The following is a 237983-nucleotide window of genomic DNA, read 5'->3' as shown; positions in this document are numbered from 1 at the left end:
CTCTGTTCTTCCCATCTGCTCATTTACTGCGTGAATGAACACGGGTTTTAATTTTCACTGTCGATAATCTTACATCTGCCAGGTCTGTTATTACTCTGTACCTCCTTTCGGTGCAGCTGAGAGACGATCAGATCATCTCTTGTGGGTTATTAAGGTGAAGGACTGCTCTTGAGTCATGCTTCAGCAAAAAGTAGACAGTTTCATCGCAGTGTTGCAGCTTTTCATTGGTCTGTTATTGCTCAGGTCTGAGGCGAAGGTGCATTGAAGGTAAATGCATACAGTTTACCAACTGAGAATTTCAGGTCGAGAAACTATGCTGTTGTGAAGGTAGTTTTGTGTGTAAACTCTACGCATTCAAATATAAAATGTTGGTGTTTGTGAGCAAATCCCCATGAGACCCCAATCATAGAGATGATTGCTGAAATAAGAAAGCTGCGAGAGCTTCATAACAGCCTCATCCAGTGGTTCCTTTTGGTCATATAGACACAAGCAATATTTGCTGCACTTATATGGCTATTTTTATGGACTGTCCTATTTTTTCCTTACCTTTCCATATTTTCAATGAAAAACAGCTACTGTCTGATATGGGAACACCACAACCCAACAACACAAATTTAAAGTGGTGATGTGGAGATGATGTGGAGCCTCATTGGGGTTAACTATATTGCTGACCTTTGAGTGAACCCTGGTTTGTTGATGTTCCCCATATTGCCTCGCTTCCTCAAGGGCAGAATCTCTAAGCAGCTTTTCCTCCACTTCAAAGGGAGCGAATGTAGGCCTGCTTTGCATAATCAGGTGGAGAACCACTTTTTGCCAGAGAGGCAAGAATTAATTTGTGGCACCACCAGATGTAATCATTAAAACCTTAGTCATTGACAATAAAGGGAGAAGAGGAGGGAAAATTAGAGAAGGAATTGTAGAACAGTAAATGGGGTTAGAAAGTAATTTGGAGCACAGGATGATGCTGAATGCCAGAGGAAAGCATAGCAAAGCAAAATAATCTGAGCTCAGCTAGGAGTTTTTTTTTTCCCATTCTGGTTAACATTCTCTGTTAAGACGTGCTGGCATGAGGTTAATCCTTACTCTGCTACTTATCATTTTACTTTGTGTATTTCATCATCATGGTTATGTACAAAGTTGCAGAAACATTTAGAAAAGGATCAGAATGATAAGGAACTACATGCCAGCATAACTGAGACTGAAAGGCACTTAGTTGTCCTTTTATAGGTTTCAACATGACACCCACAGGCTGTGAAGACAATTTTGTTTTTAGCAGGGAGCTGTTTGTTAGAGAGCAACACCTGAAATGCAGTTCTGTACAAGCAGATGGAAAAATCTGAAGGTAACCGGGGCAATTCATCTTTTGCTTTAACGTTTTGCTTTTATCGTAAATTAAAATATAAGCATACACTCATCGGGCAGTTTATTATATGAACCTTGATAGTACTGTGTTGGACCCTTTTGCCTCCAGAACTGCAATCCGCACGCATGTTGATGCAAAGTGTCTTGCACAGGGGCACATTGACACGTGCAAGCTGGAATCAAACCCACAACTTTTGGATTGTAAGATGACTACTCTTCCCACTGTGCCTTAGTCTCCCCATGATAGCGGTTCATGCAGATTTGTCGGCTCCACATCCATAATGCAAATTTACCATTCTAGCACATCCCAAAAGTGCCCTATTGGATTGAGCTCTAGAACTATGGCTTTGAACTTCAGCAACTTGTCTTCACTAAATCAAGCTGCTTAAATGCACCGAGTTGCTGCCATGTGTGTCTGACTGGCTGTTCTGGTAAAAAAACAAAAACAAAAAAACAACAACAATTGAACAAATGTACCTAATAAAAGTGGCCACTGAGTGTGCGCCTATTATATGATCAGTTCTCATTCGATATTTGCGCAGCAACAATACCATACGATGTACATGATGTTTGTAAGAATTTTTAAGGTGAAGCTTTTGACATTGGATGGGATGGACAGCTAACAGGTGAGTTTATAGATTTAGTGTCTTTTGGGGTATCCATCGCTCATTTCAAAAGTTATAATTTGTCAATATTCCATCATGGAAAAGGAGTGCACAACTGCCGCTCTTGATTGATTGTTGTCTTGAAGGAAAAAATAAGAACGAACCCATGCTGAGGCCAGTCAGATGGTGTTTTTTTTTAATCTGCAAGCAAAAACCTACAAATAGACAAATAAATTCCTAAATAATTGGTCCTAAATACTAATACTAGTTTAAGAACCAGTGAAAGAATCCCAAGACATGGATGCATAATTCCTAAAATATTACAAATCCAACAAAAGAAAGGGCAATCTAAAGGTACTGCACACGTGATGACATTTAAAAGAGAAAACATCAAGTCATTATGTGACAGTGCTTATGTGTAATTCACACAATCCACATTGATCAGAACCAGTGTTAGGATTTATCGTCAAAGACTCAGTGGAAGAGGGGCAAATTTTATTTCTTGTGTTTTATGGCCTGGAAATGAAGCACATCAGATCCCATCAACGTCACATCTGACAGACAACACCTGAGGAAAGTTAATGGGACACACTAGAAAGGGTAGATGAGACACTTTCAAGAATAAAGAAAGAAACAGAAATTTCTGTTTGTGGCCTAAGTGTGACCTATTTTTAGCCATCTTATGTAAAAAGAGGAGGAGAGAACAACACAAAAAACTAAGTAAATCCACATGCACCACATTGTGTCATTGAAAGCATCACTGAGTCTAAATTGCCTTGAAGAAATTTATTGGCTGACAAAGTCATGTTATATGAATCAAGTTTCACATCAATTAAGCCACGCCTCTTTCATTCAACAAACTGCTGGTTCATAGCTTTCTTTGCTACTTAGCTTTTTTCTGCAAATGAGACTGAAAAATCCAGGATGTTTTCAGGACAGTTTTAGCGAAGGGAAACGTGGAAAGTGTGCAAGTGAAAAGTAAGTCTGTGGAGTTAAATGTAAATATGAAGCTCCAATTCTGTCATTCCTTTGCTGTTCCAGACTACTCTTGATTGGAGAATTGATTGATTCAAGATCTTCTCTGCAGAACCAACATATAGCTATAGCAGCAGGCTTGATCGTGTTGCCTGTGCAATTAAGTATTCCATCTCATATGGTGCCTTTTAAGTTTTGAATGATATTGTTGTTTGCTTCATTAGGATTGTCTTTTGGCTGTGTAACTCAGGCTCTTTGCAGTGGAAAAAACCCACAGGCCTAGCAGAGACCAAGGGGTACTTTGTTTTTAAGTGTTTTGCCAGTTTTATAGGATTTATACTTTCGTGTCCAGCTCCTAAAACTTTGTTTACGGCGACATATTAAAATCGATACTGAATAAACTGATCTTGGTACCTCAAAGGGACGCTGCTGCTATCTGTTCTACTGCTCCCTTGGTTTCCTCAGGCATCAGAGGGTGACGGTCTTTCTGGCGGTGAGGTTTCCTCGCTGTCTTCAGATGGGCTCTCACCTTGGGTGTATGGTTTGCTTTTATTTGATATTAACCAATGTTTCATGTTAAAAAAAATAGTGCTGACCTATAGCCTAGGACACCTATTAGAATTTAAGTCTACAAAATAGAGAGAAATATTAGCCTGTGTACATAGGTGCTACATTTTCTGTAGCGCTGTAGACTGAGGCAAATTATTCTTTCATTATTCTGACATAACCACATCTGGGGATGTCATGGGAAAAAAGGAGGTTGATGATTTTGTTTTTTTGTGTAAGATTTTATTTAAACACATTATTAATTTCTTTAACATCAATTATGGCTCTAAAATGATACTTTAACAATTTTTTTAAATAATATTTGATTTCTGGAAATAATCTCTCAAATCCAAACCGCACATCAAACCACACATCCCATTTGGGGGCCCCAATTCTGGCTTTGGGAAAAACTTGTAGAAGAAATGGAGGTAGTGGAATTTTCTGTTTATACTTTTGGTATTTCATCGAACTTTGCTCACAATTTCAATTCCAGGGAGTAAAGAAGAACAAAAATAAATGACACATCAAGTCTGATTGCAGTGTGGCCCCTGGTAAACTGTAGCAACAGAGATGTTTTTCTCTCTTCCAAACACTTCTGCGAGCCTCAGCAGCTGCCAGGAAGGAGACATCCATAACAGCGGCACAACAAGACAAAGCACAGGCTTAACAGAGTGAAGACAGGACAGTTTACCTTGGCCCAGACATTCATTCATCCTTTGAAGAAAAGACAGAATTGATCTGGAGATATAAAACTAAAGCCCTGGACATAACTGCAGCAAAATTTGATTTAAAGGAAAACGACCAAGTCTTCTCAGCCTTAAGTATTGACCTGTCTCTTTTAAATTAAAGGCAAAAAGGAAAAGGACGTCAGTATAAGGTGGTCTGAATTTGTGACATTTAAATATGAGATTTTATACTGCTGACTGCATAATCTTTAGCTAGCTTAACAGTGGGTTAAACATTTTTGCTTAGCTGCAGATAAACGTATGAAGAAAACAGAAGCATGTTTTATACTTGTATGAAAAACAAAAGAAAAAGAAAACTGAATCAAAACCAGTTCCAAATAATTTATCAAGTATTTTCACATTTCTCAATGACGAATGATATTTTTTTGGAAAATCCAACTAACTTAATCCAATTCAATAAATTGATCTAGAGTAGTAGCCAGAAACAATTCATGTAATGGTTTTGGATTATTTGGGTGTATGTGTTCACCAGATGTTTAAGTATATAGTATAGAAAGACTTAAGCTTTGACTTCCTGACTGCTGTCTTGAGATGTTGCTTTAAGTACAAATTGGTCTTGCAAATTGACAATGACCCCAAGCATAGCTACAAATCAGTAAGTGGAGTGATGGCACCAAAGACAGTTTTGGAGTGGTCTCACACGCTAGCCTTTCGAGAATAAAAGCATACAATTTCCTGATTGTTTGGAGTTGATTGTTTTATCTGTTGTTGGTATAGAATAAATATTCTATGCTCAGGAACAAACATGGTTATGGGTCACTCTTTGAAAACACTTGTTGTATTTAGCTAAGTTTAATGAACAGATGTCCCCTAGTTTGCTCTGAGTAAAAGTGATGTTGTTTTTGTTTTTTTTTCTATGAAATTAAAATGAAAGCAAAAAGCTTAATAAAAACGAATATATTTTGCTTTATAAGTGACATTTTCCATTTTAAGAAGATAATTTTTTCAGTGAAACTCTTGCCCTAAAATGTTGTTAAAATATGCGTTTTCATCAGCTGCCTGAGCCAGCGGGCCAAATTCGTACCTTCCATGAACTGTCACAAAAAAACATTCCAACAAATGGCCCTTGGGCTGCACTTTGAACACACCTGCTCTAGATCCTCTCTCGCATTATTCTGGGATTTATTAAATAGAAATATTTTTGGTAATCTTAACTGACCTATAACAGAAAAAGTTTAGTTTGATTTAACAGCAGACAGAGAGAAAAACATTATCAACATTATCTATTTTTATCTAGTGCATGCAAGTATCTGGTTCTAAAAAATAGGTTTAGAAGCCTTCTCAAAATGTAATCCTGCATGTATCAAAAACCAAGAGACTCAAAGCAGACTTACCACAAAACATTAACTCATTTTTTTACTTCTGCAGTTTTTTATGTCAAATTATAGGTTTGTTCAAAAAAGGGAACTGCTTATGTGAAGTTATTGTTTCTTCCTGTGGACTCTGTCAAAATAATGTGAGATCTTTCCATGTAATCCATGCAACATATAGCAAACTGCTCACAGTTAACTCCATTTAGTATTCTTATATCCCTAAGTGTAATCCATGCAATGATTATTAAAACACACAGTTGGAGCAGTGAAGAGTGAAACAAGCATGAACTCATATTCTGGAGCTGAGAGACTGGAGAGGCCTGTAATGAGCAATGTCACATGTTATCTGTCTTTTCTCTAGCAGAAATATAAACAAGAATATTCAATGAAATAATGTATGATGATTCTATGTTCTTTCACATGTATTAAATCAACAAGTTAAAAGATGTATGATGGAAATGCAGGAAAAGTATTAAAGTGTGACAGTTTTGCAACTGTGTTTTAAAGTAAATGTTGAAAGCTGAAGAATGAAATGTGTGAAACTGTGTAAAGGTTAGAACTGAGCAGATTAGGGAAGGAACTGTGGGATGTTTGGGACCTTCCATAACTGAAAGGAGGATGACTACAGACCAGTATGGGTGTTTTGGGACTTTCCAGAAGTGAGAAGCAGAAACAAACAGTCACAAACCATGACGAATGTATTGAGCAATAACCAAGGAGCTGGGCTGAATAGCCTAATAAGGGCCTAACCCAGTGCAGGCTCCAGGCACTATAAAAACAAGGTTGAGAGAAGAAACGGGGTTGTTTTTTTCCTCGCAGAAGACCAGCGAACAAGATCGGAGAGACGCTACAGATGAATCAGAGGACCAGAGACACAGCCAGCTGTCGACTGCATTAAATAGAGGATCAACTCGTTTGCCTTTGAAGGACTGTGCCTCAAGATTTAAGAATCTGATTACGTCTATAACCTTTTTATCCAGACAACAGAAGTGAACTTGATCGGTGAACAGCTGATTGCTCTAAGTTTCAGGCTTCTGGAAGTCCTGAATCAATCTCATTTATGTCTCCGGGTTTCCTTCAACTGTTCAGCCTCTGGAAACTGCTGTCTTAGGAGACAAATAACAACAAAGATCCTGTTTAACCATCAAAGTCCGGAGCATCAGTACCTGCCACTTAAAGGAAGAAAACTGAACATTAAGTCGTATTCCCTTCAAGAAATCACTCGTTGTTACCAGAAGAATTCTTCTCCATTGGGTGCATGGATGAGTCTCCGTCTTCAAAGCCTCTTCAAACCCACTAGTTTCAGCTTCAGGGAAAAACAGGTTGAGTTGATTGATTCATTTTTATTGTTGAAATTATTTGTATTGCTGAATTTAAGCTGTTTCTGACCCCTGCAAAAGCGTTACTAATTAAAGAAAGCATATAAAATTCTAGTTAATTCGTGGACATTCAATTATTTGAGTCATTGTATGGTTGTTTTTTCATTGGTGGTAAAAAGTCTTGTTGTTTGGTCCTAAGATATTTTAGGAGGTTGTTAAAGATTGCCTTAGTCAAGCTTGTTAAAACAGCGTCCTTGGGGCTCGCGCTGAGCCACTAAAATTAACCTAGCCCATATACCAAGTGCCAGTTGTAAATTAGGGAATGAGCAGCCGTGAACAAAAGTGACTGGTTAAGGTGTGGATGACCGCAATAGGCTACTCGGTCACCCGGACCTCCAGTTGAAGAAGGGCGAGACTTTTGGATGAAGGCTGTCAGAGGCTAGGCAAGTCATTTCCCGACACCAGCTTAAACAGAACTTTCATTAAACCTTCTTAGTAAGATCTTTCAGGTTTAGGGAAGTCCGGACCCATTGAATGGAGAGCTGGATTGAGCAATCCCTTTAGAAATAGAGAAGTAGGAGGGGTTAGCTCATCGGACAACGAAAGGTGGCGCCCGAACAGGGACCCTAACAGAGAATAAAGGGCCCCAGAAGAAGGATGCTCAGCAGAAGGACGTCTCTGCCTGAGTACACCGGATCGACAGCCTGAAAGGGAGTAAGGTTGTCTGTGACTGATAGGGCCGTCAGTCACAACCCTCGCAGTAACTGCATAGCATGCGGGTGAGGATAGGGCTTTATTGAGGGTGGAAGGACCAAACCCGGACAGTAAAGCTAGTAGCCAAATAGTCTTAATCCCTACTCAAAGAATCCTCGAGAGGCTTTGGAGATGGACAACTCGGGACGACAAAGACATAGCGATGGACGAAGAGAGTGAACCACAGGAAGAGATGGTGCAGGGAGTTGAAGGACCACTCCCGTCATCAGAACAACCGACATCGACAAGGTTACTGTCGGTTACTGTTACGGATATTCAACATGGGATCCGTCAATAAAGGAGATGTTCATCAGTTTCAACGACGAACGATCGAAAGAAACACTAGGAAGTGAGTTAACAGATCACCTGAAGAAAGATGACGTGTATTATTGTTCAAAGATAAAACATGGATATAGACTTGTTGTGGTGCCCAGCCCCAAGGCCGTCCAGAAGAAGGAAGAAATTGTTCGGTGGTTGCGGTGGTGGACAGGGTTCATGGAACTATGGGGACTTGGAAAACTGACCTCACTGTATAGCCCATCCGAAAAATATGACTCGATAGTAAAGATGGTTTCCAGTGAGTCTGGACTGAACGGGTACATCATACGACCCAGCACCAGAGCAGCTGCAAGGTTCAAAGAATATGACAAAGAGATCAGAAGGATGAACAAGTTCAAAGAGCAGCTCAGAGCCATCCAGGATGACAACAAAGAGAGTGTGCTCGAGGAGTGCAGTGACTTTGTGCAGAAAGGGTACTTCACGAACCCCGACCCCAGCGACCCAGTAAGCTTGACAGAACATGAAGCGGGAATCAGAAAAAAGAACCCGTACGTGAAGCAACTCAGAGCAATCCCAGACAGCGACAAAGTGAGTTTACTGGAGGAGAATAGTGAGGCCGGTGGATCAGATCAAAGAGAAGACCACGGAGCTCACTCAGAGATACCAACTATTGAAATAACCGAAGAAACAGAGAGTGAAGAAGAAGGCAACGAGTCAGAACAAGAGCAGGATCAAAGAAATGCTGATCCTAGCCAAGAAACAACTACTACCCCATTCATCACAAAGACGAAAGATAAGTTGCTTCAACAGATTGCTCTGGCCAAACAAGAACTGCAAGAGACTGCCAGGCAGAGAGCCCACTTATCAGCCGTCTTTGAGCACCATAAGGAGAGCCTCCAACGTATGGCCAACACCTCAAGATACAGGGAGCACGACCCTGCACCAAGTACAGTAAGAGACCTTACCTTCCAGTATAAACAAGTAAGTAAAGAAAACAGTGCTAGTAACCAACCCAAAATGACAAACATTTTGAAGGAAAAGAACCAAGAAAGGTTAGTCAGAAGTCAGATGGAGTCATGATGAGGAGAGCACTAGACCCGATGCCATCAGATGCAAGATGAATCTCCCTGCAAAATGGGACCCGGCTATACCAAGTTATCGGGGACCCCTGGGGCATGGAGGGAGACGGACTGTTAGTTTTCACAAATGATAACTTCAAGATCCATTATACCAAATTCAGGAAAAAGTTAAGAGCCGAGGCAAGGGAAGATTACAAACAAGAAGTTCGAGAGCTGAGGAGAAAAGTGAGCCAGAATAAAGCAACCAAAGTGCATCTAACTAGTGGAGCCGACCTTGCTTATTGTGCTGTAATCCACTCTCCTATTGCTGTCTACAAGAAAGATGAAGACTTGAAAGAGTACAGAGAAAAAATGTGGGTAGCCCTGAAAGAAGGGCTGAATGCTGCCATCAACCACGGCCTCAGAAGGGTGACAATATGCCTAGATGGACTGAGATCGCACAACCTGCCCTGGGAGTCGGCCGAAAAGGTAGCCGTTGCAACAGCACACCATGTAGTCAAGAATCTGCTGACAGGTGTCTCACTAAATGAAATAGTCATCGTCACACCTCTTAGCCAGCATGAGAGTCGGAGGAAGAGAGAGCTGGCGTTAGTAGAAAGGATGGAGGAGAAGAAGCCGAAACATCCTCCTGAATTAGAGATGACAAGAATCAAACAAGGGAGTGAAATCAAACCACACCCTGATGAAAAACGTTACCTGTTCAAGAGTGAGACCAACCAAGAATCCCGCCTGGAGAAAAGACCAAAACTAGCAAAGAGGGACACAGCCGCCCCTTCAACCTCCGTGCGGGCTGTGGAACGTAGCCTAGCCAGTTGTAGTCTGGAAGATCTAGAGGAAGCAGAGCCGGTTCCAACAAAAGGTTTAAAAGCAAAGAAGAAGATAAGACAAAGCCCAGCCAAAGAGGAGTTTCTGAGTCCAATTAGAATGGAGCCCTTAAACCCAGAAAGAGAAGACAGTGAAGTCAGTGGCTCGGAAGAAGAAGAACCGTCGGAACAGGAGACCTCGGGGGCAGAGAGTGATGACAGTGAAAGCCTACTTTCAATCCCAGTGCAGCCGGTGACCCCTCACAAGCCACTCAAAGTAGGACAGAGAAAAGGGGAGAAGAAAGCAGTGGAAGTGTTTGACATCTACCGGGTCTCAGAAAAAATGGCCAGAGACCTGACATGGGGGCCGGTTCAAGCGAATGATGGCCGTCGAGCGTACATACCAGAAGCTGGACAGAAAGACTATCACATCCCGGCTGTGTGGGCTGACCGGATGGAAGACAAAGTCGAACTCAGGGTAAAGGCAACAGTTGGAGAATGGGCCAACATCCCAATGATGCCATCCTACCACACCCTAGCAACTTATCAGCCCCTAACTAGCAAGTTCAGGTTTGCCTATGTTGGAGTTGTGCATGATGTGATGTTAAGAAGACTAAAGAAAGCCACATACAAGTATGCACAAGAGATTGAACGACAGGTTGATGAACTGTCCGCCAAGGAAGAAGAGGAAGAACCGCCACTACCATCAGCACCACGCTCTGCAAACCGAGCCAGCCTAATCAATTCCCAAGGCGCATTGAAGACGCTAAGAGTCAAGAAATATAAATCCTGCATTGACTTAGCAAATTGATTTTTCTCCTTCAGACTCGCAAAGCAATCACAAGGCAAGACGGCATTTACACACAAAGGCAAATGTTACGTGTGGCAAAGGTTACCACAAGGGTACAAGAACTCCCCTAATGTGTTCCAATCGGCTGTGATGAAGGCTTTGGGTGACTTAGGAGCAACCGTGTACATAGAGGATGTATTCATCGCAGACGACACCGAAAAGGAACACCTAGAGAGACTGCAAACAGTGGTAGAGAGAATTACAGCAGCAGGTTTGAAGCTGAATCTCAAGAAATGCCAGTTTGGACAGTTTCAGGTGAACTACCTAGGGTTCCAAGTGACAACGGATTTGGGACTCTCAGAAGGATATAGAGAAAAGTTGGCACAAATCAAGCCACCTGAATCTGAAAATGATCTACAAAAGATTTTGGGACTCTGCAATTATGTAAGAGATCATGTTCCTAATTATCAAAGATATGCTAAGCCACTATATGCCTGCCTAAAGAAGCGAGAAGGAGAAGAAAAAATGACAAAGAAAAACTGTACATGGACTGCATCAAACAAGAACGACCTGGAGAAGCTCAAAAGAGCGATTCAAGAACCCATAAGGTTGGAACCGAGGAGCTTGACTGAAAAGTTGGTGGCCGAGATCAGCTGTGAAGACGAGGACTCCATGCTGAAAGTAAGCAATGAGAATGGGGGGTTAGTAACGTTGTGGAGTTACATTCTGTCATCTGTAGAGAAGAAATTCCCCCAAGAAGAAAAAGAGTTAGCAGTGCTTGATTGATACTGGAGTACCTTAAAAGGCCTAGCACAAGGACAGCAGATTAAAGTCAACACACAAAGCCAAGTCCACAAGTATCTCCGGAAAGGGACGGTGGAAAGCACAAAAGCAACAAATACCAGGTGGGGAAGATGGGAAGACATCCTGCTAGACCCAGACCTTGAGATAGGCCCAGCACAACCAGCAACAAGAAAACACCTTTAAAGCGGTCTGTGTCAGAAAGGCTGCCAGAATGGTCCTATACACTGATGGGTCGAAGAAAGGCCTGGATCAGATGGCCTACTGGGGGTTTATTCTCAAGCAGCACGGTCAAGAGAGGTGCCGCCAGAAAGGTAAAACTCCCGGTAGTGCACAGACGGGGAAAGTAACAGCAGTGCTGGAAGGAATGTTAGAGTTGATAAAGAGAAGAATCAAGACAGCAAAGATAATCACAGACAGCCACTACTGTGCACAAGCCTTGAATGAAGACTTGTCCATTTGGGAAGAGAATGGATTTGAAAGCGCCAAAGGAAAGTTAGTGGCCCATCACGACCTGTAGAAAAAGATCGCCGAGTTGAGAATGAGCCTGGAACTGGAAGTAGAACACCAGAAGGCTCATGCCCGGGAAGGGGCTCACTGGCGTGGAAACGATGAGGTGGATCGCTATGTTCAACAAAGAAAAGTTGTCTTTGTCGGGATCGAGAAGTGGGACAGAACGCCACAAGGACGGGCGGTCCCTGAAGAATACATGGATGAGTTAGTACGGAGCGTGCATGAGGCCTTAGGACATGCAGGCATGCTGCCTACCCATAAATAATTGGAAGAGCAGGACCTCTGGATCCCTATGAAACACATCAGCCGCATCCTACGGGACTGTGAAGTATGTGGTCAATACAACGCAGGACGCCGTGGACAGTGGCTGGAAGGTCTGTATATGGTGTGGTTGCCATTCGAAGAACCACTTCAGGGCTTTGGGCAGGAAGAGCCTTGAAGAAATTGGAACTTGCTAAAAAAGGATTCCTGTCAACAGAAGATGAAATGCTGTGGTGGCATGAGGTCAAGAACTGCTGCGCAATCTGCTCGGGCCCGAGTCAGCTTGCGGTTCGCTGGGAAGGACCGGGGTGAGAGAAACCACTACATCATCACACAGGTGGCGATGAGTTAGACAACCTGCCATACAAGCCCGTCAAGGTAACGGACATCTTCATTTGCGGGGGGTGCCGAGTCACCACTCTCCCCAGAGTGGTTTTTGTGACCCAGTGGGATCTGTATGAAGAAGAATCAAAAGACTGTACCTGCACGTGGGACGGTTATTTTCTAAAGTATTGTAATTCCTGTGGAGCCCAAACCAGATCAGGAAGGTTGATGCAGGTGGAAGGGTGGCAAGTGAAGCGGTTTTATGACCCACTCAGATCCTTCAAACCACATCCTGTTGAAGGAAGGCCTGCACCGTATCGCCAAGCCACCCAGGAACAAGACAGTGTGGTAGGAATGGCTCAACCATAGGGGACCAACAGATCTACTGACAGCATCAATCAGGGAGTCCTGGCCGTATGATCCAACCTCAGGCCAGGTCAGCAGCCCACCTTTAACCACCACCCAATATGCCCTGGTGTTCCGAGTATATAGAGACCAGGGTCCAGAAGGTGTCGGAACTGCATTGGAACAACCTCCTAACAATGAACAACAACAGACACATCCAAGTGGATGGTTTGGACCCTGGGAATTGACAACTTGGGGACAGTTAATATTAGAAGTTGTTGCAAACCCAGACCTCCCCTTGGAAGACTTGCCTGGGGTGCTCGATGTACAGGACTCTACTACTACACAACCAGTCTAGATGCATGGGGCAGTCAAGGAGCCAGGCCTAAACAGAAGGTGGGAGAATTCCTAGTAACATCTGAAAACTGGCATCGCGATAGGGTGCTACAGATCCCAGGTACGGTGGCACATTGGATAAACACGCCCACTGAGCCTAGCTCCACCCAGAGGGTACAACTGGCGGTACAAATGGTTTTAGTCCCATTTCGAGGGGTATACTCCGTAGGAGTAACAATAACCGTCATCCCGGAACATCAAGCAGAAGATTTTGGAAAAGTCGAAGCAGCAGCAGCATACAGGAATAAACGCTCACATTCCTGGCCTTGGCACTTATTGCCACAGAGGTGGAAATGAATGAGGAAAGACCGGACCGACAAGGAAAAGGGACAAAAGTTGTCAAGCATCAAAAGAAAAGAAAAACACAAAAAGAAGAATGCCATTCCCCATCGAGTTCCTATAAAGATAACCGAGTTAAAATTGGGCCCAGCACCTGGAATGGCCTGATGCATGGGATCCCCTACTTAAGTTGTCCTCAGGATTAGTTCTATTAGACACTCCGAGAGCGGATTTTGCCCCTTTCTATCCAAACTCAGAAAGTTATTTTGTCTCTAATATAGAGTATCGTAGAACAATGGATCTTTCGGAATTGAGGAGCCCTGCAGCACTGTATTGATACCAAGCTCAAACATCTGCCCAGCTGTTTTTGGAACATATTCACTCGATGCCGCACTCAGAATTATCTGCCCTTAGCCCGTCTTTACACTCATCGAGTCTACCTCTCCTTCATAACCTCCTGGTCGAAAACCATTTGGACTGAACATGAAGAATGGCTGAATACAACGTTTCCCTGGGTTTGGAAGGCTTATGGTGTTCCTCACTTCAAAGGAGACTTCCCAGAGGGTGAGAGCCGGACGCATGACGGTTTGAAAGGGCCTTATTATGCAGATATGTACGTCCAAAAACTACCTAAACCAGATGAACTATTAAATGTAACGGCAGGAGATTTTCATAAAATTGACCAGTGTGTGGCACCACAAGTTTTTGAAAGTCTTAACAACTCTGTGTGGTCAAGCAATGGAGCTTCCCCTCGATGTGACCTGTGGCAAGCTGACATTTCAGTCATGTCAACGTGGCGATATGATTGCTCCATCCTAACTACAATCAAAACAGCAAAGATGCTCCTGCAGGCCTGGGCCGAAGGACGTAGTAGAGATTTGTCCCGAACCTGTTGGGGACTGCAGGAATCTGAAGTTAAAGAATGGGTTCTTCCCTGCTTGTCTCAGAGTGATAACTACTGGGTGCAATACCAATATTTAGCAACAATTTACTCCAAAGAACGAGACATTTGGCCTCAACCCTTCTATTGGCTGGAAAGATTTGTTCACCCAAGACCCTGGCGTATGGAGTGTAACACTGCCCAGACTCAGTGCACCATAGGCCTGGCTCGCAGGCCTTGCCAAGAGCTTACAGGATGGACTGAATTATGCCAATCCCATTATGATAATGAGTACAACACCTATGCACATGAAGTGGTGTGGAAGAAAATTGGAGGAGTGTGGAGAAGATCTCTCGGCGGAGGCTCGACCTTTCTGGAGGGGGGGCATCGTCCAAGCTTCTGCTGGCAACAACTTAATGCTCACCCTCTACCGATGATCCACATGGCCCTGTCTTTCAGTGTTTAACCCTTTCTCTCTCCTAGACATGGTGATTGACTGAGCTTTTACTGTGACTAACTCTATGTGCTCTCTTTCAGACTCTAACCTTGAAAACTAGCTCAGAGTTTATCTGTTCTTTCTTTTTAGATGAAACGACTAATGGAGCTACATCCATTAACATTTACTTTTCCTTCCCATAGAAAGTACTCCTGGATCAGTGCTTCTGTGTTTTTTTTGTGTCTCTGCTCTGTTCTCTAAAACCCCTAGGTGGTCCCAGATGGCCGCTCACACTGAGCCTGGTTCTGCTGGAGGTTTCTTCCTGTTAAAAGGAGTTTTTCCTCTCCACTGTTGCTACACGCATGCTCAGTATGAGGGATTGCTGCAAAGTCAACGCCAGTGACTGTCCACTGTCTCTACATGCTCATCCGGGAGGAGTGAATGCTGCAAGTCACTGACTGGATGCAATCTGCTGGGTTTCCTTAGATAGAAAAACGTTTTATCCAATTTGAATAAATAACTGAATCTGACTGCACTGTTCAGTGGTTAGGATTAATTGGAATGTATGTACCTGACTTTTGTGAAGTGCCTTGAGACAACATGTGTTGTGAATTGGCGCTATATAAATAAACTGAATTGAATTAAGTCCAAGAGGAAGTATCTGGTCATTCATTGTGTGAGCATCAGTTATAAACGATTCAGGTAGAAGCCAAGTTGCGTTAAAAACAGCGTTAATATGGTGACGGTGCATTGCTGGTGGTGGCAGCAATACTAGGACAGCAGCCATTGATCTGCACTACTTTCCTGAAGTTAAGAGGATCAGAGCTGCCTGGATTAGAGCTGGAAAACTGAAAAAGAACAGATGGACTGGTCCCACCAAGCCAAGCCAGTTGTGATTGGAGGAGTTTTCAACAAACTGCTTCAAACAAGAAACCTCTGAATTAACAAGAGAAACTACATCAGAGGTCAGGATATCTGACAGAATAAGTAGAATGTTCTAGTCTATAGCCACGCTGTTCAGAGCATCTAATGGGAAAAGATCGCCAAAGAAAAGGTTGTTGTTGTTGATAAACGGATCAAGGCTCAGCAGGTAAAACACTTCTTTGTTGCAAAAGTACATTCAGATATCGGCAGTTTTTGTTAATAATTAAAAATCCGAAATTATTATTTTTATTGTTGATAATAATAATCCGAAATTATTGCTATTAAAATAAATATTATTAAGCAAAGACTGTAGTCATAAAAAATATTACACTCTAAGATTCAAAAAAATTTGCAACTGAATAAGATCATTTAAAAATGGAGTTTAGACGAAAATTCAGAATGAAACACTCACCTTCACCGCCTCCACCTTCCAATGACTCTTCTGTGGGTCTCGAATCAGCATCCTGTCTGCCTGATTCTCCATCCAATCACCTTCCGACGCCTTGCTTTTAAAGGACCTTCAGCGGTGTTCATCCTCGCTTGTCAGCTGGGCTCATCCCTCCTCCACCCCACTATCTTCCTTCCCATCTCCTTCCAGCTTCCTCGCTCCCTGGCCGCCAATCCACCACCAGTGTCGGATAGAGGGGAAGACATCTTTAAATCTAAGCCTTACTAAAGTTCATATTAACTCATGTCATTCTCAGCATTCATGTCTTCCTCCCAGGTCAGAGCGTCAAAGAAATAACCATGTAATTTCACATTATTAAAACCTTTCTAATTGCCATCCCTTTTCTTTGTGAGTCTTTTCAGATTGAAATATGTACAAACTGCGCTCCGTATATGTGTGCAAAAATAACTATTTCCAAGAATATGAAAAGTTGTGCAAATATTAGCAGGGATGTAAGCAACCTATTGAGTTTGTTGGGAGCAGAGTTGGTTCTAGAGTCTTATAGCTGCTGGGAGCTTTGACTTCTCAGGTTTTCTACTAAAGCTAATTCTGTCATATCTCAATTTGGTGGTGGAACAGAGGTGCAGGACGTACAGAGACAGCTGGTGAGATGATCACTCTTTTAATGAAGGTGAGCCACCTACAAGTGGCGGTGCAGGCTTACAGGATATCCAGGTAACAAAGTTAATGAAAAAAGTCCTTGTTTCTGGATTGCAGAACAAACTTCGATGAAGCTAAACAAACAGACTAAATAAGACTAACGACACCGCATGGAACAAAGAACAAAGACAAACTTAAATACAGACGAAAGTGGACATGAAACAATAGGGCAGGTAATCCGGGAAAACAGACACGTGTGGATCAGGCGTGCAGGGAGACAGAGGGGCAGGTGAACCTTATTAGGGAGGGACGAGAACATGAGGAGCCAGACAAGACAAACTGTAAACAAACCCAAGGAAACCAAAACACAAATCTGAGAATAAAACTAATAGAACAGAACCTAGAATAACTAACAAATAAGGTACCAGAAACAAGGACTGAAAAAATAAGTCACACTAGTAACAGAAAACACCTGACAAAACGTAAAGCAATACCAAACCAAAAACACACACTGTGACAAATTCTTCCTCAGAGCTGGTCCTGTGTCCACAATTATACAACCAAAACACTGATATGTCCTGGTCTAACAGGTTTTCGATTGGAAATTATGCATAATAAAGAAAGTGCTCCAATGACAGGTAATTTATATAATGGGTGAGCATTATGATAATGAATATATTCATCCTTTACGTACAGACTGTTTATTATGTCCCTCTTCTTGGACTTCTGCCATTCTGTATCACTGCAATAATGTGATCTCAGAAATTTTCTCTGTACTTTTCATATTTGGTACCACAGCCACAGTCCAGGTGATATTCCCAAATCATGCCATGAAGGCATCTGTTCACTCTTGTTTGACCCCAGTATGAATCCTTGTGATACATACACCCAGGAATAAAGTTCAGTAAAGTTATCCCAAAGCTAAGGTGCTTCATCTTAATTTTACCTCAACTCTGTTCATCTTTCCCTCTTCAAACCTTGCTGAAGGAATAGCATTAATAAAACATCCCTCACCTTCAGGACAAAACAGGGGAATAGAAGTCAGTGAGTAGAATAATAAAGGTGCTCATTAAAACTGAAAGATTTCATACCAATATTTTGTTTCAGTCTTGAAAACATTAGTAGCAGATCTTAATTGAAATACGACAATGTTTATGGCTTCTCACAGTGAATACTCACAGATTGATTTGAGGTATAATGAAGCCCTTCTGAAGCTTACCCTTACAAAGCTCACACTGAATATTTGACAGCCTATTCACATTTTTACGTCAGCACTAAGCACTTGCAGATAGTACATTTATTATTTATATTCTTTGTGTATGTATGTGTGCAGCTATGAAGCATTGCAGTATGCCATCTCTTGCGCTGCTATTTTTCTCACACGTTCTGTTTTCATAAAAGTTGGGCAGTCTGCCTTTGCAATCTGGTGATGACAAAATTACCCAGTTCATCACAGGCTCATCTAATTTTATTACAACGAAGTTTTTCGCAATGTTCATCTCCAAAAAATAAGTTTGAGGGGGAATTTTATCAGCTTCTAATAGTTTTCTTGCCAGACTAAACTGTATTTTACTGCTGCCAGAAGCCATTTCTTTTTGCGGCTCTGACATCCGTGTTTTCTGATATTGTTCCAGTTTTCTAACACTTTCTTATTTTAGGGGCTTTTTATCAAATCACTAGAAACTCAATAGACATATTACATAATTTTTTAGACTAGAATAACTTAATGGTGGCAACAGGCTAGACAGTGAAGAACCAATTGCAAAATGTTTGCCCAGGGGTCCATTAATGTTTTAATAAAGCCACTTTAAAGACATAAAACTCAAATCTTAAGGATTCATCCTGTGGGAAAATTTAAGGATAATCTCTCCGCTAGAAGCAGTGGAGAAGTCTCTATACATTCCAGTGGGAAGTAATTTTTTATATATAGCACCTTTGTGAAAGAAAATAAAAAAATAAAATAATTAACAAGTAGAAATATCAAAAGTTACAGCCACGATGGCACAATTAAACAATGACATTTCCAATCGAACGTTAGTCTGACAGAAAAGGTCTGTATTCTTTATTTTTATACAAACAGTGATGTGAAAAAAAAAGTTTTTTTTCAGATTTCATGTGTTTTTCTTTTTTAATGATGATTTTACTTTTTAAGGTAAAAAGCTATTCAAACTAACCTGGCCCTGTGTGAAAAAGTAATTGCCCCCTAAACCTATTAACTGGCTGTGCCACCCTTCATGGTAACAACTGTCATCAAGCATTTGTAACTGGGACTGAGTCATTTATATCTCTGTGAGCTAAGTCCAGACTTTGACTAGGCCTCTCCAAACCTTCCCTTTGCTTTTTAAGCCATTCAGAGGTGGACTTGCCTCAGTGGCTTGGATGATTGTCCTGCTACGTAACCCAAGGGTGCTTAGGCTAAAGGACACAAACTAATGGCTAGAGATTCTCCTTTGGGATTTTCTGGTATAAGGAGCAAAATTCATGGTTCCAACAACTATTTCAGTTTTTTCAATTAAATTCAGTTTTATTTATATAGCGCCAATTCACAACACATGTTGTCTCAAGGCACTTCACAACAGTCAGGTACATACATTCCAATTAATCCTAACTATTGAACAGTGCAGTCAGAGTTAGTTATTTATTCATATTGGATAAAATGTTTTTCTGTCTAAGGAAACCCAGCAGATTGCATCCAGTCAGTGACTTGCAGCATTCACTCCTCCTGGATGAGCATGTAGAGACATTGGACAGTCACTGGCGTTGACTTTGCAGCAATCCCTCATACTGAGCATGCGTGTAGCGACAGTGGAGAGGAAAAACTCCCTTTTAACAGGAAGAAACCTCCAGCAGAACCAGCCTCAGTGTGAGTGGCCATCTGGGACCACCTAGGGGTTTTAGAGAACAGAGTAGAGACACAAAAAGAACACAGAAGCACTGATCCAGGAGTACTTTCTATGGGAAGGAAAAGTAAATGTTAATGGATGTAGCTCCATTAGTCATTTCACCTAGAAAGAAAGAACAGATAAACTCTGAGCTAGTTTTCAAGGTTATAGTCTGAAAAAGAGCACATATAATTAGTTACAGTAAAAGCTCAGTCAATCGCCATGTCTAGGAGAGAGAAAGGGTTAAACACTAAAAGACAGGGCTATGTGGATCATCGGTAGAGGGTGAGCAATAAGTTGTTGCCCGCAGAAGCTCGGACAATTCCCTTCTCCAGCAAGTTGTTCAGGCCTTGAAGCAGGAGGGAAGTCCAGGAACAACACACAACCCACTTTATGTTGGATTATTGGTGTGATGGTCTTTTCTGAAATGCTGTTAGTCGGTCAACAGAATAAGGGGAACTCTCCCCCTGATGCCATTTTTGCCCAGTCTTTTTCTTATTGTTGATTCATAAACACTAACTCCAACTGAGACACTTGATGCCTCGAGTGCTTTAGATGTTCTTCTGAGTTCTTTTGTGACCTTTCTGATCAGTCACTCATGTGCTTTTGGAGTAAGTTTGGTAGTTCAGTTTCTCTTCTGCTTTTGCTTTTCTTTAAAGGCCATCATATTTTGCTTTTTGAGGTATATTGGCCTACTTCACCTTGTCAGACAGGGTCTGTTTAGGTGATTACTTAAACCTACAAGTCTAGCAGTAATCAGACCTGGATGTGGCTAGTACAAGTGAACTCAGCTTTCCAAAGAAATTGGTTAATTAGAGGTAATTTATGATTAATCATTCTTGGCCTGGTTGCTCTAGATGGGTTCTTTCCGTAGTAAACAAAATCATCAATTGAAAACAGCTTTTTGTATTTCTGTCAGTTATCTTTATTTTTTTATGACGATCTGAAACATTTAATTGTAACAAAAAAAAAAAACAAACAGAAGAAATCTATAAGGGGAACTATTTTTTCACCACACTGTATGCAACACAATGAGAAAACAAGGGGGGTTTGTTGAGCTGTAAACCCCACAGTGAACCTGCCAACAAACCAACACTGATATTCATATAATCATACCATTAGTCTCTATTGGACAGTGTCATTTCTTCTTGAAGAAAACATTTTTACTGAAGACTTTTGACCAATTAACTTTCAATCATACTGATCTGGCAACTTAAATGTCTGCAGAAGGTGACGCAGAGGCCAATGCAGCACATAAACAATAAGGCAGATGGCAGAGAGGAAATTACTCCTACTTATTTATGTTGATTTTTTTTACCTGCCTCCCTGTCCCCTCTGCACTGTCAGAACTTGCTATTCTCTAAGTCTCCTTGTCACCAGATGACTTTTTCCCTCTCCTTTTCTCTGCGTCTGAGTAGCTGGCTGTTCCCCTACCACCTCTCCCCAGCCCCACCACCACCTCTCCCCATCTCAGAGTCAGGCTTTGATCTTGCCAGACTCAGCACACAGGTAGACAGTGATGCTGTATGGCTTTTCTCTGCCTATTAATGTCTTAACTCTTACTTTTCCTTTTGCTGGGACTCTACTGAGACATCATTTCCCCACACCATACTGTGTAATGACAGGCCTGGAAACTCTTAATCACACCATACTGTGTGTGTATGTGTGTGTGTGTGTGGGGGGGGGGGGGGGGGGGGGGGGTATTAAGGAAATTGAAGACTGTTATAACATCTAGTAGGGTGTTCTAGAATGACATCTGAGTTCTCTTTAGAAGCATACTTAGAAAACACGTGACAGCTGATGTGGATTTATTTACAAAGCCAAATCCTGCTCCAGCTTCTTGAGGTGTTGTGGCTTGGACTGATGTTTGCAAGTTGGTGACGAATCCATTTTAAGCTTGTCTTTGCCATTGGTCCTACCTTTTTTTCATTGAAAGATGTTATTGTCTGCTCTCTCTCTCCGTGAGGCAACGGGAGGCGACGAGGCCGAGCTCTAGCAGATTTTCGTCTCTTTTTGCAAATGCAATACTGTGATCCAGTGATATGAGCATGGAGCAACCAGATTTTTAAGAAGTAGGTGAATAATGAGTCACAGCTGGTCCAGCCTTGCACACCAGGCGCTGCCAATATAATAAGGCACACTGTGGTCAGACAGCAGACAAAGAGACAGCAACCAGCACATTGACAAAGTAATTCAGGCAAATATACATCATTCTGGGTGCCAAGATTGCTTTCAGATTGTCACACAAACAGAAAAAAAGATGTTTAAAAGTTTGATATTCACAGGGACAGCTACTTATTGTGGCAGGAAAACACCCATTCACACCTAAGGCCAATTTAGAGAGACCAATTAACCTAACAGTCATGTTTTGGAACTGTGGGAGTAAGCTGGAGTACCCGGTGAGAACCTACACATACAGGTCCTTCTCAAAATATTAGCATATTGTGATAAAGTTCATTATTTTCCATAATGTCATGATGAAAATCTAACATTCATGTATTTTAGATTCATTGCACACTAACTGAAATATTTCAGGTCTTTCATTGTCTTAATATGGATGATTTTGGCATACAGCTCATGAAAACCCCAAATTCCTATCTCACAAAATTAGCATATTTCATCCGACCAATAAAAGAAAAGTGTTTTTAATACAAAAAATGTCAACCTTCAAATAATCATGTACAGTTATGCACTCAATACTTGGTCGGGAATAAATTTGTAGAAATGACTGCTTCAATGCGGCGTGGCATGGAGGCAATCAGCCTGTGGCACTGCTGAGGTCTTATGGAGGCCCAGGATGCTTCGATAGCGGCCTTTAGCTCATCCAGAGTGTTGGGTCTTGAGTCTCTCAACGTTCTCTTCACAATATCCCACAGATTCTCTATGGGGTTCAGGTCAGGAGAGTTGGCAGGCCAATTGAGCACAGTGATACCATGGTGAGTAAACCATTTACCAGTGGTTTTGGCACTGTGAGCAGGTGCCAGGTCGTGCTGAAAAATGAAATCTTCATCTCCATAAAGCTTTTCAGCAGATGGAAGCATGAAGTGCTCCAAAATCTCCTGATAGCTAGCTGCATTGACCCTGCCCTTGATAAAACACAGTGGACCAACACCAGCAGCTGACACGGCACCCCAGACCATCACTGACTGTGGGTACTTGACACTGGACTTCTGGCATTTTGGCATTTCCTTCTCCCCAGTCTTCCTCCAGACTCTGGCACCTTGATTTCCGAATGACATGCAGAATTTGCTTTCATCCGAAAAAAGTACTTTGGACCACTGAGCAACAGTCCAGTGCTGCTTCTCTGTAGCCCAGGTCTGGGGAATGCGGCACCTGTAGCCCATTTCCTGCACACGCCTGTGCACAGTGGCTCTGGATGTTTCTACTCCAGACTCAGTCCACTGCTTCCGCCGGTCCCCCAAGGTCTGGAATCGGCCCTTCTCCACAATCTTCCTCAAGGTCCGGTCACCTCTTCTCGTTGTGCAGCGTTTTCTGCCACACTTTTTCCTTCCCACAGACTTCCCACTGAGGTGCCTTGATACAGCACTCTGGGAACAGCTTATTCGTTCAGAAATTTCTTTCTGTGTCTTACCCTCTTGCTTGAGGGTGTCAATAGTGGCCTTCTGGACAGCAGTCAGGTCGGCAGTCTTACCCATGATTGGGGTTTTGTATGATGAACCAGGCTGGGAGTTTTAAAGGCCTCAGGAATCTTTTGCAGGTGTTTAGAGTTAACTCGTTGATTCAGATGATTAGGTTCATAGCTCGTTTAGAGACCCTTTTAATGATATGCTAATTTTGTGAGATAGGAATTTTGGGTTTTCATTAGCTGTATGCCAAAATCATCCGTATTAAGACAATAAAAGACCTGAAATATTTCAGTTAGTGTGCAATGAATCTAAAATATATGAATGTTAAATTTTCATCATTACATTATGGAAAATAATGAACTTTATCACAATATGCTAATATTTTGAGAAGGACCTGTACACGGGGAGAACATGCAAACTCCTTGCAGACCCCCAGCCAGGAGTTGAACCCAAAACCTTCCTGCTGCAAGGACACAGTGATAACGTGCCACCGTGCAGCCCTGAAAACGAGCCAATGTATAGAATATATAAAAATCAGTATATTATTTCTTGCAACACTGACAATTCATTAGCTCCACTTGTTTGTAACTCAAAAGAGGGACTCATTAGTGCTTTTGCACCATCCGAAACATCAACATCCTTTTACAATTTTATATATCATCACTGTCAGATAAAAGGCTTGTTTCCCAAAAAGCTGAACTTTTTAGAAAGTAAAAAAAGTGACAGAAGGACATTTCCTTGCTTCTAAATGTTAACTTACACCATTTGGTCAAAGTCACATGCTCTTTTCAAAGGATTGTTACTAGTGAATCTACAGCCCAATGTAAAGGGTGATCCATACTTGTGTTGATTCTCACAAGTATGGATCACAACAACAATAGACTGAAAAGGGAAATAAAAGGTTTCTCCTTCACGTTGCCAAAACTTATGTTATTACCATGCACATAGAAGATGAAAATTTTGTGTATTATACAACAATTTACAGAAATATAAGTCGGTGCTCTAACCAAAACGTTCCACCTTGGAGAAAATGTTGACTGATGGTCAGACAAGTCATGTCTTTAGTTTTTGTTCAAAAACAGCTAATTTTAAGAAGCTAAGAAGAGAAACTGGGGATTCAAACTGGTGATTTCACCATACTTTATCCTAATACACATGAACTATTCAAACCAGTAATACATCAAAAGTGACACACATACTACAAAGACGTGACAGGATTTGATGTTCATCAAAATCCACTTTGTTTCCTTATGTTTAGAGCTGCGTAACATACATTTTTCAATATGCCAACATACATCACAAGACAGGAAACTGTTACATAATAACACAGTACAAACGAAATCAGCTGATCATATAAGGCCAATTGGTAAAACGTTATCTATCTTAGGAAGTAAGCTGGTTGCTTTAGGCCATCATTACGACCCGTCATTATGAGGAAGCAGGCTGAGGCATTTACACGTTTGTTTTCTGAGGCAACAAAAGGAAATAAAAATCAAACATTTAAAATATTGTAAAATATAATTTTCTTGAATTAGCTGTGAAGCTTTCACACTGAATGTTTCAGAAGCTGGAAATAATTTGCATCTCTGCCAAAGTAATGACTAAAATCATTGATCATCAGTGGAGCTCCTGGTTAAGCAGCTGTTTCATCCCTACATCAAAATTCAAATGACATCATTTGCTATAGGGCTTTAATCAAATTTTCCCATATTGAGTTTATTCTGTATTCGGCCATATACAGACAGTAGTCCATATAACTCATACCACAAAATAGATCAATTTCATCCTACAAACAATTTAACCATCACAAGAAGTTCCTTTACTCTTGAGTTCTTTAATGATCAGCCTAATCGCATTGACTGAGTGATCATTATTAAGAAACAAAAGAAATTTTAAAAAGGAATTATGAGCTGGCTTTGAAGAGTTTGCATTTAAAAAAAAAAACAGATCTAAATGAACAAAATTCAAAGTAGACTTCCAGGCTTTCATCTGACTGCACTGTGAGCCAGTCTTACACCACTTTCACTCTTCTCTACACTTCTCTCTCTTTTTCTTCTCGCAGTCTATTCATCTTTCTGTCTCTCTTTCCTGGAGTGATGGCTCAATTACCATCCCTCACACTCAGGCTTCAAAAGGGAACAAAATGCAGCAGGGTTCTATGAAAAAAAGACAGAAAAAAGAAGAGACTTTTAATTTTTTACTCCCATTCTCTTACTCAGAGTTCACTTAGCTCCATACTGAATTACACCAGTAATTTTAAAAGATTTCAGGGCAGAAGCTGAGCTATGGATCAATTCAGTGAGATCAGTGCTCAATCAGAAGGGGACTAAAGCGCGTGGAAATATGAGGAAATAAATAAGCTCCGACCTTTCCATTTAAAATAAAAGTCCAAAAATGTTTTTATTCTTACTGTATGTTTTAACATGTATGGCCAAAACATCATCTGATTCCCGTTAAATGAAGTGGTATAAAATCATTTACACAAATTTATTTTTGGACTGCTCATCCTTCTGCTTTGCCTCATACCTCTCTGCGTTTCAGATGCTTCCCTTCCTTCCCTCCTCCTAATCCTCTCTTTCCCTAAGTGCTGCAGCCTGGTGCCTCGGGGATCCACAGGACTTGATTGTGTTTTGATGTTCTTGTGAAACCTACAAGTGCACTCAGCACTCAAGACCTATAACATACACTTTCAAGACTGTTCACCCAAAGGAAAAAGGGGATGCAGGGAAAGGGTGAGAGAGCGTTTAACATTGCCTTTGTAAACATATAGTGTAAACGTTAGCAGCCGGGTAAATAGACATAAATGCACATAAATACGTAGGATGTTGAAAAAAATACATTCCTAGATTAACAATGACTTTTTTGTAAATACATAAACTGTTTGTCTCTTGCATTTTCTAATTGTCAAGGTAATCAACTGAAAAAATGTGAACTAAACTAGTCTGCTCATCCACATCATAAACAATTTTAAGGCTGTCTCTTGTAATAGAGTACATTGACATTGAAGAGGCCTAACTTAGAAGCCTAACTTACCAGGGTATTCATGGTACAAGTGTGCCAATTTTTCTGACAGCTATTAAATATGGGTACAGAAAAAAAGCAAATACAAACAACCATTTTGAAATCAGATGATTGTCATGATCCTGAGGTGTCTGTTTATTTTTTTTATTTTCTTTTGTGTGTGTATTTTGATCATTTCTTTGCTGTTTTATTATGTTCTTCCTTGTTAGTTAGGCTGCACGGTGGCACAGTTGGTAGCACTGTTGCCTTGCAGCAAGAAGGTCCTGGGTTTGATTCCTGGCCGGGGGTCTTTCTGCATGGAGATTGCATGTTCTCCCCCATGCATGCGTGGGTTCTCACTGGGTACTCCGGCTTCCACCCACAGTCCAAAGACATGCCTGTTAGGTTAATTGGTCAATCTAAATTGCCCTTAGGTGTATGAATGAGTGTGTGCATGGTTGTTTGTGTGTTGCCCTGCGACGGAGTGGCGACCTGTCCAGGGTGTACCCTGCCTCTCGCCCATAAATTGCTGGAGATAGGCACCAGCTTCCCCGTGGCCCACTATGGAATAAGCGGTAGAAAATGACTGACTGACTGACTCCTTGTTAGTTAATTCTTTTGTCTTTTCTTGGTATTATGTTCTGTTCTTTGAAGATTTAGTATTATTTCTGTTACATCTCTTTATCTTTTCCCCATGACTGTTATTTCCTTGGATTCCAGCTCAGCCCAATCTGTGTTAATTAGTGTCTCTTGCTCAGCTCTCTCTCTGCCACAGCTGCTCCACACCTCTTCTGATTGGTTCTCTGGTTGCTTGTCATTTCTTCATTGTCTGCCTCTGTATTTAAACTCACTGGTTCTCATTGTTCACCGCTGGACTCTTCTGTTTGTCTGTCTGTTACTCTGTCTGTTCCATGCCTATTTCTTTACCTGAGCTCCATGACCTGATTGTTGCTGTGCAAGGCCTACTTGTAAGTTTTTCTACTGTATTAGTAAATAACTCAAAAGTCTTGCCAGTTCACTCTCTGCATTTGGGTTCTTTCATGGACCAAACACGAGAATGATCTAGTATGCATAGAAGTCCTAAAAAACAATCAATAAATCAGGAGTCTCACTTTTACACTATATTGCAATTTTCTATTTTTCATTTATTCCTTCTTTTCTTTGGTTTTACTCCTTGGTTAAAGTTAAGCACCACAGGTCTTTGTGCAGAAATTAAAACCTCCTGGTTATTAACTTATTTCTGCTAGTCCACCCTTAATGTACCCACACACTAGATGGCCTAAATAAACTGAAATCAAACTGCAATTTTAAAAACAAAGACATTCAGCAGTTTTTAGCCTACATTTTATTTCACTAGTTAATATGAGAATCAGATTTACATTTTCAAACATTTTCTTTATTTTCATTCTCTTTATCTTTTTATAACCTGGAGGAAGACATATACTTTTTTTCTCAAACTCAATAGTCTATATATTTATCAGACCAGCATGTTCATAGCTTCAAATATTTCTTTACTAGAAGAGGAACAAATCAATGTGACACGTAGCTGATGGCCTAATATTAATGTCTAAATCAATGAAGTCATTTTATCTCCCTAAAATCAATCTGTACTACATCTAGGGAATACGACTCTGTAAATTAAGTTACTAAAGTCATATCTAATAGATAGCCACTATAATAAAATAAGTTCATACTTTTTTTTTAGTAGCAAATTCAGTAAAAACATTACCACTGGAATACTTTCTGTGTAAATGAAACCATATATTACAGGGGACCACAACGTTGAAATGACTTATTAATGTTTTGCATGCATGCAGATTGTTGCTTTGCTAACAAGCACCATGAGACTCTCACTTGTTAGGAAAAGAGGCAGAAAATAAATCAGAAATATGTAGATAATTTTATCATGCATACTTGTGTGGTTGTGTCTCTGTGTTATCCTGGTACGCTCCAACTTCAGGTAGATATGAAAAAAGGAGAATGATATCTGATCTAAAGCAAAACATTTAAGAATTACAGCACAGAGCAGCAGATTCTGCTGAGTGACAATGGCTTTCCAATGGAGTTCTTGTGGCCATACTAAGAATTTATACTGTAGTGTTGATGTCTTGAAACTTTTCTTTAGAACTCCTGGATTTGTTTAACACCAAATATACAGTAAATAATTTTGTCTGTTGGTTTAAATGCAGTAAACTACGTAGATTTTAAAATAAAGTTCTAGTTCTAGTTCTAGACCCTGAGGTATAGAGAAGAAACACTGAGGAGGGGAAAAGAGAAGTAGAAACAAATTTCATGATCAGCTTTAAGTTCATTGTCGACCAACTGTGTAACTCAAGCTTTCACAAGGATAGCTTCATTTATCAGAGTACAAAAAAATAGCAGCCTGAAGCCAAGTTTAAAAATCTCCCCTGGAGGAGAGATACAAGGCTTTTAACATGTCATATTCAAACTGAGCCTAATCCTAATCCTCATCTGGACTGTCAAATTGAAGTGAGAAGGAGAGAAAAAACTGTTGTGAGAACTTATTTGTGTCTTTTTGTTATTACAACTATTTGGGATTTTATGAACTTCTATGTATTTTCACCCCTAAACACATTACATTCTGCAGTATTCATTCATCCAGAGATTTAAACACAGGATCTTTTTTTATTTATTTCTGGTTTAGATAGTGTCTGCAGGCCTTTCTAGGATTAGTGTGAGGAGAGCTGTAGCTATCAAATACTTTTGAAGGGCACGAATCCTTTCACATCCCTTAATCACTGTGAGGATCCTGCATCCCACTGGGCCTCTTAGGCACAGCTTCAATCCAATTCCTCAACCGCAAATCTGGGCTTCCCCTCCTGCCACTAAGATCGATCTTGGAACAACAGGTGCTCAGGTGTTCAAATGTGTCCATGCATCGGCAGAAAGCTTTTCTTAGCTTTAGAGCAAAGGAAATCGGCTCAGTAGGCAGCTGGAGAGGAAGAGTCACAGTTTATGTAATGTCCTTTCTAAATGTTTGATGTGTCACCTTCTCTTTGACCCTGAGATGCTGGATTGAATCTCTAACACATCCTCTGATGTGACTGTTACACACAGTTTAAGCCTTATTGAGTCAAACTCAATGTTTTCACTTATTAGGTTGTTTCTGTCAGTGCTCAACCATCCAAATACACATTTTCACATTTTTAATGATTAAAAGAAATCAAAAATGCATGTGCAGTTTCAACAAAGAAAACCCAACAAAGGCTAAAGTTTCAGCTCTACTTATTAATATGGTCACAGTTTTATTTTAAATCTTACAAGGTCACCCTCATTGCATGAAAAAAGTTTGAATGCAATGCGTTTTGATGGTTTGATGATGGTGTATGATGCATTCACAAAGCATGTCCTGTTTTGCATATCCTTCAGAAGGTTGAAATGTATGTTATCTGTATTGTTTAGTGTGTATCTATTTATTTCCACGGTTATAACTATTCTTCCAGGGATTACAAAAACATTAGCAAAATGTTAATTGTGACCTTTCTCAAACTTCCCCCTGAAGGGAAAAAAGATTTATCAATCAAGCACTACAAGCTTGCAAAAGGGCAGAACAAGACTAGAATGGGCATTATGGTTAACATATATGCATTCATATGGCAAATAGTATATTTTCTTTCTTTTTAAGTTTAATCATGTTTACTTTGCCATTTAAGTGAAAAAGTGGTTTGCTTAAATGGCATCTGTGCTTTAAGTTGTGTTTAGCTGAAACAGTAAAGAAGGATTAGTTTGCTCATATAATCTTTGGTGTCCGCACAGTAGCTTTTTTGTTTGGGCATTTTTTACAAGCAAGAACATCAAGTTTAACTAAAATCCAAATTCCCAATGCATTGTAAATTCTGATCTTTTAAGATTCAGTTTCAATTCTGTTTATTTGTATAGCGCCAATTCACAACATATGTTGTCTCAAGGCACTTCACAAAAGTCAGGTACATACATTCCAATTAATCCTAACCATTGAACAGTGCAGTCAGATTCAGTTATTCATTGAAATTGGTTAAAAAGTTTTTCTATCCAAGGATCAGAGACTCAATGCAATCTGATTTAACTTTTAAGATTGGTAAATTAAGATTGAACTTTTTATAGAAATCAGAGGGATTGGAACACTCCAATCCAGTAATATAAAACATTTTCCACACCTATGGACATTTGTAAACATATGGACTGAAGTTTGTTAAATGCTCTTTTGAATTTAACTGGAGTTAACTGGAACTATGTGTTTTGGTCAGATTAGTGTCATCGTTTTATTAACAAATTTGACCCACATGCAGAGAACATTCAGGAGACAGAGGAAAAGATAATTAATTTATTTACAGAAGGTGAATGTGGACTGGGAACTGGAACTGGATACACCTACTGTATGGAGAGAAGGTTGGGTGAGTTGATGGAGAACAAAAACAGACTTTATTAAGAAGGTATCTTCAGGCATACTGAGTGATGTTGATGATCTTGCATGGAGGGGGTCGGAGCTGGGACAGAAGATGACCACAGAGTTGCCTGAATTGATTTTCCTCTTGATCCTTCACTCAGTGTGCAGCAGTGAGGTTTCTCTGAAGGCAGCTCACTTACTGAGGTGGTGAGCTCCAGATGCCGGGCTTGGAGGTGAGTAAACGTCAGAGGGTGGACAGGGTTTGCTTGAGCTTGAAGCCAGGAGGTAGGAGAGCTAGTAGCAGCCAGCTGGAATGGAATCCAAAACTTTCCTTGAAATCTTGAAGCTTGGGAAGCAGTTCAAACAAGGAGTCAGTTGAACCAGAACAGATCTGCAGCAGAGCCTAGAGAGGAACACAGAAACGACGAGGGTTACTATAGTTTTCTGAAGCATTGAAAAACCTATAACTGGATGGCCCGTATTTGTTACCACAATAGGCAAACACTCAGGCATAGAAGTGCTGGCTGTCTGCTCTCTTATACTTCTCCAGTTTAATGAAGATTGCGAACACCTGTCTCCCTCTCACCTCCGGAGCTCAGGCGGCATCTAGTGGTAAGGTAGTGTAAATAGCAGGCAAAAACAAACAGAAAATCCCAGACCCCGACATCATCCCCCCCTCAACGGCCGCCGCTTGGTGGCTAGGAAGAAGAAGAAGACGAAAGAGAAGAATGATAATCTGTGATCAAAGATGGATCGCAGATAAAAGAGCGGGTAACCCAAGAACAGTCTTCCGGACCATAGCCCTCTCAGTTGACGAGGTACTGCTAGCCTCTACCCTGCCGATGGGAGTCCACGATCTGCCAAACCGTATAAACCGGGTGCCCCTGGAAGTCCTGGCCAGGTGGAGGAGGTTTAGCCAGAGGGCAAAGCGAGCTGGAAAGCACTGGTTTTAACTGAGAGACATGGAAAGTGGGATGTATGCGAAAAGTGTGAGGAAGACTGCGTCTGACTGTGATGGGACTGATCACAGATTCGATTTCATAAGGTCCAATGAATTTAGTTTTCCAATCATTGACTTAAAGGGTATGTCGCGAGAAGACAACCAGACCTTTTGACCTGGTTGACACTTGGGAGCCGGTGTGCGTCTTCTCTCAGCGAACCGGTTGTTTTGACTGGCAGTTCTCTGTAAGGCTCTGATTGTGGCATTCCAAACCTGTTTAACACGACGAATGTGGTGGCTCACAGAAGTAACAGCTATATATTTTTTTGTCAGCAGGGAATAATGGAGGCTGGTAGCCCAGAGAGATTTCAAAGGGGGAGAAACCAGTTGCAGTGGAGACATGAGAATTATGAAAATACTCCACCCATGGTAGATAAAACACTCCAATCAAAGGGATTGGATGATGTCAAACATCTGAGAGTGGCTTCTAGTTCCTGGTTCATTCTTTCAGTCTGTCCATTAGTTTGTGGATGGTAACCCGAGGTAAGAGATACTTTGGCTTCAAGAGCTGTACAAAACTGTTTCCATACCTTGGAAATTAACTGGGGACCACGGTCAGAGAGGATGTCCTGGGGAATTCCATGTAGTCGGAAGACGTATTTAATGAGTAGTTGAGCCGTTTGGAAAGCAGACGGGAGTTTTCTGAGGGGAATTAGATGGCATGCTTTTGAAAAATGGTCAACAATAGTTAGGATGGAGGTCATACCTTTAGATTCAGGACGGCCGGTGACGAAGTCGAGAGCGATGTGGGACCAGCGGCATCCTGGAACATTAAGAGGGTGGAGCAGACCTGCTGGTGGTTGATTAGTTGATTTATTTCTGGCACAAACAGAACATGCTTTCATGTATTCTCTGACGTCCCTATGCATGGTGGGCCACCAAAACTGCCTTGATATGAGGGCTACAGTTCGACTGGTACCTGGGTGGGCGGAAAACTTGGCGGAATGAAACCAGTGGATTAGACGTGCTCGGATGGTGGATGGAACAAAGGTCTGGTTGGGTGGTCCAGTTTTGGGATCAGGTTCTTTTAATTGAGCTTGATTCACAATACTCTCTATTTCCCAAGTAAGGGCTCCTACTGTGCAGCTGGGAGGCAGTATGGATCCTGGCAGATTGAATGTATGACAAGTTTTTGTGATCTGTCCATACCAATACAGGATGCTCGGTTCCCTCCAGCCAATGTCGCCACTCCTCCAAGGCCATTTCTGTGGCAGCAGTTCTCTGTCTCCCACATCGTAGTTTCGCTCAGCACTGGACAATCTGCGGGGAAAAAATTACAAGGATGAATCTTGTCATCTTTGTTGGATCTCTGTGACAATACTGCCCCAACTCCAGTATCAGAAGCATCCACCTCAAGGATGAATTGTTTGGTTGGATTAGGATGAATCAAAATGGGTGCTTGAGAGAACTTCTCCTTTAAGGAGGAGAAAGCTTACTTGGCTTCAGGAGTCCACCAGAACTGAACCTTTGTTGAAGTTAATGCATTTAAGGGCGCTGCTGTTTGACTGTAACTTCTGATAAACCGCCTGTAAAAGTTAGCAAAACCCAAAAAACATTGTAGCTGCTTACGGGAGTCGGGAACTGGTCAATCCAAAACTGCCTTGACTTTATCCGGGTCTGAGCGAACCTGTCCACCCTCGAGGATAAATCCTAGAAATGTGACAGTGTTGGTGAAACTCACATTTCTCTGCTTTTACAAATAGTTGATTCTCCAGGAGACGCTGAAGAACCAAACGGACATGATGACGGTGTTCTGTGAGGTTCTTGGAATAGATGAGAATGTCATCAAGGTATACAAACACAAATATGTTAAAAAGAAATCACGCAGAATGTCACTGACTAATGCTTGAAACACCGCTGGGGCATTGCTGAGGCCGAAAGGCATTACCAAATATTCAAAATGGCCCAGGGGCGTCTTGAGGCGGTCTTCCATTCGTCCCCTTGATGGATTCGGACACGATGGTAAGCGTTGCGTAGATCCAATTTTGTGAAGATGGTCCTGGACAGGTTCAAAAGCAGATGATAACAGAGGAAGAAGATATTTATTTTTGATTGTAATTTGATTCAAACCTCTGTAATCGATACAGGGACGTAATGTTCCATCTTTTTTCCCCACAAAGAAAAAACCAGCACCTAAAGGGGATGAGGACAGGCGGATGATTCCAGCTACCAAGGATTCAGAAATATTTTTCTCCATAGTCTGTCGTTCTGATTGGGAAATGTTATACAGTCTGCTTGGGGGCAACGGACCTCCAGGAAGAAGATCAATTGCGCAGTCATACAGATGATGAGGTGGAAGAGACAGAGCTAGGGATTTGCTAAACACACTTTTTAGATCATGGTATTCTTCTGGAATCCGAGTTAGATCAGGGGGTTCAGCTTCTTCTGAATCCTCAGGAGGCGGCTTAGGAGAGACTGCAGACTATAAACATGAAGAGAGGCATTTAGTGGACCAGGAATTAATGCATAATTCAGACCAGTTGAGATGTGGATTGTGAATTTGGAGCCAGGGAAACCTAAAACTAAAGGATTGTTGCGGACAGGAAAAACAAAAAACAAAATGTGTTCTCTGTAGTTACCTGAGAGTACTAGCTCCAAATTCTTGGTACGATAGGTTATGCAGTGAAGCGTCCTTCCATCCAGAACCTGGACTTGAAGTGGGGTTTGAAGAATTTTCACCTCAATCTGTGCTTGCTCAACCAGGGACTGATCAATTACATTTTGTTCACACCCCGAGTCAATTAGAGCAGACAATTTCATAGTCTTTTGGTTCCAGAACAGGGTAGCAGGTAATGTGAATCTAGGGGCAAAAACTTTAGGTGATTGGTCAACCAGCTTCCCCTCTACAGCCGACGGATGCTATCCTTTGGCCGAAGGGGACAGAGAGTGATGAAATGATTAGATGAACAACAGTAAATACACAGATTGGACTCTCTGTGTCACTGTTGCTCTTTGGGGGTGAGTCTGGTGTGTCCCAGTTGCATGGGTTCTGATTCAGAACGACTAGTAGGTAGTGATTGGGAGTGATGAGGTGGAGGCTCAGAACCTACTTGTGGTTTCACGACTACTCTCTCTGATCGGGTCCTCCTTCTATCCCTCATCCGGTTGTCTATTCGGGTTGCCAATGTAATAAATTCATTCAGTTCCTTGGGTTCATCTAATGAAGCTAATTCATCCTTTAAAGCTTCATCTAGAGACTGGAAAAATGTTGCTTTAAGAGCGTTGGAATCCCAGCCAGAAGCTGCCATGGTTCGAAACTCAATGGAGAATTCAGTTAAAGGTTTATTTTGCCGTTTCAGCGCCCACATGCGGCGAGAAATATTGGTCGGGTCAGAGTCGGTTGCAAAAGTAAACTCCTGGATAAATTTCTCAAAAGAGCAGCTGAACTGATTGCAATCTGGAAACCTGGCCTCTGCCCAGCAGAGTACTTTTCCTGTTAACAACCCTAAAATGTATGATCATCGTCATGAGGAAATGACTGTGGTGACCGGTTGAAAACTAGGGAACAGTGAAGCAAAAAGACAACTATCCACCACTCCAGAAAATTTCTCGGGGTTAGGGGGAGTTATGTCTCGTCCCAGAGGAAGTTGCTGAGACACAGGAGATCCTACAGCGCCCTCTGGGGTGGTGGAGGCCTTGGGAAGTAGAGTGTGCTGTAACAGAGACGTCACCTGATCAAGCTGTTGGTTTGTTTGTCTTTGCTGCTCGAACAATGCCCGGAGAGTGGAATCATGGGACTGGATCTGGATGCTGCGTTCAGAAAGTGTCCTCCTGAGAGTCTCTGCTGGGTCAGTTTGGCCTGAGTGTTCTGTCATCGTTTTATTAACAAATTTGACCCACATGCAGAGAACATTCAGGAGACAGAGGAAAAGTTAATGAATTTATTTACAGAAGGTGAATGTGGACTGGGGACTGGAACTGGATACACCTACTGTATGGAGAGAAGGTTGGGTGAGTTGATGGAGAACAAAAACAGACTTTCTTAAGAAGGCATCTTCAGGCATACTGAGTGATGTTGATGATCTTGTAAGGAGGGGGTCGGAGCTGGGACAGAAGATGACCACAGAGTTGCCTGAATTGATTTTCCTCTTGATCCTTCACTCAGTGTGCAGCAGTGAGGTTTCTCTGAAGGCAGCTCACTTACTGAGGTGGTGAGCTCCAGATGCCGGGCTTGGAGGTGAGCAAACGTTGGAGGGTCGACAGGGTTCGCTTGAGCTTGAAGCCAGGAGGTAGGAGAGCTAGTAGCAGCCAGCTGGAATGGAATCCAAAACTTTCCTTGAAATCTTGAAGCTTGGGAAGCAGTTCAAACGAGGACTCAGTTGAACCAGAACAGATCTGCAGCGGAGCCTAGAGAGGAACACAGAAACGACGAGGGTTACTATAGTTTTCTGAATCACTGAAAAACCTATAGCTGGATGGCCAGTATTTGTTACCACATTAGGCAAACACTCATGCGTAGAAGTGCTGGCTGTCTGCTGTCATATACTTCTCCAATTTGATGAAGATTGCGAACACCTGTCTCCCTCTCACCTCTGGAGCTCAGGCGGCATCTAGTGGTAAGGTAGTGTAAATAGCAGGCAAAAACAAACAGAAAATCCCAGACCCCGACATCTAGACTTAAACAGAACAATGGATAAAAAAGGGAAAAGGTGCAAGATACCTACTGTTAAGTATGGTGGAGGATCTGTTATGCTGTGGGCCTGATTATTTTTAGAAGGCACTAAAAACCTTAACAGAGGGCCTTTGATCATGAACTCTTTGAAATACTAGGGGAATTTAAATAAAAATCTGGTGCCATCTAGCACCAAAATGAAAATGCGTTGTCATTGGGTCATTCGGTTGGATCTAAAATATCACATCAAATGGCTCAGCCTCTTTCTATTATCATAATAACCCCACAGCTAAAAACTACAGAAAACCTGGGGGTTGACCTGGAGACAAGAGAAAATAAGAGAGAACCAAGGAGTCCCTCTGTCTGTATGCTCCAACCTTTTGAAACTTTGTATTAGAAGTGCTTTCATATTGGCAAAAGGGAGTTGTACAAATATTTACAGGAGATATTACCAATAGGTATGACACCAATCATTATTTTGAAAATAAATGCATGTACTCCTGCCCACTTCTATACTTTCCATTAAATACATGTAATCAGATTAAAAATGAACTATAAAATCTTATTGAGGGTTGCTCATTGCACACAAACACGTATTTCTGAAAAAATGGCAACGTTGCACTAACATTGAGATGTTTTACTAAAGATACGCAGAAACTTCTAAGACTATATTTAAGACCAAATATCTTTCTTGCTCTTAGATAATATCAGTGCCTGAGCCTATCCCAAAGGTCCAACCCCCAAAACACAGAATATCTTTACATGAAAATGAAATCAAAGAAATCTGGGGTATGAGGTGAAAAAAATATGGATCTCAAACTGGAATAAATAATTTCTAATTAAATTTCAGTTTTGCAGTTCAGCTGGAACCCTACATACGACTTGTTCTGTGGAGTGGCAGAAAACAAAGAAACCTGCCGGAAACAATTTTTTGACGTTAAGTTTTGTGAAGTGGTTTCTTACTGGGACTCAGCTATGTATCTCTGAATGAGGCATCGACAGACAACAGCACAGACTCGAGATTTGAGCAACACAGTTGTGAGACATTGAGGTAAGACTTTTCATTGAAATTTTTTTTTTAACCTTATATAGCAATAATAATCCTTCCAGTGTTTGTAACTTAATTGTAATTTGAATAGTTGTTCTCATAATTAAATGCTGAGAGAAGGCAATAATCTATTTTTTCTGAATGTGTGGGTTTGAAATTACAGAAGACCCTGTGAATTACACCTCCAAGATGAGCACTTCACAAGTTTCATGTTATTTTTCTGTTCTGAAACCCACTCTTCCTCAAAAGAAAATGTATTTACTTACTGTTATTACACTGGACTTAATTATAAAGAAATTTGGTGAAAAATTCTAACTTTGTACTGATTCAGTGAACTCTTTTTCAAGTACCTAAATTGTTTAAAATATTTATGATTATTATCCTATTATGTCATATAGACTGAGTGTCTTCAATAAACAGCCATTTTAGATCGAGGCACTCCAATCTAAGTGCTTTCAACACCACTTGCACTTTTGTGTCAGTAAAGTAAAAGGGATTTACTAATCAAGGCCAATCAGTAAAAAAAAACATTTCTTATAAATGATGACAGATGAGGATACAAACATCTCCTTCCCTATCTGTTTTGAAATATCTTGCTGTCTGTCCTCCACTAAGCACTCCTCCTCCTTCCAGCTCCACTTCTTCCCGTGTCCTCACTCTTCTGCATGACCAGTTCCATGTCAGCCCTTAATTGTGTTTTGATGTTCTTCCAGACCTGCAATTGAGCTCCATTCTTGGCAGCCAAAACAGAGCCGACATTTGTTAATGTAAAGAGACCGTGAGAAGATTCCTAATCTATCTATCTATCTATCTATCTATCTATCTATCTATCTATCTATCTATCTATCTATCTATCTATCTATCTATCTATCTATCTATCTATCTATCTATCTATCTATCTATCTATCTATCTATCTATCTATCTATCTATCTATCTATCTATCTATCTATCTATCTATCTATCTATCTATCTATCTATCTATCTATCTATCTATCTATCTATCCTATCTATCTATCTATCTATCTATCTATCTATCATCTATCTATCTATCTATCTATCTATCTATCTATCTATCTATCTATCTATCTATCTATCTATCTATCTATCTATCTATCTATCTATCTATCTATCTATCTATCTATCTATCTATCTATCTATCTATCTATCTATCTATCTATCTATCTATCTATCTATCTATCTATCTATCTATCTATCTATCTATCTATCTATCTATCTATCTATCTATCTATCTATCTATCTATCTATCTATCTATCTATCTATCTATCTATCTATCTATCTATCTATCTATCTATCTATCTATCTATCTATCTATCTATCTATCTATCTATCTATCTATCTATCTATCTATCTATCTATCTATCTATCTATCTATCTATCTATCTATCTATCTATCATCTATCTATCTATCTATCTATCTATCTATCTATCTATCTATCTATCTATCTATCTATCTATCTATCTATCTATCTATCTATCTATCTATCTATCTATCTATCTATCTATCTATCTATCTATCATCTATCTATCTATCTATCTATCTATCTATCTATCTATCTATCTATCTATCTATCTATCTATCTATCTATCTATCTATCTATCTATCTATCTATCTATCTATCTATCTATCTATCTATCTATCTATCTATCTATCTATCTATCTATCTATCTATCTATCTATCTATCTATCTATCTATCTATCTATCTATCTATCTATCTATCATCTATCTATCTATCTATCTATCTATCTATCTATCTATCTATCTATCTATCTATCTATCTATCTATCTATCTATCTATCTATCTATCTATCTGAGGAGACTCTTTAGATATGTGCAATCAGGCAGTAACATCAATGTAGGCTACAATGAAAGACCTCCCTCACCCTTTGGCGCCCGTGTCACATGTAATCACTGTGACTTATAAGACAAACACACACACACACACACACACACACACACACACACACACTGTTAGACTTTTGTAACGCTCAACTAAGCTCAGCTCAGGGAGTAAATATTTGTGCAGTGCAAGCTCTAGACGTTGGAAGGTTCCTCACCTCAGCAGTGTGCCACCATGTCATGAAATATTCAGAGAGGAGAGAGGGAAAGGGAAGAGAGGAGAAGAGAAGAGAATGAGAGGAGGAGGAGAGAGGTCACACATAACAGGACAAGACGGATGCTGTGGATAAGTTAGTGACTGGGTGGCTCTGTTAAAACAACAGAAGATGTAATGGGAAGGACTGGGCTGTTTGTGTTGAGAAGGGGAAGAAAAACAGAGATGCTGTTGAGGAAGTTAGAAGGATGCACCGCAGGGCTGGCAGCTAATGAGATACAGGAAGGAAAGATGCTATAGAGTGTGACAGGATGAATAAATGATTAAAAAAGAAGATAAGGCAAATGTGGATGGCAAACAAAGATTTGGACTGACAAGGCAAACTACAGTAGAAACAATTAGGCGTATTTGTCTGACAAATACTGTGTTCTCCCACAGCAATTTGAGTAAATTGACTGCAGGAAGTGATGCTCCAAAGCTCTTAATAGTCCCAGTCAGTCTGCAAGTGGAGAGTGATAATCCTTGTCCATGGCTTAATGATGGTTTATTCTTTCACAGGTTATACAGTCCTGTGATAAAGAAAGATCACACAAAGCTAAAGCTGATATATTATGTGTCCGCTGCAGCTACTTTCTGATACCTGCAACTGCAAACAAGCCAAGTAAATTTCACAGTATTCTGCCTCATCATGTCATGTTTTAATTTCTGTGAAATGGTCATGTTTTAACTAAGGATTCACAGCTATAAACAGCAAAGGCAACTAGTTGCTATTTAGGTCCAGATTTAAAATATTTTGGAAACGTTTTGATTTTTGAATAACTGATTGATTGATTAATTTTTCATAATTTGGAGACAAGTTTAGAAATTTGTGGATCATTTTGATATCATTACATGATCATCTGACACACACACACAAGTACTTTTTGAAGTGATTGGCTTGGATTGAAGAGAAGATGTTGGCAGGAGTTACAAAACCATTATTAGTAGGATTAACATCCTTCAAAGCTCTAGCTAACTTTCCCTCATAAGATTCCCTATGCAGTAATCAATAGCTTTGACATTACTTAATCATGTCCTTTCCAGGATGATTTACACCTAAAGCTACACATTATTCAATTCAGTCTCTATTACATTTTAAAAACACCTGCAGTGCAGCCAATAGCAAGATGTTAATCATTTACATTTAATTTTACCTTTAATCTTTCTGCGAGCACTTTTGTCAAATGTGACATATTGTAAGAAAATGGTTTCTGTTGAGCCTTTGCTTTATGATAAACGATTATGTGCTATTTTTAAAAGAAGAAAAAAGTTAACAAAAAACTTAAGAGTGTTACTAACACAGAAAGAAGAGTCAAATATAATAAAAGAACAAAGTCTACAGCCACGGTGAAAAGTACATCTTCTCTCAATTTTAGGATTTCATCATGTAAGTTATGTGATCTTTACCATGTGCTAAAACAAACCTTACTTCAAGTGAATAAAACCACACACCAATAATTATAAATATTTATTTAACAAAAATCACTGATTAAGTTTAAGAAAACATATTTGCACAAAATGGATGCTTCTTTTAACCATCACTTCAGTTCTCTATTTGTTCCCACAAAATGCAGATGAAGGTGTTGCTTGTATAAAGACAGTAAACAGGGAAAATCCACTTTTGTAAGTATCATCTCAAATGTTCCATAGCTCTATTTCTCTGCTACAGTTTGCAAGCGAAGATCTGGGTGGACTTTGTTGCTGGAGCAAACATTCCTTGGGTGCATGAAGAAGAGGGCATGCAGCCAACACTCAACATAAGCTTTCAGTTTGGATGTTTACGGCATGGCTTCTGTTTTTATACCTAAGTTTAAGGTAAAAGGTTAAGTAAGGGTATGTTTAGAGTAGAAGCAACCATTTATTAATAATGAGTCCCCCCAAAGATCGGAGTTTGTGTAATGGTGTGACTGAACAGAGTGGCCTGAAGATTGAATTCTGTCTAAAAAGGAAAACAGTTCTAGTCTTTTCTAAAAAAAATGTATTTCTCTGAGTTTTGAAGAAACAATTCATTTCCTTAGACAATAAAAAAGCCTGGTTAGGTTTAAAGTTTAAAGAAAAATAATAACATTCTCTCTAACATCCATGTGTGGATGTAACTGTGCATAACAACTGCAGGGAACATGAGAGAAACCTAGAACCAGTTATACTGTTTATACATGTTCTGTCTGTATGATAATGTGACATAGAAATGCAAGTTGCAACCAATTACATGTTCCGAATTCAGTGTTCTCTCTCCACTGTAGGCTATCCAAGAATCAAGTAAAAACTTAAGGTAAAGCCAGCTTTTGGTCAGTTACGTCTAAGATTAAACAGTATAATTCCGTTTCACAGACTGAGCATTGGGGTTTATTATATTTGCATCGAGTGAAAGTTTTATTTGAAGAAAAGGTTGGATGTAGATATGGGACGTTTAAAAATATCCCCGAAAACCTAAAGCAGGAATCTTTAATTTAGTAAACTGACTCAAATATTTGCAAGTGGAGCACTTCCAGTTGCAATCATGAACCACTACTGTGATAGTATTCATCTATTACATACTCATGCTTCTAGAAACATTTATGAATCTTGTGTAAATAAAGATTTTCTTTCTATTCCAGTGAGGATAAAATGAAACTTACAGAGGCAAAATATTTTGAAGGTCAGTGTAACTGTCCTTGGTGCTGAACATATTCTGCTACCACTGAGTCACACTGAGAGAAGAGATGGGTTTATTTTATCTGAAAAACTTCAGTAACCTGTGTACAGAACGGTACAAAATAGGGTTGCATATTAGGAAAGCATCTAATTGTGCTTATAATTTCAGTCTTGAGATTATTGGCCATCCTTGGGCTGCTGCCCTCCTACATCTGTGATTTAATTACACAGAGAAGTGTTGATTCTTACTCTTTGTGTTCAAATTAGTTGTTGCTCTCTGTTCCATATCCCCGCACAGAACTGGAAAAAAGGGCTTTTGTTTACTTGGCTCCATCTACATGGAACATGTCGCAAAAAGGCTGGAAATTAACTGAACTTATTTCATTGAGCACTTTCAAGTTCAGACTGAAAGCAAAGAGGTGACCTCTTTGAATTGTGACTGGTTTTCTTCATGTGTATGGTATTTTAATTGTGTAATGTTTTTGGAATAGCTGTGTAACCTTTGCTGCCTCTTGCCCATGACTCCCTTGAAAAAAGAGGTTCTTAATTCCAATGGAACATTCCTGGTAAAATAAATAAAATAAAAGTGTTAAGCAACAGGCATTCAAAAGTTTGGATGGGAATCATGTTTGTGCCCTAACAGCCACACGCCACAAAGATGCCTCCAGGAAATGAACTACAACTCATGTTCTGGAACAACACATCCCTTGTCCCTCCTAAAACACTCCTAAAAAATGTCTTATCTGAGATGAGGAAAAATGATTGAACTGTTGTTCAGTGGTCCACTGTCATCGTTTCAAATGAAAGTAGGCTTTTCATTTTTTTTTTTTTTTTTTTTAAATCCAGGTCCCGGAGTCTTGAGGAATTGGAGTGGAGAGGCAGAAAGTTGTTGCTTGAGATCCAGTGTGACGTTTTTACCATAACTGATTTGGGAAGCCATGCTGAATTTAGTCCACTGTGTTTTCTGAAGCCCAGAGTCAGGGAAAATATATTATTCTATTTCTAATGAGTCTATACTATATATGTACCTCTTTAACTGAAATACTGAAATAAAATTACTGAATAATATTCTATTTTTTAGATGAACTTATAGATGGCAGCGAAAATCTGTCCATGTGGCCAAATATGTTATTGGAAAACAGAGTTTAAATAAAATATTTTGGCCTAATAAATATTCCATCCAAGGAGTATTTTGCCATTGTAATATTGGTCACACTGCAATTGTGACAATGACTGTAATTCAATATATTGTACAGTTGGATTGAAAGAGTTTTATCTACAATCAACAGACTGCAGCTAAAAGCTACAATCTTATAAAACACAAAATGGTGACAACTATTTTTGAGTTTTATATTGTCACTTTTTAAATAAAGTCTAGGGTCAAGTTCAAACAGAGACATTATCTCTACAGTTTGTTAAGAGTTTATTTTGATAATAATTAGTATTGGTTTGTGGTAAAATGAATTCATCTAAAAATGGCCAAACTGTCAACAACCAAAGTTAAAGGTCAATGCAAAGCCTGATACAAACCAAGAAATCAATTTAATTTCTCTTCTTATGTCTTTGACCTTTATTTAACCAGGAATCCAGCTGAGATTCAACATTTCTTTCTCTTTTCAAATAAACCTCTTGCCAAGATTGCTATCTTAGCAGCTTGACTTCAACAATAACACGTTTCCCTTAGTTCCGGACAGAATAGAAAACCTTGCCAAGTGTGTGTTACGTTTATTTTCTCTGTTGGATTCTTTCTGGTTGAGCTTTTCCCAACTTCAGGACAAACAGCAATTTCACCCTCGCTCAGCCAAACAGACAGAGTGACTAATGTGAACCTCCAGTCCAGGAAGCACCTTATCAGCTGAGCTCTTACTTTGGAGTCCAAAGGTCACTATATCTCCTCCCTGACTGGGGATCTCAGATGACTTTTATAAAGAGTCACCTCCGCTATTGTGAAGCTTACAGGTAATCAGTAAAGAGTGGTTGAAGTGAAGATAAAAGGAAATAGCCCTTGTTTCGAATAATCCTTAAACAAACACACATAAAAAACATTGACTTTGTTTTCCCAATGTTCTGTGTGCACCCTGAACCCACCATTGAATTAGTGACAAACCATCTGCCTTGTCTGCCTCCCTTCCTCCATACCACCACAAATAGAAAGTGCCCCAGACACATTACCATCCCTACAACATAATTCAATGCAGGTAAAACCTAGAGCACAGGCTTGAAGTGGCAGTGTAATAACGGCTTCATGTTTCCCCCCTCATCTCTGCAGCCCCTGTACCCTGCTGGAATCAATAACCCAGCAGACTTTCCGTCTGATGGAAACAACGCGTTTTCAAAGACGAATAAGTGAGAAATGATTCGAAATATCGCTAAGGACTTGACTTGGCTCCAGAATCCCTGGTTGTGGAATGGAGAAAAAAACCAGTTGTTAGCCTGCGCAAGAGCATTTCACCCATCCTGAGAAGAGAGAGAGGGAGATGCAAACGTTGATACAGAGGCATAGCAAGGGATGCACTGGCCGAAAGTGAGGCGTAAAGTCCGGATTTTTTCCTCCATGTCTTCCACTTTATAACATATTTCGAAAACAAAAAAAACAAAAAAATTACTAAAGTGACTTTTTTATTGCCTTAGTTGACATCAACCCGTGCGTGTTTTAAGGCTTAAACGACTCTCTATTGTTAACTTAATGCAACTCAAGTCATCACTTTTTGCGCTTAATTTATTTTCTCTTCGGGTCGTTTAAGTCATCTGTCTGCCTGCATCCTGTCAGGGGAATCCGGGATGCACGACTGAAGAAGACATCTCCGGTGGATTCAGCAGTGACTTACCGACCCTGGATATTGGAAAGATATTTTCACCCTCTTTTATGAAACCCCGTCAACTTTGCATTCCGTGGATCTATTCGGGAGGCTGTTGAAAGCGCGCTTGTATCTGACTCAACGATGTGCTCCGCTGGGAAATACTGCGTGTTTCTGCTCTTGCTTAAAAGTGTCCTGTCGGACTCGGGAACCTCTAACCAAGGTGAGTGCTACCGTGCAACCACTACGCACTGAGAACAAGGCTCCGAGAGCCAGATCTGACCATTTAAAGTAGTTAAAGACGTCTGAACTATGCAAAAACATGTCAGATGAGAAGTAGACTACAGTTTGTTGATCAAGCTGTTCACGCATAGGGAATTTGACTTGTGTCAACATATTTGGACCATGGTGAAAGATGTGAGTCTTGTTCTTAATAAATACATCGTTTGTCAGTTTTTTTTACACAAATCGTAAGCTTCCTCAGTCAATTAAAATTCTTTTTAACAATTGCTGCCTTTAAAGAGAGTAGAATACACAAATTTGATCATTAATGTAAAATTACTAATAGATTATTAGACGAATTATGGAAGCAAATCAGATGTTGTCCTTCACCTCCACAGTCTGAGAGCTGTAAACATCACCACAGCAATAGGGACCACCCTCTGTCATGCTCTTGTCAGATGGTGCTAAGGAGCATCCGTCTTCCTTCTGAAGAGTTCATATGGTGTACAAAAATCTCACAGGTTTCTCCCAGTCTGACGAGGATTGCTCATGCATAGACAAACCATGTGCCTTTTTTTTAATTATGTTTGCCTACTTTTGACAAAATTCACTAAAGCAATCTCAAACTCTCCATACCTCCCCTGCTGTCACATGGATATAGTTTGTGCAGATGCATATTCATGAGAAAGACATAATAATGTTATCTTTCCTCAGCTGCACTGTGTCACACGGGCAAAAAGTTCCCGTAATGTAATCTGTTCTCGACATCTTCCACTTTGCAGATTTGCAAGGGTGGGTTTAACATTCCTCCTCTGAATGTTTAATGTTTAGGACACACATTTTCAAAGACGACAGGATCCTCCTCACTACAGCCAAATGTCAAAGTCTCCTTTTCTTCGTTTTTTGGTGTGTGTGTATGAGTCTGTGTGTGTGTGTGTATGTGCTTTCCCTCCAGGACGCCTGTCTGCCTGTGATGGTGACAGGTTGGAAGAAGAGCGGGTACACTCAGGGGAAACCTGAGGAAAAAAATGACAACGTGAGATGTTTAAAACAAAGTGAGAAAGGGCCAATACGTGGCACTTTTTTGTAATGAATGTTACTTCTTTCTCATGCTTCGAGGAATTGAGGGGAGGGGATATTTTGTCTTTATATAACAGGTTATTTATGGATAGTTTAGATTTTTGAGGTCAAAACAATTTTTTTGCCTATATAAATAAATACTGAAACTGAAACTGTCTTTGTAACAGTAGTATAGTTCAAGGTCAAGATGGGCTATTTGGAAATACACTCATTCCTGGAGCTTTTATTATTATGTAAAAACAGTATAATTAGGTCACACATCCCTTCGCTTCTGCATGTTCGAAATGTTAAGGTTTAAAAATGTGCTCTAAAGCGGGATATTCTATTCTGAGATTTTACTAAATAAGTGGCTGTAACGGTATAGCACAGAAAAGCAGTTTTATAGTTATGTAACAAATCCATTAAGCATTTATGTACTGGTCTGCACAAGTCACCTACCTGTTCTAAGGGCTTATCACCATGTTTTTACATCATTCTGCAAATGGACTCCTAAAACGCATTTTTTCAGAGGCAATGGTTTTGAGTGTCTTTGTGTTTAAATGATGTTGTCCAAAAGCCTAAGGTACTGGCTTTAAATATTGGTAGACCTCTTGTTACTCATAAATATTGACCTGTTGTTCATTTTCTCTCTACAGCACTGCACACATTTCTGTTATGGAAGTGGTGTGCATTCAACAAGATGTGTGAAATTTAAATTAAAGGCTTTATAGTCAGAATACTGTGTTTTGTATTTGTAAATCACTTACAGCATGTTCCAGTTAAGATGCTCATCCTTTCATGTGGTAAGCTATTTGATTTAAAGTGTTTAGTTTGATCCTGCCATCCCCTTTTAAAACAATGTTGCAGTTAACTTTAATTTACTTTTATAAATTTGCATCTTATATTTTTGAAAGGTTAGCATTTTAATAATGCATTTCCACTATTTCTGATTGATTGGTTTTATAGAGCAGAAAACAGGCATCTGTTCTGACTCTAAAATGCTCCTGGGGGGCCCAGGTTTAGTGTCTTTAAAGAGTACTCACACCCTTTAAACTTTAAACACACCCCGAGTTATTACTTTGTCAAGCAACCTTTAGATGCTGTTTTAGCTGCAATTATTTCAGGGTTTATCTCAATCAGATTTGCATGACAACTTTTTGCCCATTATTCGTTGCAAAATAGCTAAATTTCAGTCAGATTGGATGAAGAGTTGAATTTGGGTCTAGACTTCAACCTGTTTTAACATGTGATTATAGTGTGATCTGAAGCATTTGAAAGTTGTTTTGGTTTTATGTTAAGGGTTCTGGTCTTTTAAACCGTGTGACATATTATCTTCCAAGATTGATCCATTCATTGTTTCATCAACTCTGACCAGCTTCACTGTCTCTGATGCAAATGACAACACAATGCTACCATTACCATGTTTTACTCAATGGGTGGTGTGTTCAAGCTGACCCACAGTATAACTTTATTCTCATGGCATTTTGGAAGGAGGCCAAAATGGTAACATCTTACCAGAAAATCATCTTCCACATTTGGTCTGTTCCCCTACATGGCTTTCCTTTTAACAATAGCTTACTTTTTATTTATGGACAGCATTACTAATAGTTGTACTGTGTCTAGATCTGTCCAGCTCCTGCAGTTACTATGGGTGTCTTGGGGTGTCCTCTGATTAATACCCTCCTTGACAAAACGACAAAATTTGAAGTCGTTCAAGGGATGACTAGATATTTAAGCTCTGCAGATGCGCACTTCATAGCTTTTTTGGGAATTGTGTTTTCTTTTAATATGTGTTGTCTTAATCAGTCAGTAAATTAAACTATGATAAACCTCTTGTCATGAGAATAGTATAGTTTTCCCTTCATGCTCTCTTTTATTTATGTGTAACTCACAGAAAAACAACACCTTTCTGAAAACTGCTATTCCAAGTAAGATTTTTTTCTGAACTGAGAGGTTGTTTGAACAAAATCTGAATATTTTGGACAAAATGAAATTGCTGTGATTGCATTCACAAACTATTGAACAGTTGTGGTTTATAATTTATTCAACAAGCATTTAAGTCCACATTTTAATGTCATATACTGTAGCTGTATCTATATAAGTTACACTGCTCTGCTTAAGCAGGTTTAAGAGTTTTTTTTTTAAATGACCAGGTGAGAGTGATAAAACAGGAGATCATTCCGCACATAAGGAACATATTTTGGAAAAGCAGTTTTGCCCTGCTCTGTATGGGACCTAAGACCAGGTGTTATACACTCTAAAAAGAGACAAGTTCATCCAACTTAAATAAATTGCTTCATTTGGTAACAAGTAACTGAATTAAGTTTATCCAAGTTAATTGATTAAGTTTTTTATTTTTAGATATTTTTTCAGCACTAGTGGCCTTTATTTTTTATTTTTTGACAGTAGGCAGACAGGAAAGAGGGGTAGATAGAGGGGAAGACATTCAGCAAATGTCACGGGGTTCAGGACTCGAATCCGGGACCACCGCTTCGAGGACTGTAGCCTCCGTATATGGTCGCGCGCTTAACCCCTACAGCATCAGCGCCGCGCCCTTAATTGATTAAGTTTGTTTAACATAAAGATTTAAGTTAGATTTACTTAAATGATTTCATCGTTTCTTTCAGATAAATAAGTCACGCCCCTTTGACTTAATTTTATGGAAACTCAACTCAAAATATTAAGTTTTTCCAAAATAAAACACTTAATTATCCAAAAGTACAATATCACTCACGCTATCGCTCATGCTATATTAAAATACAGCTGGAATGTTAGCCATCTTAAATGTGTGTTTTAGCATGTTATTTGAGTTTTTTCTGATAGGCATAAAATACTTTCATGCTAATCAGAAAAAGAAATCTTCATTGCATAAAAGTAACATTTGAATCTTATTGTGGAAACATCACAAATTAATGAACAGTTTTGCATAAATGATTATGCATTGAGCATATTTGACATTTCTTTTGAAACTTCCTTCCATCCAACTTCTACACCTGCTACTTCCATACATGGTTGTGTGGGTGCTGCTGCCTATCTCCAGCAGACTACAGGCAAGAAACGGGTTACACCCTGGACAGGTCGCCAGTCCATCGCAGACCAACACAGACACACACAGAACAAATGACTATTCACAAACCCATTCATATCCGAGGGCAATTTAGAGAGACCAATTAACCTAACAGTCATGTTTTTGGACTGTGGGAGAAAGCTGGAGTACTGGGGGAGAACGTGCAAACTCCATGCAAAAAGACCCCAGGCCGGGAGTCAGGACCTTCTTGCTACAAGGCAATAGTGATACCTTGCCGCCCATCTTTTGAAACTTCACAAGGGATTTTGCTTTTCTCCTTAAGTGGAGTTGTGAGTATTTACAAATTCTTATTGTTTTTATCAGCATCATTCTAAGTAGTGGAAGAGTTTTTCATGCTTATGTCATCACATCAAACAGCTCAAACCTCATAATAAAACTTGATGTGGATGTTGAAATGATCTATTACCATGTGACATTTTCTTGTTGAAGCCCAGATTTGTATGCAAACTGGTTGTTATCAATGATGTTTTGCAAATATAAATTATAATTCAAAACTGCTGATCATTGAGGTCCAATTTGGTTTACATTATGAAAAACTGCCTTTTGTCATGGCTGCCTTCTGAGTAGTCAGTAGATTAGCTTGGATCCCTGTCAAAAATTCCTTACATTTATTTAAACAAAATGCCAACTTAGCGCTAACTGTTGGGATATTATGCCGTTTTTACGTCATATCATCTATAAGCAGCACCTGAGAGATGGCTTCACTGGCTGCAGCAGCAGCTCACAACAATAGGGGCAGTGAAGTTACATCAGATTAAATTAGCTTTGCACTACACACTATGAAGATCACCCAAGCATTACCTCCGCAATGTCCAGGAAAGCTGACCCTTAAAAAAGCAACGCCGGCCTCGGGCGAAGTTTACGTCATGACGTCACATGTAGGATACTAAAGCTGCAGTAGACTTAACTGGTTCACTTGGACTCAAAGTAAAAGGTTACCTTAGGATGAAAATGTTTGAATTTAAGTTAACTGAACCTATAAAAGTAAGTTGTCATCACTAAACCAAAATAATTAAGTGAGATTAATGTAAATAAGTCCCAAACATAAACAACAGCCCAACTACTCTTTTTTAAATGAACATACACTGGAATCATATAGGAGCAGACTGGAGATCTAATGGGGTGATGTGCCCATCAGTGCTTTAACAAGTAGAAAACAACATTTTTCTTCCGTTTTCAATGGTGAATCATAGTGAATCTTCACATGTCAAAGAAAAGTTAATATTTGAAAACTATACTTTTGGCTTACCATGTGGCTTTTTTAGGTTCGGTTCTCCTGTCTATTTTTGTTTTATTGCTCTTTCAGTTGCTGTTTAAAGTTTAGTGGTATAAATTATCTGCTTAAGCTTGGACAATAAAGATTACTTAGAAGAGGCAGCATAAGAAATCAGGAAACTGTCATGGTTTAAAAAATGCACTCAAAATGCATCAACATATCCTTTTTGATTGACTACCTGCAGTAGAGTTACATTGCTTCACAATAGAAAACTAAACATAAATCTATTTTTTGACATGCTTTATTTAAAAAAAAGAAGTTTTGTTGTTAAAAATCAAAATGCATGACATGTTTTGGGTGTCTGTTGCTTTTTTTCTCTTGTTTCATATAGTTTGTCTAAACATTTCTTAAATTCCTAGTGTTTTGTCTTAGCTCTTTAAACACCAACATTTGAATTGTAGCATACTAGAAAATCTGTTTTTACAAGAGCAAACCGAGAGGAATTTTGTCATGGATGATGTTGGAACTCTGTTTTCCCCACTGAAACTTGACATTCTCTGTTGCTCAGACAAGTCAGATCTTCTTTTAAATTTTCATGGTTGTTTTAAACTTAACCTAACCTGTTAGGTTAATTGGTCACTCTAAATTGCCCTTAAGTGTATGAATGAGTGTGTGCATGGTTGTTTGTGTGTTGCCCTGCGATGGACTGGCGACCTGTCCAGGATGTACCCCGCCTCTCGCCCATAGACTGCTGGAGATAGGCACCAGCTCCCCCGCGACCCACTATGGAATAAGCGGTAGAAAATGACTGACTGACTGACTGACTGTTTTAAGCTTTTAAATTGCCTGCTTTAATTAGAAAGCATTGACATGTTTGATAAATATCAACCTGTCTCCAACCTGCCTTTTTATGAAAAAGTTCCTTGAAAGTGTTAATTTTTACTCCAAAAACATATATATTATATATAAAACCAATTTTTTATGTTTTTGTTGTCAAGCACATTCTGAGTTAAGCAGATATTAATTATCATTAGCAAAAAAATATATACATTTGGGTAATTGGTATGTATATTAATTAAATTTGGCATCATTGGGCATAACTGTATGCCCTAGATGAAGGTAAAGTGCTTCCAAAACGAAAATTAGTACGTGTAGAATATACATCATTAGGCATTACTGGTATACAGCACACATGCCACCTTGGTAGTTTGAGGTAAAGTCAAGACAATAATCTTACAAGGGATTGAACCAGATTTCATAGTCTTGCTAACCTTTCTAGATCAGTTTTAGCTTTTTAAACCATACCTCACCTGCATTAGATTATTTGTGAGGTATGCTCATAAAAAGGGAAACATTTACTTTTGTGTTCCTCAAAGCTATCTTTTATGTCAAAATGTTTTTAATCCCTAAATGCTTGTACTGGAAAACAATAAAAACAGTGTATCATGGTTGTGTTATTTTTTCTACAAGCTTTAAAAATCTGAGGTAAAAAACTGCAAACCATGGCAATAAAACAGAAGGAATGGACTTTGAGTGTCTTGCTTGAGATTTACAACAAACCTGTCACCAAAAGTTTATTGTATTGCCTAAAGACATTTCCATAGTAAGACTGTTTCTACTTTTATCAAACACAGAGATGGACATATGTTTTATTAGACTGGATGATCAAAATGCTCTTCATTATGGTTTTCATGGGAAATAAATATCTAAATAACAGTTAAAGTTCATCAAGTTAATCTAAAACCAAGCTAATAGTTGGTTAATAATAATAACCAATTTTGTGTTTTTCTCTGACAATCATTTAAAACGGCATTGGGCAGTGATATTTTGGCATAATGTGATCAAAATCCCCTAGTATTGTTAGGGTTAGGGTTATTTTGCAACTAAGCAACTAAACAATGGTTTTGATCATGTCCTAAATAATAGTGCATCAGTCCCTTTTACTGCATATGTAATAAAAGTAGATTCAAGGAAGGTTGTGATTTTTTAATCCTTAACAATTTTGTATTTTCCGTTTTCAGCACTAAATTTATTGTTACTCATAGCAATCAAGATTTAATAACATCAACAGATAGTAATAGAAGGACTATCTCACACTGAACATCCTAATTTTTGTTTATGCACATTGAGGAGTTAAATATTATGTGAGCATATCTTAGTTTCCAGAAAATCTCTGAAGAGATTAATGTTAAACTAATTTGATTTGGCCTTTTGAAAACTGGAGCTGCTGCATTTCTGTGTCTGTGGGCACTTGAGAAAATCTGTGCATTATATTCACCACTTGAGTCTTGGTTCATTGTTTTTTGGCTCCATGGATATTTTCTGTCTTAAATCATTTTCTGACTGTATTGCTGTGTAAGTGTATTGTTATGTGTTTGCGTAGGAAAAGGTTGTATGAAAGGAATAAGTGAAAAAATCTGCTGCTGTCAAACACGCAATGGGACATTGCTTCTTATTATGAAAGATTGTGCTAATTTGGTAGAAAAATCAATATCATTGTGTCTCGTGGTCTGTCTCTCCCTCCCCTATCTCTCTCTTTGTACTCCTTTAAACCATAAGGAAGTAAGCCTTATTATAATTCACTTCTTAATTGCCAGCAAGGAATTGAGGCTAAGTGAAGTCTGTTTATCTTCTGTGGCTATCTAGGCAGTTCTTAAAACAGCCTGGCCCCCCATAAAGTATCTAGGTTTGACGAAGTCTACGGTGCACCGGAGCGACAGATCATCAGAAGATGTGACTCTTTGGTCTATAATGTCGACCACTGAAGTGGGACATACTTTATTGATAGATATTGTAATTAACTTGCTGTGTGGAGACAAAGGAAATTGCACATTCATCACATCAAATTGGCTCAGGGGGCTTATAGCAAATGCCTGATAATGCCTCTCCTCATGCCTGAGCCGTGACCAGAGTGCAGACAGCTACAGGCTTTATGTTTGTATGTACGCAATGCTATTTTGGATTCAGGCGAACAAACACTTGTTGGGACGCTCATGCAAAAATACCTGCAGGCATTAATATTGAGATCAGACTCGGCTTTGTTTGTGCCTTTTTGAAATGATGTTTGTGTCAAATTAGCTTTAAGAGGTGTGAATTATTGGCATGACTGTACGGTGGTTAATGATGCCACCCAAGAGCACCAACTGATGTTTGCGTTTATGATCACAGCGTCAAGAATAAAAGCAAGTTACAAGGTAAGCCTGTAGATGTGGGGCTTTAACATGCACTCACAGCAGGTAAAGGCGCACCCACAGGTGTGATTTAATGGATTAATTTTCCCAACTGGCGGGTAATGCTGTTACACAAATTTGTTGGATGCTAAACAAAGCCAGCTCCCCTTTTTTTAATTATCACAGCACACAACACCTAACTGTCCTGATATAGGCTATCAATGAAATCAATGTAAAATGTCAGATATCATTGATAAGCTTTTGTATTGCCACAAATTACTTTCTGTCATTTTTTCTCTTGTACTCTTATCAAAGTAACTAGTATAATTGATTTATTTTGCAGGTTTTAGTTTGACCAATTTTTTCTACCTCTTTTATCTCACAAAACAATCTCCAATCTAATTTTTATATGATGAATTAATTTATTTCAAAAGTTCTCCAATATAATGTGCTTAATAATTTTTGCTTAGATTATTCATTGTGGCATTGAACTGATCTGTTTATTGATAGTGTCCATGATCCACTGAAGAACAATATACAAGCAATGGTGGTATGGCACCGCGGCCAAGCTCTGTTTCTTCTGCCCCGCCAACCTATTACAATACAAGAAATTATCTGAGGTTCTGGGGTGGGATAAAATGCAGTGCCTTGCTGCACAATTCACAAAAGCTAGTCTCTCTATTCTCAGTAGCAAGAAGGGGGTGTCTACTCAACACAAGCAAGTGTAAACTTCCCATTGACTGTAATAGATAAATAGAAAAAGAGTAAAATAAAATCAATAGAAAACTTCTTCAGGGGACAACAGACACATAAGTACTTTTTTTTTTCATTTGGTGCACCCATTTCTGATACAGTCCTGGGCAACTGCCCCTATGGCCAATATTAAAAACTGCCAATAAAAATATATAAATAAAGTATTTTAATAACAAATTATATTATCACTTGCATACTGAAAAAATATTAAAAATAAGTTATATTTAGAATAACAAATAATTTTAAATATCTGAATACAAACAAACAACCAATAATAAAAAAAAAACTGTAAAATACAAAAACGTTAAGTATATATTTTTTCCTAACCGATTAATTAAAGAAGTTTACTACCTGGGCTAGGTCTAAAGGAAATAGTTTATCTTAAAAAAAACAAAAAGTAAAAATTTGGTTTAGTTTTTTGTTTTGAGCTAGCCATTGGCTGCTGATTTGCAGAAAATAATTATGTACACCTTCAGCATATTTCTGTATGTGACTTTCGTTCAGCACTTTTGTCTTGCCATCATAATTTGAAAAGATCAAAGCTGTCGGGCTTCTAAACCTCATCCCTTCCATTTATAAGCTGACTTGATGTACGTGGATTATTTAGGATCTTCTATCCATCAGCAATGTTCACGCAATGTTTCACAGTGTTCAGATAAATTAAAAATGCATATATCATGTTTTTAGGAATCATTTTTAGTATAGATTTACTCTTAGGGAATTTGAAGCCTTTTTATATTCAGTCTTATCTTTCACTTCAAATTGCCTTTAAGCCATTTTAGAGATTTAATATTAATGTGGTAAATGTATTTAATTAGTCTGATATGAATTACATCAACAAGCAGTAGGTCACATATTAAAAAGGGTGACTGAATGATGAAAGAAATAGTGAACAATCTCTCCCCTTGTGTATTCTAAATGTTTGATTTGATGCTTATTTAATGAACTTTGGGATAATAAAGACACTGTTTAAAGTGAAAATCAAACTAGTTTGGTGTTTACATTGTAGTTGGAAAGGGGTTTTGCCTGTGTTTTAAAAACCCACTTAAAAGTAAGTATAGATATGTAAAAGATTTGTATGATTCGACAATAATCACTATTGGTTAAAACTGTGACTATATTGTAAAAAGTTCATAGCTTTAAAGCATGCATTTTACTGTGGAGTTAACATTTTTTATTTAAAGGTACTTTGATTCTGTAAAAGGAGACGTTTGGTTGAATAACTTGGGATTATAAATTGGTTTTATGTGCAAACATGCATCCTTGTCTTTTTCCCTGTCTCTCCCTTTCTGCACTTTAGATAACAAATAATATGTTTAGGAAAGACATTATCTTCTGTATGGGTACTATGTTTTTTTTATTTACACAATTTACACAAATCAGGCCACTACTGCCAAAGTGTGAGTTTGGCACATGCAACAGCATTTTTTGCTGATTTTTAGTGTTTCATGTAGTAGAGGGCAATATTTTTTTCTGTCTTTTGCCACCTTGTGGAAAAATATAGTTGTCCTAGAGGTACGTTTCTTAGTGCAAATGCTATTTGTTAAATGTTGCTCTGTGACCGAACAAAATTTCTGTTTACTGTGTGAAACTCATCAACATGCTCCAGCTCTCTTGCAATGTTTTAAACACATAGTTCTTCCTACTGTATTCAAGACTAGTTTTTTTTTTTTTTACGTCGTGCATAATCTGATAAACCCAGGCTGAGGAGATAATAAAAATTTTATATATTCTGTTTGTTTTTTCAATTATTTTTTTTATTATTTGCTATAAATTCCATTTTTAAAATCCGTGTATTTTCTTAATTTGACTGTTTATTGCCTCTCTAGTTCTTCTGTCTTTCCCCATTGTTTCTCTATTTTTCGTTTGTGATGTCATGTTGCAGAAAATTCATGACTTCGGAAAAGCAAAGTACAGATTTCTAAACTTCATCCAGAAAGAGGGAGTATCTGGGCTAGAGTTGTCCCAGACTTCTCTGAGAGCTGTTATTTCATAGGTGGTTGAATCTGATAAGAGCTTTGCAGCTTATGTAAGCTCCTCATTGACAGCTTAATAACTACTGTGTGCTCTCTGTCTCTCTTGTCACCTCCATCTCTCCTCTTTCTGAAATTCACTGTACAACCTCTCCTGCACTTATTCCCTTACTTTGTCCACTGTCATTTTTTTGATCTTCTGCTCTACCAACACATATTTTACATTTTTTATAAATTTTTCCCAACACCTCTTTTCTATCTGCAGTGGTTCTTTTGGACACAACAACAGTTCTGGGAGAACTGGATTGGAAAACCTTTCCTATCAATGGGGTGAGTGAAATTACTACCTAGTTTTACTGTAAAGTTTTTCTCACTGAAATACTTAAATTGTTCAAAAATGTGAAATAAATATACTGAGGAAAAGAAGTATGGCAACATTTTTCGAATCATATTTCTAATGGAACTACTGATAAAAAAAGCAAAACAAATCCACAGTAAAGTGAAATGACACTGAACGCGCTTATTCAAATGTAATTAATTCTTAGTACAAAAGCCATGTTTTGTAATGACAGCTTCATGACATTTCCTATATTAGGAATCTAGTCTCATGCATTACTGAAGTGTAACCTCAACCCATTCTTCAACAAAAACTATCTTCAGATCTTGATGGTTCTTGGGTCTTCTTCTAAGGACTCTGATCTTCTGTTTTCCACAGATTTTCAAAAGGATTATTGTCTTGGCTAAAAGATTACCCTCAATTTATCATCAGATTCCAATAAAGAATAAGCTTTTCTGTATTTAAGTTTGTCTTTCCCATATGCTCAAAGGACATTACAACACCATCATGTTCTCATCTTCAAACTTAACTGTTGGTATATAGTGTTTGTGGTGATATGCAGTGCTGTTCCATCTCCAAACATGGTCTGCGAAATGAGATCCAAAGAGATTAATTCTGGTCTCATCTGACCTAGACTATATTCTCCCAGTATTTAATAGGCTTATCCAAATGTAGCAGGCTTTTATTGAGCTTAACATACCTTTTTCTTCAGCAGTGGAGTCTTGTGCAGTGAGTGGGCAATGAGACCTCACTGAGTGCATTACTTTGTGTGAAAACAACTGTAGCTTCTACTTTCCCTGGTCATAGCAGTGCTTACTGAAAAATCCAATTTAGAAATACATATATAATAATCCACATGCTTTGCAACAATAGGTTTGTAAAGATCTTGAGAGGGCTCTTTACCTTTAGCTATCAAATGGTGCTTCTTGTGGATTGTGTGTCTGTCGATATTGTCAGTCGAGGATGTCGAAGATGTGTACACAATTGGATGTTTGATAACAGGATTTCTGCTTTCTGGAGTCGGCGGTTACCTGGCATATAGAGAAATTCGGAAAACGTCAGCAGGTGTTCTGGCCATTGTAAGGCAGCCTGGCATGTATGAATGGATCTGCAGAGTGATCAACACTCAGACTGAGATGTTATGTGAGCTGAATCACAGACTGGATGTGATCCTTAGGATCGCAGGCAGGTTGCGGTTCCTGGACTCAGGGGTGAAATGGGATAAATCTTGGAGAAAGTTGTTCACTCGGATCGGGCAGAGAGGACCTGGAATTTGGCTGTTTGGATTTGCCATTGAGAAGCACCAGTGAGACTCTCAAAGCTGACGGAAAACTAAGAGTTGGCCTGACCGAAAACAATAATTGTTATCTGAATCTGGCTCCCCTGCACGGCCTGGGATGGCCGGCTATCTTCAACCTCTCCTGGGTGTTATGTAAACAAGATGCTCTTCTTACCTAATGTGGTCTCTTTTTCAATCTATCAAGGGCAGCGCCTATGAGTGGGCAGCAAAGCCTCGGTGACCCGTCATATCCATGTCTTCTGTCATGTTGTCTGTCTGGATGGGTTGTACTGGAATTCTAATATCCCCTCGGGGATCAATAAAGTATTTTTGAATTGAATTGAATTCTTGTGTGATACCTTGATACAGAGAACCCTTTTTGATACCATCAATTCTAAATGTTGTTTTCTAAATGCTTTGAATTTTTAGCGTTTTTCTTGCTTTTTATGCCTTTTGCAACTTTGTTTCTTTAATTGTTCATTTTATTATTCACAATTTACAGGCTTAATTGTTTTAATTTCCTTTCGTATTTCTCCTGACATGTTGCACAATTTATATGAATAACCCTGTGAGAAATATATTGTATTTACTGAGAAAAACTTTGATGTCTTCAAAACTTATTTTTTAATTGTTCTAGAAGAAAACACAAATTTATAAGATGTTCTGACTTCCAGCCATTTCATTAGTAACACACAGTCTTTGAACTGTAGCTGGTAAGACTTTCTTCTTTACCTTAGTTTGAGGCAGACAGAAGTCCTTTTGGGTCATAAAAAAATAAAGGAAACATGCCAGTGGCGACATATGTTACTGTCATACCAACCTTTTGATAGTAGTTAGACCAACGTGTCAGCCTAGTGGCTTTCTAGTTAACAAAAAACAATCTATGTCCCAGCTAAAACTGGACCTAATGGGTATCTTTGAGGCTGTTTATTTAAATAAGTAACATAGCTCATCATTTGAAAGTAGACTATACTCTATTCTGGTGTATGGTATCTGGGCTCTGACCTTTTCAGCATAAGGGAGTAACAAGAACAAGAAAGCAGGGAGTGAGGAGTAACAGCACTAATTTCCCCCGAGGGAAAGGCAGACTCAGAATCTGGGATGGATATGGTGCTTTTGAATTTCAGTGTGAACCGTGGGCAGGTAAAGCAGCAGTTGCACAGTAGCTTTTAGTTGAGGTGTGTTGCAGACTCTGTGTTATAAATGGGGTGGTGTTGTATTATTTCTTGGCTGACTTGAAGAAGTCCCATGTGGGGCGTCCACAGATATTAAGTGCTTTATTAAAATCTGTGTGCTCCTTTTCTTATTCCTGTGCCTTAGTTGGGACATTCTCTGCCTTGGGCTTTGGGGTTTTCATACTTCCCTACCAGCCTTTCATATATTTAAGGGAGAGTGGGAGTATAAGTGTAGGTGATGGCTTGTGTGTGTATTCCTATAAACTTCAGTGTTTACCTGAATGTCCGCAATGTGCTGAGCACAGCACAAAAAGGCAGCCTGTTCCCCTGACATCCTCCCTTTTGAAGTTGATGCTACTGTTCACAGAGTTGATGTGCTTTGTGAAGTTTTCTTGGGTTTTGATTTTGACCCAGCTGTCATCTTGTATCTGCACCAGCGAGTAGGTGTGGTTTCCTTCACAAACTGTACTTTGCTTTCAACTTCCCCTAAAGTAGAGGTTGGTGGCATGAGAATTGTTGGTTAAAGCACATTATGTGTTTGTGTGAACAGCATGTGTTTCCAAATATATTAGGCCGAGAAACCCAAGTAATGTTTTATAATTAGAAATCTTAATCACAGCCAGGTGATTGGTGTTGAGCATGCTAATTCTTCAGGTGAAAGCAGTTATATTTAAAACTAATTTAAATAAAGCATGATCCACTAAAAGGAATGCTAGCACAGGTGTTTTGCTCCATGATCTAAATTGTTACAGTAGTAGTTAGGGGTGTAACAATACATGCATTCATACTGAAAATTTCCAGTGCAACCCTGCCAGTTCAGGATGGACATGGACCAGACAAATAGAGTGTTGCTTTATACCTGAACAAATGCAGAATGTTTATGTGGACAACGTGCGCAATGCAGTGTTCTGTAGAGAAACTTTAAGAGCAAAACAAAACAGAGAGGACTCGCAGCTATCTAAACTCTGCTATTTGGAACATTAAGGTTTCTCTTTCAGCTACAGTGGAGGAAGAAAGGTGGACCAAACAAAAACTTTATATCAGCACATGCATTTTTCAAGTAAGTACTGTAGCTCGCTATGCACTTAACTGAATTACTCATCTGAAACAATGTCAAGCTGAATGTAAACATCGCTGTCAAGCTGAATGTAAACATCGCTGGTACTGGAGAAAAATCAGCTAAAGTCCTTATCCAGATGCCATTTAACTAGTACAAGTATATCTAGTACACTGAATTGTCTTAATGTCAAAACAACTCTAAAGTGTCTTCACAGTTTCATAAAAATTGTAAACCATAAAACTAACAATTTTTAGGTGGTTTAATTTCCTTCCATTCAGTGGCTTTAAAATAATTTGGACTAAATCTTTAGTCAGTTCTATAGCAACCATTTTTCATTTGTTCCTCTTAATTGAAGTGATTCAAACACATACCGAACAGTGGCTTTGATCCCAGAGTACGTACCGAACTGTGATTTTGTGTGCTATTACACTCCTATTAGTAGTAGTAGTAGTATGTGGGCTTCTACATTTATATAGTCAATTTAAAAGAAATATATGTATTATTTTAATCGTTGAAAAAAGATTGGTTCCACTTCTTTTAGACTTAGGTGGCTGAAAACAAACCAATTTTAATGTGTTATGTGGTAATTTTTGTATTACTACTACAGGTAAATGTTGTTAAGAAAATAACCCAAGTTTTCCATTCTAAACACACTCAAACAGAGAAACACTAACCATGTGCAGTAATAAAAATAGCATTCATGAGACATTATTGGTCTAAATCATTGTTGTTGTTGTTCTCATTAGTTATTAACATATGAGGCAGTATAAACCACCCATTCATTTTCAATGCTGACCTATTCCCAGTGATTGTCCAACGGGGTGGTGCTTCTCTCAAGTGATCAAAAGGGGAAGATATGGGGTAGACACTGGGGAGACCACCAGTATATTACAGGCCAACACAATGACAAACAAGAACCAAGTGTCTGGGGTGCAGCCAGCTGCCAAGCACAGCCAACCTTTCCAGAGTGAGCCATTTTGAAGGGAAAATGTAACTTTTTAGGATAGCATATTTGCCAACATAAATTCAGTGATGAAAATTAAATCCAGCTTAAATCTTTACATCTTAAATTTCTCTGTAGGAACTCTGCTTTCCAACAAGCCTAAGCACATCTTTCTAGGATCAAGCCTCTGTCATGCCCATCCAGTGTCTGAGCCTGTGTTTGTGTTTTGCTCTGTCTCCCTGCAGTCTGGGTCACACCTGTTCCTTGTTCTCCCTGATTGCCTGGTCTCGTCGTTTCATTGGTTCTCCCTGCTGTTCTGTCTGTATATAAGTTCCTTAGTTGCTTTTGTTCCCTGTTGGTTCCTTGATGTGTCTTCCATGTCTTGCTGTTGTGTCTGGTCTGATGTTCTGGTCAAATAACACTGCTGTCTGGACTCTATAAGGGCAAGAATTAAAACTCGCTTACCTTCACTCTCCGCATTTCCTGGTATACTTTTCTGCATTTTGATCCTACTACAACTCTCATTATGACAGAAGGAACCAGCACTATAGACCAAGCAAGTAGGTTACAGAAGGAGTTCAAAAAAGGTGCAATAATTGCAAAACCTCCAGACTTCTCCCAGCTCTTCATGGCGGAGATTAGAGGCAGCTAATCTCCTGAAGGACTGGTTGGAGGAATGGGCCAGCTTTTTCCCCCAGGATCCCTTGACTCACTTCACCACCGAAACAGAGCATCAGAAAGCTCTGGAGGAGATTGCCTCATCCATGTGGCAGCTTCCTGCTCCCTCCTCCACTCCCCTCTCCACTGAGGGTCGGCACGACACTTCGGCTCCTGGCTACACCCCTGATCAGCCATTGTCACTTCGGCCTATTCCTGGTCCTGATCCTGGTCCTGTTTCAAAGGAGTCCGTTGACAAGCCTCCTTCACATCCTGTTCCTGCCTGTGAGTGATTCGGGGACGGACTGTCTCCACTTCCAGTTCCTGTCCCGGAGGAGCTTGTAGCCGAGCCGCCTCCACTTCTTGTTCCTGTCCCGGGGGAGCTCGAGGACAAGCTTCCTCCACTTCCCATTCCTGTCTGTGAGGAGTGCGAGGACGCACTGCCTCCATCTGCTGAGCCTCAGTGGCTCCACCGCAGATTTCTGTGGCTTTGCTGCAGATCTCCAGGGCTCTGCCACGGATCTCCGAGGCCTCGCCGACGGTCCCAGCAGTTTCTGCACCGCTCTCCAGGGGTCAGGCGGTTTCTGCACCGCTCTCCAGGGTCCCAACGGTTCCTGTCCTGCTCTCTCCTGAGCTCCACCATGGTTTCAAGTCTGCTAAGTTCTAGGTCTCATGGGCTCCACCACCGGCTTCATCGTGGCCGACATCGTAATCGGCTGCTCCGAGGGTCCTCTACACATCTGGGCCAGCCTCCTGGCAAGTTTCTTCGTGGAGCTGCTGGCCTCCAGACAGCCTGTGCCTTTGTTGCGGACCTCCTAGACTTTGTCTCGGCCTTTGCCTGAACTCTGTGTCTACATGGGACAACCTTGGGGCCGTCCGCCTGAACTCTGTGTCTGCACTGGAGGTCCTTCTGGTCGTCCTCCTGAACTTTGTTTTGGTTTTGTTTCTGGCCCTGTTCCGGGTACTTTTTTGTTTCTTTTTTGTTTCCTGCGGGTTCCATGTTTTGCTGTTGTGTCTGGTCTGATGTTCTGGTCAAATAATCCTGCTGTCTGTACTCTGTATGGGTAAGAATTAAAACTTGTTTACCTTCACTCTCCTCGTTTCCTGGAGTACTTCTCTGCATTTTGGTCCTACCACAACCCGCAGTATGACAGCCTCGGGTTGTAGTGCCCCAAGGTCAATTTCAGCTGGATGCCAGCCTCCTGGTCACACCAGCCTACAATTAAAAATGTTTCCAGCTGCAGTTCTTCCTTAGGTTTCAGCCGACCTAGCCAACATTTCTACCATCTCTGCCAACTATAAAAATTTAATCTATATAATGTGAATAAAAAATGATAACTTAAAAAGCATAGTAAAACTATGCTGGAAATGTCAAAAAATCCAGACTTTGAACTGGACAGTTCTCACTTTTTTGTGTGTTTTTGTAGAAGCAATGACAATGTTCATGTTGTAAATGCAAAACTGGGAGCTAGTGAAATATCCAGAGATTAAACTAATTTGATTGTATCATATATCTGTGAAGTTCATTCTTACAAACATTTCATTGGAGACTGAGAAACCGTAGCAACAGCAATGATTTTTTATGTAAATATAAACAATATATATATTATGACACGAGGTAGTGTTTGTGTGTGTGTTGGGGGAAATGTTGGTGTTTTCATTCTTTTATTACAAGTGGAATTAATCAATTAGGCACGACCAATACATACAGAGGTTTTGTAGATCTTTTAAAAGCAAAACACCTCTTTGGAAAAAGCTACTCTGCCCTTGTGTCTTCATAAACAGACTTCATTGAGATGGGAACCAACAATAGCATTAACTGATTGAAGAAAAGCACAGTATGATGCCACCCAGATTCATATCAAATCAATAATTCATCAAAACTACAGATTTAATGATATTTCCATAACAACTACTCTCTTTCTTCCCTTTTGTATGACAAAGACAGATTGCTTCATTTTAATCAAAATCTCAAACCTCTCCATGGGGATGAGTGCCCCCACCCTTGTTCCTGAAACAACGCAGCACGTCTGCATTATTAGTTCATTGGTGTGTGTGTGTCTCTGGTTTCTCAACATCCAAACATCTTAATATACAATATTTAAATTCTTACAAGATTGTCTCCAGAAAAGTTACATCCTTCCTGTCATGTCTGTTTCCTTCCTATTATTGACAAAGATCTGAGTTAATTGTGATTTGTTCATGTAGATGCATCAATGCAAATATTTTAAAAGTATAGTTTATGGTAAAGTGCTAAGATAGTTTAATGAAAGCACCAAAACGTCAAATTAAATGCATTCAATTTAGTTTTTTGTTTTTTTACCACTTCTCCGTTTTGATTACTTTAAATTGTTTAGCCATGTCTTCTTTGTAGAAATCAAAGCTGCTGCACAAAGAAAAGGAGGCACTTCATCCACTGAGTAACCAAATGCTACAATTTGTCAGGAAGGAACTCAAATGAAAATGGCTCAAAGATCTCTACAACTCTATGGATTTAGAGTCTACAAGATCAACCCAAGGAATGTTCATGAAACCTGGTCAGAGTTTTCCATTTCTGTAGAGCTCCTTCTACCCTGACACCAGAGCTTACCCCTCCAACTTAACACCTAACCCATAGTCACAGCCAGTGTGCCTGCAAGATTTTATCAGAGGGTACGCACAAAACCATCACTGCACCTGACCTACACAACCACAACCTCGATGCACATCATGCGCATGGTGCATAAAAACAAACATTACACCTGCCACACACAAATACAGGCCACCTGCGTGTGATGTGCGTGGCACGCAAAAACAGCAACATTGCATCACACACCTGAAGGTCAGGTCCTGACCCACACAAACATGCCACAGCAGCGCACTCTCCTCCTGTCTGTCGCATCAAACCTTATCACCTCCACACTGCCGATGTTCATTTTGGAGATAATGTTCATCAGGACCAGAGCAGTGAGCCTGGTGTCCGACCACGTGTTGCGTATATACAGCTGCAGGCGCCACTGGTCACAGCGAGTAGCTGCTAAATTATCCACTGCAAAATTCATTGGGCTTATATAGTATCAGCAGTTGCTGACTCCTCCCAGAAAAACAATGCAATGTAAAGTTGCCTGTTTATGTCATGTAAATGGTTATTGAGCCTGTAATAGACATTACCATGTTATGTTATTTGCTAGTCAGGGAAGATGAAAATAAAACCGAATATCTCAGAATAAACTTTATAAGGGTGTTAGCAGCACATACTCCAACACTGTCATTTAAAGAACTGAGTGGATTCTTCATAATTTCAACTTGCACATTTTGCAATAAAACGGAAATCACTATTTTCTCAGAAATTGACGTTTTTTCTTCATTTTCTCCGTTTGTGCTCTGCCAAATTGTTTCTGGTTTTCCCGTGGCGCGTCACATATATCTGTACTGAAACAGTACACAGTATAGAGGTCACCTACATATGCATATAGTCTAACAACATTCCTCTCATCCAGGAGAGGATGTACTTACTATGCTTTTTTGTCATAATGTGGGGTTTGAGGTAGGACCAAAGTGCAGAGAAGGTTCCCAGAGCCAGCAGAATGAAGGTGTCAAGTTTTAATTACCCTTACTCACAAGACTCGACAGGAAAACAGTAGTATGACGTGCTCCAACCAGACCAGAATACATAATACCAGGCATCAGGGTAGGATGCAGATCACTGAACCAGACATGACTGAACGACATGGAAGACAACACACAAGGAACCAGTGGGGAACAAAGGCAACAAAGGAACTTATATAGAGGCAGAACAGCAGGGGCAACCAATGAACGGAAGGACAGAATAATCATGGGGAACAAGGAACAGATGTGGATGAGACTGCAGAGAGTGAAATCAATTAACAAGACAGAAACACAGAACTAAGGGTAAACTAAGGACCAGACCAGGAGAAATAAATAAAAACACAAACTCAAAACACAGACAGTGGCTAGATACGACATTTTTATAATGTTGTGTTAGAAGCAATAACTATAAAAAAAAAAAAACAGTGGATCAAGATATTCCAGAAGCATGCATACACCAATTTCAATAATGTGGCACCAGTAAAACTTGATTATATGGTCAACATTAATGGCATCAAACTATGCATCAAAAATAATGTATAAATGTTCTCCTTAAAACCAATCAACAACAAGCACTATAAAAAGAGGAAGGCTGCACAGGGAAAGGGGTGAATAAGACATAGCCTATAGAATGATTATCTGCAGATCCCCATATAGATATGCAGTGACTCTGTCATTACTGATGCCATCTGTATGCTTATCCTATGACGATGTTATAATGACCAGGTAATTCAAATCACTACCCGAAGCAACCTACAGCCAATGCAGAAATTTCAACATAGCCATCGGGTAAATATTTTTAAACAATATATATCAAACTTGGCCGATTGTGAAGAAAAATATGATTTAAAAAGAGCTGGCCTTTGTTTAAAAATAAAGTTCATATATGTCGGTCCCTCTGCTTTTCTGCAAATTAAAGTGGAGAAAATACATTTAGCTGCGCTAATGCTGTGCACATCGTTTATTAACTGAACTTTGATGTTAGCATGCAACTAAGGAGTTTGAGACAACATAAAAGGCTTTCTTCGTACATTTTGAATTGTATTTCAACAGTTTCTGCATCCTCAAACAAATCCTTGGGATATAGCAAACTGGAAAGGCAAAACAGAGCTGGGCCTACCAAAGCTGAGACATTAGCAAAAAATACTGAGCTGATGAAGCAGCCAGATTAGTTTTTCGAAAATTGATTCAGTTCTGTGTGATCTTATATTTTGTTTGACTTTAAGGCCAAATTAATTGAAACAAACACTCGTGTTGTTAGCATAAACAGTCTTTTATGTTTACTATGCTTCTATTTTCTGCTTGTTTATGCTTAATAAGAAAAGTTGACAATGGTACCAATTACAACACATGGTATAATAACTTACCTCTTACCTGGACATTAAATGTTTTTGTGCTCACAGATAACTTACTATCTCATTCTATTGCAACCCCAATCATACCCTGTAGTTTCATATGTTTCTCTGAAAAAAATGTGCATTCCTCCTGCTCAAAAAACGCTATGCACCAGCATGAATTTGCAAAACATAGAGGGAAGGCTGCTGACTAGAGGAGAGCGCTGAAATGGGATTCAGCATTACAAACGTAAGAAAAAAATCCCAGCCTGATTCCTCAAAGAGATTTCCTAAAAGATGCATCTATGTTAAGCTTAGTCATTCAAATTACAAAAATTTTAAAATTGTAAAATTTGTACAAATGTTTTTTTATTGTATTCTGGTTTCTGTGATTCACCAGGAACAAAAAAAAAAAAAAAAAACAGCTATTCATCTGTGACTACTAACACAACTTAACCAACAACCTATACTTAAATTCTGACAGTGAACCCAGATTCATTTATTGTATGACATCACTGTAAAGGACATGGTTGTTGAAATGGTTCTTCTGCATATCTGATATGGTCATCATTCTTATCAATCTATGAGGCAATCTTGCATCTGAACTTTAATATTAACTTTTGACAGAGTAAATTCAATGGAATTTCAAAGAGTACCATCAGCAGCTGAGTACCTTATACTGCTGGGAAACATGATAAAAATATATATAAACATATATATACAGTGCAGACCAAACGTTTGGACTCACCTTCTCATTCAAAAAGTTGTCTTTATTTTCATGACTATGAATATTGTAGCTTCACACTGAAGGCATCAAAACTATGAATTGACACATGTGGAATTATATACTGAACAAAAAAGTGTGAAACATCTGAAAATATGTCTTATATTCTAGGTTCTTCAAAGTAGCCACCTTTTGCTTTGATTACTGCTCCGCACACTCTTGGCATTCTGTTGATGAGCTTCAAGAGGTAGTCACCTGAAATGGTTTTCAAACAGTCTTGAAGGAGTTCCCAGAAATGCTTAGCACTTGTTGGCCCTTTTGCCTTCACTCTGCGGTCCAGCTCACCCCAAACCATCTTGATTGGGTTCAGGTCCGGTGACTGTGGAGGCCAGGTCATCTGGCACAGCACCCCATCACTCTCCTTCTTGGTCAAATAGCCCTTACACAGCCTGGAGGTGCGTTTGGGGTCATTGTCCTGTTGAAAAATAAATGATGGTCCAACTAAACGCAAACCGGATGGAATAGCATGCCGCTGCAAGATGCTGTGGTAGCCATGCTGGTTCAGTATGCCTTCAATTTTGAATAAATCCCCAACAGTGTCACCACCAAAGCACCCTCACACCATCACACCTCCTCCTCCATGCTTCACGGTGGGAACCAGGCATGTAGAGTCCATCCGTTCACCTCTTCTGCACCACACAAAGACATGGTGGTTGGAACCAAAGATCTCAAACTTGGACTCATCAGACCAAAACACAGATTTCCACTGGTCTAATGTCCATTCCTTGTGTTCTTTAGCCCAAACAAGTCTCTTCTGCTTGTTGCCTGTCCTCAGCAGTGGTTTCCTAGCAGCTATTTTACCATGAAGGCCTGATTCACACAGTCTCCTCTTAACAGTTGTTCTAGAGATGTGTCTGCTGCAAGAACTCTGTGTGGCATTGACCTGTTCTCTAATCTGAGCTGCTGTTAACCTGCGATTTCTGAGGCTGGTGACTCGGATGAACTTATCATCCGCAGCAGAGGTGACTCTTGGTCTTCCTTTCCTAGGGTGGTCCTCATGTGAGCCAGTTTCTTTGTAGGGCTTGATGGTTTTTGCGACTGCACTTGGGGACACTTTCAAAGTTTTCCCAATTGTTCGCACTGACTGACCTTCATTTCTTAAAGTAATGATGGCCACTTGTTTTTCTTAACTTACCTGCTTTTTTCTTGCCATAATACAAATTCTAACAGTCTATTCGGTAGGACTATCAGCTGTGTACTGTATCCACCTCCTGCACAACACAACTGATGGTCCCAACCCCATTTATAAGGCTTGAAATCCCACTTATTAAACCTGACAGGGCACACCAGTGAAGTGAAAACCATTTCAGGTGACTACCTCTTGAAGCTCATCAACAGAATGCCAAGAGTGTGTGGAGCAGTAATCAAAGCAAAACGTGGCAACTTTCAAGAACCTAGAATATAAGACATATTTTCAGTTGTTTCACACTTTTTTGTCCAGTATATAATTCCACATGTGTTAATTCATAGTTTTGATGCCTTCAGTGTGAAGCTACAATATTCATAGTCATGAAAATAAAGAAAACTCTTTGAATGAGAAGGTGTGTCCAAACGTTTGGTCTGTACTATATAAATATATGCACTTGGCATGGTCAAGACATAAAGCAATCTATAATTCTTTATATAGGTAGGACAGAGTCCCCCATTAGCAAATAATAAAGTGTTTGAAGAAAGTCAGATAAGCTGCATTCTCAGGGATGTTTGTCTTAAGGTTGTACACCAGACACAGAAACTAAAAAACTAGAAAAACCCAGAACAATACATAATTGATTTCATAAAATAATGATGGAAATTGAGCTTTCATGACAAAATAGCTTTTCATATTTCCAACTTTTTAAACCTTTTTAAAGTGTTTTCAAGGACTGGCACCTATATGCTTTGACTAACTGTTGTATTATTTTCCACCCTTCTTTGAAGAACAAATGCACACAATGAAGACAATAATTGTTGGGCTGCAAACAAATAAGTCTCATGTGATTTTGAAGACATTTCTCCTGAGCAACCACAACTCCTTATAAGGTTACAGAACGTGTCTTTCCGATGGTAAAAATGTCTCATTTTATGTTTGTGATTGTTTTTGTGAAATCAAAATCAAGTGGAATAATAAATTAAGTTACAGTATTTCATCACATCACTAATGCAAAGTCAGCTGTAGGAATCTTTATCAGTAAGTCCCAAAACCCTGTTCTAAACTCTCCTATTCCTGGATTATTATGGGCTTCTGAACATTAATTAGTTCTCCACCATGTACTTGAAATTTGTTTTACTGTCTGAGCTTCTTACTAATAGTCAAAGCGATTAGAAGATGCATATCTGATTGCTTCTTAGAGTGTGAGCTGCAGCTCATGTTTCATACTCAACACATTTGTTTTATCTGCTCTGAACCATGTTACATCCCAGGGGTACATTTTCAAAGGCTGACGCAAATGCAGTGACAAATCACTATTTTGGCTTATTTGTATGCATCATGGGATACTAATTACTTAATGCCTTTTGTATGCAAACCAGTTCTTTTTAGATCTTCAATTTTCTTTTCAAGCCCTCCTAAGGAGGGCACTGAAATGAGAGAATAGACTCCTCATACATAAAACTTGGTAGTGTTGCTTTAAGTTATAGTTTAGATTCATTATGTTTATATTAAATCTACTTTTATTTGTTAAAATATGTCCTGGTATGGTATAAATGTATTTTAATATGTTTAAAAATACCCAGAAAGAAGTAGAGACCCTGTAGTGACTCAGCTGTCATGAAACTGGTAGCATAGAAAACAGCACATATTGATGCAAAAGGGAGAACAATTGACTTTACATGTATTAGTTAAAACAAAACTGTTCATTGTAAGTTTTAATTATTTTTCTACACCTTAACAATTTGTTGTATCTAAAGTGCTAATGTAAACATAACAGTAATAGACAATGTAGGTTTATTTGAATTTCTGAAACACAACTGGTACTGTGGTGTTTCCCCACCTCCTCCCAATTCCCAGTACAGGCTTTGTGGGTCAATATAGCTCTCAAGTTGCAATTGAAAATGCACATGATTAATAATGTAACCTGGGGTCATGGAGTTTTTTGACATAGTACCTTATATTGATCAGTCAGTATTTGACATTTGAAGAATGTGTTGCTCATACAGTAACAATGAAGTCCAGTCCAGTTTCACTGAAACTCATGATGGCTCTGGGATTGTGAGTTTGTCACATTAAAGAGGGATTTGCTCCACTGTTAAAAAAACATAATTAAATCTCTCAAAAAATAATTTAAAGAAATTACCTACTAATTAAAAGAAACATTTTTGTTGGCATTCCACAACTAAACCCTCCTACAATGGCTGATTAGCTTGCATGTTTTCTCTGGTATTTTGACATTTTTTCTTTGGTGAGGAGCTCTTTGAGTTCGGAAAGGCCTCCTTGCCATTACCCTAATCTTTAACTCCCTCCGCAGATTCTCTATCTGATTAAAGTTGGTGCTCTGACTAGGGCCAAAATGTTAATATTACTTCAATCATAAGAAACATGTCAGTCAAATGAAAAGAAAAATTTTAACCTTAATCTGCTACGTGTATGAATAATTTAGAGCTTAACTATTTAAAATTTTGAAAACTGCAAAAGTACAAAATAACGAATGGGTGAAAAGACCAGTACACAATCAGATCCCCACAACCTTCAACAACTGCTCACATCATTGTTAGCTTCAGACTGTTTAGGAGGTAAAAATAGCTGAATTAAGCACATTTTAGAGTTTTAAATGGTTTGAATTCAGGAATAGAATAGAATAGAATAGAATAGAATAGAATAGAATAGAATAGAATAGAATAGAATAGAATAGAATAGAATAGAATAGAATATTGTCCCTCAGTAGACAATAAAGGACATTCAGATGTACTAGCACCTAAGAAAGGGTATACTGATACATAACATCTTTTGGAGCTTACACACTCATATGAATTTACAAAGCACAAAAATTTACTCGTACGTTTAAATTAACACCATAAAGAACTGTGCCTGATTACAGTCTACCAAGTTTACTGATCATTATTAAGGAACAGGTATGTCATTGTAAGATGACCAGAGTACCAAATGAAAGAGAAAATGATTATGATTGATTAATATTTTGGCCTGGGGGTGTCACATAAAGATAATTTACATAGCTTAATTAATATAAGATTAATTGCTTTTGGCCCACTCCAGTCAAGGTTAAAGTGTTATTCAATAATTCATAATTGAGAACACTCTACCTTACTTGTTTAATTACTTTTTGATTCCTAGAGTCTCTTTCCTGAGCTTTAAATAATTATTTTCTAATATATTTTGGAGGTATAACAAACTGATATCAGTCAGTCACATGGGAGAGAGTGAAATCGGTAACCCTTCACACAGTGTTTTCTCTGTAGCTGCTTATTCTATATTTTAACACTATATTTTAATCTGTGATACAGTAAGATGAGATAAAGCTTGCAAAGGAAAATGTACAGAATATTCAACTCCCTCTACAATGGAAATCTGCTCCTTATTAATCTGGGGGAATGTGCTGTGAAGATGACATTTTAGACCAAAGACATTTTAATAGGCTGTCATGACCTAACCCATTTACCGTGGGCCCTTATGTTTGCCTGAGACAATCTAAATGTATCTTTTATGGAGTGCTGTATTTTATGATTTGCACACATCTGAGAAGTATGTATCTATCATTTATCAAATACCTGATCACTGAAAATTTACAGGGAAATAATACTTTAATGATGTGATGATATCTACAATTTATTTTAGTAAGTTGCTTTTTTCTTTAAGGAAACATTGCTGCATATTCATAAAAATGGGCATAAATTATGATATTTTTGGTTGTAGCTTAAATATATTGTAATTATGTAATGGGATTTTGACGAAAATTAAATCCAGAAGACTCACCTCCACCATTGACTCCGTGCTTTGACTCCATCATGGGTCTCCTATCCAACCAATCAGCGTCAAGTCTGCATTCCTCCTCAGCCAATCACCCTTCAAGGCTTTGCTTTTAAGGACCTCCAACCATGGATCTCCCTGCTCTCCTGCCGAGCTTCGACCCTCCTCCACCCTATTGCCACCATCTGGCTTCCTAGCTCCTTCCAACTCCCTTATTATCGGGCCTCCATCACCAGTATTGGATCCCAGGGGGGAAGACATCTCTAATCCTAATCCTAAATCATTCATTCAAGCTCATGTCATTCATAGCATTCATGTCTTCCACCGGGGTCCGAGCGCCAAAGAAATAAACATCTGCTATTTAACTTCTCTAATTGGCATCTTTGTGTTTTTATTGTGAGTCTTTACAGGATGGAATTGCATCACATTAAGAAATTTGATTATTGTTTCATTTTGATGTAATTTGGTTTGGTCTCTAAGAGGCAACACTAATTTATATCTTGTTGAGGACAGCTTTTGAATGTGAAATAAAAAAACAATTCTACCACATTTTGAAAGTTCATGATGCAACTTTCCAGGTCTTGTTTAATATTACTTAAACTGTAATTGTGAAATTGTAATTTTAAATACTTTATGTATCTGTAAAGTTATCATTGTTTTTCCTTTTTATATGGAGAATATTCTTTAACATTTTTATAAAGGAAATAGACAATTTTCGGATTCTTTTATGTTTTAATGAGAGCAAAGTCACTGAATATAATACAATTGAGGTGGATATGTAAAGGATTCCAAAAATGTTTCTCAAACCTGAGTGCATATTTTCCTAACTGATTGTGCAGACACAGCAAAAATGTCAAAACATTTATATAAGGTGGGTGTCTCTAGTCAAGACTGTTGAAGCAGAGTCTATCACATTGTTTCCTGAAAAAACATTGTTATGTGGCTCTAAGTATATGGAAATTAAACTGATTTTGTGGAACATCAAGTGCTGTCACATCTTTAAAGTATGTATGTTGCTTTTCATATATTCCCCTAGTTGAATAGTGTGTGTATTGGGATAGAAAGTGTGGAATGCACTTTGTCAGGAGGTGGCTACTTTTCCCATGTCAGCACTGATTCTTGTTGCTTATGCTTAAAGGTATGATAAACAAAGCGTTTAACAGCTTCACTCTTTTTATATATCAGTTTAATTGTTTTCTGGGTCAAGCAGGGTTGGGTGAGATACCTCAGACAGGTCATAAGTTTATAACATGTCCAACACAGAAACCCCCACTACCTCCAGAGACCTAATTATAGTTACTAATAAACCTAATTCACCATGCATGTTGATCTGTGAAAGGACAATGGAGTATTGGAGAACATGCCAACTGCATACGGACAGAAAATGCTACAGTGAATAAAAAAAAACAAAGCTGTCTGTAACTTCAAGCCTTTTCTCTGTAGGCCGTGAAGGTTTTATAATACTAATAATTATATCAAAATAAATTGAAGTGACTTAAAGTGACATAAAATCTTTTATTGTAATGTACAATGCTGTCTCTCTCTTCAGCGTACAGTGAAGGACAGAAACAGACAAGAATACCCAATGTATACCCAATGTTTCTGAGCTATAATGTTCAGCTGTGCAAGTGGCACAATTTCAGCTGTTGGTGTACCACCACAGGATAAGCCATGCCAATATAGGCTTCTTAAGCTACAATACAATGTTCCAGTGATCTCTAAGACTATTTTTGTGGATGCTCAACACCAAATTTTAAATGACTCAAATGTACAACCCATATTTGTTTCTTTGGGACTTTTGTTTCAGTTCCTCTTCATATCTCTTCATAAAGTCTGTGAATTATCATGTTCCTGAAGTGTAACCAGGAGATGAAAACCCAAAGCAATTTATGACCAGAAATTCTGTTTGTCCTTACCAATAAAAATGCTAGCATAATTGATTGGAGGTTTAAATGAATAATTTACCTCAAACAAAACTATTTAATCATTTTTTGCAAGGGCTGTAATAATGTGTAGAAATGAAAACGGACATGGCATTAGTTACTTAGACATGTATCTGGTTTGTCTGATGCTTTTCTGCAGTGGGATGCCATCACAGAGATGGATGAACAGAACAGACCTATTCACACCTTCCAGGTTTGCCATGTGATGGAGCCAAACCAGAACAACTGGCTGCAGTCTGGATGGATCCAGCGACAAGCTGCCCAGCGGGTCTGGACCGCAACACTACATTAGAGATTTTGTTATGAGATTTTGTTATGGATTAAGGACATGACTTAATCCCTGGAAGGAATTAAGGTTTTGACATAATATGAGGAAAATGATGGGAAGATACATTTTATAGTATAAGAGAAACTTTACTTCTTGAAAGTGTGTTACATTAAATTAAGTAGGAGCAAGAATATTATTTTAGTCTTTGGAATCTTATTTTATAAAATGCTGAAAATAATGAAAATACATGTGGGTTTGCAAAAATTCACATGTAATCAAACTGATTTTCATTTTTTATCCTTTTTTAATATGTTTTTTGGCATTTTCTTTGTAAGAAATGTCTCCTATGATGTTTGTACACAGTTATAAGATTGTTACACAAATTATTCCACCTTTACAAATTGTGCCAATTAAATTAATATAATAAGAGAAGCAAAGTCTGTTCTTGAACCACACAAGACATGTTTATCCAAAATAAATAAAATGATTAAAGAGTACCTTTCAAAAATTTGCTTTCTGTTTCTTCTGCATTTTGACTCAGGTATATGTAGAGCTACGTTTCACGCTGAGAGACTGTAACTCCATTCCATGGGTCTCTGGCACCTGTAAGGAAACCTTCAACCTCTTTTATCTGCAGACAGATGAACCACTTCCTAGGGGAACGCGGTTTCGCCCCATTGACTACGCCAAGGTTAGTTACTCGACAAAGTTATATTTCCAAGGCACACTGCTGTTGTATCCAAAAAATTAAGTACAAAGCTGTTGTTGGTTTTAAGGTGGACACTATTGCAGCAGATGAAAGTTTCACACAAACAGATCTTGGAGATCGTGTCCTTCGTCTCAATACAGAAGTCAGGGAAGTGGGACCCGTGACAAAGAAGGGCTTCTACTTAGCATTTCAAGACGTTGGAGCTTGTATTGCCCTTGTGTCTGTCAAGGTCTGTGACCCAAGTCATGTGACACTGTTTGCAATGACTGTCATAAAGTTTTCAAAACTCCGACAAAACTTCAGTTCTTCTGTTTTGCTTAAGGTGTTCTACAAACGTTGCCCATCAACTTTAAGGAACCTGGCAGCATTCCCTGACACAGTGCCACACACGGACTCATCTTCTCTGGTGGAAGTGAAGGGGGCATGTGTGGAGAACGCAGAGGAAAGGGACACACCCAAACTTTACTGTGGTGCTGATGGAGACTGGCTTGTTCCTTTGGGCCGCTGCATCTGTAGCATTGGCCATGAAGAGATGGATGATCACTGCCGAGGTGAAGCGTTACATTTTGCGTCTTGTGGACTTGCAAGTGTGTGTGTGTGTGTGTGTGTGTGTGTGTGTGTGTGTGTGTGTGTGTGTGTGTGTGTGTGTGTGTGTGTGTGTGTGTGTGTGTGTGTGTGTGTGTGTGTGTGTGTGTGTGTGTTTGTGCTAATTTTAGGGCGGTTCACAAAACTGCAAATACAGAGAGGGAAACTAATGGGAAGAGAAAAAAGAGCATTGAATAACACTATCAGATCTTCAGAGTCCTTTCTGAAGTTTGTAGAGGTTTGAGTTTATGGAATTTGTAGCCCACCTCTCATTAAAATGAGATTCTGCATCCTTGTCTGTACCTTTCTATCAACATTTCTCTTCATCATCTTCTGTCTTTTCTTGTCCAGTTTGTTTACTCTTCACTTGCTCCCCTTTTATAATTGTCCTTCAGTTACTCCTTCATAAGTCCCTGCTAAAGTCAAACTCTCACACTCTATTCCTTTTCTTCACAAATACACATATATGTTTATATATCGCATTTATCATTAGTTTAGCAGGCATAACTTAGAATTTACCATATACACAGACATTCACATAAAAGCAGTGATGAATACTATGGTGCTTCAGCAAATGGGTGCTTGTTCTCTAATGAGTCCTCTCAGCATTACCTAAGAGTAGCACATTGTGAACCGAACACATTTATGATATGAAAAGTTAAAGAAACCATTGGCTTGTTCCAGATAGTATTTTGGCCCGGTTTCCCATTTCAACTGTGCAGACAGACTGGGAGCTAGCTGGCTAATTGCCTTCATTTGTTAGTTTCCCAGATAAATTAGCTTGCACCTAGTCTTTTCTAAAACTCCCCCAACTCCCTCTTTCATCCCTGCCTGACTATTGTAATTAAGGCAGTAGCTAAATTGAGCCACACTGTGTGATTACAATTATAGTGCCCTCCCTTTTTCTTACCACATTTCTGCAGACTTACAGCAGTCTCATCTGGCTGGGGTGAAATTTATGTAGTACCCCTGTGGAGATGTAGTTGCTTAGGGTCTTGCAGCTCAAACACTCATTAGTAGCTAATATAGGACATTCTGTAATATCTTCTTTATTTGCTCCTCGGGTATAATTTTTCTTCTTATATTCATCTCTTTTATCTACTTTTTATTTATCTTTTCGCTCGCTTTAACACTCAATCATGCCAAGTTAAACAACGCTGAAGTCTGTCAGGAGAGATTACCAATGAGCTTAGGAGCAGCCGTCTCATGATGTCTCCTGTATACGTCCCAAATCCATGCTCTCCCTGTTGGCACTCTTCTGCTGACAGTGGTGACTTCTCTTGATAGTTCAGTAGTTGCAACACCCAAGGCTATCTTGGCAGCTACTATATGCCAGTAAATTGTGCAGTTGAGACTCACTTAGCATTGTGAAAACAATGTGACAGATACCTCAGGCAATTGCTAAATTGTTGCCAGTGTAGACTGCAAAGTTGATTTATGTTTATTGTGATAAACTGTATTTTCCAAAAATCATTCAATTCAATGCCACATATGGATGATAAAGCAAAGCAAATGGTCTATTTTCATTAAAACCATAAAATATATAGCTTATTGATTTAAGGTTTAATACTGCTGCTAAATTCCCAATGTCATTTAGACTTAATACCTTTTCCAAAAGACAGACATTAGATATGGGCATCTCTGACATATATCTCACTGTCAACAAGCCCCAATCATCGTGGACAGATAGTTGGAAAAACTTTACATAACACAGTACAGTAAAAATCAGTTCAGTGATTTTAGGATAAACAAAGGCCTTGAATTGAATTAGAAGTTGAATTGCAACACACTGTCATGTACTGTGTGGTTGAAGCAGGGCCAAAATGCAGACATGAATTTGGAAAGATCACGGTGGAAGTTTAATTAAGAAAAAAGAAAACTAACAGAAAATACACAAGGAGAACAAAACACTGAGCAGGAGGAACCAGTAATGTCAAGGGACACCCAGAGAGCATGCATACAGAGAAAAGGGTGGGTCATGATATTGGATGCAGGAGAGCTTATCAAGGGATTTGGAACAGCTGTAGAGGACTGCAAAATAGGGAGACTGAGGAAAGGTGAATAACTAACACATAGGAAACTAAATTAGACACAGGCAACCACAATCCAAAGGGGAAATATACAGATAATAACACTGATCTAGAGGATGAACTAAACTATGCAGAGAACAGAACACAAGAAATAGATAAGAAACTAAACCTAAAGAAAATAACTCTATGGCAACACCTTTCTAACAATAAAGAACACAGATAAATGAACCAAGACCTTTTGAACAAAAAAAAAAACAACAAGGAAATAATCAGTGCGATTGGATGTGATGAGAAAAAAGCAAAGGTATACTGAGCAACTGGGCACACCTTCATAAATAGTTCTCATAGACAAAGCACATCAGGGGCACGGCGTCATGGTGTCACGACTCGTCTTTTAACATAGGTCAAATAACGCCTTTAACACACATTGGAATCATCAGTACAGATTTGTGGATTATCGCCAAATACAGTTTATGACAGCAGGTGGCGTATCCTACCATAAGAAACAAATGGATTAATTACCACACCAAAATGAATTTATTAAATCATAAATATATCACTTGGCGATTTTTCTTACAATGACGGCATTTTGGGGTTTTGTATTGCTGCTAAATTTCCAGTATACTTCATACTCAAAACTCAATTTTCCTCATCCATTTTAAAATGATTTTCCCACCACAAACAATAAAACAACAGAAAAAGAGCTAACAAAGTGACGATGAAGAAGAGCAGGGATGTAGCAACATTTGTGTTTTTGTTCAATGAAATAGCATTGACGCTCAAGAATAGTAAAAGAAATTGATTGCTCTGTATTTTTTAACATGCATCCGATGCCCCAGGTGTGTTTTGCCCGTCATTTAACAATTTTGTTTTTTCGGCTCTAAAATATTAAATTTGCTCAAACAATCTGTTTAGATGATAAAACAATGTGAAAGGGGTATAAAAAAATAAACCGAATTTTTTATTTTTTTATATTTGTTATTATTAACATTTAAATTAAAATGGCATGTCCAAAATTATTTATACCCTTCACAGTAATTAATAGAACAATGTTTAATCTATTTTATTGTTGACCAACTTTCATGTTTCCATTAGTGCTTTGATAATTTTTCTTTGATGGTAAGCTCCAATTCTCTGAGGTGGAAAGGTCTCCCTGCCTTCACCGTAATGTCTAGCTCCCTCCACAGAGAGAGGGCAGGACTCAAAAATTTTAATGTTACTTCCAGTCAGAAGAAACATTTCAGTCAAATTAAAATATTACTTTAAACCTAAAGCTGCCAGGGGTATGAATAATTTTGGGTTTTACTGTACAAAATAATTTTCAACCTCTGAGTAAATGGTTATTGTTAAGTCGGGTTAATTTTTCCAAACAGGCTAAAAAATAAGTCAGAATACTGTAAGTGCTCAGAGAATAGCACATGTTTTCCTTAAGAATCTCACCATTTCATCTGCCGTAGCTTTAGGGTCAGCATCAGAGTTTGCTTTACTGCCTGCTTGATTGTTTGTCTGAGCAATATTCATTAATACATTCAATAACCAATGTGAAAATAAATCTGCTGTGGAATTTGCAAACAGCATCCTCCAACTCATTATAGTCAGTTAAAAGGATCGGTGTACAGTAACAACACAGCACCTGATAATCAATTATTTACCGCTGTAACGGTTTATGTCCAATCTTTTTTTTTGATGAATAATTTCCATATTCCTGTCAGGGCTTATGCCGTTATAAAGATATGCACTTCAACAGTAGTTGCAGGAAGTTTAAGCGTGAACTTTCGGTGACTTCTTGTTTCTCCTCGTTTTCATTTTGGAACACTGCTTCAAAGGGTGCTGTGATCAAAGCTGTCTGAGAGGCAGCATGGGGAAAAAAGCAAAAGAGGGAGAGAGGGAGCGAGAGGATGAGAGAGCCAGAGAAAGAATTGGGAAAACCCCAACGCTCCCAAATATAAGCAGAGCTCGGCACTAACACGTCCATCTTTCCCTCCCAGCTGCCTAAACAAAGGCATTGGGGCTTATCAAACCCGGCTTTCCACCCCAACAGCATTCTACCAGACTGTTCTGACATCTCAATCATGCACTTTATTATTCTATTGCTTTTCTTCAGTGTCAGTCACAAGAGGATTACTCAGAGATAGGCTGGTTATATCATGACCCAGATAAGGCAACATCATAGAGCTGATTCTATTTGTTCCACATCCTTTCGTCACGGCAACACATTCAAAGCGATGCAGTGAAATGCGGGGGGAAGCTAATAGAGATGTCTTCTCAAATTCTATTTGAATCAATGCAGATACTCTGTGAAAATCAAACACCCACCAGTCGCAGATCAGATCAGACTAAGCAGAGAAATTCTGATATCTTGGTATAACAATTAAATGGATTTAGCAGTTCTGAGTTTCTGTACCTTGATGGTACTCTGTACCTGTGCATGATGTTTGTTCTATTAGTGTTCATTCAATGGTGTCGAAGCATTAAGTTTTTAGGTGACAATATATTGGGTGCCAAAAATCAAAAGCATACGTTGCTTCCTGCTCAACTACAAATGCCTGACCTTAAATTTAAGGTAAAATGGAATAGGAAATGAGGAAACCAATAATGTCTTGGTTGTGTTTGAGCTACTGTTTCCCTCTTAGATCCATTAGGAACGATGTTTACTCGAGACTCTAACTCAGCACAGCCAGACTAGAACATATCTCATTCTCTGTGAACTTCCTATCTGCATATCAAAGCTGAGAGACCAGGCAGGGTAAACATACTCTCTGACACCATCTGTTTCTGACAACATAAAGCCAAGAGAAAGCTTATAACCTTGGACAGTACACTCAAAATTACCTACGATGCATTCTTGATAAACACACAAGCGATGTTTTTGAAAGGACCACTTCTCTGCAGGATAACCTGCTGAGACTTAAATTTTTGTAGAAAAACCCAAGCTGAGGTCAAAAGATGAGTTACACAGTGTGGAACACCTCATGATGGTGGTTTAATCCTTCTTATTTTTATCTAGGTGGAATCTCCATCAGAAATTAAAACATTACCGGAATACAGTAATTTATTTTGTGGATGAGACCAAAGATTTATTGCCCCTGTGGTGAGTGTTACAATTAGGCACCAGAGGAAATCAGACCTCTGATGTGTTGTGTGTTGATTGCATCATCCACTGCAAACAGTGCCTGATACTTTATTTTCTTTAATAAACTGGAAGATACCAAAGCAGATCTGGAGCATGAGAGATTCCACTAGCTTCAGCATTAAATTAGAATAGAAATATCCTTTGTTGTCCCACAGTGGGGAAATTTAGGTGTACCAGCAGCAAACTGAAAGGCAAATGGAAGTATGCAGATACACACAAAGGTAAAGAAATCCAAAAAGAGAATATATGAAACCTAATTTATCACTATTATTGTTACAAGATGTCGTTGTACACCAGTGTTTTCAAAGCAAAGGCTTTTATTTGATCTAAATTTTGACTTAGTATTAAAATTACCTGACATGGATAAAAATGAATAAAACTATAGTCAAATTGAATTCCAACACTGTGAATGCAGTGTTACTGTGAAATGTTTCCCATGTCTCGTTAACATTTGTTGATGAAAACTGACTTCTGTTTATACACTTTTTTGGCAAGTGTTTCTGACAGTGTTTCAATCATCTTTGATCAGACACATAAGAAACATCTAAACAAAATACATCACTTTTAAAATCATGAGCGGAGTCAGAAAAATAATTCACTTTTTTTTCTAACCCATTTAATCAGCAGTGGATCATTTGATTTCTTTCATATATTAGTGTGGTCATGATGCATAATTAGACTTGAAGTGTAAAGAAGTTGAATAATACTATTGTATATTTCCCTTTAGCTGTACTAAAATATTCATCAGTATTTGTAATCATAGTTTGTGTTGTATAACTATTGCATCAAAGCTCAGTTAAAATGCTGATAGCTGATAGTTTCCCTATACTGTGAATATAGATATTCATTTCAAAATACATAAATTGTGAATACAGACATTTTGATAAATATGATGCAGTCTGTCAGTCAAAAAGGTCTTCTTTTTGCATAACGTTTGCATCCGTGCAGTCCACAAACTTCCACTCTTCAGCCAAAGACACCATAACATGTTCTTTGTGACATTAGAGATTGATTCTGTGGTCCACTTCTTCACTACCCCTTTTTCCCAGTTTGGAGAATAATTTACACAAAAGATGGCCAACAAAGCCCTGGCATCCATGTGAGATTGATTTCAACCCGGGTTTTCCAGCCCTGACTCTCGCTGTGCTCTACCTACTCCTGATACTGGTACCTTAGTCAGTAGACAATTCAGAAAACTCATTCAGCCTAAGTATGACTTATTTTGAATAAAATTAGCTTGTACTATTGTGCACTTTAATGCCATTTTGGGGAGGTGAAGTTTGTGATTTTACAATAGTTTGTTCAGACGTTATTTATTCTGGAAGTGAGTTTGTCTAGCTTTTAAAAGTAACTGACCCTTGAGGTTCATTAATATATCTGTGTTTCTTTGCAGTTTTTGCTTTACAATTTGGCACTTTCTCTGTAGAAAGGGGAGAAACATGTCTCTTTCTTTATATGTGGGTACTCAATGTACTTAGATGCAATAAACAAGCCACAAGTGGAGCCTTGGACTATGTGAACTGATTTCTCCTTATTTATTCTTAAGTCCTGATCTGATTCCAGACCCTTAGTTTATTTGTCTTTCTTATGTTATCAAGAGGTGGTGGTCATTCGTTTGCTATTGGTTGCACAGTTTTTTCACACAAAGTTGGTTAGTGCTTAGCTCAGCCGAAGTCACACTGTGTTGACTACCCCCCATGGGAGCAAGGATAAATTCCTGTTCTTGTGACCTCGTACATAGAGCAGGTGTAGAGAATAAATCAATGGATGTTTTTAAACCATAGATTTAATGTGTTAGATGAATATACATTTTAGGAATGTGTCCAAAAATATTAAATCTACAGTAATTCAAAGATTCAGTATTAATAACTTGGTATGGATTTTACCATAATCCCCATCATAAAAGCAACCTAATCTGTGAGGAAAAACTGTTTTAGCTAAATATATTTCAGTGATGTTTATTAACTTGTGAGACAAATAGCCATAAGATGAGGGAGTATAACTCAAAGCAGCACCAATAGCTCCCATATAAGGCCTGTTATATGTAACTTAGGTGTTTTGCTATTTTACACTGGTTTTACCAAATTGCACCTTATGATCTAAAGAAGACATTTTGGGTGATTTTTCCTCAAGTTGACCATTTTTTGAGGTACTAAGGAAATGATTATGCAAGTTTTTGTTAAAATGCAGCATGTTCAAGGTCCCACAGCTCCTCTCTCTACACTATTTATTAAAGCTCTTTCTTTGTTGTTTTTTCAGCCAGCATAAAAAAGAATTTGTATTGCTGTACTTATTGGACTTAACAGAATTCAGAAAGACAAGAAAGTTGTAGATTTACACAAATTAGGAAGGTCTTTTGGGGTCATTTCTAAACAGTTGCAGATTCCAATCAGATCATCAGTTCAACAGGCTCTGCATGACTGCAAGTTATTCAGATATGCTGCTACTTGGCCAAGGTCTGAGAGAAGAGCAAGCCTTCTCCCCTCTGATAAAAGGAAATTAATTAGGGTGTCCAGAAACCACCAAGTGTCAAGGCTGTCATGAACTGGAAGCTGCTGTAACACCAGTACCTCTGTTAATTGTGAAGCATGAAGTCTTAAGATGTTCGAGTTCATGCTGATTATATGCATGCTTCTGACCTGAACTGTAAATGTGTATTGTCATGTGTTTTGGCACTACACATTTAATGACTGTACTTAATACCTCAAAGATCATCCAAACTAACAGAAGTCTGATTAATTGGCTAAAAAGGTAATTTCATTGGTGTGTTTCATTTAACTTCAATTAAACATCTAAATTCAAATTAGCATAACATAAATAAAATCATTTTCTGACTGGATTAAGGGATATATGTGAGGCAGAGTTAGAGAAAACAATACATGTGACCCACACTGGTTTCCTTGGGTGTTAAATTGTTTTTACATTTCCTGTCCAGTAGCTGGCATGTTTATTTGCTAATTTTGTAATTATCATCCTTCCCACAAGCAAAACATTTTTTTATGCAAAGCTTCCTCCAATACAATTCCTAGAAATTAAATAACCACAGTTATTGCTTTACTATTCATAGCTGGGTAAAGTTAGGCAAGATAGGAGAAAATATGTAATGGATTTTTTCCATCTTCCAATAAGTGTTAAAGTAAAAAGCCAACACAGAGTAAAGCAGGAAGGCAAATGGGAGAGGAAATGTACTGAGAAGAAAGCTGAAAAAAACAAGACAAGGGAAAAATAGAGGAAGACCTAAACTGTACGAAATACTGAATGATTAGGGACATTTATGGAAAAATGGAAATAGGAAGGTAAAATTGTAATCAGGACGTTTAAAAGCAAAGCTATTTGAGGATGGAACATTGAGAATACCAACAGTATGAGGTTCAACTGTAATTGTTTGTATGCTTTATTTGTATGTTAATAATATTCATTTACCTAAAGTTCAAACTTCCTTTATGTTTTCAAGATATTCCCAGTGTGAAGCCTTGTAATCCAGTTAATGAAAGCAACAAGTTCCACACAGCCATTATTGTTGCTATTCAGACTTGGTCTGTGGCTTTTGATCTGTCATTTGTCATCATTGTCTTTCTTTTTTTCAAGCAGTTCAATGCTTATTTCTAGAGTTGGCTTCATAGACTATAATGAGTGCACCACTTCAGTTTGTCGTGGTAAAGAAAGGGCTAAGTCAAAAGACAAAGCTCTTGTTTCAAATTCACACCTATAGTACAATAGGAAGATATAAGATAAATGAAATCCACTTTGCTGCACAATCAAGCACAGTAGCACCATGGTTATTGAACCAGCTTTGGGCACATTTGGCAGTGTGGGTAGATGCCAAGTCCTGCTGGAAAATTAAATCAGCATCTCCATAAAGCTTGTCAGCAGACAGATGCATGAAGAACTCTAAATTTCCTGGTAGATGGCTGCATGGACTGTGGACATCATAAAACACAGTGGACTTTACTTTCATCTGAAAAGAGGACCACTGACCAACAGTCCTGTTCTTTTTCTCCATTGCCCAGTTAAGACACTTCTAAAGTTATCCCTGGTCCAGGAGGTCTTAGTGGAGCTTCCAAAGACCATCACCTCGGTCTTTTTCTCATTGAACTTTTAAAAGTTCACAGCCATCCGTGTTTTTTTTGTCGTCCAGACATGAAAAGAGAGGGCTCCGAGAGTTGGAGTCCTTTATCTTTATCAGGAGATATATATTGGTATCATTCTCGTTACGATGAATGAATATCCCATATTTTCTACAAATAGAGCCAAGAGGAAGCAGGTACAGCATGAAGAGAAGGGGGCCTAAACCTGTGTTCTGCTGGATCTCACATGAGAGAGGAGCAGAGGAAGACATGTGTTCACCAAGGCCAACACAGAAAGAACTTATGGCTAAGTAGGACCTAAAGCATTCTAGACCTGTACCACTGATGCAAACCCACCACCCCCCCCCCCCCCCCACCACCACCACCACCACCCCTTCCACCCCACACCCCCACCACCCCTTCCTGTCGCCTTTCCACTCCTCCACTGCTCCCAAACAGGATAGTAAAATCCCTTGGTCCTGTTTGTAAGAAGCAGCCGATAAATCTTAAAGCACAAGGACAATACAGTCACTAGTCAGTTGCTAAAAATATATCATTAAAACTTTTAAAAGACCTGATTCTGTACTGTGTAAAGATTTAAAACTAGACTGTAACATCTCTAAAATGTTCTTTTCTTTCAAGTATGCCCTTAATTGGTTGTAGACTACCTTCTCAAGACTTTTTCGGAAGAAATGGCAGTTTACAAATTGGCCTGTACAGAGGGTTCAAGAGTGGATTTCAGAGACTAGACAGCTGCAATTTTAAGACTACACCAGAGGACAGATGGTGTTCAAAAGAGGAAGGACCAAAGGCCCTAGAGAGAGAAAAACCTCTTTAAATATTTAAGAATAAATGGTATCATTTATTGAATCTGTTGGCTTTAAATGACTAAACACCTGCAGAGACAACAGAGTCACGTGTTCAAGCAATCAAACATAGCAGAGCAGGGCACAGAGACTGAGGAGAAGGTGAGTGTCATTATTTAACCTGTTCTCAGACTTGGTTCTGGGATGCCTGAATTTTAGAATCCAGAATCCAGAACTGTTTTGGAGGTGGAGTAAAAGCATGGACTAAGATCCTTTTGCAGCACAGTCTTTGAGAAGGCACAGTTCTGATTTGAAACAGATGAAAACTAACCAGCCGTGGAAGAGTTAAAAACACAACAGAGCTGAGCTGCAGCCAGCACAGGATTTAACTTTAGTGCTACAGGTATCTCAAATAAAACTTTGGGGATCCTATATGAGTTTCACTTTCTGATATGAGTAACAAAAACATTGAATATTCACATTTTTGGTGCTGTACTTGTATAGGTTTTTGCCCTAATCTTGGTGAGCCAATAAGCAGATGCTTGTCTATCTATAGTACTTAACTTCTGAAAGGAAGGTGGGCTGATAGAGAGGTAGTTATTTTAGGAACCCTACCTTTTCCTAACAGTCTTTTTTTTTTTTTTTTGCTCTCCAGCTTGTAAACCTGGATACTTCAAGGCTTTTGCTGGAAACACTAAATGCTCTAAATGCCCTCAGCACAGCTCCAGCCATGACCAGGCTGCCACAATCTGTCACTGCGATAAAGGCTTCTACAGAGGTATCAAAGACCCTTCCTCGATGGCCTGCACAAGTAAGTAGAACTTTAAGTAAAATCTAACAATAAAAGAAACATTTCAAGTTGCAGCCATCTGTTAGCTGGGAGACCTTTCATGCACTAGTAATGGGTGTATTGTTTTTTCAATGATTTTCTTTTTCTGTTATATATATGTCTTATAATGTGAAATGTTTGGCTTCATCTATTCCTGTTTTTGCAATACAAAACAATATGAGGCAGCAGTGAACCATAGGTACTTAAGGTCAAATGAAAAATCCGCTTTATATTTTTCCAAACTCTTATTTTTTCAGATCCAGGTTTTTCTGTCTTTTTTTTCTCTCAAATCCACATTTTACAAAGTGGCCTTAGTTTTTCAAATAAATCAGTTACCAGACCAATGACATTTTAAATATTAAATTTGAAATAAAAATGTGTATGATTAGAACTCACCAAATTTAATGAAAATTAATTAAAATAAAAAAGTAAATAGCTAAACCCAGCATCCAAAATGTCTTCCACATCATTACACCAACTCCAGCAACCTGATCTGTTGATACATAGCTGGATTGATTCAAGGTATTTTGAGAATAGTATACCACACACATTGGTTTTATTGAGTGGTTATTTGAGCTACTCTTGCCTTTTTATCATCTAAAAACAAACACTGCCCACTCTACTCTTACATAAACAGGGTGTTTTTGTACAGACAACACTGGATATTATGGGTTTAATGGGACACAAAAATCACGGTTCAGTACGTACTTCGGTTTTTAAAGTCAAGGTTTGTTACGTTTTCAGTTCAGTCAAGAGAAACACATAAAGGTTGTCACAATAGAACTGACTGGTGATTTGGATTGATTTTTGTTACATAAGAGAGGAGTGGGTATAGCTACTGGATGGATGGATGGATGGATGGATGGATGGATGGATGGATGGATGGAAAAAGTTTAAATCACTTTGGAGTTGTTTTGATATTTAGACAACCCAGTGTAAATGCAAAATAAAATGCAGCTCTTTGGAAATCCCCTCTGATCAGAGGGATCTTAATATTGTGTCTTTTTGGACCATTCTTTGTAAACCCCAGGAGATGGTTGTTCCTGGAAATCCCATCAGCAGTATTATAAATACTCAAATCAGCAGATCTGGCACCAACACATTTAAAGTCATTTTAAACCTTATTCCATCCCCAATTGTGATAATCTTTAAACAAGCTTTTTGACAAGGTTTAAACAATTGTTTTCATTACAGGTATTTTAGTTTTGACACCCATTTAGTTATGAGTGGTATCCCTTGGGTTTAAAAGATATTAAAAAAGTACTAATTAACAGGGGTGTAAATTTCAGACATTTGCATGTGAGAGATTAACAAGTTGCATGCTGGAACAAAACATTTCAAACTCAGTGAAAGCCAACTACCCACACAATTTCACACAGACATTTAAAGACACGCTCACAACACTTCACATTTCTTTGCCAAATGACATCATGAACACCTTTGAAAACTAAAATAAAGATGAGGATTGGCTGATTTTTATCCAGAAACAAAGTTGGATTGAAATACAGCGAGATATATTTAACCCATAACAACCTAAACACTTGTTTAATTAAGTAATTCATGAAGTGGCCCCTAACTCATCATATGAGGAGTGTGTTTAGGATAAGGTTTTTGTTTAGAAAGATGTGAACATTTTCTTATAAATTTCTATGTTTTATTGTTTGTTTTTTTCTTTAGGGCCCCCATCAGCTCCAAGAAATCTCATCTCACTAATCAACGACACTGCTCTCTTCTTGCAATGGATGCCTCCCATCAACACGGGAGGAAGAAGCGACATCACATATAATGTTCTGTGCCAACGATGTGATGAAGGTGATAGTAGTGTGACCCAGTGTGAGCCATGTGAACCAGATCTGCGATTTATCCCACGACCACTCGGTATAACTGGTACCTCTGTGGCGATACTGGATTATGCGATGCATGCCAATTATACCTTCCACGTGGAGGCTGTGAATGGTGTCTCTGGACTGGGTGTGGCTCCGCGATCACTGACAAATGTTACTGTCAATACACACCAAGCTGGTGAGTAACAGAGCTGTTGTTGTAATTCACTGATTCTGAGAGTAAGGCTCTCATCAAAGCCTTTTAAAGATTTTTTTGTTCTGAGAAGGACAGGGACTTACACGCATTAATTTCAATCAATTAATTACTAGAAAAATAAGGCAGGGATCTAGCATTGCCAGATCACTGTTAGAAAAGTGCAGGAAAGGATCGCAACATGGGGTCACTAAGTGTATAATTACCACAATGTATTTTGAGGCATTTGTATATATACACACATATATATATATATATATATATATATATATATATGTGTGTGTGTGTGTCTGTATTTGAACGATGCTGTTGCAGTTTGAACTTATACACTACTAAATTCGTTGCTTCCCAAGCACCCTGCTCCTTCTTGACCAACCTTGTAGTCCAGCTTAATGAGTCAATGTGTGAGAAACACTTGTGACCCTTGAAGAGCTGACAGAGCCTCTCTGAGCTGAACCTAGTTCTAATTAGCAGAACCCAGCTGACCTGAGGTTTGCTGCGCCACAAGTTCACAAGGGATCATTGTCTTCAGACCTAAATTTCATGGACAGAAATATTGAAGGAATAGCTGATTAAGAAGGTCAACATGAAGGTGGGATGAGGTGGGTTAATACATTATTCCAGTGTATTTGTCTATATTTTTCCTACCACCATGTCCAACAAGAGATCAACTCTAATCAGTTCTCCATTTTACTAAAAATTTATATAATTCATCTGTGATAAATCATTTTATTGTCAAGTAACAGGTCATTTAATTGCCTGGTATATTTTAATAAAACAGCTTACAAGCGATGCCAATTGTTTCCAGTGTTTAACCTGATCCATCGCTATTTATATTATACTAAATGTTAGACTGTGAGAATGTTGGTCCCTCTTTACAATAATAAGCAGTGGTTCTTCTTTCATAGCATGAATTTGAACATGCGCAAGATAAAGTTTTATTTTTATTCTTGTGTTAATAAGTGACAATTCATGTGATTGTCCTAACTTATTGAGTGTTAATAATGGCAGTGATTATTAGTTCCAGCCAACATTAGAAACCACCCATTGAATGTGTTATTGTCCAATGAGGAAAACTACAGTAAGCCTCTGGTGTGAACAAATACTTTTTCAAACTCACAAACTGTAATTTCTTCTCTCCTATGCTGTGAGAAGCTTGCTATAAATAATAAATGCTGTGAAACATCCATCTTTTTTACATTGATCCCATTTATCAGACTTTTATTATGCAGCTGCTTGTTTTCATATTTTCTTCGAGATCCTTCCAGGCCCTGCTTGATGGAGTCAATGCATTATCTTAATATTTTTTTCTGCTACATTTAAAGTTTTTATGCTTTAAACTAAATTTAGGTGTCCTTTGTTGTACATGCCAGCCAGGAAGTTTTCATCAATAAATATGTAGCTACCCTCTATTTTATTCCTACAAGAAGACAACTATTTCTTTCAACCATACTCACCAAAATAGCAACATCTGTTACGTTTTTATAATTTATTGAAATACATATCTACAGAAATCATTCAAGCATTTCAAAGCCAGGCTCCAGCTCAGTGGTGTTGCTTTGGATCCTGTAATTTGCTGGTAGTGTGTTTCATTTTCTTTTAGTTTTATTCACTATGCTAGCTTGAGTTAATTCCATACCCAACATACAATACGTACTACTCAGCCCTCACTGTGTATAGACACTCTCTGCTACCAGATGTCTGTGTGAGACTGTCTCTGGCCAAATTTTCACCTTTTCACATAAAATCTTCTTTTACAGAAAATGGTTCACATCTGGGGGAATAAAATCAAACATCACAATTTCCACTAGATAAAAATAATAAACACAATTTGTTTTCATGTTGTGAGAGTCTAACATAGTTTAGTTCAGTTTAATATTTAGTTTTCTGGTAGCTTTGATGAGTAATCCTTGAACAACTGACATCCCTTTTGTCCCTAAAGAGAGACATCTCCCATAATTCTGCAGGAACAGTCAGCTTGTTCAGAAAGTTAACCTACCAAATGCAAGTCTGACAGGGTTCAAAACAAAAAAAAAACAACAATTTATTAGTTTAACTGAATCCTGCTCAATCCAATCCATTCTAATACAATACTCCAGTCCAAAACAACCCACTTCAGTTCAGAACTGCCAGTTTTAATAAATCAGTAGTTATAAAACATCAGTTTGTGAAATAGTTGTGTAGCTAAAGAATGCAACAGACTACACTTTGACTTTACTTTGAGCTTTCTGTGTACAGGTCCTTCTCAAAATATTAGCATATTGTGATAAAGTTCAATATTTTCCATAATGTCATGATGAAAATTTAACATTCATATATTTTAGATTCATTGCACACTAACTGAAATATTTCAGGTCTTTTATTGTCTTAATACAGATGATTTTGGCATACAGCTCATGAAAACCCAAAATTCCTATCTCACAAAATTAGCATATTTCATCCGACCAATAAAAGAAAAGTGTTTTTAATACAAAAAACGTCAACCTTCAAATAATCATGTACAGTTATGCACTCAATATTTGGTCGGGAATCCTTTTGCAGAAATGACTGCTTCAATGCGGCGTGGCATGGAGGCAATCAGCCTGTGGCACTGCTGAGGTCTTATGGAGGCCCAGGATGCTTCGATAGCGGCCTTTAGCTAATCCAGAGTGTTGGGTCTTGAGTCTCTCAACGTTCTCTTCACAATATCCCACAGATTCTCTATGGGGTTCAGGTCAGGAGAGTTGGCAGGCCAATTGAGCACAGTGATACCATGGTCAGTAAACCATTTACCAGTGGTTTTGGCACTGTGAGCAGGTGCCAGGTCGTGCTGAAAAATGAAATGTTCATCTCCATAAAGCTTTTCAGCAGATGGAAGCATGAAGTGCTCCAAAATCTCCTGATAGCTAGCTGCATTCACCCTGCCCTTGATACAGTGGACCAACACCAGCAGCTGACACGGCACCCCAGACCATCACTGACTGTGGGTACTTGACACTGGACTTCTGGCATTTTGGCATTTCCTTCTCCCCAGTCTTCCTCCAGACTCTGGCACCTTGATTTCCAAATGACATGCAGAATTTGCTTTCATCCGAAAAAAGTACTTTGGACCACTGAGCAACAGTCCAGTGCTGCTTCTCTGTAGCCCAGGTCTGGGGAATGCGGCACCTGTAGCCCATTTCCTGCACACGCCTGTGCACGGTGGCTCTGGATGTTTCTACTCCAGACTCAGTCCACTGCTTCTGCAGGTCCCCCAAGGTCTGGAATCGGCCCTTCTCCACAATCTTCCTCAGGGTCCGGTCACCTCTTCTCATTGTGCAGCGTTTTCTGCCACACTTTTTCCTTCCCACAGACTTCCCACTGAGGTGCCTTGATACAGCACTCTGGGAACAGCCTATTATAGGTTCTATAATAGTTTGAAATAATACTTTGAAAATTGGGGTTGCACGGTGACGCAGTGGGTAGCACTGTTGCCATGCAGCAAGAAGGTCCTGGGTTTGATTCTCAGCCGGGGTCTTTCTGAGTAGAGTTTGCATGTTCTCCCCGTGGATGCGCTGGTTCTCTCCGTGTACTCCGGCTTCCTCCCACGGTCCAAATACATGCCTGTTGGGTTAACTGGTCTTTCTAAATTGCCCTTAGGTGTGTGTGCATGGTTGTTTGTGTGTTGCCCTGCGATGGACTGGCGACTTGTCCAGGGTGTACCCTGCCTTTCGCCCATAGACTGCTGGAGATAGGCACCAGCTCCCCCGCGACCCACTATGGATTAAGCGGTAGAAAATTACTGACGGACTGACTTTGAAAAAATTTGAAAAAAATCTAAGGGCACCATAAAAACTTTATTTAAGTGCCATTACATAAAACCCTATAATTTAAAGGAAGTTGCGGAAGAGTAGTATATTTTCCCCAGGAAACCTTAAAATTAACATCTGCATCAACATCTTCCTTCTTTAAAACGTCAGTGAATGTACTGTACTGCTTTGGCAGACAGATAAATCAAGTTTCAGTTGAAACAGTGTCAGATGAAGATCAAACATTTACACTGAAGGTTTATCATTACATGAGGACAGTGACATAAACACTGTGCAATGCGAACACACTCTTAACAAAGCAGGTTATTGCACAGTGAGAATAAATGATAAATCACTTGAGCTGCAGACCACCACCCTTCAGATGTTGGCTTGTTTCATCATGCATGGATGGTCAAAGTGCATGTGCAAGATACTGATCGAGGTGAGACCGTTTTTTGGCTTCCGTGATGAACTCAGTATTGCTGATGGCATCATCATGAGAGGAAACAGAGCTGTAATTCCCTCATGTTTACAGACTGAATATGTAAAAAGCCTTCACGCAGGACATCCAGATGTTGAGTCTATGAAAAGAAGCGCAAGGGAGAGTGAGGTTCTGGACATCCTTGAATGAGGATATTGAGACTGCTGATAAAACATGCAGTGTCTGCAACAGTTTGAATCCCCACCAACAGAAGGAGCCATTGAAACAACAAACTGTTCCAGATCCATCGTTGCTTCAGACATCTTTGAATGGAATAACCATCACTATCCCGTGCTTGTGGATTCATACTCTGGATGGTTTGAAATTGACCAACTCACCAACTTATCTTCATCCGGTGTGATTTAGAAGCTTAAACGACATTTCTCTATCCATGGCGTTTCACAGCGACTGTACTCAGACAATGGGACTAAATTTTCAAGTCAAGCTTCCATGATTTTTCCATGATAATTTTTGCTAAATTATGGGATATCCAACACACAACAAGCACCCCTGAGTGCCCACAGTCATATGGCCTGAGTGCTGTGAGAAGTGCAAACAATCTCTTGGAGACAACTAAGAGAGATGGATTAGATTTTTATCTGAACCTCCTTAACATCAGAAACATACCCTGTGACAGCATTCTGGGTTCCCCAGCACAAAGATTATTTTCCAGGTGAATGCAAACAACAATGCCTATCTACAAACAGATGCTAAAGCCTGTAGCTAAGTCAACAGCTATGACAAAAACAGGAAAACACTTTCCCCGCTGCAACCAAATCAAGTTGTACAACTCCAAATGAAAAAAGGACATGATAAAATAGGGGTGGTAAAGACGAGGTGTGGTGAATCAAGAACATATGTGGTTGGAAATGAAAGGAAAGAAGACGCATTCGATGCCACATTTAGTTTTTTAGATTTGTTTCCTGGTACATGGCAGCTTTTGATTATCAGTTTCTAATGTTAGGAAGTAATTGATGTTGTGTTTCTAACCAGTAACAGATTGGTTAATACTAAAGAAGGGGGATGTAGGAAATTGAGCTGTAATACTGTTTGTCCTATAGGTGTACCCGTACTTGTAATCTTGTGATATTTCCTTTAGCAATGTAACCTGTGGGTTGTAACTCGGAATGTAAATTCTCCAATGCTCCATCCACAAATTTTATAAACAGGTTGTTAAAGCTTTTCATGGACTTCCTATTGAGGACCTACATAAATACCATCACCAAAGGAATCCATATCAATATGCTCAAGAGGAGAAAAGGGGGGATTTATGGCCCTTTTCTACTAGTACTCGCTCAGTTCGACTTGGCTCTACTCGCTTTTTATGGTTTTTATTAGTAATGGTTACTTCAGCCCACTTTTTACTACCTACTTGGCTGGGGTTCCAAGAGAGCCAAAAGTGCTGAAAACCTGTAGTCACTCAAGCAACTTTGTTACAAAAATTAGACCCGCCATTTGTAAAACCCACATCAGCAACTGAGCATATTTCAAGATTTAAAGATAATGGAAACACTGAAATCAACACTGTGGTACAATGATGAGGTGCAGATATTTTTGTGCTTGGTGGATGAAGAGAAAATACAGGGGAAAGACTAGGCAGAGCAACCCGAAACAAGAAGGTTTTCTAAGAGGTGTCTGACCCGATGGCTGCTTACGGCTACCAGTGAACACCAAATCAATGCCAGGAGAAGCTTAAAAAGTTGGGAAGCCATTACCAGACAACAAGGACCACAACAGCTAAGTGTTTTTTTCAATATAAGGGACTTAAAAATGTATATATATTGCATTATTTGCTCTCCCTTGTAGGAGGGTGTCCCACTTTGCATTTTGCAAAGAGTTTGTGTTTTTTAGCTTTCATTAATAAAAGATTCTTGACTTATGTGCTAGCATCATGAATTTCTTTTTTATCTTAGCATACACTAGTGGGGGAATTCAATAGTACTATCTAAGCATTTGTCATTAAAATCTATGCCTGTGTCTATGTTTTTGCTGACTTCAAAAAGATGGCCAATAGTCCTGTTCTGTGAGCCGGTAGCTAGCTTCCACAATGCAACGGCCTCTCTCTCCCTTAAGGGCACACGTTCACTAAAAGTCAGATCTTGTCACTTCAGAGCTGGATGCAGTTTGTTGCACAGGGAAGCTAAACATTTGCTCAGTCATGTTGAAGCTTGTTTGCACGTTTGTAAAACCAGGAACAATAACATACCACCACTGAGAGGCTCGTTTAAACACCTAAACTGATGGTCTGCAACAATAAATTTGCAACAGGACAGCCATCTGAAACATACCCAGTATACATATTACTTATTAGAATAACTAGCTCTGGGCTTATTGTGTATACACTCAGCGAATGTGCTACAGCAGCAGAAGTCAGCTAAGAACAGGAAACTGAGGCTACAATTCGCACAGGCTCACCAAAGTTGGACAATAGAAGATTGGAAAAACGTTGCCTGGTCTGATGAGTCTCAATTTCTGCTGTGACATTTGGATGGTAGGGTCAGAATTTGGCGTCAACAACATGAAAGCATGGATCCATCCTGCCTTGTATCAAAGGTTCAGGCTGCTGGTGGTGGTGTAAGCGTGGGGGGGGATATTTTCTGGGCACACTTTGGGCCCCTTAGTACCAATTGAACATCGTGTCAACGCCACAGCCTACCTGAGTATAGTTGCTGACCATGTCCATCCCTTTCTGACCACAGTGTACCCATCTTCTGATGGTTACTTCCAGCAGGATAACGTGCCATGTCATAAAGCATGAATCCTCTCAGACTGGTTTCTTGAACATGACAAGGAGTTCACTGTACTCAAATGGCCTCCACAGTCACCAGATCTCAATCCAATAAAGCACCTTTGGGATGTGGTGGAACGGGAGATTCGCATCATGGATGTGGAGCCGACAAATCTGCAGCATCTGTGTGATGATATCATGTCAATATGTACCAAACTCTCTGAGGAATATTTCCAGTACCTTGTTGAATCTATGCCACGAAAGGATTAAGGCAGTTCTGAAGGCAAAAGGGGGTCCAAAGGTGTACCTAATAAAGTGGCTGGTGAGTGTATGACCACTAGAAAGTTAGCGTTAGGTACAATTAGCTTATCCTCACCTAGCTTTCATCCTTCAGCTTTCCACTCTATTGCTTCTCACACTCTTCTGTAGTTTTCCATTGGGTTTCATCTTGCCACCCTCATCTTCCTCTAGCGCTCTTGTTTTACTTTGAGTCTGACAAAAACCCATATACTGAGCAGTAGGTTTACCATTGCTTCCATGTCGTTAATTGTTGCGTTGTATTTGTGTTGCATACAAATCATGTCACTTTTCTGACTCTGTAGCTGCCTTGTTATGACAACCCTGCCCACACCGAGGTTGTACGCAATTGCAATGGAAAATGACCTAAGCCAGGTAGAGTCAAATAGAGCCGAATTGAGTCAAGACAAGTAGCTACTAATGAAAAAGGGCCATTAGTTGTTTTTTGACTCAAAGTATGTAAGATGTCCTCAGGATGATGTAATGTAAGTAATTAAGTCACTAAGTGTTTATAAAGAAATCAGACTGATTGGAACATATAGATGGTTTCACTGTGATGAATTCAGCCTCTTGAAATATGTGGGTTGTGTTTTCCAAATATTTTATCTTTTTCTAATAATTTATTGTCATGTTAGCCCAACAATTTTATTAAACTTTGAAGGTTTTATTTTAATTGCTTGACCTAAGGTTTTCAGGTGGTGTATCATGCATTGGTGCTAAGATAATACCAGATTGTGTGATTTATATCACAGCCCAATGTATCTTGAACTAATTGCTGTCTAATACACAGTGTCAACATTTTATAATGGTATTATTTTTAGAATTGATAGGTATGCTGAAAAACTGTCATCTTTCTGTAAAAGCTAGATGTTGGCTGTATGTGTGTCACTGCATTCCAGTCTCTGGCAAAAGCAGCTAGGCTGATGGGAGGATGTCAGAATGCAAAGTAATCTCCACAGAGGAGAAGCAGCCTGTGGGGATGTTCCTATTAGGATGTTTAGGCTGGATTAAGTTGTCAAACTGCTTTTTCCCAGTAGACATACTGTAAGCATGCACAACGAGGCATATGTGTACACAAACAGGCAAACAGATTAATAGAAAATGACATGTGCACACACTTACCACCTACAGAAATTTATATTGTTTACCGATCATTTTCTCAGTGCCATCCCTGGATTTCTAGCATTTTCTCCCACTCACTAAGGTACATATTTTTTCAAATGTTTCCTTTAAATTTAAAGGCCAACTGTAATCTATGCATGTTCACCAAAATTATTAGATATGTAGAGCTCAAAACCTGCATATGTTTTGTAGGTTTTATTTATAAACAAATGTCTATAATCCATCATACAAAAAATATCATTAAACATTTTGGATTTTGCAGCTTAATAAGACCAAAGTCATATCTGTTCAGCTATTAATTCCTAACAGAACTTAAAAGCTATTTGTGCATACTTGGCTGCAGAACTAATTTCATAGTGTGCCAAAATGCTTATTGGCTGATGATGGTCAGCTACCACCCTAACATCTCTCAAAGCAGCAACACAGAGCTGAGAGAGCTGGTTGATCTCTCTATTTATGAAGACTGAGCTGCGCTCTTCCCAGAACACGCTGTGGGCTAGTTGTTACTCAGCAGAGCATTTGTCACTGAAGATTCCTCCCACTTAGTTCACTGCAGCACTCTTTGAAGAAGCACAGTGAAGGGAGTGCAAATTGGTGCCAAGAGTTTGCTGCACAGATCAAAAATGTGCAGCACCAACTTAAATCCACCACTATAGACTTCCTTTATATAAAGCATATGTCAAAAAAACATATGATAAAGTATGTTGTGGATTTGTGTTCATCCCCCTTTATTCTCCACCTTTATAACTCACATAAGTAGTGAAGTTATTATGTGAAGGCCTCAGTGATTTATTAGAGAACATTGGTGAACAAACAGTATCATGAAGACCAAGGAACATACCAGACAAAACAGGGAACATTTTGAAAAGTTTAAAGCAGGCTTGAGTTAAAAGAAATAATATCCCAATATCCAACACCTCAAAAAGCACTATTCAGTCCACCCAGAACATTAATCAGTGAAGCAGCCAAGATGGCCAAAGTAACTGGAGGAGCTACAGAGATCCTCAGCTCAGGTGGGAAAATGTGTTGACAGGACAACTATTATCTTGTCTATCATTATGCCTTTAAGAAAGAGTGGCCTGTGGTTGTTAGACAGCAATCCTCAAAGTAAACATGTTAGAGGCTGCACAAGGCTTGAGAAAACAATAGTACAATGATGCCAAACATAGAGCCAGATATAAAATCAAATTGTTTAGATCAAAGCCTATTTATGTGTTAAGATGGCTCAGTTATAGTCCAGAGCTAAATAGGAGCAGTGGCAATACTTAAACATTGATGTTCGCAGACAGCATCCATTCATTGACTGAACTTCAGCTATTTTGCAAAGAAGAATGGATAAAAAATCGTCTGTCTAGATGTGTAAATCTGGTAAAAACATAACCCAAAAGACCTGCACCTCTAATTGCACCTGAATGGTGGCTCTACAAAGTATTGACCGGGGAAAATTAAATATCTCCAGCTGCCACACGTCTCAGGTTTTGATATGTAGAAACATGTGAAAACCACATTTTGTTTTTCCATATAATGCATTACAATGCAGTGGTCTATCACAAAAAAATCCAAATAAAATACATTGATATTGGGGTATGAAAAGGCAAGGTATTTGTTTATGATGTAGAATATAAAAAGTGTTGAATCTTACACTAAATGTACTTTTATGATGAGAGTTAGCAACAGTCTTTGGAGCAAATAGACAAGCAAACTTCCAAGCACTGTGTTACTTGAATGACTTATTAATATTTTAATACATTGTCATTAACTGGCTTTAAGCGATTTATTTGAAGCATCACTCCTTTGAAACAAAAACCTTTCTATATAACAGACAATGTTAATAGGAATCAAACTCCAAATTTAGTATGCTTGTTTCATTCTTTTGAACACACGTGCATTTTTGCATTAATTCAATGATATTACAACTTCAAACAGGTCTGTTAAGTTGTCAAAACTACCACTAATGATCATGAAAGACAGTATGGGATTTATTTCAGACAGTGGAACTGTTACATTGGCCAGATAAAATAATGAAAGGGGTGGATCACCTTATAAATGCCTACGGTCTCGCCAAGACTTTGACTAGACCAGGGGGCTCCTGAGCCGCATGTGGCTTTTTAGACCCTCCAGTGTGGCTTTTGATAACATTGGCCAAAAATGATAAAGAATTGAGTAATGTTTTAAAATGTAAAGGTGATTAAAAATGCCTTTTTCCTAGGGGTTTATATGCAATATAAGCCTTTCCAGAGTAACGCTAGTAGTGTAAGGAATATTATTTTTAGTAAGTAATTTTTTGGTCAGTAGGTTGCAAACTTAATGCTTTTTTGATATAATTTTCTTAAAAAATGTAAGAAAATGTACTAAGTCTAGAAACAACAATACATTTAGTGTATTCCTATAGTGTGTAATATAAAAAACTATTTTGCTTCGAAGAGTCATGTTGCTTTTGTGGCTCTAAACAAATATGATTTAGCTGGACCGAGGCAAAAGTGCCTCTTAGGGTTGTAAAGGTTGAAGATCCCTGGACTAGATACAAAACAGTCATTGTTCTTCCAAGCTTTTTGACCCACATGCAGAAACTCTCAGGAGACTAGGAAGGTTTAGGATGTTTAATACCAACTGAATTTATTCCCACTCCTCATTGCAGACTTGTTTTACTTCAGCCACATTGGGGGACTTCAAAGCATGATTATGGTGTTCTTTATCTGGATTTTTTTGTTAGGTCATTCAAGGCATGTTTATATAGCAGAATTCACACACAATGCAATTCAAAGTGCTTTACAGGACAAAGGAAACACCAAAGGTGAATAGCAAAACATAAATATAAAAGCACTGCATAAAGGAAACAGCTGTTTAAATGCAGATGCTTTGATCAAAAGGTGTTGTAAGCAAAATCTTTTCAGACCTGATTTACAGGGACCAACAGTTTCTACATATCCCAGGTTTTCAGGGAGGTTGTTCCAGAGCTGAGGGGCATATAAACTTAATGCTTTCTCACTGTATTTAGTTCTGAACCTGGGAACTCTGAGTAAGGTGGCCTATTAAGGCTCGAAAGTTTCATACTTGACAAGCAACTAGTTCAGCCCATTAACATTTAGTGCTTTATAGACCAATAGCAGAATTTTAAAGACTATTATTTGATAAACTAGAACGCAGTGCAGTGGTTTAGAAACCAGTGTGGTCTTTTTCCCTTGTGTTTTTTAGGACAGTGACAGCAGCATTTTGGATAACCTGCAGCTTCCTGAATTGATTTTCATAAAAACCAAAGGCACCATTATGTTGATCATCATATTGTTTTAGTAAATGTGACACATGAGTGTGCATTTTGAAGTGTTTTTGTGGGTTCTTTTCTGACCTCCTAAAGGAGTCATTGTTCACGTTTGAAGTTACTTTGGTGGGCTGGCCAGTCTTGGGAAGGTTCACCACCGTTCCATGTTTTCTAGATTTGTGAGAAATGACTATCATTGTAGTTCACTGGAGCCCCAAATCCATAGTAATGACTTTTAACCCATCCCTGACAAATGTCTGTGAATTTAGTTGCCATCTGCTGTTGCACTTCTTCTTCTTTTGAACAGGGCATTATATGCTAGTTTTTTAAACATTTTAACCTTCACGTTGTCAGAGAGGTTCTATTCAAGGGCTTGCTTGATTCCAAAGGTCTGGCAGATATTCAGGCCGTGGTCTGGTGAGCAAAACTGAGCTTAGCTTTCTATAATACGGGGTAAGGGGAGGCGTGTAGCTACATTTTCAAATGGTGCTAGATAGGTCCTCCTCTAAAAATTGTATTTGTAAAAAACTTTTTTTTTGCATCAATCCAGGTTATCTTTTTCTTATATTATTATACATTTGATTTTATGAAACATTTAAGTGTGACATAGCTGCAAAAACCGAAGAAAATCTCTGCGGGAGGCAAATACATTTTTAGTTTAACAATGCAATTACTTTTTCTTTGGTGTTTCTCTCAAATTCACGAAAACAGATTCTCTCTCCTAATTATTTGTTGCAGTTGGATGTTGTCTGGTATGCTAATTGTCGTTTTTTAATCACATATTGATCAGATTATAATCTTGTGTGGGCTGCAAACTTTCCACAAAAGCAGAACAGTTCACATATTCTGTAAGGTGTGTTTTTGCAATAATCTGCTTCCACAGCTCTGATTTATACCCCCTGCAGAAAATAATGAATTAAACATTAAGTGTGTAATTAATCTCTTTTTTATCTAGAAGATCTTACTAGATTCTAACTTTAAGTGTACAAAAGTACACAGTTAGTCCACCTGTTATAGTTTATTAAACTACAGCAAAATCAAAATGGAGATGGTTAGAAAAAAACAAGTACACCACTGCTGGTTCCATATGATTTAAAATGCTGAGTAGAAGCCAAGCTGTGCTAATTAAAACAATTCATTTCTCATTAGCAGCCTTAAATTCATGAACAAGTGTGTTAGCATAAAATGCTCAGGAAATGGCAAAACTCCGAAGAGCTTCATCTCAGACTCTACAGGCCCCGGTTAGTGCAAAAAGGTTAAAGTTTACAGCTGGGAATTTAGAAAAAGATTGAACAAGGTATTGGTTTGATTGGGACTGTTGCCATGAGAAAGATATGTCCCTCCAAAATAACATGGGAGTTTAACTTATGTTTTGAAAGTCATCTCTGAATGAAACTCAACACTTTTGGAACAATGTCCTGGCATGTAAAGAGACAGATGTGACACCAGCAAGATGTATATCTATAACGCACAGTGCCATGTTTGGTGAAAACCAAACAGCATATCAGATACGTCAAATTGTTAAGCATGGTGGTGGAGGGGTCATGATTTGGGCTTTTTTTGCAGCGACAGGATACAAAGTATTCTTGAGTCAAATTTTAGGACACTATACGAATTTCCAAAATTGCATCATGCAAACAGGTAAACATTGTTGTAAAGAAGAATGGTTATCCATGACAATGTGTGAAATTTATAATTTCATACAGAAAACAGACAGATTTTCCATGTTTTTTTTTATTTTTGTTTAATAAGCAATGGCAGCGTGGAATCGGTCTTCTGTTTTCACACACTTAAGTTTAGGTTTGCATAATTCCAGAGGCTGGTAAAAACCCGTTGAGTATTATTGTGTTTTAATACATTAAACTCTAGAAATGATAAAGTGTGACTGTAAATGCATTACAGAATTATGTTGACCTATAAACTTTACTGCTCTGCCGCCCTCATTAGTAGATCTTTTCTTCTGTTGAACAACTGGTCTTATGAACGTTTCTACTGTGTTGGAGTCCTGATTCAGTTGAGGATTCTCACTCTTTGCTCTTTCCCCCTTCTCTTCATTTGATTCTCCTCTGTTTTCATCCCCCTGCTCTGGGAAAAAAAGCTGTCTTCTATTTTTATGCTCAGATGCTGGGGAGATGCAACCTCATGGGATTTTTTGCAGCTCTCCCTGTTCACTCATTCGCTCTCTCCTCTTGGCTTTCTTTCCTTCCTTTTCTTCATGTTTTTGAGCATCTCCTAAGGGTTAACCCATTTTTACATGGTTTCATATTTTCTATTACATTGGGCCATGGGTGCTGTAAATAAATCATAGTTTTCCTAGAGTATCCCATCCATATGTGGAGGTATCTAGAAAGGTGATTGATTTGTGCCAAACTAAAATAGGTTTTGCATTGGAGTGCCAGGGGTTGTCTGAATGTTCTCATTTTTTTCAAATCTTGATGTACAAAAAAAGGATTTTTTTCTGTTAGTTTCAACCTAAAAAATATATGGTACAAAGAGCATGCTAGAAAGTCTTGTTTAGTAATGTGACTGAGGAAAACACTTAACCCTTATGTGGTTTATGCATATACGTATATGTGTCTTGTGCCTGTTACAACTACTAAAAAATATTTTCAAAGCTAATGCACAGTTTCTGAACACTATTAAAAGATCCCTTCAAATTTATTCCATGCAGAAGAATCCCTTAAATGCTTAGAGTCCAGCATAATGCCTCTCCATCACAAAGGCTGACAAACTGTCACGAAGTTAAAAAAAAATCTCTCTCATCTACATGTGGATGTTCTGCCTCTGTGGGTTAAAGTTAACCCTTTGCATGCTCTGCTAAGGTTTTGTGGATTTCCTATTCAACGCAGAAGTAAAAACACTCAGTTTATTATTTGCAAGAGTGTAAAAGGTGCAATTATAAAAAAAAATCTAAAGGACATGCAGTATATTTTTATATAGCTCAAAATGCCATGATGATCCAAGAAAGCATCTAGTGAGTGTACCGCTAGCTGTATTTGCTTTTCAGCCGCTTGTCATAAAACAAATGTGTTCAATTTATTTGTATTCTTTTTTGGATAATAGCTGCAAAATTCGTTAAAAGTGAGTGCTTTTACAGAAGCTGGTCACGCAGTCATTGATACACACTGATACAACATAGTTAGAAGTCTGACATTATATATAGTTTTTCTCAGTGTGGGACATTAAATCAGACTAAATCGTTCCTGTTTTACGTCTGTTGGGATTACCAAAACTGTTTATATTTAATGTAAATGAGACCGAATTTTTTTTTAAGATTAAAATTTTTTCTTCAGAAGTTTATGTAGAATTCCTTATTATCTGGTAGAATTGCATTATAAACTATATAACTTGGGTGAAACCCTTTGGGTTTCTTTCCACAACAGTTTGCATTGAATTTGGCCCACTCCTCCTGAGAGAACTGGTGTAACTGAGTTATGTTTGTAGATACCTTGGCTGCACACACCTTTTAGCTGTGGAAAACATTAAAACTAACTTGGCTTCACATTTAGGGTTGTTGTCTATTTGGAAGGCCAATATGTCCCCAAACTTTAACTTTCTGGTTGATGTCTTAAGATGTTGCTTCAGCATGTCTACCTCATGTTCTTTCATTGTCTTGTAACTGGTGGGTTGCCGGTTTGAGCCCCTGCTATGTCTGTCTCAGTCGTTGTGTCCTTGGGCAAGACACTTCACCTGCCTTGGCTTCTGCTGTTGGTTAGAGGGCTCGGTGGCGCCTGTGTATGGCAGCCTCACTTCTGTCAGTGTGCCCCAGGGCAGCTGTGGCTATAATGTACCTCACCACTGTCATTGTGTGAATGGGTGGATGACTGAATGTAGTGTGAAGCGCTTTGGGGTCTCTGGGGACTTGATAAAGCGTTATACAAGTACAAGCCATTTACATTTGTAAGCTTTATTCATTACACTTTTGGAGTAATTGTGGCATTTAGCAAATATAAATCATTTTGATAATACTACTTGACCTAAAATAAGAAATGTTCATTCTGTTTTAATGTCAGACAGTAAGCAAAAAACTTAGTGTGCTTTTTAGATTATATATACATATCTTGTTTCGACCAGACTAAAAAATAAAATTTTTATTTGCTTCTTAAAAATATATTTTTGCAAGCATTTAAGTCCTGCTTCCTGTGTGCTCCACTTCTCCTCTGCTACTTTTTTAATGCAAGTGTTTGAGCTGCTGAACTGTGAAGTGTTCTGTCTGAGCCGAGAAAATCTTGGCCTACAGACAAGATGAGAAAGTTGGATCTGCACACCAAGCACAGCTGAATGAATGTAGCGACACGTCACAGTCTTTAGGAGCTCTGTCCACTTGGCGGCCATCTGTATGGAGCAGGTTTTCTGCTCCTCTGAGCATGAGAACACTTTAGGAAACAAGTCTGGCTCTGAATTAGTATTCCGGTGATAATCTTTCAAACCGTAAGCTCAGCAAGAGAGATCTATTAGTTTGTTGAATCATATTGTGTTTAAACAGCAGCTTTAAGGTTAATTGATGGTAAATATTGGAATCTTTGATAGGCAATTTTATCATGTTTTGTAGTGTCTTTTTATCAACCATTTGCCCAAATTCAAATGGTGATGGCAACCATTCTAAACAGCTGCTGTAGGTATGGTAATATTGAAAAGTTAAATGTCTGCTTGGAATCTCTACATTATGCAAGAGTTGGATGGTATTCTTGGTATTTTTTATTTTTAGCTTATACAAAAATTTTGGCAAACTGCCCTGAAGTTATTACATCACTTTGAGAGAGATTCTGTTCTTTTGTGCAAGTTTTAAAGTGAAGATCTACAGGATGTGGCATCAGGCACATTCCAATACCACTATTTCAGCTGCTTGTTATGCTATTTTACCTCTTAGGTCTTAAAAGGTTTGGTTCAATGAGTGAAACAGCATTCTGAAGACCTTTTAGGTTGTTTGTTTTTACAGTCTGCTGTTCTTTTTGAGTGAGACTGTTTTTAAGTCGGCTCCAAGTGGAAGGTTTTTGCTTGTTAAGGCTAGGTACATTTCTTTATTTTTTTGTTTCTCATTTAATATTTCAGTTCTGAATTCCCTTCTTTCTTTGGTTTGACTTTAGGTCCTGTTTTCATGGGAATAGTGAGGAAAGACTGGGCTATCCACAACAGCATCGCCCTCTCCTGGTCAGAAGTAGAACAGCCACCTTCTGACATTGTGGACTATGAAGTCAAATACTATGAGAAGGTAAAATTCTAAAATAATACTTTAACCTCTTTGTTTTTAACCCATCTGCTTTAAAAGATGTTCGGATAGAAATGTTGTGTTTTGGTCTCTGAAAGCTGGCTAGAGCAGAACCCCATTTATCTGATTTGCAGTTATTCATTGTCTATTCATGCCTATTCAGGAGCAAGAGCAGCTGAGCTACTCATCCACACGGACCAAATCCACCAGTGTGGTAGTCACAGGCCTAAGACCCTCAACTGTTTATGTCTTTCATGTGCGGGCTCGCACCTCAGCCGGCTACACAGCTTACAGCCCCAACTTTGAGTTTGCAACTGCAGCTGAGGGTATGAGTGTGAATGTTGCAGTTTGTGTTCATAATGGGTCTGGAGTAGGAAGATAGCATATTTTAGTCACTATGTTTTCAAACAATCAATAAGATGATTAAATTATTGTCATCAGCTAAAACCCTAAGGAAAAGTGTAATCTTTTTTTGTTGCAGATCAATAACATTATTGATTATGCAGTTATGAACTATTTATATAAATTACATAAGCTCAGATCATCTGCAAATCTGCTTTTTTTGTTAGAATTATAATTTGCCTAAGCCTTCAGAAGCTTGAACAATACCCTCAAATATATGTTAAATATATTTTCAAATTTGTTTTCATGCTTAATTTTTCTTTATCCCAACTGTTTGTAAAACCCATTTGAAGCAGCCACATCTAAACTTTTTTCTTTATCTTAATTGCCAGATGACCCTTTGGGAAGTGTTACTTGTTGTTTCAGGCAGGTGATACAAACTATTATGGTTTACATACTCTACATGCTATCTATCATTTTCAGATCAGCCTAATTTGACAGTAGCTGCCTTGAGAGTTTGTCTCAAACAATTGCAGCTGAATTAACGATTAGCTAGGATTGGGTATGGACCAGTGTAGACAGTTTTAAAAGTAACAATAGCAGCTCTAATAAGGAGAAAGCAGCCTGGCTGTGTACAAGTAAAGCTCTAAAAATTAGAATATCCTAAAAAAGTTCAATATTTTTTGTCACTCATTTCAGAAAGTGACACTCATATATTATATAGATACATTACACACATAAAGAAATATTTCAAGTCTTTATTTCTTGTAATTTTGATGAGTATCAGTGTCTCAGAAAATTAGAATATTGTGAAAAAAGGTATACACTATTCATAGAAAGTCGAGTGGAAGGAAAAAGTGTGGCAGGAAAAGGTGGATCAGCAACAGGGATAACCTTGAGAGTCATTTAAGAATTCAGCTGAGCTTCAAAAGGAGTGGACACAGGCTGGAGTCAGCTTATTAAGAGTCAGTATGCACAGAAAAATCCTACACATGGGCTACAAACATTGCGTTCATCACGTCAAGCCACTATAAAAGCAACTTAGGCTTCCATTACACCTCAGCAGTACTATAGGCTGATCACCTTCATGCCACTCTGCATTGATGCAGTACTTTATGCAAAAGGAGGCCCAACCAAGTAATGAGTGCTTAGAAATCAACATCCTTTGCAGAAGCCTCACATTTCTGTTTAGATCTATTTTTCATTGGATCTTATGTAATTTGCAAGTTTGTAGCCCATGTGTAGGATTCATCTCTGTTTAGTGGCTCTTGATACACTGATTCCAGCTTTGTTTGTATAGTGTTTGATCATGTATCCATTCTCACCATAACTTTCCACTCACTTGCTGTAGATCCAGATATTGCTGATCAGGGACAGGTTCTGGTGGTTGTCACGGCATCTGTTGGCGGCTTCTCCCTTTTGGTCATCCTTACCCTCTTTCTCCTCATCACAGGACGGTGAGACCTCCTATTCCCTTCTGCACTGACTGCTCATACATATGCAGCTCTACACAAACACCTTTCATTTTCCAACTCTTCAAAGTAATGCTTCAGAAATCTGTTAATGGACTCTTTTTTTTGCCACGGAGCAGACACTCTTATTTTCCAAATGACTGAATCCATTTTCTGCCTAATTACCCAGCATGTAACCCACGTACGAGCAGTTTGCTCCATTCCATTAACCTCCACAGGTTTGCCCAGACGGTTGTCGTCAGTTCATCTCTCGTTAACAGGAATTTTCCTTTAGTGGCTCATGTTAGAAAACTATAAAAATGATCAAAACAAAATCACAGCAGTTAGTCTGATCATGATCTACTCAGTTTTCATCTGGGCAGTAAAAGATTATTATAACATCACATGAAACTATATGAACTCGGAAAAGGGATGGTTGTTCTTCACATATGATGTGGTTATTTTAATATTCTAACCTTCGTTTGTGGCTGTTGCCACTGAAAGCTCAATTCTTATTCCATCTAAAATTCACTGTACTTGCGTTATAAGACATCTATGGTGACATTTTTGTTTCAGCGCAGATCACCAACCAGATATGAAAACAAGCTGTTATGTTATACATTGCCCTCTGGAAGAGATCCAGTTTGTTAAGAGTAGCTGCCAGAAAATGTATAGCGTAAGAATGACCGTAACAATTCATTAAGCGTTGCTTGTTGAACTCCATCTAAACATTAAAGTCACTTAATAAAAGTAGACTAAAAATATTTAAATATATACTTGTAGTAATAACATTTGAAACTATGACGTTTTCAAAGAGCAAACTTCTACTTGTATCGCTTTTAATAGAAAAATAACTTCCTTTGCCACTTTCTTATGTTTTATTCCTTCTTTTGTACCAATTTATACGTAATAGAGAATGTGCCATGAGTACAGATTTTATTTAGAGCATGTTACTTACATTTTGGGTAATTTGGTTCTTCTGTGCAGGTGTCAGGGGTACATTAAAGCCAGAATGAAGTCAGAGGACAAGAGAACTCGCTTCCACAGTGGACATGGTACTTTTATAAAGTTGATTTTTTTCTCCAATGTAACATATGTACCAGCTCCCAGAACCTTAATTTATACGTAAATTCTACAAGATTATCTAGTTTGAAACAACAGCATTCTTATGGATGAGTATAACTTTCTTTTATCTAGAGCATGCTTTTTCAATTTAAGAGCAGGTGTTCTCATTTGCACTCTCATGTATTGTATCACCTTTCTCAAAAGTCTGTCCTCCCATTAAAAAAATGCTGCTTGCTTGCAAATATGCCTTGCTGTCTGTCAGAACTAGGTTTCTGCACTCACACTGAATTCTTTATGCACAAATATTCTCTCCTACTGCTTTCTTCCTCCTTTTCACTCTCATCCTGCTGCCCTGCTCAGGTTTAACCTGATACCAAAGAAAGCAAAATTCTGTTTTAACTATAAAATGTCTTTTAATTTCAAGACCACAGATTAATGACACCATGAGTTATGTTCATTTTACTATCCAGAAAAAAGAAAAAAAAAACTAAATACAAAAAAGAATCATTTTAGTGGATGGATTATTTTCCCCTCATACATTTTGTCAACATTTATAAAAAAGGCAGATATTCAGATAAAGCTGCTGATACTGTACAGATGCTTGAATTTTAAATACCTATTAACTGCTGTGAGGTACATCAGGTTAACAGTACTTCTGTCTTTTTTCAGCCTTCCAAACATCATAGTAAACTGCATGCTTTTCATTGGATTTTGACAGAACATGTGCTTCCCTTTGAGAATTACAGCACTGGCCATATTATAGGGATAAAATTACAGATGTGAGTTATTGATTTCCCTGAAGGAAAAACATATCCTTCTCATGGAACTAAATGATCCTCTGTGTTGTACTGCAACCATCTGGGCTGTGTATTTTCAGTATTTTCAATCTGATTCCATCAGGGGCCCAAGTCAGGCTCATGAGAAAGCTGTTCTATCATGTTTTGGCCTGATGTCAGAATTTGTGATTGATCTAAACTAAAAAAGGAGGACTGTGAAGTTAAATATTGCAAATCAGTGAATGTATTCAAAGACCTGCTGTGGTCAGTTTCTGTTTGTGCTTACTACCACTGTCTGTGTGCAGTTTTTCTTCTCTTATGTAATAAAAACATGAACAGGGGTTTTCCTTTTTTTCTTTCTGGGAGAAGATAATTATAAAAAGTCAAATATAAGATTCAAAATGAAATAATTTATGAAATTACAGCCACTTTTAGACAGAGTTCTCTACATCTATTTATTTGTGTGTCCATTGCATGGTGCTGAGGAAGTATATGCACTTAAATGCCTTTCAGCAAGCATTGCACATCTATGATTTTGCCTCTGAATGAGTATGTAGGCTGCTATAGGGTCAATTTGCTACATTTTCTTCAATTCTAGACAATATACATTGTTACATGCAAATGATTGATTTGCAGTTTGGTTAAGCTTTTTGCTGCATTTGAGAATGTAAATTTCTCAGAGAATAAATACAAATACAAATGACAAAGCATGACTTGTAATTCCCTCTTGAATTATAAGCATTTCATAACATTTTACGCAATAGCTCATAGTCATTAAATGTTTTTGCAACTAGATGGGTATTTAATTAGATAAAAACATAGTTAGCAAATCTATTAAAGGTTTTTTTAGATATGTTTGGATGATTTTGTATTTATGTCATGAAATAACAAAATTCATTCATAATGAAGCATCTTCACTTTATATAAATTCTTACAGTGAATTAATTTACAGATAATTTAGTTCAATGTTAAACAAAATTTTGTTTTGAAAATGGACTGATACTATATCCACTATTTTGCTGAAATCCCTCAATGGATTTAATGTTATTTTGATAACTGTGGTTCTTGCCCTCACTGGCCTTTTCTCACTTCTTCTTTGCTGTTGTGTATTGAAGAAGCTTCAGCCAGGCAGGTAGTGCCAGCAAGCTCAACAAACTAGTAAGAAAACAGCTTTTTCTTCTGCAGACACCCCAAAGACACAGGTCTAATTCAGATTCCAGACTTGGATCTGTCTTAAACAAAGCTTTCAACCCTCTTCAATGCGATCTGACAAAGCTATAAAGTACATTTAGTCCCAAGCTCTCCTGCTAGAGGTGGACCATGGGCTTCTTCTAGTTAGTGTTTGTGCCACTCATCCACCTAAGACTGCAGCAACATCCCAAGGCTTACCCAAAACAGAAGGTTACTGAATTCACACTGCCTGCAGTATTTGTAACTTTTGGGATTTTTCTCACTTTCATACTTCATATTTATTTCAGAGTTTCTTCCATCACTTGACAGAAATACAACAGAGTTACAAGATAATAGAAGCAAGTGCTCCACCACTTATAAACCTACAATTTACTTTAAGAAAGTTACAATATATTCTTAAATATGCTTTACAGCAGCTACATTTCTTGTGCTGTTATACAGTTTTTGAAAAATGTTGAAAAAAAAAAAAACTTCGCTCCTGCACAAAATCCGCCTACAGGAACATATACTGAAATGCCGTTATCAGGTGTTATGGGCCAAAGTTTGAGAAGTTTTCTGCAATGGATGTTGAAGGTTATTGGAACAAGATTCAAGATTTGATATATATGGTGCAGTGTGATTACAAGAAAACCTACGGCATTAACCCAGGGCACAAAACTGAGGAGTTAAATTTTAAACATAATTGAGGTGTACAAATCTGTCATAGGTATATACATTTTGATATGAAGACAGACCAATGCAAATGAAGAAAATGCACACAAGAGTAGCTTATGATGTAGGGATGGCAATAATAAAAGGCAAAATTACTGAAACAAAATCAGGAAAGTCACTGGTAAACTTGTCCCTTGAAAACTCAGATTTGCAGATTACCCAGAAGGATAAATGACCTTTATGTAAATGGATTTGCGGTATTATAGAATGTATCTACTTTGCATGTAGAATAAATACTTTTTCATATGCATTTCTTTATGATGTCATTACACAGTTTAAATATGTATTTTATCTTCTTTGGTTGTTAAACAAATAAATATATCATGTAGGTCTAATGTGGTAAAATGAGTTCAGAGACTTGGCAGCAATCATTATTAGGACAAACATCTAGAAAGACTAAATGTTAAAATCCATTTGCTTTGCATTCAAGCTGTTCTTCAATGTATATATATCTATCTATATATAGATAGATATATATACAACAAGTAGAAAGCTTTCTGTCTTAAAGCTTTCAACCCTCTTCAATGCAATCTGACAAAGCAGAAAGTATAATGCGAAAATTGTAATGTTCCTGTTTGTCTCTTATGCATCAGTTCCATTTTCTGGGATAAAGACCTACGTGGATCCAGACACATATGAAGACCCCACTCAGGCTGTGGAAGAATTTGCCAAAGAGATAGATCCCTCATACATATGCATTGATAGAGTGATTGGCGCTGGTAAGATTATTACAAATCCTTATCAGTGGATTGCTATAATTTACAAAATTCTGCATAGTGTCTTGAAGTTTGAGAGCATATTCAAATTGTGTTTCTATCTTAAATCAGGTGCTGTTTTCTAAAAATATTACACAAGTATCCCTTAGCTGTCTCAGTTATTACTGTACGGCACTCGAAGAAGAGACATGATCTCATTTTATGTCAAGGAAGACATTAAAAATTAATGCTTAATACTATAAACGTGTCATTGAAGGATTTTATTGCAGCTAATTGTAGCTGATTTTAAGGAAATTTATTGTTTTGTAGCTTAGAGATAAAAATGCTAAAGCTGCTGACTAACCAACACTATTCATTTGGATGAACAGATGGTCTCTGCTTTATGTGCCAAGGCTGTCCATTTGATGATTTCCTGTAACACAGTCTACATCTAGTGGAGATGAAGCGCAATTACGCATTTTCAGGATAATGGAGCAATGACAAGTGCTTCACAGTTTTACATGCAACATTTAATCCAACTTACAACATTAATGTTGTTTTAAAGGGTTTAAAGAGCTGTTTCTACTAACGTTCAAGGAAATTTGTTCACATTATATTAGCAGGAGGAAAATAACTGGAATACAGTCTTATAGTGTCTTCCCTAAAGATGTGTCTTTTTTTTATTTCAATTTGTCTTTACAGGTGAGTTTGGAGAGGTTTGTAGTGGGTGCCTGCATAAACCCGGAAGGAAGGACATTGCTGTGGCAATAAAGACTCTTAAAGGTGGCTATATGGAAGAGCAGAGACGTGAGTTTCTGCGCGAGGCCTCCATCATAGGACAATTCAACAACTCTAACATCATCAGGCTGGAGGGAGTTGTCACCAAGAGTGAGCTCTATATGCATCTTTCTGTATATTCACTTTCTAAAAGTCTTTGCCAATAGGAAGATATTAAGTTATCTGTCTTCTGCTGTTGCTTCTGGGCACAAAAACATTACTGCTCTGAAAAAAATGCACCAAAAAATCAAAACTAGAACACAGTTAAAATAATTCAGAAAGGAAACTTTGTTTTTCATATTATTGTATGTTTTTTGTGTGTAAAACCATAGTTTTTTTAATCCATTCTTCTTTTTATCCACAATGCTTTCTTCTGAAATTTGTTTTTTACAAGTATTTTGTTGCCATTATTATTTTAGTTTTGCTGCAGCTTTTCCTTGTATTTTGTGAAATTATGTCGTGTTGTGTTGTGTTTTAGGTTTTCTGTTTTTTTTTTTTGTTTTTTTTTTTCAAAAAGTGTCAATATCTTACCAGCAGAAGACAGCTGTTTTAACTTCTTCACTTAGAAGAAGCAGAGGACCCTTCCACAACATAGTTCCTCAATAAAAACACTAGTCAGAGCAAAGGACAAGTGTTTCCACCGTCTTGAAACAACGCTACTTAAAAAGCTGTCACCATGGCTTAATGCTGCTGTATAAACCACCATTATCTCCTTTTGCATTAGATGTTATTAACATTGAATTGGTTATTTATGACAAAGACTGTGGTAGGTGTGAAGGCTGTTCTGCCAGAGTTGCTATAAGTCAAAAGAGTAAGGAAGTGTTAAAATAATCAATATAATAGTGTTTACTTGAACTACTATAATTTCGTTGTTTTTCACAGCACACAACTTTTGTATCAGATAGTCACCAAGCCATATATGTGCAACATGTTCTGCTTTGCAGTGCATGTTTGACCTACCACAGTCTGCATAGTAAATAATAGTTACAGGATAAGTCAAAAAGCAGCTAGTGTGTGGATTGAAGTTTTGGAAATGGTTTGAATGATCCCCGATAAGTTTGAGATTGAAGTTGTTTTAACACAGACGATTGTTTTGTCTCGGCCCAGCTAAGAGTCGTCATTAGCAGGCAAACTAATCGCTATTTTTCTAAATTCAAGAGAAGCTCAGGTTAGATATTTACTGATAATAACATCTCAACAGGGACTCACTCTACAAAATCCAAACCATCCTTTTGTAGTTGTTGTTGTTGTCCATACAGTCTACTTTGTTTTGTGCATTATAGCCAGCATATATCTTTCATATTGTTAAACACAAGTACTTTTTTCCATTTTTTCAGGTAGACCAGTAATGATAGTAGTGGAGTACATGGAAAATGGAGCACTTGATTCTTTCCTGCGGGTAGTGAGAGTTTTTTATTATTTCGATTATTTCGATTTTATTTATACATCATCATACTTTTCCTTAAAAACACTTTCTTCTGTGCCTTGTTTTCCAAACTCCAGACCCGTGAGGGTCAGTTCACCGTGCTCCAGCTGGCTGGCATGCTGCGAGGCATCGCAGTCGGCATGACGTACCTTTCGGACATGGGCTATGTTCACAGAGACCTGGCTGCTCGCAACATCTTGGTGGATGACAACTTGGTGTGTAAGGTGTCGGACTTTGGCATGTCCAGAGTCCTTGAAGATGACTCTGAATCGGCTTACACAGCTACTGTGAGTGTGGATATGGGAGAATGGGAGAGAATTTTACAGTCAAACTAAGTGTGTGAGTGTCAAACCATCATTGTTTGTTACTTCTCTGCATCAGGGAGGAAAGATACCAATACGCTGGACAGCACCGGAGGCTATTGCTTATGGAAAGTTTTCTTCAGCTAGTGATGTATGGAGCTACGCCATTGTCATGTGGGAAGTGATGTCGTATGGCGAAAGGCCCTACTGGGAAATGTCCAATCAAGATGTAAGTTTCTAATTACATAGAAAAACATAAAGGTTGCAGGATTAACAAAATGATATAATTTTCTAATAAAAAAAATCTTACCCAGTAGCTGTTGTTTGCGGACATGTCTCTCAGGTTATTTTATCAATTGAAGAAGGCTACCGTCTACCAGCACCAATCGGCTGCCCAGTGACCCTACACCAGTTGATGCTGCACTGCTGGCAGAAGGAGTACAGCCAACGCCCAAGCTTTAACAATGTGCTTTCGTTTCTTGATAAACTCATAATTAACCCCAGTAGTATGATCACTCTGGTCAACGATGCTCTAAGGTAAATGTTAAGTCATTATAAGTGTCTATGACTCTGTTTAAACAACAAACAAAAAGGGCAAAAATTGTAGAAATATTGAAATGATTTACCAAAAATAACAAGTAGTTATTTTCAATCTTTGTTCTTTATCCACTCATCAGAGAATAATTATTGTAAGATTTGTGTAAAGGCAAGTACAGTGCCTTGCGAAAGTATTCGGCCCCCTTGAACATTTCAACCTTTTGCCACATTTCAGGCTTCAAACATAAAATTCTAATTTTTTAAGAAGAATCAACAACAAGTGGGACATAATCGTAAAGTGGAATGAAATGTATTGGATGTGTCAAACTTTTTTAACAAATAAAAAACTGAAAAGTGGGGCGTGCAATATTATTCGGCCCCTTTACTTTCAGTGCAGCAAATTCACTCCAGAAGTTCAGTGAGGATCTCTGAATGATCCAATGTTGTCCCAAATGACTGATGATGATAAATAGAATCCACCTGGTTGTAATCAAGTCTCTGTATAAATGCACCTGCTCTGTGATAGTCTCAGGGTTCTGTTCAAAGCACAAAGAGCATCATGAAGACCAAGGAACACACCAGGCAGGTCCGAGATACTGTTGTGGAGAAGTTTAAAGCCGGATTTGGATACAAAAAGATTTCCCAAGCTTTAAACATCCCAAGGAGCACTGTGCAAACAATCATATTGAAATGGAAGGAGTATCAGACCACTGCAAATCTACCAAGACCCAGCCGTCCCTCTAAACTTTGATCTCGAACAAGGAGAAGACTGATCAGAGATGCAGCCAAGAGGCCCATGATCACTCTGGATGAACTGCAGAGATCTACAGCTGAGGTGGGAGAGTCTGTCCATAGGACAATAATCAGTCGTACGCTGCACAAATCTAGCCTTTATGGAAGAGTGGAAGGAAGAAAGCCATTTCTCAAAGATATCCATAAAAAGTCTCGTTTAAAGTTTGCCACAAGCCACCTGGGAGACACACCAAACATGTGGAAGAAGGTGCTCTGGTCAGATGAAACCAAAATCGTACTGTTTGGCCACAATGCAAAACGATGTTTGGCGTAAAAGCAACACAGCTCATCACCCTGAACACACCATCTCCACTGTCAAACATGGTGGTGGCAGCATCATGGTTTGGGCCTGCTTTTCGTCAGCAGGGACAGGGAAGATGGTCAAAATTAATGGGAAGATGGATGGGGCCAAATACAGGACCATTCTGGAAGACAACCTGTTGGAGTCTGCAAGAGACCTGAGACTGGGACAGAGATTTATCTTCCAACAAGACAATGATCCAAAACATAAAGCCAAATCTACAATGGAATGGTTCACAAATAAACATATCCAGGGGTTGGAATGGCCAAGTCAAAGTCCAGACCTGAATCCAATCGAGAATCTGTGGAAAGAGCTGAAGACTGCTGTTCACGAACGCTCTCCATCCAACCTCACTGAGCTTGAGGTGTTTTGCAAGGAAGAATGGGCAAGAATTTCAGTCTCCTGATGTGCAAAACTGATAGAGACAAACCCCAACCAACTTGCAGCTGTAATTGCAGCAAAGGGTGGCGCTACAAAGTATTAACGCAAGGGGGCCGAATAATATTGCAGGCCACACTTTTCAGTTTTTTATTTGTTAAAAAAGTTTGACACATCCAATAAATTTCATTCCACTTCATGACTGTGTCCCACTTGTTGTTGATTCTTCACAAAAAATTAGAATTTTATATATTTATGTTTGAAGCCTGAAATGTGGCAAGAGGTTGAAAAGTTCAAGGGGGCCGAATACTTTCGCAAGGCTGTGTATATACATCCTCTCATATTTTAAGCACAGACAGGCTTTCCTAAAGTAGATTTTGGAAAATAAGTTGACTTTGCAATAATAACTAGTCAAATAGAATCAACCATGCAGTTTGGTGGCATGCAAACAGGACTTTCTGTATCAGTTAACATGCTGTTTGTCATCTCAGCTTTCCAGACTCCCCTGAGGAGATGCCAGACTACCCTCTTTTCATCTCTATCGGCGACTGGCTAGACTCTATCAAAATGAGCCAATATAAGAGCAACTTCCTTGCAGCAGGATACACTACACTGGATTCTATTGCAACCATGAGTATAGAGTGAGTGGAGCTAAATTATTTAGAGTGCTGCTACACACAAATAGAATAAAAATGGGCATTAAATAAAAAGAAAAATGGGAACATGATAAAACAAATTGCATTCAGCACTGTGTGGTTTATCCAGAGTTCTGAATATGTTGTGCTTTTTTTTTAATTACTTTTTTTTTTTTTTTCAAACCATGCTGTTTTAGCCATATTTGTTCAAATTACCTCACTATCATCATGAATTAGAGGAGGTGTTGCTTCAGGCAATTTTCCAACACACTGTTTTTCCAACACACTTCAAATAACCAAACTGTCAAAGGTCTTTATTTTTTTATTTTTTTTTAAAGGGGCCAATATTTAACATGATGACAGAAGTGTAAAATTAAAAAAGGTGCAAGAATTCACATTTTACACTGAATCCATAATCTGTCACTGGTCTAGTTATGTGAACCTCATTTACCAATCATCTCTCAATGTTTCCAATGAGATTTAGATCAAGGGAACATGACAAAACAAGGACATTATTCTCTTAGAAGAAATCCTTTGTTAGACAGGCGATTCAAATACAGTGTTGTCCTATTGAGAGACCCAGTCATCATTGCGTAGACAGGGCTTTCCAGTCAGGGATGCCTGCTTATACAGCTTCACATAATTATTCAAGGTTTGATGCCCCTGCACAAGCTGAAGCTCCATTGTTCTATTGAAGGAAATAGCTCCTGGATCATGACGGAGCCTCCACTGTGTTGTGTAAAAAACATCTCCAGTTGGTATTCAGTATAAGTGAATTTATTTAGCTTTATAGCTTGACTTTTTTGTCCAAATTACCTCAGGTTCTTTTGAAAAATTCAAAATATGTCCAACCTTGGCAGTGATGGAGTTTTGCAAGAGGCCTGGGTTGTGAAGCTCAACAATCCTGCCATGTTTAAAGACAGAAAACCTTTCTCCTGTTGCGGTTCATGAGAGTGTCAATGCCTGACAGAAAATGACACAAAAGCCATATTTATTAGCAGATTGTGTTTTTTTTAATCAAATGGTCTTAACCTTTGAACAGTTTTTGAGTTTAAATCTAGTTTTAAGTATCACTTACTTAATTTGTTTTGTCTTTTGTTTATTTATTTTAGATTTCATTTCTATACCCGCTTACTTTGTGTAGGGTCAAGGAGGGTCTGGTGCCTATCTCCAGCAGTCATTATTAACCCTGAACAGATTACCAGTCTATCACAGGGTAATGGACAGACACAAAGGAAAAATAATTTCATATAATATTTAATACATATAATAACTGAAAATCCAGTTAGAATCCACACATGCACAAGGAGACATGCGAACTCCATGAAGAAAGATACCTGACCAGGTTTTAAAACCCAGAGCCTTTTTGCTGCAATGCATCAGTGCTAGCAAAAAACACCAATATGCAGCTCAGCAAGAAAATGCAAGTATTTTTTATTTTTTCCCTTAAATCTTACGGGTTTGTTTTTTTTTTTTTAAGCGTTTGGAATAAAGAAACTCTCTTGCATCATCCCTTTAAAAATAAATGACTCACAAATTGCCATCATTTTTGTAGGTAAAAATAACAAAACATTTCAAGTGGTTGGGCGTCCAATCTTTCATTATGATTTGTTTTGTCAAAACATGATAGAGGTTTATTTTTACGGAAACATTTTTTCTTATGCAGCTGTCATCTTATATGTTAGCATAGCTAAAAACCTTTTTAATGTACATTTTAACATGAAGAAATGAACCGCATTTTGGGGAAGTTACTTTTTGCCATAGTGTCATTGCCTCATTTTGTTCTTTTTCCTTACTTAATGATTACCTGACCATCTTAGGCTAAATATGTTTAATGCACCATAAACAGCCTATGAATGCCTCCACATAGTCAAATAAAAATTAGCTGAATCAATCAGGAAAAGGTCCAACGTTCCTGTCATGTTAGCTATTCAAAGCATGTAGCACAAAGCACTAGATAATATTGGATCACTGCAAAGCATTTACATTAATTCTGTAACTATGGGCATATGTGTGGTATAAAAGGAATTTCTAAGGTATGATGCTCATAACTGCCCTAGTTTTCTTCAGCTTCATTTGATTTCAGCACTTAACGTGCATGTTTCTGTCCATGCATACGTTTTGTCCATTGTTGTTATTTAAAGCCGCATTTTTCTCCTTTTTCTCTCCAGGGACATCAAACGCATTGGAGTCTGTTTGATTGGCCACCAGAGGAGAATCATAAGCAGCATACAGTCTCTTCGACTGCAACTTCACCACATCCATCAGAGTGGATTTCAAGTTTGAGACTGTGTTTTTACGCACTCAGCTGCAGTTCATTGGCATCATCATCCAACTAATTGCACAAACACCAGACTGTTAGGTGTTGCCAGTACCAAATGTTGCTCATGAGGGAGGGGTCTTGGTACTAGACCAGTCAGTGGCTGCCCAGATAACATGCACTCATCATCCTAAGTATCATTGTTCGGACAGCTTCCACAACAGCCAACCTCTGTCAGCACTGGCCAAATGGGGTCCTTTAATTATCTCAGCAAGTACTAGCATTCACTTGAATTTAGGACTTCATGTCTCTGGTGTCTATTCAAGTGTTCACCAATACCTCTTATCTTTCCAAATGACAATCTAATGGTTCTATTGACTTTGAAAGGTGTCAAGTCAGTTACCTCATGACCAGGGAAGATGAGGAGAGGATATACCATCTGGTGAAGTATGAGAAACTATGTTGTTCTAAGATTTCCAACTGGTTTAAAATAGCAAAATACGATCATGATTTTCGAACTGAAGACCACTGAATGTCAAAAGATTTTTTATTTAGAAATGTATGTTCTCTACTCATGATAATGCAGTATGTCTTGTACAAAAAGTCTTGTGAAAGTTGTATGTTTTATTCTGTAAGGTTCTTCCTTAATAAACAACTATATTTTAATGCTGCTTTTTCTGAAACGTTGCAAAACATCTCTCTGTGGTTGGCTCTGTTTGTGGTTAATGCACAACAATAAACAAAAATTATCAAACGCATGCAAGAAGATCATCTTCCTAATCATGTAACAGTCTTCTAGGGATGAGGACTTTTCAGGTAAGTAAACAGGTAATTCAGGGAGGTTTTACAGTCAAGGTGAAAATAAGGCACACCTTTATATTCTTGCATTTGATGCAGTTTGAATATGTATCTAAGTTTTTTGGGTGTAAAAAGTTTTTTGTTTTTTTTTGACTTGTCCAGAGCTGAAGAACTGATGGCCCATAGGTTTCTTAGTTTTTTTGTTTTGTTTTGTTTTTAATGTTGTCTCAAAACGATAGCAGGACCATGGAAAACCTGGTTAGTTATGTTAGTTCAGCATTAATTTTAGTGTACAATTATACTTCTAGAGCTACAAGATTGTTGTTTAACAGTAAAAAATTTACATTTTAACATTAAACAACTTACCTTGTGGTGAAAGTTGTTTAGCCCCCCACGTGGCCCTAAAGTAGCCACCAGGTTTGCTTAACATTTCTATTTTGCTAGTGTTTCTTGTAATTTCACATTTGGAACTTCAGTACTACCCAGCTCTCAAATACACAGCAAACAGCAATATGGTGTGATATTTTTTAATATAAGTTTTAGATACGTGAATTGCCGGCTCTCTAAAAATGACGTAAGCAAAGGTACTATAAATAGTATTTGCTTCTATCACGTCTCTTCTCACTGTAAAAACCAATCAGAACAGAGCAGACCACTCGTTGCCTAACAACATAAAAGCCAATCAGGGTAGACTCTTCTCCGGCTGATCCAATATTGCGACATTCCTGGAGAACCCGTACGTTCCTTCCGTTGCCCCGGTGATCCAACCTGACTTTAGCCATATATGGCAGACTAGAGGCAGGACGGTGGTCTCCTAGCAACGCAGTGTAAATATCTTGTTATTTCTCTAGTCTGGGGAGCATGAAAGATAAATAGAGATATGAATGAAACATCGATTAATTAAATACCAAGGCACAAAATCGTAGCAACAGAGCACTGCCACAGTACAGGTAAATTACAGCTCTACTTAATCTGCGACAGGATAATACGCGCTAACGTTAGCGATATCATGGCTAGGCTAGCCAGTGTTGGTATTAACTACAACAGTTAACTACATTTGGGATGTGTCGTTTTTTAAGGATATTGTGTAAAAATGACAGAAGAACCACAGAAAACTCGGTCTGTTGTGGTCTTTTGCCTTGAAGCAAGCTGGAGTAGTAACTCTTTCATAGCTAAAGGTTAGCAGCGGCTTGCTAGCGACGGAAGTAACAGCAAGAGATTAAAAGGCTGCCAGCGTGTAATAAATACGTTTAAATCTGGTAAGAAGCCACAAACACCTACGCCTTTAGATAATGGACTTGTATTTTTATTATTTTTTATTCCTGATGCAATCACCATTTCGAGTCGTGTCGAATACGATTGTTGGCTAAATTTTAAAGTTGAACCTCAGTGAAAGAATGCTTTAAACTTTGTTGCTATCTAAGACAAATGATGAGTTCACTGTATAGGCATTATTAATTAAACTAGTATTTTGGTCTGCATAATAATTTTAGTAAAAGTGGGTTAGCACCATGAACATTTGCCTGAATGGGTCGCATTATATGGAGGACATGGGCACTACTAAGTATAACTTTATTACAGATTCCTCATTTTCATAGTATTAATTTATGTTTAATATGCAGCGGGTCAACAAGTGACCACAGTAAGCATTGGTTTATTAAAGAAGGCTATATTTTACCTAAAAAAAAAAAAAAGGAATTGTGATGTACGTTTAAGGACACTTAGAGTAGAGGCAAATGGCTATTTTTTTCTGAGAGTGGCTCTTGTGGTGTGGGCAGTTCTTTATAAAAGAATGTAGTATTTAGTAAGATGTTATATTCCAGCAGCCATGCATCTACTTTTTTCACGCTATTGAGATGTTTGGCCAATTGGAGTGACTTTACCTGCCTCCACCTCATTTCATTTTCAGTGTTTAAGACACTAAACTTCATGAGAGTGGAGGGCACATCATGCTGACTGAAAAGAAAGAGAAGAGTGAGACAAATGTGGGTTCATCAAACCTGTATCATCTTGCAACTGGGAGAGTGTGATCAACATGTGCTCATTTTAGATTTCTTTTCTGTACCTTATATCTTTGTATTTGTAGTTTAACTTTACTAACCTTTACATTTTTCTTGAAGATCAAACTGACAGCTGATGATTGCTGGCTAGCCAATGGGACTATTTGACAAGTTGGTCGGATGGCTGGGGTTAAAGAAGGAGGTAAATGTGTTGTGCCTGGGTCTGGACAACAGTGGCAAAACCACCATCATCAACAAACTCAAGCCATCCAATGTAGGTCTCCCTGTTAATAACTCAGTGATATTTATGCAGTATTTAATACAGCTCACAGTGACATATATGTTGTGCCTCTTCTTTTTGTGTTTTTGAATTTGCTGTCCTGGAATTATGTTGTCCTCTAATTGCTCTGCATCATTTCCAATGCATTTACCCCAGAACAAAAAATCATCTCTTGTGGGATATTAAAACTGGCATTGCTTATGGTTCCCTTTAAGCTCCTCCTGAAAATACAATCTGCTTTTTGTTTTAGGCCCAGGTACAAGACATTGTTCCAACAATTGGCTTCAGTATTGAGAAGTTCAAGACATCCAGGTAGATACTCAATGCAACATGGTACAAGTTCAAATGTACTGTGATGTAATGATAATGTATATAAGGTTTGCAACTTTAAGTAATAAAAAATGTGTCCTTATCTTCAGTCTTTCATTTACCGTCTTTGACATGTCCGGTCAAGGCAGATACAGAAATCTTTGGGAACATTACTACAAGTGAGTGCAGACATATAGGAACAAGTTTTTCCTTGCCCCCTTTTTGATGGTATCTATTTTAACCCCATTACTCTCTCCACAGGGAAGGACAGGCTATCATATTTGTCATCGACAGTGCAGACAAACTAAGAATGGTTGTGGCCAAAGAAGAATTGGACACATTATTAAATCATCCTGGTAAGCTCTGGTTTCTGACTTGTTGTGTCTCCTGAGTTTCTTATGCTGTTAAGTCTAGCCTGCACAAGCATGAACACAGATTTAGCTCTTTATTTTATAAATATACACAAACGCACATGACACTAAACACTTATTAGGTTGTTTTGTGTGTGTGTGTGTGTGTGTGTGTGTGTGTGTGTGTGTGTGTGTGTGTGTGTGTGTGTGTGTGTGTGTGTGTGTGTGTGTGTGTGGAGAAACAAAGTACTGCATGAGTATTTTTGAGTGAGAAACACATTGTAAACTACTTTGCAGAACCTAAATTAAGTATCATATTTGTGTGAGCAAGGTATCATTTAGTCTAGTGTCAAAATGTTATTATTCAGCATCACAACTGCAGTATGTTTACACTTTACTCACCATTTTGCTGCAGATATTAAACACAGGAGGATCCCCATCCTTTTCTTTGCTAACAAGATGGATGTCAGAGATGCTCTGTCTTCTGTCAAGGTCTCACAGCTGCTCTGTCTGGAGAACATCAAAGACAAACCCTGGCACATCTGGTATGAACATGTACTTGACTCATAAAGTGTACTCCGTTAATAATCTAACATAAGCATAAAACTGCAGGAATTGTACAAAGCCAGTAATAGATATTTGTCACCTTGTTTTTGATAGTTTAAATAAACTCTGTGTGGTTGGCTGCAGGTTGTTTTTTTTTTCAGAACAAATTTGTTGATGTTTTCCAGTGCCACTGATGCTATTAAAGGAGAAGGTTTACAAGAAGGAGTGGACTGGTTACAAGGTATGAGTCTTAATGTGCATAAATGAAGGTGAACAGACTGATTGTTTTTTCCCTCTAGATTGACATGAGGTTTACTTCACTTTAAGCCACCTTGTGGTCACATAATCACTTTTTAGGTCATTTTAGACCAGAGTAGCAATGACATTTTCACATTTAGACATGGGTCACATTTTCGTTAATATTGAAAGCTTAATTTATGAGTGAAAATGTTAAAGCAAGCTAAGGTGCAGACAATCTTTGATATTCTTGGGTAAAGTAAATGTGTTAGGGGTTAAATAACAGTTCACTCAGATACAGCAGATGCTTAAGTGCTTTAGATGATAGTTTACTCTTGTTCATTTAGCTGTGAAGCCGAGAAACTTCTCAGTCTCACAGCTGATTTTCATACATAACAACAGGGAATTAGAATAATTGTGAAGTGCTTTTATTTATTTGGTTATTTCATATCCCAGTCTGCCAACGTTACCGAAGCATCTGTTCTGATATCAAATTAACCCGCATCTGCTGTTCATGCCTGTTTTTTAATGTAACAGCAGCTGTTCAGATTACTGCCATGCCCACAGCAATACTTGGATTTGAATTTTTTTTCCATCCTAGTCAGATTTATGTCAGGAAATGTTTTAATTTGCAGGTTAAGTGGGTAGGGTTATGAGGAACAGGTATAACAATGAGACAGTATGTTTTAAACTCAATAATAGAGAGCATTGATGTTTGAATGGGCTTTAATGCATCATTTTTACCTCTCCCGAGTTATCAGTTTATTATTAGGTGATGTAGTGTCTTTATTTATGCGCTTTTCTACCTTCTTAATGCTATCCTGACCTATAGATATGTAAAGTTTCAAAATGTCTTTATTTTTTAACATACAAGGCAGAGGGATGTTTTTTTCTTCCTAAACATGTTCATATCAGATGTTTCATTGTCCAAGAATGTCAGTGTGTTTTTTTTCTGTTATGTTTTACGCCCTCATTCAAATCCTCCCATAGATCAAATTATACAGTGAGTACTAATTGTATTTTTTTTAAGTAGTATTACTTATTTTGTTGAATCATAGTTGTTTAAGACTTAGAACTTGTAGCCATACCGATGTTATTGTAGACTAAGTAGGTGAGTTTACATAAAGACACCGGTGCAGTGGATCTAAAATAGAACCCTATGATCTTAATCTTATGGGCTCTTGCTAATATGAACCCCATAAAGGGATACTGGCACCTGAAGAGCATAATTTCAAAATACAGAACATATAAAGCAACATACCTTAAACACATACATTTTGTTTTGTGTAGTTTCAGTAACAGTTTTCAGTTTTAAATGAAACCCACCATGTAAACACTTAGTCCTAATCCAGAATCCTCCAGTCTTCTTCTGGTAATCCTGAGAATTCAGAGAAACAGCTGTCCGTTATTATTATATGTGTTATATTTTGCTGAATAACTTTTTTTCTTCCCCTCTTTTCTAGATCAAATCAAAACAATGAAAACATAAGCACATGAGGAGTGACCACCAGAAGTACCAGCAGGACTCACAGATGTTTTGTGAAAGAATGTTTGTCTTCTTTTGAGGCACCAATAAAAATTGACGCTAATGACATATTGAACAGCCTTTGAAGTGTTTAATGCAAAGAAAGACAAACAAGCGAAAAGCAAACAGACCAGTGGTAAGAGAAATTCACAAAAAGTAGCAACTGTATTTGGCACATTCTTATTTGCTATGCAGTTTTCAGGATTTATTAAAATTTATTATTATTCCAGTTAATTTTTCTGTATTATAAGGACATTGGAATCATGCTCAAACTATAGCTATTTTAAAACCATTCTGTACAACAAGGTTGTATTGAGTCACATATTTGACTCTAGGCTTAACATCCATGCTTGTTTCAAGTCTCCATTCTCGAACTGTATATCAAAGACCAACTGCCAAATGTTCATTTGCTAGTTTTTTTGTATTTGGTCTCTCAGGTTTGTAAATGCATTGTTTGTTTGTTTTTGTTTTACTATAATAACATTTCTTTTAATTTGTACTTCAGACGAAAAGGCTAAATGTTTTTCATACAGCTGCCTTTTTCAAACTTGCATAGATGGCTACCTTATTGTCACATTAATAACAGTCATTTTGTCTTCACTGCAGCTAATTTAAAATGCATTTGTGCTCAATTCTAAGCAAGGTTTCTCTAGACATAGTTAACATGTTGATCTGTTTTAAAGAGAATAGACTTTGTTTGATATCATTACCTGTGTCTGCTTGATTTTAAATAAAGCAAACTTAGCTGTAATGTGGTAAAATGATCATATTCAGATATTAAGTTAGTGTATTAACAGATGTGAAGCTAGTAGGTTGAAATTTGCTGATAAAAGTCAGAATGTGTCTCTACAAAGCTGAATTCCAGCTAGTGTTCTTTTCAGCATTATTTCATTCCTAACGAACAAGATGTAATCAAGCGGTTTACTCTCAGTACTTCAATGAATCAAAGGCAGACCAGAAAGCATAAAATTACAGGCCGTACAAAGTCTTTGATCTTTTGATATAGTCTGTCTGACTTAGAGCTTGCTATAAAAGCAGCTTGTTTTGTCCATATTATGTTATGCTATGTAATTTCATTCTAAGCTTCATAAATGTACATATTTTTTTGTTTTTAAGTATTTTTTTGGCAGAATTAATTAATCAGTATAGTTAAAATGTCTTCATTTCAGCCCTGTATCCATACTCTGTAAAAGGTTTGTGAATTCTGGCTTAGTGTTTTTGTATTTGTTTCTTATTTAACAAAAATACTACAATATAAACAGAAACTAGACTTGGAAGTTAGAGTTGTCCTCCTGCAAAAACACATAACTATTCCTACTGAAAAGTTTCATTCAATGACCTAATCAGAAAACACTAAAAGTTGTGCTCTCTCTCTAAGACCTGCAAATAGGAATGGCATGCAGCTAAAAAATGTTTGTTTAATTAGCAATTATTTTAAACCAATCTTGAAACGCTACACACAACTTGAGATATTAGTAAAACAGAGTTTAAATCTTTAACATAACAGCTTTTGACATCAGTTTATCTTTTATCCATACCCTGTTCTAAACGTTTGAATATGCAACCTGCATTTACGGGTTTGAGAGAAAAGTCCTGTTGTGGTTTGACCAGAATGGTGTGTTCATGATTCCAAATCATTTACATAATCTGTGGAATTTATGCTACTTGTTGTGAATTTTAGTCTGAAACCTGCAAATAAATTAACAACATAATTTTCGATTATGTTTAGATAATTACAAATACAAATATATAGTCTTTGATAGTTGCCAGGCAAGAATAACAAATTACTTGTTAATCTATATCTGACAGTCAGACGCGGTTTTCGTTGTGAAGAGCTGTTGCATATGTTAGCTTCTTATCCCATTCATCAGCAGGCGATGTTTCTTTTTAATGCTTCCACTGTGAAACAACCAGATCTTACAAATTCAGATCCTCCTCACAGTAACAGTGAAGACCACCTGAACTTGGAATATTTCTGAGACTGTAAAATATTTTTATTTTCCGTAAGAACTTTAGTCAGTATCCTGTAGCCATATTAGTTCAAATCTGTAGGTTAACAGAGTCATTGTGTAATAATGTTTAAACTGATTTAAGCACAGGTTTATATATTGATTAAATGCTTGAACTGCATCTTTCAGAGGCTTGTATGTATTTTATTGTATTCTGTGTTTGCATTTTCAAACAATAAACTTTGTGTAAAACATATTGTTTCATGTTCATATTTCATGTTATCCCAAACCTTGCCTCTCTTTCAGTCTCTCTTTCTCTTATTCACTCTCTTTTTCAGACATCTTGTGAGATGCCAGCAACATCTGCTCATTAAACATCCAGCTGTTGGGCTCTGAACAGTTTATTTGATTGAATTTAATCATTCAGGTCACAGATGTCGAAATATTATATCATACTGCCAAACTATATATTTTCTTTTTAATGATTGTGTTCAGAAATGCTGTAGGCATTTATATCTAATGGGATTATTAATATGATCAAATCACTCGAATGCCAAAGTTAAGATTCAGTGCTTGATTTAAAAATGTCTCAAGGTTCGGCACCAACCATCTGTCCAACATGGAGTTAGCAGTCTTTTCAGCTGTCTGCCGGAAGTTTTATTTTTTTGGCATCAATATTTCACAGAATCATTTGTCAGATGTCAAATATAATTGCATTCCATTTCATTTTGATTCAATAACGAACTTAAAAACTGCTCTATGGAGTTCTAAGCATGGTGTTAGTAATAGATATAAATATTCTGCCGTAAAAAAGAATATAATGCCCACTGAAGAGTATATCAACACTGCACTTATTAACCGGTAATTATAAACATAAGTGAAAGCTTCACTTGGATGGTTTTGGAACTAGTGATATTGATAAGCGTAAAGCTCAATTTTGTTTTATTCTATTTATTTGTTTTTCTTACATGAGTATGTTTTATGTTATAATATATCCTGTATTATCACTTCAGTCACGAGTCCCTACCTTAACCTGTTGTATACATTGGGCTCTGTCCGTGGTGCTGAATCGCTCTGTATGCCGTACCAAAAGAGGGCGCTCCTCACATGCCACCATAAACCATGGTGAATAACAATGTTCTCCAGAACACAGGTTTCTTTCCCAGTCGGTGTGTCTGTGTGTAAGGATTTCTAAAAGTCAGATTGCATCATTAAACCTCACTGCATGCTCGGGACCCATCCTAATTGGATGCCTGCCAGTTCCGACAAGTCTTGTCCAGATAAACGGACTGCAGGCTGAAGTGGCCATTAAGTAGACGCAGGTCACAGATATATATCCTGAAGGGAAGAGGCATAGACACACTTAAGAGTAGTTTAATAGCTTAAATGTGGGGAGCGTTTCAGTCCACGAATTCGTTTGATCAAAGAAAAAAGAGGGAAACCTATTTCTCCATGAGATGGTGTATATAATTTCTGCCTATATGTTTTAATGTTATATTTATCCCTCCAGAGTTTCCTGATGATGGCATAGAGAGGTGTGCCCATCTTCCTTCATGTACAAAGGAAATTAAATAGTGGTACTGACTGGAAACAGAAGGCCACATGAACTGCAACGCATGCGGCTTTTATGCACTAAGTTTAAATAAGTAGTAGGCTATAGTCTCAAACAAAAAGAAGAAAAGAAAAATCACAAATTACTGATTATTCGAAGCGTAAAGTGACGCTTTTAACATACTTCATCTCAAGAACGATCCAGTGGTTTATAAGAAGCCCGTGTTCTTGGGTGAAGGAATCTCGGCCCTCTTCCAGTAACATCAGCCGGGACGTCGTGACGTGCTTTATGCCAGGTGCTCATTAAGAAGGACGGGTGGTTTCTCTGACGCGTGTCTCGGTCCTCTGACGGCATCTGCCCCCTTTATAAGCCTCAGTAAGTCACCCGAGAAACCCCCACCGTCGTTTCGCTCCGCAGTTCCTCACGGCGCAAAGAGAGACGCGGATTTCAATGAACCTGAAACTGTGATGCTCGGTTTCTTTGCTCAGGAGCCCTCACGCATGAGTCTGGAAATACTTTTGGTAAGTTCTGCAGTAATTTATGTTTCATTTTTTTGTTAAGAAAGAAAGAAAGAAAAACTAGGTTTTCTATCAAATTTTGTGCTTCTGTGGAAACAGTATTTCTGTTCTTAACATGGTTTTTACGCACACCTATCCTTCATAAAGAGCCAAATGAAATTAACAAAAAGAACATAAATTAACAAAAATACCAAAACCAACGATGTAAAACGTTAAATGAATTATTTATTAGATTTTGTTGAGGAGGAAAGGGGAAGGATTTATTGTACATTTCAATTGTTTTTTGTGGACATTTCTAACAAAAACGAAACACAATTCTTTAAGGTCTCTTTTCACAACATTTTTATCTTATTTTTAATGATAATGTGACCAAATTTTACTGTAATTAATTAATTTTTTGCAGTGATGCAAGTCATGCTAGAGATGTCACAGTTTTTAGGACAAGCATTCGCCTCAGGGCTTCATGTAATATCTTTAAATGCACGTAATTTACCAAAGAGATTGTTGCTGGGTTATTTTGAGATGTGCTTTTATTTATCAGCAAGTTAACGTGTTTGGTCCGTATTTCAAACGCCCCCAAGCCAGAAAAAACGAAGTTTCTTTTAATATTGTTTCCAGTCCAAACCATGTTTGCATATTTCACTTACCATCAAAAATTCATAATACGGCAAATACCAAGGCATAACTATTATGTTTTTTTAATAATAAAAGTTTTTACGTTTTCTCCTTCTTTTACTCTGTTTTAGATCTCCATGCCCTCCCGTTCCTAGCAGAAGACCACTGCGACAATGACCATCCATGTAGAGGGGCTTGTGGCTATAGCGGTCTTCTATCTGCTCATCCTGTTCGTGGGCATCTGGGCGGCATGGAAGAACAAGCACTCCGGAGAGGCGGAGGGCACCGACCGCAGCGAAACCATCATGGTCGGAGGGAGAGACATTGGACTGTTTGTCGGTGGATTCACAATGACAGGTGGAGTTTGTGTTAACATACTTGAACACTGTAAAATAAACATGTAAAATGTATTTGAATTATGAAGAAGATTTACTGATAGCTGGAAATGTTGCTTTACGTTTACGTTTGAGAGTTCCTTTTATCTGTGCAAATAAATTCAATTTCAGTTACATTCAATAACGGGTCGGTGTGATTTACAGCGACCTGGGTGGGTGGAGGCTACATCAATGGTACAGCTGAGTATGTGTATCTTCCGGACTATGGTTTGGCTTGGGCTCAAGCGCCATTTGGATATGCCCTCAGTCTGGTTGTTGGTAAGTGTTGGTCAACAGTATTTTGTACTTGACTTGCGAAATGTATTCTTTGGAGAAATCTGCACTAATTAAAGCTAATACAAACCAAGACACTAAACCTATTAGCTAAACAGCTAAAAGTTTGGATTGTGATCAGGCTGTCGCAAGTGGTCTTCCTTTATTGGGAGCATTTAAACTCTTATTGTAACCCTCTTATATTGTATTATACTGTCCATATTATGATTTTTTAAATTTTTTAAATTTTGTATTTGTTTTTGTCATAATTTCATTCAGATATTTTGGTTAGGAGGTTTGAGGACATGGGCTGTGAAAGGTGTTTGCATCAACTAACAGTCCTCCCTCCTTAACCCAGGTGGTCTTTTCTTTGCTAAGCCCATGCGCTCAAGGGGTTATGTCACCATGTTGGACCCTTTTCAGCAACTGTATGGGAAACGTATGGGTGGTCTTCTCTTCATACCCGCACTTATGGGTGAGATTTTTTGGTCTGCTGCCATCCTCTCTGCCCTCGGTGAGTCTATGTATCAGTATACAACAGAACAAAAATGTTCTAGGAAATACATTGAAATGTGCCCAAATTACTTATACTACAAGGGCTGTGATGTCCCTTAATCTGCTCATGACCTAGGTGCTACTCTGAGTGTCATTGTGGACATCAACATCAAGATGTCAGTGGTTATCTCTGCACTCATTGCGATATTCTACACCCTGGTTGGAGGACTGTACTCTGTGGCCTACACGGATGTGGTGCAGCTGTTTTGTATCTTTGTTGGCCTGGTAGGTTCATGTTAAGACTTTAATTTGTTTAATTTAATGTGGTGGTCAAACTCAGAATTATGGACAGAAATGGGAAGAAATGCTGTGATATTAAATACTTCAAAGGTTCCATACAGAAATATTCAAACAAATCTGTACTTTTTACCTTAAATGTTTTTGATGTTTGTGCAGATTTTAAGTCGTCCCTAATTTCCTTATAGTTTACTTACTAGAAAGATTTATCAGGTTCTGTGTCAGGTCTTTGCTTTATTGTTCATCTAAGAGTGTTCATCAGCTTAACATCTAACATGTTTTCTTCTGGCCTAGAACTTCTCCATTCTCTTCATTTTTAGCAAACACTGCACAAAAGGCTGTCAAAGGCACACAGACCAGGCAGAAAATGAGCAGTAAAGGAGCAAAAATCTGAAGGAAAACTTTTAAATACCTTTAAGTTAGAGAGATACTCATCAGGACCACACCAAAAGATTACAAGAAACATGCCTACCCCCAAAAATACTAAAGTTGTTTTAAATTTGTGCTTTTTCCTGCGTATTTACTGACTTCTGTTTGCAGTGGATCAGCGTCCCCTTTGCTTTGTCTAATGCTGCTGTGTCAGACATCACTGTGACTGCAGTGAAGACGGTCTATCAGTCACCCTGGAGAGGCAGCGTCAAGAAGGAAGACACCTGGATCTGGATCGACAACTTCTGTCTTCTGGTACTGTCTCCACACGTTTATCCATATCACACTATTCGATCTTAAAACTGTAGAATGAGGTACAAAGTGGATTTTATTACCACATTACTGAAGGTAATCTGCAAATTATTCATTAAAGCTATTTCTTTCTTGTGCAATATAATGTGCTGTATGATGATATTGTTAGACACATGACAAAGAAAAGATTTTATTAATTCCAACAAATCCGCTCCTTTATCAAATTACTTAATTGTCCATTTACAGTTTGGAAGTATGCTCTGTCCTCTATTCTTAATCTTGAACTTTATATACTTTCTCTATGCTTCTTATAAAGTTCATAGGATATGATAGATATGATAGATTTATGACTTTGATGCTTTCAGATTAAAACCAGTTTGACAATCCTGGACTTCAGTTTTAAGTATTTTTTTCCTGGTGATTAATATGCTGCAGATGCTGGGAGGAATACCTTGGCAAGTGTATTTCCAAAGGGTGTTATCTGCCTCCTCCGCCACCTATGCACAGGTTCTCTCTTTCCTGGCTGCTTTTGGATGCCTCGTCATGGCCGTGCCCTCTGTTCTCATCGGAGCCATTGGGGCCTCCACAGGTTAGAGACTTGCATGAGCATTCACATACCCACTCTGTGGTTGTGTTCACATGTGTGTTTGTTTTGTTGGGAATGGCTCTGGATGGGTTCTTGTTTCCCTTAGATCTAAGAAAGCCTGGTAAATAGCAGCTGGTTCACCTCATCCATAATGAAGCAGCAATCCATTTAATAACCGTGCTGGATTGTAAATATTGCATTAGAGAGAGGCAAGGGACCAAATTAGTGCTCTGATCTCCAGATTTTTAGGTGTCAGATTCTTCCAACAAGAAGTGATGACACAATGGTGCATAAGTGAATTTGCTCAAGATATGAAACTTAATAACTTAGCACTGTTTAACAAAGGATAAATAACCAAAACAAAGAAAGATAACCAAACAAATGTAATGTTCTGCTGCAACCATATTTTACCACACCACACTCCCTTTAAGCCAGACATTCATCTTTTCTTGTAGTAAGATTATCTTGCACAGAATGTTTTTTCTAATTTATGCAGTTATTACAAAATCAGCCGTCCAGATAAAGAAATTGATAAGTGGAAAAGCACTTATTTCCCACAGTTAAGTATGGCAGAGTATCTATGATGCTGTAGGCTTGTTTCCATTCTTAAGGTCCTGGGTCAATTGTAAAGTGAATTGAAATAACAGCAGAATGTTATCCCATGGACTCTACTAGATTTTACTGGAAAAATAAAAAATAAAATGTCTTTTGTTACCCCTCCTTGAACCGCCACCTTAACGTGGTGGAGGGGTTTGAGTGCTCGAATGATCCTAAGGGCTATGTTGTCTGGGACTTAAAGGGCCCTGGTAGGGTCTCCCATGGCAAACAGGCTCTGGGGGACGGATCAGACAAAGAGAGGTTCAAGACACCTTCATGAGGACCATACAATTGAGGCACGTGACGTCGCCTAGTACGGCAGAGCCGGAGTCCCATGCTGGAGCCATGCCTGGGGTCGAGACTCGCCAGAGAGCGCCTGGTGGCTGGGTTGCCAATCGCGGAACCTGGCTGGACCAAGCCGCAATGAGAGACTCAAGGCCATCCCCCCATGTCACCTCGCTGGGGGTGACGGAGCCTGAGCTTGTGTGGGATGTCGAGAGATTTCAACTAGAAATAGTCGGGCTCGTCTCCATGCACAGCGTGGGCTCTGGAACCCATCTCCGAGAGAGAGAGAGAGAGAGAGAGAGAGAGAGAGGCTGGACTCTCTTCTACTCTGGAGTGGCACGTGGGGAGAGGCGGCGGTCTGGGGTGGGTTTGCTTGTTGCCCCCTAGCACAGCTGTCTAATGTTGGGGTTTACCCCAGTGGATGAGAGGGTTGCATCCCTGTGCCTTCAGGTTGGAGACAGAGCTCTGACTGTCATTTTGGCCTATGGGCCGAGCGGTAGTGCGGAGTACCCGGCCTTCTTGGTGTCCTTGTTGGGGATGCTGCATAGTGCCTCTCCCAGGGACTCCATTTTCCCGCTGGGGGACTTCAATGCCCACGTGGGAAACAACAGTGACACCTGGAGAGACGTGATCGGGAGGAATGGCTTCCCCGATCTGAATCCGAGTGGTGTTTTGTTATTGGACTTCTGTGTTAGTCACTGATTGTCCATAATGAACACCATGTTCAAGCATAAGGGTGTTCATCAGTGCACTTTGCAACAGGACACCCAAGGTAGGTGGATCAATGATCCACTTTGTTGTCGTGTCGTCAGGTTTTGGACACTCGGGTGAAGAGAGGGGCTGAGCTGTCCACTAGTCCACTGATCACCACCTTGTGGTGAGTTGGATCTGCTAGAAGAGGAGAAAGCCGAACAGACTTGGCAGGCCCAAGCGCATAGTGAGGGTCTGCTGGGAAAGTCTGGCGGAGCCTTCGGCCAGGGATGTATTCAACTCCGACCTCAGAGAAAGTTTTGAGTTAGGAGACATAGAGTCCGAGTGGACCATGTTCTCCACATCTATTGTCGATGCTGCTGCCCGTAGCTGTGGCCGTAAGGTCTGCTGTGCCTGTCGCAGCGGCAATCCACCGGCACTAAGGGATGCTGTCAAGCTGAAGAAGGAGTCCTATTGGCTGAGGTTGGCTTGTGGGACTTCTGAGGTGGCTGACGAGTACCGTGATGCCAAGCGTGCCGTGGCCCGAGTTGTGGCAGAAGCAAAATGGAGAAGGACTACCGGTTGGCCTCGAAGCGATTCTGGCAAGCCGTCCGGCACCTCAGGAGTGGGAAGCAGTGCTTCGCCTACACTGTTTACAGTTGGGGTGGGGAGCTGCTGACCTCGACTGGGGACATTATCGGGCAGTGGAAGGAGTACTTCGAGGATCTCCTCAATCCTGCTGTCACGCATTCTCTGGTGGAAGCAGAGGCTGGGGACTCTGAGTTGGATGCTTTCATCACCCTGGCTAAAGTCACAGAGGAGGTAAAAATGCTCCACGGTGGCAGGGCTTTAGGGGTGGATGAGATCCGCCCTGAGTACCTTAAGTCTCTGGATGTTGTGGGGCTGTCATGGTTGACATGCCTCTTTAACATTGCGTGGCGGTCGGGGACAGTGCCTATGGACTGGCAGACTGGGCTGGTGGTCCCCCTTCATAACAAGCGTGACCGGAGGGTGTGTTCCAACTACAGGGGGATCACACTCCTCAGCCTCCCTGGTAAGGCCTACGCCAGGGTATTGGAAAGGAGAGTTTGGTCGATAGTCGAACCTCGGTTTCAGGAGGAGCAGTGTGGTTTTTGTCCCGGCTGTGGAACACTGGACCAGCTGTGCACCCTCTGTAGGGTACTCGAGGGTTCATGGGAGTTTGCCCAACCGGTCCACATGTGTTTTGTGGAACTGGAGAAGGCATTCCCTCATGGAGCCCTGTGGGGGATGCTCCAGGAGTACGGAGTCAGGTGCCCTTTATTAGGGACCATCTCTGTACAAGTGGAGCAGGAGTTTGGTCCGCATTGTCGGCACTTAGTCGGACCTGTTCACAGTACATGTTGGACTCCGGCAGGGCTGCACTTTGTCACGGGTCCTGTTCATAACTTTTATGGACTTCTTAAGGATCTTAAAGATTTCTAGGCACAGCCAAGGGCTGGAGGGGGTGTGGTTTGGGGACCAGTGGATTTCGTCTCTTCTGTTTGCAGATAACGTGGTCCTGCTGGCCCCCCCTAGCCAAGACCTACAGCATGCACTAGGGTGGTTTGCAGCCGAGTGTGAAGCGGCTGGGATGAAAATCAGCTCCTCCAAGTCCGAGGCCATGGTTCTCGATTGGAAAAGGGTGGCTTGTCCTCTTCAGGTTGGAGGGGAGTTCCTGCCTCAAGTGAAGGAGTTCAAGTATCTTGGGGTCTTGTTCATGAGTGAGGGAAGAATGGAGCGGGAGATCGACAAACGGATCAGTGTGGCTGCCACAGTAATGGGGACACTGTGCCGGTCTGTTGTGGTGAAGAGACAGCTGAGCCGAAAAGCGAACTCTCGATTTACTGGTCGGTCTACGTTCCTACCCTCACTTGTGGCCATGAACTTTTGGTAATGATCGAAAGAACGAGATCCCAGATACAACTAGCTGAAATTAGCTTCCTCCGTAGGTTGGCCGGACACTCCCTTAGAGATAGGGTGAGGAGCTTGGCCATCGGGGAGGAAGTGGAAGTAGAGCTGCTGCTGTAGCCACTGCTTTTGAGTTGAAGGAGCAGTGCCCCTCCACCTGGTCAGAACTGTGTGCCTCGCTAACAGAGCGCAAAACGACAGTGCCTGTCTTTTAGGGGCTGTTAAGGGCAATTCCTCACCACTGTAGCCTAACAGAGCTAAGAGAGGACTAGGTGTTATTGCCACTCTGAGGAACCTAGATAGGATATGAAAAACATCTGTCCAGAGCTGACCTAGACATATGGACCAATGTGGCTTCAGCAGTTTTGCATTTTTCACAGTGTGGGGTGATTTCTGGATAGATACGAGATAGTTTGCTTTTGGATAAGTGGGCTCTATGTACCACTTTAAACTGAATGAGACAGTGGCGCGCGCACACAGAGTTGATGTATTCACAAGTTTAAGTATGGAGGCCAATGTTTCATTCAGTATATTCATAATCAAGTCTTCCTCCCATAAAGTTTTAAGTTTAGGTGAGGAGGTCTCTGTCATATTCAACATTTTATTATAGAGCCACGAAACCAGGCCTTTATGGATGGAGTTTAATAATAGAATGGTTTCCAACTGTGTATGCTCTGACAGAGAAACTGAGCCTGAGAGATGGGATTGGATAAAGTTTCTGGCTTGCAAGTATTTAAAAAAGTGGGATTGTGGTAAACCGTACTTATTGTTAAGGTGTTCAAATGATGCCAGTTTCTTCCCTATGAAAATGTCCTGTGCCACTCTAGGAATACCCCATCCTGAACAGATGGTTTAAAGAAATAGTTGAGTGCAATAGGACTTCAGAAGGAAAAATCATGAAGTTTAAAGTATGTCCTAAACTGGCCCCATATTTTCAGCAAATGTTTCACTACAGGGTTTAGGATAGGATTAGACAAAAAGAGTGAAAGTGGGGAACAAAGCACGGCCGGAATGGACATATTATTGTCACTGTGTAACTCCATAGTCACCCAGTCAGAACAGTCACTTAAGTTATGGTAAAAATACCAAGCATCTAAGATTGGTAGCCCGACAATAAAATCAAAAGTTGGGTAGGGCAAACTCCCCCCTCCTCTTTAGGTTTTTGGAGCTGTAACTTGTTTAACTTTGGACATTTACCCTACCAGATGTACGATGAAAAAATTGAGTCCACCTCATTAAAACATTTCCTGGAAATAAAAATAGGTAATGCCTGAAAAAGGTATAGAAATTTGGGTAATATAGTCATTTTAATTGAGTTGATACGTCCCACAAGGGACATGGAGAGCGGCGTTCACTATGAGGCATCCCCGCACTTGGTTCAACAGTGAAATCAAATTCTCTTTGAACAGGTTTTTATGTTTTTGGTCACTGTGATACCCAGATATGTTCATTTTTGTCTCTCCATTCTGAACGGCAAATTAGTAAAATCTGACATATTTATTTCACTACCTAGAGGGAAGAGCTCACTTTTGGTAAGGCTCAGCTTATGCCCAGAGATCTGACCAAACTGACTAAACAGATTGAGAGGAAAAGGTAGTGAAGTTGATGGTTTGGAAATAAAAAGTAAGAGATCGTCTGCATAAAGTGCCACCTCGTGTTCTATATCATCCCTCCAAATGCAGGATATCTCTTTGTTGATATTGAGTGCAATGGCAAGGGGCTCTATGGCCAGGTCAAAAAGCAGGGTGCTGAGGGGACAGCCCTGGCTGGTACCTCTTTGTAATTTAAATGGTTTCGAGGTCTGAAGGTTGGTGCGAACTGTGGCGGATGGCTGATGTTACAATAATTTAATCCATGAGATGAATTTTCTCCCAAACCGAATCTACTAAGGATCGCAAAAAGATAGTCAAACTCAACCCGGTCAAAGGATTTTTCAGTGTCCAAAGAGACAACACACTCAACTAAGTCTGTGGGGCTGGAATAAACAATGTTAACCAGTCTTCTCTCATTAAAATATGAGTGCCGACCTTTAATGAAACCTGTTTGGTCTTTTGAAATAACTGATGTAGAACGGTTTCGAGGCTATGGGCAATAATTTTGGCTAACATTTTAAAATCTGTATTTAGGAGTGAAATAGGTCTGAATGAAAAACATTCCACTGGATCGTTCCTCCTTTTTTGCAAAAAGTGTGATACAGACTTCATGAAATGACTGGAGGAGGGATCCATGTTTAAAAAAAATCGGTAAGGGTGGAACTAAGCTGAACAGAGAGTAAGTTTGAGAATTGTTTGAAAATTCTGTGGGGAGACCATCTGGACCTGGGCATTTGCCAGATTGCATTGAAGCTATTGCTAAGGAAACTTCTGACTGGGATATTGGTTCGTCTAACCTGTTTTTAAATTCTGGTGGAATTATGGGAATGTGAAGTTTTGCCAGGAAATCACCAATCATGTTAACATTAGACATAGTTTGCCTTGCCCTAGAGCCCTTGAGCAGGATTGCTAATAGTTTATCGGGTTTGTCTTTATGCACATACAATTTGGATTTATCATTTAAAAGCAAACATTCAGCTGAGTGTGTTGTCAATAGGTCAAGCCTTATTTTAAGCTCAACTACTTTTGTAACCCGAGTTCTGGGCGCTGATTATGAGGATATTTTGCATCAATCTCTTTGAATTGTTTATGAGTCTTTTTTTTTAACCAGAACTTAACTGCTTCTACAAACATTTGTGAAAGAATTGGTCACTCTCAGAAGTGCAGTGAATTCCAGTAAGGTGCAGTGATTGCAACCTATGCAATATGTCCAGTCGTTGAAATTTCCTTGTTAATAAATATGCCATAGTAAACTGTCAGTGGTATTATAAAAAAGTGGAAGTGGTTAGAAATGACATCAACTCAACCATGAAGTGGTGGGTCTCCTAAAATCAGAGTGAGGTCAGTAAATGCTGAGGCACAGAATGTGCAGGGGTTGCCAAATCTCCACAGAGCCAATAGCTACAGACCTCCAAACTGCATGTGGCCTTCATATTAATTTGCATACACAGCTTCATGGTATGGGTTGCATTCAAGCTATGCTTCCCTAAGTCCACTGCAAAGCATTGAATCCATTGGAGTACAGTACCAACAGACTACAGCAGTGGAGATCTGTTCTCTGGCGAGAATTTAATGCTTCCAATTTTGTGGGAACAGCTGGTGATGGCCCCTTATTGTCCAAACATCATTGCGCATTAGTGCACAAAGCAAGATCCATAAAAACATGGCAGAGTGAGTTTGGTGTCGGTTGAACTTGACTGGCCTCCACAGATTCAAGACCATAACCTAATAAAACATGTTTAGGATGAATAAGTGCCCAGATTGTGAGCCGGGCCTTCTCGTCCAACATCACTGTCTGACCTTACAAATACTTTTGCAGAAGAAACATCAAACATTCTGCTTTTAAACCTTTTTTGTGGAAGCTGTTGTAATTGCAGAAAGTGTATCAACAACATATTGAAGCCTTTCTATAAATCATTGGATGTCATCAAAGTTAATGTGTGTGTAAGGCCTGTACCTTTGGCAATATAGTATATCAACACAGACATTTTTCATCAGGTACAAAATCATTATTCTTCCATGACTATCACAATCCCTGAACCTTAAATATTATTAAAAACCTTTTTTTTTGAGCTCAAGAGAAAAGAACATAAGAGAAGAACCAGGACTCTAGATGAACTGGGGATTGTGCAATGAGGAATGGTTAAATATCTCTTTCTCTATATGCTCAAACCATGTGAAATGTTATAGAAGTCTAAACCCTGTTTTGTGTAGATGTGGCACCTGTTATTTTGTTAAAAATACATATTGTAATGTGAAATCTTTCCCCCACTGAATTGATGCACTGAAATGAAATTCTGGAATTTAAAAAATTGTGTAATATGAGATTACACCACTGCAATAAATTATCTCTATCAATGACAAAGCATGCTTTGGGTTTTAATGAATGTACATATCTGGGTTTTAGATACAAAAGGCAATGGATGAAATTCTAATTTTAAATGAGGTCATTGCTGTTTTTATCTACAAAAAATTAAAACAGAGAATGTTTTTCACCATTAGTAATATTGGTTGATAATCTCTCTTGCTCAGACTGGAACCAGACAAGTTATGGTGGACTTTCTCCAAAAGACAAGGAGGAAGCAGACATGATTCTCCCCATTGTACTTCAGCACCTCTGTCCACCATTTGTTTCTTTCTTTGGTCTGGGGGCTGTGTCTGCCGCTGTCATGTCTTCTGCAGACTCCTCCATCCTGTCTGCGAGCTCCATGTTTGCAAGAAATGTCTACCATCTGGCCTTCAGACAGTCAGTAAGTTCATGTGTTCACCAACATAAACAAGGTTGTTGTTACTCTTTATATCTATTTTAAGTTGTATTTTCTCTTTCCAGGCATCTGACCGTGAAATTGTATGGGTTATGCGAATCACAATCTTTGTATTTGGCGGCCTTGCCACCCTGATGGCCCTGGTCACTGGCACGGTTTATGGCCTCTGGTACCTGAGCTCAGATCTGGTTTATGTCATCATCTTCCCACAGCTCCTCAGCGTGCTCTTCGTCAAAGGTACCAACACGTACGGCTCAGTAGCTGCGTACCTGTTTGGCCTTGTGCTGCGTATAGGTGGAGGTGAACCCTACCTGCAGCTGCCTCCTTTCATTTATTACCCAGGCTGGACGACTGAGCAGCGAAAGCACCACATTACAGGAGAGATGGAGGAAATCGTCATACAGAAGTTCCCCTTTAAGACTGTCTCCATGTTGGCCTCCTTTGTGGGTAATTTTGTTTTCTCGTACCTGGCGAAGTACTTGTTTGAGAGCGGAAAGATTTCACACAAATATGACTTTCTGGATGCCGTGGTGTCCAGTCGTAGTGGGGAAATAATGGATAAAACTACTCTTGTAACCCGAGGCAATAACATCGGGCTGTCGGAGTTGGCGCCTGTCAAACCGCGGCTGAGCGTGACGTTGGCAGCCGCCTTCACCCGCCGTGACACGCTGCCAGAGGAAACAGTTGAGGAAGAAGAGGAAGAGTCCAGCCCTGACTTCTCACACAATGAAAAATGACAAAACCAGGATTTAATGAAAATATGAATAAATACGTAAAGATGGAATACCTGATTCAACCGACATGGGGCCAAGAGACAAGAAGCAAACTGAACTTCAAAGTGCCAAGACATTGCACCTAATTGGATAAGAGCCACTTGTCAGGATATAAGATTTATTGTAGCAGCTTGCAGATTATCAAGATATGATGCCGTCTTTCATGACGTAAAGCAACACCCTCCAACATATTTAAATATATACACTGAAATCACTTATACATTGTCATCTTGCATACTCATACCTTTTTAACTGGGTTAGAGGTATATCTGTAGTCTAATTTATTTGACTATTCAGCACTGACGAAAAAGTCTACAAATCAAGTTCTAAAGGTTCTGTTTATTACATAAAAACATGTAAAGCAATTGGCAGGTACTTTATAAAAAATGACAGCACAACCACAGTTTGGAAGGGAACCAATCATATAAAAGCAATAAGAAATACAATTTCACACACATGCAGCAATTGTAATGTAGTCTGATAGTGACAGTAGCAGTAGAGTATATCAGCTTGAGGAAATAATGGAAAATTGAATAATTATGTATTGTGTCACATTTTTTTTATGCTTTTACTGACACTAGAAACTGTGATAAAAACAAAAAATGCTCTCAGTGAACCGAAAATATCTAAGCAGAAATTTGCTTCCAGTCTCATTATTGTTGGGGGTAGAAACTATTGTAGCCAGAAAAAAAAGAATGGGTTAGTGTTTTAAATGAACTTGTATTCAACTGCCTTAAAGATGCTCATAAAAAATATATTTTATTTTCAACGTTCTGACCAGACTTCTGTGAGACTGGAGTAAGAAAGACTTTACAATGAATGTAAAATCTACAGATGATCTAGATTAAATTAAATGGGGCACGTCTTGTTCTTCATGTTACAGAGCATTGTGTTTACAGGCTCTGACTTAGTTTCTGCCAGTTACTTGTTTTTGCAGCAGCAGTGAATAGATTATTTTCTTGTGACGTGTGTATTTGTATACATGCTGTATAAGGATAAAACATATATAAGGATAACAATATTGCTGGTTGGATTGTCCATATAAGATTTAAAAAAACATTCAGTATAAATGTTTATTTATTTTTGATGTCATAAAAACAATAAAGAGTGACAAGAGTGAAGACAACTATTAGATATTTCTAAACAAGTTAATCCTTTGTGGCTGTTTTGCTGGTTTATGATAAAAAACACAGGGAATACTGATCTAATTTGTCGGGCCATGTTTCTCAAACAATACAAGTACTTGGGTTGCCGTAGTAATTAGAAAGAGTAGTATAATTTTATCCTCAGTAACTGTGATGTAGTGCTAATAAGCAGAAACATCCAACAAGATGAATTTTCCAAGCACACTGATCTAGCTTCAAATGAAAAAAAAGTGGAATATCCTTATTGTAGTGCTCTATGAAAAGCTAACTGCTATTAGTGGTGAAAGCTAATAACAGTTTACTTCTTTGAGATTCATCATTCAAACACTAAAGGATCATGTGTGTATGTGTAACCATTTAATACTGCAGCTAACACTTAATATTAAACATGCTGCAGCCAAATTGGATTTTCAGATTGGGGTTGGTGGGAAGCCTCTGACTTTCCCACTTTTCACTTCCTAAATATTATGTCCAAACTGGAACTTGGGCAGTGCTTTTTTTTGCCTTCTTTCTGTCTTTTTAAAAAACCAAAACAAACTGGAAAAAGTGGAAAGTCTGCTAAAAGGTTTGAGAACCCCTCGGTTAGTGTATAAAATGTTAAACTCCCTCTTAAAAGTAACAGCAATCTGAAGAATTGGTAACAGGCTCCTAAAACATGCAGAGTTTGTGAAAAAAAAAAATCTCACAGGACAATTGATAACCTCTAAAACTTTTGTTTTTCAGTCTGTTAGCAAAAACTACAAACTCAAATTTTGTGAAAGCCTAAATTAAAGGCGTTGTTTTAAATTATTTGATTTTCCTGGATATTCATCAATATTTAGAAGAAAGTAAATACATTTCCATAAATGTTATTGTTTCTTGGAATCTAGAAAATCTTCAAGCCTGGGAGAAGACAAACCAACATAATGCATAAGTCTTAATGCCAGCAACTTCTTTTATTCTAAATTAAAGGTGTTAAACCAAGTCAGAGATGCAATTTTATGAAGTAGAATTTCTTCTCACATTTTATGATTATGTTTGAATCTATCTTTATCTAGCTTTTCCTAATGATTTGAACAGTTTTTGTGTTTTTTAGACTTGGTACATATAAGGCTTGATATCCAATAGCTTCAGCTGCCTTGGTCTTTAAAAATAGGTACCTTTATTCAAAAAAAGACAAATATATTGTTCCAAGCTGTTCTCAGTTGCGCCCATCAGTAAGCTGGATTGAAGACTGATAAAGACTAAATGTTGGAAGACGTGACTGAAATTACAATCGCTTGGCTTGCTTCTTTGTCCCCCCTCCTTGTCCACAATGAAAGACAGCATCTTAAAATAGCTCTCCTCCCTGCTTATTTACTTTAAGTGCTGTACTCTCTCTGGCCTGGGACTAGGGGAGGAGCCAGGGGAAAATGGGCGGGGTCACCGGTTGCTCAGAGGGTAAAATGAACAAAAGGGGGGGGGGCTAAAAGCCCACTAACATCCACTGCTGTAGAATTCGCCAACCTAGATCCACGGAAATGACGCAAGTGCTTGAAGTGTTCCCTGCGTCTCCTCCCTCCATTATCGTTGACCTTTTGGATGTCCTTGAGAACTTAGACCAATCCCATAAAAAGAAGAGAGGGTGCGGGTAGAAAAAGAGTCCTGCCTCCATTCACAGAAAGTGGCTCTCAGAGCACTCATGATAATTAACAATTATGAAACAAAACTGTCACTTGTCCAAAAGTCAATCCATTTATATTCAGCGCTGTACAGAAGGAGAGAGACTGGTGGGGGATGGTTTGTGTGGAACGTTTGGATACAAACCAAAACACATTCTGTTATAGCCACATATTATGTTTAGAAAATCCTTTGATTTTTTATTTATTTATTGCAGGCACAATAGTCTTTTTAATGTTTTTATTTCAAATTTTGGACTGAATAATGGGAAGAGAAAGGTTCTTGTCAGAAGCATCCAACATCTTCTTATCAATAAAGCTTAAAGATGGTCAGATAATTTAAAAACAAAAGAAGCTCAATGACTTAGGGGTCAAAATGAGTAGACTGTTTAGAGATGTGAAATAAAAGCAATTTCTTAACTGCACATGATCTGATTCTGTCTTTTCTAATTTGTTACAGTCTTTTTTCTTCCAGAAAAAAAGGGTATTCTGGGATTCAAGCTTTCACCTCCTTCCTCAATGTGGATGCAAGGAGAAGAGATTAGCGACAGTGGATGATACATTGGGGTAGACATCTGATATGCTGTAGTTGGAGATGGGTTTGGCGAGATGGCTAAAGGCAAACTGTATGTCCACGTATCAAAGCACTTGTTGAATATGATTATTGTGATGAGGATGCAGCACTAAGATAGTCAAATTTGTCTCACAACTTATACTTCATCTTACCACGTACTGAAAATCCATAGTAAATATGTTAAGGTTTAAAAATATACAGTATATCTGTACAGAATATATATGCACTGAGTGACAACACTTTAATGGCAATATTTTAACCTCTTGTGCATGCAAAACAAAAAACCTTCCTGCCAGCTTATAAGGACTATTTTACTGTTGTTGAGGTTAACACATAAATCTGAATATATTCATCACCTGTTTGGGTTTTTTCGTCTCTCAAAAATCAGCTGGCTTCACTAATTTGTACCTTAGACATACTTTATACTCCCGATCATTTCTTACTTATGTATGAAATATTAACACTAGCATTAACAAAAATAAAGTTGTGGTTATCTTAATTTCCCCAGTTCTGAACAGTGAGGGTCCAACATGTTAGTGTTTACAAAAATGTCTTTATTATAAAGAAATGGGATTGCATTCAAACCATTGGGTGTGGTCTCTTTATTTCTTTTCCAAAAAATGCATCATAAGACATTCCATATATCAAACTAGGATGAGGAACAATGATTATGATGGCAAGCTTCTTTTTATGTCCTTCATAAGTAATGTCCCCTATAATTGAATTGAAAGTCAGGTCACTGAAACATTGGGAAAGGGTGGGGGAGCAGAGAAGGTAAGTTTGAGAAGAACATAAAATCGTGTCAAAATTTTATATTGATGTAAATAAAACAAAAAAATTAAACTTAACTTTTTATTTAGTCTAATAAAACAAACATGCTGTTTTTAATCATAAAGACAGTGTTACACACATTCACATACAAACACATACATATACACTGCGATAATGTCATGCCTAATTGTTTCCCATATATCTCTCCATCTCCTCCATTAGTCCCTCCAAGGAGCTGAGGAGCATCTACAGCAAAAGGAACACAGCGACTGCTCAAATCAAATCAGCCAGGGGAACCTAATTATAGAGCTAGCCTTGTTCCACTCAGGCCGGCTGCAGGTGCACAGTCTGGAGCTCACCGGAGGAATGAGACAGGTTTCTAACAATCTGCAAGCACACTAATTCTTGATCACTCAGGATCACTGATACACACTTTTAAAAGCGGTGCAGATAGGTCAGATCCAGTGGGTGGTTAAAAAATGCATTATATTTATGTTTTTACAATCCTTGGGTGTTTGGATTTTGGTTTTTATTTTGTTTTTGCGTTTTTGTTATTTTCTTGTATTTTATCATGTTCTTTAGGTCTTGCCATATTCAGTTGTTATTTCCTTTGTCTTGAGTTTCTTAGTTTTTCTCTTATTTTCTGCCCTGTGTTTGTTCTAGTTTATTTCCCTTAGATCAGTGTTAGTCTTTACCTGTTGGTTTATAGTCTCTTATCCCCTGATTAACTCACATGTATTCAATATCATTCTTCACTCTTTCCTGCGTATATAAGCTCACTAGTTGTCATTGTTCATTGCTGGATTCTTGCACCGTTAAACTGCCCTGCGATTCCCTCATGCATGCTCTCATTGTTTTTCATCATTACAATACCCTGTCTTACCACAGACTGTCTCTGCACTTGGGTCATCTTTAACCTACAATCATATGGCATATGTATTACGGCTGGTATATTGGGTAAAGAGAAAAGGAAATAAGCCAAAAGAAAATGTTAATGTATGTCTTATGTCTGCATATGGTGCTTTGACCAAATCCAACCAAAGCACATGGTTGTAGTTTGTGATGGAATGATTTAAAAGCCTTTTTCCTGCCAAGCCTCCCTAATAAGTTGGCGTGTAAAGGTTATAATGGAGACTTGGTGACCCCAAAATACTACTCTTTGCTGGAGTTATCTAACAGTGAACTTTGGGTGGTTTTTATATCTACCTGTCCTGCTCACTGTGCATGGTGGCAAAATAAACAGTGGTCATTGGACAAGTAGGTTTTCTTGGAGCCATTCCCCTTGCTTAAATGCCAGGTTCGCTTGTATTTTCAATTTTAGAGAGTGTTTAGAAGAAACAGATCTCTGTGTCACATCATATTTATACCTCAGGGAAACAGAAAGTTAGAGGTTATAAATTAAAAAATCCTAGACACCTTCATCAACTTAAAAGGTAATGTATACATCTTAAAAATGTTTTAGTTCCATGCTTTTATAGGAATCACAGGAGATGAATAATTGTGGCACCAGTGATTTTAATTTTTTCTCGTACTCGTACTCGTCGTCTTCTGCTTATCCGGGACCAGGTCGCGGGGGCAGCAGACTCAGCAGAGATGCCCAGACGTCCCTCTCTCCAGACACCTCCTCCAGCTCCACCAGGGGGAGCCCAAGGCATTCCCAGGCCAGCCGAGAGACATAGTCCCTCCAGCGTGTCCTGGGCCGTCCCCTGGGCCTCCTCCCGGTGGGACGTGCCTGGAACACCTCCCGAGGAAGGCGTCCAGGAGGCATCCGGTATAGATGCCCGAGCCACCTCAACTGGCTCCTCTCGATGTGGAGGAGCAGCGGCTCTACTCCGAGCCCCTCAAAGTAAAGATGAAAATGATTAGTTTCTTTTTTTTTTTTATTGAGATCGTGCTGTTGAAAAAAGAAGAATGTATTTAAACGTTTTTTTTTCAGATTTTCATCTGGATTACCTAGAATTGTGGATTTTAGTTATTTACTGTGTAAAATAACCTTTATGTGAAGTAGTTTCTGTTTTTGCAATACAGCTTGACTGCAGCGTATCCTGTTTTGGAGAAAAGGAAATGACTGAAATATGCAATGTTTGATTGTCTTTGGGGCTACTTCGGGATCAAGTAGAGTTGCCCTGCTTTACATCATGTCTTCCCTGACCCATCTCTTTTATTAACACAGAAAAAAGAGCGCCTTGGATGGACTGTCATTTTTCTTATACCATTGAAAATCAGTGGAGAGAATAATCGAGTGGCCATATACACATTCCCTTACACACACTTAGAAAAGCACAAATTATCCCCAGAGGACTTGCTCACCCTTTGAATGAAGACACTAAGCTAAGCAGGGTGGATCGGCCACTGAGAAACAGTCACATACACACAGCTACTCTCAAGGTCCCTGATGAGGATGCTGATAGGGAGTGACAAAGGGAAGGAAGATAGACCATTTAAAACAATACACCTTATATTTCACGGTTGTCAACTGACAACGATAACCTTTAGAACATTTTTAACTTTAACTAAAGCTACAGTACCAGATTCAAAAACTATTTTTATTGTATTCATTGCTTTTCATTACCTTATGTGAAATTAAAGTGGTAGCAGGAGTTGAAAAACAGAAGAACAGAAATAGGGAAGTACAGAAAAAGAAAGAAAGGACAAAGACTGTAAAATGTTTAAAGGGTCATTTTACCTCTTAGCTCATCCCAAAGTACGTAAGCCTTGAGCCACGCCCAGTCTTACATTGCACAATGCGCATGTGCATATGCATTCATGTGTGTGTGTTTGAGTGTCTTTAGTATCACAATCAATGCTCTGGTTGGGTCTGAGCCAGAAGACCCATTAGAGCTGATTGAAAAGCACAGAGGTGCAGATGTTACCCTAAGAAGAGGTGACAAGAATGCTCCCTCTCTCCCTCCAACACACACACACACACACGCAAAGACACAAAGCAATGTCCACTCTCATAAAGCATGAGTACAAATAGGCCCACAAGCAGCTATGCTGTGTGAAAGACCAACTCGCAATTCAGGTAATGATTGTGAAGAAGATTAATGTCCCTGGTGATGCTTCTAGACATTTCCCAATCAAACCAGTTCAGAAACAGTTCCACAGTGGATGACACTTTAAAACCAACTTTGTCCAACAGGGGGAAACTTGGCAGTAGGTTGACATCTTTCCCTTCTGCAGAAATAAAATAGAACAACCACTGATGATAAATAGAAGGCCTCCAACAAAGAGTCACCAATCACTGATACTGAAGAACCTGTCTTTAGAACCCTCAGCTGTAAAATTAAATGCAACTGCTAGATTAGAATCAGAATCAGCTTTATTGCCAAGTTCGTACATACAAACAAGGAATTTGCCTCCGGTACACTTTGCTCTTTTGTTCTGTTTTTGCATTACAGAATATACAAATTTACAATTTACAATGTACAATATACACATATCTAATAAAAAAGGTGCATTTGCAACATCTGTATGCTGTTGTTCTGTACTGTATTGAATGTTCATCAGAGAAACAGCCTAGTGGAAGAAACTGTCTCTGTGGCGGCTGGTTTTAGTGAACAGTGCTCTGTAGTGGCGGCCTGAAGGTAAAACTCTAAACAGTTTATGTGCAGGGTGTGTGGGGTCTGCAGAGATTTTAGCAGCTCTTTTCCTGACCCTAGACCTGCATAAGTCCTGGATGGAGGGAAGGTCAGCTCTGATTATTCTCTCTGCATTCCTGATTATTCGTTGCAGTCTGGACCTGTCCTGTTTTGTGGATGAGCCAAACCACACTGAGATGGATGAAGACAAGACTGACTGAGTGATGGCAGTGTAGAAGATGACCAACAGCTCCTGTGGAAGGTTGAACTTCTTGAGTTCCTCAGGAAGTACAGTCTCTGCTGGGCCTTCTTTCGAACAGTGTCTATGTGTGAAGACCATCTCAGGTCCTCAGAGATGGTGGTTCCTAAGAACCTGAAGTGGTCCACGGCCGATACAGTGTTGTTGAGGATGGTGAGGGGGTGTATGGGGGTGGTGTTCTCCAAAAGTCCACCACCATTTCCACAGTCTTGAGTGGGTTCAGTTCAAGGTAGTTCTGACCGCACCAGTGTACCAGCCGATCCACCTGCTGTCTGTATGCAGACTCATCACCGTCGTGGATCAGTCCAATGACAGTGGTATCATCTGCAAACTTAAGGAGTTTCACGGACGAGTCCGATGAGGTGCAGTCATTTGTGTACAGAGAGAAGAGGAGTGGGGATAGGACACACCCCTGGGGGGCACCAGTACTTATTGATCTGGATCGGGAGAAGATGCTCCCCAGTCTCACCTGCTGCTGTCAGTCTGTCAGGAAGCTGTTGATCCACTGACAGGTGGAGGCTGGGACGTTGAGCTGGGTGAGCTTCTGGTGGATGATGTCTGGTATGATGGTGTTGAAGGCCGAGCTGAAGTCTACAAACAGGATCCTGACGTACGTCCCTGGATGGTCGAGGTGTTGCAGGATGAAGTGTAGAACTAAATTAACAGCATCATCTGCCGACCTGTTTGCTCGGTAAGCAAACTGCAGGGGGTCCAGCAGGTGGCCTGTGATGTCTTTCAGGTGCTTCAACACCAGCCGCTCAAAGGATTTCATGATCACAGACATCAGGGCTACAGGCCTGTAGTCATTTAATCCTACAATGGTGGGTTTCTTGGGAACCGGGATGATGGTGGATCGTTTGAGGCAGGAGGGGACCTCACATTTCTCCAGTGACTTGTTGAAGATCCTTGTGAAGATTGGAGCGAGTTGATTTGCGCAGGCTTTCAGGCATGATGGGGAGACGTTATCAGGTCCTCCAGCTTTCTTTGTTTTCATGCGCTGAAAGAGCCTGTTTACCTCTTCCTCGGAGATCTTTAGTGCAGGCAGTTGATCTGATGGTGGGGGGTTGGTTGCTTTATGGGAGGAATTTGTTCCCAAATGGGATGTAGAGGGGATGATTTGAGGTGTGAATGGCTTCTTGTCTGTCTGTAGTAGAAGCCATTCAGACGGTTGGCCAGGAGATGACTCTGTTCAGGATGGGTGGAGGGGCTCTTGTAGGCAGTCAGGTTTCTCAGACCAGTCCATACAGCTGAAGTGTCACCAGTAGAAAGGCTGTTCTTAAGCTTCTCACTGTAGCTTCTCTTGGCTGCTTTGACCTCTTTTGTTAGTTTGTTCCTGGCCTGCCTGTACCGCGCCCAATCTCCGCTGCTGTGAGCTTCTTCCTTGTCCTTGCGCAGATTCCTGAGGTGTGGAGTAAACCATGGCTTATTGTTTCCAAAGGTGCAGAAGGTCTTGGTCTGCACACACATGTCCTCACAGAAACTGATGTATGATGTCACCACATCAGTTAGTTGGTTTAAATCAGTGGCTGAGGTTTCAAAAACAGTCCAGTCTGTGCATTCAAAGCAGGCCTGTAGCATCTGGTTTGATTCCTCAGTCCACTTCTTAACAGTGTGAACCGCGGGTTTGGAAGCTCTTAGTCTCTGTCTGTAGGTTGGGATGAGGTGGATTAGATAATGATCCGAAAAACCCAGAGCAGCCCTGGTAACAGCATGATATGAGTCCTTTAAAGCTGTGTAACAATGGTCCAGTGTGTTTTTGTCTCTGGTGGGACACTTAATATGCTGTCTGTATTTGGGGAGTTCATTTGAGAGGTTTGCGCTGTTAAAATTTCCCAGTATTATGATGAAAGAGTCCGTGTATTTTTTCTCCACATCTGTAATCAGCTCAGCAAGAGGTTTTTCCACGGCAGAAGTGCAGCCATGCGGTGGAAAATATGAGCCGATTATTATAAACGAGGAAAACTCTCTCGGTGAATAAAACGGCTTACAGATTATGGAAAATGACTCCAGATCCGGACTACATGTTTTTCCCAGCACTTTTACGTCTCTGCACCATCCTTCATTTATATAAAAGCAGATTCCGCCTCCTTGCCTCTTCCCCGATAGCTCCGTGCTGCGATCCGCCAGTGCATCAGAGGGCAACACAGAGACAAGCAGGACAGACAGCCATACATGCACACACACATACCTAAGTGCAATTCAAAATATTCAATTGCACCGTATAATATTTACTTAAAGTGCACAGGCAATATCCCTGACAATTACATCCACGCACTATGGTTATGTACAGAGGTGCTCAGAGGTTCTGGTGCCGGATATGTGAAGACTTATCAAAGTGTCTAAGATGTAATATTTCACCTTCCCCATCAGCTTGCTTGTTGGGCAACTTAGATGATGTCACCATGGAGACAAATTCAGCTCACATGGTTTTCACTGTCTTATGTATTGCTAAGAAAACTATCCTCGTGAATTGGAAAAATAAAAATGTTCTTAGTATTACCCAGTATAGAGTCAACCTGGATGTCTAATGTCTTATGTGTTCTGGGAGTTGGTTGAATGTTGGGGTGGGTGTAGGTTTCCTTCTGGGTGTTGGCACCCACAGCCATGGATACAACATGAAAGATGCAGTAGAAACTTTTCTGGAACTTTCAAAATAAATTGCATTTTACCTACTTCCGGCACAGCCAAGGCGGGGTAACAGCAAACTTCCCATGATGCCACTGATCGTATAAAACCCCCACCTTTCAAATGGTTTGATCTCTTCCATCCGGACCCCGCTGCAGAGCTGGCAGGAGAGACAGCACGCTAATGTCTCTTTGCTGGCAAAAAGAAATAACTCTTCAACTGGATCCAAGGGTGTCATACGGTCATCGATCATATGCACTGAGTTAAGTACGAATGAATTAAGGTTGTATTCACACCAGGAAAGTCATTTGGTCGACTTGTTTTGTCTGGACCAAAAGCGAACTTTATTTTTTTCATTTGGTACGGTTTGTTTTCACATTGTACTTTTTGCAAGTGAACTATTACTTGTAAACAAAGCCACACGAGTGACGATCATTGTTCCCATTGGACAGAAATGACGGGGGCGGGACAGAGCACAGACCCGGAAATTGAGGAAAACAACTGTAGACGTGCTGCGTGCAGCACCTCTGTTCTGCAAAATTGTGCTGTTATTACAGCTGCAATATTATTGTGAGAGTCAAGAGCAGCTCATTCAACACAGACTTTGAGACGTTCCATTTATAATTTCGGAACCCCGTCGGAGAGTACGTGCTGAACGCCGACGTTCTCTACGTGCCTTGTCCCACAACAAGCCGGTAGCGTTGCTAAGCGACACACAGCTTATCAGGTATGATTACCTTACAACACACACCTTTGCTACCGGCTACGGTGGCTTTTTATGTCCAAAGAGACGTACGCTTTTTGTAGTTGGTTCGGATCAGGGCCGGTTTGTATTCAGACCATAAGCGAACCGCACCAGAGTCCGTTTGGAAGCGGACCGAGACCACATCAAGGGTTCACTTCAAGGGACCAGGGTTCACTTGATTGTATTCACACCTGCACAAAAGGTTCGGACCAAGGAGGGAAACTAACTCTGGTCCGTTAAAAGCAGACCAAAAGTGGCAAGTGTGAATACACCCTAAGGCACAAGCGTTGCTTGACTTTCTCTCTGAAATCTACAGAAAGCAAACTGTGTTCCAGAGAATTCCCTGCAGGGACCTTGTCTCTACGACGCCGAGTGGAGCAGTTTTCCGCATCAACGCGGTAACGTGCACTTTTGGCCGGCCGACAGAACACCTGCCACTTTCCGCAGCTAAGGAGGTTAGCTGTAGCTAACTGTTTGTTGACTGTGGACGTTTCTTCAAACTTCATCGTCGCCCGGACACTTCTCCTCAGCACGGTTTATGAGGTTAGGTTTGGGCAGAGAGATAGAAGTAATTTAGGATGAAATGATCTAAACGTTTTTCATTTTATGAAGTTTGGTTATGTTTATGAAACTCTGCTATCTTAGTGCTAGCAGGTTATTTGCAGCAAACGTGTTCAGTTTTGTGCTCTGTGTTTGTGTGTTTTGAAAGTTAAGAAAAACTTTATTTAACACAGAAGATTGTTCATAACACGCTGTCCATGCTTATGCATTTTAACCCTTTTATTAACGGTATTTTAAAGGTTTGTGTTTGATTCTGGTGCTAAGCTATAAGCTTCTTTTGTTAGCTTTAACTGCTAACAGCTAAGGACACATGCCTGCATACATAAGCCCATTTCTCCAGAAAGATTTGGTTCTGTTCCAAAATATTACCTTAAATATTTTACTATTTCCTTAATAATATTTCTTCAAATATTACTTTAATAAATAAAGGCAAGTAATGAGACACTGTTGAGAATTAGTCATCCAGAAGGTTGGTTTTATTCAGCAGATCATTCTTTAAAACATATTTTAATAAAATAATATTTTATCTGATCTTGCATTGTGAATGGTTGTCTGAACGTATCCTGATTATTGCCTAAGTTAGTTCCAATACTAACTTAACTTCTTTTCAAGATTCTTCAAGATAATCCTTGGTTCTGAAACATAAACATTGCATGGTAATGTTGCATCACTCTTTTGGTCATGATTTTCAATCATCCTTAATCAACTTGTTTATATTGTACATAGCCCATTAGTCTTCGTTATTCTTTAATTCTGCTTGGTAGTTTAGTTGGATTGTTTTAGCATAGTAAAGAGTTTGTTGATTGAAATATGTTTGACTTTGAGTTGACTTATTTTTGTTAATAAATTCTTGTATTTTAAGAAATTGTGTGAATTCATTCTATGTGTGTGCAGAGTTTTGCTGTTCAATAATGTCAGAGCTTGGCTCACCCTTTTCGATTGTGTCCTAATACTACCGCCTTATCGGGCTGGTTTTCACAGGATAACCCTTAATAGACCGAAATATTATTTGATAAAATATTATTATTATTATTATTATTATTAGTAGTAGTAGTATTAGTAGTAGTATTAATATTAAATATTAAAAAATATATTCAGATTCATAGTCACAACATGGGGTTGGGTGGGTGGTTGGCCTTGGGTGGGGAAAGGCATCATTTGGATCTGGGCTGTTCCGGTTCAAATTCTGGTTACTTGTCTTGGTCCCGGTTCCTGACGATTCTCGGTTCCGATTCTGTCTGGAGGATGGTCAGATGGTTGTGCATTTTTTGGGCGAGGGGGCTGGCCGGAGTTGTTTTAGGCGTGGAATGGCTTCTCAGTGGGCTTTGGTTTTGCCTTTGTGGGCTCTCTGCCTTTTGTGGACTTCAGTGTGAATTTTCTCTCAGGGCTACTTCTGGGAGGGTTGATGTTAGTTTTGGGAGAATGGTGGGGGCACATTTGTGCAGTGCGGGATTTGTGTAAAGCTTTTGCTTTGGGTGTTCTTTGCTGCATTCTGTAGGGATGTATGATTATTGATTATAAATATTTATCAAAATGTGATTAAAAATCATAATTCAAAGGAATACATTTTAACCAAAAATCGTTTCTTACAAATAGAGGCCAGAGATACACTCTGGTGGTGTGATTATTGGGCTCATGGCACTTAATAATTATAATTAGTTAATTATTATTTGGGGTCTCTCCACACCCCAGCTTGCTGTGTGGTGGCGGGCAGGATATGGCGGGGGTGCTCGGAGCGGTGCTGTGTGCGGAGCGGTGTAGATGTGTCTTCATCGGCTTTTCGGGGGTGGAGCTCATCTGTGGGGGTGTGCCCCTGTGGGGAGGGGATTCATGGCATTTGGGTTTGGGGGCATGTGTTCAATATCCGTGTCCTGGTTGGGAGTGGCCCTTTGGAGAACTTCATGCTCATTCGGGTTTTAGTCTGGGCTGGTGCCTGTCTCCACCCTGGAAGGAAGGTGACCACCTCCTGGGACTGATTGACCATCCGGGGTATCGGTACCAGGACCTGGTAGTATAGAGTATGTATGGTGAATGTGTTTGAATGTACAATGTCCATTGTTGTGTGTCTTTCCGATGGGTGTGCTTTTATGTGTAGGCATGAGGGTGGGAATGTTTAATTGTAACTGTGTGTGCCTGTTTTTGTGTCAGGTTGGATCTTGGGCTGCTCCCTCTCCTGGGTCAGCATACAGCCATTTTTTTTTATGCTTGGTGTGCTTCATCTCTGGTTACAAAGCAGATGTTTATGCACAGGAGAACCCCAAAGTTATTTGTAATTTAACATAACTCCTGGGTGATTTCTGTGTACATTAATTTGTCTACTTTAAATTTAGCGGAGTTTCAGAAAACCTCCAGGACGTATCAGTAATAATTTTGATAATGGAATGTAAATTCCCCATTACGAAGAAAGAAGAAGTAAATGGTACATGTTCAGCTAGTAAGGTGCTCTTTTTGCAAATGCTGGTGATAAATTCTCCTGTTATATTAATATTTTTATATTTTATCAAATAATATTTTGGTCTGTTAAGGGTTGTCCTGTGAATACCAGCCCAGTAAGGCGGTGGTATTAGGACAAAATAGAAAGGTGTGAGCCGAGCTCTGACATTATTGAACAGCATAAACTCTGCACATATATGGAATGAATTCACACGATGTCTTAAAATACAAAAATTTATTAACAATAATAAGTCAACTTAAAGTCAAACATATTTCAATCAACAAACTCTTTACTATGCAAAAACAATCTAACTAAACTACCAAGCAGAATTAAAGAATAACGAAGACTAATGGGCTACGTACAATATAAACAAGTTGATTAAAGTTGATTGAGAACCATGACCAAAAGAGTGATGCAACATTACCATGCAATGTTTATGTTTGAGAACCAAGAATTATCTTGAAGGATCTGGAAGTGAAGTTAAGTTAGTCTTGGAACCAACTTAGGCAATAATCAGGATACCTTTAGACAACCATTCACAATGCAAGATCAGATAAAATATTATTTTAATAAAATAATGTTTTAAAGAATGATCTGCTGAATAAAACCAATCATCTAGATGACTAATTCTCAACTGTGTTTAATTAGCTGCCTTTAGTTATTAAAATCATATTCAAAGAAATATTATTAAGGGGATGGTAAAATATTTAAGGAAGTATTTTGGAAAATAGCCAAATCTTTCTGGAGGAATGGGGCTTAATGGTGTTTACTTAGTTATCAGATTTAGTAAAATAATGTTTAGGGACTATTATTTACTAGCTTGAAAACTAACAACCTTTCTGTTAAATGTTCCCTAGCAGGCCAGCACGTGTTCTTAGCTTGTTAGCAGTGAAAGCTAACAAAGGAAGCTGATAGCTTTACATCAGAATCAAATACAAGGGTTAAAATGCATGAGCGTATGAACCTCGTATGAACGTGTTGAGGAGATGTCCGGGCGACGACGAAGTTTGAAGAAAGCTCTGTGAACAAAGGGTTAGCTTACAGATAACCTCCGGAGCAGTGGCTGGGTGGCCCGTTCTGTCCGCTGACCACACTGCACGTTAACTGCCGTAATGCGGTCTCCATTGTCCTTCCTTGGGAAACTGCTGCACTCAGCATCGTGCTGGGAACTCTCTGGAAACAGTTCGCTTTGCAGATCTCAGAGAGAACAGTCAAGCAATGCTTGTACCTTGATTACCCCGTTCATGAATTAATATACCGGATACACAGAGAGTAATTCCTTTGTACTTATCTTGTGCATATGATCGCATGATCTTATGACACCCTTGGATCCAGTTTGAAGAGTTTATGTCTTTTTGCCAGCAAAGAGACATCAGCGCCCAGCCTTTCCGGCCAGTCTCGCACAGAGTCCGGGTGGTAGAGACAGGATGTAGCAAGAGCGGTGCTTTTATTTGGACAGTGACGTCACAGGAAGTCCGCAGTTACCCCGTGCAGATACTAACTAAAGATGAAAGGTAAGTTTCTGGCGGAACTAAGGGACTGTTTGTGTTCATCCATCTGCAGAGACTAACCTCAATTAAAATTTTCTAATGAGGTGGTCCTCATTGGTAAATCATCAGTATTTCAAACTTCCTGGTGAATGAGTTGAAAATTATTTATTTGACTGTTTTGTGTCTTCCTAGAATAATTGGTTGTATTTAGTGCTTTAAATGTTTTTGGAAATAAGTTGTTTTACACTGGAAAACACTACAGTTCTTATATATGCATTGTAATCCTGTTAGTGCACAAAGCTTATTTATTTGTCAGAGATCTCACGTTCCCCATTCTCACTCAGGAAATGAAACGTCAAAACATCCTCTCTCACTCTATCTGTTATAGTCCTGTCTAATGAGCTGAAATAAACAACCTTTTCCACAATATTCTAATTTATTGAATGGAGCTGTATAACTTATAATTTATTATAATTTATGAGCTCTAGAATTGACTACTGTAATGCTCCTTATGTTGTTGTCAGTCAGTCACTACTCAGTCGTCTGCAACTAGTCCAAAATGCAGCTACTCCTTACGAGTAACACCAAACAAGAGCACATCATTTCTGTTTTATATTCTTTGCACTGGCTTCCTGTCCGTTTTAGAATAGAATTTAAACTTCTGTTTTTTTTAAGCTTTTAGTGGTTTGGCCCCATTTTATTTATCTTATTTGCTGTGTCTTTGTGGACGTAGTAGATTCCTGATGTCTTCATTCCAGTTTTTATTAAATGTACCAAGGACAAGTATGTGCATTGGGGTGACAGGGCGTTCTTAGTAGCGGCTTCTAGACTGGAACCAGCTCCCTCTGGACCTACGCTCTATCTCTGACCTAGGCCTTTGTAAATCGAAACTTAAAACTTTATTATTTATATAGGCCTTTAATGGTGGCACGTTATTCCAGCTCTTGTATTGTTTTAATGCTGTTTCTGTTGTTGGTTGTTTGCTATTTTAGCTTTAATGAAATGTTGTTTCCTTTTTAATTATTCTTTGTGAAGCACTTTGGTTGCCTAGTCGGCAGTTTTAAAAGGGCTATACAAGTAAATAAATAATAATAATAATATAATTATTTAGAGTCCTTTACATTTAAAATCAATTATTTATATGCACTTATTCTTAATACACAATCTCTTTTTATTACCGTCTGATATTAAATAAGACCAAAGCTTTTCTGTTTTTATTCAGTTAGGATTATTAAAATGATTTCTAAATGCAGAAAGATTCATTCATTCATCTTCTATACCACATATTCCATAGTGGGTCACTGGGAAGCTGGTGCCTATCTCCAGCAGTTTACGGCCGAGAGGTGGAGTACGCCCTGTACAGGTCGCCAATCCATCACAGAGACATGCAGGACAAACAACCATACACACACTCATTCACATCTAAGGGCAACTTAGAGAGACTAATTTACCTAACAGTCATGTTTTTGGACTGTGGGAGGAAGCCCGAGTACCTGGTGAGAACCCACACATGCACGGGGAGAACATGCAAACTCCATGCAGAAAGACCCACGGCCGGGAGTCAAACCCAGAATGTTTCTGGCTGCAAGGCAACAGTGCTACCAACAGTGCCACCCTATGATATATATTATTGAAGTTTTTTTCATACTTTTTTTTTATATAAAACATTACATACAGTACACTCTTTTTGTATTAGGTTAAAGTGTCTTTTAAACTGTATGAGTTGGGTCAAATGTTTTTACGTCCTTCCACAAGCTTCTCATTGTATTTGGTTGGATTTTGTCCCCTTTCTCCTGACGGAACTGAGACAGATTTGCAGGGTGTCTTTGTTACACACACCTTTTCAGCTCAGCTCAGCTTCAGTAAAACTGCCCCCATAACATGATGCTGCCAACCCCGTACTTCACAGTTGGGATGATGTTCTGAGACTCATTAGTTCTTCAAGGTCTCAGGTGTGAATGTGGAGCAGATGTGTTAAATTTGGTGTTATTGATCACACACAGGATGAACCAGCCTTTTGTTTGTCTACAACGTTGACTGTTTCTCGCAGTCAGTCAAGATTAGATACTGTTGACTCTTCCTAGATTTAAAGATTTCACAAATGCATCCTGATCAAGTTCCCTGTTTAGCACATAACTGCACTGCATTTAATTTTTAAAACATAACATTCAACTCCTTCCTGTTTTAATATATCAATACACATATAAACATGGGTCTGACTAGAAGTCACTTCAGAAGGCTGCTTTGTGTCACAAGCAAGTAGTTGCATGATGTTTCAAACTGTGAGGGACGTTCTTTTTTAAAGAACACTGCAACATATGCAACCACAACCATCTATGTCCTTAAAATACAAATATGCAGTACTCTGTGAGTTTCCAATAAGATATAAAAGTCTTATTCCAAAAATATACAAATGTACATTTGTTTTCTTGTGAGCAATAAGGACTTTGAAAAAATATGCCTTGTTCATATTAGTAAAGAACTTTTACAATACAAAAGCAGTGAATAAAAAGCTGATTTTTTATGTGTGTTGGTGTGTGTGTGTGTGTTCTTGTACTTGTTGCTGAGTGAGAACCATTTTTCGTATTTTTATCGCAAAGTGAGAACATTTTGACAAAGTGAGGACATTTTCCTGGTCCTCACTTTTTCAAATTCCGTTCTTGGGACAGGGGTTAGGTTTAGGACTAGGGTATGAATTGAGTTATTGTTAGGGTTAGGTATTAACTGGTTAGGGTTAGTGTTAGGGTTAGGGTTAGGGTTAGGCACTAAAAATCAAGGAAAATGAATGGAAGTCAATGGAAGTAACCGAAAAGTCCTCATAAAGATAGTAAAACACGGATGTGTGTGTGTGCGTGTGTGTGTGTTCCTGTCTTGGCATCACAGTGAGAACCATTTTCCCCATTTCACCATCAAATTGAGGACCGTTTGTACCAAAGTGAGGACATTTTGCTGGTCCTCACGACCTATTTTGCTAACGGTTAGGTTTAGGACTAAGGTGTGAATTGAGTTTAGGTTAAGGTTAGGGTTAGGTAAGCACTGGTAATAGTTAGGTTTAGGGTTATTGTCAGGGTTAGGGCATAGAAAGGGTTGAAAATGACTGAAAATCAATAGAAGTCAATGGGAGTCAACACATGGTCCTCACTACATATAGCAAAACAAGTGTGTGTGTGTGTGTGTGTGTGTGTGTAAACCAATCCTAAAACTCTAAAGCTCATTTGGCTGGTTACATGATCTGATGAATCTCAGAAGTGACAGCCATTAGAGATAAAGACACTGAAGTTTATAAACGAGTTGTCATACTTTTGATAGACTTCTTATTCTTCAGGCGGTAGCTGATGAGCTAAGCCTTACAACCTCTTTCATCCAATTATCTTGTTTCAGCTTGCAATAAAAAGGCCAAACCTTATCAAAAATGACACTTCCATGAGCTTTGGACAGAACAAAGGATAACACTTTGATTTTGGGGTGCAGATAGAGTGAGCCCAAGCTTTATTCTTTCTAATCAACGTGTACCTATTTTCAGACATTATTGCAATTAAGTTTTGTTTTATTTGTGCTTTTCTCTTTCTCACGGAATGCCCAGGTCTTCTGCATTTCTTTTGTCTCACGTCAACCCCAGCCAGTCAAGGTAGATGACTAGCCATCCTAACTCTGGTGCTGCTGGAGGTTTCTTTCTTTTAAAAGAGAGTTAGCCTCTCCAGTTTGACCCCAAGCTTGCTCACAATTTCTCAAAGTAAAACTTCAACCGAACCTGCTAGTTTCTTTTACAATGCTCATACCCCCTTGAACCTTTTTACATTTTGTCACGTTACAATCACCAATGTCAATAAGTTCAATTGAGATTTTATATCATGTACCAACAGAAAATAGTGCAAAACTGTGAAATGGAAAGAATACAATACAAGGTTTTAAATTTTTGTTTTTACAAATAAAAATCCAAAAGGTATGCTGTGTGTATATGCATTCAGCCTTCTGATACCTCTAAATAAAATCCAGGGAAACCAAATGCTTTTAGAAGTCACCTAATTTGTAAATGGAGTCTGCATGTGTGCAATTTAATCTTAGTATAACAGCCAGTTGAGCTATATTGCAAAACAGGGTTTGCAAAAGGGTCAGGGTCTAGATTTGTAAAGCTGGTAGAGACTGTACTAAAACATTTGCTGAAATTGTAGTAAAATTTGGTTTGTGTGAAATATTGAGTCAGAGAAGCTAATAAAAATACATGCAACTTTTAAAATTTTTATTTAATGTAAAATAGTAAACTATATATTGTTTAACTTCCACTTAATGATCCACTGCTTTGTGTTGGTCTATCAAATAATGGTTCAATAGAATACACTAAAGTGCTGTGTATGTAAAACAAATCTCTGGACAATCTGCAATTTCAAAGTTATATCCGGAACGTGTTTGTTTATAATGTCACTTGAAAGTAATCTTGACATCTGCCACCACAGCACCAGAAGGTATACAAGATGCTCCTTTGGGTACTGTCCACTAGATGTCAGTGTAATCCAGATAATAAAGAAACCAGGATCTCAACAAGAGAAGAAAAAACAAAAGTTTATCAAGAATTAAGAATGCAACAAGTTTATTGTCTGTTAGAGGCAAAAAGATGGACAAACTTTTCAAAGTTTTCCTTTTGTTAAAACCACATTTTCCTGCTCTTACCACCAGACGTCAACACTCTCAGACGTACCACATTAAAGCATCTGGAAGTGGGGAATGTATAGTTCCAAAATGCAAAACATCCATTGGACTATTGCGTTTCTCTTTTAAGGCACCCAAACTCTGGAACTCTCTCCCCACTGACCTAAGACAGGTGCTGAAAATTGGCATGTCTGCTATAACGTTAAAAAACAATGCATCTGGTTTACGCCAATGTGTTTGTATTGTCTATATTAAATAAATAAATAAAAATCAATGCAAAATGGGTTCAATCAAATATTTTTGGGACTTTTTCTGTCTAATATAAGTTTGAATCTTTGTTTTAGATTGAATTACAACTAATTTCCAATGTCTTATTTCTGTATTGCCTTAATTCAGCAATCTCTTATCCACTCTCATGCTCAAAACTTTACTGACTTTGTTCACATTCGAGTGAACAATGATTTATTAGTGCTGCTGTGTCTCATTTTCCTGTGCAAACTTATCACAAAGCTTGTTTTCTCTTGTCCCTCTAAAGAACATTTAAAAAATAATTTCAAATCCAACTTCTGATATATGGTCCAAACACATCTTTTGTTAAAATGTACTAGAGATGATGCCATTGGTTGTCTTTTACATTAAATTGTAAATATTTGGGAAATGAACATAGCTTTCTGCACTTCAACACTAGACCAAAGAGAGGTTTGTTCCTAAGCCGCAGAGCTGGCCCAAGGTTGTATGAGACCAAAAGCAGAATTAAGTTTTAATTTTATCTCAGGCTTTACTAAGCTGGAAAGTCAATGTTAAAACTTTGGTTCTGAGTACATTTTTTCGCCTTTTCAGGTATTTTGAAGACATGAAGCAATCCCATCATTTCAATGTCACTTTTAAAAATTGAGCATTTTGAAAAAAAAACACATTTTAAATTATTCTTAATTATTAGTACTAAAGATTGAGTAAATCTACAGTACACGTTTATTTTAAAAGCACTGCATTTTGGAGAATTTGGAAAGTAAACCTTAGTTTCACATGGTGCTGATTGACGTTGCTTACTTTAAAATCGTTTTTATTGCCCACAGCTATTTTATATTACGAAGTCAGGCATTACACAAGTAAAATCTGAAATACAATTGCTGCACAATAAAACAGAAACATTTATATTAAGATATGTTTCTTACTTTGAAACCAACATTTCTTTTTATTGTGCCTTTTAGTTCCTTTCTCTTTAAGCATTAACCTTTCGTCAAGCCTTTGAAGTTTTTTTGAAGTGGAACAACTCATGTTTGTTGGGCGAATGCTAGTGACTTGCAGCATTCTCAGAAAACCTCATAAAATCTAGAATTAATTAACTAATATCAATGCCTACATCATTGGTTTCTTTTTCAATTTTTGTAAGTAATAAAAAAATAATTCAAGTTAGCATTTATGATACACAGAAAGATGTGTGTATTTAGGCTTAGAAGGTTTATGGGAATAATATAAAGGCAATATTAGTATTAGTTATGCTTTAAAAGCCATTAGGTGGCACTGTCAATATATTTTCACACAACTTATGACAAACCCATAACTATTACAGTTTTTGGCCGCTGTTTTTCTTCATTTAATCTTTATATAATAAGGAAAACACAACAGGGTCAAACAACATTGTCCTGCATTTACCTACATCAATAATGGGCTGATCGTTTTAAACGGCTGAAATGGTAGGTGTTTTTATAGCTCCTGTTTGGATGAGGTTCTCAAAACTTTTAAAACTAAAATATGAACAAGCTCCCCTGATGAGTTTAGTGTAAGATGATCAAAAGGTTTCAGAACGTCTGCTGAGGGGATCAAAGTGTGCATCATTTTAACCTTTGCCACACTTCAGTGCAGAAATACAATGTTAGGGATTACAGCAGACATGATGCAATTTATGCCCTGCCATAAATATAGCAAAAGACAACAAAAATGTCTAGAAATCAGTTGCAGGTAGAGAATGATCCACGTTTCTAAATCTTCCTGTTGAGTAGACTGACTCATACCTCTGCTATCTTTGAAAAATATGTTTTCTTTCGACCTGATTGCTACTTCAGATTGCAATACAGAGAATCAATCTTCTTTGCTGCTGAGTATCACGCATGAAATATGAGATGATGTGAAAATTGTGAATATTGCAGGGGGACCCTGAATGCAACACGGTGTTTTCACTGAGCTTTCCTGTGAACAGTTAATGTCTCTGCTTGCCGTTTTTTTTTTTTCCTCCTTCTCCTCCCACACAGCTCAGCCACTATAAACATTACTGTACACCGAGGATCCTCCCCAAATACCCGTCCAGAGGTCTGCTGCAGGGACCCTGTCAGGAGAGGGAGGCAGACATGGCTCAAAGTTCAACTTTCCCTGAAGTAGTGGAGCTCAACATAGGCGGTCAGGTGTATGTGACCCGCTTTGAGACTCTCACCGCGGTGCCCAAATCGCTTCTGTGGGCGACGTTCACCCAAAACACTCCGGCGAACCTCCCTAAAGACAGTAAGGGCCGCTTCTTCTTTGACCGGGACGGCTTTTTGTTCCGCTACATTCTGGATTACTTACGGGACTCGGAGCTTTTCCTGCCGGAGTTTTTTAAAGAGAGAAAGAGGCTGCAGAGAGAGGCGGACTTCTTTCAGCTACCGGAGCTGTCGAGGCGGCTGGCGGCGGTCAGTAAAGACAGCTCCTCCGCGGAGGACAGCGGGGAGCCGGAGGAGGCTGAACTCACCAGCCCGGTCACCTCCTCCTCCTCATCTGAAAGACCTCTGCGCTCTCCGGGGGGGAACTCCGGCTATATCACCATCGGGTACAGGGGCACCTACACCATTGGCAGAGACATCCAGGCGGACGCCAAATTCCGCAGGGTTGCCAGGATAACCGTGTGCGGAAAGATCTCTTTGGCTAAGGAGGTTTTCGGGGAAACCTTGAATGAGAGCCGTGACCCGGACAGACCGCCGGACAAATACACCGCCAGGTATTACCTGAAGTATAACTTTCTGGAGCAGGCGTTTGACCGGCTGGCGGAGGCTGGCTTCCACATGGTGGCCTGCAGCTCCACTGGGACCTGCTCATACGGCAGCAATGACCCGTCGGAGGACAAACTGTGGACCAGCTACACGGAGTACGTCTTCTCCCGATGAGATGGTCGACCTTTAGACTACCAGCAGCATTGGGAGGACTAACCATTTGTTATAATTACAGAAAGCTAATTAACATTAATAACAGTTCCAGCTTTGCCTTTAGAGTCAGGTTCTAGTGATCTACAGAGTAGGGTGCAAGAAACTTCAAACGCCAACATCTCTGCACTAGAAGAAGGAAAGATATCCGTGACCTTTCAGATAATATCACAGAGTTATTTTTATGCTCTACTGGCCTCATGGCCTTTATGGCTTTTAGAGAGGGGGTTTTGTTCTTCTTCCCATGGTGGCAGAAATGTTAGGAGCAACCCTAGCCTTCTCATTCTTGATGTTCTGCTCTTGCATTGTAATGTCGCTGTGAAGATGCGTTTGGAGAACATACTAGGATGTACACTGTAAAAAGTCTGGGTTTTCACGCATAACTAACAAGTCATCGTGTTGTGTGTGGCCTTATTGACTTTTTCTATTGCTCGATGTTGCTTTTATGACACTTTGGCATGTTTTTTGTGCTTTGACCTACTGTAAAAGTTATTTTGTTCAAAACACAGAAAATAAACTGTGACATTTAACACTATCCACCATATTGTTGTTTTTTATTCCTCATTCCAAGCCTTTGTGTTTTTCCATGATTTAAAATACCTTCAATAAGCACGCTTACTTTTGGCAATTCAGTTCAAAAGTCAAACATATATTATTTAGACTCATTGCACAGAGAGGGATTTATTTAAAGCATTTGTTTATGTTAATTTTAATGTTTAGGGCTAACAGCTGATGAAAACACAATCCAGTTTCTTAGAATAAAAATATGTTGCAAAAGAATAAAACAATTTTAACACTGAAATGTCAGCCTAATAAAAAGTATGCCTGTACAATATATGAGCTCCCAACTTGGTCTGGGCTCCTTTTGCATGAAATACTGCATCAATGCAGTGGGCATAGGTTGGGTATAGGCTCAGGTATTAGGGATGCCCAGGTTGTTTTAAGAACAGCCTTCAGCTTGTCTGCATTGTTGGATCTGATGTCTCTTCCTCTTGACAGTACTCCATAGATCCTCACACCAGCCCAATTAATGGCATCCCAAATCAATACTGACCTTGGAAACGTCCCAAAGAACCTCAAGCAATGTGGATTATGTGCTTTTTTGCTCTTCCTCTAGACTCTGGGCCTTGATTTCCAAATAAAAAGCTCACTTGGTTTGGTAAGACACTTCTGATGTTTGTGGTTCAGGACTGGCTTAACACAAAAATGTGACAGTTATACCTAAAGTTTGGGAAATGTCTGTGTGTCTGACTCCAATGATAGTTCATGCCTTGTGAATCATTCCTAAATTTCTAAATGGATTTGCTTTTCAATGCTCCCATAACTATAGTCATCCCAGTTGCTTGGATGGCTTTTTCTACCAACTTTTTTTCCTTCCACCCAACTTTCCATTAAAATTAACTGAAATAATGACTTGGAACAATTGCATCACTCTGTGTAGTAAACAATTTGAGTTTCATTTTATGAATTTAATTACTGAAATCCATTAACTTTTAGTGCCATTCTTTTCTACTGAGATGCACCTATATTTTCAACTGCTCCTTTAAAAAAATCAGATCCTTTCTTTTACTCCGACACTGATCCAGTAAACCAAAAACAAAAGCTATTTCATGCTCAGAAGCAACTAATTAGTGACCACTTGGCTACAATGCCAGCTAAGCATTTGATGAAAAATTGACCTAATTAAAGCAAAAGTACAACAGTTTTGTAACAGTAAACGGTTGAAAGGTCACTTAAACAAGAAGACAGGAAGTTGATGATGAGTGAAAGTTTCAAATCTAGATATAAATAATCTGGAAAAGAATCATAAGTTTTAGTGTTTCTGGTGTCTCAATTACAGTTTGATCAGTTTATTAAACTCTGTTTGGCTGGCAGATGCAGTTTTCAAATGTCTTTTCTCCTGTAGGACCTCCTAGGATCAAGCCTGACACAAAAAGGCATGGTGTGTCATAGGGAACTTAAATACGAACGTGCAATAAAAATATATATATACAGCAAATGCTGCATAGTAAATCATTCACAAAGAAGCAGGCTGTTGTAGAATATGTTTTTTTGGAGACGGCTTACGTTTCCTAAATTTCTGATTGTAAATTTAACAACACAAAACCACACACAACACACACGGTTACTTCTCTAACATCCTTCATGCATATTTAAAGTACTGAGGAGCTTCAAAGAATAACATGCCTAAAGAAGTGACTTTCTATCTGCTGTCAGCTGATGCCATCTGGACAGGAAAAGGAAGGATGGACCGCAACTCTTCCCCTAATGTTAACTCAAGAAACAGGATATAGTACATGCTATTTTCAACTAGACAGAAACAAAATGACACTCAGCAAAACTGGTTTAACTTTGAATTTATTAAGAAAAATCAGATTTATCTTTATTGCTATAAGACTGTGCGATCCGCTTCATGTTTCAAATATAGAGATAAATCTTGGTTTAAAACATACTTAAAATGCTTAAATGCTCCTGCTTCCTGTGTTTGGAAAGTACTTAGACTTTCCAAACACATTTCCCTTACTGCATGCTATTTTTCCCTTTCGAAGAAAATTCTTATCACCAAATGCTATTATTGTTCTCACACCCATAGACATGCATGCACACTTCTGAGAACACAAAGTGCAGAAGGGAGATAGATGAAGGCAGCCAAATTAGCCAAATTACAGAGCTGCAGATAACGCCAGCCTGCTGGCCTTCTTTATATCAGCCTCCGTGTACTAAATCTTTCTCACTTTCCCTCTCGGTCACTATCTGGAACTCAATGTGACCTGCTTGTGTTTAACTCTGTTTGCCTTTTTTAATTCCAGCACCTTCAGCATACAGACTCAGCATGCTGTTCGCACAGAGTGGTGCACATGAATAAATAACTCAAGCTCTGTTTGTCTTTGTATAGATCAGGTGTGTGGGAGCAGAAAATACAATGGGATGGATGAATGATGAAAATATTATTTCATTTAATCTAAAAGGTCCTTTTTTTGGTCAATGTTAATTATTTGCTGCACTTGAATTTATAAAGGCAGATTTTCAAGTTTACTAAAACATACGCATACAATAAAACAACATACAGGTAGAGCTTTGCCCTTTTTTACTTTAAATGTTACAACCTAAATCCTTACAATAGCATCTAGACAGGTTAAATACTTGCATATGACATTTTCAGTTGGATGACAAAAGCGTATTTAATGTAACGAAAAGATGGATTCAGGAGAAACTATATGTAGAACTTTTTTCTTGCTTGTGAAGGTGGTTGTTCCATCGACAAATGACAATTTCTACACAAAACAGCAGTGGGAAAAGTATTCAGATGTTTAATGAGGGTCTGCAGTACTGTTACATCTTAAATAAAAGTGTTAAGTAAAACAAAATAAGCTTTAAAATAACATACGTTTAGTCCCACTGACATATAGTTAATGTATTGATAAGTTAATATAACTAAAGGATCAGTATGTCAGGATACACATCCAGCAGGATGTAAGGATTCAAGCTCCTAGGGCTGGAACTAGTTTCAATTTGGCTGAAATTGATCTAAAGCGATTACTGAATTAAACTGAAAACTTCTTATTTTACTGTGTAATTGTTTCCTTTTAAGCTGTTGTCACACTGTCTCTTATCTTGACACATGTTGCTCTACCTCAAAATACTTTTTATGTGGGTGAAACACAGACATGTTGAGAAACATCAAGCCCTGTCATGTTTATGAAGTATCTGTCTATATTTATGTTGCCTAGTTACACATGTTGCATGTGTATTGGGACGAAATATGGAAATATATTGAGTAAGAACTGGGTCAATTACTCTACATCTTTTCTTTCTCTTGCCTTTTTAAATTTTTCAAAGTTAAAGAGCATTTATGATCAGATCTTCTACTGTGTAGAATTTTGTGTAACAGTGTTAAAATATATTAAATGGACAACAATTATTAGTAAAGAGTTAACAATGGTAAGGTAAAACTGCCAGGTCTGCAGAGAGAATCATCAGGGCTGACCTTCCCTCCATCCAGGACTTGCAATGGCTTGTAAAAGTATTCATACCCCATGAACCTTTCCACATATTGTCACATTACAACCACAAACATAAATATATTTTATTGGAATTTGATTTTTTTTTTTTTTTACAAATAGAAAACTGAAAAGGGCATTGTGCAAAAGTATTCAGCCCCCCTGAGTTAATACTTGTGGAACCACCTTTTGCAGCAATTACAGCTGCAAATCTTTTAGGTTATGTCTCTACCAGCTTTGCAAATCTAGTGACTAAATATTTTGCCCATTCTTCTTTGGAAAACAGCTCAAGCTCAGTCAGATTAGATGGAGAGTATTTGTGAAGAGCAGTTTTTCGAATCTTGATTCTCAATGGGATTTAGGTCTGAACCTTGACTGGGCCATTCTAACACATTAATATGTTTTGTTTTAAACCATTCCATTGTAGCCCTGGCTTTATGTTTAGGGTCATTGTGCTGCTGGAAGTTGAACCTCCGCCCCAGTCTCAAGTCTTTACCAGACTCCAACAGGTTTTCTTGTAAGATTGCCCTGTGTTTGGCTCCATCGATCTTCCCCTCAACTCTGACCACCTTCCCTGTCCCTGTTGAAGAGAAGCACCCCCAGAGCATGATGCTGCCACCAGCATATTTGACAGTGGGGATGGTGTGTTCAGAGTGATGTGCATTTTGCATTTTGGCCAAAAAGTTCAATTTTGGTCTCGTCTGACCAAAACACCTTCTTCCACATTTGCTGTGTCCCCAACAAGGCTTCTGGCAAACTGAAAACAGAACTTCTAATGGTTTTCTTTTAACAATGGCTTTCTTCTTGCCACTCTGCCATTAAGACCACATTTGTGCAGTGCACTACTAATAGTTGTCCTGTGGACAGATTCCCCCACCTGAGCTGTGGATCTCTGCAGTTCATCCAGAGTCACCACGGGCCTCTTGGCATCTCTGATCAGTGCTCTCCTTGTTCGGCCTTGTCTTGGTAGTTTTACAGTTGTGCCATACTCTTTCCATTTCCGGATGATGGATTGAACAGTGCTCTGTGAGATGTTCAAAGCTTGGGAAATCTTTTTATAGCCTAAGCCTGGTTTAAATTTCTCCACAACTTTATCTTGCTTTACTTAAGACTTTTACCCTCAGGTCGGTGATACAGAGCACTGTCTGCTAAATCCTCCAGCCACAGAGACAGTCTCTTCCCCCAGGTTGTTTCACTGATGGACACGTGACAGTCAGAGTTCCAGAACAACACCATGCATACTTGGACTGATCTCACACTATATTGTAAAGTCAATTGTGTATATATATGTACATTTGAAAATATATTTTCTGAGAAATTTGTTTGTATGGGGTGTGCAAGTGATTATGCGGCATCTATTCTTGTGTATCTTTATGTTGAGTGTTTGTATGTGTACGCATGAGGGTGAGAAAGTTGGATCGTGACTTTTTTGACAGGTTGGGTCTTGGGGTGCACCCTCTCCTGGATCATCTTAGACTCCCCATCAAATGTGGGGCCTACAGGGGTTTGACAATGAAACTGAAACACCTGTCATTTTAGTGTGGGAGGTTTCATGGCTAAATTGGACCAGCCTGGTAGCCAGTCTTCATTGATTGCACATTGCACCAGTAAGAGTAGAGTGTGAAGGTTCAATTAGCAGGGTAAGAGCACAGTTTTGCTAAAAATACTGAAATGCACACAACATTATGGGTGAAATACCAGAGTTCAAAAGAGGACAAATTGTTGGTGCACGTCTTGCTGGCGCATCTGTGACCAAGACAGCAAGTGTTTGTGATGTATCAAGGGCCACGGTATCCAGGGTAATGTCAGCATACCACCAAGGACGAACCACATCCAACAGGATTAACTGTGGACGCAAGAGGAAGCTGTCTGAAAGGGATGTTCGGGTGCTAACCCGGATTGTATCCAAAAAAAATATAAAACCACGGCTGCCCAAATCACGGCAGAACTAAATGTGCACCTCAACTCTCCTGTTTCCACCAGAACTGTCCGTTGGGAGCTCCACAGGGTCAATATACACGGCCGGGCTGCTATAGCCAAACCTTTGGTCACTCATGCCAATGCCAAACGTCGGTTTCAATGGTGCAAGGAGCGCAAATCTTGGGCTGTGAACAATGTGAAACATGTATTGTTCTCTGATGAGTCCACCTTTACTGTTTTCCCCACATCCGGGAGAGTTACGGTGTGGAGAAGCCCCAAAGAAGCGTACCACTCAGACTGTTGCATGCCCAGAGTGAAGCATGGGGGTGGATCAGTGATGGTTTGGGCTGCCATATCATGGCATTCCCTTGGCCCAATACTTGTGCTAGATGGGCGCGTCACTGGCAAGGACTACCGAACCATTCTTGAGGACCATGTGCATACAATGGTTCAAACATTGTATCCTGAAGGCGGTGCCGTATATCAGGATGACAATGCACCAATACACACAGCAAGACTGGTGAAAGATTGGTTTGATGAACATGAAAGTGAAGTTGAACATCTCCCATGGCCTGCACAGTCACCAGATCTAAATATTATTGAGCCACTTTGGGGTGTTTTGGAGGAGCGAGTCAGGAAACGTTTTCCTCCACCAGTATCACGTAGTGACCTGGCCACTATCCTGCAAGAAGAATGGCTTAAAATCCCTCTGACCACTGTGCAGGACTTGTACATGTCATTCCCAAGATGAATTGACACTCCAGGTGCCTGTTTGGCTGGGCCTGGCCCCCTGGTTATGTCAGGCCCCTGCTGGGGGGTGGTGTGCCCTTGGGTCTCGGGTCCATAGCCAGATCTGTTCTGGCAGAGCCAGCTGGCGGTGGGGCCTGTGGGCTAGTTGCTGCAGCTCCCTGGAGCTTCTGCATTGTTGCTGCTTGGTGGTCCTCCCAGGTCCCCCGGACTTTGGGGGGACTCTAATTCTGTAGGGGTAGAAGAAAACTTCTAGGGTTTTATCTTGTATTCTCTGTATCCTTTTTTCTCTCCTCTATTCTTATCTCCTCTCTATCTTTCTTCTTTTTTTTTCCCCTTTCGTTTCCGTCTCCTTTGCATTTGAAATTATCCCAAAGCAATTTCTATTAAAGTTTTTTATATATATCAAGCAGAGCATTATAGTGTTAACCGTGATGCTCAACTTGTGAAAATAAATCTGTTGTGGTTCTTCTTGGCACTCAGACAACTATTCTGAGCGCTACTCTGCTGGACAGGACATGTTAAAACAATCCTCAAGACATGGTTCTGACTGTATAAATATTGCTTACCAAAAAAGAAAAAAAATATATAGGTTGACTCTGGCTACATCTTAGAGAAGAATAGGAAAAAACAGATGTTCTCTTTGAAAAATGTTCTCAGCCCACAACCATTCAAAGATCTCTTGTAATGAGAAAGCAGGAAAAACTATTTAAGGCAACTTCTTGGTGTTTAGCCAAAGCAGTCTTTTGAACCATTAATCTTGGCATCTCACTTGCTCAAGTCCTGGCATGTATGCTCACTTAGCTTTAATGCGACAAATAATTATCTTAAATACCGGATTTTCAATTCGTTAAGAGCTTAAAATGCTACTATTTATTGAAAATCATGAGAACTTAAGACATGAAATGTGACCCAAACTGTGACCCTTCAGTCCAAAGGACCTACTAAAGTGCTTGCCCCTTACAGAATTATTCTTTTTTTTTCACACCTAACTTGTTCATATTATCAAACTAATTTTGACATTAAATGAAAATACCCTGAGTAAATACAGAAAAGCAGTTTCCAAACGATGATGACATTCATTAGGGTTAAAAGCTATCCAAACCAACCCAGCCCCCTGGCAAAATAATAATTGCCTGCCCTTGTTAAATTATGAAACGTGACTAAACTGTCATTCAACAACACTTTTTAAAAAGGTAATCTCAATTTATCAAGCTAAGCCCAGGCGTCATTATTTTCTTTTCTACGGGTAGAATAAATCCTTTAAATAAGCCCTCTCTGAGAGCTGAAATATCTCAAAAAGCAGCAGATCATACAAAGAAATTAAAACAGTAAAAAAAAAAACAAAGTCATTAAGATCTATCAATCTGGAAGGAGTTGCAAAACCATTTCTAAGACTTTCGCACTACAGAGAGCCACAGTTAGAGCCATAATACACAACTGGAGAAAAGTAGTGAACTTTCCCAGAAAAGGCCAGAAACTCCTTGAGCACATCGAAAATTTACACAGAAGGTCAGAAAACAACCCAGAACAGCAAGACAGAGAGACTGGGCAAAATGCCCCCATGGGAGACCTCTAAGGTGAAAATCACTGCTAACCAAAAAGAGCATGGAGTCCCATTTCACATCTACCAAAAAGTGTCTTGATGACTTCAAAGACTTCAGGGAAAAAATTCTGTGGACTGATGAGACAAACGTGGATCTTTTTGGAAGGTGTGTGTCTTCTTACATCTGCCCATAAACAGATCATCATGCTGACAGTAAAACATTGTGATGGTAGTGTGAGGGTAAGGAGCTGCTTTACTTCCTCAAGTCCTGGATGACTTGCCATACCTGTTGAAAAATATAATTTTGCTCTCTACCAGAAAATCCTGAAGGAGAATGTCCAGCCATCAGTTAATGACCTTATGCCCAATCATACTTTGGTTATGCAGCAGGACAATGATCCAAAGGCACAGGAGCAAGACGACCTCTGAATGACAAAAAAGGTTTTAGCCAAAGTCTGGACTCCAATTCAGATACTATAAAATGACCTTAAGCATGAAGTTCATATTAAAACCCCCCAAAATGGGTGAATTAAAACATTTCAGCAGAGGAGAGAAAGCCAAAACTCCTCAGGGGTGATGTTAAAGACTGAATATTACAAACTCTTGATGTCAGTTGTTAGTGCGGCACAACTTTTTATTAGGTTTAGGGTGCAATTACTTTTTAACACAGTACCGGGTTGATTTGGATAGCTTTTTTCTCTTAATGAATTAAATCATCACATGATAACTGCTTTTTGTATTTACCGAGGTCATCTTTATCCAGCATTAAATCAGTGTGATAATATGAAACATTTAAGTGTGACAAAAAAGCAAAAAAACGGAATAAATCTGTATAGGGCAAGCATTTTTTTTTCACAGCACTGTATATTGATGTGTTTAAATTCATGTTTTGTTATTTCACTGTTTGTAGCCAGAAAACAACAAATGTGTAAGACATTGAGGGTTGTCAGTGACAAAAATTAAAAACAAACTCTGGCTCTTTTCTGACCTGGGTTTATTCTGAAGAGACATATTATGAAAATCTTCTCAGTGGGTGTCTGATAGTTGACAATCAGATACTTTGAAATGTAAAAATATCCCTTTTATTTCTTCTAATGCCTTTCCAAAACTCTTTAATCTCCTTATTTGTCCTGGTTCCAGAGTAAACACTTCACTGTTTTATTAAATCATGACAAGTGTCTTGTCATAAACGGCTAACGTAAAGCACACATTCTGTAACAGACCATCACAGCACAGACCGTCATTGCTTGGTTACCACCTGAACACATAATGAACAGACTGTGTTTCCAAGCAGTCAAACTTTTATTGACCCATGCTGTTCTTGAATCATTAACACTTCTTCGAAATGTGCACAGCTAAAAAGTAAATCTCCTTATATACATCTGTGTCTCTGTTATAAAAAGTTAAGCATTGTTTAACTGTTCAAGTTCTGCAAATTGAACTGAGCTTCATAAGAAAATAAGCATCCTCTATTATATATCCACTAAATATCCTCGATTTAGGCAGAAATCTCACAGAAACACATTTTTAAAGTCACAGTTCATCATTCATAAAAAGCAGACTTGTGAGCTGCGACACTAATCTTTGGGATTTCAGTCGGTATCTGTGACACTCTGACGTTTCACTGACATTTACAGATTGGCTGTTATTTTACTGTCACAGTGAATTGTTGGAATAGTTTCCTGCCGTTATTCCAGAAATCACAGATTATTTAGCCAGTATGTGTTTGTCTTAGAGAAAAGGAATTCAGTGAAAGTACAAAGAGGAAGAATTTAATAATACATTCTAGATAAAAACCTAATTCCCCCTGGAAATCAGGCTACAGCTCGTTTTGCTTTAAAAAAAAACCAACAGAAGTTTGTGCATTTTTTTATCTATGATCAGATCTTTTACTGTGTCGTATTTTGTGTAAAAGTTGTAAAAAATACAAAATGGACAGGAGTTATTATTAAACGAGTTAACAATGGTAAGGTGACATGGGTAAAAATGCAATAAAGTGATTGATAGTCTGTTGTCTTTATTGTTTTGATTGATATATAAAACACATATCCTTTGGAAACACTTTAAAATTGCATGTCATACTGGCAGCCAGGAGGACAGAAGTCAGGTGTAGCCACAGACTGGGAACCTTGACTCACTAGCTGTCGTCTACAAGGACTTTACCTTGGCGTCCCTGACCAAAACGCTTTCTCTTTCCGTCTGTCTGGTGTGTTATTTTTATTATTGAGGTTGAGGGACTAGGTAAATGTCGCCAGTGTCTGCTGAGCTGCTCTCGGTGCCCAGCGGCAGACCGGAGATTGGTGCAGCTCCCAGTGACAAAGCTGAGCCTTGCACTGAGTTGGTGAACTAAAAGGTAAAAGGCTGCCAGCATCAATCAGCTGCAGGGAATAGAGAGGAAGAGAGGGAGCATCCTCCTCCCCTGCTGTTGCTGCAGCAGGCTACCTTTCACAAGTGCAGCTCCCTTCTCCCTCCCTCTCAAGGCTGTTTAAAAGGGCAAGACGTGAAATACCTATTTCAGTCCCACCAATGAGCCATCTTATCCTTTGTGTGAGTGGGCTTATAGGACTTCGATTAAGGTCAGATTAATTTCAGCTGTTGTAGGCTGTTGTAGACAATATACTTCAATAGAAGAAATAGTTCCTATAAGAAAAGGCCCTTGCAGGTTAGACAGGATTCGTACTGCTGGCAGGAAAATAGCTGGAATACTACAGTCTTTTTAACATTGTGACTTAACATATCCTTTCAGAAGTTTAAAGAACTTATTCCCTTCATGTACACTATTACTTTGCTTGGCAACCTATTCAATAGTAAGAATTAATTTAAACTGTATAAACAGACTTGTATGTACAAAGTTCAAGAAAATATGTTCCTGAAGAACAAAACAGACGATCATGCAGTCAGTCATCAGTCCGTAATTTTCTACCGCTTATTCCATAGTGGGTCGCGGAGAAGCTGGTGCCTATCTCCAGCAGTCTATAGGTGGGAGGCAGGGTACACCCTGGACAGGTCGCCAGTCCATCGCAGACGATCATGTATTAAATCAGAAATACAATACTTGGCTAAATTCTTGAATCATCATTTTCTTGTTGTATTTCACATACATACATACATAGATTCACTTCCATGGAGCTAGACCTTGTAATCTTAAAGTGGTCCTCATCAGTAGCTACTGAGTCTTTCCTCTTACATATTTCTTCTGTTTTTCTTTTTTTTGTCACACAAAGGATTCAAATCTAATAAAGTTTAATATCAAAGATACCCTGAGAAAAATTAAGAAGTCATCTTCAAATGATTACATTCATAGAGGGGAAAAGGCCCTATATGAAAAAGCATTTGCCCCCTTGTTAAACTATCTGTTAACTGTAATCAACCACAGTTTTAAGAAAGCTGAGGGTAATTTCACCAGTCAGACCTGTGCATGACTGCCAAATATAGAGAATCAATTAATAACTTCAATACATTCTGTCTGACAACAAAAAGGAGGCTAAAATATCTCAAAAGGCAACACAGATGAGACACCAAGTTTTGGTATTTATCAGTCTGAAAGCTATTTCCAAGGTTTTTGGATTCTAGCAAAACACACAGAGAGTCTGCACGGTGGGGCAGTTGGTAGCACTGTTGCCTTGCAGCAAGAAAACAAGCTAATCCTGGGTTCGACCCCCTGCCGGGGGTCTTTCTGCATGGAGTTTGCATATTCTCTCCATGCATGCGTGGGTTCTCACCGGGTACTCTGGCTTCCTCCCACAGTCCAATTAATAGTCTCTGTGTTGCCCTGCGATGGACTGGCGACCTGTCCAGGGTGTACCCCGCCTCTTGCCTGTAGACTGCTGGAGATAAGCACCAGTTCCTCCGTGTACCACTATGGAATAAGCGGTATAGAAGATGAATGAATGAACAGTGAGAGTCACTATCAATAAAAAACTTCGATGCATCCTGTCTGACAACATTAAGGAGGCTAAAACATCTCTGAGTCATTGTCAAAAAAAAAAAAACTTTCCCAGGAGTTCCCCCACTACTAAAACAACTGACATCTCGTCAAGGAGGTCACAAAAGAACATGGAACAACGTCAAACCTCATTTGTGTAAAATTAATGTTCATAATTCAACACCAAGAAGGAGAATAGGTAAACAATTGCCCAAAAAACATTTGGGGAAAATATTCTGTGGACTGATGAGACTTAAGTGGATTTCTTTGGGAAGGCATGCATAATATTACATCTGTCATAAAGCAGTTTCTCAAAAAAAGAACATTACACCAACATTCAAATATGGTGGTGATGGTCTAGGGCTGCGTCTCTGCTTCAGAACCTGGACCATTTGTTGTAACTGAAGGAACCAATGAGCCATCTATGCTCTACTAGAAAATCTTGGGGAAAGTCCGACCATAAATGACTTGGGTTCTGCAGCAGGACAATGATCCAAAGCACAACAGCAAGACCGCCTCTGAATGGCTTACAAAACCCACTAAAAAATGAAAATGTTTTGGAGTGGCGTGGTCAATATTCGGATTTAAATTCTAATAAGATGCAGTCGTTGCTGCCAAGAATAGCACAAACAGTTATTAAATTTTAGCGGGCAATTACTTTTTCCACATAAGGCTAGGTTGTTGTGGAAAGCTTCTCCCCTAATAAGTAAAATCTGAAAGCTACATTTTGTATTTATTCGCGTTGCCCTTGTCAGATATAAACATTTGCTTGAAGATCTGTTACATTTAAATGTGACAAAAATGTAAAACAGAAGGAATCTGAGAGGAACTACCACTTCTGTGCCAACAAACATTCTTGAAGAGCTGTTTCCAGAATAACTGGCATACAGTAAAACAAACAAAGATGCATCTCCCCAGTCATATGTCACATAGTAGCTGTATTTTTCACTACTTCACAAAGCTTTCAGATACCGTCTTCCTACTGTGAACATTTGTTTCTTTTCCTGACACTTTTTCCTCTATTCGTCCAGTTTCCTCACTTTATGCTGACGTTGTGGGAAAAAGCACTGGACAGAAAAAGGAGTAATATTTTCAAAGAAAAAAAACTCCTTACGTAAAATACGCTATAGTAAAGTTTTTTTTCACTAAATGTTAGACTTATTCCAATTTTTCTTTGTAGTGTATTTTACTATATATAAGAACTTAAGACATTTTTTGGTAGACAAATACTCAATTCAGGGGTGCAGATAATTCTGCCAAAGCCTGTATAGATAAACAGTAGCTACAGTACTTTATCTAAACTATCCTCTCAGTTTAACTGCTAGCTCTCTATAAAAACATCACAATACTCGTTGAATTTCTGCTCTGGGAGAAACATTCAAATGATTGCAAGTCAAAACCCAAAATGAGGCCCTACTCGGCTAACCATGTTTAAAGGCCACAAACAATCCAAACTAGGCCACAGTCCAGCTTCAATGAGTCAACAAAAACATTTTGTAAAGTACTTCGCTTTTGTAACCTCAACAGACACTAAATTCAAGTTGAGGATCATCATAACACATTCTACATCAGCCTGTCTGGTTTTCTTTGGAGCAAAGCATGTAGCGCCGGCTCTGGATAATGTTACTGATGTTTCCCCTCGCACGACATGGATAGCTCAAGGCAAAGTCCCGCCCACTGCTCCGTCTTCCTGGGACAGCCACATGTTGAGTCATGTGTCAAAAGCAGAATGACAGAAAAGGTTTAAACCACATTTGCAGCTGTAAACCATTTCCTCATGTCATCATACTTTCCCTCCCATCAGCACAGCAGCCACAAAAAGTCACTTTGAAAGCAATTTTATATCAAACTGTATACTTCTAATTTTTCACCCTCTGAATGCATGCAGTTTTTAAAGCCTGGTGCTAAATCTGTAAATACATCTCGGTCATAAAAAGGCCAACGAGAAGATGCGTCTCTCTATTATTGCAGCGCTACACATGATAAAAAAAAAAGAAAATCAACCTAAGATGGGATGAGGGTTCTCCACAGACAAGGGCAAGGGGTTTGACAAAAATCTTCATTGCTTGTGACCAGTCTCACGAAGATGTTCTCACAGAACACTTAAGGGAAGGCTTTTTACATAAAAACATTTTTGGCCAATAACTTAGGGGCATCTCTACCGGTCTCCTGTGTAAAATAATCAAATCGAACGCTCCTATACCCAAAGGAAGTGATGAGCCTTAAAAATTCTTTAGATTCTTTAGTAAAGACCAAGGTCAAGATTTTCCACTCAGCAACAGAAACCCTTAGAACACTAATGCTTCCATATATCCCAGCACTACTTAAAACCACTTAAAAGATTTAAAAACACCCTAGTGGTTGGCTACTGCTTTGGAGTTTCTCCATATATATAAAACTGGGAACCTAAACATCCTTGATGTTGCATGTGGTTGTCATTCTTTAATCATTGCAGGACGAGTGTTTTCCCAAGCATAACAGATATTCAATTTCTGTGGAGCTAAAGGGCAAATGAACATCTGACAATATAATGGAAAAATTGATTTAATATATAAACAGAATAAAAAGATTCAGTCTGAGTGGGAGGCCAATGCACTGAAAGGAATGTTGGTACTGCAGCTCTGTAAACAGTGTCCCACACAACCTATCAGTTCCTTTCAACTCAAGTTAATTTTAAACAAATGCCTTGTAGCCTGTGGATCCTGCCCATTTTGTTCAACCCTCTGCCATTTCCACTTTACTCCACTTGTGGTATTTAAATAGGTCGTGCTGGATCTATCTGCCCAACCAGATGGAGGATGACGAACTGAAAAATGTTTCCACTTGTGACTTTAGGGAAGTGAACTCTCTTTTGCAAAAGACCAGGGTCACACTAAACCGTAAAAAAACAACCAAAAAAAACAAAACGTGTCCATCGATTAGGCAAGGGGGTAGGAAAGTTATACAGTTAAAACTCTGGGTCTCTGTGGCCTAGATTGTAATTTTGTAACAATATTCTTCCCGCTTTCTTTTCCAGTGTCTACATGTTGAATTGCTGCAGCATTAAAATATGCTGGTTTGGTTGAGTGTCGTTGGGAAGTTGCGTGTAATTTACAACAGATGTGCACATTTGCATGAACAACTTCCTCATTGGGACAAAAATAGTGTTGTAAAAGCAGTCTTTGTGCACTTCCAGTACCAAGTGTGCTCTTATAATTGTCACACCTAAAATAACTCGTAAATACAAACCAGCATTACAAATGGAGGCACTTAAGTTGGATTTTGTAAACCAAAAACCAGACATGTTCCACTAGATTCAAAAGTCAGAGCTTCAACCCAGCATTTCTCTATTGAAGAGCCTAGGCAGTGAAAACTCTTTTTGCATTTTGACACAGCTTTGCATTTTTTTTTCTGCAAGTCAGTTCCCCAAATTGTAATGTAAATCCTTGATATTTTCTCTGTAACTCACCCTTTAAGCCCCAGTCTGTTGTGAAAGTAATGTAACCCAATTTTAACATAGATAAGCTCCAAGCGCCTGACCCAAACCCCTTGTTTATCACTAAAATGGAAGCGTTGGAGATGAATAGTAAACATCCTTAGTATAGCAGTCTCAGTTTATAGGAGAAATTAACTAGATTACTGAATTAAAGTTTCCCTATTTTGAGGTGATAATACAACCATTTTCAGAGTTTTTATTTTTTAATTTTCCAGACTTATTTTATATGCTGTGCTAGGATTTTCATGCATATTTCATTGTTGTATTATGGATTTAGACATGTATTAATTTCAGCTTTCTAAATGATTTGGTAAGCAAATCTACTGACATTTTAAAGTGACAGTTAACACTTTACAAATTCACTCCATCTGCCAGTCTGTCCATGTAAGTTCATATCTTTGTTATGGCCTTGCCTGTTCACTTCAGTGGAAGAAAAAAATCTAAAAAGAATAACTTCTGTTCTCATCCACTTTCTGATTATGACTAGGTGGTTTGTTCATAAATTCCTTTAGCTGGACTGCCTTTTTACAGCTATTCCAGTCCTAAACACTGAAAGCGTTTTTACGCTACAAACCACACACATAAATCCCAGTTCAGGAGCAACAACGGTTCAGGGCTTTGTTCAGGGACACTTTAACATGTCGGCAAAGCTGGAATTAAATCAACATGGCAACTAGCAGAAGAATCCTCTTCCTGCGGATTCACAAAACACACTCTATAGCTAAAGTTTTAGTTTTCCATTGCTGTTTACGGTTTTACTTTCTAATTTCCCAAAAGAGATCGTTGTTAGATAAGGTAGATATTTTTTTTTTGCAAATAGAAATAGCTCAGAAAATCATTTCAATACAAGAATTTATCAAGGCCAGTTTAGTGGGCCTAGGTTTATCTGTAGTATTTACCAATTTAGTTTAACTGTCTTACACACATTACTAAGGCAAATGAGCAGAAACTAATCTTGTAATAGTTCTAAGAAATGTTGATGCATTACACAGTGTTTTTGCATATACAACAGAGTGGAAGAAAAAAATGGAAACACTTCTTCCCCCAGTCAGGTTAGGCAGACTTTTGGCATTTAAATGCTTGCACAGTTCCTTTTTTTTTGATCTAGTTTTTTTTTGCTGACTTTTCACTTTGGTGACAGATAAACTCAATAACACAAAGCATGAATCCTTTTTTTAGAAATCACACTACAGAGGCAAACATGTCCAGCACTGTTTCACCAGTGACAGGAAATAATTTGCATTTATTTAAAAGAAATTTATATTTCTTCCGACAGTATGAAACTGTTTCATTACAAGACCAACAGTGCCCCAATGTGGTTAAATGACAACATGAAAAACCCAGATGGATTATGTTTAGTGTACTTTTATTTGCAAACATTTCAATCAAGACAACAATGTTTCCGTGAGAAACCTGCATTCCATATATTAGTGAGTTATCCCAATGTGCACTTTGTGGCTTTACAAGTGAACAGAAAGTACTTTCAGTACATTGCTAAATGTGCCACATTTGACAGCCTCTCGAGAAATATCTGATATATTTAATGCACTATTGGGAAAAGTCGGGACACAGCACACAAATCTGATAAACAGCAAGAAAGACGTAACAAAATCAACTAAGTAATGAGACAGAATCTTTTTATTTATATTTTAAATCTACATTTTTGGAATTAAGTTAGATGACATTTAGCTCAACTGTATTTCTTCTATTAGATAAAACCAGCTAATAATTAAATTTAGTTGTGTATCCCAAGACCCAAATCTCAGTGTTTATTGTATGAATGATCATGGAAAAAAAAAAAAAAAGGTTAATTTGTTATGGTCACACTATTTTCTACGGTTTACTCTTGTATCTGGAGCACAGCGTGTTGGTCACACGTGGAAGGCAGTGGCTAAAACAGAAAGCAAAAATCAGGTTTTATTTTCAAAATGACGCAGCTCAAAATTAGGATTATTTCTCCAACCCTACAGGAAAAAAATTGACCTCATAAACTTCATGTTTATTGACTTAGATACTGATCTACAGAGTGTGAGGTGATATCTTTTCCTTATTTTGGGTGAGTGAGTCTTGCAAAAGGTCAACACTCACAATTGAATTGGAAATGGCAGTAGTCACAGTAAGGCCTCCTGTTTCGAACGCGAACCTGGACTCCAGTCTCTGTTCCTCCAAGGTGTCGATGGCAGCCCACGCACTGAGGGGGATGGAGAAGTGAGAAAGGGATTAGGCCCAATTTAAGAAATTCAGCTGATCTGTAAGGTCTTGAAATGGCTTCAAACTATCCACCACCTTAGCACATAGCAGATTGTTGTTTCTGTATGAACATGAGATGCACGTTTGCCTGTGAGGAACTCTCAATAACAGAAAGTGAAGTTATTTTACATGTACTTGCTAATGAACCAATGTCAACAAAATCCCATGCCAGTGAGATATTTTACAATTAGCATCTAAAAGCAAAGCACGACAGTACCGTTGTCACCCACTCAGCCAATAACATGTTAAAATAGAAACTGGAACAGAAAAGAGCACATTTCAGTACTTCTGGGAGAGAGCAGACGCCACTCCAGATACTTTAAAGACTAGAACACCGACATTATCATGCAGCCAAAGCATGATTACAACAGACTACACGTGCAGACTTATTCCGACCTCATTGAATGCAAGCATGATCACACAAGTTATAAAAATTAAAATGGAAAGCTTCCCAGTATAATCACCAAAAAGAACGAAGGAAGTATCGTCAGGTGACAGATTTAATGGGAACAAGGGTTTTGTGACCACACCCTAATCAGGTCATAGCTTCTCACCTGGAAACAGGTTAGGTGGAAACAGAGACTAAGGGCATCTATGACCATGGCTGCCCCACTACCCAGGACACGCTCACACACACAGCAAGTCCTCCTGCCACTGACCATCCTGGGGCACCACACGTTAACAGTGTTATGCCACCATGTGGGAAAAGATGGAGAAAAACACTTGCACAAAACAGAAGGTTGGAAAAAATAAAACTACATAAAATGTGTACCTGGCATAATGAGATGACTCTGAGTTCATATGTGTCTGTAATGACATAGATCCAGTACTGTAGCGTGAGGAGGCATTCCTACTCTGAGTGCTGTAAAGTCCAGCAGCTGAATGGGGGCGAGGGTAAATAAATGCTGCAGCAGAGTCTGAATACTGATGCAAAATATCCAGGTTGTCCAAAGACTCATATCTGTAAACAGGTTGTCACAGTAAGATTTAATAAGCAGCCAAGATAAACTGAGAAGCTTAAAACCTAGTTCAGAGTTACCTCTTCATGGAGGTACCAACATCGATTGGCTCCTTGTGAAAACTATCGCTGCGCTGACGTATCCAGCTGTTGTCAGTCAGAAGCTGAGTCCTTTTCTTCATCTCCTCCAAAATCTGCTGTCTCTCTCTCTCAGCCTTTGATACAGTCAGCCCTCTTCTTTTCCTTGGGTCACCTAAACCCATCAGTTTGGGGGTTAACCCAGTGCTTGTTAGGAACAAAAAAAGAAATAATAAAAAGTATAAAACAAACCTCTCGTTTGTTTGTAGGGTCCAGATAAAGTTGGAGTAGACATGGACATTGCCCTGATAAAAAGAAGCAAAAAAGATGCAATTTGCCATTTCTGAATCCAACTCGACACTTTTGGTAGAAATTTGTCATCTCTTCATTACAGTGAATTTAGGATGAAATCTTCTTCACAAGCAAATTAAGCAAGAACAATTCCTCAAACAGTTTAAAAGAAAAAGAAAACTGCAGCAAAAGTCAATAAAGTTACATTATATTAAGACTTCTTGAGTGAACTATTCAGTGTTTGGAAGCAATAGGATGAAGCCAGGGTGCAATAATAAGTGGAAACTGAGCTAAGCTTGTTCAGACCTGTGTGCATGGGACAGCTGAGCGAAACCATGGGAACCCTCAGCCCTGAAGTTCAGCATTAGGAGCAAAAACGCCCAGCCCAAGCACAAGATGACCAAGCAGCAATGAGATAGAGAAAAAAAAAAGTCTTATGTCTGTACTTTATACATCTTTTAATTCACAATAACCCTTGTAAGAAAAAAAAAAAAAAGCTTTTTTTACCAATCTTTTCCAGGAATCCTGTCATTCTGCGCTTCGTGTGCAATATTGGGTGGTTTTGGTTCTGCATCTCTCTGATCTTCTTTGTCAAGTTTTAGCTTCTGTTTTGTTTCCTTTGTCAATTCATTCACATAAAGCTGTGAACTGGCAAACCTCTGACGACCACAAGCCATCTCAACGGCGTCTTCCTGTAAGTATTGAGAAAATCTCTTCTTTATGTATCACATTAACATATCAACATATTAATATCCAAACATTTAATTATAGCAGAACCAGAGGTGCAGTGACGAGAGATTGAATTATTTCCTTTCGGAAAAGTGCATTTGGCCAAACTGCTTTCTGTTCGAGCTGCTGTTCCATCTAAATAAATCCAACACATTTAATATCTAGCTAATTAAATGGCTTATTGATAATCAGAGTTGTCAACATTAACTTCTAATTAGACCCATTCTTGCTGCCCCCTGCTGTCATCTTGTCCTGTGTGTTTATAGTCTTTCTCCGATGTTTTTCTGATAGCTGGTCTGCGTGTTACTAATGTACATTTTAGCCTTATAGAACCTTTTACTAAATATATTGTAATTGTTATATTGGTAATGCAAATATGTAGTTTTACACTTATTCTTTTAGGGTTACCATTGGTAATGGCATATTGACAGAAATGTTAATATGCAGTGTTGCTGTAATAAATAAATAAATAAATACATACACTCTGATCCTCAGAATTGTGTTTGGTTTCAAACCTTTGTACTGCTTGAAAATCATGCTTTAAAAAAAACACAGATGTTTTAGGCCATACCTGCTTTGTGGTTTAAACCCATTAAATGGATGAAAGAGACTTCACGTTTTTTCCAGTAACATACAGCATAAAATGATGCATCCCTACTACAACCTTTGCTTCTAATGGTTGGGAGGAAAGTGCCCCCAAACATCTCCCTTAATAAAGAATTAGGTCACCTGTTTGCAGACTTTTCTTGCAGCAAAAACAAAGATCACCACAGCTTGGATATTGGAGGAGCACCACTTATCACTCTAAAATGCCAACATTCTGCAACAAGTATTTGCAACAAGCTGAAATAGTTACAGTATCTGAATCTCAGCTTGTTAAGCACCAAACATCATTTCAAGTAGGAGAAAGATATTGTGCACAGTACACGTTTACTTTACAATTAAAATAAAAATTTATCCAGTATGATTCAGTCCACAACAGTATGCATCTGACAAAAAAAAAGAATTACATTTATAGATAATTTGCATGCTCTCTGCAAATAAAGCAGTTATGATAATGGAAACAGAAAATATATTTTCAAATGTACATATATACACAATTGAATTTACAATAGAATATAGTGTGTTTTTTTTTTTTTTTTAGCAGTAGCTCCTATGTCTAATGTTGATGAGCCTAAGTTTAATATTATTTTATTTTTGGGCACGACAAAATACAACTGTTGAATAGGAGAATGTAGAGCAAACAAAACCTCCAGACTCACTGATCATGTAGTGCATGAATGCAGTTTTAAATTTTTTTGAATACATTAATTACAACACATTACCCTCGGCATCTCTCCTTCTATTGCATCCTGCTGTGCCCTTTGCCACTCTGCCTGCAACCTCTCTTGATCTCGCTGGTATTGTTCCTAAAGGATAAAAATCAAGCAGAACTGTGCATTAATCCTACATAGTGACTAACACTGCAGTCCTTGTTGAGTTATCCTGCAATTGCATTACAGCACCTGCAGGAGGAGCTCTTGCTCTTCCTGCCACTTCTCCTGACGCCTGCGATCCTCCTCACGGTCCCAAGACCAGCTGGATGAGGATGGGTTGAGGGAGGGCACCTCAATCTGGAAGTGCACCATGGATTGTAATTTTTAAATCCCCTGGATGTTTACATGAACTCTCAACATAACTGAAGTCTGGCCATGCAAAAAAATAAAACAAGCAATTCAAGACTTTAATAAAGTAGTTGAGTAACTTACATCAGATATTGCAGTTTCTGAGCCTCCTGTGAAAGAGGATCGTAGATTAGCTAATACACCGCACATTCTTTCAGACAATAAAAGCAAGTGCAGCATTTTATTCAGTAGATTGAACAGACACCACACAAAGGCTGGGGATACATCAGAATCAGAATCAGAATCAGAATCAGAATCAGAAAAGCTTTATTGCCAAGTACGTTTTTGGGCATACAAGGAATTTGTTTTGGCGTAGTCGGTGCAATACAATACAAATTAAACAGTACAAACATATCTACAATATAATATAAATATAAGTGCACAGTTTTAAGTGAGTGAGAGTAAATATAGAGCAGTATAAGATGCAAGAGCAATACAACAGTGCAGGTGATCATTGTGCAAGTAAAGCAGTGCAAGTAAGCAGGAGTCCAAGCTGAGCGTTAATGTAACGCATAGAGAACGCTGCATTTATTTGTTACACTGCATACATTCCCTTTGTTGCTCCCTTAGGCTGCGTCTAAAACACACATTCAAAATGAAAACAGAACAGCTTTGCTTTGTGCTGCAGTGACTTCTGGAGGCCAAAACACAAGCATGGACTGTAAAAAGAAAAGAGGAAAATTCCTCCAATATCTTTAACAGGAGGAACGTGTGAAATAACTTGCTAACTGGACTCGGATCATAAACACAAGGCTGCTTTTAAATCAGCACACTGATGTATCCTCAGCCTCAAGACAGCACAATGAAAACACTCAAATTGAAACTGTTCAAGCACAGAAGAAAAACTCCACAAAATAGAGGCATTCATCTGTCATTCTGACAAATTCCAAACCATTTGGTTTACTTGCAGATGCTCAAACAAATGGTGGCTTTGCAGACTTTAGCATCTAGCAAGCTGCTTAAAATAAGCATGAACTCCACACAGAGCAAACATTTACCACACAAGTAAACCCATGAGCTGATTCCTGCAAAGCATGAGGAGAGAAGCCATTGTAGGAGAAACGCGAGGTAAAGCAACAACCACAGAACATTGTACATGGTCATTTTACATAACGAAAATTTGGTCATAAACATAGGGTTGAGTTTTCATATTTAACATTAAAACTCCAATATCGAGCAGTCAGCTATCTTCAAGTTAGACTCGTATTAGCAGATTATTAATAAATGTAAAAGACAGTATCAGTGGTATCAACCCTGTCGTTTTGTTACATAAAGTGCTCTGCAAAGACCAGCACAATTCTGCCTCAATTTGCAAGAACATTTTAATGTAAACAAATTGAATTATGACAGTTCTTCAATTCCAAACTTAGCATTTTTCTACTGACTTTTATATGTGCTGCTTTAGGTTTTCTAAAGCAGCAGCCCCATTACAGTCCATGTAATCACAAATGTAAACAAGACAGCAGTTAATCAAATATGCATATTTTTATACAGGAAGTTTAGAAGCCAACCAAGCAAAGCGAAAGCCTTCTAAGCTGTGATACATGGAGTCCTTGGTACTACTAATTTTACCTTTCTGGGTGAAAAACTCTGCCCTCTTTTTCTTATTTTCGCTAGTTACACTATTATTATCTAGAAGGAAAGAAAGAGTGAATTATATATGAAAATAAGTCGGCATTTAAAATAGTTTGTGTATAATTGCTACCTTTACGCCTGGCATTGGTGTTATTGCCAGAAAAGAGCCCACCAATGGCCTTCTCTTGGGTTACCTGGGGGGGTTAAAGATGTTACAGCATGTAGAAAAAAAAAAAAAAAATCAGGAAAGCTTAGAAACTAAATTGTGAGATGAGATTATTAGAATGGACTCACATTGTCTGTCTGCCCATTAAGTTGGGATTCTTGAGTGTCTGTTGTTTCTACAGAGGCTGCATTGTTGGCATGGTGATCAGAGCGACCTATTAAAACAGGTGCAGCAGAAGTCAAATTGAGGGTCAACATGCTCCGCCCTGGCCGATTGTGAGGACTTCCTTTATTCGTGCTCCAATCTAAAAAAAATAAAAAAATAAATAAAATAATTGCCAAAACAAAAATGAGAAAAAAAATAAATAAAAAAAATCACCATAAATTTCTGTAGGGACCAAATTACTATCACTATTACTGGCGCATTATATTACCCTTGATGCCATAACGACGAATGTCCATGGTTAGACTCCCAGTTTGCAGCGAGGATGCCATTTTTGCCTTCCACTGGCTGTAGGTCATGTGTGCAACTGCAACTCCATTGACTGCCACAACCTCATCATCTACACACAGCTGACAGTGCTCTGCTGGACTGCCTGTAGGATGAATATCAGGAAAATAGAAGAAAAAAAAAGGAACCATGAGATCACAGAGAAACTGCAGAGATATAAGAATTTAAGGAACATTTTGACTATATGTAAACAAAGCCAAAGCAACTCGCTACTCCTTTAAGTTGATTAGTAGGTAAGTGAGCTAAACTACAAAGCAACAAGTAAGTGACACCAGTGTTGTATCTTAATTATTCATAAATAGGTTTTGAATAAGGAGATACATTTAGAAGTTTTTGATGAGTGGAAAAATGGTCAAATAACTGTTCATCTTCTCAACACGGAAGAGTAAGAACAAACTTTGATGATCAGGATCTGACATTTTTAACCTTATTTTGAAAAAAAAAAAAAAAAAAAAAGTACTGCAGTCTACTCTTTCAGTATCATCATATTTTTGTCTCACAAACACTTTCCCATGTGTCCCATCTGATTGAAGCAGTTATATTTTACGGTTTATGTTCTAAATTGCAGCTGTGCAACTGAGCTGAGAAGGAAATAAGAAATTATCCAACCTCAGTGTAGAATCTGTAACGGCTTTCCCCTCAACTCAAAACACAACATCTAATTTTAATACCAATTGACTCCACTTATGTGTTGTTCTAGTGGAAAAACTTTAACAAGGCAGAACTAATTTTACAAAAATGTCTTACCTGGTTGAATGAATTTTATTCTCACCCCTGTGGCGTCCCAGTGAATGTGGAACCCAAAGTCTGGTATGCTGTTTGGACTAAGAGTCAGGCTCACTCTCATGTCACTGTGATCAACCTGAAAACACACACACACACACACACACACACACACACACACACACACACACACACAAGTAGCAAAAGGTGACACACTGTGATCCAATGTCCTGCACTTCCAGGTAGAAATAAGAGACCTGCTACACAAGTGTAGTAATGGATACCGTGAACAACAAGTTTTTTAAAGAACTGTCTTTACCAGTGCTTCTTCAGCACTACATTTATGAATTTGGTTTAAACTGACATTATATTTCAATGTAATGTTGTTCAGCCAACATTTATTCTAACGATGGACAATATCTTATTAGGAATTTAATATTTTATCCAAAAGATAAATTAACCTTTTACGAGATTAAAATCAACCAATCACAGTATGTTTAGAAAAAAATAGATATGAACAAATTGAATTAGTGGTTATTTATGACTTTGTGGTTTAATATACTGCTCCAACAAAAACTCAGCCTGAAAACAAAACTTGCCAATGATGATTCCCTTCCTTCGAATGTCCAGCAGAGGCAGTCAATCATAAATTGTGATTCTGGATTTTTTCCCCCTCCCTTTATGAGCCTAATAACTAATGTGCAGCTCATGTGACAGCAAAGAACAGTGGGACATTAAAAATACATTGTTGTCTGTTTGCTTTTACACCTCAGTGAACAAAATTATCCAGGGCAGATAACTGAACAGCATCTCTGTGTGGAAAAACACCAAATACAAGTGAGGGGGTGAAGATACAAACACCATTTTTAAAAGATGAGTGGCGTTACTGCCTCCAACTGCCACATTTTGCTGCACAATTCCTCTTGAAGTTATTATGCTTCTGCATTGGTGTTGAAATCCAAATGAGCTCACAGCAGGGAAAATAAAAGACATTAATGTTTAAAGAAGCTAAAATGTGTTTATTAAAAAGAAATAGAAGTAAGATGCCTCGAGATAAACAGTTGGTAGACATAATTATCCACGTAGGTGACATTAGATCAGAACAGTTAGGGAGGCACAGTTATAATTAAAAGAAATGCTCCTAAGCTTTCTGCAGAGTTGAACAGCAATTCTTTGAAAACACACACTGGAAGTCTATAGAGTGGCACCAGCTGGCCAAACTTAAAATGACATTAAAGCATATTAACTCTGCCTTTGGGCTCTAAAGATTATATTGCAATCTGAATTTATTATGTTCAATTGAACTTTTGTCTAAGGTTTGAAAGCATTAAATTAATTCGCATTCATTCATTTTGGGATATTTTACAGCAAGCATAGCACTTTATTTGGTTATATTCCTGCTATCAGTAACTACTACCACTACCTTCCCAAATGCACAATCACAATACACGTAATATAAACGTTTTTAGCATTGTCATCAATTAAGATGAAAACCAGCAATTAAATGAGAATGAAACTCATTCTCATTATGAATGAAAATGACCTGCAATTGCATAGCTGTAGGCAAGAGATAATTACTCAATCCTTGTTTTGTTCCCTAAATTTTTAAAAGAAAAAAAAAAAAGATGCAAACTCTAATTTATTTCAATATCAGTAATTACTAAGAGAAAAAAATTCGATCTCCAAAATTTAAACCTTACAATCTCATAGCTTGCTTTCAAAATTATTCTAATGGATGCATTTGTTTTGATGCATCATACTTTATTAACCAACAAAATATGATTTGGGTGCGGCGCCTTCAATTCTTGTTGCTTAAACAGTAAAGGTTTTTTAACCAATTTGATTTTTTACAGTTTTATTTCAGTGCACATCTTTTAAAAAAGTGAACCTATAAATACTTTACAGTGGTTTATGTGATTACGTTGAAGTAGTGACTGATCAAGTTTGTTTTTCAGTGTTTTTTCTTTCTCATCTTATTGTACATAGGTAAATAGAATCTCGACAATGGTAATTTAATGATGCCCTAATGGACAATTTCATCCAACATCAGCCTAGATTTGCTAATTTTATATTTTCAGTGCAAGTACAGATTGTCTGTGTGCTAAAATATAATTTTATTTGTACTAGAATGATACAACATACCTTTGAGAGGTCAGCACTTGCATTACATGGAAGAGCCAAGCTTTCGTTGTGGGAAGACTGCCGTTTTGTATAAGGTTGAATCAGGGTGGAGGGCTCACAGTTCACTTCCTCCCTCTGTCTTGTAGCATTCTGCCTCACCTGGTTGGCCTTCTTCTGCCGAACTGAGGCCTGATACTGACCCCTCAGATGAGCCGCCGCATTTTGTCTTTTAAGATATGGTTTGGTGGATAAAGATTGTGAATCCTCAGTGTTCAACATCAAAGTATGACCGCCATCATCCTAGAGGTAAAAATATGATCACAGAGAATCAGGTACATTAGGTTGGATTACAGCACAGCGGCTTTAAATATGTAAGAAACAGCAAGGCAATGAGACCAAAATATAATCTTGTTCTGATTTTCTAATGAACGTGACAGCTTTACCAACTTTGGCTCATTTAGAAGACTTCAGCTTTTATAAATCTGCTATAATATACCATTTAGTGATCTTTGTATTTATGTACGTTAAATACACAAATAAATTAAATCAAAGCGTAAGGTTTTTGGATTCAAGAGGAATGTGGCAATTTAACAGTTTATGTAATAATAAAAGGTATAGTATGGAGGCAGTTTTTCAGGTTGATTTAATTTGTGTAAAGGTGAACTCACACTGTATCGTCTTGGCAGGGAGGACATTCTGGGTGACTTTGCACCGAAGGGTTTGGCTGTGATTGCAGAAGAAAGACGAGTGGAACCCTCAGACCGACGGTACCCGCGAGGAAGGCTTGCAGAGCTGGACCATGTTGTAGTTCTGGACAAATACTTTGAGACCCCTGCAGACTCCTGCTGACCGGCACCTCCATCCTCAGCTGAATCCAGATGTGATCTTGGAGTTTCTTGAGATTTTTGGAACAGATTTGTCAAATTCTCTGTTACATCAGCTTCTGACTGACTAGCTGCATTTGGAGAAAAAGTTTTCTTTTTCGGATCAGTGTTGAAGGAACGCATGTACAAATCAGAACTATAGCTCCTAGCATATTCTTCAGTATCGAATTGTTCTGGTTGTGTGAGTTTAACAGGAGGGGAGATCTGTTTTGGCAAAACACTTTGTGGTCGCGTCTGTCCAGATGTGGAATGAAAAGTACACTGGCTACCCAGGGCATTCACTTGCGTCGGGGAGGTGAAAGCTTGGTGTAGAGAAGGTGTAGTAACTCCATTTCTTCCATCTGAAGCCAAGTTTGGCTCCTCTCCCATGATAGACCTACCAGACTCAGGCTTGGGTCCCAATTGAGACTCCTGCACAGACGTGTCGAAATTGGCTAAACATTTTAACATATTTTACTTGAAATTTAATGAAGTAAAATAACTACAGTAAACATATGACTAGGCATTAGTTAGGATCAAAAGGTAAAAATAGAAGAATCTCTAATCTCACCCAAGAATGGCTTTCGGAGCTGAAAGGGGCTTCAGTGGCATTGCTGTGGGTCAGGAGAACTCGAGTATGTGGTCTGAGATCACAGCTTAGCCATGTGGATGAAGAAACAGAGTAAGGACGGGGAGAGGAGCTATGTCGCCACAGTGACTGGTCTCTGAATTAAAAGGACAAAGTATAATAAAAAAAAAGAAAAACTTAAAAGCAGGAAACTGCATTTTAATTTACTTTAAGCATAATTTGTTACAATAGAATTTGCCATTTAAAACATAAGGTTTGCTACAGTAGCATTTACATACCTCTTTAGGGACCCTCCTGGTGTCTCATTACCCTCATAATTTGTCACAGCCCCATTGGTCAGCTGTTTGACAATATGTTCCCTTTCAAGTGACCGTCTGTACAGTTCAGACTTGGTGCTTCTGCGTCGATTTTTCCATCTCGTCAAGTCCTGAAGCAAAAACACAAGTTAAACACCACATTTGATGCATGCATTCAGTTACAATTTTTATTGTGACCAGCATTTTATATAAAAACAAAAAAACAGCTATATGTTTAGCTAGGCCACATTTAAGCCATCTCTGAATAGGTAGACCAATATTGTTAAGAAGTAAATATTCAGATGGTCTTACTTCAAACTAAGGTTTTAGAAATTCAACAGTTCCATTCATCCAGTGATAATAAAGCAAAACTATGCACGGAGTTACATCAAACAGCCAACATAGACCTGATAGACACATTTTGTCAAAATGTACCTACATCTTGCCAGTGAGCTTCGCTGTCCTTGGCAACTACACTATACTCTCTTTCAATTCCTTGATTCCAGTCCCTCGGCAGGCTGGTGTCTTGACCTTTATCAGAAATGGCATTTCCATTTGAAACTTTACGCACAGGATACACCATAGGGATGTCACTGAGGGATTTGCTCCTGGTTCAGAGAGAAAAAGAGAAAGGATGCTGAAATATTGATGATTGTTTCCATGCTTGGCCATGAACAGCTAATATTTCAGACAATGTATACTTGAGACAAACTTGAGTATTTTACAATGTAGAAAATGTTTTCGCATTTTCTTGAAATCTCATTTTCTGAAAAGCAGTCTGTCTTTTGTCTTGCATTTCTGGGCCATGCATTATATAATCACAGGTTTAATGAACAAGAAGTGACCAACATGATGCAGCAGAGCAAGAATTATGCAATTTTCTTATACAACAATAAGCACAAGCATAAATAGTATATTAGACAGCAGCTCTTAATGACAAGATTGCAGCTATATACCACAAAAGTATGTTGAGCATACAAACACCACAAATCAGTAGCAAAGTGCAAGCAGGGGACTAGCATGCCAGTCAAATACCACAGGCGCTTAAATAACAGATGTTACACTCTGCATAACAGCCATAACTTGTACAGTAACAAGTTATAGCATGGCTGTAGGCAATGGAAGATGTCAGATGTGACATCTTAATAAGTTACAGCAGTGTTTAGCAGGTGGTGTAATCAAAACAGCAGCATAAGTTGATGGGAGGAAGAAAATGATTACAAACAATACTAAACCCTGCTGTCAATTCTGTTCGGAAAATTAACAGGGACGTAAACCCAACACTACCATATGAAGAGGCAAATAAAAGTTTGCAGCTAAATTTATCTTGCAAGACACATTAAAGAGATGAAAATGTACCCAAATGAAGCAGCAGCAAAAGCTCAATATGGACATGTTTGTTCCAACAAACCCACAATTTTGACTCACCAAATCCAGCCAGGGTTGACCTGAACTGGCATCCCAGGCCTGATTTGGGTTTGATATACTCTACAGAACCAGAAAGAAAGATTAATGATCACTAATTTGCACCCAGATATGAGGCAGCCTTTTCCAAAACCCTTAATGAAACCTTTTTTGACAAGAGGCTTGTACACACCACTGCTTTGGAATGCAAATGAATTTAAAGCCAGAATATGATGGCAAAATGAACCGGTTTAACATAATGTGCAGATATTAGTCTGACAGTTTATTAGCCCACAGTGACAATTTATTTCCACACGTCACACAACAGCAAACTGGAACACAGAGCTGACATAAAGCTGTTAATTTTAACATGTTTCTGTTATGACCACACAGATGAGGCAATGCATGATTCATGTTTAACAGTTACTAACAAACAACTCAGTCATCAATATGCTGGTAAAACATTCTTACATCATCAGCACCATAACTGGAGAGCACACATGTCATATCACAAAATTATGACTTAAGTTCAGTAAAACTCAGACTGTCAGTACTGTGCTACATAAGAGACGCTACAATAAGTAAGTATGTCAAAGCTGAACACAGATGTTCAATGTAGTGTGCAATTAGGAATGTGGGTGTGAATCAGTCAAAGCTCCGGTTTGGAAAGATTGTCCTCAGTGGTATTTGGACGTGTTCCAGAAGTGGCAGAGACATCTTGCACCATAGCAGGTGTCAGACGCCAGGAAATGTGGTCCAAGTCTTCAGCAAAAGCCAAAGCTTTCTCGCTACAATCAAAAGATATAAAAGAAGTTGCATGGAATTAGTTTAACATAATTAGTAGTAGATGACAAGCCATTACATCAACAAAAATGTGATTTTCTGAGTACAGCTGTTTCGGGTCATGTCCACATTCTTACAATCTGTTACTGGCTAATTGCATATGCTTGGCAAATTACAGTTTATTTTTTGTGGCACAGCTTGGCTGACTTGCGTCTTTGGTACAGCTATAGTAAAACATTTGGTATATAAGGGTTATTTTAGCGTGAAAAAGGCAATTTATATATATATATATGCTTTACCATTGCAGATGAATTTAATTAAAAAAAAAACCTACAAAAGGAAACACTTTGCAAAAATAATTTGTGAATGCAATGTCATTATTAAAACAATTACAGTCCCTTGCCAAAGAATTAAACTTTTTCCACATTTTGTCATATTAAAACAAATATCGCTGTGTTTTATTGGGATTTTATGTGATTGATCAACACAAAGTAGTACATAGATGTAAAATGTAAAAAAGAAAGTTACTTTTTTTTAAAGAAATAAAATTCTGAAATGTGGCATGTAGCCACCTACTTTTGCAATTACAGTTGCAAGATGATGAAGCTATGCTCTTCCCAGTTTCCAACTCTACTTGTAAAATGGCTCAAGTTCAGATTGGTGGAGAGCATTTAGACATTAACTTTCAAATCTTAACAGATTCTGAGTTGTATTTAGGTCTGGGTCATTCTAACACATTGCTTTGATTTAAACCATTTAAACCCCACTCGACTCAAGCCTTTTGCAGCTTCGATCTTATTTTCTTCAGGAATCCTTTTATGTCCCTATTGGAGAGAAGCACCCACACAGCATGATACTGCCATCATGTCTCTCCATAGGCAAGGTATGTTTAGACTGTGCAGTGGGCACAGATGTACTCCATTCAAAAATTAGAACTTGAATTAGTTTCAAACTCCCAGCTCCCGTCCCAATATCAAATATATAATAGGGTTTGGCCCTTTACGACATTACTATTGCAAAATGAAGACAGCAGCTTTCTCGTATTTAAAAAATCTAAAATACAACAGTTTTTTTAAAGCAAAATAATTACAAAGGAAGAGCACACCAAAGAAAATCAGGAGAAGAAGAATTGGGAGAATACGTGAAGAAGAAATAGGCTAATAGTAATAGCAGAAGAAGAGACCAAAGATGTCGCTAACCAAACCTAAAAGAAAAGTTGATGATGAACACAGACGACTTCAGGACAGTTGGACATTGCAGTATTTTTTGTTGAGTTCGGCAGAAATGCGAGTTGCCTTATATGTAAAGAGAAAATTGGTGTTCTTAAGGAATATATTCTCAAGCGTCATCATGCGACTACACATGGCGAGTATCATGAGAGATACAAGGGAGATGACAGAATAAAAAAAGTGGATCAGCTCCAAAAAGGATTACAATTCCAGCAAGAACTTTTCCAGAAGTCCAGTAAAGATGCTGATGCTGCGGTTCAAGCAAGTTACGTTATTGGTGAGTTAATCGCTAAAGAGGGAAAACCATTCACTGAAGGGAAATTTCTGAAGGACTGTATGTTGTGAGTTGCTGATATTCTCTGCCCTGAGAATTGAAGCTTATTCAACAACATTTATCTGTCAGCTAACACCGTGGCAGAACGAATTAGTGGGCTACAAATTAACATTTATGAACAGTTACATGACCAAGGCCGAAGTTTTACTTCATATTCCCATGGCACTGGATGAAAGTACTGACAGGAGTGATACTGCACAGCTGGCAATCTTTATCAGAGGTGTTGCTGAGACGGTTCAGGTGACAGAAGAGTTTCTAAGTTTGTGTCCTATGTATGGCTGCAAAACAGCTACAAATATATTTCAGCAGCTATGCGAAGTCACTGAGCAACTTTGTTTGCCGTGGAACAGACTGGTGGGCGTTCCCACAGATGGAGCGCCTTGTATGACAACCGAGTGGTCGCGTGGCAATAGCTCTGCACTACATTATAGACCAACATATGAATGTGAAGCATCATTATTTTTAGGTTAAAGGTGACATACAGGTCCTTCTCAAAATATTAGCATATTGTGATAAAGTTCATTATTTTCCATAATGTAATGATGAAAATTTAACATTAATATATTTTAGATTCATTGCACACTAACTGAAATATTCCAGGTCTTTTATTGTCTTAATACAGATGATTTTGGCATACAGCTCATGAAAACCCAAAATTCCTATCTCACAAAATTAGCATATTTCATCCAACCAATAAAAGAAAAGTGTTTTTAATACAAAAAAACGTCAACCTTCAAATAATCATGTACAGTTATGCACTCAATACTTGGTCGGGAATCCTTTGGCAGAAATGACTGCTTCAATGCGGCGTGGCATGGAGGCAATCAGCCTGTGGCACTGCTGAGGTCTTATGGAGGCCCAGGATGCTTCGATAGCGGCCTTTAGCTCATCCACAGTGTTGGGTCTTGAGTCTCTCAACGTTCTCTTCACAATATCCCACAGATTCTCTATGGGGTTCAGGTCAGGAGAGTTGGCAGGCCAATTGAGCACAGTGATACCATGGTCAGTAAACCATTTACCAGTGGTTTTGGCACTGTGAGCAGGTGCCAGGTTGTGCTGAAAAATGAAATCTTCATCTCCATAAAGCTTTTCAGCAGATGGAAACATGAAGTGCTCCAAAATCTCCTGATAGCTAGCTGCATTGACCCTGCCCTTGATAAAACACAGTGGACCAACACCAGCAGCTGACACGGCACCCCAGACCATCACTGACTGTGGGTACTTGACACTGGACTTCTGGCATTTTGGCATTTCCTTCTCCCCAGTCTTCCTCCAGACTCTGGCACCTTGATTTCCGAATGACATGCAGAATTTGCTTTCATCCGAAAAAAGTACTTTGGACCACTGAGCAACAGTCCAGTGCTGCTTCTCTGTAGCCCAGGTCAGGCGCTTCTGCCGCTGTTTCTGGTTCAAACGTGGCTTGACCTGGGGAATGCGGCACCTGTAGCCCATTTCCTGCACACGCCTGTGCACGGTGGCTCTGGATGTTTCTACTCCAGACTCAATCCGCTGCTTCCGCAGGTCCCCCAAGGTCTGGAATCGGCCCTTCTCCACAATCTTCCTCAGGGTCCGGTCACCTCTTCTCGTTGTGCAGCGTTTTCTGCCACACTTTTTCCTTCCCACAGTCTTCCCACTGAGGTGCCTTGATACAGCACTCTGGGAACAGCCTATTCGTTCAGAAATTTCTTTCTGTGTCTTACCCTCTTGCTTGAGGTGTCAATAGTGGCCTTCTGGACAGCAGTCAGGTCGGCAGTCTTACCCATGATTGGGGTTTTGAGTGATGAACCAGGCTGGGAGTTTTAAAGGCCTCAGGAATCTTTTGCAGGTGTTTAGAGTTAACTCGTTGATTCAGATGATTAGGTTCATAGCTCGTTTAGAGACCCTTTTAATGATATGCTAATTTTATGAGATAGGAATTTTGGATTTTCATGAGCTGTATGCCAAAATCATCCGTATTAAGACAATAAAAGACCTGAAATATTTCAGTTAGTGTGCAATGAATCTAAAATATATGAATGTTAAATTTTCATCATTACATTATGGAAAATAATGAACTTTATCACAATATGTTAATATTTTGAGAAGAACCTGTAAGTTCTGGGTCTGTCACATTTTTGGTGCCAATTTATGTATTCCTTTTTTCTTTTTTTTAAAAAAAGGTTTCCATTAGTCAGGAATGAGGGAACGAGGAAAATACCCGATATTCATTTTATTGTATCATTTGAAATAAACACTATGGCGCCGCAGATGGTCGCCTCGGCGTGTTGGTGCACATTGTTTTGTTTTGTTTTTTGCTTTAAAACGGTCTTCTGTGATGGTACCCGGAGCTCTCTCACCAGAGAAGAACTCATGAACATCAGGGCTACTACACCAGAGGAGTTATTTCCAACTTTTCTGCCTACTGCTCTGGAATTTTTGGACATTCTGGTCACAGGTGCGCTCACCTTTTTTCACGCGGTGAAACGCCAGAAGAGAGGGAAATGGGCTGGGGTGCTGGTACGACTTCGCCAGCGTGGACTACGAACACCGTTACCTGGAATATTTCTGTCTAACGTGCGCTCACTTCCCAACAAAATTGAGGAACTACAACAGCTGTTGGGGAAAAACAGGGACTTTTATTCATCGGCAGTTTTGTGCTTCACGGAGACGTGGCTGTGTGGATTAATACCGGACTCTGCGCTGCAGCTGGCAGGATTCCAGCTCTACAGAGCGGACAGAGACACAGAACTCTCCGGCAAAGCGAAAGGTGGAGGAATCTGTTTTTACCTCAACAGTGGTTGGTGCAACGACGTGACAGTGATTCAGCAGCACTGTTCTCCAGACCTGGAAGCCTTCATTATAAACTGTAAGCCTTTCAATTCCCCCCGTGAGTTCGCTTCGTTCATCCTGGTCGGTGTTTACATCCCGCCGCAAGCTAACGTGCAGGTCGCACAGCGCATGCTCGCCGACCAGATACTGAGTGTGGAGCGGACCAACCCGGACTCCTTAGTTATCGTCGTTGGCGACTTTAACAAAGGTAATCTCACCCACAAACTCCCCAAATATAGACAGTTTATAAAATGTCCAACCAGAGAGGACAACATTCTGGATCACTGTTACACCACCATCAGAGACGCTGATCACGCCGTTCCACGTGCTGCACTGGGCCAATCCGACCACATCTTGGTCCACCTGATTCCTGCATACAGGCAGAAACTAAAGTTCTGCAAACCTGTTGTGAGGACGTCAAGGAAGTGGAGCAGTGAGGCTGTGGAGAATCTCCAGGCGTGTTTAGGCTGTACAGACTGGGATGTGTTCAGGACTACTACCAACAGTCTGGACGAGTACACAGAGGCTGTGACTTCCTACATCAGCTTCTGTGAGGACAGCTGTGTACCATCATGCACCAGGGTGAGTTACAACAACGACAAACCCTGGTTCACAGCTAAACTCAGAAGGTTAAGACTGGATAAGGAAAAGGCCTTCAGGAGTGGGGACAAAGACATATACAGAGAGGCAAAGTACAAGTTTGGCAAGGCAGTGAAAGAGGCCAAACGACTGTACTCTGAGAAGCTCCAAAACCAGTTCTCAGCCAATGACTCTGCGTCTGTCTGGAAAGGGCTCAAGCAAATCACCAACTACAAGCCAAAAGCCCCCCACTCCATCAACGACCGACGCCTCGCCAACAACCTGAACGAGTTCTACTGCCGCTTTGAAAGACAAAGGGACAGTCCTGCAACCATCCTCCACGACGCCCCCCAACAGCTGCAGCCACAATCCACCACCCCCATCTCTCCAACCTCAAGAGGGGCCTTGGCACCTCCAACCCCCACCCTGAAGTTCCCCCCCACCAGCCCCCTACCCACGCCGAGGACGGCTCTTTCCATCTAGGAGAGGGACGTCAACAAACTCTTCAGGAGACAGAACCCCCGGAAAGCTGCTGGTCCGGATTCTGTCTCACCAGCCAGCCTGAAGCACTGCGCTGATCAGCTGTCTCCAGTCTTCACAGACATTTTTAACACCTCACTGGAGACATGTCATGTGCCAGCCTGCTTCAAGTCCTCCACCATCGTCCCTGTTCCCAAGAAGCCAAGGACCACAGGGCTTAATGACTTCAGACCCGTCGCCCTGACCTCTGTGGTGATGAAGTCCTTTGAGCGCCTTGTGCTCTCACACCTAAAAAGACATCACCGACCCCCTCCTGGACCCCCTGCAGTTTGCCTACAGAGCCAACAGGTCTGTAGATGATGCAGTCAACCTAGCCCTTCACTTCATCCTCCGGCACCTGGACTCCACAGGAACCTACGCCAGGATCCTGTTTGTGGATTTCAGCTCTGCCTTCAACACCATCGTCCCAGCTCTGCTCCAGGAGAAGCTCTCCCAGCTGAGTGTGCCCGACTCCACCTGTAGGTGGATAACTGACTTCCTGTCTGACAGGAAGCAGCGCGTGAGGCTGGGGAAGCACGTCTCTGACTCCCTGACCATCAGCACCGGTTCCCCCCCAAGGCTGTGTTCTCTCTCCTCTGCTCTTCTCCCTGTACACCAACAGCTGCACCTCCAGTCACCAGTCTGTCAAGCTTCTGAAGTTTGCGGACGACACCACCCTGATCGGACTCATCTCTGATGGTGACGAGTCCGCATACAGATGGGAGGTGGACCATCTGTTCGACTGGTGCAGCCAGAACAACCTTGAGCTCAACGCTCTAAAGACAGTGGAGATGGTTGTGGACTTCAGGCAGAAACCAGCCCCACCTGCCCCCATCACCCTCTGTGACTCCACAATTGACACTGTGGAATCTTTCCGCTTCCTGGGAACCATCATCTCCCAGGATCTCAAGTGGGAGCCAAACATCAGCTCCCTCATCAAGAAAGCCCAGCAGAGGATGTTCTTCCTGCAGCAACTGAAAAAATTCAACCTGCCAAAGACTATGATGGTGCACTTCTACACAGCCATCATTAAGTCCATCCTCACCTCCTCCATCACCATCTGGTACGCCGCTGCTACAGCCAAGGATAAGGGCAGGCTGCAGCGTGTCATTCAGTCTGCTGAGAAGGTGATTGGCTGCAGTCTACTGTTGCTTCAGGAACTGTACACCTCCAGGACCCTGAAGCGGGCAGGGAAGATTCTGGCTGATCCCTCCCACCCCGGTCACAGACTCTTTGAAACTCTCCCCTCTGGCAGGAGGCTGCGGTCCATCCGGACCAAAACCTCACGCCACAAGAACAGTTTTTTAGTTTTTTCCCATCTGCCACCAGCCTTGTTAACAAAGCCCGGAAACCACACTGACACTCCCCCTTTCCCCCATACCCCCCCCCCCCCCCCCCTTTTTTTTTTTTTGCTGACAGGACACTTGTAACCTGTAACTCTATGAGTTACATTAACGTTCAGGTTGGACTCCTGCTTTACTTGCACAATGATCACCTGCACTGTTTTATTGCTCTTGCATCTTATACTGCTCTATATTTACTCTCACTCACTTAAAACTGTGCACATATATTTATATTATATTGTAGATATGTTTATACTGTTTAATTTGTATTGTATTGCACTGACTACGCCAAAACAAATTCCTTGTATGTCCAAAAACGTACTTGGCAATAAAGCTTTTCTGATTCTGATTCTGCAGTTATTTTGTGCTTGTTTCAGAACAATTGGTGTTTTGTTGATAATGGCCACAAGCCGAAATGCGAGGGTCTTCCAATAGTTGTTTCTTAGCACTTCCAGTGTTGCTGGAGGCTTGACCGTAGCTGCTTTTTCGTACTACTCTTACACTGAAGAGGTCCTTTGTTTTGTGGACAGCATTGGCACCAGCCCCCAACTCATTTGAGTTTGTGATCCCTTTCTTAAAGCAAATTAGTGATTCAGATTTTATTGAAGGATATCATGAGTAAAAAGGGCAGAATGCATATGTTTAGCCCACTTTTGGGTTTTATTTTAAAAATTTTCATTGCACGTCAAAATTATGTGAACGTTTGTGTGGTCTATTATATAAAATCCCAATGAAATACACCGGACTATGTAGTTGTAACATGAACAACTGAAGATCAAGGGGTAAGCATACTTTTCAAGCACTTGAGCACTAATGAACTGTTGCTAAAACTTTGCCTTGTATTAATTTAATAAAATAAAGACAGACCTTAGGCCAAGCATTTTACGATACCAGGGCCGTTTCTGTGAGCCAAGGTAGATCCTTTGAACATGAATCTCCTCTTCAGGTGTCCAGTATTGAGGCAAGAAGCGATCATAATTGGGATTGGTGGAGGTCTGATGTAAGGTCTGCTTCAGCCGTCGCAAATACAAATCATCGTGGACAGGGTCTGCCTCACTATAATTATCTTCTGAATCATCTTCGTTTTGAGCTTGAAGAGAAACTTCTGCTGTGTCACTCTCAGCGGGAGACCCAGTGAAGTGTGGTTGATAGGACAATATGGTATCTACAACGCTGCAGTAAAGAGTAGCATACCCAAGACTGATCAGACTCCTGGGAGTCTTTCCAAAGTCACTCCATATGTTAGAAGCTAGCATCAGCAGGCAGAAGTCCACACTGGAAAAGTGAGTAGTTATTCAATGCTTTTCAACCATTATCAAGAGTTCTTATGAGTTTTAATTTAGTGATGCTAGTTAGGGAAAGCTCAGACATACACAGCAGATGTTAAGGAAAATGTATTAATTATGTAAGAGATAAATGCCAACATCAGCTAATTTAAATGTATGACAATAATACCTTTCAACATACTACAGATTTAGTACTTTACTCTCTCTCTGGTTTTTGCAACATTCTTTCATTGTATTGTAGGCAACTTGTGGTTAAGATTGTAGAATAAAATTTTTGTAAAATTACAAATTGTGGCACTACACCAAATAGCACTAGTAATAAAAAGAGGAAAGATTATCTGGAAAAAACAAATGTTTTTTTTGTAAAAAACAAGGTCAACAGGACCCACTGCAGGAATCTGGTCCTCCACTCTGCTCTGTGGCTCAACAGCTTCTGTTACTAGTGATGCATCAGTGGGCCAGTAATTGAAACATCCCAGCTTTTCCCCCACCAAACAAATTGTTCTTTCTGTGCCGAGGTTAAGGGTTAGGGATATGCTTTGATACACACTGTGGTATACCTTGTTCAACTTCCTGTTGAATTTAAAACAACTTCTGTAAGGAATCAGCATCAGTTTTTCCTGTTATGGTCAACGTTTCATATATGTTATTGTTGAATTAAGACAAATTAGTCTGTATCTGTGAAGACCTTATATCCACGTCCGATCTGCCAATGCACACAAAAATATTTTCAGTGCAAACAAAATTTTTCCAGTTTTGACAGCAATGCATGCAGCCATGCAGCCACTGAAAGCTCTGCCTCAGTGAAGCATCTTTTTAGGTCAGATGCTGTGAAGTTTAAAAACAAAGCTTGAACCAGATTAAGTTTTTAAATCAGCATATTGTAAATCACCAACACACAAGATGAAATACCTGAATACCAATATTACATACACAATATAGCCAAAAATGTTGGATCACACCACCAAATCAATGAATTCCAGTGTTACCATCGCTTTCATGATTGCAGGTGTATAAAGTTTGGTGTGGAGAAACTTGACCAGTCTGCACAGAGTCCCGACCTCAACCTTCTTGAACACCTTTGGGATGAATTAGAGTGGAGGCTGCAAGTCTGGTTTTTTCATCCAACTATGAACACACTCCTAAACCTTGTGGAAGATGTTTACAGAATTGTTAGTTAAAGTTGCTATTGCTGGCAACGGTGGGCCCACCAACAAATTGGACCTTATAAATTCAGCAGAGGATGTCAAAGTTCATGTACGTGTAAAAGTAGACAGACCAATACTTTTGGCAAAATAGTGTACATAAAAATATTTACCAACCCATTCAACACCTTAAAAAAACAAAACAAAAACAAAGCACTATCCTGCGCTGCATCACTACCACTTTCACATGCCAAAACAAATATTGCCTGGCCAAACCCCTTCCATCCCTGAACACAAACAATTATCCAAATAAACCTATGTTTATTTGGAAATTAACAGCCAAATAAACATTGGTTGTTAATATCGGCCCAGTTTTCCTTATAGCTTTAATACAAATATGTTAAATAATGACCAACATCAGCCGATACCAATGGTGATGTCTATATAATGTGCATCCCTAATAACAAATTTAATTAAATAAAAAAAAAAGCTTAATTACAAAACTAAACCATGTTTACCTATCCATGCCTTGAAAATTTACTTTTCAACAACAAACTAGTATGAAGACTCAACTCCTAAGCACTCAGAAAAGATCAATCTCCACATACACAGCATTTACATTATTGCACCAATCACAATCCTACTCTGTAAACACGTTTAAATATGCTGTTAAAAACAGAAAATCTAGTTTCGACAGGAAAGAGGAATGCAAGTAACTGCCGGCTGTTCTCTGGTGCAAGGCCAGTTATGGATAAGCAGCTCTGTAGCAGCGTGTGAACTTTCTGTTAAAGGCAGTCAACACTGTGACCTTACCTTGGGAGTTGGCTCGTTTGGCCCACTGCCCTCTCCTCCCGTCCTAGTTTTCTACGAAGCGGTGGTGGAATATGTCCTTTTCTCTGGTGGACTGAGACTTTTGTACTGTCCATCTTGTACACCTGCTCTGCTTCTGCGTCACTTCCAAAACCTGGAGATTTCATACACATGAAAATTATTCAACAGAAGCAATAGTTAAGAAAAATTGATTGTGCAAAAAGATTGGAGAAGAAAAACGACAACAGTGTATTAAAGCTGAAACAAACAGGCTGCAGATCAAGAAGAAGAGGGAAACCTTTGCAGGAGGACCGTGTTCACACAGCCTCTGAGGTGCATCAATCAAAGAATTATACTGCCTCCCATTACACAAACTTTTATCACCAGAGTGTGGAACTTCTCACAGTGCGACACTGACGTGCGTCCAGCCAGACAGCCACATGCAAACATTTTTTATACAGAATTCAAAACACAGCAAAAGGTATTGAGCTGTGTAAACACTTACTGTAGATCTTGAAATACAGGTCCTTCTCAAAAAATTAGCATATTGTGATAAAGTTCATTATTTTCCATAATGTCATGATGAAAATTTAACATTCATATATTTTAGATTCATTGCACACTAACTGAAATATTTCAGGTCTTTTATTGTCTTAATACGGATGATTTTGGCATACAGCTCATGAAAACCCAAAATTCCTATCTCACAAAATTAGCATATTTCATCCGACCAATAAAAGAAAGGTGTTTTTAATATAAAAAACGTCAACCTTCAAATAATCATGTACAGTTATGCACTCAATACTTGGTCGGGAATCCTTTTGCAGAAATGACTGCTTCAATGCGGCGTGGCATGGAGGCAATCAGCCTGTGGCACTGCTGAGGTCTTATGGAGGCCCAGGATGCTTCGATAGCGGCCTTTAGCTCATCCAGAGTGTTGGGTCTTGAGTCTCTCAACGTTCTCTTCACAATATCCCACAGATTCTCTATGGGGTTCAGGTCAGGAGAGTTGGCAGGCCAATTGAGCACAGTGATACCATGGTCAGTAAACCATTTACCAGTGGTTTTGGCACTGTGAGCAGGTGCCAGATCGTGCTGAAAAATGAAATCTTCATCTCCATAAAGCTGACCCTGCCCTTGATACAGTTGACCAACACCAGCAGCTGACACGGCACCCCAGATGACACGGCACCCCAGACCATCACTGACTGTGGGTACTAGACACTGGACTTCTGGCATTTTGGCATTTCCTTCTCCCCAGTCTTCCTCCAGACTCTGGCACCTTGATTTCCGAATGACATGCAGAATTTGCTTTCATCCGAAAAAAGTACTTTGGACGACTGAGCAACAGTCCAGTGCTGCTTCTCTGTAGCCCAGGTCTGGGGAATGCGGCACCTGTAGCCCATTTCCTGCACACGCCTGTGCACGGTGGCTCTGGATGTTTCTACTCCAGACTCCGTCCACTGCTTCCGCAGGTCCCCCAAGGTCTGGAATTGGCCCTTCTCCACAATCTTCCTCAGGGTCCGGTCACCTCTTCTCGTTGTGCAGCGTTTTCTGCCACACTTTTTCCTTCCCACAGACTTCCCACTGAGGTGCCTTGATACAGCACTCTGGGAACAGCCTATTCGTTCAGAAATTTCTTTCTGTGTCTTACCTTACCCTCTTGCTTGAGGGTGTCAATAGTGGCCTTCTGGACAGCAGTCAGGTCGGCAGTCTTACCCATGATTGGGGTTTTGAGTGATGAACCAGGCTGGGAGTTTTATAGGCCTCAGGAATCTTTTGCAGGTGTTTAGAGTTAACTCGTTGATTCAGATGATTAGGTTCATAGCTCGTTTAGAGACCCTTTTAATAATATGCTAATTTTGTGAGATAGGAATTTCGGGTTTTCATGAGCTGTATGCCAAAATCATCCGTATTAAGACAATAAAAGACCTGAAATATTTCAGTTAGTGTGCAATGAATCTAAAATATATGAATGTTAACTTTTCATCATGACATTATGGAAAATAATGAACTTTATCACAATATGCTAATTTTTTGAGAAGGACCTGTATACACTGCTCAAAAAAAAAAAAAAACAAATAAAGGGAACACTTAAACAACACAATATACCTCCAAGTGAATCAAACTTCTGTGAAATCAAACTGTCCACTTAGGAAGCAACACTGATTAACAATCAATTTAACATGTTGTTGTTCAAACTGAATAGACAACTGGGGGAAATCTCTGGCAAATAGCAAGACACTCAATAAAGGAGTGGTTCTGCAGGTGGGAACCACAGACCACTTCTCAGTACCGATGCTTTCTGGCTGATGTTTTGGTCACTCTTGATTGTTGGTGGTCTTTTCACACTCGTGGTAGCATGAGACGGACTCTACAACCCACACAAGTGGCTCAGGTAGTGCAGCTCATCCAGGATGGCACATCAATGCGAGCTGTGGCAAGAAGGTTTGCTGTGTCTGTCAGCGTAGTGTCCAGAGCCTGGAGGCGTTACCAGGAGACAGGCCAGTACACCAGGAGACGTGGAGGAGGCCGTAGGAGGGCAACAACCCAGCGGCAGGACCACTACCTCAGCCTTTGTGCAAGGAGGAACAGGAAGAACACTGCCAGAGCCCTGCAAAATGACCTCCAGCAGGCCACAAATGTGCATGTGTCTGCCCACACGGTTAGAAACCGACTCCATGAGGATGGTATGAGGGCCCGACGTCCACAAATGGGGGTTTTGCTCACAGCCCAACACCTTGCAGGACGCTTGGCATTTGCCAGAGAACACCATGATTGGCAAATTCACCACTGTTGCCCTGTGCTCTTCATAGATGAAAGCAGGTTCACACTGAGCACATGTGACAGACGTGACAGAGTCTGGAGACACCGTGGAGAGCGATCTGCTGCCTGCAACATCCTTCAACAGAGGTAGCCTGACTGCCATCAGGTACCGAGATGAGATCCTCAGACCCCTTGTGAAACCATATGCTGGTGCGGTTGGCCCTGGGTTCCTCCTAATGCAGGACAATGCTAGACCTCATGTGGCTGGAGTGTGTCAGCAGTTCCTACAAGATGAAGACATTGAAGCTATGGACTGGCCCGCCCGTTCCACAGACCTGAATCCGATTGAACACATCTGGGACATCATGTCTCGCTCCATCCACCAATGTCACGTTGCACCACAGACTGTCCAGGAGTTGGCGGATGCTTTAGTCCTGGTCTGGGAGGAGTTCCCTCAGGAGACCATCTGCCGTCTCATCAGGAGCATGTCCAGGCGTTGTAGGGAGGTCATACGGGCACGTGGAGGCCACACACAATACTGAGCCTCATTTTGACTTGTTTTAAGAACATTACATCAAAGTTGGATCATCCTGTAGTGTGTTTTTCCACTTTAATTTTTTGTGTGACTCCAAATCCAGGCCTCCATTGGTTAATAAATTTGATTTCCATTGATAATTTTTGTGTGACTTTGTTGTCAGCACATTCAACTTTATACAGAACAAAGTATTCAATGAGAATATTTCATTCATTCAGATCTGGGATGTGTTATTTGAGTGTTCCTTTTATTTTTTTGAGCAGTGTACATTGAAATGTTGGCAGAATCTTAAAGATTTAACTTACTCTCAGTGGTGGACAGTAACGGAGTACATTTACTTGATTACTGTACTTAAGTACATAATTTGAGTATCTTTACTTGAGTAATTATTTTTGGGGGAACTTATAAGTTTCACTCCACTACATTTCAAAGTCAAATATTGTACATTCAACTCCACTACATTTCTAGGAAGCTTGTTGTTACTTGTTCCTTTTGGCTCATCTTAGCTTTGTAATCCGATGTTGCCGTTTTTCTTTCTTGAAATGCAATTGGCCACACCATGTTTCTCACAAAGGGAACCAATCACACATGTAGCTCGTAGCTTATGTCATACTCGTTATCTGTCGCGACCTGAGTGCCTATCTTCATTTCAAGCAGAACCAGACAGAAAAGAAGCAATGGAAACTATTGAAGAAATGCAAGCAGAGAAACCAGTGCACCCATGGCCATATCTTAGCTCGATGTTTGAGATTTCAGGAGTCAAAAATAATTCCCATCAGTTTAAATGTATTCTCTGTTTGCCACGGATAAACTACATTTCTGTATTTAAGAACTCACCATCCAACCTGAGAAAGCACATCGAGGTAAGTCAGCAAACCTTTTTTTCACTTTAGATAAACACTTTAAATGAAATTGACTTTGGTTATGGTAGTTGCGGTTTAATGTTCTGACCAGGTTGATATCCAAAGAAATGAACTATTTTCATTTTCTAAAAATTGAGTGGTGTTGTCTTAGTGAGAAATAAAATATTGTAGTCCTTTGATTTATTTTTTTCATTTTAAGTCTGTCTTTGGAAAAGTTGTTCATTCAATTATTAAGCTAGATTCATCTGTGCAGAACATTCATTGTTTTGTATGTTTCTGTGTTAAGTATGGCAGTACTTAGTTATCAGTGCTACTGTGCTTGTGTTAAGTTATTGCTGTTAATATATGCATTTTACACACAATACTGTGTATGAATACTAAAGCTGAAGAAAGACTAAATGTACATCATCTTTTAAGTGTGAGGAGAATCAAGACTGTTTTCTTTTGGTGTGTTTAAATAAAAAAAATAGTCATTTTTCGTGGCATTTTTATGCTGAAATTCTTTACAGGTGGTGTAGAATATGTAGCAGAGTGGTTCTACTTGTCAATACATCAGGTGGTTTCTGAAAGTTACAAGGTTCTGCAAAATTACTCAATTATACAGCAGTGTACTGATATTAGAAAGTTTTATGTGTATTTTCAAATACTTTAGTTTTAAATGCATGTACAGGTCCTTCTCAAAATATTAGCATATTGTGATAAAATTCATTATTTTCCATAATGTCATGATGAAAATTTAACATTCATATATTTTAGATTCATTGCACACTAACTGAAATATTTCAGGTCTTTTATTGTCTTAATACGGATGATTTTGGCATACAGCTCATGAAAATCCAAAATTCCTATCTCACAAAATTAGCATATCATTAAAAGGGTCTCTAAACGAGCTATGAACCTAATCATCTGAATCAACGAGTTAACTCTAAACACCTGCAAAAGATTCCTGAGGCCTTTAAAACTCCCAGCCTGGTTCATCACTCAAAACCCCAATCATGGGTAAGACTGCCGACCTGACTGCTGTCCAGAAGGCCACTATTGACACCCTCAAGCAAGAGGGTAAGACACAGAAAGAAATTTCTGAACGAATAGGCTGTTCCCAGAGTGCTGTATCAAGGCACCTCAGTGGGAAGTCTGTGGGAAGGAAAAAGTGTGGCAGAAAACGCTGCACAACGAGAAGAGGTGACCGGACCCTGAGGAAGATTGTGGAGAAGGGCCGATTCCAGACCTTGGGGGACCTGCAGAAGCAGTGGATTGAGTCTGGAGTAGAAACATCCAGAGCCACCGTGCACAGGCGTGTGCAGGAAATGGGCTACAGGTGCCGCATTCCCCAGGTCAAGCCACTTTTGAACCAGAAACAGCGGCAGAAGCGCCTGACCTGGGCTACAGAGAAGCAGCACTGGACTGTTGCTCAGTGGTCCAAAGTACTTTTTTCGGATGAAAGCAAATTCTGCATGTCATTCGGAAATCAAGGTGCCAGAGTCTGGAGGAAGACTGGGGAGAAGGAAATGCCAAAATGCCAGAAGTCCAGTGTCAAGTACCCACAGTCAGTGATGGTCTGGGGTGCCGTGTCAGCTGCTGGTGTTGGTCCACTGTGTTTTATCAAGAGCAGGGTCAATGCAGCTAGCTATCAAGAGATTTTGGAGCACTTCATGCTCCCATCTGCTGAAAAGCTTTATGGAGATGAAGATTTCATTTTTCAGCACAACCTGGCACCTGCTCACAGTGCCAAAACCACTGGTAAATGGTTTACTGACCATGGTATCACTGTGCTCAATTGGCCTGCCAACTCTCCTGACCTGAACCCCATAGAGAATCTGTGGGATATTGTGAAGAGAACGTTGAGAGACTCAAGACCCAACACTCTGGATGAGCTAAAGGCCGCTATCGAAGCATCCTGGGCCTCCATAAGACCTCAGCAGTGCCACAGGCTGATTGCCTCCATGCCACGCTGCATTGAAGCAGTCATTTCTGCAAAAGGATTCCCGACCAAGTATTGAGTGCATAACTGTACATGATTATTTGAAGGTTGACGTTTTTTGTATTAAAAACACTTTTCTTTTATTGGTCGGATGAAATATGCTAATTTTGTGAGATAGGAATTTTGGGTTTTCATGAGCTGTATGCCAAAATCATCCGTATTTAGACAATAAAAGACCTGAAATATTTCAGTTAGTGTGCAATGAATCTAAAATATATGAATGTTAAATTTTCATCATGACATTATGGAAAATAATGAACTTTATCACAATATGCTAATGTTTTGAGAAGGACCTGTACTTTTGAATCCTTAAGTATTTTCAAAAGTGAGTACTTCAGTACTTTAACTTGAGTAGATTTTTGACCAAGAAACTTTTACTTGTAGTGGAGTAAGATTTGTCAATGAATATCAATACTTTTACTCAAGTATTATAGTTGAGTACTTCGTCCACCACTGCTTACTCTACAAAATGCAATAGAACACCATAAAAAAGGTGCAATTTGCAACAAGGACATCAACAGCTTCATCCAGAAAAAAACAAAAAGGCCCTAGTTCTTAAATTATGTGTTTAGGAAGTAGTTTCCCCCAACTAACAAAATATAATTCAGGTGGTGTTGCAGGAATGGCATAAGTAATTTAGTAATTTACCGACTAGGACATTGAACAGATTACAAATACGTGCCTTCTTCATTTAGACGGACAGCTCTGGGGTTCACACACTCAAAGCCATCCACTGAATTTCCTCTATCATAACTCTGTCTTGTTTGCAGACTTTCCTCTCCCTCCGAGTCATGGCTCTCCTTGTAACCCTCATCTTTCATAAATGCATTGCTGCCTTCTTCTAGAGCCTGGTTTTAAAAAGGACAAGATTACTATGGATCAGAGGTGGAAAAAAGTAGAAACATCAAAAACACCCTACCACTGAACAGGCAACTTACCTTGGACAAGGCCAACCCTAAAAGCCCCTCGAAATCCTTGAAATTAAGCTGAGGACCACTGTAGAATGTGTCAAGTTGAGCCTTGCGACCCAGCCAGTATATTGTAATAAGGACCTAAAATAGCAGACATTTGAAAATGCAGTAAACTACAAATTAAAATAGATTTTAATAGCTGCTAAGCACTTCATTTATTGTCATTTGTAAAGAAGTATGACCATATATTAATCCTTTAATGTAATTTGAAGCTTTTTCATGCAAAAGACAACATTAAAATGAAGGGTGCTCGGCCTTAATGATCAAGGATCTGTATAACTTAAGAAAAATGTCCATACAGAGCAATTTCCATTTCATTTGTGCTAGTCCAATAAAGCAAGTCTGTATTTGATGTTTTGGTTTAAAAAAAAAATACTGGGACAGCCTGATTTAAAATTATAATTTTAAGAAAAAACTCAAAATTTACCAACTGGCTGCTCAGTTATTTTGACAAGAGGCCTCATTATTAAGAATAAGCTGTCAAATTATGCAAAGCAAATGAGACTTTTCAGATAACCACATGACCTCATGAGCAACAAAATGCCAGTGGTTCATCCCATCACATCTCCCATATACACAGAATGGTGTGGCAGGTTGATTTAAAAAAAGAAAAGAGATTTAAAAACAAAAAGAATAAAAAGACCTGACATGTTAATAGTAAAACAGGTGTACATATTCACAACATTATAGTAAAGTTGGTAAACAATATTTTTAAATACCACCTGGATTCTGTTAATTTAGAGGAAGTTTTCTTGTTGCAATGCAGCACACAGGTGATTTTCAAGTTTTATAAGTCACCTTCACAGAGTACCAGTAAACAAAGACATTCACATTTAATAGTACAATAAATATAAACTTACATTTTTGAGTCTTCTCTGACTTTCATCATGCCTAAAAAGAACAAAAAAACAAAAAACAAGAGATTCATGTCAAAAGCAGCTGAAAGATATCCAGGCTCCTCATTTGCAACCAGTGCTAATCAGCTACTTATCAGGTTTTATAGAGAACAGGGTATCAACTTACACAAATGAAAGGTTAGGCAGACACAGCTCAAGTCATTATCGATGCAAAATAACTCTTTATTTACCTTATAAGCACATAAGGTTGTAATAATTGTAATGCAGAAAGCACTAAATGTAGCCATAGGCTTAGATTTTAGACTGCAATTGCATGCATGTTGTGGTGAAGGCAGCCACACAAACACCAAAGGTATTGCTTTAGAAGACGTTAATTTATATTAATACAACTTCACCTGAGTGTCACCCGAGTGGACAGATCCTGAAGGTCGCCAGGATGAAACAGCTGTGACTCATTTAGTCCAAGTTTTCCACATGCTTTCAGGAAAACATTCACATTATCCTGGAGTTTAAAAGAAAGAAAATGTAGAAAACTTTGTGAATTATGACATCCTTGCTAAAAAACATTTGGGGCAAAAACAGCTAAACTGCATCATCCAAAGCAAAATGAGCTGTTCTCACAGCACCATTAGGCTGGGCCCATTTGCCAATGATTACCAATTGATCAATAATTAAGATGTTCAACACAGCAGATTTTAACAGAAAAAGCCAATTAAAATTAAGAATGAAGAAACCTTGCCGTTTAAAAAAAAAAAGATGTTGTCTTTGGTCCAGTCATTGATTGAACTGTTTTACTGAGGCAACTGCCAATACTAAAGCAAAAGTTAAAATATTTAATTGCAAGAGTTTTTCTAAAGAACCTTTGAAAGAAAAGTTACTGAAGTTCTTGCAGTTAAATGTAAACATAAAGAAGGTAGCATAAAATATGATGTAACCAAACCATTTAGAGAGCTTGGGTGCTGCTGTAGTTTCCTGACAGCTGAAATTTCAACTTGTGATAAAAAGTTGCAATTTTTAATGAAATCTGGAAATATTTTTAAGAATGCCATTTCCATATTAATTTAAACAAGTCCAAACCACTTGCTGCGACATTAATTGAATGACAAAAGGTGCAATAGGTAATTTCTGTGAAGCAACTGCTTCACAGGAGAATTCCAACAAGTTCTGTCATTAAAAGGTGGTCATAATGTCCTTAATTTATGTTCCCCAAGGCTGCTAGGTGTTGCAACCTAGTCCGTTAAATCGAATAGGGGAAAGAAAGGAAATCCAAACTGAAATGTCTATTGTAATTTAAATCAAGTCACAGCAGCTGCAGCAGCAGCCGCCCCATGTCTCTGGCTTTAATAAACACCTTAGCACCCAATGAGAGTGACGGATCATTTTTCCCTTTTGAAACATGCTATAAACTATTACTGCAATAGCAAAATAAATCAAAATATCCACTTATACAAGTTGTTCAACAAGCTTAAAAAGATTAATTAACATACTTGCAGCTACAAAATATTAAAAAAGAATTTCCTTTTTACAAGTCTTATCCAGGCTCTGTCACAGATTAAGATTAATGTAAAACTAGTCAGTCATTTTCTATACTGCATCTTCCATAGTGGGTCAAGGGGAAGCTGGTGCCTATCTCCAGCAGTCTATGGGTGGGAGGTGGGGTACACCCTGGACAGGTCGCCACTCCATTGCAGGGCAACACACAACCATACACACACTCATTCACACACCTAAGGGCAAATTAGAGAGGCCAATTAACCTAACAGGCATGTCTTTGGACTGTGGGAGGAAGCCGCAGTACCCGGTGAGAACCCACCCATGCACGGGGAGAACATGCTAACTCCATGCAGAAAGACCCCCGAATAAAGTATTGCATGAGTGAAGTTTTGATCAGTTTTCCAGGATTTCTAAAGATTACTTAAAAAGTTTTCTGAGGCTATTTTTTATTTTTGTCAAAGAAGCATGACAGCCACAGTCCTTAAAGTCACTTAACTCAGAATCATTAAGAAATAAAAAATTTATAAAACTCACAGATCAGAGCTGGACAATATTAGAAATATCATGCAACAGCAATCTTACCGATACAAAAAATGCAATAAGGCCATCTGCAGCAAAAATCCACATTGTCCTCTCTCTTTTTTCTCATCTGTGCTTTAACACATTGTCTGACCTTTAGCATCTTGGGACCTGTCATCTGTATCAGGGATGGGGATCTACCCCAGTGAGATTCAGTCCATTAGGCTGAATATCTTATTAGCAAATATGAACTCATGACACTTGGAAAAATAATAACCAACTATTATTTCATTCCAAACAGATGTTTGTGATATTAATATTGTGCACACTGATGATGCATGACAACATATTTACAATATAATGTGCAGCTCTATTATAGAAATAACCAGTGCCGAGTCTAACATTACTTTGGGTGTATTCACACTTGCCACTTTTGGTCCGTTTTAAAAACGGACCAGAGTTCGTTTCCCCCCTTGGTCCGGACCTTTTGTGCAGGTGTGAATACACTTAAGCAAACCCTGGTCTGGACCAAACAACCGGACCGAGACCCACTTTTTGAGGTGGTCTCGGTCCGCTTCCAAACGGACTCTGGTGCAGTTCGCTTATGGTCTGAATACAAACCGGCCCCGATCCGAACCAACTACAAAAGCGTACGTCTCTTTGGACATAAAAACCCACTGTAGCCGGTAGCAAAGGTGTGTGTTGTAAAGTTATCATACCTGATAAGCTGTGTGTTGCTTAGCAACGCTACTGGCTTGTTGTGGGACAAGGCACGAAGAGAACATCGGCGTTCAGCACGCATTCTCCGACGGGGTTCCAACATTGTAAATGTAACGTCTCAAAGTCTGTGTTGAATGAGCTGCTCTTGACTCTCACAATAATATTGCAGCTGTAATAACGACACAAATATGCAGAACAGAGGTGCTGCACGCAGCACGTCTACAGCTGTTTTCCTAAATGTCCAGGTCTGTGCTCTGTCCCGGCCCCGTCATTTCTGTCCAATGGGAACAATGATCATCACCCACGTGGCTTTGTTTACAAGTAATAGTTCACTTGCAAAAAGTACAATGTGAAAACAAACCGTACCAAATGAAAAAAAATAAAGTTCACTTTTGGTCCGGACCAAACAAGCGGACCAAATGACTTTCTTGGTGTGAATACAGAACTTCTTTTTTGTTTCTTTTTTATTAGATATTTAGGCACTGTGAGAGTCAAAAACTGTTCACATTTCATACAATAAACCTATAAAAAGAAAAAATATCCAAGATAACAGTTTAACACAAGAAGTATATTAGCACCAATAACGGTTCCCAAATGCTTTCAGCTCAACATTTGGCATAGCTTATGCCTCCGCTTAACAAAGACAAACACCTTTATCATGGTAAATATTTTCCGACCATTCTTCAGATGGTACAGAATGGAGCAGCTAAGGTTTTGACTGGTGCAGGTAAACAAGAACATATTGCTTTAATAAAAGCCTCTCTGCATTTGCTTCAGGCTGAGGCAAGAACAGATTTCAAGGTTTTCCTTTTAAAATACAGAGTAGTGAATGGTCTTGCCCTACCACATTCGGCAGGCCTTGCGATCCCTTTTAAACCTGCATGTGTTGTAACATCTTAGGGTATACTTGTTTTGAGCATCCCCAAGGTTCCTAAAAGGAAAGTTTGTGAGCGAGATATTTCATTAAATGCCCCAACATTATCAAATAATCCACCTATAGATAACAGCTTTTGAATTGTCTGTTCTTCTGTCACCTTTTTGTATCTTCACTGTTTTAATTCAGTCAGTCAGTCAGTCATTTTCTACCGCTTATTCTATAGTGGGTCACGGGGGAGCTGGTGCCTATCTCCAGCAGTCTATGGGCGAAAGGCAGGGTACACCCTGGACAGGTCGCCAGTCCATCACAGGGCAACACACGTTTTAATTCAACAATATTAAATCTATTTACAAAGCCATCATATTTTTGTACATCACTTTAATATAATAGAATTAGTGGTGGTCTAAGTGTGCACAGTATTGTATGTTATGATAAGATGCTTTTAGTGACTGATGAAGCTTAAATCTAAAGTTTTTACAACATAAAAGACATTCAATCTGCACTCAAATTGTTAATTTAAAAAGGTGGAAAATATTGGCATCAGTCTTAAATATCAACAACAATGCTATCTATAAAATGACTGAAACATACAGACCACCAGCATGTTCCCCTAAGCTGTGAAAGCTACTGGGAGACCTCAGATGTACCTGCAGATTACACCACAACCACCTCTCCTGCATCAATTGTTACGGTCTGGTAGTTTGTTGGCCTCTGTCGAGAGGGTAAAATTGATACTTCTATGTATTTGCTTTGGGCAGTTTTGGCAATTACACTTGTATGGAGGCACTGAAGCACAACCTGGAGTCAAAATAAAAAGAATCCCCATTGCATTGATGTCCAATAAAACTTTACATATTCCTGTTTGATAATTGGATAAAATACATTTTCAGGTTCATTCAGATAACAGAAACTCTTGGTGCCTTCACAGGAAAACCACACAACGTGTCAACATTTCCTGGCTAGCAGGTGCTTTGTTATTTCATTGTGTACTTTGATCATACTCGCACTGACACTTGCACCAGATGGCTGAAGAGTGAAGTCTAACACTTACCAGGCCAGCAATGGGAGTGGAAAGCCTGTTCACTCGTTTGATGATTCCAGGTTTCAACTGGTTGATTAAGCTATGAAAACAATGTTAGAGAAAAGGATATTTGTTAAAAAAAAAAAAAAAAAAAAGTACAAACAATGTTTAGTAATCAAGTCTGACCTTCAGCTGAGAATGAAAAACATTTTAAATAAAGGGACAGTTTTTAACTAAATCTGATGCTACATATTACAGAAGACTCAGTTTAACTGATCTAGCCTAACTAGTACAGAGTAAGCCAAATCCTCCATTCCATGAGGTATAGGATATCCATGATAATCCAATTTCAGTAAAAAAGGATACAAAATAAAAACAGGGTAAAGTGAATACCTCAGATATAGATTACAACAACCCGCTTGAGCATCATTACTTACTCGCAAAGCAAAACCCCGTTTTCCAGGGCAGCACGAAAGTCACTGCAGCCAAAGGATTTTCCAGTCACTTCCTAATTTTGGAAGAGAGAAATAAAAAAAAGAGAACACCTGCATCTATTAATCATAATTAATTTTTTAACTAAATATAATACTCCATGTTTTAAAAGGCTTTGCTTACTTTAATGACCATTTATGGGCCACGAAGTAAAACATTTGGCTTCACATATCATCTATTTTCCCCTCAGATACAATTCAGATTCAGTGGCATCTGCACAACTACTTCAGCTGATTAACATAAAACAGAACCTAAAAGAGGCTGCTCCATATAAAGTGAAACCAAAAATTTACACCACTTCAAATAAAAAAGGCACATTGTCACCCATTCCACCACCAATATGCTTAAGGTTAGCTAGGATTACAAAAATTGTTCAATTTGCTTATATGTCAGATTAATAAGAATGTACCATTTAAAAAAAAGAAAAAGTAGACATTTACATACAATGCCTTTAAACAATTTGGGAAAGACAATTTGATGAAGGTGTGGTTTTGTACACTTCTGATCATGGATGAGGATGTTCAGTTCATATCAATTTAAACTACCTGGAGGCATGCCTGTGGATGTACAGGTCCTCAAAAAATTAGCATATTGTGATAAAGTTCATTATTTTCTATAATGTCATGATGAAAATTTAACATTCATATATTTTAGATTCATTGCACACCAACTGAAATATTTCAGGTCTTTTATTGTCTTAATACGGATGATTTTGGCATACAGCTCATGAAAATGCAAAATTCCTATCTCACAAAATTAGCATATCATTAAAAGGGTCTCTAAACGAGCTATGAACCTAATCATCTGAATGAACGAGTTAACTCTAAACACTTGGAAAAGATTCCTGAGGCCTTTAAAACTCCCAGCCTGGTTCATCACTCAAAACCCCAATCATGGGTAAGACTGCTGACCTGACTGCTGTCCAGAAGGCCACTATTGACACCCTCAAGCAAGAGGGTAAGACACAGAAAGACATTTCTGAACGAATAGGCTGTTCCCAGAGTGCTGTATCAAGGCACCTCAGTGGGAAGTCTGTGGGAAGGAAAAAGTGTGGCAGAAAACGCTGCACAACGAGAAGAGGTGACCGGACCCTGAGGAAGATTGTGGAGAAGGGCCGATTCCAGACCTTGGGGGACCTGCGGAAGCAGTGGACTGAGTCTGGAGTAGAAACATCCAGAGCCACCGTGCACAGGCGTGTGCAGGAAATGGGCTACAGGTGCCGCATTCCCCAGACCTGGTCTACAGAGAAGCAGCACTGGACTGTTGCTCAGTGGTCCAAAGTACTTTTTTCGGATGAAAACAAATTCTGCATGTCATGCGGAAATCAAGGTGCCAGAGTCTGGAGGAAGACTGGGGAGAAGGAAATGCCAAAATGCCAGAAGTCCAGTGTCAAGTACCCACAGTCAGTGATAGTCTGGGGTGCCGTGTCAGCTGCTGGTGTTGGTCCACTGTGTTTTATCAAGGGCAGGGTCAATGCAGCTAGCTATCAGGAGATTTTGGAGCACTTCATGCTTCCATCTGCTGAAAAGCTTTATGGAGATGAAGATTTCGTTTTTCAGCACGACCTGGCACCTGCTCACAGTGCCAAAACCACTGGTAAATGGTTTACTGACCATGGTATCACTGTGCTCAATTGGCCTGCCAACTCTCCTGACCTGAACCCCATAGAGAATCTGTGGGATATTGTGAAGAGAACGTTGAGAGACTCAAGACCCAACACTCTGGATGAGCTAAAGGCCGCTATCGAAGCATCCTGGGCCTCCATAAGACCTCAGCAGTGCCACAGGCTGATTGCCTCCATGCCACGCCACATTGAAGCAGTCATTTCTGCAAAAGGATTCCCGACCAAGTATTGAGTGCATAACTGTACATGATTATTTGAAGGTTGACGTTTTTTGTATTAAAAACACTTTTCTTTTATTGGTCGGATGAAATATGCTAATTTTGTGAGATAGGAATTTTGGGTTTTCATGAGCTATATGCCAAAATCATCCGTATTAAGACAATAAAAGACCTGAAAAATTTCAGTTAGTGTGCAATGAATCTAAAATATATGAATGTTAAATTTTCATCATTACATTATAGAAAATAATGAACTTTATCACAATATGCTAATTTTTTGAGAAGGACCTGTATTTCCAAAGGCAGAACTTTGAACACACCACTTCCTTGTGTGACATAAGAAAAAAAAAAAAAAAGAAACTCCAAATGCCTGAGACTAATATGTTTGTCTGTTCAAAGTATTATAACTATAATCCAGCCATCATATCATTAGGGAAGCCGATAGGTTATGGGTCCTGGACATGTTGTATTACAAAACACGAGTATCAATGCTAGAACAAACAAGAGCTTTTTTGGATATGCTGAAAGTAAGCTGTTAAAGATGGCTCCCTTATCTAGTCAAATTAGTTCCTTACCAGCATGGACTGAAAAAGACAGAGTAGCTATTACTATATTAGGCAATATATATATATATATATATATATTGCCTAATATAGTAATAGCTACTCTGTATCAGGAGTAGCTATATATATATATATATATATATATATATATATATATATATATATATATATATATATATATATATATATATATATATATATATATATATATATATATATATATAAAGAAAATAAATTTAAAAAAATCCAGATTGCAGTGTTCAAATGCAAAAGAGGCTTTAACCCAAGTCACAGTTAAAAAAAAAAAAAAAAAAAAAGCAATTTAACCAAATATACAATAAACTTTTGAATTTAACAAGGCAATGTTCTGGTCTGTAAAACACTCAACTGATAAGATTTTTTTTCTATATGTAGATGTACCTACCTGACTTATGGTAAACATATTTTCTTTATTCAAAAACCAGAACTGTTAACCAATGCAAATTCCTTTATACAATGTGCCAACATCTGTATGTTACACACAAGATGCTTACCAGGAATTTAAACTGGGTTAAATAGTCATATACTCCCACAGCGTCAATACAGCTGTCAGTTAACTGTATAATCTACTAAATACAGTGACAAAAAAAACTGAATAAAAAAAACAAAAAACGAACACCACTTTTTTGTAATCGTCGACTGTAAAAACAAACTAAATAAACTGGACTGTGTACAGCAATGCATTTTCACTCAGCAGCTAAAATAATCTTAATTTAAACCACAGAATCCAAGTGCAAAAACCTATTTGCTGAACAAATTTAAAAAACAAACAATTAGCACAAAAATGTGTAAAATGTTTGTGGTGAAAAACAAATTTGCAAAAGGACAGAGGGGACAATCAGGGCGGGGGGGCTTTTGTAATGAGGACATAAAAATGGCAAGTCCTCCTTTATAACTAACAGAGGGCCCTCAAAAGGTTGCTTGTCTCACTAATTAGTCCCCCCAGGAATCCAAAATCCCAATTCACTTTTAGCTGAATCGGGCACTGGGTATAATGCATATGTTTCTCGGCAGTCAGACAAAACAATGCAGTGCAAGGTCAACGTGGCAAAACACAATGTGCCACTGTGGGGCAACGTCTGCATCTACACATTAATCTAACATTTCAGTAAGCGTCCACAAAGCAAAACAAATACGTAGCAGAACATTTAAAAACCCTATAGTACATTTATCAGTTTCCTTCAATCCTCAAAAGGAAAGTAATATAAACATTTGTCCAGAAGTTTGTTCTGATACAATTTTAAGCTTTTTCATACATCATAAAAGCCATTTTACATTGAAGTTATTAAGACTGTCCAAAGAGGTCATGTAATGTCAGTTTAATAGACTAGGTTGCTCACCACAGTGAATTTGCTTTAGTTTCACTTAATATTAAATTATCCTTTTAAATAGGTTCATGCATTCACATTGACCTACAGGCAAACATGAGCAAACATTCACACGTAGCTGGAATGAAACACAGCAACAACACATATTCTGGAAGCTTATCATCTTGCACGTTGTAGCTTAGGATATTAGTGACACCACATTTACATTGTGATTTGGAAAAGGAAGAACATATGACACAATTTGTCGATTGAAAATTTACACGCTTTGCTTCGCTCCTGTCTAACACACACACACACAGCTCATCATTGTTCGCCACCCTTTCATCTGTCAGTGCAGGAAAATAGACGGTAAAATTGGCACGGGCTTCCTGCCAAGAGAGCTCTGAACAAAATTCTCATAATGATCTACTCAGACACAAGTGACATTAATGGTCCCATTTACAGCTGATTGACATTCAGCGCCCACAACCCAGATGTTGTATATTCTGGTGATGATTTGAGGATTACAGCTTGTACAATTATTGGACACAAGTGAGGCTAAAATACCAAGATTGTGTTTTAGTGTAAAAACCACATCCTCCACCATGCATGGCAAAGCATGCCAACCATGTGTGGGACAATAGCGTGCAGAGATCTTCTATCACCCTCTTTTGCAAGTTTACCTCATCCTTCTCAAACAGACGCTGAAAATAAACCTCTCATGGCATAAAGACAAGCTGTTGCAGATAGGCGTTTCCTATTTAAAATATAAGCAATTATCTGTTCGTTTAAATGCTGCATTCAAATCAATTTTTTATCCGAGACGAAAGGGAGGATTTCAGACAAGCTTTTCTATTTTCAGGGTACACACTTGGACCAGAGTCTTATCAAGGTATGCTTTGCATTAAGATAAGTATGCAAAGTGGCGCCAGGTTAAATGCGAGAGTACTAAAAAGAAAGAAAAAGAAAAAGCAGCGGCTTGTAGGCTACAGAGTTAATGGTGAGGCAAACAATGCACGTTAATAAAAAATTAATAAAATAAATCACTTCACTGGTTTCACTTTAGGTTTTATTCCATTTAAACCCAAATATTGTGAATGTTTGCACAGGAAGGAGTGAGAAAAACTCAAGTTTGAGCAGTAAATGAATCAACGTGTGATGTAAATGGACCGACCTCAATCCAGCGCTGAGCTTCGGTGAAGGCGTCTTCACAGCTGACGCTGCTCTGCTGGCGCCACTCCATCTTAATATTCAGACCAAGCGAAAGGTGCAGCTCTAATTGAAGGGCAAAACAGGCAGCATTCATTAGTTACGGGGCGCGGCCGTCACCGAGCATACAACCCGCAGCAAGCATTTTAACTACGTTCAATTAACGAAACCAAACATGAGCAAATGTGGCAACACAGCAGAGGGGAAAAAGGCAAATGAGAAATGAACCGCTACCTGAGGTCGTTTCTCTGGTTAACCTGAGCTGCAGTATGATGCTCTCCGGCCAAAGTTCCCTGATAATTGACGTCCAGTTTATTACTAGACACAGTCCACACTTATGCTACTGACTTTCCATCACTGTGACAAGTTTCACTTATTAAGTGTTGCAGACAAAAAGGTCTCCGCCCACTAGAAAACTTCAAGCAAAGTTTTTGAAGGGAAGTGAAACCGAGAGGAGAGGTTTGCTGGCTCCCTAGCGGTTGGTTTGTGCACAACACTGGGGTGTGTGTGTGAGATGTAGTCGGAATTTGGCATGTTTTTTGTTTTTGTTTGTTTGTTTTGGACAAACTGTTTTTGTCCAATACAAAAAAACTAAGACAGAAACTACCACTCGTTGCACATTTTTAAATACTAAACCCCAAATATCTAAATAAATTTCCTCATCTGAGGGTTCAGCGTTTAACAGAGACTTGGGTGGTACCTGCTGCATGAGGGCAATATTAGCAAGTGTTGAAAATTAGACATCTGTATTATACACACTTTTATTTATAGAAAAAAAAAAACTCCTTTCTCAGTCAACAAGGGTCGGTTTGGATAGCTACACTACTGGGTCAGAGCATTTCCAAACCTGACACTCCCATGGGTCATTCATAGGCTGCAATGGTCCACTTTCAGTGGTTAATGAGTGTTCTCACATAAGGGTGTGAGGGATATTTGCATAGCCAGTCAGAGTCAGAGTGCTCATGTTGACCATAACATAACCACTTTTAGCAGGATATGTCTTGGCCACAAAGTAAAAATGGCTCAGGAATGGTTTGAGAAGCAGAATGATTTTGAGTTGCTGATCTGGCCTCTAAATTCTCCAGTTGAGTTTAGTTTTAAAGTAAAATCCTGACTTTGCCAACATGTTTCTTTTGACTGTACGTAAGTTAAAGGTATAAAGGAGTCCTGACTTTTATCAGTGAAACCAATGTCAAAGCCTGGGAGCCAAAGATAAATTACCAAAATACCAGTGGAAACATGCAAAATGCTTGTCTGTTGTCTCTTTTCTTCCTCTTGACAAAACTCTGGGGTAACTTTACTTTAATCTGAAAAGAGGACTTTGGACCACTGAGCAACAGTCCAGTTCTTTTCCTCCTTAGCCCAGGTAAGATGCTTGTAGCTCATGTGTAGAATTTGTGCGTGGGTTCTCCTGATGTGTTGACTCCATCCTCAGTCAAGTCCTTGTGAAACTCCCCCAAATTAGCTTGGAGTTTGCTTGACAATCCTCTCAAGGTAGTGGTTATCCCTGTTGCTGGTGCACCTTTTCCCACCACATTTTTTTCCATCACTCAACTTTCTACAAATGTGATTGGATATAGCACTCTGTGAACAACCAGCTTCTTTAGCAATGACCATTTGTGGCAGCCTTTACTTTCTAGGGGTGGAAAATAGTCATTCCCTTATACTTTGTGTTTTACTCAGGTTCCTAAAGAGCTGCTGTGCCTTCAGGTTGCAACAGCAAAAAAAAAAAAGAAGAACAGGGACATGGTAATTATAGCTACAGACATGGATCTTACTGACTTGCAAGTCTGCAACTATAATTATTTCAATATTTGAGGCATTTGCATGTTACATAATCAATGACAAACCTCTTGCAACATGTCCCATTTTGCAATATTTTAGTTGTTAGCTCTTCTTGTTTAATCATGAATGTAGTTTTAGCTGTCTCTGTACAGACAGCTGCTGTTTGATACAGTGCTATGGAAATGACAACACATTTCAAGGGCAGATCTCTTCACCGACTCATCTTTTATTCTGATGTGATAAAGGATGACCTGTGACAATTTCATTTCCACACATGGACCGTGTTGCTAGTAAAAGAAAATTGTTTTTATCTTACATTTTCATGTACCTGAAAGTATAATGAGAGCCTGCTGAATGGGCCTCATCCTGTATTACCGTTCATGCTTCATCCAAACCAATTTCCTGCCACATGCCTAAGGATTTGCACTGCAAAAGGAAACAGGGGCAATGATGAAATCACATAATGATAAAGTAAAGTTAGATGCAAGGGTGTAGGACACTGTTGCAAATTTAATGAATAATCTACAGGTCCTTCTCAAAATATTAGCATATTGTGATAAAGTTCATTATTTTCCATAATGTCATGATGAAAATTTAACATTCATATATTTTAGATTCATTGCACACTAACTGAAATATTTCAGGTCTTTTATTGTCTTAATACGGATGATTTTGGCATACAGCTCATGAAAACCCAAAATTCCTATCTCACAAAATTAGCATATTTCATCCGACCAATATAAGAAAAGTGTTTTTAATACAAAAAACGTCAACCTTCAAATAATCATGTACAGTTATGCACTCAATACTTGGTCGGGAATCCTTTTGCAGAAATGACTGCTTCAATGCGGCGTGGCATGGAGGCAATCAGCCTGTGGCACTGCTGAGGTCTTATGGAGGCCCAGGATGCTTCGATAGCGGCCTTTAGCTCATCCAGAGTGTTGGGTCTTGAGTCTCTCAACGTTCTCTTCACAATATCCCACAGATTCTCTATGGGGTTCAGGTCAGGAGAGTTGGCAGGCCAATTGAGCACAGTGATACCATGGTCAGTAAACCATTTACCAGTGGTTTTGGCACTGTGAGCAGGTGCCAGGTCGTGCTGAAAAATGAAATCTTCATCTCCATAAAGCTTTTCAGCAGATGGAAGCATGAAGTGCTCCAAAATCTCCTGATAGCTAGCTGCATTGACCCTGCCCTTGATAAAACACAGTGGACCAACACCACAATCTTCCTCAGGGTCCGGTCACCTCTTCTTGTTGTGCAGCGTTTTCTGCCACACTTTTTCCTTCCCACAGACTTCCCACTGAGGTGCCTTGATACAGCACTCTGGGAACAGCCTATTCGTTCAGAAATTTCTTTCTGTGTCTTACCCTCTTGCTTGAGGGTGTCAATAGTGGCCTTCTGGACAGCAGTCAGGTCAGCAGTCTTACCCATGATTGGGGTTTTGAGTGATGAACCAGGCTGGGAGTTTTAAAGGCCTCAGGAATCTTTTGCAGGTGTTTAGAGTTAACTCGTTGATTCAGATGATTAGGTTCATAGCTCGTTTAGAGACCCTTTTAATGATATGCTAATTTTGTGAGATAGGAATTTTGAGTTTTCATGGGCTGTATGCCAAAATCATCCGTATTAAGACAATAAAAGACCTGAAATATTTCAGTTAGTGTGCAATGAATCTAAAATATATGAATGTTAAATTTTCATCATGACATTATGGAAAATAATGAACTTTATCACAATATGCTAATATTTTGAGAAGGACCTGTATATTCTCTATGTTGCTTCTATTAGACAAGAGGGGAAAAATGGAAGATTGAAATTCTCAAACTGTTTTGCTTTTTTTGTCTGCTTTCAGCCTAAATCATTTTACATGTAAGTATCTACAATGTTCTGAAATCTTACTTAAGCTATTGTGCACTTTGAATATTTTTTTATTTTCAGCATCCCAAAGGTCATGCTTTTGCAGGGCCCTGATCGCCACTTGTCCTTCTGTATTGGAAAACTACTTCTTTTAGAGTGAATTACATACATATATATTATCAGGTCTAAATTACTGCCCTTATACATGGGATACTAATGGATTAGAAAAAAAACTAGAATAGACAAAAGACTGCAGTTAAAACAGACCAGCTCATCATCTGTATACTGAAGGATACTACACGCACTTATCTATTGATTAGATAAGAAGCAAGATTACTGTTAGTATTACCTTATCACGAGACAGCTCAGAACCTACGGTAATTACAGGCAGTGTGAGGGTTCATCCTGATGGTACATTACTGTAATGTCTGTTCAAGATGGCAGAAATGAATATCAAAGCCGGAAAGATTATTTTTTTTTTATCCTAATATGCTGATTGTGTATTCATGTCACAGTTAAGTCTATTGTGTTTTTTTTAAATGAATAATTTATTTAAATGAGTGTGTTATGCATATTTGGACTGTAGGTATCCAAGAAGCAGGACTAATCCATAAGCATATGCACCATGTCTTTTGCACAAATATTCAGAAACTGTTATGAGAAAAATAAAATGATTTTGGTGATTTGCTATGAAAAGTGTCCCATTTTATATTAGCATGCCATGTCTGTTCCCTCTTTGATAAGGAACAAGTCCAACAATGGGGATGAACAGCAGAAAAAAATGAAACATAAAAAAACCATCAGAATACAGAGATGAAATGTATTTCATTTTACTTGCTTGCGGTGGGGTTTCCTATGAATACATTAACTTATCAGAGCTGGGGAATTAATCTTTTTGTTGCACTTGAGTGCCAGCAGGGGTTGCTGTAACTCTGCATGTGCATGCGTTATTTGAGGATAGGGAAAGAGGGGGTGTGAGGAGAGTTTGCAGGCAGGGTGAAATGGAGAGTGAAGACAATCTGATTTGTCTCCACACGAAGCAGTACTCTCCCATATTTTCCATCTCTGTGTTCCCCTAGGTCCAATCCACAGTAAGGTGAAGAGTAATGCGAGTAATGCTACATGCTGAAGAATATTCAGTTTTCAATTATATCCACTATCATTTCTGCTGTCAGCAGAAGCAATATCAACAACTAATCAGCGTTCCATTGTACACAGGATACCATGTGAAATGGACAAAAAAATGTGACGGACATTAAAACACTAACCATAAAATATCTGAATGTGGAAATTACTGTTTACATATCTTAGCCATAACAAACAGTTTCATGATTCAGCAACTGTTGTTAGTGTAAAGTTGTTTTGACAGAATTTTATAGATGGATGTTTAGTTTGAGTGCCGCACAAGGTCTTACTCAAATATGTGATTAAATAAATGCACGTTATTTTATTTTCTGCTTAAACGTTAGAAAAATATTTTTATGCAGGACATTTTAAACATCTGGGCAATAGTGAATTGCTGCTGCAGAAATTAACTGATCATTTTAAAACTTTTGGAAATTCAATAAAATGTGTGATTGTTGAGAAAACATGCAAACCAATACAAAAGAGTAGGAGAGTTTTATTGGCATAATGCCAACAGAAAAGAGCTTTAATAGCTTTTTTATTGTCACAGTTTACACCGGCTTTTTATGTTCATTCATGAATCTCAAGTTAAATACAACATACGACCCTAAATAACAAAATAAATCATATGATGAACACCACCAGATCTCAGTCTGTCATTTGTTTCACCATAGATACTTGTGAAGTCAACCCATTATGCCTGTCTGTAAAGTCAAAGGACTTCCTCAACTATATTAGCCACTTTACACAGTGAGAGTGAGCATAACATTATGCTGCTCTGCTTTTATGAAGATATTACAGGTCCTTCTCAAAATATTAGCATATTGTGATAAAGTTCATTATTTTCCATAATGTCATGATGAAAATTTAACATTCATATATTTTAGATTCATTGCACACTAACTGAAATATTTCAGGTCTTTTATTGTCTTAATACAGATGATTTTGGCATACAGCTCATGAAAACCCAAAATTCCTATCTCACAAAATTAGCATATTTCATCCGACCAATAAAAGAAAAGTGTTTTTAATACAAAAAACATCAACCTTCAAATAATCATGTACAGTTATGCACTCAATACTTGGTCGGGAATCCTTTTGCAGAAATGACTGCTTCAATGCGGCGTGGCATGGAGGCAATCAGCCTGTGGCACTGCTGAGGTCTTATGGAGGCCCAGGATGCTTCGATAGCGGCCTTTAGCTCATCCAGAGTGTTGGGTCTTGAGTCTCTCAACGTTCTCTTCACAATATCCCACAGATTCTCTATGGGGTTCAGGTCAGGAGAGTTGGCAGGCCAATTGAGCACAGTGATACCATGGTCAGTAAACCATTTACCAGTGGTTTTGGCACTGTGAGCAGGTGCCAGGTCGTGCTGAAAAACGAAATCTTCATCTCCATAAAGCTTTTCAGCAGATGGAAGCATGAAGTGCTCCAAAATCTCCTGATAGCTAGCTGCATTGACCCTGCCCTTGATAAAACACAGTGGACCAACACCAGCAGCTGACACGGCACCCCAGACCATCACTGACTGTGGGTACTTGACACTGGACTTCTGGCATTTTGGCATTTCCTTCTCCCCAGTCTTCCTCCAGACTCTGGCACCTTGATTTCCGAATGACATGCAGAATTTGCTTTCATCCGAAAAAAGTACTTTGGACCACTGAGCAACAGTCCAGTGCTGCTTCTCTGTAGCCCAGGTCAGGCGCTTCTGCCGCTGTTTCTGGTTCAAAAGTGGCTTGACCTGGGGAATGCGGCACCTGTAGCCCATTTCCTGCACACGCCTGTGCACGGTGGCTCTGGATGTTTCTACTCCAGACTCAGTCCACTGCTTCCGCAGGTCCCCCAAGGTCTGGAATCGGCCCTTCTCCACAATCTTCCTCAGGGTCCGGTCACCTCTTCTCGTTGTGCAGCGTTTTCTGCCACACCTTTTCCTTCCCACAGACTTCCCACTGAGGTGCCTTGATACAGCACTCTGGGAACAGCCTATTCGTTCAGAAATTTCTTTCTGTGTCTTACCCTCTTGCTTGAGGTGTCAATAGTGGCCTTCTGGACAGCAGTCAGGTCGGCAGTCTTACCCATGATTGGGGTTTTGAGTGATGAACCAGGCTGGGAGTTTTAAAGGCCTCAGGAATCTTTTGCAGGTGTTTAGAGTTAACTCGTTGATTCAGATAATTAGGTTCATAGCTCGTTTAGAGACCCTTTTAAAGATATGCTAATTTTGTGAGATTGGAATTTTGGGTTTTCATGAGCTGTATGCCAAAATCATCCGTATTAAGACAATAAAAGACCTGAAATATTTCAGTTAGTGTGCAATGAATCTAAAATATATGAATGTTAAATTTTCATCATTACATTATGGAAAATAATGAACTTTATCACAATATGCTAATATTTTGAGAAGGACCTGTATGTGAGACTCATTATGGTCCTGGTGCTAGCTGGAAGGTTGCCCTGCGTTCTTTTCTGAACTGCTTGAAAGGCAAATGAAGGAAAAAAGGCAACCCTCAGAAATGCAGCAACTGTTGACATCCAGAGAATTTAACATTTTCAAATAATGATATGCAAGTTGATAAACCATTTTATTAATGATGAAAATATATAAAAAACGAAGGAACATATACCCCTTGAATCCAGATATTTATATACACTGTATAAAAGCCACACAACATTTTTTCCCTCAATGTCTGACATTAAATTAGACTAAACTTTTCCTGTTTTTGGTCAGTTAGGATTGCTAAACTATTGATATCTGCTAAAGTTCAGAGCCATAAGATTTTGCTCAGATGTTCTTTAAATTCAGATGTACATAAATCTTGTTAGTTTATGGAAGAATTGCCCTATAAACTGTACAAACATTTTGTATTTCCTTCTACAAGCTCCTAAAAATAGCTTGCTGGAATTTTGGCCCATTCCTCCTGACACAATGCTTGTGAGTTAGGTTTGTAGGTCACCTTGCTCACACCTTCATGGCTTCGTGAAAACCACTCCAAACTCTGACTTTGTCATCTTTAAGCCATAGTGTAACTAATTTGGTGGTATGCTTAGAACCATAGACCATTTCAAAGATCCAATTATGCCTAAACTTTAAACTACTGGCTGATGTCTTATGATGTTGCTTCAATACTTCCAAGTCATGTTCTTATGTATTTTGCTCACTCCCTTTTGAAATGCACCAGTCCACCCTGCAGCAAAATGACATCCTATGATCCTGACACTCTCAAACTTCATAGTTGGGATGATGTTCTCAGACTTGCAAGCTTCCATCTTCTAGAAATAATATACCAATGGCCAAACATTTAAATTTTGTTACATCAGACCACAGGACATGTTCCCCTAAATGTCCCTGGGTGCGTTTGCAAATTGTAATCTGGCTTTTTATGTTGCCTTTTCAGCCCATGTCGGTACAGGATGCATTTCGATGTGGATAATTACACTATCTTAGCAGCTTTAGCCAGTATCTTGTGCTTCTTGTGCAAACATGTTCATCTCTGTAACACAGAACACACGATGGCTGGACATTTCCATTGTGTTTATACTTTGTATAATTGTTTGAACAGATGAACGTGGCACCTTTAGGTGTCTCTGTGTTCCCCTGTGATGGATTGGTGATGTGTCCAGGGTGTACCCTGCCTCCTGCCCAATGACTGCTGGAGATAGGCACCAGCGACCCTGCAAGGATAGGTAGGTATGGAAAATGGAAGGATGTCTTAACAGGTGACAGAATTTCAATTAGACGGTACCAAGACAGGGAAAAATAAAAATAAAAATGCATCCAAGACCAGTGCTTTCTAAGCATTGTTTGTTTAAAAGATACCCTACAAGATTAATTCCAAAATGACAATGTGCTGTAGTATTGAAAAAGAAATCTCAACACTAAATGTCATGGTAAGTGTCACTGGGTATCATGACAAATTACCCGATTTATTGTCCTCTATCAATAAAATGGGTTTTCACAATTTCACAAGGCTGCTGCTTGAAATCTAAATGAAGAAAATTGTATTTTCCAGTCAGGTTAAATTCATTCAAATTAACCATTTTAATTTATTTCACTTTAATTTATTTTATTTCAGACTCTTCATTCAGTTTCAAAAGGCTCTGTCACTATAGTCTAACGGCGCAGATTTACAGTTTCCCTTCTTCACCTCAACCACTCCCTTCTCCCTTGTGGCTGGTGTGTGTTGTCACAGGGAAAGACTGAAACATTATCACAACAGGATGTGGGCTAGGAGAACACTGAGAGTGCTTCCTCTGCAATGAAAGTCACCTGGGAGACTCTCCAATTATCATTGCATTTTAATGCAACATCTGAGTCTGAGCTCAGATGTTGCATCAGATTTTGTCAGCTCAGAAGAACCAAGGGGAGAGTCTATGATGGATGTTCTTGAAAAAAGAAGTAGTTTTTTTTTTTTTTTTTTTATCTTGGAATGATTTGGATGTGCTGTCCTTTGACAAACTTGTAAACAACCCTTTGCAAGTTCATATAATAAACAAAACCTGAAATCTTTTAAACTGAGTTTCATCATGAAGAAGTATTGCTGTAAAATCCTCTCCAAGATCATGTAACTGCTTATCTGCTCAACTGCTTCTGTAACTTATCGCTTTAAGTGAATGTCTACACATGGCCAGAACTTTTACATAAGGAAAAAGGTTTTCTTTACTTTCCCAAAAAATGTATAGTTTTAAATACACTTTTTTTAGAGACATATAAACTTGAATTGCAAAGAGTTTATAATTGCACAAAAAAGTCCAAAAATAAAATGTATGTCCAAAGAATTACCAAGTGCTTTTTTACTCTTACTCTGATTTGCTGTAAATTCTCACCCTGAGGTGGTATATTAAAACTGTTGTCTTTTTGTATGCAGAAGCTACCAATAGGGTAAGTATGTTAGAAAAGCTAGTATTAATGTAATTTCAACCATCGACCTGTGTTTTAATTATGAATCTAACACAGAAATGTTGGGACTATTTGTCTCAATCATCTGTTCATTTCTCTTTCTCGTTATTGATTCATGTCAACTGCTTCAGGTTTCAATGGATTAACATCAGTGAGGAGCTGAGCTCATAAATGTAATCAGAGTGGCTTTTCTTGCTGGAGTGAGTGAGGATGTGTGAGGAAACTTGGCATGGACTCCAGAATCCTCACCAACGTCTACTGGAGCATCATTGGGAGTAGCTTAGCTATGCTGCTCTTTTATCCCAAGAACCACAAAGGGTTATTAGATTGACTCAGTGCATTTTAGGGACTGAAATGTCAGCGGATAGATAACCTAAACTTGGACTGACGGAGGAGAATGTTTTAGTGAAAAATCTATTAGGTGAAACTAGTATTCACAACAGAATATGTACTGACAGTTAAATAGGAACAAACAATAGTTCACATCCTCAGAGGACATGAGTTCTCATGAGAAAACAGCAGATAAACTAGTAAAAAAAAAAAAACCTTAGCAGTCGATTTTATTGCAAGAAATCTTGGGAAATGATCACCGTAACAGCAACAATTCTTGCCAGCTGACAGCAACCAGTGTTGCTGTCTCAGGTGAGCTGAACAATGCCAGCCAATGTTTTTTTATTATTATTATTTTATGCAGGTAACAAACAACATGACAGTTTACTTAGTGTGATCATAGACTCCACCAGGCAAAAATGGACTCTGTCTTTACACTGGATGAACACCGAATTAAACGATAAGATGTCCCTACTGTCAGATATAAAGTGTTATCTTTAATTAAGGTGTATTTGATCAAATAATAAAACAAGTTTAGAATGAGGCTTTGTGCTTTGTTTACCATGGTCACAAAATTATATCAGATGCAGACCCAGATATTTGGTGTAATTAATTTATCCTAGAGCTTTATTGCATTGTATTGGTGTTAAAATATCATATGCTGTGATTCTTGATCCTAACATTATTTCTATCTCCTAATTGTGGATTTGCATTGTTTGGCAGACTAAAGTTGTAATATGCATTAGCAGCATGCTGTTTCAAAATAAACATTCTTGTGGTTTTACTCTTGTTTTTTAACAGTTGTATACTGTTATACTCATTTTTAGATGTTTTTGCCATGATTGAAACCTTTTAAGCTTTGTTGTCATGTCTTCCCATTGCGTTCACAGCAACCTTCGTTTGTTAGGTAAAACATTCATGCTTAATATGACTATGTATTTGATATCAAACATAGATTAAACATTGTTAAAAGACAATACCTGGAAATATATAAATATAAATGCAAGTTCTGCAGATTAGGTCATTCAGCCCAAAGTATCCATTGTCCAAGTGATTAATGAGAATGGATAGGTGGGTAAAAAACACTACAGACATAATACTAATTAATAAATTAATTAATAAGAATATATCATTGTTTGTTCTTTTTAGTGACTCATCTTTCATTTTTCCACAAGGAGATGGCAATTTGTTTTACACTTTTGGTTTCAATGTAAAATTGTTATGATTATGCATATGTTGCACTATATGATGTATGCTATTAATAATATTGGGAAAATGTTGAAATTATTCAACATTATATAATTTTCTGACTAATAAATCAGGAAAAACATGTGAAGGATTTTGCTCCTTATTGCAGTTGCTATTTTCAGCTTGAGCAACAGTTGTGGAATATGTACCACATCCATGTGATTCTGCCGTATTCCTGAGCAATTTTTGCTTTCAGTCTTCATTGTTGACAAGCAATAGACTTTTTTTAAGGACAAACATTCAACTTGTCACAGCAGGGAAAGTAGAGAGGAATTAATGATGGCTGAATCCCAATTAAGGGAGGTCCTGCTTTGGTGCATGCTCGGTCACTGTCATGGCTCACTGGTGCACCCTCATTGATTCCACCTGTTCTGTCATTACTGTGGCAAGTCAAAATGTCTCCTCCAGAAAAGGTGGAAATTGAAAAAAAGATTCCTAACAAAGTAAAATTATCAGAAAGTCAATAAGTGCCGGTCAAGATCAGAGGTAGTCTGAACAATTCTCTTATTGATGAGGAAAGACACTTACATACTTCCTTTGTTATGTTTTTTTTTTTAAAGGAATGCTCTTGAACATCAATTTTGGAAGGAAATGTGATCATTCGTTTCCCTAATTTTTCATGACTGTACATGTTAAAGTTAAATGCTTTATCATTTCTCTACATGGTCAGTGTTGGTGCAATGTGTTATGCAGTAACTGTCATAAGGTGGGTTTTTGATAGACCAAAATGCAGGGAAGAACTCCTGAAGCTCAAGGTTTCCAGGTAAGATGAGTCTTTATTATCCATGGCAGGACACAGACAGGATAGCTAACACACGAGATCGTACATACAAATAACATACGAAACCAGCGGGGAACAAAGGAAACAAACGGGCTTGAATACAAAAACTGAACAGCAGGAGGAACCAATGACAAACGTGACAAGACAATCAGGGGAAAACACAGAACAGGTGTGGGTTTGGGGTGCAGGCAGAGCCAGATTAACCATATGGACAACTGGGCAATTGCCCAGGGGCCCACGGCCTCTAAAGGGCCCAGGTTAGTGAGGGCACAAGCAAAATGTCTGGTTATCTCCAGCTTTATGTTAAACTTTCTGCCGGAGCCTTTGCGCTGCACAGAGAGACACTGCATGTGACTGTGAACGCGAGTTGAGACCCTCTCCTCATTGGTCAGTCCGCATGCAGGTGACGCCGATCAGAAGGACATCAGAAAATTTAAAGAATATACCGAAAATAGGTAATTTCTTCACTCCCTTTAATGTTGCCTACTGTTTTGTTAAGTCAGCTTCTGTCAACGAGAACAATTCAGCTAGCCAGGACTTTTCTTCACCGCCGGCACTAGCTTACGTTTACAGCCCGGAGAGCGAAGAGCCGGCAGCATCTTCAAACAGTGGCCCAGATTCTGCTGCGAGTGCGACCATTGAGGGAAGCGGTGATGGTTTCAGAAATGCTTTTTCATAAATGAAATTAGTAATCAATAATCCTATTTGCATTTTAATTTTCTTCTTCAAGACTGCTCATTCTTTCACTTAATTAAAATGAAAAAGAAAAAGACATTTGAGATTTATTTTTCAAAATGTACCCCAGCAAATAGATACCAAAATTCAATTTGAAATGTAAAATTTGAAAATGAAAAAGCATTTCCAGAATGTGGCTGCATTATTTGACCCATAAATAAAATTAGTAATCAATCATCATTTCTGAAAATGCTTTTTCATTTGAAATATGGTAACGATTTGCTTCCATACCAAATATCCTGCATCAGTAAGGGAGTCCGGACTTGGTAGTAGGACACGGTCCCTCACCAACGATGTGCTTCATTGCCGGCTCCAAAACAACCAAATTGTGCCAAGGAAATGGCTGCTTTACTCTCCTTCAACTGGATCAGTTCATTGCTATGCCTGCAAGCTCCTGTCATCCCAAAAGCATGCATTTATCAGCGGATTCTGTGATTGGAAACGTCCAGAGAGGGTTAGTGATCACGAAAAGAGTGCAGAACATAAATAAAACATGCTGTCTTTATTGCACAGGTCTAAATACGCAAGCAGAGTGGACGCTTCTCTTGCCTGACAGTTAAAAATGAGTTGAGGACCACAATGTCACAGACACGGCTCTCTGCGCTTTCTCTCTTCGCCATCGAACATGAACTTGTTAGTGGCCTTGATTTCCAAGATATTAAACACCAGTTTGCACAATCAAAATCCAGAAAAAAGCCAGTGTAAGATGTGTTTGCCAACTGAAAGCTATCAAATTTAAACATGCGTTTCCTCATTATTTAGGATTGAAATTGTGTATTTTGTCATTTGTATTGGGGATAAGTGTTATTAAATAAAAATTGAATGGTTTGAATGTGGTTGCTTATTTATTGTTTTGTGAAATTGGAGGACACTTCCCTCCCTCTCAATGTAGTGGGTCAATTTTACCAGATTATACTGATGCTTTCATGTTTTCATAGCATCATATGTGAGTGTGTGTCCTTAACAAGAGGACATAGTGCATTTGTAGTTCAATGAGCATTTGGACATTTGTACATCAGAATACACTTGATGACAGTTAGAATTTGAAGTATTGAGTATATTTATTGTGTATTACGGTAATTTATTCTGTATTTTGCGAGATTATGGTGATCCTGGGGTCGTGATGATGGGGTCCTTGAATATTGTTGCCCAGGGTACAGCAAAGTGTTAATCTGGCCCTGGGTGCAGGGAGACAGAAAACACAGGACTAGACCAGGTAATATAACAAAAACACAAGCAGGTATGACAATAATAGTTTCTTTTTGTTTGTCAATCCGAGCTGAATACCTGAATAGTCACAGATGAGTTTATACTGTATGTTTGGGGTCATAGGCAGATCAGTTCTTTCTACAGCCTTTAGCCTTTCCATCACTGTGGTTAAGGTTGATCTTTGTAGTACAAGCCCTTAAAACACATAATTTTTGAAGTCAGTCTCTGTAATAAATGGCAAATTCAGCCTGGCCTTCCTACTCTTGCTTTTGATGGGCTTGAATATTATGTTGTATGTTTGTGAATTAATCAAGTCTTCTGGTAACAGCAGATTGTGATACCTTCACTGTGG

The 237983-nt window shown here is 39.0% G+C and overlaps 5 protein-coding genes across 18 annotated transcripts; 4 read left to right on the top strand and 1 right to left on the bottom strand.

The window, feature by feature from the left end:
- Nucleotides 1–44319: 44319 nt before the first annotated feature.
- Nucleotides 44320–119957, top strand: LOC124867545 (ephrin type-A receptor 6-like). The gene is made up of 20 exons (XM_047364037.1): nt 44320–45062; nt 56586–56650; nt 74460–74588; nt 75130–75279; nt 75365–75526; nt 75620–75848; nt 86574–86729; nt 88425–88769; nt 105526–105650; nt 105811–105973; nt 107341–107446; nt 108428–108495; nt 111777–111902; nt 112581–112766; nt 113993–114054; nt 114159–114368; nt 114463–114612; nt 114727–114920; nt 116883–117032; nt 119198–119957. The coding sequence occupies exons 1-20, from the start codon at nt 44984–44986 to the stop codon at nt 119310–119312; spliced, it is 2970 nt and encodes a 989-aa protein (XP_047219993.1). The 5' UTR covers nt 44320–44983; the 3' UTR covers nt 119313–119957.
- An 804-nt stretch (nt 119958–120761) lies between these two features.
- LOC124867561 (ADP-ribosylation factor-like protein 6) lies at nt 120762–127534 on the top strand. Of its 7 annotated transcripts, XM_047364060.1 has the most exons (10): nt 120834–121034; nt 121164–121343; nt 121994–122069; nt 122205–122358; nt 122615–122676; nt 122784–122852; nt 122935–123029; nt 123439–123568; nt 123755–123810; nt 125270–127534. In XM_047364060.1, exons 4-10 carry the CDS (start codon nt 122239–122241, stop codon nt 125293–125295), a joined length of 558 nt encoding a protein of 185 aa, XP_047220016.1. In that variant the 5' UTR covers nt 120834–121034; nt 121164–121343; nt 121994–122069; nt 122205–122238; the 3' UTR covers nt 125296–127534. The 7 variants fall into 7 exon arrangements, 6 of the variants coding, with proteins under 6 accessions (XP_047220017.1, XP_047220016.1, XP_047220020.1 ...); XM_047364064.1 differs by lacking the exon at nt 121164–121343; XM_047364059.1 differs by lacking the exon at nt 121994–122069.
- A 1663-nt stretch (nt 127535–129197) lies between these two features.
- Nucleotides 129198–144509, top strand: LOC124866723 (high-affinity choline transporter 1-like). The gene is made up of 9 exons (XM_047362638.1): nt 129198–129353; nt 130097–130322; nt 130505–130618; nt 130971–131126; nt 131244–131392; nt 131945–132088; nt 132521–132674; nt 140297–140514; nt 140595–144509. Exons 2-9 carry the CDS (start codon nt 130139–130141, stop codon nt 141264–141266), a joined length of 1791 nt encoding a protein of 596 aa, XP_047218594.1. The 5' UTR covers nt 129198–129353; nt 130097–130138; the 3' UTR covers nt 141267–144509.
- A 19535-nt stretch (nt 144510–164044) lies between these two features.
- On the top strand, nt 164045–165479 carry LOC124867152 (BTB/POZ domain-containing protein KCTD12-like). The gene has a single exon (XM_047363437.1). It carries the CDS (start codon nt 164120–164122, stop codon nt 164906–164908), a length of 789 nt encoding a protein of 262 aa, XP_047219393.1. The 5' UTR covers nt 164045–164119; the 3' UTR covers nt 164909–165479.
- Nucleotides 165480–181907: 16428 nt separating this feature from the next.
- On the bottom strand, nt 181908–224122 carry lmo7b (LIM domain 7b). 8 transcript variants are annotated; one of them, XM_047364114.1, is made up of 31 exons: nt 223902–224122; nt 223633–223733; nt 218653–218723; nt 218246–218315; nt 213980–214086; nt 213588–213618; nt 212695–212808; nt 212439–212604; nt 205615–205765; nt 194800–194859; nt 193811–193979; nt 193354–193502; nt 193058–193211; nt 192292–192918; nt 191645–191923; nt 189527–189641; nt 188703–188864; nt 188398–188483; nt 188234–188297; nt 188101–188160; nt 186613–186638; nt 186370–186477; nt 186190–186273; nt 184643–184827; nt 184442–184486; nt 184097–184149; nt 183848–184019; nt 183581–183769; nt 183363–183471; nt 182647–182749; nt 181908–182449 (listed from the first exon to the last, which is right to left on the bottom strand). In XM_047364114.1, exons 2-31 carry the CDS (start codon nt 223699–223701, stop codon nt 182430–182432), a joined length of 3798 nt encoding a protein of 1265 aa, XP_047220070.1. In that variant the 5' UTR covers nt 223702–223733; nt 223902–224122; the 3' UTR covers nt 181908–182429. The 8 variants fall into 8 exon arrangements, with proteins under 8 accessions (XP_047220070.1, XP_047220065.1, XP_047220066.1 ...); XM_047364109.1 differs by having other exon boundaries at nt 188398–188573; nt 223902–224121; XM_047364110.1 differs by lacking the exon at nt 184442–184486 and having other exon boundaries at nt 188398–188573.
- Between the last annotated feature and the right edge of the window lie 13861 nt (nt 224123–237983).

Source organism: Girardinichthys multiradiatus, chromosome 4 (assembly GCF_021462225.1).
Source record: "Girardinichthys multiradiatus isolate DD_20200921_A chromosome 4, DD_fGirMul_XY1, whole genome shotgun sequence".
Taxonomy (NCBI): domain Eukaryota; kingdom Metazoa; phylum Chordata; class Actinopteri; order Cyprinodontiformes; family Goodeidae; genus Girardinichthys; species Girardinichthys multiradiatus.
This window is presented reverse-complemented; position numbering and strand designations above follow the sequence as displayed.

Coding starts and splice junctions, on each gene's coding strand:
- LOC124866723 (XM_047362638.1), top strand. CDS start 130,139: ATGACCATCCATGTAGAGGGGCTTGTGGCTATAGCGGTCTTCTATCTG. Junction 130,619..130,970: donor TGCCCTCAGTCTGGTTGTTG/GTAAGTGTTGGT, acceptor TCCTTAACCCAG/GTGGTCTTTTCTTTGCTAAG. Junction 131,127..131,243: donor TGCCATCCTCTCTGCCCTCG/GTGAGTCTATGT, acceptor CTCATGACCTAG/GTGCTACTCTGAGTGTCATT.
- lmo7b (XM_047364109.1), bottom strand. CDS start 223,701: ATGGAGTGGCGCCAGCAGAGCAGCGTCAGCTGTGAAGACGCCTTCACC. Junction 218,316..218,652: donor AACGGGGTTTTGCTTTGCGA/GTAAGTAATGAT, acceptor TTGTTTTCATAG/CTTAATCAACCAGTTGAAAC. Junction 188,161..188,233: donor CACCAATGCCAGGCGTAAAG/GTAGCAATTATA, acceptor CTTTCCTTCTAG/ATAATAATAGTGTAACTAGC.
- LOC124867545 (XM_047364037.1), top strand. CDS start 44,984: ATGTGCTCCGCTGGGAAATACTGCGTGTTTCTGCTCTTGCTTAAAAGT. Junction 88,770..105,525: donor TGTCAATACACACCAAGCTG/GTGAGTAACAGA, acceptor GTTTGACTTTAG/GTCCTGTTTTCATGGGAATA. Junction 107,447..108,427: donor TTTCTCCTCATCACAGGACG/GTGAGACCTCCT, acceptor TCTTCTGTGCAG/GTGTCAGGGGTACATTAAAG.
- LOC124867561 (XM_047364061.1), top strand. CDS start 122,239: ATGGGACTATTTGACAAGTTGGTCGGATGGCTGGGGTTAAAGAAGGAG. Junction 122,359..122,614: donor ACAAACTCAAGCCATCCAAT/GTAGGTCTCCCT, acceptor TTTTTGTTTTAG/GCCCAGGTACAAGACATTGT. Junction 123,811..125,269: donor AGGAGTGGACTGGTTACAAG/GTATGAGTCTTA, acceptor CCTCTTTTCTAG/ATCAAATCAAAACAATGAAA.
- LOC124867152 (XM_047363437.1), top strand. CDS start 164,120: ATGGCTCAAAGTTCAACTTTCCCTGAAGTAGTGGAGCTCAACATAGGC.